This window comes from Neopsephotus bourkii, unplaced genomic scaffold, assembly GCF_033783945.1.
Source record: "Neopsephotus bourkii isolate Nb327-2 ecotype Australia unplaced genomic scaffold, CSIRO-AGI_Nbou_v1 NB_168, whole genome shotgun sequence".
NCBI lineage: Eukaryota > Metazoa > Chordata > Aves > Psittaciformes > Psittacidae > Neopsephotus > Neopsephotus bourkii.
Genome location: NW_026900684.1, coordinates 4,852,313 through 5,140,670, shown reverse-complemented (window position 1 = coordinate 5,140,670; position 288,358 = coordinate 4,852,313). Strand labels below are relative to the sequence as shown.

General features: G+C 38.3%; 7 protein-coding genes and 2 long non-coding RNA genes across 28 annotated transcripts in view; 4 read left to right on the top strand and 5 right to left on the bottom strand.

Moving 5' to 3' along the window:
- SNX25 (sorting nexin 25) overlaps nt 1-2,546 on the top strand; it is a 77,466-nt gene extending 74,920 nt beyond the window's left edge. For both annotated transcript variants that reach the window (XM_061371703.1, XM_061371710.1), the window contains 2 exons: nt 620-720; nt 1,539-2,546. In XM_061371703.1, the coding sequence (XP_061227687.1) occupies nt 620-720; nt 1,539-1,613 (176 nt within the window). In that variant the 3' untranslated portion in view covers nt 1,614-2,546. The remainder of the gene's footprint in view (nt 1-619; nt 721-1,538) is intronic.
- Nucleotides 2,547-3,642: 1,096 nt separating this feature from the next.
- LRP2BP (LRP2 binding protein) lies at nt 3,643-12,970 on the bottom strand. 3 transcript variants are annotated; one of them, XM_061371721.1, is made up of 8 exons: nt 12,766-12,970; nt 12,312-12,424; nt 11,411-11,524; nt 9,792-9,934; nt 9,610-9,715; nt 8,693-8,916; nt 5,535-5,700; nt 3,643-3,775 (listed from the first exon to the last, which is right to left on the bottom strand). In XM_061371721.1, the coding sequence occupies exons 1-8, from the start codon at nt 12,827-12,829 to the stop codon at nt 3,710-3,712; spliced, it is 996 nt and encodes a 331-aa protein (XP_061227705.1). In that variant the 5' UTR covers nt 12,830-12,970; the 3' UTR covers nt 3,643-3,709. The 3 variants fall into 3 exon arrangements, with proteins under 3 accessions (XP_061227705.1, XP_061227711.1, XP_061227713.1); XM_061371727.1 differs by lacking the exon at nt 3,643-3,775 and adding an exon at nt 3,787-4,579; XM_061371729.1 differs by lacking the exon at nt 3,643-3,775 and adding an exon at nt 3,787-4,185.
- Nucleotides 12,971-16,281: 3,311 nt separating this feature from the next.
- On the top strand, nt 16,282-18,523 carry ANKRD37 (ankyrin repeat domain 37). Its single transcript, XM_061371688.1, has 4 exons — nt 16,282-16,353; nt 16,551-16,703; nt 17,395-17,486; nt 18,008-18,523. Exons 1-4 carry the CDS (start codon nt 16,327-16,329, stop codon nt 18,243-18,245), a joined length of 510 nt encoding a protein of 169 aa, XP_061227672.1. The 5' UTR covers nt 16,282-16,326; the 3' UTR covers nt 18,246-18,523.
- A 610-nt stretch (nt 18,524-19,133) lies between these two features.
- Nucleotides 19,134-31,906, bottom strand: UFSP2 (UFM1 specific peptidase 2). Of its 2 annotated transcripts, none has more exons than XM_061371655.1 (12): nt 31,837-31,906; nt 30,029-30,107; nt 28,299-28,479; nt 28,153-28,219; nt 27,635-27,789; nt 26,835-27,027; nt 25,280-25,426; nt 24,665-24,829; nt 23,249-23,373; nt 21,687-21,763; nt 20,738-20,862; nt 19,134-19,397 (listed from the first exon to the last, which is right to left on the bottom strand). In XM_061371655.1, the coding sequence occupies exons 1-12, from the start codon at nt 31,876-31,878 to the stop codon at nt 19,311-19,313; spliced, it is 1,443 nt and encodes a 480-aa protein (XP_061227639.1). In that variant the 5' UTR covers nt 31,879-31,906; the 3' UTR covers nt 19,134-19,310. The 2 variants fall into 2 exon arrangements, with proteins under 2 accessions (XP_061227639.1, XP_061227632.1); XM_061371648.1 differs by having other exon boundaries at nt 27,635-27,792; nt 31,837-31,904.
- Nucleotides 31,907-32,118: 212 nt separating this feature from the next.
- Nucleotides 32,119-45,856, top strand: CFAP96 (cilia and flagella associated protein 96). Of its 2 annotated transcripts, none has more exons than XM_061371676.1 (8): nt 32,119-32,220; nt 34,121-34,308; nt 35,370-35,589; nt 38,389-38,526; nt 38,615-38,690; nt 40,295-40,474; nt 42,460-42,632; nt 44,280-45,856. In XM_061371676.1, the coding sequence occupies exons 2-8, from the start codon at nt 34,212-34,214 to the stop codon at nt 44,326-44,328; spliced, it is 933 nt and encodes a 310-aa protein (XP_061227660.1). In that variant the 5' UTR covers nt 32,119-32,220; nt 34,121-34,211; the 3' UTR covers nt 44,329-45,856. The 2 variants fall into 2 exon arrangements, with proteins under 2 accessions (XP_061227660.1, XP_061227653.1); XM_061371669.1 differs by lacking the exon at nt 32,119-32,220 and adding an exon at nt 32,228-32,530.
- A 3,975-nt stretch (nt 45,857-49,831) lies between these two features.
- Nucleotides 49,832-52,101, bottom strand: LOC133221307 (uncharacterized). Of its 3 annotated transcripts, none has more exons than XR_009727965.1 (2): nt 51,694-52,101; nt 49,832-49,920 (listed from the first exon to the last, which is right to left on the bottom strand). It is a non-coding gene; the product is annotated as an uncharacterized LOC133221307 (long non-coding RNA). The 3 variants fall into 3 exon arrangements; XR_009727962.1 differs by having other exon boundaries at nt 51,905-52,101; XR_009727964.1 differs by lacking the exon at nt 51,694-52,101 and adding an exon at nt 51,260-51,598.
- A 3,067-nt stretch (nt 52,102-55,168) lies between these two features.
- Nucleotides 55,169-110,710, top strand: LOC133222169 (uncharacterized). The gene is made up of 3 exons (XR_009728218.1): nt 55,169-56,524; nt 57,989-58,030; nt 110,368-110,710. It is a non-coding gene; the product is annotated as an uncharacterized LOC133222169 (long non-coding RNA).
- Nucleotides 64,287-87,690, bottom strand: PDLIM3 (PDZ and LIM domain 3). 3 transcript variants are annotated; one of them, XM_061371611.1, is made up of 8 exons: nt 87,417-87,674; nt 81,748-81,899; nt 79,074-79,158; nt 74,074-74,141; nt 70,510-70,773; nt 67,951-68,078; nt 66,770-66,881; nt 64,287-66,239 (listed from the first exon to the last, which is right to left on the bottom strand). In XM_061371611.1, exons 1-8 carry the CDS (start codon nt 87,507-87,509, stop codon nt 66,050-66,052), a joined length of 1,092 nt encoding a protein of 363 aa, XP_061227595.1. In that variant the 5' UTR covers nt 87,510-87,674; the 3' UTR covers nt 64,287-66,049. The 3 variants fall into 3 exon arrangements, with proteins under 3 accessions (XP_061227595.1, XP_061227603.1, XP_061227612.1); XM_061371619.1 differs by lacking the exons at nt 70,510-70,773; nt 74,074-74,141 and adding an exon at nt 74,588-74,775 and having other exon boundaries at nt 87,417-87,690; XM_061371628.1 differs by lacking the exon at nt 70,510-70,773.
- Nucleotides 103,176-231,237, bottom strand: SORBS2 (sorbin and SH3 domain containing 2). 11 transcript variants are annotated; one of them, XM_061371511.1, is made up of 30 exons: nt 231,114-231,237; nt 218,351-218,519; nt 179,814-179,863; nt 171,866-171,958; nt 170,243-170,269; nt 169,147-169,271; nt 167,527-168,144; nt 161,428-161,901; nt 156,821-156,965; nt 154,349-154,524; nt 149,838-149,904; nt 148,958-149,002; nt 147,571-147,757; nt 142,506-142,620; nt 135,874-135,957; nt 133,887-133,943; nt 130,987-131,039; nt 130,142-130,329; nt 126,341-127,900; nt 123,252-123,343; nt 121,939-121,985; nt 120,535-120,649; nt 120,309-120,437; nt 119,832-120,035; nt 116,329-117,129; nt 114,948-115,058; nt 112,260-112,367; nt 108,678-108,727; nt 105,977-106,083; nt 103,176-105,186 (listed from the first exon to the last, which is right to left on the bottom strand). In XM_061371511.1, exons 2-30 carry the CDS (start codon nt 218,353-218,355, stop codon nt 105,125-105,127), a joined length of 5,895 nt encoding a protein of 1,964 aa, XP_061227495.1. In that variant the 5' UTR covers nt 218,356-218,519; nt 231,114-231,237; the 3' UTR covers nt 103,176-105,124. The 11 variants fall into 11 exon arrangements, with proteins under 11 accessions (XP_061227495.1, XP_061227503.1, XP_061227508.1 ...); XM_061371519.1 differs by lacking the exon at nt 126,341-127,900; XM_061371524.1 differs by lacking the exon at nt 126,341-127,900 and having other exon boundaries at nt 123,252-123,340.
- Between the last annotated feature and the right edge of the window lie 57,121 nt (nt 231,238-288,358).

Below are 288,358 nucleotides of genomic sequence, written 5' to 3'. Positions count from 1 at the left end.
GCAGCAGGCATGCATGCAAAATATTTGTCATTTACTCTGATGCTCACCTACTTACCTAGCATAGGCTTCTATAGCTGGTTTGTGGTTCTGTTCTGTTGTTTCTGAGCTTGGAGAGATGTGTCAGGAGACAGCTGAATGTCCCTTAAATTAATGAAGCACTGAATCACTATTTATTGTCTAATCCAAATTATAAGTAATTGACTTAGTTGTGGGAAGTATTTTCTGTGAAGAGGCAATCTGAATCTGTTTTAACTGTTGCAGTAATTCTGTCTTTGTGGCTGAAGGTATATTTAAGTGAATGATTTAATAATGCATGAAATTAGACTTGACTCTGAGAGGTGAACTGTCTAAAAGGCATACTATATATCATGTTAAAACAATAAAAATGTTGTTATTGAGATGCATATACCCTTATTAAACTTGGGTAACTTGAGTGTTTTGAACCTGACCTAACAAACCTATGTTGTTAAAAGGTGGGTGAATGGGGGCTATGTATCTTGTAACCAAGGGCCATGAAGTGCAGTGGTTTTATTTCCTCTCCTTTGTGGGTGGTACGGTTAGCTGGAGGTTCTGCCTAGCATGGGTGAAACACTGTAAGCTGAATTAATATTTGTTGCAGATACTCTGCAGAGTCTTGTTGGACAACAAAATGCCCGCCATGGTGTAGTGAAAGTGTTCAATGCATTGCAAGAAAGAAAGGCAAACAAGCACCTACTCTATGTGAGTAACCACAAAAATAGCCTTTTAACTTTATACTCCTGTTAATCGCTGAGCTCTGCTCACTCTCTATTAGAGCATGGGGTGTGTGTTTTTGCAGAAATTTGTTAGACTTTTGTTCTGTGTGCAAGAAACATTTTTGGTTATTAAAGTCAAAAGAAACGTACTTGGTTACCTCATGTGACTCATTCTGAATAACAGAAAACTGTTTAAGTTTAAAAACAAGGTTTGCCTTTGTCCAAGAGAGATCCTCTACCACATCCAACTTGCCAGACTTCATGAGGTATAAACTAATCTCTTCATATAGTTGAGAAAAATAGACACCTTGGAGAATCAAAAGGAAAGGAAGTTCCAGGTTTGGCTCACAGTTAGGATGTGACAGGCCTCCTTTGTTGCTGGTTGGGACTGACTGGAGTATGGAGCTGGACACAACTGTAATACCTTTTCCCTCAGTCTCTTCTGTCTCATTTGCTTCTGCAGCTGGTAACAGCCTTGGCATGCTCAGGCAGCACATGCCCTGGTGCTTCCTGATGCAGCTGCTGCAGCTTTGACACAACAGCACCAGTTTATGCAGGGTGGGAAATCCCCATCTGAATGAAGGCAGCTGTGCCTGTGGCACTTGCCCTCTTTTAGCCTTGGGGCATTTCCTGTGTTATCTGCAGGGCTCACGCTAACTTTAGGCTGAAAGAAATGGAATTGCATGAGTGATGAGTAGTGACCCTTCATGCTTTTCTTATCTGTGGTGCTCTGAACATGACAGAAAGGAAGGAGAAATTCTCATTTGGCACCTGTACTTACCTGAACTCATTTCTGTTTTTCAGGTTTTGCTGGAACTGCTGCTAACTGAACTGTGTCCTGAGCTAAGAGCTCATTTAGAGCAGCTTAATGCCACTTAGGTTTGAATCTGCACAACTGGACCACTAGAGAAATGTCTATGTCCAATAATAGACATGAAACTTATTTTCCTCTATTCCATAGAGGGCTGAGGACTATGATTATTTTTAGCGTTTTTCTTTCTTCTTGAGTTTTTTGTGAAGTAAACAGACTTGAAAAGATCTGATGCTGTAGTAGGGTAGACAAGACAATGCTGTATAGTTGCCAATTTTTATTTAAATGGTTCTATTTGACTACTCTTCTGTTTGAAATATAGATTGAAACATAAATGTTCATATAAGGTGAAAGAAACCAGAAAATATTTTAAACATTTATGAAAAGAAATTTTGCTTATAGTGGTAAACTAATGAATGTTGGACAGTTCTAATCTCCTCACCGAGGATTTGAGCATTCCTTTTTTCTTGTGTATGGAAAAAGCCTTGTCGTGCAATACTACATGTAAAGCTATTGTGAAAATTTTACTGATTTTCTTTTTACCAAAGATTTTCTGTAGTTTGAAGCATTTGTAAGCAATAAATAACTCAGCTGGATTGCAGTACTTGATAACGAGGCTATACTGACAACTAATGAATGAGTTTGACAGCACTGGTTTCATAAGGAGTATCTGCGTCACTTCGAAGTCTGTGTCAAAAATATGTGTTGTAAACTGGTATGTCCTAACAGAATGCCTGTGTTAAATGTTAGTTCAGAGATTAGTGCTTATGAATTGCTTCTATGAATGATTAAGTCGACATTTAATTAAACCATTCTAATAACTTCCCTGATATTACTCAGGGCTGTTATAGTCAAATACCCCAATTTCAAACAACCTTCAACTCTTTCCCTTATTTTATAAAAGGAAAGAAAACAATGTCTTCAGTGTTTTTTTAATTTATGTAAAGATATGCAAATAAGGTCTTAATGCACATCTAAATAATTAAACATCATCAAAAATTCCTAGGCGACACTCATTATTTTACCTTCAGTACAGTTGTGCTCATAAAAAAACTCCTTGCAGTTAAGACTGGCTATATAAGATCCATGTGGTATATTTAAATCAGTCTTTTTAGTAACATCTGTCCTGTTCCAGCAGTTTCAGGGCAGTTTTCAAGTCGTGCAGGGCACAATCCCAAGAAGCAAGACAAATTCTGCATGTACAAAGTTTTACAAGTAAATAGGTATTTAGAAACGTGCAAGCTTACCCAAGGAATCAGTGAAATTTACTAGTGGATGATCAAAGTATGTTTTGATAAGAGATTCAGCACAACATTGCTTGGGTGTACACACTCCCAGCCAGAAGGTTTCAGCTAATACTACCAGAGGCAGCTTAAATGAAGTATGAAAGGTTGAGGAGAACTGGCCTTGTTCAGAGGACATATATACTGCCTATTTCCATACTAACATTTTTTATCTACAGTTCTGGAAGTATTATTTATTTTCTAGTTTTAGAAGTTGACGTGTCCGGGAGCAGGGAGGGAGAAAGGGGAAAAGTGAGCAAGCAGCTTCAAGGTTCTGAGTTACTGGCTGGGCTTAAACCACATGGTTTGAACTGTGTCAGGCCTTTCCAACTTGAAGCCTCTGCAATCTAAGAATAAAATGTGTTAAGATACAAGTAGATCTAGGTGCATTAGAAAAGCATGTGAAAGAAAGTCTACACAGAACAAAGGTAAGATTTTAAAATGGCTGTGAACTGTGAATGGGCTGAATGTGGAAAGTGGACAAGTTTGGGTTCAAGCTTTTCATAGTATTAAAACTGAATGTTTAAATATTAAAAATGCAGAAAAGGGAACAACCATTTTTATTTGGTTTTGGTTTGATTCATGTGCTATATGGCAGTATGACATGAAGAAAACACAGGACATCTGCTCCAGTAAAATGTCCTTAATAAACTGTAAGTCTTTGATAGAATTTTTAAATCTGCCTTTGCCTCATCTAAGAGTGTGAGCTTTTTACTTTCGCTGTGTTTTTAGATATAAAAGAGTCAGTAGATTGCTTTAAATAGTAATTCCTCTAAAGTTGGAAAGCAAGCAGTAAGTGATGAACACTCTGTAATTGCTGGAGATTAAAGATGGTTTATTGTGGTAGCACATTCATATAGCAGTCACAGCTAAAGGAAATGCTAAATTTTCCCAAGATTAGCTGCCAGTTCAAGGTCAGCCGCAACATCAGGATCCAGAAGACACGCCTTTGAAAACAGAACAGGCAGTTCTAGTTTATGGCTAAAGTAAAATTGTATGTTGTCAACATCAATATAACACTAATAAGGTCTTTATCTCAGATAATTACAACAAAAGTTAACCAACTTGTTAAAATGTTAAAGAGTTAATATGCTACACAGCTTTAAATCCCTTTTTCTAAAGAAAAGAAATGAGTATTTAAAATGAGCATACTTGACTGTAGTGTTGGTTTTAATTTTTTATTCTCTTTGTTGATATGGCATGTGCTGCCACCACAGTCAAAAACCTAAATCTGCTCACAGGCAGGATCAGTTTACTTCACTTGCATCACCTTTTTCAGTATCCCCTGGAATGCCCATCTTCTCTTTCTTGCGTTTCAGAACTGACAGGGTCTTAGAATGGTAGGCCAAAACCATAGCTGAGCAATTAATTAAAAAAGCAAACAAGATTTTGATTTTAAGTGGGTATAATTGTACAGTTAACACAGGAATTCTTTTCCAAGTACGAAAGAAACTGAACGCACCCACAACTCTTGTCTTTTACTTGTTCTCAAGTTACTGCTTCAGGTAGCTTCCTTGTTTATTTACCATTACTTCTCTTCTGTTGTTGAGTGGAGATGCATGCCACCAATCAATAGAAATCATCTCTCCTTATACTAAGAAGGCAGCAGCCTTCCTGTATCAGGCTCAGATGTACAGGTAGTGACTCATGAGTGAAAGTCCTTAACACTTCCTTGGACTGCTGCCTACAGCATTCTTAACACCAGCTTATATTCCTTTCCCTTTCTCCTCCTCATCCTGTCCTCTGTAACACTTTTCACAGCAGGAGAATAAAATGTTTATAAAGTATGCATTCAGAGCACCACCTCTTCTCTGCTAAGTCTTTTGTATCAGTGGCTTCCCTGGGTAAGGAGCCACAAAAATTGTTACTTGATAATTTATCATTTACGTAACTCTCCATTTATTTGGATTGCACCAAGCTGGGCATGAAGTATTCTACTTGCTGAAACAAATGGTCTCTACATGCACAGAAAGCATATAATCTTTCTTAAGGACAGATCCAATCTTGCTACACTTCCTTCCAGTTGGCTTAATCATCTTGCCTTGACTGTACCTTTAGCTATCACTGATATTATCTAGTAGATTCACCTTCTAGAAGCCGCTGTTGATCTTCTTCCTCAAGCAAGACATTTTACTTCAACTTTAGAACTTTCAAACAATGTGCCCTATTTTTGCCACTGTGTGTCAGTAACAGCAGATCTTCAGGTATTGTTAGACTATAAACATAAAACCCAAGTATGACAGCCAGGTATTACTGACTTCAGCACTGTTAATGATGGTTGTAATTGTTAGAGAATCTAAAGCAGAGAAAAACTTTGGGTTTTCCAGTTTGAGGGAATGACAGAGACAACAAATCAATTTTGGATGAGATTATTCAAATGGTTTAGCTAATCTACCTTGCATGTTACCAAGATCTTTGCTGTGATAGTTTCCACAGATGGTTTTTTGACGTTTGCCATAATGCAATATTTGCTTAAGCAAGTGGGCAGACAGCATCCTTTCAGACTGTTTTTAGTAGATTTTGATATAATTTTATAACTCTACATTTTCTTACGCAGTTTTTTTTTTTAACATGATCTTCGAGTCTTTAACCAAACAAGTTTAAAGACTGAAACCCAAGGTATCACTCAAATTTCATGAGACATAAACCACTCTTTCCAGACACATTTAAAGACTTAAAAAAGATTTTCCCATTTTCCCAACTTACCCTAGAATAGTATTTTGCAGCAGCAGCTTGATCTTGCTGTACACCTCGGCCAAGGTGGAGGCATCTACCCAAGTAGAAAGCAGCCATAGCAACCCCCTTGGCAACATACGTGGGAAGACAGTCGGTTATCTTTGCTAGCATATTGATGTCATCGTGGTCTGTAATTCTGTTATGGAATTTACAGTGTTAGCTTAGATAATGCTACCTCAAGCAATAATTGAAGTAAACCATATACGACTTGACACCACCTCCTTTCCATCATTATCCAAAATAAGCTGAAATGTATATGTATTCAGCAACCTAATGAGGATTCTTCTGTTCAGTACCTGAAATTAGTCTTACTTTACATTAAATAAAAAACAAGTACATAACTTCTGCAGTCATTTCACTATAGTTATGCTACTTATAAAAGGCAGCATACTTTAATTTTTCCTAATAAAACACTTCATGGAAAAAAAATGTGTGTTTCTGGAGGAAAAGCAGAGCTTTTCAATTCATTTGAGCAACCTTATCTAGTTGGAAGGTGTCCCTGCCCACAGCACAGGGGTTGGAACTAGATGATCTGTAAAAGGCCAACCCAAACCATTCCATGATTCCGTGATTGTAAAATTCCAAGTTCAAGATCATAGTAACCTCAAGATCTTGGTCATACCTGACAGAATCAGATTGTAAAACCCACTTCTGACAACCACTTACAACTGTTTCAGCTCAGTTATTTTCTTTATTCTGCATCTCTGCTTACTGTCACCTTATTTTCAGCATGTTGTTTTTACCATTTCAAGAATCAGAGGGACGAAGTGAACATTGTTTTCACTGTCACGCTATGATCACCTGTTGTTGTTGCTACAGTATTAGGTACAACATTTCAAAGTGGGAACTGATTTTTTTCCTAGCTGTTGTCCTAAAACAGAGCCCCCCAAGCCCTGTATCCTTTCCAGACACAAAGAGTAATTATATGCTTGACAGAAGAAAAAGAAGTGCAAGTCATTTGAATTTATACCTATTCCCTATAAATTAGTGTATGAAAGATTGTTCTGAACTAGCCCTCTGCCAAGTCAGTGCCTATTAAATCATTTGATTGTGTTCAGAGCAGTATTCTCACACTTAATTTGGTCCCATTAACAAATGCAGCAACAAAATAGGAAAAAAGACAAAAAACCCCCCAAACCAACAACCTCAACGACTTACTAGCAAAACCATTCAACTATAATAGAGGTAAGGTAACTTACTGCCTCTTTTATCTTTCTGATATATAGCATTTTTGACTTCTTCTCCAAAAGATACACAACAGGATGCTGATGCAAATAACAATACCCAGTTAAATCAGGCGAGAAATTCTAGTTCAGCACGGTTGACTTCAAACAATAGCAGTGGGTAAGTAGAAGTGTACAGGATAACAAAATTGTTATTTAAAGTGAAATACCATTAGCTAATCTAGTCTCACAGTATTAAGAAATGCTATACTGTACATAATTACATAATGCTTGGATGTTTGTACATAACAAAGGTGTAACTGTTTGTATGTAACAAACCATGTAGTTGGTATGAACACAAACAAATCTTAGCAGAAAAGGTACTGATACAACTGGTTGAACTGCTGACATTTTTGCCACAAGGCCAACTGCAATCTCAGTTAAGTGGAACTGTTTCAAGTATGGTGGCAGTATCTCTTGGTTCAGAAATGGGCACTTCTGGCTGTAGCATCAGATTTCATTGCTATTTGCTGCAATTATAGTAGCAGCTGATGAAGTGCACTGTTCACTTGCCTGGATAATGTACCATTCAGCACTGGCTGAAAGGGATGCATTCCAAGAGAGACACGCTAGACTATACTGAATAGCTATCAGTCTCCTTAGAGTGCAAAAGAAGGAAAAAACAGAGCTGCTGCTATGAATGGCATATGCAGGATGCAGCTTCTGTAAGATCAATATTGGGCCCAACACTTGTTCAATGTCTTCGTAAGTGATCTGGAAGGTGGCATCAAGTGTACCCAAATGGAGTTTGCTGATGATACCAAACTAAGTGGGAAGTGTACACTTTGGAAGAGAGAGCCACCCAACAGGCTGACCTGACTAGGCTGGAAGAGTGGGCTAACAAAAACCTTATGAAGTTCAACAAGGACAAGTCTTGCATCTGGAAAACATAATCCAGGAGTGCAGCACAGGCTGGGATCTACCTGGCTGGGCAGCAGCTCCGTGGGAAGGGACCTGGGGGTCCTGGTGGATAGGCTCAGTATATGTGAAAAGCCAACAGGATGCTGGATTACATCAACAAGGGCATCAGTATCAGAGACAGGTCATTATCCCACTCTGCTCGAGGCTTGTCAGGCCACACCTGGAATACCGTATTTAGTTTTGGTCCCTGCTATATGAGATGCAGACAGGCTGGAGAGGGTCCAGAGAAGGACCATGAAGATCATCAGAGGACTGGGAAGCCTGCTGTATGAGGAAAGGCTGAGAGAGCTGGCTTTGTTCAGCCTTGAGAAAAGGCTCAGAGGAGACCTTATCACCATGTTCCAGCATTTAAAGGGTGGCTACAAATAAGACAGAGACTTCCTTTTTACAAGGAGTCACATGAAAAAAAATGAAAGGTAATGGTTTCAAGTTAATTCTGGGGAGATTCCAACTGGATATAAGAGGAGAATTTTGCATGAGAACAATCAGCCATGGGAATAATCTCCCCAGAGAAGTGGTGGATTCTTCAACACTGAAAAGATTTAAGATTCAGCTGGACAGTGTGCTGGGACATCTAGTCTAGGTCATGCCTTGCCTAGAAAAGCTGGACCAGATGATTCTTGAGGTCCCTTTCAACCTGGGGTTCTATAATGGTAGGGGTTTAAAAGGGAGTGGTGAAGCATAGAGATTGTGGACTGAGGAGACATGGAAAGCAGGGCTGCAGGTGGGCTTCTACTTGGTCTACTTAAGATTCTAGTTCAAGGCTGTTTTGCTCCACAGGATCAAAAAGAAAAGTAGTAAGAACCTTACAGTATTAATTTTGTCATTGAGTTGCTATTCCCTCTTCTACATGAGGTTTTGCAGTTCATTATCTCAAACACCTCCTGCGTCTGAGAGACCAGAGCATGAACTTACTAATCATTTTAATCTGAGCACTGTGGTCTTACATAAAGAATCACCATAAAAAATCAAAATTATTTTCACCTTTTGGCTACTGCAGCAGCTGTTGAGTAAAATTTTCTACTGTAATAATATTCCACAAGATGACCTTGAGCATAGATGTTGCCACGTTGTGCTGCTTCTCTCAAACACTCCAAAGCAGCCTTAGTGTTTTGACCTATACCTTGTCCATAGAGATACATAACACTGAGTGCTCCCTGTGATTCCAGACTTCCGTTGCCACATGCTTCTGAATGCCAGAAAAAGGCCTAAAGAAGAGGCACAAAGTTGGAGTAAACATTTACTTTAGCTACTTTGTTCCATAGTGTTTACATAAACGCTCTTGTATCAACCATCCTGTAAGAAATGCTTACACATAAAAGAAAGCAGAATCCTTGTAAGGCTTTAAAATCTGCTTCATTTATCATCAGTGACATCTCCTTGGTTTCTGAAGGTTACCAAAGCTGAGAAAACTGAAATCCATTCTATTCCAGTACCAGTTCTCCCTGTTACTCCCAGTAAAAAAAACCACCACCAAAACACATTGGCCAGCAGTGTCAAATTAGTCAAAATGAGCGATTCTGGCCATCTGTTCATACAGGCTTGGATGATAATGCCTAGAAGTACTTAAAATACAGCTTTCAGAGACAAATATAGAATCACAGAATAGCGCTGGAAAGGACCTTAAGATCATCTAGTTCCAACCCCCCTGCCATGGGCAGGGGCACCTCACACTAAACCATGTCACCCAAGGCTCTGTCCAGCCTGGCCTTGAACACAACAAGGGATGGAACATTCACAGCTTCCTTGGACAGCCCATTCCAGTGCCACCCTCACAGTAAAGAACTTCTTCCTTATATCCAATCTAAACTTTGCCTGTTTAAGTTTGAACCAGTTAATCTTTCTGTAAAGTCAAGATTAACTGGGACTCATGAAACTCAAAAGGTACAAGCGGCCTTTACCTTCTTCAGGTCTTTTTGAGCTGACATAGAATAAAGCATTCCTAAAGTACTCTGGGCCTTTATGCTTGCTTTAGGATTTCCATGGTCTGCAGCAAAAAGCCACAACCTAAGAAAATGGGGAAAAGAAAGTTCAAGTAACGCAGCATCTTATATTTGTCAGGAAAGTTACTGACTGCCATTACCTTTCAGCCTCTTCAGTTGACTGCTTGACACCACATCCTTCATAATATGCTCTGCCAAGATTGTATGCAGCTGCAAACTTCAAGTGTCTTGCTTTTGGGGAATCAGAGTAGAGTATTTTCCTCATGTATTTCACCCCGCTCTCCTAAAAATTGAGACATTTTGATTACTACATTCAGATTCGGAAGAGGATGAGATAAAGAAGCTGACAATCCACTATGTTCTGCAAAACAGGTAAGTTTTCCACACTGAAGAAAGGCTGAGGCATATTGGTAGGACAGTCTGGAGAACAGTGTCACAGCAAAGCAGAACTGATCTTTTGTTACTAAACAGCCGCTAGATTTTTGGCTGTGACATATTTTTAATGTGAAACATTTCCTTATAAAAGTTCATCTAATAATATATTCCTCTTCATTGATAAAAATTTTCTGAGAAATACTCTTATATTTGCATAAATGACATCCTAAACATGCTACTTTTTCAATACTGATCTTCTGTAAACTTTCTCATATTGCATAATGTATCTGAAATCATAAAACAACCTTAACAGAAGGCAAAGTGGTAACACTAATACACTCTGAAGTCCCTCTATTAAAAATGCCTTAAATTCATAATGGACATAAATAAGCATACGGAGAACAAACTGTGTGTATGAGCAGATGTATGGTGTATCATCCAGGGACTTCAAAAGTATTTCAGAAACAAGATTTACACTGTTAGGATTTAGCATAGACACCCTGTTTAAATGCACTGGAGACAGTCCTTTGCAAAAGGTTCCTCTCTTACCTCTCTCATACTGAAACATTCAAAAAAGAAACTTTTCTGACATGTTTATCTGCAAACAAACCAATGTGGTAACTATGCAGGCATACAGCATACAGAACAAATGAGCCACCTCTAAAAAACAGCAGAATAATTTCTGTTCTGCTGACAATCCTCCTCTAAGCACAAGAGTCTGATCTGTTAATATGCTGTTTGATTATTTTTTCCCCTCCCATGTTGTTATGTACCCTTTCTTTCACCCTATTTGTATTCTCTCCTCGTACCACTCTTTTAAGTCATGTTCTCCAATAAGTTAACTCTTCTTATGGCAGCAATTCATTTGTCTTTTCTGAAATGTGGCTTTTCAATTTGAATGCTTTGAATTCTTGAAAATGTAATTCTTCCTCTGATTTTAAAATATTACTTCCAACCACTGGCAGAAGCATAATCCATGTTAAGAGACTAGAGACTAGTACCTTAAAAAACATCTTTGTGCAAAACTATATAGTTGATTTCCATTTTTACACATTTTCATTTATATACGCTGCTTATTAATAAGTAACAAATAGCAATTTTAAAACAGCTTCCACACAGCACAACCAAACCTTTAAAATTCATAACTGAAAATACAAATTACTGTGTTTTTCAAATGAACCTATTTTATTATAGCTATTTTTAAGAGCTACTTCAGAACTCTCTATCTTTAATGATGCTTTTTAAACACCCGTTCTTCTTGAAACTAGTTGTAAATCAAAAACCTGCTTATTTTAAACTAAATAATCAAGCTTATAAAGAAGGTCTTAGTAATCATTGGCTAATATTAAAAGGAAAGTAAAAATCACATAGCTATATTACTTACAGGGTCTTCTGTAGTGCCTAGTCCATCATAATGCATTACACCAAGCTGATACATTGCTTGAAAATCTGCATCCTTGATTTTTTCAAATTGTATTAATGCTTCTTCATACAAGCCCTGGGAAAGACAGAACAAAGGGTACGTATGGCTGCCTCACTCTGATATGTACTCTCTTGCAGTTTCTCAACTTGGAGCATTTCCCTCATGAACAAAGAACAAAAATTTGCACAGAACAACTACAGAAGTTGTAGAAATCAGACGCAGAGTAAGTCAACAACCACAAGAAAGCTGGATAGGGTGGAAGCACTCAGGACTTCCAAACAAGTAGTGGTATGCAAAACATCATCTCTGACACCAAAAGACAGTCTGACCATCTTTATCCTTCTCCCAAATGCCATCTTTTTCGTTCAAGGAGGAAAAATGTCTAATCCAGACGCCCTGCCCTATCTGATGTCCCTTAAGTGAGATATTCTTATACCTCGAGGGTTTATAAGAATCTGCTTTTACAGCTCAACACAGGGTTGGTTATACAGGGACTAAACTCAAAACTGGCAGTTGGGTTGGGAGAGCAAAGATCAAAAGCTGTGTCTGGGGTCAGGGACCAGAACCACATAACTGAAAACAGTATGTGGTGGTTGGTGAGTCAGCTGGCCAAAAACCAGCTCAGCTTGGAAGTTAGCTGTAGGGACAGGCTGCTGCTTCTTCACCCAGTCCTTGGGAGCCACCACTAGATGCCTGGGGACCATACAGGAAAAACTTACATGGGGGAACACCTGCTGCTTTTTGTGGGGAAAAAAAACAGGTACAGGCATGTCTTTTAGTTTAAGGTGTCTCTCTTCCCACTGAAATTGTATTAAAAAATTGTCAGCTTTGTAGTATTTCCGTAAAAGAAGGAAACCACAACCTCTTCATAGTACAGCTGTCCTCTCAAAAACCATGCCACAGGATCTCCACTTGCCATTCTCTTCATCAACAGCTCCTCAGCTTTTGCAAATAAAGCAGCACGGTTGCAGTTCTCTGCGTAAAAATTGACAAACATTTGGTTATTTTCCCAAACAGACAGAACAGCATCGATAAGCACACTAAAGGTCTGAAGCCGGTGCGGTCCCCTTCTGTTTGCATCTTTTAAAGGATTAAGATGAAAGGGCTATTTCATTAAAGGGATGAAGTTCGGTGAGGACCATGTGAAGGTTCGGTTTGCTGTGGAATTGCTTAAAAGCAAATCTGAACTAGAGAGGCCCCTTCACATCACGAAATGCTTTACAGCGCCTGCTGGGACTCAGCGGTGCTGAGGGACGCGGCAGGCCCGGCTGAGGGGAGTGGGGGGGAAGGGGCAGCCCCGAGGGCCGGGTCCCTACCTGATTCCTCAGGGGCGAGCTGGGTGCTGGAGGCCAGGGGCAGGCGCTCGCTGCGCAGCTTCATCCCGCCCTGGCGGGGGGCTGAGGGCAAGGGGGCTGCGAGCCTGCAAGTCGGCGGGAAGCGGCGCCCGCCAGCCGCGCCGAGTGACGGCAGGCCGGGAGCTCGGCCGCGGCCCTCGCTGGTGTCGGGCTGCCCGAGCCGCCGGCGGCGCGGAGCGGCGGAGCGCCTTGAGGCAGCCGGCGCGGCGGGCTGAGGATGGTTGCTAATGGCGGTTGCTAATGGCAGTTGCGTGGCAGTTGCCCCCCTTGCTGTCCCGAAGCACCACCCAGCCCAGCCCGCACTGTAGCGGCATCAAGCACAGGGCTTTGTGGTTCCACGTCCTCTGACCGGGCAGAAGAAGAAAGGGAAGGTAACGCTGGCGTTTTCCCTTTGGGTTTGGTCCATTTTCTGCGAGAAACGAGAGTTTCTAAGCTAGGCTGGACGGGGCTTGGAGCAACCTGGTCTGGTGGAAGCTGTCCCTGTCCAATGGCCAGGGATTGGAACTGGATGATCTTTAGGGTCCCTTCCAACCCAAACCATTCTGTGATTCTATAGCAGTCATGTGGGCCAGGGGTCTGTGGAAATAACAATTCTAGCTGTTGGCTACTGCTGAACGATGTGAAAATACATGGTGAGTTAGGACAGGCTGCGTTTGGCCATCCACTGGATCCTTCCTACTGCCTGCCGGTCCTGTACCAAATTACACACAGAAGCCCAAAATACTGTGCAAAAAAGAGATTATAGGCAAAACCAACAGCAGCTCTGAATGTGACTCAGTTAAAAGGTGGTGAGGCTGTGTAACAGCCTAGCACATGGGGGCCTCAGCATTCGCAGTGATCAGAAACCATTTCTTGCAGTTTGTTTTCCCCATATAGACACTATCAAAGTTGCTAAGATATTTGAGGAGAAATGCTGTGTGAAGCTGATTTCTCCTGCAATGTAAGGCATTGTTTCTACTTCTGCTGATAGCTTCTGGCTGTCTCCTACAAAAAAAAGGATACACCACCAAAATGCTGCGTGAGCGCTTTAAAAATAATCCTTAGCTGCATTCCCGGCTTTGATTTTAATTTTGCCTTTTATTTTCCTCCCAGATGATTATCAACCTGCTATTTCTGGCAGCGCACTCTGTGTCTATAGCAACAGGGACAGAGGCAACAGTCAGAACAGGACGGTAATGCCTGTGGTTTTATGTGGTTAAACCTGTGGGCTCCACATGACGTTATCCAACAGTCCCAACTGACTTTAGTTACCAAGCCCTCCTGTAGCTCATCCTGATTTGCTTTGTGTGGATGATACAGGCCAAGAAGTCTAGAGGAAATAAACTTTTTGTGAAGCATACATGAATTACTTGGACTGAACGGGAAGGGTGATGAACAGCCTGTGGAAACAGCAGTACCCTCCAGCAAACGCAGTTAACGCTGGTTGCTGCTTTTGACGCTGAAGGGTGCGAGGTTCAGCAGCAGACCTTGGCTCATCCCATTGCTTACACGTGTTTATTAGGGCTGGCTCCTCCAATATAATTTCCTTGATACCTATGCAAGATGTGTGGCCTGGGATTCAAAGCGCAGAGGGATTTTTAGCGAGTTTTATTCCAGACCAGCTGCATGTGTTTATAACCAATGCAAGTAACAGTTACTCAGCAGCAGAAGAGTTTTGCAGGCATTAATGACGTGAAGCAAAATGTGACAGGAAGCTCAAGAACTAATTAACAGCAGTTAAGAGAGTTGGGGCTGGCAGGATGCCAGTCTGCGTAGGTGGTTCAGCTGGAAAGATGGGATTCCTCAGCTTTGACACCTGGGAATTGCTGAGGTCATGTAGGGGAGGGAAGGCTTTAAAACAAAACATCCTTTTGGGTGATCCAAGTCTTAAGCTGCTTATGGGTATGTGGTTTTCAGAAGAGTTTTTGTGATTGCATAAACAATGACTGTGGATTTCTGGCATTTGTGCAGCTGTGTATTTCATACTTTACAGTGTGCAGATGGAAGTGTAGGGATTTAATTTGTTTATTAACTCATTGGCTTGGCTAGCTGTTGGGTAGTATCTGGTAATCTGGTAATCACACCTGTATTTCCATATGAAAGGAGAGGTGAAAACTGTCACTGAAATGGTTCTGCTGAACTGATACATTGCCTTTGTACCTGGATTTAGGCACTGTTGAAAAAGAGATTGTCTGTGTTTATATTCCACTACTTAATGATTTATATTTCCTTTCTGAAAGGGGAAGCAGGAGGTAATTGTCAACAATGTTTGTGCATTTACACTGTTAGGCTGCTTTTCCCCTAACTCTTGTTTATCAAGCCCATGGGATTTCATTTTTTAAAACATGTAACTTTTTATTTCCTTTTTTTAAGTGATGGTACTGATTATGAGTAACTTCCGTAACAAACATGTAGGCATCCGACACGGAAGGAAATACTGTAGTGCTAAGGGAAAAAAACTGTATACCTCAGACACTGACTGGGTTAGGACACTTCTCACTTGAATTGGGAAGTACCCTTAGCGGTAACTGAATCCTCTGCCAGACTGGATTGTACAGCACGGAAAGGACAGGCAGTTACTTTCAAACGTGAGCAAAGGCTCTGGCCGTGCAAAGGGAAGTTATGCCACTGACTGCTCTCAGCTTCCACAAACCGTGGTGGAGAATGTGTTTTACTGTGTGTGTGGCCATGCCACTCTCCCGCCCTGCCTTCCCCAACAGCCATAGACACCGAGTGGAGCGGTAAAGCTCTGCTGGGGGGAAGCAGGCTTCACCACTGAACATCACTGTCACCACGTTCAGAATGGATTCCAAGCATTCTCACGGTCTTTGAGTGTTGCCATGGCTGGTCCTGGTTTGCAGTGCAGAAGCCTGTGGTTGGAAAGCTTTGTTTGTAACCTTGACCTCTATGGTCTGACCCGCTCCGGGACAGTTACTGCTCAAAGAAGTGAACATTAAGATTGTTTTTCTAAATGTATTTTGACTGGAAGTGCAATAGGTGGGGACCCCAGAATCCCCCATCACCAGACCTGGTCCCACTCAGGTTGGGAATGGATGTACTGCAGCTGTACTGGCTGCATTGAGCCTTGAGCTTCAGAGATGGCCGAGTGTCTCTTACCGACTCAGTCCCCTTATCTCAGTGGCACAGCTCGGGCAGGAAGGCAGCAGGGGTGGGTTTCTGCATGCTGACCTAAGGGGTTTGGGAGAGGGGAAATCCAAGTTAATCCGCTGGGGTTTACTTCTCTAGACCCGGGTCTATCCGGATACCGCCCTCCCCCGCCAGCGTCAGGGCCCGCGGGCAGGACCACCGTGGGAGCCGCCCTTGCCACCAGCAGCCCGAGCCAGCGCCATGGCGGGGGGACCGCGCCTGTGAGAGACGTGCCGGGGCACCCCGCGCGACATGGCGCCGCCCGCCCGCCAGCCAGCCCTCGGCACCGGTACCCCGCGGCAGGCGCGCGGTTGCGTACGTGCTGCTGCTGGCGGGGGCGGGGCGAGGGCCGGCTTCCCGCGGCGGGAGCGCGGCGTGCGCAGAGAGCTGGCGGTGATGCTGGTGCTGGGCTGCGGGGCGGAGGTGAGCGGTGCGGGGCTGTTGCCGGTGCGGTGGCACACTGCTCGTGTCCGGCAGTACTGCTGGCTAGGGGACTCGGGCTGCTTTTCCTTACAGGGCAGTCTCAAGGAACATAACGGGCTGGTGATCTGCGAGGGGGTGTTTCTGCTACGGAGCTGCGTTCTTTGGCAGTAACACCCTTTTACTTCCTTCTGTTTCAGTCCGGTAGTCTGAGCGATCTGCTGGAGGCAGGAGCTGCTGTGAATGCACCTGCAGATGCCTTTGGTCAGTCTCCAGCTCACCTGGCTGCCTGCGGTGGGGAAGCTTTCTTACTACTTTGGCAGCTGCAGACGGGAGCAGATTTGAACCAACAGGTAAAATACACAAGTTTTTCTCCCATTTCTAACCTGGCATGCCAGTAAATTCAGTTTATATTATTTGAGTATTTTTTAATCTAAGATTTTATATACACACTTGTATTTCATGAGATATCTGGGGTTGCTTATTTTAGAATAATTATTTTTCAATGAACCAGAAATCCTGCCTATATTGCATTAGTGATTTCATTTGCTATGTATAATGTGATTTTCACTTACAGTCCTGCATGCAGATGTCAAAAGAACCTAGTTTTTTTACATAAATGAGCATTCCTTTTTCCTCCAAAATCGAATCCCTACTTCCAGTAAATGTTAAGGATTCTTCCTCTGGCTGCAATTTAATTTTGCCTATACCTCTGAGCTGGTAGCAGCAAGCTATTGGTCACAGCAATCCCGGAATGGTGCTGAAAGATGCTGTTCATCAGTGTACAGGCTATACTCTGTATATATCATCTATTAGAAGGTAAACGTTAAACAATGAGTATTGTATGGGACAGGTTTTCTGCTTTGCTGTGATGAATACACTAAGCACTTAATGGCACTTACCAAGTACTCTTTACTAGCTATTGTCCTTTAATCTTTCTCAACTCCATAATAGACACTCCATAAACAGTCATGATGGAGAACAAGATAGCCTCGTTTTATTCCCCTTCCTTCAAACTGACTGCTACATATAAACTGGTTTTAGGATTGCCTTGGAGAAGCCCCGATTCATAAAGCAGCAAGAGTTGGGAGTTTGGAATGTCTTGCTCTGCTTGTTGCTGGTGATGCCAAAATTGAGTAAGTCGGGCTACATTTAGTTATTTCAGAACATGTCAGAGGATACATGTATTTTACAAATACTTTCCCTTGTTCAGAGCATTCATGCCAAGACTATATAGCTTGAGTGTTGTCATTAAGACCAGTATGAAAAACTGCCATAAACACCGAAGCAGCCCAGACCATATGCTGTTCAGTTCCACATTAAAAACCTCTACAGAAACCACTAAGAGAATATTCCTGACCGAAAGTTCTCCTTGTAAGTTTCCAATTCTGACAAAAGCTGTGCTCACCCTCCTCTTCAGCCTTTCTGACGCTGAGCCAGTCATTTGTCTAATGACAGATTTTAAAACACTTATTCTTGGTGCATTTAATACCAACCCTCTGTATGAGTCTAGCCCCTTGCTACCCTTGGCAAGCCACCTTGGTATCAGTTCTCTGTACTTACCTTTATACCTCCATCTGAAGTTACCACTTAATCAAATTGAAGAGTGCTTGCTCATTGCATTTTAATGGAATGGTTCTTGTTAACTCTGTTTCAGCTTGTGCAACAACAGCGGACAAACAGCAGCAGACCTGGCCCTGGCTTACGGCTTTCTGGAATGTGCCAGGTTCCTCAGGACAACTCAGCACACTCAGACAGTGAAACTGAGAGGACAGTCTGGCTACTCACCAAGGGACAACCATGGCTTCCTGAGAGAGGATCCAGCTGCACAGAAACAAGAAGGTGGAACCACCAGATCCACAAACAGGAAGAGGAGAAGATCAGGTGGTGTGTAATACTGTTGGTTTATTACAATTCAGAATAGGTTTTGAATACTCTTTATCATTTAAGTAAATAAATTCAGTGTTGGGTACATAGCACTTGGATTTAGAAGCCTGCTCATAAGGATCAGCTTGCATAAGTATTTAAAGTTGTGGTTTTACCAAAACCAGACAGTGCATGGAGAATGCCATGGAAAAGACTACTTTGTGGGGTGAATAGGGTGGAATCCCAGGTAATTTTACTGATGTACTGATAAAGCAGCCACAGAATTACTGTTGTTTGTTTGTGTGACAGATCTAGTCTCCTGAAAAATGCCTTGTCATCCCAAAATCAAGGGGAATCTGAAGTCTGAAGAAGCATGACTGGACTATACATTGAGCAGCCAGATGTGTACGTATGTGCTCGTACATTGTCTCCTTCCAAGAAGGATGAAAGCTTGTTTGTTTTTACTTCTTACAGAAGACTGTTGTGTTGTTGGTGTTTTGTTGTTTGGTTGGGTTTTCTCCCCTACAGTAGTTGTTATTCATACAGCTATAAATAAATGGAGTATTTAACAATTAATTCCCTCGCTTTTTTTCCTGGGTAAATGTGAGAACAAAGTTCATAAAATTCATTACATAAAGCCATTTTTCTCCCACTCCTCAAATGTTATCAACAGTACCAGCAGCAAATCATACCCTGGACTATATTCGTCATGCACAAGGCAGCTGGTGCTATGGGACTTGACAGGCAGAGGACAGTTAGTCTTTTTGGCAAGGAAGAATTCCATAACATAAAAGGATTAGGCATTTAATCTGTAAAAAGAAAAATGCTGTATGATCATAAAGTTGTCCTAGCCAGAAGAATAGTATTAGTTACCTAATAAATGTATGTGCAAGAAATACAGTTCACAGAGGATAACTCTTTTATTTTTAAGGGTTTCATTAAAAAATAAAATTCTTAATTTAAATTCATCAGCAACATTTCTGTTTCACCACGGTTCTGACTGACTGAAAGCATAATTTTGAGTATTAACACAACAGTCATTATCTAGATCAGCCAGTATTCTGTTTTAGCATGTTCCAGCAGAAGAGTGGATTTTAAATAGTTTTGGGTCGTTGAGGTAGGCAGAGATTGTAATAGGCATCCTTGTTCCAAAATTCAGGGCCCTTCCATCCACACCAGCCCTGTCCAAGAAAAAACAACGTTTTTAAATCTACTATGATCCCATTCTTCTTACCTTCTACTAGCAGATCTATTGTTTTTTACTAATTTTAATCTAAGCAGTATGAATTCTCATTTATAGAATGCAGTGACATGCCATTTCCAGAAAGTTCTCTACATGCCTGGAAACACTTTAAGTGTCTCTCTCCCCATTCCTTCCTCCCCACCACAGCTCATTTCCTGAAAAAAACATCTTCCCTCTCCTCTCTGCCTTCTGCTGCTACAGAGAGACTAGTGTCATTGAAACTCATCATTCCCAGTTTCTATTCCTCGTTTTGAATCCTTGCTGCCTTTGGTAATAGTTGATATTTCAGAGCCAAAGAGAGCTCCAAGTATCAGAAGGTGTGCTGTTGATCCTGATCTGTCAGAAAAACAGTCCAATAAAGCTCTGAGTATGTGCTTACTGAGTAACACATAATTATATGAGCTGTTCTTGAAGAAAAGAGGTACAAACTTAAGAGGCCACCTGAGCTCCTCCCCTGCCACTTTTGAAGAGGGAAAGGGGTTCTACAGGTGTTTTATTCCATTGGAGCATTCTGGAACACCCTGTAGCTGGTTCTACATGTTGTTTGGAAATTATTTCTTCCTGTGTTCATTTGAAGCTTTGATCATTATAAGAAAATGTTTCTTCAACAGCTTTTCTATTTGGGCCAAACCCAAGGGTATCAAATCAAGACAGGAAATAAAAGTTGCTATTTGCAACTTTATATGAAGAACAGAAAAGAAATTGCTTACTTAACACCTATAGGATGATTTAGGCATGTTCACAGTTTATGTTTCTGACTCTTTGTTGTAATGTGCTGTAATCCTTTTAAGGAGCTTTAAATATGGAAATAATGTTGCATACTTTTTAGTTCTTAAGTTTTCCTACATTTCTGAAACAGCTCAGTACTTGCCCTTTAGAATTAGTTCAAGGCCTGATCTGAGAGTGCCTCGTCATGGCACTTAAAAAAAAAATAGTTACCTTCTCTGCTTCGCTAACAGCATTTTGCAGGCTGAACAAATTCTTCTGTTCCATTCAAAATGCCAAACCCATTTATCATATGTACTACTGGGTAAAAGAAGAGATGCTTTCAATCAGAGAAAACATCTCTTTGTACTATAAAGCCTTTATGTAGTTGCTGACCCTGGATATCCTCCTGAAGACACTAAATTTCAGAAACTAGCAGAAAATATCATATGTGCAGGTTAACTGGAAATCATAAGGAATGGAGAAGCCATAGAATGGCCAATTTGTATTTGGTTGTACATTACTCGTTTAATGCCAAAATGTGTGTTCACATACACGTGCATCAAGCCTCACCTTTTCCAAAATGACATGCAGATCTTCTCCTCCAGTGTAATGTGGATCTAGGATCAAATACTTGATGTGCCCTGTAATCTCATTCCAAGCCACTCCTAATATTGTGTGAGCCAAAACACCTCCACCTAAAATAGTAGGAACACAAACTGCTAGAAGCTTTTCACTGACACTAGCTGTATGTGCAAGCCTATGGTAAAAGTACGTCAACACTTTCTATTAATTAACAGATTAGTTTGGTTATCAAAATGATTGTGAAGCTGTCCTATGTAAGATTCTTCACATTATTAACCAACATTACTACAACTAGGGGAGATTTCATACCAAACTTTGGACTTCTGGCATGTCTAATTTGAGAGGTCCCCATCTGACACCATATTTATGGAGTGCCCAGTACAGATTAGGGAAATTTAAAATTGTAATTTATTAAAGCTGAAAGTGCTATTTCAATATTCTTCATTTTCTAAACCATGGCTGTCTTGGAAATAGTTCAGTTAAAGTTAGAGCATTCTTAGTGAAGGGCATTTCTTATGTTGCTAATATTTCAGATTATTAAAACTGTTTTAACAAGAATTTGGCTAAAGCCCTGCTTTTCAAAGCCAGGCAAACCCTACTCTTCTGTGATGGAAACTCTGGGGAGCTTCTGCTCCTCTAGAGAGCAGAAGTCAGGTCCTGAGTTCTGACTTCCACAGCGGTTTTTAAGAACACTTCTTAGATTGACTTGTGTTACCAGGTTTAATACTGAGCTTGGGAGAAATACTGAGTGGAAAGACATCAGCTAGAATAAGTTGTACTGTCTTCCAGGCTTCCCTGGGAAAAGCATAATTTTTAATTCACCTAAGGTTCTGATTAACTCTTGTACAGTAAACAGAATGAGTTCTAGTTGAAATGAAATTCAGTTTAGGGAGGCCACACTCTTCTACTGGCAATTCTTTGATAGTCAAGCACTTACCAATCATAACCGGAGTTCCTTCAGTCTTGAAATGGTTAGCAAGCTCTCTTCCCTGCAACGCCAGTTCAGAACCCTGGCTGGGTAAGAACAACAGATACGTCATCCTCACTGGGCTTAACTTGCTCATTATGTTACGCACATTAACTACATAAGGTACTGTATGTAAGTAACTGATGAGAAAGTGGCTTAAAGTTTTTCTGTGTAAACATCCTGGGATAATCTGAAAAAAGAAGTTTTTTAATGCAATTTACAGATTCTGATTCAAGATAATTTTCAGTCCAACTGCACAGGCAATTACAGCACTCATACCCAAGGTAGCTTTGAAAAATCAAACCTCAAATAACATTTCTAATCTGTTCAAAGCTACACTGACTTAGATCTATTATAATCTCTCTGCTTTGCTTTTCAACTACGAGGACCAGCCAAAAGGCATCTACATGGAAAAGAAAGGCACACACTCAATACATGCACATACTCCAGGACTCAGAGCTGAAGATATATGCCTGACATATATTCATATTCCCCTTGAAACACTTTTCTTAATGTTCTTAATCCTGAAAAACATTGGTGCTCCCTTGTAGCAGCGCTATGAGCAATTCTACCCAGTTCACAAAGGAATCTATTCTATATTAGGAATAAAAGGAATAAAAACCTTCACCCTGGCAGGGCCTGTCACAGCTGCTAGAAATAATAGGTGGATCAACTGCAAATATAAGCTCTGCAACAAAAAAAGATTAAAAATTGGCTGTATAAAGCTTTACAAAAAATTGAAGAACTGTTTTCTTACCATTAAGAATCACCACGGTCACATGCTCTTTCAGAATAGCCACAGTAGAATTTATTCCAAATAAATATAGCTCATGAGTAGTATTTTGTATGACTAGAGTTTTATAATATCTAAGTCAGTATACTCTCTTTATTTCATGGCTGTATTTATCACAAAACATTCAGGGATTTGTTATTCTGCTTAATCCTGTCTAAATGACAAAAATCCAGTACCTTCTGATAAATGCCGAACATTATTCTTTTTGTCCCAAACATATTTGTAGGGCTCTTTATTGCATATGAGAGCATCAGATTGTCAGAATGGAAACAAATTCCTTGTTTTATCTGTCACAAACCCAGAAAAGAGCACACTATTTCCAGGCTGCTCAGCAATTTGCCTCAGTCCTTAACTGATGGTCTAGCTCTATGAACAAAGTCACAACTCACTGTCAGTGTGCACTCAGTTCATTATGACTGCCAGGCTGTAAGCCTGCTTCAAAACCTGTTTGTGGTGCAAAAGAAAAGGCCGAATTCCACATCAGTTTGCTTATCGTTAAGAAGTTTGTAGTAACAGCAACCTGGAACCCTAAGCCCCCAAGAAATTTAGCAACACCTTCACCTGTAAGCACTTAGCACAACCAAAGTCAGGAATACAGGGCTGATGAACATGGAACCCTTAAAAGATTCATCTCCTTTATTATCCCTATTCTCCCATATAGTGTAATGGTAATTTGCATTTTAAGGCACTCAGTTTTTTTTAATAATTACCGAGTTGTTAAACAGATAGCAATTCTTACCTGACAAATAATATTTTTGATGTTATTCCAAAAAGCTGATTCAAAACAAGTTGTACCTCAATGGAACCAATCCACTGCCGTGACCCAACAAATGCTGCCGGCTTGTCTCCCACATCAACCAATGCCTTTGCAACGTTGTGATGAAGAAAAACAAATGTCAGCAACATGCAGTAGGCAACTCTACCACTCTGTGGGAATGCGTTTTGAACCTAGCTGGTCAAAAGCAGACAAATGGATCTTGGATTAAATTCACTGCTGTTCTGTTTTGGAAACATCACTTGAACCTGTCTATAAGCCAGAATATCACCCCAGGTCCACAGGCAGACCTCAGGCTGGGATGGTGAGAACTGAGCTGTCAATTAAAGGAGTGCATCCTTTGTACTGCAGGAGCACTTCACAGACTGAAGTACCTGGATTCCTATTCAAAGCACTTCAGAAAAGGATCCATAAAATAGTGCTCTGAGGAAGAAGCCACTGAAATACACTGAAGGCTGAGGTTTGTTTCAAACTCTTCTCCATTCTGGGGCTTGTATGTTACACACAGCACTTCAGGGGACTTTTCTGCTCAGGATCCAAAGCCTCCTGAAAGGCTACTGCCTTCTTAGAGATGTCTAAAAATATTACAGGAGCACATGGAGTTCAGTTGCTTTTAGGTGTGGATTGATAAACATTCAGGAAATGCAGTTTGCAGTTTTAACTTCTGAGATCACATCCCTGTTAGGTATGATGAGAGTTGTTTTATGGACTGAATCAACCTTTGCTAAAAATATGCAGTAAATAAATACAACACAAAGAACTACTATTAGGAAGACTGAAGATAACTGCAGTTATTTCTTGCTAGGCATACAGTATTAGCTATCCAAGCCTACAGCTTTTCTTCAGTGTTGTTAACAGAATTGAACGTATTCAGGTACGCGTTCAAATTCACAATAGAAAAAGAAGTGCAGAGTTCAAAAAAACAAAGAAAACCCCACTATTCTCAAAGTTGCAAAAGGCAGTGCTAAATCGATACATAGCATCTGGAGACTAACCCAGATGTCACTGAATAGAAAAGGCAGTTTTAAAACAGATTTTAGTATAACACATTGGGTTGTTTTCTTTCATTTGGTGAAAACAGTGAGCTCCTGATCTCAGCTTCTAATAGCACATTAGTCCAAGGAAATATTTAGAAGCCTATTTTAATGAGTCTTATTTGTACAGATGTTACCCAACACTGATAAACATTTGGAGACAGATCTCCTTGTAATAAAATTATAATAATTCAGAACTATTATAGTTAAATTTAAGAGAGAAATTAAAAATACCACACAAATCCAAAAGCTTAAATACATGAAGTGATGAATTTTAAAAATAACCTATACAAACTTTTCTAGATGAATATGCACAAAATAACTAATTCGCTTAAATGTCCTGTACCTGTTGAATCTCCCTGTGTGTTGGTATAGGTGCGTCAATGTAACCTTGGTGCTTGAACCAGGAACAGACTGTCTGCAAAGACCGATAGGCACAGCCCCAGCCACTGTCATCAATCCGATCCTGCATATAGTGGTGGTAACTATAGACACCATGTACTAAATAGACCTGCACAGAAAGAGATAATACAAATGAATCTGATCACACTTGCATCAGTTTCAGAGAAGGCACATCAGTTGTCACTTGAACTGTAAAAGTCTTCAGTTTGGGCCTGAAAATCTTTGGAAGAATCGAAGGATTGTTATTCACACATGATTACTCCTCCTGTCTTTACTTCCTAAACATTTCCAGTCAGTTTTAGTTTCTTGTCCTGGTTCCGAGAAACTTCAAAAACACATGCTAAAAATGTGTAAATCCTTTTCCAAGAAAAGGAGTTTTCTTTAAGACAAATACAGCTAAAGCAATGCCATTTTGTGCAGAGAAGCCCTTCTGCTTAAAAGGCCAAGTCAGACAATACTGTATAGATGAGAAAGTGAAATAACTAAATTACTTATTATAATAACAAATCTCAAGTAAAATCAAAAGTACTTTCTTACAAGTGTTCCAATTTAAACTTACCATACCAGGCTCCATACCAGGTGAATTAAGATGTAAATGTGGATTTCTGAGATATCCATCTTTATATGATTCATCTGGAAAATGATAAGCATTTGCTCTCTTGAAATAGGGTCTGTCACAAGGCAGGTTGAATAACTCGTGCAGTTCCTACATGCAAGTTCAAATAAAGAACAGAATTAAAGCTCTGGATTAAAAGAAACATCATACTTAAAGTAACAACAAAGACAATTTTAACAGCATAGTTTAGCAAAATAATGTATTAAAATCCTATTAATTAGCTAGCTATCATGTATGTTTACTACTACATCTGACCTCTCAAAGGGAGCTCTAGCAGGCATACCTCCTATCTAGAGGGCGCACTATTTCATGCAGTCCTCTTACATAATGCCTGCTGCTGGAGCTCCACTGAAGGTATCACGAGTGACAAGTGTCTTATGAAAGCATGATAAAATACACCATAATAGAAGAGGATTACAGTTTCATCTATCTAGCAGTATAGATACACACACTGTGAATTAGAACTTTAACTAATATTGAAGGCATACAAATGCCACATACTGAGACAAAGATAGACTGAATCTGCTTAAACCGTAAGCTATTTTTAAATCTCTTATGCACTGTTTACAGCACATCAGCCACATTTAAAGAGATATATTGTCTTATTTTACAGAGCTTAAAAGTGAAAGGAATGATAAGATCATCTAGGATAAAGTTTGTAACACAGGTAATATATTTTCTGCAGATGACCTAGTGCTGAACCCAACTCCATTAGCTACAACAACACTCAGCAATCCCAGATAAGAATAATGTAAGAAGACAAGAGAGCAGGAAAGACTTTATGTGCCACCAGTGCCTGAGGCCACTGCAAATAAAAGGAACAAATTAGGTTTTATACACCCAGGAAGAAGAAAATGAAAAATCCCCATAGCTTCTATGACTCTAAGGCAGGAAAAGATCCTTTCCCCATTCTTGGTGTGTGTAACTGTGTGACCAGAACTGGTACCTGCTAGGTATACATCTCAATCTGAAAGGACTGCCACATCAGAGCAGTTTTCCACCTCATTCATATTCCTTTTTCTAGATGCGCCAACTCAGAAGGCATAAAACAAACAAACAAAAGCTAGCTAAGCCTTGGCTGTGACCCTCAAAAAGCAGCCTCCTCTGAAAACAACAAATAAAAAACCTCCAACATTAACCCTATCAGGACATTTGGTAAAGCCTGAAAGTAATAACACACTAATCTGATATTCTACCATGGAAGTGAAGAAATTCAAAGAACACAGTACCAGAAGTATAATTCAAATAAAACCTATCTTACACAGTTTTAAAATTTCTATTGACCCCTTACAAAAATGAGATCTGTTACATTTTATAAAATACCATAACAAAGCAAGCTTCCACATTCAGTATACTGCTTCAGTTACAATAAATTGAAAAAATAGCAGTATCTGTCAGTATGTATTCTACAGTGGCTAAATGAAAGCTTTACCAGCGCTTCAGTTACAATAATCGTCATTAAAAATAACCAGGTTCTGTTGGAATTGGTTAGCTTTACCTTTCTGTAACTCTCCAGTTGATTATCTGAAATACCTGCAGGATAAGAGATTGTTACAAGGTGATTTTTCCCTGGTAACATGAAATGAAATTGTTCTGGTACCACAATTGATGTTCCCTTCACATATTTCATGATACATCTTTCCATGTCAGTTAGTTGCCTGTGAATTGCTTTCACCAGGAGATTCTGTACGCTGCAAGATACAAGGGAGAATGTTTAAAAAGTAGAACAGCAATGGAGGATCATTTTCTCTCATTGCTCTCACTGTTATACAATACTTACATGCATATTTGCACCTGGTCTGATGAACTTACTACTTCCATACTTCCACTCCCACAGAGAGAGACAATCTTTCTGTGCTGTGCTGAAAGCTTGTCCACACACAGAAACTACTCCCTACTGATTCAACCCTCCAAAGTGAAGATACCCTAGTCTGGTATCAGAAACACAACCATTATGAGCCCTTGCCAAAATCAGTTACGTATATGACTACATAGGGTTTTGTTTGGAGGTTGTTTTTTTTTTTTTTTGCATTTTGTCCACTCCAATTAGCATCCTTCAGAGTCAAATCTTCCAGAAAAAAATGCCAGGAAAAAATACAGAGGAAGACTCTTAACGTTTCCCACCTTAACCTACCCAGCTGTAGCCCCTAACATAGTACTGAGATTTAACCAGTTAAATTCCGTATAAAACATACTAAATACTGCTTTATTAAACTTATAAATGATACAGTTTTACTTCATTATTTCAAGAAAAAAACGAAATTAATCTGAAAAATTACGGCTTCAGGAAACACTTACTTTCCCCACGTTTCCTCTGGAGAAACAGATACAACAACATCAACTGGTAATGTCATATTTATGTAGTGGTGTTCTTTATTTTCCCGTTCAATGACTGGAGCCGAAGCAGGTAATGAAGATGTCATTTCCAGCATAAGGTCTACATTGACTACCTGCTGCTGCAGAGAATAAAGACACAATATTAAGTACGTCTCCAAGAACACATGCACCAAGAAGACAAGAGTAAGACTGTAAATATTTGGTATCAAACTCAGTAATTAAATACTCAGGTTAAAAAAAAATGCTATTAATGTTAAATACAAACTTCTACATGCTCGTCTACTGTATGTGGGTCTCTGCATTCACACTGAGTCTCGGTGACTTTTAAAGTACTCTTCTAAGTCATGTCAATGTTTGTTTTGTACAGAAATGCCTAGGGAGGGCAGACCTGAAAACGATTAAATGACAAGCTGTCTAAAGTTATGATTAAGGTTGTTATGATAGGTTGTTTAAATTCATTAGTGTGGTGAAGCACATACCGTATCTTGTAACTTTTTATCCTTTTTTCTGCCAAGCTTTCGTTTGGTCTCATCATCTTGATCAAATCTAAAGCATCAACAGAAAGAGAAATTTCTAAAATATGAAATAAATCTATTTTAAAAAGAAGTAATTAAAATATACTCACTGTATATATTTTCTTATCTCCTTACAAGCAGACTCATCAGTCAGCTCTGGAACAGTGTTCATGCCACTGTTAGGCCATACATAGATTGAACTGTGGCAAATTCTTAATACAAGAACATCCGAGGACAGTTTGTTTGCAAGATCACTGAAAACATATCCTAATGCCTTTTTTGTTGATGCCTCTGAAACACAATAAGGAAACAATTAGCCTAGAAAATGCTCTCAGTCTTGTTATGGCTGCTGGGCATACATCTAAAAAATTGATATGCTTTGACTTGGAATAAAAACATAAGTTCTGTTATGATCAGAAAAATGGCTATGGAAACAAAAACTGAGATCAGATTTCATTCAACAGGTCTGTCTCAAACATTCACATTCGTACCTGCCTTGAACAAGTGTACTGTTTCTCTCAGATGCTGTCACATATGAAGAGCTGAATGAACTACAGAAGAATAACATACACCTTAGTCAATTCTCACATCAGTAGCTCAGCTCAACCAAGACTACAGCTGCAAACAAACTTCTATGTATAAACATCTACATATGGTTATAATTCTATGGTGATTAGTCTTTTGAGTAAATAAATCCTGGAAAGATTCAATCTGAGTCACGTGTTTCTAACTTGGTATTATTCTTCAGAAATACAAACAAAACCCATACTAAATCTTTTGAAAGGCAGGACACACGCTCCTGCTGCAGACCAAGTTTTGGCCAATATAAATCTGTATGTGTAAGCTACACAGCTTGCCTTTCAGAGCTTGATAGTGTTAGGAAAACCAAACAAAACTCCAGCAAAAGAAAAACTTCACTGCCTTCAAAAGGAGTGGTCTGCGATATTTACACACTAACGGGTGTGAATACCATGCACTTTGACAACCTGAGTATCACTCTGCTTCAGTGTGGTTAAAATTCACCCCAGTGTACAGAGTCAAGTAAATACCCTTCCTCTGAGGATCCAGTTCACAAGAAGTTGCTATGTATCAGGCCAGCCTATTCAACACTTCTATTATGTGTGATGAACTGATATAAGCCCAAGTTCCTTTTCAAAGTTCACTAACACTGAATTCAGAGTTTCAAGTAAAGACATGTCCTTTTAAAATGAAGGAGATACACTTGAGCAAGAGACAATTTACTTTTCTCTGCCCTATGATAGCTCAGTGGCCACTGAGAGCCTTGAGCAGACTTCCTGATGTGAACATCACATTACTGCAGAATGTGGAACTAGTGGAGCTTCCTGAGTCCCTTGTTACCACATGGAATTGCAGGAGCCAATCCTGCCTAAATTCAGTAGAGTAACCAGTTAGCTTGTGCATCTTCTCTATTTCTCTAGAAAGACTGGACCACAACCGCAAAACTGTGTTATTAATATAACCCTGTTATACCCAAGTTCATTAAGTTATTATTCTGTTTGCTTAGAATTCCACGTCCACTTCGGATTCAAACTGGATCCCAACACTGTATCCATAAGTGTGAAAAATACACAAAATTACTTGAAAATGGTAATTTTTGCTTCAAATTTACTTCAAATTAAAATAAAAAACATATAATGGAAAAAGACTGCCAGAAAAGTAACAGAGATAAGGAATAAGATTCTTTGTACTTACATGTTTATGGGTTGGGAAAAAACACAACATTTGGTGAAAAGCCAGGAAAATAAACATTATAATAGTTAATTAATAAAAGGTTATTTATATAAATGTTAAGAACTGTAATACAGTCTTGTAGACACACCATCAGTAGTTGCTAGCTGAAATGCAAGATCCAAGCCTCCTCTTATTCTAAACAGTATGTCCATAGCTTCTAGAATGACCTAAGGAGAAAAAAGAAACAATGAAAATGAACATCTGTTTCAACATGCCTCCTCTCAAGTTACAGCTGACTGTTACTTTATCAGTGTCTGAACACACCGGTAATTACTGCAGCTGGTCAGGGTGTAAAAGGCCAGTGAATAAACAGGAAAGTGAGTGGCATAGCAGCACATATTTGCCGGAGCCAGTACCTCAGACATGTTAGTATCGCTACAAGCACACTCCTTAAAACAGATTTCCTACCTAAACAAGAAAGTCTTAGCTCTATACTTCAATAATTTAGAAATATTTTGGGTAAAATGTCATTGTTTCAATCCAAATGTCATGTTTCCCATCCTCTGAGTCTTCTTTCAGTTCAAGTAGATCAAGGACTGCTTTGAGCATTAGAGCAGAAAGGTAACTGAGCACATCTGTAAGGAAATCACAACTTCAGGGAGAGGAAAACAAAAGCGGACACACACACACCTCCCCAGAACCCAGGCTAAGTTTCACATCTGACACAAGAGCTGCTGATGCCAGCACAAAAACCACCCAGCTGTTTCTTTCCCCTTCCAAAGTCCTTGCTCTGTTCCCACAACTGCCCCTTGCAGACATTTTAACATGAACGTTACCAGACAGCTCCTTCAGATGGAAACCCACCCTTCTGTCCAGACTTTTTCAGCCAGATCAGTTCAGGTCAAGTTCAACATCCTCCTACAATAACCAGCTGTGACAGTGCAGAGCGGATCACAAGGTCCAGAGGGATGTGGGTATTCCTCAACCTAACAGTCCACAAAAAGAAATGCTTCACAGCCTTAAGTGCTCTAAAAAGGCCACCAAATGCTTCTAAGAGTAATTACACTGAGACCTTCTGGAAAGACTTACTGCCTAACTATTTGCTTTCAAAGCACGGGAAACTTCCAGATGCGATGCTACAATATTCATGAAATAAAAGCAGCAAAGCATACGGCTAATTTTCTTCTCATTAAAAGTATTCTAAGCAGAAATATGGAAGAAGATGTGTGTGCCTGACAAAAACACAAGCATCTACACTTTGAGCCCTGGGTAAAGGATTTTCAGGTTTCCATGATTCTGGAGTACCAAAATTTACTCCAAGAAACAAAAAAGGCAAGGTTGTCATGTGCTATATTATTTTGGTTCCTGAAGCATAACCATGATCTATTTCAGATAATAGTTATCTACACTTAAAAGGTCTTAAAGTGTGGGATCCACGAGTGCCAGCATGTGAAAAAAGGTCTGACTCGACTGATGTAGAAAATGGTTTTTATCTTAATTATTACAACCGAAGAATAACGTTCTTGAATAAAAAGCAGAGCTCTGAAGGAGTAAGAGAGGCCATAGCCTTTTGACAGGGGCTCGCCATGGATAATGACATCTTCCAACAGACCCCTGACACTAGTCAGACAGCCGGACACCTCCGAGGCCCCGCGGGACATGGGCAAAGGCTGCTGCCGGGGGGGACAGACACGAAGGGGGCAACTCGCCTGACGCACCCCGGCCCTGAGCACCCCGACCTGCCCCCACGGGCCTCCCCCGGGGGCTGGAGGCCCAGGCGCTGCCGCGGAGTCCCGACACCAGCCCCCATGGTGGGCGTGCAGGGGAGCGGGGGGGGGGGGGGAGAAATCTGTGGGAAGCCCCGGCCCCGCTACGAGCTCGGCCCGAACCCTCCCTCACCAGAGCCCCCAGCGCCCCCCATGGCGGTGCCCGCTCGCGGGGGCGGGGCGCACTCACCACGTCCGTCAGCGCCGCAGCCGGGGCCGCGCCCAGCTGCATCCTGCATGCGCACGCGCACTGCCGCCCAGAGGCGGGGCCTCGCGCGCTAAGGAGGCCTGGGGGTGCAGTGTGTCCACCCCCCCCGATAGACTCGGTAGGCGGGAGTCACGTGACGTCTACTAACCCGCCTCCCCCGCCGGTACACCAGCACTGCGGTGCTGCGCAGTCGCCATCGCCGTGGGCCGTACCATCGCAAGGAGAGGGGGAGGGAGGAGGACGAAGGGGGCGTGGGGTAGGTGTGCCCCGCCTGTTGGGCTTTCCCGCCTCCGGGGCAACCGGTACCAACACAGGGCGGCCCCGGCCAGCGGCGGTGGCGTGTGAGTGAGATACCAGCTCCGGCAAGTAGGTGCCGCGGTGCTGCTCGGTTCCTTCTTGATTCAGCGGCCTCCCATAGCCAGACCTGGCCGAGGGCTGCGGTGGAGCGCGTAGGTTGGGCTTTGTTCTTCTTGGGCAACCACAGCGGTACTTAATCCGGTTTAGGGGGTACCGGATTGCTCTGTGGAAAAAAAAAAAGGGTGTTTCCTCAGCTTTCATACAGATTCGTTGGGAGACGCTCCAGAATCGTGCTTGCCGAGCTGCTGAGGTACAAAAATCCTTCCCATTAATCCCTGTATCAACCATCTTTGCTTTACACTGTGGAGTTTAATTTCAGGTCTATTTTCAATAAATTATGCCTATCCTCATTTGTCAGGCTCCAGTGAAGGTGTGATGAGGAAACACTAATGTATATTGTAAATAATCTGCACTAAAACCAAAAGGAAATCGGAGACACTTACCATGCTCAGGTCTTAGATTAGTTGGAGGGTTTCCAAAATTCCACGTTTGTGTTTTACCTCAGATTTGTCCATACTCTGACTTCCTATACCGTTATTAGAGACTGATGACCACTGCTGGAGATAACCCACAAGATGAAGAAGGTGGCTGCTCAGCATGTTTTATTACTAGCTCTTAATGCCATTAGTGCATTTTACACTGTGTGAATCTCCACACGTTCAAAAAACCCCCAAACCAGCTTCAAACTTCTTAAAACTTCTGCATGCTGTCTGTCCATCCTGTGTGCTGAGCATAATCAAAATGTGACTAGCTCTTCTGTCATACACAATGTTCCAGCATGCTGGTTTTGTAATAAAATATATGCAATTACTATATGTATTTCCACTGCTGTGCTGTTGCTGCTTTTCTACTCTGCACCTACCCGCTGGATACAGCTAATGTGTGATATTAGTCTCTCAGAGTCTGCTGCTGCCCAACCGACTTTCATTCCTGTCATATCTTGCCTTTGTCTCCATAGTTAATACCAACACGGTCTTTAATCTGTATTCCACTCTAATGTCTTATTTAATTGCTCTCATTTGAGCTGTATGGACATGGGTAGTTCAGCTATTTGGTTGCATTTTTTTTTTATTTTTTTTTTAATTTTCTATCTCATGAATTTCAAGAAACAGCTTTTCTCACTTGTTAACCAATTTCTTCTATCTTAATTTCAACTCCTGGTGAACTTACGGTATGTTGTTACCTTCCTCCTCAAGGCAATTCTTCCTCTAGGTGATTCTGATTTCTGTATCTCTACTAGTCCACGCTGGGAATCAGATCCCTGGTAATCCTGTTGCTAAACCTGCTCTCTATGCAAGCCCTTGGCCTTCTTACAAGTGTTGACTAGGCATTTTCCTTAGCTCTGTCAGGATCAAATGACGGTGATGGAAAAAATGATGTTTACTGTAAATCGTTTATGCTAACACCAAGAAGAAATTGAATCCATGCTCAGGTCTTGGATTAGTTAGAGGGCTTCCAAAATTCCACTTCTGTGTTTTACCTCAGATTTGTCCATAGTCTGACCTCCTATATTGTTATTAGAAAATGACTGATGACCATTGCTAGAGATAACCCACAAGATGAAGGAGGTGGCTACTCAGCGTGTTCTTTTACTAGCTCTTAATGCCAACAAAACCTCTCATCTTAGTACTCTGAAGATGCCTGTTACAAATTTTGACCCAAACTATGTGGATTCATTAAGAGAGGCACCAGTTGTATTAGAAATGCATTTGATTTTACCTCTCTGTTCATGTTTTGAATTTGTTTAACCAAGGCTATATACTGGTGTCTCAGTCCCACATAGTCCCTTTTATCTGTAAGTACCAAGGCTGTCAATCATATTGTAGATTATTTTCTTCAAGTTACATTTATTACTAATATTTTAAACCAAAACATCTTGTATTTTACTTAAATGAACTTTCTGTTACAGGTGTGGACTGCTTGTAAGCTTTTGCCATAGGAGAGATAAACAAGGCTACTTCAAACTTCTTAGTGTAGTGCACTGTCACGCAGATCCAGCCATGCCTGCAGAAGGGAAAAGTGACCTGGAGAGGATTGGCCTCTTCAGTGAAATGAGCTATATTACCATTGGAGATAAATATGTATCACATTATATGCGTAAGTACATTTAGTTTTAATCCCTATTTAGTGACAGGGACCACCTCTAGTGTCCACCTACTTCCAGAATCACTATTTTCTAATGTTTTGTTGTGGGTTTTTTTAGTTAGAGGGAACTGATTTTTCATGCATATTCTTTGTTCAAGTCTGTATTATGTGAGGGAATCTTGGAATGAATTTATTGTAGAAAGGAAAAATCCAGTAAAACTGCAAACCATGTATGCATAATAGATTGATGAAATTTTTTAGTGTGTACATTTCTTTTAAATGTTAATTACCTGTAAGTTACCAGTATTTTCTTACTTTTGTGAAAAAGAGTAGTGTTTTTTTGTCTGCTCTTTCAGCAAGTTTTCTGTTATTGCAAAAATAATGACAATAACATTGTCATTATTTTTAAATTAGTGCTACGGTTCTGTTATGTTCTGATCTGACTCATGTGTGAGATTCCCCATCCTGTCTTTTTTAAGACTCCTTGTCTTGCAGTTTAATGGGAATACTCATTGAGAATGGTAATTTTTGTAATTAGTAAGGTTACAGAGGTTAACCCTCAGTAGCTGCTTGGAAGTGATAATGCAAGATAACGCTGGCTTCTCAATACTGACATTTCTGCTGTGGTGATGTGTCAGTCATGAACACATCCACCAGAATCCTGGCTGATACACTTCTACTGCACTGAGCTGCTGGGTATCCAAAACCCAGCTAGAGGCACTTAAGCTGTTCTGACTGGTCTGTAATCCATGGGAGAGGCAGATGCTCCTCTGAAGTATTACTGGCAGTACATAAATAAGCATTACCTCTAGCTCTGATCTGTAGTCTGCCTTAACCAGTCTCTCTCCGTTGCCTGTAAAGCAAGTGCAGGGGTTAGAAAACTAGAATTGAGTCCTGTGAACACGTTCTCATAGCATTGTGTTTCAGACACAACCATTTACAAGAATGGTATACAAGTTAGATGCTCTGTAGTACATTCTTGGAGCCACCCAGATCCAGACCTTAGTTTTTTAAAGTAGGCTAAGAGAAGCACTAACATTGAACAGTTATTTACAGTGCTTGCTTTTTTGAAGGCCCTTTTAATGAAGCTGCGAGCAAGAACAAACAGATGTTACCTGGGGGGTCCAAAACAATGTCAGCTCTGCAGGCAGGTTATTTTGATCCTGAGTTTGTGAGAGTTTTCAGTGGTGAAGCCTACACAGACCCTGTCCAGCTAAGAAGACGCTATAGATTGGCAGAATCAAAGAAAAATTTGGGCAAAGCTTTTCTTCCCAGTAATGGAGACAAATGGCCGTAAGTGTGAAAATGTTTTAAATCAACCCTTTCTCTTTTCTGTACACTAAAGATGAGTTTCACAGATTTCTTGTAAAACCTGTAATGACAGTACAATATTTTTGTTTTTTTTTACAATGTAGTGTTAGTACTGAGGAAATAATTGCGAGCAGCACCACAGGGGTGGCTGAACACCAGTAGAAATCAGGACCTGGTGCTTGCTCTTAACTATTGTTTTTTGCTATAAACGGGTTTTTTACCCTTTAGCATTTCAATGAAACTGAAGATGGGAAAAGGGTGGGATAATTAACAAATAAACATTTCATTTTAATTTAGGAGGAAGTCTATTGGAATTTGCCAGATACAATATCCTCCTCCTTCCATTTCTGAGCCTCTGAAAATATATATATAAAAAATATTATTTTATAATAGTACATAAACAGTAGAAGGGGCCACTATCCAGGTGCAGCATTTTCCTCTCAGCAAACCCACATCCATTATCTTTTTGCTGGAAAAAATAATCCTACAGGATGATCAGAAGATGTTACAGAGTTAAGGGATATATGCAGAATATTAAAATAAATGCATCTTTGCTGTTTCCACAACACAATTGGTGTCATATAACTATTATTATTCACATGTAAAAACTAGGTAGAGCCTGATTACTCCTCTATAACTATACAGTCTTGTTTTGTTCTTGTTGCTGCAAGGAGAGACATGAGGATTCAGTCTGTGTACAGGGCCGTGTTCTTACAGTCTTACGGTTATATTTAGCCATATCTTTCTGCAGCTTTGTTTTTGGAAAGTTTTGTGGGTAATGTCTTGTTTATTTTGTGTGTTTATATATATATTAGAATGCAAGGGTTAGGTATGTTTCATTATATGTTACAGGAACATCTTAGCTTTTAACAGGAGTGTAAGACATGGTGTGTAGGCTTTCTATTGGATATTTGTGTGCTATTTCTGATGGCACAGACAATGTGTGAGCCCCACGTTTAAAACTTCCTTTTAACTACAGCTTGATTTTATAGCAACCAAATTAGTTATAAGGATTTAACTGTTAGAAACACCTAGGCACTAATTTCAAATCCATGTCAGTCATTGAGAATCCTCTTGTTCACTGCTTTCTGGATTCCGAGTCCACCAGTGGGAGCCTAGCTTACAAAGACCTGCTAATGTGCTCTCTCCCATGTAGTGCCTCCACAAATGCAATTGTTACCTGTGGGTGTAGTAGCCCATGCTCTTATTCTTGTAAGACTTTTGACTTCTTCTGGACAAGAACTTTAGGACAGGTTCTTTGTCTTTATCCGCTCCTAAATCTGTACTGGCAGAGTAGTACAAAGCAGGGAAAGTGGTTGGATTGCCTTTTAATTTAATCCCAAAGCAGTTATGGAGGATGATTCTATGTTTCTTATATCCAAAACTGACTCTCAATGTAAGTAAGGAACTAGTGCAAAGCTCTGATGCTGTTCATGGAGTTGCTATTCTTAGCTGCCTGAACAACAAACAGCTCTTAGGAATCTTTCTTTTACCTTGGAGCCACATTCATTGTTGCTGAAATGGGAAAGGTTGCAAAGATGTCATATTCTGAAGACATGACTGAAACCTGGGCCCTTCTTTTCTTTGTATGTCTGTTCTGTCTAATTTTGTTACTGGCATATAAAAAAAAACCTACACACAGAAGTGACATTTAAAGAATATCAAATAAAGCACTTAAGAGCTAGGAAACATCAAGATAAAAGTTGTCTGTGCATTGACAGTTTGCCCTTCTTTTTCTATATATGGGTTTATGAAGTCCCTAAAGAAAAGAGGGTGATGAGCAGGCAGGTTTGTGTTTTGTGCAAGGATGACGAATGTCATCTTGGCATCCTAATCCTGTCAGTATTCATTAATGGCTCTTTTAAAAAGGAACTTGCTGAGACACTTTACTGTCTTCCCACAATAATGACAGACAAAGCAGGTTCCCTCGGCTATCTGGAGTAGTTGACAGATTTCATACGGTAGCCCCTGTTTATTTTTTTTTCTGTTTTGGGTTTTGGGGGCTTGAGAACAGAGGGTTGGCTGGTTGGGGTATTTTTGGACCACTGTAGCTGCAGCTTAGTGGACCAAATTGCCATTCAGCTATCTCATTACTTTGTCTCTGTCTTTTTCTCCTTTAGCAGCTGTATGATCATGTACTTTGAGAGCATTTTATACACTTATCAGCAAATACTGATTTTCAAGTTGGTCTTTAAAAGTCTTTATGAATTCCTGTGACTCTGTAGGCAGAGGTATTTATCCTAAATGAGCTGTGCCTCCTTTTCCTTTCCTTCTGTGACAACAAAGAAAGTTAAGTAGTCCTAACATTTCCCAGAAGAAGAACCTTTCAGACAGGTACCCCATGTTACCTGTCACTCCATAATCATACCAACACTATCTTACTGCTCTCCGTAAACTTGTGGTGAAGGCAGTTCTGTTATCATCGAGCACCAAGTCTGTTTAAACTATTCCTCTGGGTCTCAGTGAATCTGTCTCTACCAGTGTTACTTCACTTTGTTGGTGCAAAATTAAATCAGCTTCTATTGAGCATATTTATATTACGAAGATACCTTAAAAATTAATCTCTGCTGCCATCTTGTTTCTTTTTTTGTCTATAACACTGTGCATGGAATTGCTGTAGTAGTAGATCCATAGACAGTGGCTCTGATCTGGTTTTATATGTAACTTTTGACATGTATATACCGTTTGGGTTTTCTACTTCCCATTGTTTTAGAACACTATATCTATAAAGCCTGAACTATTTGCAAGCCTGTAATTAATGTGTTCATTTGCTTTTTTTAGATGTGGGTTTGGCAGCTATTATGGAACCATAGGAGGTTCGTATCCGTACTTCAGTCCACAAGTAAGAGAAAAAGTAAGATACGTTCCTCCTGGAAAGAATTTTTATACTAATCCAGGAAAGAAAGGAACTGGATACGGGTAACTTCACAATATTGCTTCTTGCAGACTGCTTTATTGAATATTTCTTGAGTTTTGAACACCTAAGTAATTAATTTTGTTTTTACAGTTACGCAAACCTGACCATAGGTGAAGAACATAAACATTTACCTGAGGAGTATGATTTAGCAAGAATAATTGCAAAGGTAAAAATGCTTCTCTCTATTATTTATTAGTGTTATGATTATTTCTTACAATTTACATGAACTTTTTGTTCCTTTTGGTGTTTCCTTTAGCTTGAAATTACTGATGTTTACTTTCAAAGTGCAGGAAGGAAAAAAATTAATGGCCATTCTGTATAAAAAAGATGTAGGTATTATTTATTTATGATGTTTTCTTTGAGACATCTGGCAGTATCATAGAATCATAGAACTATAGAATAGTTAGGGTTGGAAAGGACCTTAAGATCATCTAGTTCCAACACCCCTACCATGGGCAGGGACACCTCACACTAAACCATGTCATCCAAGGCTCTGTCCAATCTGGCGCTGAACACCACGAGGGATGGAGCATTCACAGCTTCCCTGGGCAACCAATTCCAGTGCCTCACTACACTCATAGTAAAGAACTTCCTCCTTATATCCAGTCTAAACCTTCCCTGTTTAAGTTTTAACTGATTACCCCTTGTCCTATCGCTATAGTCCCTAATGAAAAGTCCCTCTTCAGCATCCTTGTAGGCCCCCTTCAGATACTGGAAGGCTGCTATGAGGTCTCCATGCAGCCTTCTCTTCTCCAGGCTGAATAGCCCCAACTTTCTCAGCCTGTCTTCATACGCTGTATCCCACGCAAGTTCAGCCATTCAGGATTTGACCTCAAGTTTCTGTTTGAAGACCTTAAGCTACAATGTGATAATGGCCAAATCATGCCAATAGAAGGAACAATAAATGTCTGTGGTGCTGTCAGAAGAATGGGACCTCATTATCCTAGATGCTATAGCAAAAATAACTGTTGCTTTTTCCTTATAAGTTCGTAAATCTAAGAAAACTCATAAATTTGCTTGCACTGATTTTATTTATCCTGTATATTTTAGTCATGCATATGTAGTGAAAAACGGTAGCAGAAGATACTTTTTGGTCTAGGGTAAGAACAAGGTTAGAAGAAACATTACAGCTACCTGAAGTTGAGACAAATTCAGAGTTAAAATTAAATATCCAGTGCAGAAAATGAGAAGAAAAAATAGAGAGGTGGGATTGTTTCCACTGGATAGGAAAAGAGGAATTTGCTCCGAGATACTAGTATGCATTACCACGTGATACTCTCTCACTGATGGTACATTTTGTGCATGTCCTTTAATTGTTCATAATGTTTTAACCTGTTTTATTTTAAAATGAAATTTGGGAAGAATAGTCAACATCTCCTGTGGTACAAAGACCAATTCCTAGAGAAGTTGAGCTCAGTCAGATGCTCAGAATCTGGGAAACATAGTGGCCAGATGTGAGCAGCTGGGATGCACGCAGGCAAAATTTTCAGGCACGTATACAGTTCTGTTAGACACATCTTAAATGCACAGTGCTTTTTCTGACATTTTTCTACCATACTTTCATACTGATTGTTGTGCTTCCTAATTAGTGAATCTGTGTTCCATTATACATGGTGGGTATATAAAATACATTGAGCATCAAGAAAGAGCAAAGAAAGTTAAAGTGAACATTCTGCAAGACTAAGTTTAAATGCTTTCCATTTATTTCTCTTAGAATATCATACAGTAAAAATCATGAGGCTTGTTTCTTTCAAAATACTTGTTTTGCAGAAAGCGCGAGAGCAACATAAACAGTCGTTTAAAGGAGGGCCTTTCAGGTTAAATCTATATCCCCAGGAGTATTTTGACAAGAATCCCTATTTTACTGACAAACTTTTGCCACGTGAGAAGAAATCACCTTCAGAGAAGCGAGTTGCACTACCTTTCATACCAAGTTCTCCTGCTAAAAAGGTTAGTTTGTGTTACAGCTACTGGAGATAAAAGATACATATTCAGATATTTCCTGTTAAGTTTTTCTTATAGTATGTAAGATAGAAATAAATGTTTGGTTTTGCTATTCATTTCTTACATTTTCTTACAAAATGTATTATTCCATTTACATTGTTTTCAGTTTACAAACCCATAAAATCCTGTTTGACCCAACAGCTGCTAACCAGTTTCAAGTAACCTAAAAAGTGTTTCTCTCCAAGATCTGCATAGTGCTGTTAACACAGTTAATTGACTGCATACAGAAAGATACAAACAGCAGGTTACGCAGTAAATGACAGTAAGATAGGTAACTGTAGCAAAATTAAATGCTTTCCTATTTCGGACCTTGCCAGGTCCAGTCACATACCATTTTTGAACCTGCTAATTGCTCTCAGCCTGTATAGACAAACATCTAACAGATAATTCCTAGTCATTGGAATGGATAGCTGGAAGGAGCAGAAAGACTCAGGTTAATCCCTCTGCTCAGGGAAAGGCTGCAGAATAAGCTCAGGAGTTATCTGTTGCTTGTCCATCAGCAGACAAAATTGGAATCTGCTTGAGAATTTGCCAACTCTTCAGTAGCTAGGAGAAAAGGAGGAAAAGGATGGGAATAAATATACATGGAAGGGCTTAGAGGGCATAAGAAATAAAGCCTGGAGTTAGTATGAAGGATATATAGGAATATAGTTTATTAGTTCCAGTTGCTTAGTGTCATTATTTCTTAAAATCTAAATGGACATTTTTCCATTCCATAAAGCATTCCATTGTGATACGTTTTTTTTGAGATGAGATACTAAATTTATGCCATTCACTTTATGCTAAACCTTAATTTCACTTTGAAATGGGTTTAAGATGCATAAATCTCTCTCCCTCTTAAATTACTCCAGAAACGTGCTACAGTAACACCCCTTAATCTGTCACTTCTCAGCTCTTCATTTTGGAGTTCCACTGTCAGTTGGTTAATGCTGTGCTCTTCTAAGCACCATTTTCCTATTATTATGTCCTTTATTCCTGACATATCTGACTAACTTCAGTTCATCTAAGGAAGATGATGATAGCAAGGAAAATATAATTATTCAGAAAAAGACAGCAAAAATGCTTACACACAAGTAATTGTGTTGAATGACTGGCTTATAGATAAGGCAGCTGAGATCTTTCAGAAGGGAAATCTGTACAGAAAAGTTAGCTGCTAGAAAGGCAGCCTCTCATTTATCTAACAATGCTGGCGATCCTGATCCAGGCTCCCCATCCTTCACACCATATATGTTTTCCCCCTATATTTAAATAATGGGTACTTCCCAAGCTACTACATAACCTCCCTCTCTTTGATATAAATTCTTGCAGGAAAATGGCTTTATTGTTGATCGAATTGCTTACTGCTGCAGTTGTCAGGAATGCAGCTTCAGCAGATGGGGGGTTTAGTTGCACTAGGGGATTGCAAAAAATTAATCAGGTTTCTGCAGATATTTGTTAACTAATAGTTGCCACTCTTGCAGTACTAGTGGACTGCCAATGCTGTATTCAATCCTTTATGTCAGTAAGCATTTTGATAATAATATTCAAGCCCTCCTGTACCTAACAATCCCTACACTAGTACTTGATGGGAAGGTGTACTCCTAAACTGATAGTGACATAGAAATTCCTATTATTTTGCCACAACATAGCTCATTTTAGTGAGTTATGTTTTTACTTTTTCTGTGACATCTTTAAGATCCTTTCCTCAAAATCCAGGCTTAAGAAAGAACATTTAAACCCAAGAATTCATTAAAATAATGACTAAAGTTTTTCTTAAAGTTTCCAGCAAAAATTAAAGGACTATTTGGTTTTGTTTTGTATATAATATGATGCAGTCTGCTATTCAGTATTCTTACCTGCTTTTGCATGAAAAATATTTTCATTAACTCAATTATATTGTAGATTGGCAGTTCAAAAAGTTGATTGATTGGTCGGTTGTGGTTTTTTTTCAGGCAGGGGGCATGAAAGGAGGCACATTTGGCCCTTACCCAAGCCATTCTGCTGAGCCTTACGTAGTTAAAGACACTAAGGGTGTCACATCTGCTAGAGAACGACGGATTTTTCATCCTCCTCCTGGACCAAAAAGCAGACCTGTTACAAGCATAATGACTTTAAATGTCCAAAGGTAAGCACCTTTGAGTTCATGTTTCATGTGTGCTGCCTACCGTAAGTCATTAGCACAGCAGTTTATTACAGTCTAAAATAATTGAATAAATGAAGGAACAAATTACTAACAGAAAGATAAGAAATGAATAAGGAGCTTGACTTTCCAAATTTATTCCTACTCTCTTCTAGAATTCAGGTTACTTTATAAGGCTATACCTACCATCGAGACCTTCAGAATCATGCTATACAGATGTAATTGAAGTTTTTTGTTATTTTCTGACTTAATAAATGTAAAAAGACCAGGAATGTTCCTGTCAAAACCAATATCGGGTTTTGTTTTCCCTTTGAGCAACCTGGTCTAGTGGAAGGTGTCCTTGTCCATGGCAGGGGTTTGGAACTAGGTGATCTTTGAGGTCCCTTCCAACGTAAACCATTCTGTGAGTCTGTGGTTCTGTTTCTGGAACAAAATTAGCTCCCTCTGCTGGCAAATATACTACTAGGTAGTCTAAACCTGTGAAGCTTTTCCGAATTGGATTCGTAACTACAAACATGTCACTGTGCAGTGTTAGAAGAGATTTACAGAACACAGTGTATGTATACAGGTAGAGAAGCACATAATTCTTTATTTTTTATATGACTAAACTGTAATCCATATATGAAACAAATTTATTTTCTAGTTTGGCTCTGTTGTAATTCAAGCAGAAAATCGAGACTGTGTTCTCTAGTTAAACACTTTCAAATGAAGACTTCTAAGGTTGAGAGTAGACCAGTTAAGCATATTATTTTGCATACTCCATGAGTAACTTGAAATAATTTTGAAATGATTAAAATTTGAAAAACTTTCTTAGAGGAATCTGCTTCATATTTGTAATTTCTCTTTTACATATATGTGAAGGCGAAGAAATACGCCTCATTTTTTCACCTATTGCTGTTCCATTTACTTTATTTCGCTACATCTTGGCATTTGCATCATCACTTTTTAAGCTGTAGGGATAGTTCTGATGTTTTCATTTACACTGACAAGGCAGAACCAGAACTATGGATTACTCCACGATGCTTTTCATTACGAATGGAAAGTAAGAAAGAACTTAAAGTAAATTCTTGGTACACCAAAAAGTGTAGTAATTGCCAACACTGATATAAGAAAGTATAACCTTCCAGGTAGGCACTGGTATTTTTAAGCTAGTACAAGGGAAAAAGAATGGTATATTGCTCTGAGTAGCCTTCTTATCGTTGTAATTGTGTTACCGGTTTATGAACAGAATAAAAACTCATGTTGCCAAATTAAATGTTTTTATTTGGAAAAAAAACCCTTAACTGTATGTGAAGCAGGTTTCAAAATGAAAAGGGGGGAACTGATTGTGAAGTGTCACTATGTGCTCACAGATACAGTTATAATGGACTCATTAAGAGTACTTGTAAAGAGAAAAATGTCACATATCTATCAGCAATTCCACAGAGAAATTAAAAGTGGTATTTCAGATTCTCCACTACTATTTCCTTCCTAAGAAAATGTTTAGAATGTATTTGTTTGGTTCATTATTCAAGTCATTAAATATAATTACAGGACTGGGCATACCCGAGGTTCAAATTTTTACAAAAACTCTTGTAATTTGTACAGTGATATTCTACTAAAATCTAATAACTCTCTTCATTTATGTTTCAGATCATTAAATGCAAATAACTACAAGACTGCACAGCTGACATTTTTTTAGGTGCAAGAGGTGAAATGCAGAATACACACTTTATACTCTGAACTGTTATCAAAGCTATAATAAAATGTGGAAAGTGGGATTCAGGTACATTGGGCAATCCAGTCTTTTTAATCATTGGCAATGTCATCTTTTGTTTTTATATTCTATAAAGCTATTATTATTTAAGATAACTTATTAAGTTCAAGGCTGTATTTTTATATACATTTTCATCTTATTGCTTAACTGGACTTTTGAAAGGTACTTTCAGAAAATATACTTTCTAATTAGTAATTTGGGTTCCAAATTGAATATGTATATTGTAGTAGAAGAAGGTGCATATATTTTAAAGTGAGTATCAGTGTATGTCTTAAGCAAGTTAGTCACATGTGGCGCACAGTGAAACTAAGGTAATTAATTCCCTTCAGTTGAATTGCAACTTGTACACTATACTTTTGAGTAAGAACTGTCTTAAAAATGTGTGATTTTGATTTTTTATGACCTTCTCAAAATGACCAGTATTGAGAATGTTCAGAACCAGGCCACAAGCAGGCTATTCATGACAGGAAGGTCATCTCTATTTACCAGCCTCTATTTCCTCACAACCATAAGTGCTGCCACATTTTCCAAGAGAAGCTTAATTTCACTTTGCATATGTGGAAGGTTCCTAACAAATCTCATCTGCCTTTTAAACTAATTTCTCAGATAGAATTGTAATCCTAAATGTACACCTTACCTCTGTCTTAATCATTTTAATTGGGTTTTTATATGTGGTCCAAGAAATTTATTCCTGTAAATCAAAGCTGATTTATTACAAAATTAAAAAAATCCTCATCATTTATTTATCCCAATTATTACATGAAGACAATTTTTATATATTTTATATTAATTTTTATAAGAGATGTATCATACCAGTGTAGAATATCCATTGAATATCCATGAAATGGTATCCTGACTGCTGCTCACAGGATAGTAGTTTTTTAAAGAAATTCCAGACTAGATCTCACATTTCCTGGCATCAATGAAGATAAAAACAAAGCCAAGAATTGTTGGTCATGTCTTCAAGCATGTGCTGAAGCATAAAACCCCTCACCTTGAAATCAACAGGATCCAACAATATTTTAAAATATTAGTTACTTGAGAATTGTTTCTCTATCCAAAATGTTTTCTCTATCCAAAGACCTGCAACAGAAATTCTTCTTTCCTTGTTTATACCTTGTATTAGACAATAGTACTGGTGCTGATGTCAGGTACCTTAGTGTCCTCTGTACATAGTATCAGGAGCATTTGCCATGTTGTTTGCTTGTGAAGTCTGCAGACACAGCATTCCTAGGCAGACTGAACCATACTGTACTTCCTCCTAATTGCTGTTATGATGTAGCACAGCTGATGAAGACCGCCCTGAAGTTCTTCTTTATGTCTGTCTCTTTTCTTTTTGCAGTTGTTCCTCGTCTGTTTTCTTCTGTATTTCAATAATCTTTTAACTCACTTACAAGACTGCAATACTGATTAAAACATATGACAATTAATAAAATCAGTCCAGCTTGTTTGAGGAGGTGTTAGTGTATGTGGACTGGCCTTGTGTGCTCATCATGGGAGCCAGTAACTTCACCTGATACGTCCCCACAAGAAAATGGGTGATCCCAAAGAGCTGTCCACCGATCCTAGCTAGGACCTCAGTATGTTGTTTTAATACAAGTGGTAATTGTGTCCTTTGGCTTCTTGGCAGTACCTTTGAGTGTGATGATGGAATTTAGAACTTTCTTAAATTTCAGTTGTCTAAGGTAAGAAGAACATTAGAATTACTTACATGGTTTTCATAGTAACAGCTTCCCTACATCCTTACAGTGTAGATATAGCCAGTCACCTTCATAACTGATTCTGACTGTCTCAGGAGAGGGTACTTCAAAGACCCAAAAGAGACCTGTTGGGCTTTTGGTATAGCTGCCTTGGAGACAGCAAATTAAGCAGCTGCCCACCTTGCCTTGTCTCTCAAAGGATCCTTCTGTTTGGGGGGTGCTGAAAGACGAAAAACAACAAATGCCAGTTGTAACCACAACAGTGGATGGCAGCAATATCGCACTGACCGAGACTCCCTAGTGACCATCCATAAGCTGATCTGTCGACTGGAGACCCAAGGAGTGATCAGCAGGACCCACTCACCCTTTAACAGCCCATATGGCCAGTGCGAAAGTCTACCAGAGAGTGGAGACTACTGTGGCCTGAATGAAGCCACACCACCATTGAGTGCTGCTGTACCAGACATGCTAGAACTACAATATGAACTGGAGTCAAAGGCAGCCAAGTGGTATGCCACAACTGACACTGCCAATGCATTTTTCTCAATTCCTTTGGTAGCAGAGTGCAGGCCACAATTTACTTTTACTTGGAGGGGTGTCCGGTACACTTGGAATCGACTACAGTTTTGGGGAATAAAATGGCAAGATGAATGTCATCAGATCCCCACAGATGTGATCAGCAAGATAACAGCAACATCTCTGCCAACTAATAAGGAAGAAACACAAGCTCACAAGCTTTATTAGGTGTTGTGGGGTTTTGGAGAATGCACATCCCAAATTACAGGCCGATTGTAAGCCCTCTCTATGAAGTGACCCAGAAAAAGAATGATTTCAAATGGAGCCCTGAGCAAAACAAGCCTTTGAACATAACAAAAATATGGAAATGGCTGGAGGTCAGAAATGTGAATGTTTGACAAAAGAAAATGGTTTATTACCATTTATTTGAGACAATAGACTCCTGTAGATTATCAGGAATTGCAAATAGCTGAGAAGGCATTGCAAAGTAAAGCTCATAACTTGCAAATTGTATTCTGAAGCTTCAAACTTAGAAGAGACGTTTCTGCACAAATTCCAGTGGAATACTCAGAGTAACAGTTACATTGCATTGAAGGAGTACTGTGGTACCTGGCCATGAGATTTCCTTTGCTCAGAAACTAGAACTGTAACTTGTTGGAGATAAATATAATACATATATATAAATATAATGTAAATATAGTGCATTCCTCTCATTTTCACTAGTCCACAGGTGATTTTGTAATACTGAGTAATCTTCAGTGAGTTGTGTAATGTCACTTTTATAGGTGGAAGCATCTTGTTGGTATTCCTGCAATTCATTCTTAAGTAACTGATTTTTCTCTGGCGTTCGTTACTGCTGTTGATAACCTCTTGTGTTCTCTTGTTTGCACTGGTCAAGCTAGACTTCAAAAGATCAATATCTGCTTTTGCATTTCCGAGTTCAGTCATGAGTTTCTTTTCTGTGGAATCTTTATCTGCTTGGAGCTTCTCAAAGGCCTTCCGTAACATCTGTTTACTGTAAGAACGTTCCTGCAGGGTCATTTCAAGGTTCAGTTTTTCAGCTTCCAGGGTCTGCAGTAACTGATGGTGGGTTTCCAGTTCAGATTTTGCTGCAGTTTTTGTTTTATTTGTTGCATTTCACTCTGATTTCTTTCAAGCTCTTGCTCTAGGGAACCCTTTTTCTTTTCTAAGCTTGGATACCTCTATCTTCAGTCTTTCCTTTGTTTCTTTTAAAGCAAAGCATTTCTTTTGCCAGAACTTCTGGCTTCTACCAAGCCTCTTTCAAAGGTAACTGCAGCCACCTTTTCTTCTTTCTGGTTACTGATTTGAAAGTCGTGGTGCGTCTGTGTTATATGTGGGTTAACATTTTGGAGTTGATTCCCCTGTTTCTCAAGGATGTCTTTCGGGTTTTGGAGTTCTTCACATTTGCATAAGGAGTTCTTTTTCAGATTTTACTTTTTCACTGTACTCTATATCCATTAAAAGAATGTAAACTATTATAACAGGCCCTGTTTTGTTCACTATTGGGCATTGGGGCAGGCACAAAATATCAAGTAAGCATCTGTCCTGGTTTCCCTGGGGGCAGAGTTAATTTTCTTCCTAGTAGCTGGTGCAGTGCTGTGTTTTGGCTGTAGTCTAACACTGTGTCCTGGGTTTAGCAGTAGCAGTCATTTTTTTTTCTTCTTAGTAGCTGGTGCAGTGCTGTGTTTTTGACTTTCGGCCTCGGAACAGTGCTGATAACACTGATGTTTAGGCTGGCCAAGGACTTTGTGAGTCTCATGCTTTGCCAGGGAGGAGGGGAAGCCGGAAGGAAGCAGAGACAGGACACCTGACCCAAACTAGCTAAAGAGGTATTCCATACCACAGCACGTCATGCCCTGGGAGGTAACTGGGAGTTACCCAGAAGGGCACTCACTGCTCGATCGGGCTCATTTTGGTGGGTGGTATCGTATTCTCTTCCCTTGTTATTTCTCTTATTATTATTGGTGGTAGCAGCATTGGTTTGTGTTATACCTCAGTTACTGGGCTGTTCTTATCTCAACCCGTGGGAGTTACATTCTTTTGATTCTCCTCCCCATCCCTCAGGGAGTGGGGCGGGGGGAAATAGACTGCGTGGCTGACTTGCCAACAGGGTTTAAACTATGACACACTGGTAACACACATGTTTTAGTTGTTGCTGAGGAGCACCTACCTTGATCAAGGACTTTCCAGTCTCATGCTCTGCCAATGAGGAAGGACACAAGAAGCCATGAGGAAGCAGGGACAGGACACTGACCCAGAGTAGCCAGAGGGGTATTCCATACTGCACCATGTCATGCCCAGTGTCTAAACTTTGGAGAGTCACCAGAAAGGGACCGATAGCTGCTTGGGTTGGGTTGGGTATAGTTCAGTGGGTGGTGAGCAAGTGTACTGTGCATCACTTGAGTTTGTTTTTTGTTTCCTTTCCCCTTTTAGTTTTATATTCTTTCCTGTTGTTATTTCCCTTGTCATCATTATTATTAGTATGGTACTTTATTTTAGTTATTAAACTGTTCTTATCTCAGCTTGTGAGTTTTACGTTCTCTCAGTTCTCCTCCCCATCCTGCCTGGGTACGGAGGAATGGAGGGGGAATGAGTGAGCAGCTGCGTGGTGCTGAGTTACGAGCTGGGTTTAAACCACAACAGTGTCTTACATGAATTAAGGGTATATCCAGCAGGGGAGAGAGGACTTAAGGAGACTATAATAGTTTGTCCTTGACTGCTTTTGTCATCCCAGTCCCTATGAAATAAGAGCAAACTGGAGTTCACCTGCACAGAAAAAACGGTTTATGCAGCATTTCACAGGGAAGGGACAAAATGCATTCCCTGTCCTCATTTCTCTCTTCCCTCCTCAACTCTGCCCTGTTTCCCTACATGCTTTGCATTGCATTCCATGCCCACTGAAGAGAATCCCAGTTAATGTGGACAAGATCAGGTAAGTTTTACCTGTGCAGAACAGAAAATGAGTTTTCATTATAACGGGCAGGAGGGAATAGTATATGTAATTCTGGCTGTGGTCCTGCTACCCTGAAAAATCTCAAAAAGATGATACTGCTTTTCTTTTTTAAACCCAGGCTATCCACAGGTTCTTTTCCACAGATCCATGACATTCTCAAAACCCAGAGTCCAGCTAAAGAGCAACTTGTTTGTGGATAAAAATTGTTACACCTACCAGAGATGCATTACTTGGTGTGGAAGTCATCAGAATTTTATCTGAGCTATGTGGTGGAGTTTTCATTTCAAGTGTACTGTTATTTCGTATCCCGTGGATTTTAGAACGTACCTGAAAAAGATTGAGGTTGTTTACAGAAAACCTGACTGTAGAAATACTCTTATTTTGCAACAATATCCTACTACTCAAGAAGCTCTCGCTTAGGAAGGACAGACCAAATGGAACTGGCACATAGGAATATGGAATTGTTTATAACCAACAAAGTGTAAAGCTGAATGTCCTTCCAGCATCAGATGTTAAGCTTTTATCTAAAGAACCAGATAAAATGATGGCAGGAAAATGCTTGTGAAAAAGGTGGCTTAGCATTCTGTGAAACATGGCAGTTTGCAAGAGTAGAAGAGGTTCTGAGACAGGGGCAGGACGTGAAATTAACTTCTTTGGCAACAACAGAGCTTCCTTGAGTTTCTAGGGATAGGAATGAGAGAAAGATTTAGTCCTTCCCTTTTTTTTTTTCCTAGCTCAGTTTTGGTTTTCTTCTGTTTTTCTGAAGTATTAAAAGAGCTTTTAAAACCTCCCCAAAAATACTGCATCTAAGAGCGAGCAACAACCAAGGAGTGAGATTATCTTATCAGCTATTTAAAGACGGACAGATGGTTAACTGTATATTTAACGTACATAGTCATCTAAGATTAGATCTTTTTTAAAACTGCATGGAGACCTCATAGCAGCTTTCCAATATCTGAAGAGGGCCTACAAGGATGCAGGACTCTCTTCATCAGGGACTGTAGTGATAGGACAAGGGGTAATGGGTTTAAACTTAAACAGGGGAGGTTCAGATTAGATATAAGGAAGAAGTTCTTTACTATGAAGGTGGTGAGATACTGGAACAGGCTGCCCAGAGAAGCTGTGGATGCCCATCTGTGTCAGTGTGCAAGGCCAGACTGGATGGGGCTTTGAGCAACCTGGTCTAGTAGAAGGTGCCCCGGCTCATGGCAGGGGGGGTGGAACTGGATGATCTTAAGGTCCTTTCCAACCCAAACCATTCCACGATTCTATGAAAACACCCATGGCAGTACCTAAAAATACAGCAGGAGGTTTTTGTATTTTATAAGCATTTATGCTATATGTTTACTGTGTTAATATGCTCAAGAGTCTGTTGTGAAAATCTCTGAGATGATGCCAGCTGTTGCTGAAGAATCTAAAATGTATAAAATAAGTATCAGAAAATGGGTAGGTAGAGGTTTTGGTTGTTGTTTTGGTTTAAATATTGAGGTAAGCTAGGATATTTTGTATGTGGAAACGGTATTTCTTTTCCAGTTCCAGGATTGTTTTCACTCAGCCTGGGTCAACGGGAGTTCATCAAATGCTTCTTTCACCATTCAGTAGCCTTTTAAAAACTTATTTGCACTATTGGAAGGATTTCAGCACAGTTCCTCACAGAGTTGCTCACGTTACAGTAAGCACTGTCACATCTGGCATTACTGATTTTACTGATATCTTTATCTTTGCAGTGAGGCCAAATGTGCTTCTGTTAGAATTCCTACTCCAGTTCCACAAATGTGTACAGACTGTGGTGTACAGGTTGCACAGTGTAAGAAAGTTGGACTCTCTCTGGGATTAGTAAAGGGAAACTCCAGTATTCTGCATTAACAGAAGTCATATTGTGCATACAGCAGAATTTTTCTGGCTTTCCACTGGTACTGCTTTGGGAGAAAATTCCCAAACATATAGAATAGGAAGAAGAAGGGCAGGCACAGAAGTACTCCTGTACATTGTATATGTAAGTTATGCAACTGGTCTTATTCATATTAACCACTTTGCTGAGCAATGTAAAAGAGATTAGCATTAAATTAGAGAAGTCTGTAAATACTGAGAACACTTCACCTGAGCAGCTCCTGAAGTAAGGCACCTGCCATTGTCAGCAGTGAGCCTGAGCTGCCCTGCTGCGGCCTTGCGCTGGACACTTTGACAGCAGTGTTTTGGCACTGGGCACACCCATCTATTGAAATAAATATCCTCTATGGAAATCCTGCTAGCTCAGACACTACACCAGTCCTTCCTGCTCCCGTCTGCCACCAGAATCAAATTCACTTACTTCCAACGTTGTTTGCAGGTCACCTGGGTCTTCAGCTTCTGTGTGGCCATCTGCAACTAAAAATGACACTTCTACAATTAGCGGTGCCTGATGTTCACAGGAAGAGCTGTTTCAGATCTGATAAGGGAAAACTAGAACTCAGCCTCGCTACTGGGCCCGAGAAAGGGTGCAATGGAGCACTCCTGCCGCTGCGGAAGCCCTGCAGCAGCTCCCGGCACTGCCCAGGGTCACCCGCAGGACGGTCCGTGCCTGGGAGGTCTGTGCGGAAGGTGCCCAGGCTCCAGGCAGGAGCTAGTCATGCTTTGGCAGCTGGCAAAGCATGTACCTCCAGCGACTTCTGTCAGCGCCTCGCCGGCCGGCTGCCGAACCTCACACCGGGGGAGGGCGGCACAGCCCTTCATACCAGCACCGGCTCTGCTCTCTAACAGCTTCCCGCGCACCAACGCTGGTTACCCCGCAGGAGGCCGCTGCGGCAGCCCGGCACCGCCCCACGCCTTCTTTCGAGCCGGGATGGGGTCAGCGCCTCGGTGTGGCCGCGGGGTGATGGCTGTGGCACCGTGGGGCGCAAGGGACTCTTCTGTGGCAGCGGCACTGCCCCTCGGTTCCCCTCTAGCCCTAACGATCGGGAGGCGGGCCCGTTCCCCCGCTGCGGCTTTCCTCTGCCGTGAGCTCCCCCCGCGGCCCGCAGAGCCCGCAGGGTGGCGGGGAAAGGCCGGGAGCGAGTAACCCGGGCTGGCTCTTGCCCCGCTGCTGAGGGCCCGGGCCCGGGCGCCTGCCCAGAGCTAGCCCTAGCAGCCCTGAGGGGAGCGTGCATGAGCGGCCTGGGCCTCCTCCTGTCTGCCTGACCTTCCTTTGTTGTGGTAGGGCCGCTTTGGTGTCATTTTGCCCTTCTCTTGCGCACAGCTCTGCGTTGTCACTCTTGGGGTGGGTGTTTGTTCTATAGCACAGCCACAGCTGTGGTAGGTGGTTTTGTCATTTACAGCTTAAAAGCAATATTCTGCCACACGCTGTTTAAATTTGAATAGGGAAAGCAGGTGAAATCTGAAATACGGTTAACTTGTTCAGCAGTAGGAGATGTTGAAGAAATTGGAGTTCTGTCGGAGCAATCCCAGGCACAGCTACAGGTTGCGCAAAGAAGAGATTCAGAGCAGCCCTGCAGAGAAGGACTTGGGGGTGTTGGTCGATGAGAAAATAAACATGAGCCAGCAGTGTGCTCTTGCATCCCAGAAAGCCAACCGTATCCTGGGCTGCATCAAAAGGAGTGTGACCAGCAGGTCGAAGGAGGTGATCCTGCCCCTCTACTCTGTTCTCATGAGACCTCACTTGGAGTACTGTGTGCAGTTCTGGTGTCCTCAACATAAAAAGGACATGGAACTGTTGGAACAAGTCCAGAGGAGGGCCACGAGAATGATCAGGGGACTGGAGCACCTCCCATATGAAGATCGGCTGAGAAAGTTGGGGCTGTTCAGCCTGGAGAAGAGAAGGCTGCGTGGAGACCTCATAGCAGCCTTCCAGTATCTGAAGGGGGCATATAGGGATGCTGGGGGTGGACTCTTCATTAGGGACTGTAGTGGTAGGACAAGGGGTAATGGGTTAAAACTTAAACAGGGGAAGTTTAGATTGGATATAAGGAGGAAATTCTTTCCTGTTAGGGTAGTGGGGCACTGGAATAGGTTGTCCAGGGAGGTTGTGAATGCTCCATCCCTGGCAGTGTCCAAGGCTAGGTTGGACGAGGCCTTGGGTAATACAGTTTAGGGCGAGGTGTCCCTGCCCATGGCGGGGGGGTTGGAACTTGATGATCTTAAGGTCCTTTCCAACCCTAACTATTCTATGATTCTATGAATATTCAGTCCAGGGGCTTGTCACTCATTGTGTATTCTGCAAGTTTAAATGTGTGCTTATGGCATCAGAAGGTTCTAGTGCCAGAGGCTGGCAAAGAGATCAATGACGGTACAGTTGAGCAGCATTTTGGAAGGAAAGTTTGCAGTTATGCAGACAAAAGAGTTAAGTTTGGATCATGACTGTTTGTCCTTAAGAATGGCATAGCTGTAATACTCAAGGGTTTCCGACTCTCCAAATAGTTACATGTTTTTGCAGAAGTACAAACTGAAAATGCTTTACACCTGTTGGGAGACAGCTGAGGGGTTGGTGGCTGGAGTTAGCCAGGCAGTATTACACAACACCAACAAATTCAACTTTATATTTAGCTGCTTGTTTTCCAACCCAGAAATTTACTTTTTTTTTCTTCATCTTTGTGGCATCATAAGGGGAAAACCAAGTGTGAAATACGAACTCACTCTAAACAAGATAACAAAGTACAAAGTCAATAAAGCAAAAGCTGGGCCCATGGCTGTAGCCAGGGGCACAAGTTATTAGCATTTGTTACAGGTTTATATACTTTCACTATTACATTAGTTACATACATATTCATAATTCCCACATATAGGTGGGCAATATTATAACTAACTCCCAGAACTTAAGTCCTCTCCTCTTGGCATCTGCTCACTGCTCTCCGGTGATTGTGGGCAGGGGTCTTGAGCATGAAGAAAGTAGTCTTCCTCACGGTGTACTTTTCACCTTTGGTGCAGTTGGGCACCCCAGCAATCACACAACTAGCTGAAACCAGCCATATCTGTAATTCTTCTGATAACTGGCAATGATTTAAAACAGTGTGACCTTCCTGCAAAATTTATTGCAAGGATGGGCAGACAAGGAGTATCCCAAGGTAGCAGATGTTTGGGAGGCTCTGTCTCTAACTGATAAGTAGAAGGATGGTGTGAAATAACTCATTCATGTTGAGTGGGGCCACCAAATCCTGTTATCTCACCACAGACTTACAACACAAACATTGTTCTTTAAAAATACTTTAGAAGACTAGTGTGAAACAATTAACTCATGTTTAATGCAGCCACTACATTCCACAGACTTACAACATAAACATTGTTCTCTTTCTACAACCTAACTTAACCTAAAAAGTACTTTAACTCTATGTTTTTCAGGCACTAGCTTTTCTTACATCAAGCCCCGCCCCCCCCCACCTCCTTTCTTTTACCTTTACAAATTCTTTTGCTATGTGACTCCGTTTTGCTCAAGAGTTCTGGCCCTTTTTAACTTGTCTGATCTTGTGTCTTTAGCGAGCTTTGTTTCTGTTACTGTAAACTGGTACAGTTATATTCACATAACCACACCTATGATTTGCAAAAGCCAATACATTTATGTGTTTATCACACAAGTTTTGAGTTATATTTGCAATACATAATGAATAGAATGTAAAATCTGTCACTGTAATCTGTCCCTTGCTTACAATTTTTGAGGCCTTTTTGGATCCTATTCTGACATGAGTGACAGCACTGTGTCCAGAGATGTTTCTTCAGTACTCTTCTGTGAACTAAAATCAGACTCTTACAGGGAGTCACTGATGGAGAAATTTGCCCTAAAAGGTTTGGGAATGGCTTTTTAACAGTTAATGTTTTGGATTTTTTTTTTAATCAGGCATTTCAACTTGTCCTTCAGCCGTGCTAGCAAATCAAGTATGACTTTTTTTCCAATTGGGTTGTTCTGTCAAAGATAACTTAAGAAAACATTTGTAAGTGTTAAAAGACTGTATTATACCACACAGGTCTGGATGGTAGCAGGAGGTTTTGCTGCACTGCAGTGCAAGAGGAAGAAGAACGAACGAGTGCTGCAAGAAAAAGATCACCATTTGAATAAATGTAAAAATAATTGTCAGGCTCAGCTCCTTCTTGGTTCTGGTGTAAACCCTCCAAATTGTGGCAGTTTGTCAGAATATTATATCTTCTTTGTCAGTGAAGAAAGAACCACGAAGACCAGTGAGTTCTGCCACTGATACGTGTAGGAATTGACAAACACAATCTTCAAGTTATATTACCAGGAGTCTGCATGTGAATCTCAGTCGGGGAGTAGGTAAATCCTGTGTTACGCTAGCAGTTTAAAGACCAAAGAAGGCTTCTAAATAATGAAACTTACTATAAATCTACCCTGAAGAAGAACATTGGTTTGGAAGTCTCCTTCTGGAGTTCTGTTTCCCGTTTGTGCCATCACAGGGGTGTGTGTGTGTGCTAGAGACTATTGTTAATACATCTGCATTGTGGATTTCTAAAAAGCCAGTAAAAACAGGAAGGACAACAACAAAAGCCTTCTAGAGTTGTCAGCTCATGTTTGCAGTTAGACAAACACATCTGTTTGAAAACAGAAAGTAAAGCAGCTTCCTAAATAGAGAGAAGCCTCCAGTTCCACATTTAAGACAAATGGAGAACAGGTTTGGAAGTCTTGACCTGAAGCCATGTGGAATTCTTGGCCTGAAAGCAGTATGATTGCTGTCAAATTCTGACGTATCTGTTTATCTGAAAGAAGAGCAGCGCCTTATTTTGTTTAGAAAGAAAATCCACTGTGTGCCTCGTGTTATATAAACACATGTCCAGAAATCAACCACTGAGAGGTCCTCTGTATTATTTCTCCTGCAAGAAAAACAGTGAAAAATTCTATCAGAATGTTCTTTTTGGATTTCTCATGCAATGACCGGGAAGATTTTTCAGGGCAAAAACAAGTGCGAGCAGGGAAGTGCTGCAGGAGATGAAGAAAACAATGGTGGGCCATGAGGTAATTGGCTGCAAAGGAAGAAAACAGTGGTGAGCCATGAGGTAGCTGTCTGCAAAGGAAGAAGGGGGTTTGACAGTTGAGTTAGTTCTGTGTTAGGAGTTGGTGGAGATAAATATAGCTGTCCTTCCTTCTCTCATAAGCTCTTTTCCATAATATTTTAGTTACTTGTTGTTAAGATAGGGACTCATCTAAATAAGAGCTCCAACACAGCAGGCTTATCAAAAAGCACCCAAATTACAACAGATCTGGAGGAAAAGAAACTGAAAAGTAAGGACAGGAATAGATAAAATAGAACAGCTAAAAATTTAGTGCATCTGAAAATTTCCATAAACAGCAACTGACAAGTAAAATGAGGACAGGAGTAGTCAGGATTCTGAGATACAGGATTTGTTTAGCAGTTTGCAGTTACTTAATTAAGGACAAGGCGATTAGTTATGAGATTGTATTAATAAATTTGAGGAATAATGTAGTTCTTGAGGAATAAAACCCCACTTCTAAAAGGCATCAAGTTTATATGACATCTAAAATATGAAGAATTCTATGAAGCAATTTTAGCAATTTTGGGGCTGTTGAGCTAGCTTGGAAGAGCTGATAGAATCCATAATTCAGCCTCAAATTTTAATGGTGATCAGAGAGTGAAAAACGGGGGAAAAGTCTGGCAGAAGAAGCCTAAAGTTCACTTGAAAGATGATATTTTGGAATTTGCTGGGCTTCATAAAGTAAGTTTATCAGTAAGAGTTTAGGGCTGCTGACTTAATCCCTTTTAAGCTGGGAATTGCTACAACAGGTGAATGTGATACCTAATGGTAAAGGTTTCGATGGGGCAAAAAAAGAGTTGTGGGGTGAAAGTATGTAATTGCTTGGTCACATCACTGGAAAATTATCTCTGTGGATAGGTTAATTGGATGTGGAGGTAAAACCTGACCTTGAATAGAGAAAGCAGATACCTATTTTTTGACAAAGAGTACCTATTCTGGGCCTCAGGAAGAGTATATAAAGTGTAGAACAAGTTCCAATAAATGAGGAAGATCAATTTCAAAGTCTCTTTTTTGGCTTAATATATGTACAAAGTAGTATTTTGTCAGGAAGTTACTCCTTTAGTGGGTTTACTAGACAACAGCAGATAGAAGGGAAAACAGCAGATGGGAGAAATCTTTAGGTCTCATTTCAAAGGAGCAGAAAGTAAGTTGGTATGCAACTTCTTGCCTCTTCCAGCTACAGTCATTTGGCTGTGAACATCTAAACCTCTTTGATACTTAGAAAAATGTGTATCTGTACTGGATTAAAACATTCTTCTCTGGGGGAAGGACAAGTGATACATTTTGCCTGGGAAAAACCCTGTGCTTGTTTGGCCCTTGTCTTGAGTTGTTGAGCTAAGTAGGAAAAAGAAACATTTGGAAGAGGTTGCTAATAGCTGGTGATGTGGTGTTTCATCTTATAAGTCTTTCTTTAACCTCTTAACAGGTGGTCATTTTAAGATGGAAGAGACATTCTCTGAAGATGAAGGTAAATTGTTTCTTCCTGAAGATCTGATTTGATGATGCTAAGTAAGCAGGTATGATAAGAGGCTAATAATTTGAGTAAAATCAGAGCTAATACCTTTTTAAAAAGTGATGCTGAATACATTCCCCACCTTTAAAAAGATTGCAAAAATACTGATTTATTTTACAAAACACTTAACAGCATCTAATGCAAAATTAGAAAACTGGCAGGTATTACTGTTTCGATATGAGGTTGCAAGAAGTGTCAAGGATTACTAGGGTTTTCCTTAACAGATATTTGCAATTGATTATCTCTCGCTTAAAGAAGGCTTTTAAAGAAAGAGTCAGCAACAGTATTCATTAACTTTTTTATTAGTAAGAAAGAAGAGACATATCTGGAAACCGTCCGCTGTTCTCATAACTTGCAGTATCAGATGCAACCTGCCTTGACACTGCATGGCTCAGGTCTTTATAGTCCCATAAATCTTATTAGGGAAATGCAGGCTAAATATGAACAGCTAATTAATTTTGTCTGTGTCCCTAATTAGGATAGAAATGTTCGAATCAACTACAAGGACAGCTGTCACCTCTTGATTATTGTGAGGCGATGGGTGCACATGTTCCAGGAACACTTTGAACAGGTGCAACCTAGACATGTTTATTAAAACAGGATAGCAGTAAGTATAGAAGTATGTGAGGCATTGGGATCTGACGGGTGATTACAGAGGCAGAATACATGAAATATTTGGAGATGTCAGTTTGGATCTTTAACTTACTTAAGATAAATTCAAAAGAGGATTCTATTGTAAGTGCAACTGTTACATTCTTCTACTCTACTAATTTAATTTTACTATGTATCCACTATTCTCTGTTGTTTGTACTTAAGATACAAAGTTAGACACCATTTTTGTTTGACCTTGGAATTTTGGGAAAAAATAGACTGCCTTCCTTTCAGATTACTTTATTATATTTTGTATTATGGTGAGAATATGAGTTTGAGCCCTTTCAGTATTTGGGAGGAGGTGGTGGTGTTGTTTTAGGAAATTTAATTGCTGTGAAAAGCCTTTGGCAAACTGCAGTGAGATCCAGTGCAACACTGCAGTCTGAATGCCTCAAAGGTTTTGTCTTTTTCCTTACATGCCACAGTAGACCCATGACTGAGTTGACAGCTTGTTATTTGCCCATATGCTACCACTATAAAACATATTTTACTCAATCCTTACTTCCTTATTAGATCAGGGCAATAGCTGATAGTATTTTTTGCTAACAGACATCAAAAGCTACATCTGTGTTTAGGTATCACTTTCAAAGAACAGCCTTTATGTCACAGGGTCATTAGAACTCGACACTTAATAAAGAGACTTACCTCATTAGCATTTCTGAGGACCTGTAAGGAAAGAGAGCACTAAAGCTCAGTGCATAATTTCTGAAATGCTACACTTTCATACCCTCGTCAAAGGTGAGCATAGCTCTTGATTCAGGAAAGTCAGTTGTTAATAAGCAGTATATAGGAAGCATGTAGGAAAGGCAATTAATGGGGCTGTGTGGTATATGTATTCATAGAGAAGAATGTCATAACAAGTCATAGTGAGAACGGAAGAGGATACCTAAAGTATGAGTCAGAGAAGAAACAAGTGAACATTTTTAGAATTATAGTCCTGTGTTAGGATCAAAGAATCTGTTGAAATCCATGAGATTGTGTAATTATAAATTAATTTATACTCAACTCTAAGGTAAAGAACTAGTTCTGTTAACATAGTGCAGGATCCTTACCTGATCTCCCATTTTTTTTAATTCATTTATGTTTAGGGTAGAGACAAATTGTCATAAGCAGCCAGCAACTGGATCAGCTGGTAAAAGATCTTGCTGGTGTCTTGGTGTATGACTAATTTTTGCACATTTTACTCTTTGTGTTCTTTCTTTGTGCTGAACAGTTATCTGTGCCTGTTCCTCTCACATTGTAATTCCTACAGCTTCTTTATTTTAGCCTCGGCCCACCAACCTTATGTGAAAAAAAAAAAAAGCAGAACAACGAAATGTTCATAAATTATCATGCCATTTATCCTTCATAGTGTGTCTTTTCCTTTCCATACTGTAACTGCCTTGTCTGCTTAGGCTGGATTTTAGGCTGTGAGCTACCAGTTATTTCTTATTCTCTACATAGTGGCTGATACACTTGAGCCATCTCTGCTTCTGAATGTTCTTGTAATATATGCTTTCTTTAATAAAATGAGATAAAGTAGAGAGCAGAAGAATCTCACTTTGAAACAATTATACTTTTCGCCTCATACCTTCTACTTGCGTACAGTTCTGAATTGACTTACTCAAAGATATGCAAGAGATCTCGAGCAGCGAGTAGGAGCTCTATGTAAAAGTTACTATGGTTTTGAAGGCAGGGGTATTGTTGCAGTGAAAGTAAAATGAAATTGAGGGAATTTTTTAAAAGTAAAACGGCAGAAAGGGATGCTATTAGTGGAAAATACTAGAACACTTGCTGCAAAGCTGGTGCTGGGAAACTTAGATTCCTTTCTGTATGCAAATTGACTCAATTTCTGTTCCTTGTGGCAGGAGTGTAAGGTGTTGCTACTGAAACCTTAAAGACTTTCCATAAAATCGTGGAATCATAGAATGGTTAGGATTGGAGGGGACCATAAAGGTTGTCTACCTGCCACAGGCAGGGACATCTTCCACTAGACCAGGTTGCTCAAAGCCCCATCCAACCTGGCTTTGAACACTGCCAGGGATGGAGCAGCCACAGCTTCTGTGGGCGACCTGTTCTAGTGTCTTAGCATGCTCACAGTAAAGAATTTCTTCATAATAAATGTATTCCTAATAAGTAAATCTCTTGTCTTTCAGCTTAAAGTAACTCCCCCTTGTCCTATCACTACATTCCCTTGTAATATGTCCCTCTCCAGATTTCTTGTATTATATTAGCCTGCTTTAGGTTTTGAAGGCTGGTATAAGGTCACTGCCTTCTCTTCTCCAGACTGAACAAGCCCATCTCTCTCTATGAGTCTTCGTAAGAATGGTGCTCCAGCCCTCTGAGTCTTTTGGTGGCCCTCCTCTAGACTTGCTCCAGCAGCTCCATGTCCCTCTTGTGTTAGGGGCCCCAGAGCTGAACATAATACTGCAGGTGGGGTGTCATGAGAGCAGAGTAGAGGGGCAGGAGCACCTCCTTTGACCGGCTGGTCACACTCCTTTTGATGCAGCCTAGGATACGGTTGGCTTTCTGGGCTGCAAGCACACACTGCCAGCTCATGTTAAGTTTCTCATTGACCAACACCCCCAAGTCCTTCTCCGCAGGGCTGCTCCGAATCTCTTCTCTGCCCACCCTGTAGCTGTGCCTGGGATTGCCCCAACTCAGGTGTTGGGGTGCCCCAACCTTGCACTTGGCTTGGCTGAACTTCTTAAGGTTGGCATCAGCCCACCTCACAAGCATGTCAAGGTCCCTCTGGATGGCATTCCTTCCCTCCAGCGTATCAACCAAACCGCACAGCTTGGTGTCATCAGCAGGCTTGCTGGAGGTGCACTCAAATGTTGCTCTTTGTGGTAATAAGGAAACTTTGTTTTCGCCTGAATGTGCTAGAGACAATTTGGCTTCATGGTGGTTTTTTTTGTTTTGTTTCCCCCCCCCCCCCCCCCCCCCCCAATGTACTGTTCCAGCCATATCTCTTTAGTATATCTGGTCTAATTAATATTTTAACTTTTTATAGGCTACTGGTTTAGAAGGGTAATTAAACAGCTCATAAATAAAGAATATACTAAAAAGATTAAGAAAAAATCATTATACAGAGAATGAGATATCTGTAAAAATCTGGCTTTGAACAGCATCTGGAAAAAAAAAAGACCATGAAAAGCTTGCAAGGGATTCTTTCTGCTCAGGATCTTATTGGTATTTGCTAAACATTTTGTTTTCTTGGTAATAAATAATAATCTGTAGCTGCTCTAGAGTTCTCTAGAGTTCCTGTGTTTCTGGATTTGTCACTCCAACACAGCTGTTATTTTGTCGTCACATGAACTGTATGAAACAGTATTTCTTTAATATTTTATTTTGGACAACTGTCCAAGCCTGTGCCAGAGAGCATGGGGCTTTGTTTTGTTTTGGGTTTTTCAGAGTAATATAATAAACAACCTTTTAAGACTCTCCTAAAAGCGTTACTGGTCTTTGGATTATGCCCTGATGTGGGGAGAAGGAGGATTAGGTAGACTAAGTGGAACTAAAACTGCTCACTCAGTATGCTAAAACAAATGTGTGCTTTACCATAAATAGAAACAAAATCCTTTGTGAAGTTGGACATTGTGTAAATAATATTACTTGCCAAGCATATGCTGTGGAGACAAAGATTTTAGTTGGTGGTACTAAATATGTTGAAGACTTGTATGCATTTTATTTTAAAACTTCACATATTAAGAAATACATGAATAATCTTTAGGGATAAAATTTGCTGGATGTATGCCAACAAACTTGTTTTCTTTCCCACCAGATTATTTTATAAATGTATAAACCCCCTTGGTAAATAATAATCTTGAACTTGTGGAAAAGGTCCCCTAACATAGAGTCTAAATCAAGTGCATGTGTTTCACATGCAAGTCAGACCTACACCCAACTGCACAGTTATTCTCTTTTATATGGTTTATAGAAATTTGAACCAAAATTCTTGATCAAACACCTCTGAGCTTTGGAACATCAGAAGTTGGGTCCAAATTCTGAGACTGGATACATCTCTAAACAGTCAGTAATTTAATTTTTGTTAAGAAACTTGCTCTCCATTACAGTTGCAAGGCATGCTTCAATCTATGTCTGCATTAGCAGGCAATGTGGTGCAGTAGGAACAAATCAGTTGGTATTGAGGACCTGGCATCTACCCGATATGCATTCCCATTAGTGGCTGGTTGCATTAGCAGTGCTCCCAGAGATCATCTGCTGGTTTAATTTCATCATAAGGAAACCAGTTTGTACACTCTGAAGCTGTTGTGTCATGCAAACTAAAATACAGGAGATGGGAGTAATGGGAGTTTATTCTCAATGGCATATTTTTGATCAGAACAAAAGTGTTAGTCTTAATGAAATGTGGTTGAAAAACTGACAGAAGGTGTTGAGTTGATGGATACAACATAGTTCCTTTTAACTACTTTAGAGAACTTTTTAAATTTCATATTGTTAGCAACACTTCAGCATTACTTAAAAGACCAAAAGCATTTGTCTTGGAACATTTAATACAAAAGTCTCGTATAAATTAATGTGTGTATTTTCAGATGCAATTCTTGGCTTATTTATAGTATCACAGTTCCATACAAGCCACATCTCCCAGAGAAGCCCTGCTGTTTATGTAGCAGTAGAATAGCTGAGGAAAGCTTTTCACACCTGTTGATCGACATCTGAAGAGTTGAGATAGCAAGCATGTGAAGTCACACTTCCTAGCTTTCTCTCCATCTAAAAATAAATGCCTTGGCTTTTGCCTTGCAATATATATATAAAAAAGTCAACACAGCTGAAAGGCATAGTAGCATTAAGCAATCATGATTTACTGACTATGTCATTCTTAAGCCAGAAGATAAAGTGGATTGTTTTTTAGCCTGGACACTTTAAAAGGACTTGGACCAGGAACCACTGAGACTCTATTGAACTAAAGAATTCAGATTGCAAATTGCTGTTATCTTTCTCTTGCATTTATATCTCTAGATTCAATTACCCCAGACTGAAGTGACTGTAGGATGAAATTTCCTATTTCTCCTCCTCTATTAGAATCAAGGATTTTAGAATCTGCATTAGCTGAAAATCTTAGTTTCTTTTATGTTATATTGGTATAAAGTTTTCACATAGGTCAGTGGTTGCAATTAGATAGGTTTACCTTCTAATTCTATCAAAGTCATGTCCAACCTCAAGGCTCTCAAAATAGCATCATGGGATGATGCAGTACCACTGAACTTCCCCCAAAGTTTTGGCATCAGGTCATGTTCTGTGACCTTCTTTTAACCTAAAGGTTCTTGTAGCTTTATTTCTGAGATTTTCCCCACATTTATAATTGCTATGCTTGGCCTGTTAAAGAGAGAGCAGGTTGGGTCTTCAGTTTTGAAAGTACGTGATCTCATTCAGTTTTAGAAAGCTAATTTTGCCCAGGTTATATACTCAAATGCATAGTAAAACAATTGTGTTTCATTCTTTCCAGAGTTTTGATAGACCTCTCTCAGGCTGAAAATGCCAAACTTCTATTACTATCAAGTTACTTGACACTCACACTTTCTCACTTTTCGTACCAGTTGAAAAGAAATACAGAGACTTTAGCATATGTAGTAGATTTATTTTTACCTTCAGTTACTCCATGAAGAAATGAACATCAAGCAAGTATTTTAAAACACCTATTACATTTTAGGTTTGTTAAAGTAGACATAATGTGCACTCTCCCTTTCAAAAGTATTTTCAGATTCATTTTATGGGCTTTATCAGTGGAAAAATATAAATGCTAGACGTAGCCCCCATGGTGCATGAGGAGCAGAATTATGTTTTGTGCCCCCAGATAATTCAGGAACTAACCTTTAGAAGGGTGCAACACCCTTTTTTTTTATGTCTGCTTTTGATATGCAGACATAAATTATAAATGCAGTGGCACACACATCTTTAAAACATTTCAATTCTTAAGTAATGCTTTGAGATGTTTCGAAAAGTCAGTCTTTGAATATGTGGACATTGTACTGCAAGCTTTGGGACCCACATGAATTTTGAAAATTAATTTACAGCGTGTACCGCTTCTTATTTTAATTCCATATTCTTCCCGCATCTAAACTTCCTAGAATAGGAAGTCTGTAAGATTGCTTGCCACTGTTGATTTTTACTGGTCTTGTAGACTTGATAGAAAATGGTGTAGATTCTTCTACTTTAAAATGGGTTCAAAATACCCCAATAAATCAGCTACAAATTGTGGTGATACTTTCTGAAAATGCTAAGGTTTGGTTTGTCAGTCAGGTGTGTACGTGTAGCCAGTACCTACCTAAAAGCAATGCAGCCCTTTAAAAGTTTCAGAAATTGATTTTAAAACTGCATTCTTTCAGCCTTTTCTTTTTCCCCCTTAGGCTTTCACCAGGCTTTTTAGAAAAGATCTTTTCTCTGTATATTTTAATTCACTTCTGGTTTTGAAGTTGTCCAAGTTTTAATTTAGCAGCAATAATATGACTATATTCCTCATTGTTTCTATTATGGAAATTGAAAGACGGAGATGCAAAAAACTGCGATGCCATTTTGTGCAGAAAGGTTTAAAAATTTACTTTCATGCTTAATTTTCAGTCAGTTCCTATTAGAGTGTGGGTTTTTTTCCAAAAATGCGTGTGCATGCCTCAGCAGTTTTATGCTGAGTGATGTGAAAGCTGATGTCATTGCAAATCATTAAAACAACATAGAACTTCTGTTTTGCTTCTCACTAAACAGTCTTTATTATACTAGCCATTGTATAGTATGACTTGATATTTCCGTATCTCAGTTGCTGCATCAGAAAATTAAGTCAATATAACTCCAATTCAAAGCAAAAAAAGCAAAAATCTGGTTTTGGCATACATTAATGGTAGTTGAATGATAGATGGTAGGAGCAGATAGGAACAACTGTTTTTGTACTATCCATGTAAAATAGCTGCTTTTCTAATGATCTGTCAAATTTCTACATTTCTTAAGGCCCAGCCTGTAACACTTTGATGGCTTTGGTGTTTGCACATTTACTTGATTTATGTTGAAAATAATGTCTTGATTACAGCACTTTGTATATGTAATCATGTAATACCTCAGCTGTTTCACTGTTTTTATTCCAGTGCAGCTGTTTCAGTTTATACTTCACTGAGTTATATTGGTAACTTCAGAGACAATATTTTAGCAGAATTTTACTGGTATAATATGCTACTCTTGGATGACAGGGACTTCTATCTGCCTCAGAATCCCACAAGAGAGGTTTAAAAGCTGCTACTTTGGAATCAGACAGAAGTCCTGACACTGGTACTGCAGTTCTAAGCTGTTAATGTCTTTTTGTGTGCATGCATATCTTTGTGTGTTAATGTAAGACTAGCATTTGGGGTAAACAGTGACTGCTTCATATCCCTCTGGTGGCCTCATGCGAGCTCGTGCATGAGCTTCACAGTATAGTTGGCCCTCCACAAAGAAGTAGCCTTTTTGTTTCAGGTTGAGATTGCAGTCAGAGCACACAAAACATTCTGGGTGCCGGTATTTGTCACGTGCCTTCACCACTGTTCCTCTGTATGGAAACAATGAAAATAAAAACCAAATTAATTCATGTGAATTTTAAATGAGAAGAAACTACAGTATGACACAAAGTGAGCTCTAGGTATTGATCTTAAGACTTTTAGATTGTTCATCTAATGGTTTTCCTAACTACTATATAATTTAAGGTTGGAAGCTGAATTTGAGTAAGTGACATATAATGCCATAGAGGTGATGGCATAGTTCAATAGTTCATTGGAAAACTAGAGTTTGAAGAAACATGTTAGTTTGGTTACAACGCAGAAAGTACAGTCTAACATGTCAAAATGGTAACTACATGAGTTTAAAATCCACATTTCCTCAGTGACTGTGTTCTAAGGTACAGCTTAATAATTTGGAATTTGGAACAATATATTTGTATATCTCTGTTCTCTAAAATCATTTTTCTACTAGTGTAGGCAGAGACTAAGATGATCACTTGGAAAAGATTCCTGTAGTCTGCAGTGGTGTTTGAGGACATGTGTCTGAACTAGAGTTTTCTAAAACTAAAAAGAAACAACTTACAGAATCCCACTCCCACACTTGTCACAGAGCGGCACTTTCTGGGCACCAGGCATGGCAGTGGGTATCTTTGTTACAGGTGCTTTCACACTTCTTGTACCCACAGGGCGTCCATCTGAAAACCAAAACAATCATTATGTACAGGCTAATACGGAAACATCTGATGCAGTTAAATACTTTTCCTGTAAATACCTTTCTGGCTACATTTACAGATTTTCAGTTACAGCAGCAAACAATGAAGTTTCTCTATGCAAATTTAGTGAGCAAGATTCTACCTCTTTGGAACTGGGAAAAGTATTGTGTAGCTGTACCCCAAAACCAAGTACAAGAATGATTATATATACAGTGCTCTCTGTCTCATTGACACCAACTAATTCTTTGATAGTAGGTCTTGGTTATAGCTGGAGAGGGAGGAGGATTTGGCTTTAACATAGCAACGTAACACAGTCAAGTACTACTAGAAAGCTTCTTATTTATATAACTAACCATACAAGAAATTCAGAATGATTAGTGACATGATATGTACAAAATTACAGCAAACTACAACAAAATACCAAGCAAAATCCCACAGTGATATATGTAGTTAGATGTACTTTTCTCTGTACTGAGATAGGAAAATGGAAATTTTAAATATTTGCCTTTTAAATTAATTTTGGTTGTATGTTATCTCATTATTTTTATTATTAATATTTTTATCTTTTTATTATTAATATAACAAACGTGCAGCCTTTAGTAATGTTATTTTAAAGATTTATTTGAAGAAAATATGACTGTAAATTATACTGTGCTGCTGCATTTTTATTTAGAATGAAGAGGGGATGGGTGAAGCTTATTTTAAGAGTTGGTTTAAATTTCTCTTTTCCTGGATGTGGAAACGAGTATTTTCCTCCTTAGTGTCATGAGCATATGCTACTTTCATCATTCAGTAAAAGCCAACTTTGTACATTAAGAGATTATGAAAAATGTGATTAACATCACCATTTTATTCATGCGGGAGATTGCTAGCTATACAAGCAAATGGGGAAAAAGTTAGGAGGCTGGTGTGCTATCTATAGGATTCAAAATGACTGGGGCTTTCAGAAATTCTTACAGCTCTGAGCTCTCAGATTTTCCTCTCAGATTCCCCTTTCCCACAGACATTTTAAAAATGCTTTGAACAGATAGAATATGTCATTACAAATCACCTTCCTCGGAGACTAAATTCTGGAGCACCTTAAAGGAGCCAGACTGGCGAGGTTGACTGGGCTCCTCCTGGTTGGCATGCAGCATCCTGTACACGTCAGACTGAGGCACGGAGTTGGGAGGTAGGTCACTGTATCGGAAAGAGGAAGAGCAGATAAAGCAGCTTAGCAAACATAGCCTTAAAGCAGTAGTTCTACCAGGCATAGAATATGATTCAGGAAACAAACATAAAGACGAAGTATTTCTACAACTACTGAGTGAGTCTTTCTTCCAGGTAGCAGTTCTTTATATAGCCTCCTCTTGATCTAAAAAGTGCTAGAGAAAAAAATAATAAAATTCTGTGCAATTGTTATAAAAATAAATCTCCAAACTAATGAAAATATTTCCATAATCACTGTTCTGGTTACAGCAGCATTTGTAAATAGGCTGGTGCCTGTGTTTAACCTCAAAGCAGTTGCATTCCTGTAATGGTCTGCTGTATTACCAGGTGCTCTTTGGTATGGTATCCAGAAGTTACATTTTCACAGCAGCTGGCCTTAAGAATTTTGTTAAAATCACAGCTCATATCTTTATATAAGGTCAGCCAAAACCTAAGCAAACAAATCTTTTGGGAGGGTATCATGATGTGAAAGTGTTCTTCCTTTTCTACATTGGCTCGATCACTGGTTAATATAGTGGTTATTTGGCTGAGATAATTGTTACTTATTTAATTTCTGGAGATGACAAAAAAAGTGAGAGGTATTACACAGTAGGAAGCATGTAAGGTGAACACTGATGAATGGAAAAATCTATTTCTTAAATAGAATTGGACATGGCTTACTTTTTGTAATGACAATATTAGGATGAAAATATAAAGTAAATTATTGTCCAAACAATGGTTCATGGTTGAATTTACAATTACCCATAACCCAAAGATTTTACTGAGAATATTTCATGGTGTTTTAAACTGTGCTGATTGTTTTAAATTGATCATGCTAACTAATATCCTAAGTAGTTGAGGGGAAGAGTAAATTACTGTATGCAATGGCAGAAATTAGGCTGAATATACGGCATTTGTAAATTTTAAACTGCTACTGGAACTAATCGGAAAGGTCCAAATTTAATGCAGTGAAGTCTGTTACCTCACTGCTCTATCTATAAATGTCCAGCTTAAATTTCCTGTTACAACTAGCCTCCTACAGTCTGTTAAACCTTAGGTAAATTTCCACTGGAAATAAGCATTTAATTCCACAATGAAGTAGACTGGGTTTTGCTTAATATGGTTTGTTTTGTTTCCCAGGGCAGCGTCTAAGCTCTCAAATGGCCCAGTAAGAGCAGCAGCAGTTGGGCAGTGTTGCTTATGTTAATTGTTTGCATCTTCATCAATCCATAGATTTCTCTGACCAGTCTTTAAGCTGGTGAAGTGTCACAAGCTTTTAATGAATAGAAGGAGCTTAATTTCTGAAGTTCTCACCAGTGGCTAGTTAAACCCTTGAGCCTCTCCTCTTTTACTAAAGTATTTCTAAACATTAAACAAATGATAGTACAGTTACATATAGAAGGCGAAAAGCAAGACAGAAAGGTGCAAGATAATATTTATGAATGCATACATAGTGACAACCAATCCCACAACAAAAGAGACATTTCAAACCTGTGTAGAAGGTCAGTTCTCAAACTGAACTTAAATACTTCTATATAAACGTGATATTTGTGGTTAGTAACAGCCCAGTTCTGCAAGGTGCTAAAGAAGGCTCATTGGTGCCAGTGATTGTTGCTTACTTAAAATATTAGTAATTAGCTTTAGTTTAGACTATACATATTATGAATTTTTAAACTGAAGTACTATTGTAAAACAGAAAAATAAGTTACTATTATGCAAAAGTAAAAATAAAGCAGCGTGTATGATGAATTGTCCCTTGAAACAAATGAATAATGCTTTAAAACTTCTTCTATAATAATCATGGTACCCCAGGTACATAAGGTTCCTACCTGATTTTAGTCACAGTAGTGGATAAAATTCATAAGCCGGAGTTAGATTAGTAGTACTATATAGTCAATTCGGGCTATTTGGACAAGAGCTAGTTATACTGAATGAGTTCTGCTGAATGTGAGCTGCCTAGATCAATATAAACATCTGCAAGATATCCCAAGCGTCATAACCTAAATTTCAACAGCTGAAATAAATCTGAGTTAATAACAATAGTTTATTAATAAGAACAAGTTATTGAATGGTTATGAAATAATTATGATAACTTTAATAAACAGTTTTGAATTTGGGAGGGAATCAGAATCTTGATTTGGAGTGGTCAGTCAGCAAATAGTCCAGGTGACATTGTCAGGTTTTACTTATTAGCTACAAATAGAAGATTATTTCCTATTAAATATTTATTTGTAAATTCTGAAAGGCTCCTTTAATACTTTGAGTTAAAAATTGTAGATTACTAATACTTTCATGAAAATATTGAATGGCTTTAAATGACTTAATGTCCTAACCCTTTTAACCATTTTCATAGAAAAATCATGATTTTTTGTATATTCTATATTTGTATTTTCATAAATATTAAAGATACTTCTCTAATTACCTTATTACAGGGTTTTCCCCCAGAGCTGTAGAAACTTGGCCTTGCAGTGTTTCCATGATATTGTCGTCTGAGTACAACTGCATAGGTGTGTTAAACTGAGCATGTACAATCTTGACACCAGGAAGTTCCATTTCCAGTGGAATGTTAGGGGCCATCTTAGACACTGCTTTCAGCTCAGTGGGGCAGATAGAGCTAACCGTGCTAATTGAAGAGGGAGTGCTGCGTCCACTGCCACAGTCAATCCCGGAAGGAGTGCTGCATCCACTGTGTTAATAGCCACGTTACAGAAGGGTGTGCAATGAGCATCGGATTATAGAGAATAAAAACAAAAGCACAGGAATACAGTGATGTTCAGAGGAGTGAAAAGCGTAAATAGAACAGATACAGAAAAGCAGAAGTATAGAAAGTAGAGAAAACCAAAAGTATGTGTATTCATTGAAAAGTATTTTCCTGTAAAAAGTATCAATGCCAGTTATAAAGCAGTACTTAAAATTCTGGCATGTATTTTCTTTAAAGGTAGTAAAAATTCTTTGATAGATTGAATAATTCAGTACATAATATTACTTTACATTTTTTATGCTAGATTAATTTACATTTTTAATGAGGATTAATTAAACCTCCCTAAAGTTCTTCATTCTAGGTGAGTAATTCCTAATATCTACAAAAGGGTAGTATACAAAGGTTGTCCATGTCAGTGACAGAATTCATTCCTTCAGTACTGGAATCCCAGCCATATCATTCCAGTCCTGTACCTCACAACCATCACAGTCCACAGTTGAAGAGACTACTATAAAATAGTGTAAAATAATGACTATGTAATTTCCTTTATTTCCTTAAACCCTATAATAAGATATTTACTAATATTTTTAAAATAGTTTAATGATATATTTAATATTTTTTTTGTATTTGTTGGATGTTTCAAAGAAGAAAGGATACTAAACCAGCCAGGCTTACTTTTGCATTTCTGAGTTACAGTGTTTCCAGTAGAACATAAAGTGGTCCTTCACAAGAACAATGGGTGTGCTTTTGAAGTAAATCTTACATATAATTTATATATAATAAAGAAGATGTACAGTTTTTTAGAAATATTAGTGCTGCTTGATCTTACTGAGGTAAACTTACTGTACGCCAATTTGACATATCTGGAAAAGGATTAGTAAAAGAATGTGAACATTAAGCCCAAAGTTTTTTTCAGTGGCACTGTTCTGAACACTTCAGTCTTTCCTCCATAGCACTCCAGAAGCTTTCTTTGTTATGGGATACTTCTTTGCTGTTGCTGTGTAAAAGCACATAACCCAGGCTTTCCACAGTCACTGGTTACCATTTAGGTAGTATTTAGAGCTATGAGATGCTAAATGCTTAATTTCTTTCCTCAATTTGCTTATCAGTGTTGTGGTTATCTCTTTCCAAGCTGAATGATTCAGTGTAAAGCTGGGAGAATATTCTGATAGTAGTCGTCCGCCCAGTAGCTACTCTCAGGTGGAGAACATGACCCAGAATTTTCCATTTGATTCAGAGGGGAATTTGTGTAGGACCACTTTCTCAGAAATACAGAGAGAAATACACACTTTACCATCAAAGACATATCAAAAGAAAGCTAATTCCAGAAATGGCAAGCAAGCTTTAAAGCAAAAGTACAGTTCTACATCATTGCCTAGCATGAGCCAACCAAAAATTTCACACAGAGGCAAACTTATAAATTTATGTTTTTTTCTTTTAGAAGAATCAAAACCACCTTTAAATCCTGCAGAAGAGTAAGTTTTGTCAGTGTTGATAGTGTTAGTAAATGAAAAGTAACAGGAAAAGGCTAGAAAAAGCACAACTGTTGATGTGAGCAGCTGAAGTAATGTTAGAATAAACTATAAGTATAAAGAAAATATAGATTAAATATAATTTCCAGTTAGTTTTGCCAGAGTAAAGTCCAAAATTATGACCAATGTCCAATCTGTTAGCTCAAACCCACATTCCAAAATCAAGTCTTCTTTTAGTCAAAGTCCTATTTAGCCTCAGCTGTCTGTCCTAAAGGGATATTTACAGTCAAGGTGGTGGTTTGGGTTTTGCTGTGTTTAGCAGGGGATGTATCAAGCCAGACTGGTGAAAAAGCAGCAGATAAACAATGTGACAACCAAGATTTCATAGAAATGATACCCTTTGTCAGAGATTCAGTCTGTAAGTACAGACTTCTCTGGTGTGAGGACACCTGACGGACATTGCCCAGCTAAAGTTATGAAACTTCTTGCATCCCTGTCAGGTTAATTTTTTTTTTGCAGGGTTTTTCCCCATATAACGTGCTGGCAAGTGGCCATTTACTTCAGTATTTTCATGGAAAATAGTGTCTAATTGAGGTTTCTGAACTAGGAAATAAGGTACTTCATATACTCATTTGAATCTCCATAAATCCAGTTAGGTACCTGTAAATGGTACCTGGTGGTCCAACAGTCAGCTGTTACAGTACATCTACACTGTGGAAGCGCTGCCTACATTTAGAGGCTGTGCATATTTGCTAAGGACTGTTTTAGTCATTTATCCTGTTCAGTGTCAGGTTGCAAGGAGAGACAGGCACCTTTTCTCCACTGCAGCGGTGTTCTACATTGATAGTTCCTGTTCCTAGAAGGATGGGGCACTATCCATCTTCTACAGTCTCCTTTTTATCACTCAGGTGATTGAAGAATGTAATTCATCTCACAAAACACAGGAAGCAAGTATCATCCTGTTTTTCTGGTCTAGTTTGTCAGTCTTTAATTAAGGCAGACTGTTTTAACTGTCAGAGTGGAATGGAGATCACTAAGTCCACTGGTAAAAAATGCTACTGCTAGAAAGGATAAAAGGTAGCATCACAATGTGTTGCATCACTTGGGTGATTTTGAGTTTCCCTGCATTTTTAGCCACAGAGTTTGCTTTTTTTCCCCCTTTTTGTATATAATAATGTAAATAATAGTGAGGCACTTAATCCCCAGTTATAATAGAGAGATCTTACACTAAAATGATGGATATAAATACATAAGCCTTTTTTCAGTTTAAAGCTTGACATATCTGTGGCATCAGGTATTTCTGTTTTAGCTCTGTGTTAGGTTGCCTTCTGAATAGAGATCTGCTGAAAAGCAAACTTCAAATCTCTGAATGGCCTATACGATACCTTATGTAATTAGCCATCTTTTATTTAGCAAGTTAACAAATTACATATATTTGCATTTGGACAGGAGAATTTCAGAGTGCCACAGATTTGTAAGTATACAATTGCTGGTGTTACACTGTAAACTGAATCAGGTTCAAGAATACAGTTAGTTCAGACTCTTTCTCACCAATATAATGAAAACTGGAGTGTGACCTGCTTTCTTTTGGAAATAGCATTTTGAATTTAAAGTCTGATTTCTGTAAGTCAGCCATTTCAGGGTTGTTTTTGTTGTTGGGTGTTTTTTTGCCCTTCATTTCAGTGTTGGGCTATATAGTACTATAAGTAAATTTCAAACGCATCAGTATGCTTTATTCATGTGAATGGTGAGTATCTATTAGAAAAAATAACACCATGCATCCAAATACAGCACAGCACTCAGAGTTTATAACCTGCTTCGGCCTGAGACTATGAAAGGTTTGGGCCGAATATTATGCCTGTGTTCAAAGTAGTTCATATCCTGTAAAGAAAAAAGGGTTAAAATAACTTCTTTGGCCTACAAATGCACATATCTGGTTTAAAAAGTAGCTAACAAAGTTTTAAAATTGTAACCATGAAGTAATTGTGTTCAGTTTGTGCATTCCTGGTACTCAAAATGCAATCACATTAGTGTTCAGAAACATTCAAAGTGCAGTTATAAGAGAGAAGGGTGGTAGGTACCGTTGCAGCTCGACACAGAGGGCAAATTTTGGCTACCTGCAGGATTGCTACTACAGAGCTGAAGGGGTAGTTTACCGTGTTGGAAAAAATTGATTCATTCATCACCATTTTTGGGGGATAATCAATAAAAACCTGATTATTGGAAAAAACAGCAAGAGCTGGACTTTTTAATTGAAAACAGAACAGACAGTGATATACCACAATACCACAAATGACCATGTTTTATAAGTTGATACCAGTACTCACTTTTGTGATGAGTTAGGAATGAGACCCCTCAGTTGTCCATGAAGCGCATCTTGAATATTTCCAGATGAATACAGCCCAATTGGAGAATTATAGGAGGAGCTCACTACCTGTCTTTTGTCATCAATATTTGCTGCTGCAACAAAAGGCTGGGCCCTTCTGTTGTGAGCTGTACCAATAGGCTTGAATTCCTGTACATGATGGGCAGACAAAATACACAAAGCTACAATGCACACCAAAGCTAGAAATGAGTAAAACTGACAACATCAGTATTGTTAATCTCTGCATTTTTTATTTTTTTAACTTTGTTATTTTTTTAACTGATGCAAGCACACTATATTTTTCCATGAATTTTCTATATGCTGCTTAAGCCATACACATTCAGAAACTGTTCTTTTCTTGGCTCAGGGCAAACAGAAGGTGTTCCACATTTGTAATTAGTGTGCAACTTTAAAAAGAAATGAGAGGGATGAATATTATAGAGAAACCTGTTGTATTGGTGTCTAGATTTTGCACTGTTTATGTTCTTATTTTAGAAATGTTTCATGTATAGTTAGGTTAATTGCTTCAGTTCAGTGCTAGTATCTGGCATCTGCATTTTTGTTATGTACTAATGGAGGGACTTGCAAAAGTATGAAGATTTTATTGTAAATGTCTTGCCTAGAAAAAGCAGAATTTTAAATATTTCTTTTAACTGAAATAGTCTTGATTGTACATCAGATCGAGGACATTCTTCTGAAATCATCCCATACTTTGAAGCATATGCATGCATCAAAATTGTGATGCTGTAAGTTACAGACAATATGAAATCATCATAAATAAGTAAACCCCAGAAATGGCTAAATTTGAAATCATTCTGCCTATGCTTATTTCTGAAATACAGTTTTGTTGGTCCAGATAATTTCCTCCAGTGTTTTTATGATGCAGAAATATCTTTTTTAGATTACCTTGGCTTTTAGGATTGCTAGAAAAATTTCCAGTTAGAACAAATGCAACCTATTACCAAAAAACAAAACAGATATTTGAATATTCAAATCCACATAATAAATAAAGTTCATAAGAGCAGATCAGATTAGCATGGACATATTTTTGACATCTGTAGAATTTTATTCATTCCTCAGAGCATTATTTCCTTTCTCAGACAATATCTGCTCAGTTTTGGTGAATCATGAAAATCTGAATGCGAATTGACCCTTTGTTTTCAATTAAAACAATGGTTTCAGAAATACTTTTAGGAACAGACCGAAAGAAAAGTCATGGATATATAGAACGTGCAACCAGAAAATGCAAACAGTAAAAAGCAGTTTTATTAAATGAAAATGTTTAGCAGCATTGCACTGTAAGAGGATACTGAAAGCAGCAATTAAATAAATGAGCACAAAGATTTTACTTGCAATTCCTTGTTTCTGTCTGATAGAACTGGGTTGCAGTTAACAAAATGTATTAGTAAATGGAAATAATCTACTAGTGTTTAGGATCACATTTACTTAATGAAAGATATTAATGTCAGAGTATTTTAAATTGATTTAAATCCATGTATGATGCAAAACAAACAAAAGCAACTGTGAACATTGTAATTTTGTCTTTTTTATTTCTTTTTAACAAATGAACAGCACAGAAGTAATAGCATGTTTACAATGTAACAGTTGTGAAACAAGTATTTGAAATTAGTTAGACTTAAATTCTGTTTGTTTTTTTTTTTTTTTAAACTCATCTATTCATATAAAATGTCAGTGACAGAACACACAGCAGTAAAAATAGTCCAGCTCTTGTGTTTATTGGATCTCATTGAATCTGGGAAAAGTCCTCCTTCAGATCAAAAGCTAAATGAGAACTGAAGGTTGTTGGAATTCCTAATCAGGAATGTCTGAGAATAACAGTACTGCATTTTGTAAATTTTTTCCACCTGACTGATGTCCTTTTTGCAGAGCTAACTACATTTTGCACTGATATAGGTATCAGGAATAGAATGAATGTAGCCCCAAAGTCTGTAGAAATGCATCCAACACAGAGCGTATGATGGCATTCCTTGGGGATAATTGCTAAGATAGTTAACAAATGTTTACATTACCTGTTACAAAGGTATCGTGTGACTAAAATCTTTATCTCTCAATGCTATTGTGGAAGACAGGGTAGGTCTTATACAAGTGAATTAAGTGATAGACTATAAACTAACTTACTCTTTAGAAAAGTGGGTTGGGGCTTTTTTATAGATGTTTTTTACTTATTTATGTATATAGTATCTTTATATCTTCCAGGAATGTATAATATCTTTCATGGCCAAAAGCCTAGTCACACTGAACAAAATGTTCAAAGGCAAAGAAAGAAGCAGAGAAGAAAAGCCCAAATAAAAACAATTCAAGAAATTTTGGTGATGGAAACAAATTCATTTTAGATGAAGTTAAAGGAATTGTAACAGAGAAAAAATTACAGGTCATAGTATCATTTTACATCAACAATGCAGCAGAAAGTAATTTTAGAGATTTAGTTTCCCATTTTGATTGTTTTATCTTCTCCTTGTAATTGTATGCTTTGAGAACCTTATGTTCTAAATTGCTTTAATACAAAATAAAATCTGATTGTACCAGTAATACTTCAGGTAGTCTATTATTTCCTGTTACCCATCACACTATAGGTTGCTCCTGACTACTGAAATCAGGTGGCTGTTTTTATGTGGAAATGACTGAGAGCTTTCAAGAGCAGCTCTCAGCCACTTACTGCTCTAAGTTGTTTACTAGAATTGTTGGTTCAGTTTCCTCTTCTCAAAGGAAAAAGTAGTGAGAGCTTTCATTGTGCTATGACAACTGCCTGTAGCACTAAATGACTCTTTGGAGATGCTCAACCTAATGCCAAAGTTTGCTACAGGGTAAAGGTTCCTTGTTCCATAGCTGCAAGCAGGCACAGTATTTAGTTGCTTATCAGTTTTCACATAACCATCTCCAAGCCTCTGTGAACAGTTTTCGTTCATGAAAGCTAATGTAAGATTTTTTTGCCAAATGTAGCCAAATTGCTGAGCAATTTAATAAGCTTTGTTTTCATTTATAACTATCCTTTGTTAGCCTGCAAATAGAAAGCTTGTTTGTTTACAAGCATTGCTACTTTTCTGGGACCTACTATTTATATTCAGTACTCCTGACTTTCCTAGTAGGAAAGAAGAGATACACTAACATGAACAAGTTTTCTATTTAGTCTTGGGAAGAGTTTTTCTGATTGCTCAATGGAGACTGCTTTTCAATAGTCTGCCAAATACCACTTAGCGAAACCTTGTGATTTACTTCCAAGTAACTATCCTTTTTAGGAATGCAGCCTTCATGCAAAGGGATTACACATTATACGTGCCTACATGGTTTTCTCTATAGCTTTTTTAGTGATTTTGTTCAGTTGTGATTTTGTTTATGTGTATCCTCTCTATTCCATGAAAACATGTTATTAAAATAGCTTTGTTTCTTCACTATACTATCTCATACTGCTGAAAATACGTTATTTCTGATGAAGTTTGTTGTATCACTTAATGCAAATTTTTAGACTGGAATGGAGAGAACTGGAACACTGAAATGCTCTATTTGTGTTTGGAGTACCTCTGAAAACAGAATTTGTGGAAGCATTTATTGCATAGGATTTCTTGAAATGGAATCTGCACTTACATTTTTTCCTAGGATAGCATAGAATAAATACTTTGACATACTTGCTTTGATCCTGGCCTTCCAGGATTAGCAGAATTCTCTTCCCTTCCCCCTCTTGAGAGAACAGCAAATGTTCATGTAGGTTAAAGAGGAATGACAGAGGAATAAAGCACTAGTTGTAGACAGCAGCTAGCAAATTAACTCTTAACAATACAGAGTCTTCTGCTCATAGCTTTGCCCAAAGGACTGGCTGTGAGTTTGAAGAAAGTTGGATTTCGATTTGTTGGATTTGCTTTGGTTGTATACAGAGATCGTGACTTTGCTGGTCAGAAGTAGTAAAGGGTTTCCTTATTGACCAGTGGATGGGGTTTGTACAAATTTGTAACTTGCAGTTGTGTGGCGTAGTATAAAAATGTGTAGAACAGACCAGCATTAATGGATCTCTCTGACTGTTACATCAACATGACTTGTGTGATGTAATGAGTGTATTGCTTTGCTCCTTGACATTTATCCCTTATTGAAGAACTTCCTTATATGATGAAGAATCGCTAAAAAAGTTACAGCAACTTAAACTGTATTAGAATAAAAGGATATTTTTCTTAACAGTGGTGATATGTACATTTCTAATGAGAATGTGTTGTAACTTCTTGATGTTCGGTTTCAGTTATAACTGACAAAAAACCTCCAAAACATCCAGTCACTTAAAATGATGTTCATATATATTGGAATTGAGATGGTTCATATTAGCTTAAACAGGCAGATAATGGATGAAGTGCTGATCAGATCATTTTAATGAACACAAGGGAGATAATTTAGAGTATAAAAACGTCAATGGAAATGGTTAGGTAACTTTTAACAATTCATACCTGTGGTTCAGCTTCCAAATTTATCTTGAAGGGATGTGCTTTGCCATCTTCTGAAACTTGTGGGGACCATAATTTGGTTCCTGCCCTGGAAAGAAAGGAAGGCAGATTTTAAATAAATTGAATTCCTATAGAGTTAGATGTATGTGTCCCTCTAAAATATAATGCAGCTTGAAAATATGGAGTTTGTTCTATGCATTTTTATTAATTTGACACAAAAAAATACTTCAATGACATGCCAACCTCATGAAGTTTAACCATGCCAAGTGCAAGGTCCTACACCTGGGTCAGAGCAATCCCAGGCACAGCTACAGGTTGGGCAGAAAAGAGATTCAGAGCAGCCCTGCAGAGAAGGACTTGGGGGTGCTGGTCGATGAGAAAATGAACATGAGCCGGCTTCAGTGTGTGCTTGCAGCCCAGAAAGCCAACCGTATCCTGGGCTGCATCAAGAGGAGTGTGACCAGCAGGTCGAAGGAGGTGATCCTGCCCCTTTATTCTGCTCTCCTGAGACCTCACTTGGAGTACTGTGTGCAGTTCTGGTGTCCTCAACATAAGAAGGACATGGAACTGTTGGAACAAGTCCAGAGGAGGGCCACGAGAATGATCAGGGGACTGGAGCACCTCCCATATGAAGATCAGCTGAGAAAGTTGGGACTGTTCAGCCTGCAGAAGAGAAGGCTGTGTGGAGACCTCATAGCAGCCTTCCAGTATCTGAAGGGGGCCTATAGGGGTGCTGGGGAGGGACTCTTCATTAGGGACTGTAGTGATAGGACAAGGGGTAATGGGTTAAAACTTAAAGAGGGGAAGTTTAGATTGGATATAAGGAGGAAATTCTTTCCTGTTAGGGTGGTGAGGCAGTGGAATAGGTTGCCCAGGGAGGTTGTGAATGCTCCATCCCTGGCAGTGTTCAAGGCCAGGTTGGACGAGGCCTTGGGTGATATGGTTTAGAGCAAGGTGAGCCTGCCCATGGCAGGGGGGGTGGAACTTGATGATCTTAAGGTCCTTTCCAACCCTAACTATTCTATGATTCTATGAAGTGTAAGTAAACAATATATAGAAAGTGCATTTACTATAAAAAAATATATACCGTGAACAATAGAAAATAGTTTGTTAGTAGTTACTATACAAAGGGAAAGGAAAACTAGTACTTTTCTGATATGAGGTGACCACAATTTCTAGAGTTTTGTTTTCTCTAATGGTTGGTAGAATGAATGTTGGGTCCTCAGACTATTTTGCACAAATAACTGAATATATTAGTAATAATTCTAACCCAGAACAGCATCAGTTCCTTTTTTCATGACCACAATATCCAAGCAAAGCCTGCTTTTCGATGTAGGAGGAGTGCAATTGTCATGATTTAAGCCCAGCCGGCAGCTAAGTACCACACAGCTGCTCACTCGCTCGTTCTCCCCCGCTCCCCAGTGGAGGTATGCAAACTATGTGTGCAATTGTAAATAGAAGTTGCACAGATGATTCTTTCAGTCACTTAGGGAGAGATAACAGCATGCCAATATCAGTTACAATTCTGGTTTCACTGACAAAGTGAAACTCGGCGGACAACTTTAGTGTAATATTAATGTTGAATACTAATTTAGTACTGTTTGTTAAAAATAACAAATATTTAGCATTTAAAAATATGTGCATACTTCATAGACACAATTATTCTTACCATATTTTGAAAATTGTTTCCTAAGAGAATTGCTAATGGTATATGTCAATCTGTAACAGAACCTAGAACTGACTGTAGGACATTTTAACTGTGTTGTGTGCTTTGGTGATTAGACAATGCTTCTTTCAAAAAAACACCTCCAAAACATCTTTTGTATTTGGAAAGGAATACTGTGGTCAGCTGTACTAAAGTGCTGTGCCTCCTTGAGGGCCTCAGGTCAGTCAGAGCTGCCTCATTATTGTAGACAGCTGAAAATATGCACTAGGTGATTCTGATTGAAGTCTGAGCAAACTCAGTTAAGAGATGTGAAGATTTAGGTTGTTTTTCTTGCTGGCTTTAGTTGAAAACAGGTTGGAAAAGACCTTTAAGATCATTGAGTCTAGACATGAAATGACAAGAAGTTTTTGGACTCCTGCAGTTTAGGTAAGAGAGGGTTTTATGGTTCATTTTGTTTTTAACATTGAGAATCCTGTATTTGGTTAAATACATTGTGACCAAAGAGGCTGACTTTAACACCCCTCCTTTGTTACCCGTTATGAAAGTCTGACCTGATACTGCTTTCCTTAAATGGGAGGATGTACTAGGAGCTTTGTTTGTGATTGGGAGCAGGAGGCAACGACAAGCAGCTTTGGCTGAGGGAGTGTTAGGGCAGAGAGGTGTCTGAACAAGTGGCAGTTGGTTGAGGGTTTTAGTGTTTCTCCAAAATACGAAGAGCTGTTTACTGACAGCAAGCATAGAGCTTATGGAGGCAGTAGTAGGTGGTATGGTTCACAGCTCAATAAACATGGTGAGTGGTCTGAGGGAAGCTATTCTTCTTGTGACCATGAAGTCATGTTCTAAGTAGTTTTGCCTATCCAGAGTTGGTCAGGTAGGGCTGGGTGCTTGTGATTTTAAAGGTTTTGTGAAATTCTTAAAGCTGTTTAAAATAGTTCCATTATGCAATAGTTGTACTGTGTAATCAGTTGGTCAGGTAGTATCTTTCAGAAGTAAGTAGACATGTACACATACCTCTCTATTTTCAAACAAAGCTGATGTGCAGCTGCTTTAATTCTTTCCTGGGCATCATTATGTGTCATGTTCTCTGTGCCTAGACCATCAATAGCTATGATAACATCACCAGGGCACAGGTTGGCAGCTGAAGCCTTGCTTCCAGGTGTAATCTGAAAAAGAATGCAGAAATTAATTGCTTGAGCACTAAGCATACCTGAAGACTGATAGGGAAAATAAACTTCACCATGCTTCCCTATGTGGGGAGAGAGGGAAGGGGCCTGTAAACCACGGTATGAATGCTTACAAAAAAAGTAAGTTCTTATTTCTGCCAGACCCTCTGTAGTTCTATTGTCAGATCACCATATAAATGCTTTAGTTATCATACCATCAAATTAAATGGAAATTCTTACACTTTTGCATTAAATAGTTTCCACTTTTATTTCTGTAGTTACTGTAACTTTGAATCCTCTGTCTGAATTGCCACTGTGTAATTTGCTTGATGAAAAAAATAGTTACATTTTCCCCATGCAACTCCAGGCGATAGCAAAAGAATAGAACTGTTAGGAAATTGCCCTACTTAATGTTCATGCGCATGATGTGCCATTGACTTGATAATATAGCCACTTGTGGTTTTACCACATTAAAAGACAAATATTAGTCCAAATATTAGATAAATATTAGTGGTTTTGGTTTTTTGTTCTTGTTAATAATCTTCTAAATCATAGTTCAAATAAATGCAACACAATTCTGTTTGAAAATAACTATTGTAGAGAGGCTAGTATCTTAGCTGCTACTAAAACTTGTTCTAGGATTGCAGGCCTTTATTTGCAAACAGGTGGCTTTTTATACTACCACACCACTTAAGCAGTTCTTTGGTCTCTGAGTGGGATTTAGGTCTCTTAGGTGTGTATTGCCATCTTAGGTGACCTTTTATGACAAAGACAGCAACATGAAATTAATGAATGTAGCACAGAGGCTTCTGGAATTCAGCTCTCCTGGAACAGTGGAACAGAGGGGCAAGCTGATTCATCCAAAGTAACACTAGCTGCTTATTTAAAAGTAACTAATCCCAGGGTGAAGGACAAAAATGTCCATGTAGTCTTACAAGAGCAGTTCTTTGCTTTGCCATGTATAAAGTAAAAAAGCTACTGGAGAGTTTTTTTCACCATGGGTACTGCTAAGCCAAAGCAAGTGCTATCTAGCTCAGTCATTAAAGTGTTATTGGAGGGCTGAAAGCATGCTATGGAGATGTTCTTCAGTTATGGTGTTTCCCAGTTTTCCATCAGAGGAAGAAAGGAAACTCCCCAGTGTACCTCCAGTATGTTCTGAAACCCATCTATAGTGAATCTGACAGACTTGCTGCTTCTGAGGGTGACAGTACTGTCAGCATAAAAGCCAGATAGAAATTTTTTTTTTTCATATGTGTTGCACTGTAAAAGTATTGAAACAGTGGCAAAATAAAACAAATAGTCATTCTCTCCTTTTTCTTGGTGTCCATCTCTGTTAGGTGGGTCTGAATTCTCAAAGAACCTAAGAGTTTGGGCTTTTTTCTGCATTCCAGCATGTAAACTCGCTTTTGATTTCACTGTAACAAACTGCAATGCATGAGTCGTTACCAAGTTAGGCAAACTTTCCCAGTGGATACTTGTGGCCAGCTGGAGGCTTTTATCCCCTCATCTTCCAAACCAATGGACTTGTATGCTTAGCAAAGTCTTAAAGTGCCTGAATAACTTGTTTGGGTATGAATCGAGGAATTGTATGTAAATTCTAGGTCTGATGTCCCCAGAATCATCCTTTTCTGAAACTTTAAAAACTTACTGTAATTAAGTGAACTATACTTAGAGTACTTACATTATTGTAGTAAGATGGGGGAAGGGAAAGATATGATCATGCTTCTCTCTTTAACCTGGAATAGCTCCTGACTTTGGGTAGCATGATGTGGACATGTGTAGAATGACAAACTGCAGCAGAATGCCTAGTGTTTGAGTGTGACTGTTGATGCTGTAATACCCAAAATTGGCAAACCCAGCCATTCTTGGTTCCCTCTCAAGAGTAAGCTTGCTTGAATAACACTTATATAGATTATTCAGTAGATTATGCTTTTTACGTGTCACAACAATTCATCTGCTATATCTGTGGCATACTGCAGCAATGTACTGAGATGATGATTGTGCCTTATAAAGTAGCATGTCTGTCTAGCATGGTACATTTTCTTGCATCTGTGCCACTTATGGGGCCTAATGCACTCTGTGTTGCTGGTAATAATACACAATCCCTTCTTAGTGTATTATCGCCAGCTGCAGTGATAACACTGTGTAGTGGAATAGAGTTACTATCTTTTGGTGGGAGCAAGAAGGCAAAGAGCCATGAGTCTGTGTTTCCTATTCTTTACCTGAAGTGATTCTGGGACATGTCTTCTGGGTCTTTTGGGCCTTAACACCTTGATGGGGGTGCTGAGCTCTACTTATCCAGGCCTTCTGGGGTTCAGAACTATCTGCCCTCGTATAATCCTTTCCCTTGTCTGCTCTTCCTGGTTCTGATGGTAAGAGCTGGAGGTCTGCTGCTAGGATGGGGTAGGAAGAATATAGCTGGGTGCCAGCTCTTCTGTCTTCCCAGTGTTTCAGGGGAGAAATCTTGACTGTTACTTACAGGAAAGGGGGGGGGCAGACAAAAGTCCTGCAGCTCATGTTTTATAGAAAGGGACCAGGTTGTGCATTGCAAGATTATACCATATCATAGGTATAATATTGATGTTGTGGGTAACTCAGTAATAAAAGTTTCTTAAGAAACTTATTAATGACACATTAAATGTATATTGTGAACCCAGAATTGTATTATGACTGTAGTGTTTATTGCTTGCTCACCCTGGCTTCATGAGGTAGATGCTTCTGGTGCTCTGGGAAAACTTTTGTCTTGCTCTTCAGGACATGTCTATATGGCACGCCTGTTGCTCGTGTATCCCAGGTATCTCAGATTTGGATGGATACAAGGATATGTGTTGAGCATTCAGATGTTGTCAGAGATTAGATAACTATTTAACCACACAAGGGCAATGTCTGCTATGAAACTTTGAAAAAACCCTCTCTGCATCTGTTAATAGACTGGTGCAGCTCCTTGTGGCACACCTTCATAAATATTCCAGGCTCTGTTTTTTCTGAAGGGAGTTATGAATGTCTGCAGAGAGAGTGGCTAAATATAAAATTAAGTTGATATAAATATTTGCATTTTGATTTGTAAATGTTTATATTGAAACAGAACTTCAATCTAGAGTTGATAATATTTTACCATTCCCTCCAACCTCTACAAGTTTCAATAGTTCCTGTAATGCTATTTAGTGACTTCAGTTCTAGGATTGCATTCCTCTAAATGCTTAACCCAAATGTATCTTCTAGTCAGAATAAACTGAAAGTACTCAGTTTCATTACGACTATGATTTTGATTAGTTTCACTGGTGTAATTTCTTTGCATCTGTGTAAAGTTCCACAGATGTCAAGAAACATTTTCATTATTTCTGGTTAATTAATTTCTGACCCTAATAGAATCTGAATGTTTATTTTTAGTCCCTTCCTATTCTTCCTACTTTCCCAGTGAATCGTGATTTGTGTTTTTTGCATGTGCTTGAAATGGTCAAAACAATGGAAGAAATCACAGATGTGTTTTTGAGACATCTGTTCTTTAGACATGTGGATGATAATCTCTTACGTTGTCTGTCTCTCTTGATAAGTCCTGGTAAAAACTTTCCCTTGCTCAACAAGGACTATGGTAAATCAAACTTAATACCTGCCCAATTATTTTATTAAAAATGTGTTAAAATAATTTCTATTTATTTTTTTATGGCTAATAATTTTTTTCTTGCCAGCACAGGTAAGCCAAATGTAAATGGTCTTTTGGTGATACCTTTTACGAAAGGAACACCTAGGCCCCCCCAAAAGGCACGTGAATCTTGTGAAATATTTATTACTTCTAAGGGGTACTGCATTAATACTTAGCTAGGGACTTTTGTATGCTGATGCAACAAAAATGTTAAACAAATCTACTGTTAATATTCTTTAACTTGAGCTAAGCAAGCTTAAACATACAATTTTTCCCTATATATATATTTCCTTTCTCAGTTCTACTTGCAATGTGATTTTGAGCATTCCTGCATTATGCTAGAAACCAGTGGTTTATGTCTTGTAAGGCATTTAGTAGGTATGAGTCAATTGCAAAATAATTTATTCTTTAGAAAGTTACATTTATAGAAACATCCTTTGTTATTGCTGTTTTAAACTTCATTGCACTTAATCTAAACACAAAGAAAATACAAACCAGACACCACTGAAATACTTTTCATTAGAGATAATGGAAACTGTTTTTCTTTTGGAAGCCCATAAAAGGCAATGAAGGCCCCAAAACATCCAGAGTTTTTTTTTTTTTTTCAATGCTTTTGTCTCCTGTTTCTCCAAAAGTTTTCTTGTGTCCTATGAGTATTTGTCATGAAGCTACATACAGTAAAATAATAGCATGCTTGTTTACTTCTGTTTAAAATGAGTGTTTGATGCATATAGAAATCTGGAATAAGTGGTTAAATGAAAGTAGGTTTTAGTAGGATAATATGTGAAAAGTTGATCCTTAAACTTTCTACAGACTCTTGTTTAGAGGCATATTTACTGCAAGGCATCACCAGTGGTATCCATCCTTCAAGGCTCTTGACGTTTATTTAATACCAGGCATAGTGTATATATTGAGTCATAGTACAGGGCTTAAAAAAAAAAAAGGCACTGGTGGTTTGGAGGCTCAGGGAACACACACTCGGTGTCTCTGGGGTTCTGAAAAGCAGCAAAAATATAACGAGAGCTAATTCTAGTCTGATGTGCATTGAACACAATTTTCAAAAGTTATCAAAGTCCATAGGCTTTGTTTTGAGTAAATCTGTGTGTAGATGCAGGCAGCTGACAGTCTTTTATATGCTCCATTCGTCAAGTAGTTGGTTTCTTAAATAAATTTCAATTAATAGCTCAAAATCCATACAAAAATGAAGGCTTGGATTCATGCCCTTTATTAGAGGGTAAGGCAAATTATCTATTTCTAAATATGGCAGGAAACACCAAAGAACTCTCCTTCATAGCCAGAACTGGATAACTTTCTAATAATTCACTGATTTAACATTCATGGAGGTGAAAACCTCTACATATGTAAAACCAGGTGCTGTTGCCTTTGCTGGCAGTAATCAGAATTTTATTTAATTAAATGAGAGTTGGATTAATCTTACAAAGTTGGCACAGAATTTGCAAAGCACAAACTTCCAGACATGGGGAGCTGCTGCCAAGCAGTCTTCTGCCCCAGTGATCACAGACGCTAGCCGTGAAGATGATAAAATAGGGGTCTGGCGTTTAGTAAGCTCAAAACTAATTTTCTCATCTGAATGCCTGGGGAAATTGTGCCAGAGTTTTTCTGCTGCCAAGGCACTTGAATATAATTTTTGAGTTTGATGCAGTTAGAGTCTTAGACTAATAAAGCAATCCCAGAAATGTCACACAAAACTTGTAAGAACTGTTAACATTCAGCTGGCTTTGCTCAGAACTAGCAGCTACTTGCTAGTCTACTCACAGCTTCCTCTACATCTCTTAACTCCAGAAAGCAAAGGGCAAAAATCTGCAACAATTAATACATATAATACATAGAAAGGAAATGGAAAGAGTACATACCCTGGTTATAATCAAGGGTTGGTTAAAATCTATTCCTCCTGAGAGCCTGAATCCCCAGGGTGCTGGTCCTTGGAGGATAACGTTTTGTGGCATTGTGAGCAGTTCTGCCTTGGTTACTGCTCTGTTTCCCTTAGGTCTGTATGAGGAGCTGAGCTGTACGAGGGTGTTGTCAGAAGAGCACCTGCTGGACAGGGCAGCTGACTCTGTGTACCTCTTAGGAAGTTTTACCCATCCCACAGCTGTGGGCACTGCACTTTATCTCCACTCTTTGGGTGACGTCAGCCAGTCCCTCAGCTTCTCCACCCACCAAGGGGAGTATCAACCCCTGACAAATAAAGCCTGAATGCTGGAAAGTGTACAACAAATACATCAGCTTTATCTGCTGCTTCAGAGTTCCCGTTAGCCTGACAATGTGTAAGCTACGGGATGTAGTGTTCTTCTAGTTTCTTAAAGCAGCCCTGTTGCTCATTTGATATCATGCTGGTTACACTGCTGGTGCTTCTTTCAACTATGTAATGCAGCACTCTCACTTTGTACAGGATTTTGTTTCATGTAAACAGGAATATTGATAAGGAGATTTCCCTCTCCAGCTCTTGTTTTACATCTTGTCGTATTTGTAATATGATAGTTTATTGCACTAAAAAGTCCTTCCAGTCCTTCGGCTGAGTTTTCCAGCTAGTCACTTGAGACCATGGCATGCACCAACTCTAATGGCTTGAAAAATCCGAACTGATGTCATGCATATTTCTCATACTGAGGAAGAGAAATGCAATATTAGCTGCTGATGTCTCTTCTCATTGTAGAAATCTTAGGGGTTTTTAAGGTAGTTGCAGATACCTTCTGTCAATTGTTAGTGCGGCTGAATAAATACTTTGCGTTCCTTCTGTTTTCCTTGCATCAGCTGTCTCTGCTTTATTCTGACTTCTGTACCCCTTATATTTTTCTCCAGTAAGAGATGGAGAACTTTCCTGTGGTGGTGTACATGCTCACTCACTTTCTTATCACAGTGTTACAGGTTTCTTTTTATATGTGATATTAGAAAAATCAGTATGTGCATGGGTATTGTTCTTTAAGCATCTCTTTGCCCAAAGTTTAGCCTGATCTAGGACAGTATCTACAGCTCTCATCAGGCAGTGTGATGTGTTGTGGACTTTTTAAATTTATTTTTTTGTCTGTGTGTATTTTTTAATTCCTCCTCCTCCTCCTAAATGAGTCAACAGGAAGTTGGTGAGAACTTGAAACAAATAGGAGCTGATGACTATACCTACTTTGGTGGAATGGCTGTACACATGATTTTTCTGCCTTTGAGGGAAGTTTCTGGTTGGTGTTTTTGTTTGGTTTCTGGTTTTGCTGCTCGTGGTTTGTGCCCTTTGTTTTAGTGATTAGGGTTGGTTTGTTTGTTTGTTTGTTTGGTTGGGTTTTTTTTTGGTTTGGTTTGTTCCTTGTGGCAGAGGATTTACTCACTTTTGTTCACTTCATGCACTTTCCTTTCTTACTAGCTTTGCCCTGTTTGAAAGAGTTTTGATGAACAAGAAAGAGCAGTGAGATGGAAAGAATGAAATGCAGGGCCATACTATACATATATTTCTGTCGTGGGCTTTTTTTTTAGTCTGTAGGTTTCAATATAAAACTGACTTCCACTCATTTTCCCCTTATAATTTTATTTATTGAATATTCGTGTTTGTGTCTGCTGCTAATGTCTTTATAGGTGAAGTCTTCCTCCATAAGATATCCATCCTGAGTCTTGGTGGTGTTTGGTTGTTTTTTTTTTGGTTGTTGGTACTTTTTGGCTTGCTAGTAGGTGGTAGTGTTCATGGTGGGATTTTGTATTTGTGTTCTTGTCCAGAATATTTCAAACAGCTCCTCTACCATTAGAGTTTATTTCACACCCTGATTGGAATAAAATAGTCATAACTCTTTCAAAGTAAACTATCAGAACTCATATGTATCACAAAGATCTTGCAGTGTGACAGTTGTTGTGAGCTTCTGGGGGCACAAGGATGTGAAGGAAGATAGGAACATTTAAAGCAATAAGGCAAAGCAGGTGTTTAAGTCAGGGGGTATTGCAGTCTTGGTAGCTCAAATATTTTGTATGCTTTGAAGTTGAGGAAGAATATCTTGTTGCTTGTGAGTAGTGTATATACTCTGGTATGTTCTGATATGTTTTAGGGTTAGTTCAATATAGGCTTTAAATATGTTGATGCTCTGTGTGGTTCATTACTGAATTGCATTGTTTTTGAAGTCAGAATTCATCACTAAGCAGTACTTCAGTTTCTTACCTTTTCCTCCCTGATCTGTGTTTTCAGTGGAAACACTCTCATGCTTGGTACCTTTTTTCGCTCTCTTTTCCTAGTGAATGCTGTAGCTAGCAATGTATAGCACATTAGATCTATTAATTTAAAAAGTTCCTTCATATGCAATTTGCATATTCTTTTTCACTGAGTACTGGCAACCTCAAATAGTGAATCCTTCAATGCACTTCACTAGAAAAGGATTCAGAAATGTAAGAATTTCTGTATCGGGTCAAACCCATTATCAGGCTGTAAGTTTCCAGTGTCAAAAATTATAGTTGGATAATTTATTCACTTGTTTGGAGAGGTTCAGTTGTTTGTTTGTTCTCTTGTTTCACTTTGTTCTCATGTTCACTTGTTTGGAGAGGTTTCTTCCAAATTCCTCTAAATTATTGATTTATATCTTGATAAAGGCTTACTTTTTATTTTCCTGTTTTTTTTTTTTTTTTTTTTAGAATTTGTAGTTGATGAAAATAATTTGGGATTACAGAAGTGTATGTAAAGTTTGTTTACCTCTATTTACTATACTGAGATATGATCCTATGTGTCTTCTAATCTTGTTAGATGCATGTAGAGGGGAGGGCAGGATTAACCTTTTTCTAGGAACATGATTACTCTTAATTACAGTGAAAGTTGGTATACTCTGATATCAGATTGAGTTCTGGATCAAGATGATTTTTTCCTGCCTGGTTTACTGGAAGGGTGACTTGCTCTCCAAGGTGCTGCTGTTCCTGTTTTATTGATGTATCATGGGCTGAGCTTTAAGTCTGTGCACTCTTTTTTGTTTTCTGTTTGTGTTTTTTCCCTTCTGTAATTCTCAAAGAAACAAAAGCTGTTTGAAAGGCGATACTCAATTGTTGCTTGTGGCATAAGGCTGTTTCCTAGTTTCTCTTCAGTAAGTTATTTTTAAGAAAACCCTTCACCTATTTACAGAGTTATTACATTTGGGGTTTTTTTATCTCCCTAAAGCACTTCTGTTTTTTCCTACTAGATCAAAATGAGCAGCTGAGCTGGACTGAAGCTAAAGCCCTTTATCCATTTAATAAAGGTATATTCCCATTGGTGAAGTAAAGGCCTTTTTCTTCTGTTTCTTTCAGTCTGGTTTTAAGGTATCTTACATATAAGAATATTGTCCTGAGTCAGGCTTTGCTAGACCCACTGATTGGCTTCTTAACAAGCAAATATTGAAATCAAGATTCATTATAATGAAACAATATGCAGTGGAGTAAGATGAGTTTTCTAAGATAATGATAGTACAGATAATCAAAGTACGTATCTAGCTATAGGCATCTCTGCTCATCATTTTGGGTTTCATAATAGTTCTAGCTATGAAAATGGATTTTCCTAAATACATAACAGCATGACATTTTAAGTTTTCTTTTTTCCTGTGCCATTGAAGCTTCTGTATAAGGAAACCATTAATTTTAATAGTTTTGTTTTGTTGTACTATTAGACTGTTACAACTTTTCTTACCTGCATATACCTCTGAATTTAATGGCTGTGTTATGAATTTATGTATAAAGCAGCCTCCTCCGAATGATAGAATCATAGTTAGGATTGGAAAGGACTTTCAGATTGTTTAGTTCCAATCCCCCTCCCATGGGCAGGGACACCTCACACTAAACCATGTCACCCAAGGCTCTGTCCAACCTGGCCTAAATCATACTACATCGTAATCTAGTCTTTTGTAGTATGACTAACCATAATGTTTAAAGCAGGCTTTTGCTCTCTAAATTGATTTTAATCTGATTTTTGTACCAAATATTATCTTTCTACATGTTTTTTTTTTCTTTCCCCCTGAACTGGGAGCAGAAAAGCTGCATCAACTTTCTTTGTATCACTCAAGTTTTTGAGTTTTGAGGGTTGGGGGCACAAATCAGACATGAGAGTAGTTGCATGATGCACAAATGTGTCATTGCATACCATGACACCTCACTGGGTTTGGACATTCAAACTCCTTTGCATGTGGCATATCATAGTTTTTCCCTGATGACAGTGAAAGACACGCTTCCTAACTCAGATCAGAATATATTTGGGTGTTAGTTTCCTATTTTATCTCCCAGCAATTCCCTCCCTAGATGGATGGAAATGTTGCTTTCCTGACAACTTGGCAGACAGAGTTGAAAAATAAATTTTAAACCAATTCATCCTTCTGTAGTCTCATGAAGTGCTCTGCTGCAGGAACAGTGAAAACGCCCTCTTCAGAGTGTGTGTTTTAAGCATAAAGCTCCTGTCCTATTTTAGATCTTAGTCCCTCTCATGGACTAGGCCACTATTTGATGTTTAAACACAACAGTCTAGGATACCAGATGGAGCTTGAAAATCACTTGCACATGTGGAACAGAATGTACTTAAGCTGGTTCTCCAAAGGTGAAAGGCCAGAGTATTCGCTACTGCTCAGCCTCTTTTCTATTTTAAAACACATGAGTATTTGGGAAATCGTATTATTAATGCTACTTATTTTAAAGCAATTTCCCAATTCAGTAAGATATGATTCTTTATACACAGTTGAAGTTTTTCCTAATTGAACAGTCAGGTAACAGAAATGGTTGATAACTTGGATCCTGGTGAACTTTTCATGTCGACTTTTGATTAGTGGATATCTGATAAATTAGCAGTATCCTTAGTTTTCCTGGCAAAGAAGAAATCCTCTTTCCTTTACCTGTCTGTTATGACAAACAGCTCTGGTATTCTCATGCACCTGGCAAAGAGAAGAGTGAGGCTCTGGTACTGTACCTCTCTCTCAGGTGTTACAAATTTCCAGGCTGAAAATACACATGGAAAATACGTGAAGGACATTCCTACAACTCCTCCCTGCCTGCCCCAGCTTCAGACTTGTTTTGAAATGGTATTCTGGATCAACTTCCTCTCATTTTAAACTTTCAGTTATCATTTTCACATAGTTCTGATACTTTCCCCTTCTGTTTAGGTTCCAAGTAGCAAACTGCAACTGATGAGCATCTTCTTAAATTTCATGTCTGCAGGCTCAGGAAGCCAGGAACGTCCTTTTGTTTGTAATTTCTAGTATTTATTAATTTATTTAAAATTTATTATTATTTTTTCCCTTCTTCTTGTTTATCTTTCAAAGGTGATTTTTTTTTCTTTTTTTCTGCGAATCCTGCAGAAACTGAAGACTTAAAGCTTCTTACCTTCTCCAAGAAGCTTCCTATTTAGCGAGCAGGGAGTAGGTGTCTTAAATCAGATCCTTAACATAGGCTTTAACAGGCTCTAAATTAACAAGCAAATGAGTGGAAGGTACATTTTTAACTGAAATAATGTATTTTAGAACTCTTTCGTGAATTTCTAAGCAAGTTGGAAGTGGAAATTGAAATCCTCTGTTTAAAAAAAATAATGTTTAATTACAGAAGGGCTTGTTTTGAGTGTTCATCTGAGACCTGTGTGCTGATACTTTTTTTTCTTGCTTCCCTTTTAACTTCCAAAAAAAATAAAGGAAGACTTCAGGTCATACACAAGATAATGACTAGTGTTTCAAGAAACCTCAAGGTGTATATTGAATGGAATGAGATGCTTATGTCACATTAAGGCTTTAAAGCGCTGCTCCCCTTCATTTTGAAAACTCATGTCTGTAACTTGTTTGCAGTGTGACATGTGCATGTATCAACCCTCCCTCTGTGTTGCCAAGATTCTGATTAGTGCAACTCTGAAGTGTTGCTTCTGTCATCATACTTCCACTGTGCCTTTGCCTGTTTTACAGGGGTTATGTATTGTTGTAACTAGGGAAGAAATCTGTTCTCCTTTATTGGTTTCTTTATGAGCCTGATAATAGTATCAGCCCATTCTTTAACTGGTTCCTAGTCAAAAGGTTCATTTTAAAAGTTCCTAGTCAAAAAGTAAATTACAAAGCACTTCTGAAATGTTGTGCTTAATTGCTGCACTTCTCAAATTTCATGTTTAATTACTTTTAGGAGAGTTGAATGTTTTCAGGGAGGTTTGCCCTTCTGACAGCCTGTAACAGTCCTGATGTGGACTCTTAACCCTGATTGTGAGGCTGGAGTTGTTTTTCATCTAATTCACTCATCAGTGGTTCCGTTCCCTTTAATAGCTACAGTCAAACATAACCTCCAAATTTGTCAAGCTGATGCCTTCTTTGGTTTAACGTTCAAGCCTGCTTTGGCACTGGAAACTGAATAAGCTCATTCCAAAAGTGTGAAGTTGTAATGAAGCTGGCAAGGCTTTGTTTCAGCAGATAACTGCAGTATGCTTCATAAATTACCATGCTGAGACTTACCATAATGTTTTAAACAGTGTAAGGTAGCTGTTAACTCCTGATGTGCTTGCCATTCAACATTACCTGAACAGCTAATGCATAGAAATTGTTAGATTTGTGAAATCTCTTTCATGATACACATTATAGAGCAGCATTGACGAAAAACGTAAAATACCTCATTGAGTGTGTAATGGCATGTATCTACTAGAACCATAATTTAATCATTCAGAAACCCAGCATTGCCTCTAATAAGAACTAAGTCTCATTTTGTATTTCTATGACAATTAGTTCTATTTCTTGGTTTCATGTGGGATTGTATGTGTTTAATCTTTTGCTACATGGAAACTTTGATTTCCTTGTCTTTTCTGGAGCAAAGCTGATCAGCCCTTTATTAAGGGGATGGTGAAGAGATGAAGAGACTTACCTCCTGTTCTTTCCAAACCCTAGGGATAAAATGTGAATATTACCACTAGATTATTATTAATAGCCAGTGATGATTCTTAAAAATGAGCTTTTCTCTTGTAGTGGCTATAAACAGGCATGAATGTATATTCTGACAACTTATTGGCCTGTATACCACTAACAAGCAGATGTTGCTGCCCTGCCTGTGGGCTTTGGTAGAAGTGGAAGGGAGTGCTCTTTGGTGGCTTTTCTACTATTTATCTGAGACACTTTGCAGTAGTTGGGGTAGATTTTCCACTTCAGACATCTTTGGAAGGCAGAGACTGTAGAGCATCAATCACTGTTACGCTTTTCCTGGATGTCTGTGCTGAAAATGGGAGGGGTGCCTATGTTGGGCCAGTGCTTCTAGTATGCCCATGATAGCTAACCAAATCTTTTCTTGTGCTGAATTACATGATACAAGTCAGGTATTGGCAGTGCACAGGAGAGAAGAGACTACTTGACAGTCCTTCTAGAGGAAGTAAGGCAATTAGGATCAGGGATATGGGCAGTGGAAGTGTTAGAGGTAATGTCAGCTCTTCTGAGAGGGTATGTAAACTTGTAATTCAGAAAATACCAGTAATTTTAGATCCTTAGAAGCTGTTGGCTGACTAGGTTTCAGACATGATGCCGTCAGCTTCTGCTGTGTATATCTTCCTTAGACATTGCAACCTTTCTTTTTGGACATGCGTTTTGCCATTGCTATGGAAGTCTCAGTCTTGGGATGTGAAATACCATATCCACACTATTCAGAGACTAAAACTGGTGCAGAATGCTGTGGTATGTTAGAATTGTGCTCCTCTACTCTTCAACTAATCAAGATTAAAAGTAAATGACAGGAAAAGGAATGTGTGGAGATTAGCTCTGCTGCTAATGGAGAAGGAACTGATTATGTGCTTTGATATGACAGAAATTTCAGAGAACTTTGTGAAGTTGAAGATTTTAAGAACAGATCCATAGTTAGGATTTGTGTGACTGGAGAAACCTGTCAGGCAGGATGTATTAGTAGTGCTACTTTAGGAAAAACTGCTTTTGAAGAGATTAATGTTTCTTCCAGTCATCACTGGATGAGAAGAGAAAGCTTGTTCTTCTTGGAGTGGTAAAATGTCAGCTCAAGATCCTTTGTGTAGTCTGTTTCTCCCCATAGAAACACTTGTGTGTGCATGTGTGCGTATGTTTTCTCCCTTCTAGTTTATTTTTGTCAGTGAAAGTTTATATTTGGAAAGAGATTTGAAGTGTCAAGAAAAGAACTGTGATTTCTTGGTAAAGAAGAAAAAGCTCATGCTTGTAAGGTTGTGAATTGTACTTTATTTCTGGTCTAACCTTTAGCCTTCCCCTAGAAGAGCCTTAAAGCAGTTTTGTTTTTTTATTTTTTCCTGATAATTTAAAAATTATTATCCTACTTCTGGCTTAGGGTGAATGCCGTCCATTATAAATAACAGATAATAAAAGCCTGATGTTACTGCTATCTACAAAGTATCTTTATGGAAGACAGAAGTAAGGTAGAAGGCAAAGCTGCCCATCTTGTCTGGGGCTTCTTCTGAAGTTTCTCCCAGTTTTCATTCTAAGCATTTCTTTTTAATCCATGTCCTTATCCTCAGCTGTAAAATAGTGTTCTTTGATAGAGTGCTTCAGGTATAGCAGAGCAAAGTGCTCATGTGCAACAGTACCCTGACAGCATGAATGCTGTTGAGTGTGTCCCTGGTCTTTCCTTTGGGCTTGCTGCAGGCTTTTGGAGGCATGTAGGCAATAGCAGACCATAAGGACTTGGGAGTATGGTCCATGGTTCCTTATTCTATATTGCTGAAGTTGACAAGTTTTTCCACTGACAGCCCTCTGTGGGTTTGCACATACTTGCGTATGTGAAAGAAGGATACAAACCGATTGTGAATACCTATTACTAAAGGTATTGGTCTACTGATCCAAAACCTCTATCTGGGAAGTTTAGAAGGAAGGAAAAAAAAAAAGTTTATTCTGGCTTAAGCCTGGAAGAACATGTGTGGGGTTTTTTTAAGTACAGAGTACTGGGTTTCTCCAAAGCATGTGTCAGACTTTTGGATCAATACCTTGATCTCTTTTGTGGTCTTCCAAGAGACTTCATACACAAACAAATGATGAGATCACATGTCTCAGTCATGTCACTGATCACATGTCTCAGGCCACAGTCACTTGTCGTCCAAGTGCCAAACCTTCTGAGTGTTTTTCTCCAAGAAACGGGTATCAAAATTTCTTTTAATAGGCAGTCATCATCTTACATTCCATAATGTACTGTATTAAATATCTATTTTTCTTTCACCTTGTGGCTTGGGTTTAGCATTTTTCCATAGCAACTGCTGTTGGAGTTAGCCATGTTTATTGGGTCATGACAAAAAGCAACAGCTGAAAGACAAATATGGTATTCTGGTTTAAGTATAAGGTGGGCCCTGAGCCAGATTGGCAGCTTCAGAATGTAGCTAGCCACAAAGCTGGACCCGAGGGTCCTGACGCACACTGTAGTTACTCAGGCGTAATGCTTAAATTTAGCTTACACTTTAAGCGTTTCCCTTGGTACGATTCTGGTTTCTTTCTGCTTTTTAAAAGGACACTGTCAGCTTGCCCACACCATGAATCAGTTCAACAGCAAAAGAAAATACTGAATGGAAGTAAATAATGACACATCACACCCAGTCCTGATAGGAGTTTTTGCTTGCTTTTGTTCAGTGAATGTAGGAGTAAGCTCACAGGTTTGAGACAACATTTTCAAAAGCTGGCTGTATCCTGAGAAAGGCTAAAACTGCAGCAGGGACAAACTGAGAAGTTTTGTCAGCTGTAATTACTGGATCTGAAATGGTCAATGTGGAAACTGTCAGATATGGATATACACAGTCTTAAAACTGATATTCATGCATCCACTATTACTGTACTCTAGCATGTGGTAGAATTCATATAATTCATACCATAGCTGGGAGCATCTGCTCTTGAAAGTTTTCTAATACTGTAGGAATCCAGACCAGAATTTGTGTGTAATCCCTCCACAGCTTTTCAAAGGCTAATCCTCTCTCTCCAGCGTGAAGGCAGGTAAATCATGGTATATACTGCTGAGTGCTTTTAAATGTGAGTAAATCCCTCCTAACAAAAATCTCCCTGGAAATAAAGATCTGGGAACTGTCTTGCTCATAATCCTTCCTTCCCCCCTTCTCTTCCCCCAACAAAAACAACAACAAAAAAACCACCCCCCCAAAAGAAAACAAAAAACTATTCAGAAATGCAGGAAAGGTCTCCCTGAATATTTGAATTTTTCTCTTGCCCATCCATTGCATTTTAGCAATTTCTGCTTTCCCCTCCCCAAACCTCAAAAGTAACTTGCCAAAGTCTCCTCAGGTGAAGGAATGTCACGATGTTTAAAGTCATGACCTTCTAACACTGGTCATTTGCTGCAGGAGCTGTTAGCTGTCATGTTTTATGTCTTGATGCAGGAGACCTCTTCCATCTTTGGAAGTTCTGATTTTTCAGTAATGATGCCACAGGTGCCACAGGTGTCATCCTGGTCTTTTGGTAGATCTCTGGATAACATTAGGGTAAGAGCCAGGGTGTGAGACCATGAATAGCATAAAGTGTGATTTCAGTGTTTTCTAGTTGTAAAATGCTTCATACTTCCATGGCTGGCTGCCTTTCCTTCAATAGTCCTCTTGCCTCTGGGGCTTACAAGAAGTGAAGGACTAGCAGAACAAGAGGGAAAGGCAGGACAGATAGCCCTTCCAGGCAGGTCCATAGAGTCTGGGGAATTTCAGAAATGGCTTGACTTCTGCAGAGCTTGCCACAGCAGTTTGTATCTTGCCCCATTGATCTTGCTCTTTTCTCCTCCTAGCCTGGTCTGTCATTTACAGTTGCCTTTCCTGAGGAGGTATCATCTGTGGAAGCACAACATGAGAAGGAATAATGTTGACAAGGCTGGCTCCATGAAATTAGGCGAAGTGTTCTGTTTCTGGGGCCTGAAACAGGTCTAGTTTCAGGTCTCTTCCTGGTTTCATCCATCTTTGATGTTCCAAATGACTTAGGCTTTCTCCCTGCCCAGTCATCACCCAGCCTCTGGGTTTGGATTTTTTTATATATTTTCATTTTTGGGGTGGTGGTCAGTTTTCTGTAACAACATAAACCCAGCAGTGCTGTGAATGAAACTGTAATGATCAGAAGTTATTACCTGATGCTGATGTAGGTTTGGGCTGATTCCTTTCTTTGACTACTCTTCCTTAGAGCTCCTTTTGACTTAAATGGTAGGTATAAATATTTTGCACCCCTTTATAGCAGTCTGCTTGTTTCAGATCATAGGTGTGGGTTGGTGGTTAGCAGAGGGGGCTTTTTTGTGTGTCCTAGATGTTTCCCTGTGGTTTTGATGGCTTTCGTATTTTCTGCTTCAGACTGTGTGTAGTGCTGTTATGTGCCTTGTACCTTGGTATTGGCTGCAGGAGTAGATGAAGTGAATCTCTAAATAGTTCTATAATTCTTCCATGGCATATAAGTATTGCCCTCGGCTACCTGAGATGTACTGGACATGTTCATTTGTCCTCTTTTGTGGTTTAAGGACGGAGGGGTTCATTCTCACCTGTTCAAGTATTTCCAGTTACATATGAAAACACCGCTATCTTTAACAGATGAATCTGCGGTAGTGTAAGAAAAGCCTTTAGCAGGTCTTAAGCCAGCCAGTGTCTGGACATGTTTCATGTTACAGTTTGGAGCATTAACCCAGGAAAACATGAGCTGGGTCACTGCATGTTTGGGGTTTCTTTAACAAATCATGGTGACAGAAGCAGTGTGATGACCCACTTAGAACGACATGTTCAGTCTCTCTGGTGCTCCCTGTCTGCAGTGCAGGCTTCAGTTGTACGCTTAATCGTCAAGAAGAAAAATCTCGGTGTAAACAACTGACGTTTTCCTTGGTTCTTAAGTGGCTCTTGTAGAAGTCTTGAAATAAAATGTGCCCATTTTATTTTGTTGTAAGACAGACAAAAATGTCTTAAAGGATGACATCCTTTAAGATATCTAAGTAGCGAACTAATGTTCATGTTCGTTGGAGCTAGAACCAGGCACCCAGAGTGGACCCTTGTGAATACAGGACCCTTCCTTGCAAAGGGAAGCAGTGGCTTGGGACAGAGAAGGCTGTATCCTCCTGCTTGGAAGGAAGTATCAAGAGTCACTGTGTGTAACTCTGGCAATTCACCACTGTTAGAAATAAATAATTACATTATTTTTGGCATTTTTTTTTTTAAATGCTTTACTGATTTCTCTGATGGATGGAAAATGCAGGAGGAATACTGTGCTATGTATGCATGGGGATGATGAAATAATGGTTTCCAAGTTTGTTATTTGTGTTGGCAGCAGTCACAGAAATCGTTGAGATGTGGATATCTGTGCTGAGGATAAACCTAGCAACGCGTTGCTGGTTGTCAGTCAACACTCCATCCTTCACCCAGTCCCCCTCGCCTGGAATCACTCGTGATGTAATGCCATTCTGCTGAAGCGGAACCCTCTGTGCGCCTGATCTGTAATTAGATGTGATGTCACTGTGCAAAGGCTGCTCAAAGAAAGAATTGCTATGGGATAGTTACTGTTGGCATTGGAGACAGTAAGAATGCTTTCTGATAATACTAAATAGTCTGTTAACACAAAATTTGCTCCTTCTCTGTCACTTAAAGAAACAGAAGCTAAACACTAGAAGGCATGAGTCTGTAATACTTTATATATCTGATTCATGTTGATGCAAATGAAATGGGAGCTGGGAGTTTTGGATGCAGGTGTGCAGTATAGCCCACCAGCAGGATTACTCTAAAAATTGTACCTGCAGGATTGGCCAGTCTCTTCCCTGGTTTCATCACCACATATTAACCTAGAAACTTCTGTTACGCTTTTTATGTTTCAGAGGTGACACAAAAGGCATTGAGAGCCTGTATGTCACCAGTATCCCTTCCTTGGGCCTAACTAGTTCTGACTCAGCAGTGCAAGTAGGAATTCCCTTTCAGTGGATTTCTATCACATTCTGCATAGGTCTAGGTAAAAATATTTTTCATTTTCAAAGGAATATGACTTCACTGTATTAATAACAGATTCTATTGGGCAGTTTTTAGCTATGACTTACAAACTTTAACTATCTGGTTATCAGAGGCAGGATAAAAGGGCATTTTTTGTATCCAGTCAAATAGCACTATTTGTTGCTATATCAGATGTTGACCTATTACCTGTAGGGCTGCAGAGGAAAGCCCTATTAAATTCATCTTCCCTGCTTACTGTGTATGGACGAGGTACCAGTTTCTGCATGCTGACCTGGCAAGTTCCTTGGTACGTAAATGGGGTAGTTTCAGGTTTTGGTCTGGTATTTGCTAGATGTTACAAAGGGTTCTGTTGCATAAACATGTTTATTGGCCCTTTCTATATGCTTTTGCTACTTTGGAACCACAGATGATTTGACTTTAACCTGACTTGCCTGTTATTTACTAGAGAAGGGAATCATCCACTGTACTGTGTAGAGGCAGCAGTTAAAGCAGTGTTTTCTGGTCTCTGTGTGTTCACACTTCTCAGTATGATAAAAACAGCCCTAACTGGACATTCAGTTACTTCAGTGTTTCTCTTGTGCAACTTTTCAAGCAAACACAGAAACTGTATTACCAATGCCGTGCGACCTATTGGCTTCAACAGACTTTGCTGTTCACTAGAGCAGAGGCAGGGTTTCACCATGTAACTATAAATGCTGTAAGGGGAATATATTAGCAGTGACCTAAGGTCCTTCAAGAGATACTGACTTCATGTTTCTAGCTTCCCCTTGGCTCAGGCACTGCTTTTTCAAATGTGCAGGAAGCACCTCATGTTCCTGTCTGGGCTCTGTACCTCAGCATTTAAAAGGCAACTAGTAAATACCAGGCATTGCAGAATGCCAGCAGGCTTTGCTTTGGCATGGCTGACAGAATGTGAAACCTGCTAGGGTGACCCTTCGCTTAGTTTGGGATATAGATCATTACCCTGAGCTGCTCATGCATCAGTCTCTCTGCCTTGCTGGCGTCCTGTGGGCTTTCTTCTTCTAAGTGCCCTTTGCCTCAACAGCAAATGCATGGCTTGCTGCCAGGTAGGTGGGGAACCTAGTGTGTCCTAAAGGACCTGCTTGTGTTACCAGTGCAACGCTGCAACAAACTTCATTTCATGTGGGCTGGTACAGACTTGTCTTAATCTAACACAGCTGCCATGTCATAACATTAAAAGAAAATCCTAATAGAAAACAAGATGCATGCTGCATATTCTGACAAGGTAAAGGGGAACTGGTTTAATACATAACTAACTTTCTAGAAAAATCTGTAATATCTGAGACTTTTAGTTGATGTGTTCTGGTCTTTTCCTAGATACTAAACTCTAATTCCCCAGGTCTCTTTTCCTCTGGTTTTAAGGACAAAGCACTACCTGGTTCTGTGGGGTCTCCTTCATGAATTTATGGAGGGTTATACAATAAAACTCAAAATCCTTCAGTCTGTTCCTCAAGGACTATAGGGAGGAGTTCAGCAGTTATTTGGATGTAACTTTTAATATTTCTCTCCTTTTTGACTAAAACGTTAATACTACAGTTTTCCTGAAGTGTCAATGAGTTGCTGTTTTTACTACAATGACCTATATTTTCCTTTTTTTCATCCTCTCTGCAATTAGCAGAGGATGCTATTTCACACTTAACTGTCCAGAATCATAGAATAGTTAGGGTTGGAAAGGACCTGAAGATCATCAAGTTCCAACCCCCCTGCCATGGGCAAGGACACCTCGCTCTAAACCATATCACCCAAGGCCTCGTCCAACCTGGCCTTGAACACTGCCAGGGATGGAGCATTCATAACCTCCTTGGGCAACCTATTCCAGTGCCTCACCACCCTAACAGGAAAGAATTTCCTCCTTATATCCAATCTAAACTTCCCCTGTTTAAGTTTTAACCCATTATCCCTTCTCCTATCACTACAGCCCCTAATGAAGAGTCCCTTCCCAGCACCCCTATAGGCCCCCTTCAGATACTGGAAGGCTGCTATGAAGTCTCCACGCAGCCTTCTCCAGGCTGAACAGCCCCAACTTTCTCAGCCAGTCTTCATATGGGAGGTGCTCCAGTCCCCTGATCATCCTCATGACCCGCCTCTGGGCTTGTTCCAAAAGATCCATGTCCTTTTTATGTTGAGGACACCAGAACCACACACAATACTCCAGGTTAGGTCTCACAAGAGCAGAATAAAGGGGCAGGATCATCCAAAGATGTCACAGATCCCACCCAGGAACAGAAATGGCAAACTGCACAACCTTTGAGATTGTATAGTCCAGTATTTGCTTATATGGCTGTAAGAACAGTCCCAGGTATAAGATGCTTCCAAAAACCTGTACCTTTCATTAAATCTTCCTTCTATGCTGTCACTTTACAGAGATCGTGTTTTCCTTTTGCTGAAGGATTAAGGGGTGTGGGAACTTTAGCCGGGCATAAAGGGTTTTACCATTGTGTGTTTTAGCTTTGTGCTTCTGGAGTGAAGGGTGGTTCTGGCAACAGAAAAGTTATCTCAAATTAGCATGGTCAATGCAGAAAGTCTGTACTCCTGCTTTTGCATTCAGGTGTTTCAGGGATGACACCAAAATGGATCAACTGTGAGCTGTGTGAGCAGTGCCAGTTGTCTGTATGTACAGGACTGGTGTATGCCCAGAGGCAGGAAAAAAATCTCTGTACAAGGCAAAACTATTTGCATATAAGCTTGAAGAGTTAAGCACTTTGCAGCACTGAAGTTACATGTGTGTGCAGAGAAATGATGGGGAAAACAGTTGTGTACTCCAAGCAAAATTTATTAGAAGTCTATTCAAGAAAAAAAACACAGAGACCTTTTGCTTGTAGGAATTCAAAGTCAGTTACCTGAAGGCCAGGTATGAAAGACCTGGATTTTTCTAAAATCAGATACACAGTAGAAACAGTACTTTTTAAATATCACAGGCAACAGATATTTAAGTCTTCAATCATAAATGGCATTAAAGATTGGTATTAATCTTACAGCAAAGCTGCATGCAGATCTAGTTTAAAATTGAAAGCCTTTGAAATATAAAGCTTTTGCCATGAAATCTGCAATAATAAAGGTATGCTGCACAAAGATGTTTCTTTACCTTTGTCTTAACGACGTTTCTCAGTAATAAAGACATATGTACATTTAGATTTGGCTGGTAAACCATATTTTAATTAATAAAATCTTGCATAAAATGCTATCTTACAGAATTGCACTATCCAGATGTTCTTATGGTAAATAGAGCAAGGAAAGAAAAAGGCATTGAAATGTTCTGTTTGTGAAGAGGGCAACGATCAAATAAGGAATTTTTTAGAAAATCGACAACCAAATGGCTCTGTACAAAAAAGCAAACATATGTACAAAATGCTACAGACACTACATACATTCCTTTACCCATGGGAAATGCAGTAGAAGCTTTTGCCATCTATAAGGTGCTGAAGAAACCAAATCTGAATTTTTATGCTTATAGAGCCATAGTCATTATCATCCTATGCCTTGATTTCATTTGCTATTTATGCTTACTTTTGCTTATGGAAAATGTTTGTTTTCAAATATTTCATTCGGGGGGGCTGGGGGAGGGAAGAAAACCCCACCTCTAAAAGGTATCAGTTTTAATACTTGTGACTTTTTGGGTTTTTTTTGTACTAAATTCCTAAAAGAATGTGTAACTCAGGTTTTGTTAACATACATACATACATATATATAGTGAAGTAAATCAGTACATGATACTTGTGAATATTTTTCAGGTGGCTATGTTAGGAAAAAACCCCAAACCAACAACTCTTTGTGCTAACACTGTTTACTTCCTGCTTCTTAAAATTCCTGATACGTAAAAACACTAACCTCTCAAATTCCATGTTGCTTACTATTACAACATTAAATGGTTGTAATCAAAATGTCAGACAAGGTAATCAACAATGTCAGGTTATTATTGTCTATGCTTATATAGTCTGTCTCTTCATTAAATCCATTTTCCTGAGGTTTTATGCCTCTTGCACTTCTTACCTTTTAACAGAGTACACTAGAGCTTCATTAGGGGGGAAAGAAGATTTAGCTGATACCATTGCATCCATCCAGAACACCTGCAGTTCTCCCATTTGTCACTATGCTTGCTTGAGATTTTACAATCACTGTGTATATGTTACAATGTACAAGTGCAGGCAAAAAAAATCTATATTATTTCTCATATATTGTAAACCAGTACAATAGGCAAACCTGTGATACGGCAAAGTGAAAGCAACAAATGCTGCTAAGCTAGTAAGAACGTGGAAACTCAAACAATGTTTTTCAGAAATAGTAAACAGCAACTTCCCCTGTATGATGTGCATGGTGAAAGATCCCATCAGGCTCCATGACAGGACCATGAGTGTCCAAACCCAGAACAGCTTCTCCCCCTCTCCACCCCCATGGCAGTTCATCTGTGTATCTGTCCTCAGGCTTTCTGTGTTGTGTATCAAATGAAAAGACTTTAAAGCAGGGAGTATTTAAGGTTGAAACGATTCCTCTTGTTTCAGAAAAGCTTAAGTCATTCACACCATGGTCGTTGCTGTAATACTGCTGGAAGGGTTTGGAGGGTGGGATGGGATGAGGATGAACTAGGTGGCCTCTATTTGAGACTGCAAGCAAGAAAACAGAAGGCCAGCATAGCACGTTTTCTAGCAGCTTATGCAGATGTGTTGCAGAGATGCAGCATAAATAAGTAGAAAAAAAAATAATTCACAGCCTCTTGACATAGTTTCCAGGGAAAGTACCAAAGAATTTGGTTCTTCTGGAGGTTCCTGAAATTAGAAGCAATAGATGAAAGATGGGAATAACAATAGGAAATACTATGTAAGCATGGCCTTTAGATGTTTCTGTTTAATATTGCACAATCAGTAATACTATATATTTCTAATATAGCTTCAAAAAGTTATTTTGAATTTCAGTTGTGAGTTAAATTATAACTGCAGGAAGGAAAAAGCAAATAGAGAGGTGTATTTTATCAAATTGTTAGGCCTGATTAAAAGCTGTGCTAAAATTTACTTGGATTTTGACATGGAAAGAATTAAATTTCAACAACATTGCCTATTTAAATAATTTGCTTCATTTGGAATGTTGAGGAGTAGTGAGATGATCAGGTTAGCCATTGTGTGTATGAGGGTTTATGGAGTGATTAAGCCACTTTATCTAAGCCTAGTTATGAAATCTCTGTTCAGTAATACTTGGTTTTCACAGGTAGTCGATTCTGTAGAGGTATTCATGCGAGTAAGTTTTATGATACCTGGTCTTTATGAAGAGAGCAGTAATACATAGTCCATTTTGTGTCACATTAGAATGACAACAGTGCTGTACAACAAAATAGAGGCACCTCTCGACTTGTGTCCATCCATTTCAACAGACACATGTAAAGTATTGCCCACTAATTTCAGTATATTTTGGTTAGAATTTCTCCTGATAAAGCCAGGTTCAGGTTTATTGCACTGAATAAACAAAAGTTAATTAACTGAAAGACATGGAGCAAAGAGGGAAGCAAAGGTCAGAGGGAAAAAAAAAGGGGGGGGGGATAAAAAGCAATCAAATGAAACATACCCACAAACCATCCATCATCACATTTTTCCATCACATCAATGACATCTCCCTCTCTGAGTTCCAATTCATCTTCGTTCCTAGGAGTATAGTTATATAGAGCCTGAAACCTTAAATAGGACAAATGATGCATTTTAAAAAGAAGTAAGAGTTCTTTATACTTTGCTGAATTAAAGGAGCTGATTTAAATATCGACTAATAAGCAACACTTCTTGCAAGTATAGGGAAAAAGGGCTTAGTTTGCCTGATGGGCATTGGGGCTGGGTACCTCATATAGTAAATGAAACTTTATGAAAAGGTAACTCATCAGACACAAAAGACTGGGCAAGGCTGGTGACTTTCAACACAGAATTCTAGTATTTATTTTATTGTTTCATTACTGTATAGCTGAGGCACCAAATCGGAAGACTTCTAGAAGGGAGCCTGTAGATGCACTAGCCCTGTAACCTCCCTGATCAGTACCTGTGGCTCTGCCTTCAAGCTCTCGAGAGCTGAAACTAGTGCACATGTCCTCTGCTATAGCAAAGTGTCACATAGCATAGGCAAGGTGCTTGGTGCCCTTCTATACTTGGTGGAGGAGAGTGCCCAGGAGGGAGGCTCACACAACTACCACTGCAACTGGCAGACATCCTGAGCTCTTCAGTAGCAACTGCTGAGCCAGGACTTGGCACTGGAGGAGCTCTGCATGTAAAAGAGGTGCCTTCCTCTCGGGGAAAGGCCGAGAGAAATTGCTACTTGGAAACATAGAGCCATAACCCCTTCCCTGATTAAAACTGCCCCTGTTACATATATAAAAACCATATATCTCAGCCAGTAAGGGAGAGACTCAAATCAGGGGATGTAACGATGGGAACACAAACAGTATTAAGAAACTGACTTGTACCTCTACCCTGGCCAAAAGCTGCAGAATGAATAATACTGGATAAATGGAAACAGGTATGAGATTATTGAATTTATTATCTTTCATTCCTCACCAGCTTTTAATTTGATTTCTTGGGGTTGAAAGAATAGCAATAAACTCTTAATAGGGGGAACTGAGGGTGCCTGGGCTGCAAATTGCTGCAGGGTCAGAATCTGCCTTTTTTTAAATAATAGTCTGTGTCCCAGCTATGACTGACTGTGTAAAGGAGTGGGGTACAGCTGCAGGAACTGTAGAAAGGAAATGGTCTTAATTTCAAAATACTGAAACAAAATATAACCATGCCCATTCCTCCCTCTTAACAACAGTTCACTGACTTTAAAACCATAATGCAATTACACTTCCCTCAATAAAAACAAAGTAGCACCCCCTTTGATGTGTTGGTACTGAATATTTCCATTAGCTCTGCATCATTCAGGCAAAATTTCCATGGCTTGAATGACATTTATTTCAGTGAAAAATTCCTGCTCATGAAAGTCCCATTTGACAATCCTATCTAGAGACTGGTGCTGGCTTAGTGTAATGATGGCCTTGGATAAACTACACTTATTTTTCACATTGTTGGTTTGGACAAAACAAAGACTTAATGTCTTGTGACCAGCAGTTATCTCCCCAAATCTGAAAAGTCTATTTTTACATTTTAATCACGCTAACAAAGTGGAACGGGACTGGTTACTTAAGCAATTACCTCTGTTAACTTGTGTGGCAGGAGTAAGAACAAGTTGTGGGAAGAATTAAATGGCAATCACATTTTCTGTCATGCTTATTATTGCAGGAAAGCTGAGATATGCTGACACTCTGAAAACTGATTACACACAGCTTCTAAAGGTGCAGAGTTGCAGATATAATGTGTCACGAACAAGATTCAAACCAATTACTCAAATACAGAAATGAGAACTCCCCAATTATTATGCAGTACTTTAGAAATACCATCTTAGCTTTTTCTAGATAATCCATTTTAACAACTCTTATAGTAATTTCATTCTCTCTTTGCTAATGAAATAATTTCTTAAATATGAGAACTCCACTGTCACTTATATTGCTAACAGAATACATATTCAAGACAAAGAATAGTTGGTTGGCAATTTAAACATATTTCTATTTCTACTTTTAGGAATAAATAACTTTAGTTATGAACTACTTAAACTATATTGAACAAAACTAATTACAAAACAGACTTACGTGCTTGAGTATGCTCAACAGTACCAAAAGGAGCTTGTGGTTTTAGTGAGATTGAATCTAGAATGTCCAATTTTTGTTATGTATTACTGTGGTATAGTTATAGCTTTCAGAATGGTTTTCTTGTATCTAATTTTTAAGTTGTACATGTAAATTACATCAAAAAGTGTGAGCCTGTGATCAATGTTATCAAATAGCTTTTTTTTCTCTCTATTCATATCCAGAACTGTTTCTGAATAATTAATTGTGTCAAGTCAGTAAAGTCAATGAGCTCAATCAATGTCAAATCTTTAATGGGCATTCTGCTGAGGGGTAAAACTAGAGAGAATAAAAAAAAGTTAAACCTTTCTTTTTACAAAATTACTATCCCCCTTTACGTTTAAATGATGCAGAACTAAGTTGGCACATCTGTCTGAGCTTGTAAATGAAAGAACTAAGGCTTTGTCCTCTGGGACCTTCTTGGATACCTTCCTACATCATGTGGTTATCTGTAAATTTCTGAAATCTCTTCATAATTGCACTTGGCAGGTTAACAAATTATTTGACGAAGTGCTGGCTATTGCTTAAATGTTAGGTTTTGGTTTAGTAGACAAGAAATATACTTACGGTTCCCCCCCACTGTGTATGTTTTCATGAGCAAGCACAGGGCGCTGTGGCTGAAATGAAATGATTTGAAATGTAATAAAGATTTGTAGTGTAAGGTCCAAGCAGTTGGATAGGGGCATGATAGACGATTGCTTGAGAGTTCACATTCCACCTTGAGTAAAACAACGCCCTCCCCAACCCACCCCCAACTCACAATAAATACTTAAGACACATCAAGCAACAGAAAATGGCAGGCGTAAAGATCTGATTTTGAAGGACTTAATGAGAACTAAAGTAAAACCGTGAACTTCAATTCTATTTATAGTATAGTAGAAAGTTGGAATAGAACCCTGCTGCCTCTTCACTGTGAAACAGATAGCATTCGAAAAATCAGATGAACATTTGACATTCCTTGGGTGAAGTATATTTTTAGACAACCAGAAATAAAATCTCCTATACATAATGGCAAAATTTACAATATTCGTAGACAACATACCAATGTACATTACACACACAGAGTACTAACTTGGCAGGCATAACATGCTAAGCTTTCATTAATTGTTTCATCTCAAGGGGGAGCACAAAGCCATGCAGGCTGTTGGGAGCCAAAGAGCAGAAAGAATTTGGGAAGAATGCATGTAATTCTGTGAAAATAATAGTTAACACTTTTACTTCAGAGGAAAACAGTTTGTATTTCCAGTGCAAAGCTTTATGAAAGGAACTACTTTCCTTCTTAATGGAGCATTACCCAGCACCAACATTCAATAAATCTGGATGCAATGAAAATGGAAAATACTAATCTCCTACAGAAACCACATCATGCTTAGAAAGACATTGAATTGTTCCGATTAGACTTTGGCTGAGTCCAGAAACAGCGCAGGAGCAGCTACTTGGGAGAGCTTTTGACGCAAGCAGCGATCTGATGACTGAGGATGCCCTATGGTTGTGCTGTAGAGAAAAGTCTGGGAACCCTTTCTGTTTTGGGAGTGTGGGTATCAAACCCAGTCCATAGCACTTTCTTTTGGGTATTCAGCAATCTGCAAACTGATTTTGAAGCCATGGGATTTGTCTTATTGCTCCATGGTCGCCTCTTTCCCAGGTTTGACTATTTGAGTTCATCTTGCTTCAGTTTACTCTTGAAGATGATGCACTCTTCCATGAGAGTAGGCAGTGGTAAACAACCCACAGCCTGATGATATAAATTGAATGGTAAAACACACTGTTGGTTTTTTTTTCTTTTCCCCTGCCCCAGCTCCTCACAACATCTCCAAACTGCAGCACTTAAATTTCTTTTCATCACGTTTGTATGTGTACATGCAGCAAATACTGTGAACGTTTTCCACTTCATCTTTACAGTCTAGAGAGTGTAACTTTAAAAAGATGCCTAAAGATGCAAGCAGGTAGGCTGCAGAGCTTCTATTTGTATTTATGACAGCTTAGTGGGAAAGAGGTTTTTGAAGTCCAACAAAATTTGGTTTTACTCCTTGAATCTTTTCTCTCCCTCATTCAACTTTCCTCTGGCAGTGTTCAGGGAAGATTGACAACTTACTGAAGCATCCAGCAATAAAGAAAGATTGTAAATTAGCCGGTTTTGTTCTCAGTAAATCCACTTTAACAACTGGCTTGTCAGGCAAGAAGAGAATATTCCATTGGGCAGATTGCTTGGTATTTGGACTGGCATCTGACCTTATTTTCTACTAACCTTTTACAGGTCTGTAACTTTGCTCAATGCCAAAAATCGAAATGCAAGAGAACTCAACTGAGGTTAAATATTTTTCTTGCAAACAATAGAAGTTAACAGCCTATCCAATACTACAAATGATTTAATGCTTTGAACATAATACCAAGCCAGGAAGAAACTGGGTAAGTCAGTGTTATCTTTTTCTGCATATGCTTCAATACTTTAAAACTTTTGATTCCTAGTTAACTACATAGAAATGTATGATAGAAAATCAAGGTGAGTAAAGATTTTCAACTCTGTTACTGCCACAGAGAAAACTTTGATGGAATTAGAATCTGGGTAAACTAGGGTGAAGTAATCTGTGCTATGTCTGAACAGAACTTGCTCTCTATCTGAATGCATTCTTCAATAGTACCCCAGCTGCCATCAAGAAGCTTTCTATTTTCTTTCCCTAAGCCCTTATTTCTACATGTATTAATGTGTTAAAATGGAGACTTTTGCAGCATCTAACTGCTTGTGCTCAAGAGATACAATGAAATGCATCACTCTATGGATAGCTCTTGGTGCTTAGGACTTCTAGTTTTCAGCTATAACTCAGTTCTGGGGGAAAAAAAAAGTAGGACCTAATAAAAAAACCCACTAGAGTGTAGTCAAGTCAGTGGTCACAGCTGTACACCTGAATTTCATGTATGATTGATATATTGCTGCATATAGTAGTTCAGTTTAGTCCGGAACATGCAAATTAGGTGTACAATTTGTGCTCTTGTAGTGTTTGAATTAAAGTCAGTAATGCACTAAATGTTGACCAATACAATCTTCTTAATATATTGATTACGTGCCATTCACTTGGAGTGACATGCAAAATTGAAATAGGGCTTAATCCCTTTTTATGGATCTTACTCCCAGTTGGACTTTTTTTCAGGATGGTGTTGGTCTGCTACTACATGATCCTAGCCTTTCCGTGATTAAACTGCTCTCTTTAGTGATGACAGCACTGTCCCCTCATACCTTGGAGTAAACCGCAGCCTGCCAAAAAGCCAAGACTTCAACGGTTACACAAACCTGCCTTAATTTAAACCTTCTCTTAAAATGCACCTATCTTTCACTTAAAAGGGAACCACCAGAAATATGAGAACCTAAGACCAGCAGCAACAGCATGGTGAACAGTTCATTGTGTTGTCAGTTTTAAGAGCCAAATGCTCAGAAATCAGTATAAAGACTAATTTAGTCCTAAACTGAAAGAAAAACATAACCATGAATTCTCATTCTCATCTATAGTTTAGGTTGTTTTTTTCTTCTTTTTTCATAATTTAATCACCTTTTTGAATGAAACACATGCAAACTTTAAACACCCTGACTTTCTGACTAGGTAAAAGTGTTACAGTTATGTTACTGTTATACTACAGATATGAAGGGAAAGGCTAAAGAGTATGGCAGTCTGGGATTAGAGTGCTTGGATAAGCAGGAGAGTAGTGAGTGATCATGATATAGCAGCAACAAAACAATTTGAAAGGAAGGACATGGATTCAAACCCAGGAATTCAGCCTGTATACAAAAGCCTGTATACATGCAGTGAAGTATAATTTTTGAAGCTGTAATTTTAATAAGCTAGAAATGCTTTGAAACAGAGGAGTAACTTAGGAAGAAACATGCTAAATGTAAAGAACTCTTAAATCTTGTAGCACTGGAAATACTATGCAGTACTGCAGAGATACAACAGACTAATGTATTTATAAAATAAGTTTTGTCACACACAGACCTGTTGGCTTTACGCAGACATAGCACAGAAGCACAACAGGAAAAAAACATGGCATACTGGTAGTATTGAGACACTTGGGAAAAACAAAATATTTCAAGACTAGACATTGAGCTCCTTTTGTATGAGAATGCTGTTATTGCACACTGGGCATCCAGTACCATACCCTGTGTGAATAGCTGTGACCTCTGACAGGTTTGTAGTAGGATCTCCTAGTCATCTCTGGGCTACGAGGAGGTTTACCCAGAACAAATATCTCTCTCTTTAAATTAGCCTAGAAGAATCACAAAAACTGTGTCAAGTGAGAGTTTAAGAATGAAGCATCTTGGGATTTTTGTTGATGCATTCACACATGCAAACTGGACATGCTTTTCTTGGTAACAAAAAGAAACTGTTAGGTGCAAACAATGGTACTATTATTAGTATATGGTATTTTCATTGTTGCCACTGTGTCTTTTTTCCAGTGGTTTGCTCCTCCTGCACATGCCCATACACATTAGAGCTAAAAGATCAATTGCACGTAGTGTATGCAGTTGGAACAGTTATTGCAAGTACACCTGCTGAACTAGCTCAGTTAATAATACAGAAAAGCTCAACAGCACCGAGCAGAAATACCAATGACAAATGTAATTCCTTGCTGTTAAACAGACCACAGACCTTATATCTGCATTTAGAAAGCAAGTAAATACTTGACGGAAAGTAGTTCAAAGAAAACTTTTTTTGTTACCGCTTTAAATCAGCTAAAAACTTGTTAGAATTCAGTTACGCTGTGTGCACAGCAAATGTGAGTTCTCAGGGGCAGGAGTCAGTTGGGGGGAATGCATACTGCTGACACTGGAATTTGCGACTGGTTGCAAGTAGAATGTGGCAAGACAGAAGAACAGCTCCCTCTTAGAAGCTGAGAGGGTGAGTAACAAAAAAAGGATACCACGGGAGGCTGATGATGCAGGAAAACATCAGCATCTCTCCTTGGGAAGTGTCTTCTTTTTTTCCTTTGGGGGACACATCTCTCCCACCAACATGGAGCAGAATGACACTTCCCACCCGTAGCTCCTTGTATTCTACTACCCAACTTCCTGATCATGCTCTAGATTTGAGCCACATTCCAAATATGTATACACACACATGTATGTATTTTTACATTAACATAAACTACCAAAGTATCAGTATATAATTTCAAGTATTCTCTGAAGAACCTTCCTTCAGTTGTGATATTTGAGTCCTGGAAATGTCTCATGTTCTTTCTGCTATAGGAGTTGAGAGCAGACTTTAATCACAGACAACATACAGAAAGAGGATAGGAGCTGTCCTCCCTTCTCAAATTCAGCCTGTAGACTATGTCACAACAAAGTGTGACAGCCAAAACCTGGCCACACTTACTTTCATCCAACTGTCTACTCCGACAATACAGTCAGTACTGACTCCTGAAAAAGGCTTGCTTACCCGTTATCTCATTTTGGAAATACCATCCGAAGGAAAGTATGTTGTATTCTAGTGATTTCAACAATTTTCAAATAGGTAGCGCTATATTGATTAAATTTATAAAGGAATCTTATAAAGTTCCCTAGACTTTAAAAATAATCCACATTTGAAATTATTTGAAAACAATAATTAACAGCTAGAACTCTGTAACAGCCTTCCACACCTCTAGTTTTCCTGTGTGCAAGGTGGGAGTCATCTCCCTTGGTTAGTTAATACCTTGCTTCCAACCATGCCCAATGAAGAGCAATACACTATTAGGAGGTTCCCAAGAGCAGATCTTTTAACTCTCAAACCAGATAGTCCTTCTATTTATTTTCAGCTGGGATTAACATGCCTTGCTCAAGCAAGAGAAAGGAATATCAGGGTCACCTAAGCATGATTTCAATGTAGATGAGGAATTTTCTACATTTTGCCAGTTAGGCCTCAGCAAAAGGTACCCATCCAAAGCACCACTCAGGTGAAAAATTATTCCGAGTTGCAGAAACAAATGTAGGACTGTGTTTTACCCCTTCTTTGAGATGAAACATACCTAAGCCCTGGAAAGAATCCTTGTGTCTCTTTGTCTCTTCCCTGCTTCAGGAAAAAAACCCCACTGGATCTGGGGTACCATAAGACTTCCTTGAGTCTATTACACCTGGGTTTGCCATGAACACACATTGTAAAATATAGTAGATATTTGAGAGAGGAGAAAAAAGGTGGTTTTTTCCTGTGTTTGTTTTTTTTTTTTTTTTTTTCCTATAGAATTAATGATCACTTTTCCTAGGATGTTTCTCAGACTTTTTGCATTACTTTTTCTCCTTTCCATGAACAGATGGACTTTCTGGATGTCAGCACTGGAAACTGACTTTGCCCACTTTCCAGATTTCATTTTTCTGCCACAGAGCTGCAGTGCTAACACAGAGTGTAGTCCTGAAGAGGGAATAATCTTGTCCAGTCCCTGACTAACTGAATTGGTATTTAGAACATGACCCTCAGCAGTGGTTCTTCCCTGTGAAATTTATGACCGTTCTCCCAGGCTTTGGACTGAAATTGAAACCACTTGTGAACTACAGATGTTACTTAGTTTCTGTGTACTTTAATGTGATTCTGTTTCTTTCAACTAAGTAAGAGTTACAGATGCCCTGGTATGACCTTTAACTTGAGTTCTGCTTTCCTGTCACTGATACCTCCTTAAGGTATTTCACTTTATCATACTGATTATAGTTTTACCTTGAGTTTCATTTGAAAAAGGCCTATCACAATACTCCATGTGCTGTGTTTAATATTAGTAAAGGGAACAATACATTTGAAAATATCAAGCTCAGTGTTAGCCTTGCAGTTATTTAACACACATGAGGATTTGCAACAATCCATACTCCAGAGGTACAGTTACCTTTAACTTTGGTGAGTCTTTCTCCTGCTCATGTAAGGGTTCAGAAAGGAGAGGAGGTGAGAGGGAAGCAGTAGACTGGGATGTGGTAGGAACAGAGTGAGAATTTGGTGCCTTGGCAGCGTGAAATGGAAGATTAGAAGAAAGGCTCAAAGGATCACAGTGTCCTGATGTTCCCTCAGTAAGTAGAGATGGCTTAAAAGTTTGAGAAAAATGAGAATTTGTGCTATAAAACCAGCTGTGAAGGATGTAAAATGCTCAGTAACAGGTCATGTAACTAACCTGAAAAAATGCTCAATAATGGGTCATGTAACTAACCTGAGCAGCCAGAAGTGTGATGCTAATTGTTATTAGTGAATATGCTTTTCTGGAAGAAGGCTCCTTCCCTCAGGAGTCAAAACAAGCTGCCATTTGTGGCTGTAGATTTCACCTCTACTCTTACAGTTTTCTCCCCTGTTTTCCAGGTCAAGCAAGAGTAGAGGCAGCCTGCAAAATCCTTCTAATTAACTAGTTTTGCAATTGGCCTAAAATGTATTGTCCTGAATATCTGATTTACATGTTTGCACGTGACAGCCAAAGCAACTGCCTGAACTATCTGTTGAAATAAGTGCGGGACAGAAAAAATATGTTCTAAAACTTTGCCTAGAAACCACACAAACTGTGCAGCAATATTGTGGCATTTAATGGCTAGCACACATTTGGGATAATTCAGTGTTGTACTGTCCCAGAGAGGAACTGAGGAGGGCTTTAGGGGGAAGCGTTTGTTTTACTGCCAAACATAATCTGATCTGTTATTATTAGTCACATTCACAGAATCTCCTATAAATATATCAGCTTGTGAAGTGACACACGGGAAGTACAAACGGCTGAGTCTCTGCAGGTGGCATGTCACCCCCTCTGAAGGCTGTTGAGAGCATTTGCTTGCTTGGGGCTCTGACTCAAAAGGGGTGGCATGTAATGGGGCAGTGAGGAAAATGGTTCACTGGCTTTTTGCATCAGAAGTTTGATGGCAGCTTACAAGGGTGGAAGGGAAAGGACCAGCAGAACTAGTACACCCTAGAACTTAAAATAGTGTATATGCCTGCTTCTGGGAAGGGATTATCCCCTAACACTGCAATAATATAAAACTGTGCATGATACAAACACGTAAGTAGAATCATAGAATAGTTTGAGTTGGAAGAGACCTCAATGATCATCTAGTTCCAACCCACTGCCATTGGCAGGGACACCTTCCAGATGACCAGGTTACTGAAAGCCCTGTTCAACCTGGACAAAAAAAAACAAAACCCAAACAAACAAAACCAACCAACCACACAAATGAGGCAGGGAATAATGACACTAACTAACTGAACACAGAAGCCAGGCTTTTTGGAAATTAAAATACCTTATTGATATTCGGTGAAGTGTATCCTTCATGACATACCATGGAGCCTCCTCCACTTGCTATTGGGAATTCTAAATTATCATGTCCCAGATCCTCCTCCTCCTCTATATAGAGTCTGGTCAGTTCTTCTGTTGTATCTTGTGCTTCTCTGTAGACATCTGATTCTTGAGGCTCTGACTGATCCCCTATATTAACTGACAGATCTGCAGTGCAGATTTCTTCTTCGTTTTCAGGAATGGCAGCTAGCATTGTGGAGATGGAGCCACATTTTTGTGGTGGAGGGATGTTACAGATAATGCCAACATGTTCACCTTCTGTTGTAGTATCTGACAAGTCTCTAGGTACTTCAATAAATGAAGAAGAGTCAAGTATACCTCTCAATTCCTTATCTTTTCCTGGTTTGGTATTGTTGCTGGTATACGTATATGCTATGTCATGAGGTGAGCTGGCTGAAGATGAGACACAGGCAGATACAAGAAAGGACAGAGGAAAAGCTGTAGGAGAGCTGAGAGACACCTCTGTATTTGGAATAATGGGATCATCCTTAAAGTGGTGACTGCTATTACCTGGGGAGATCGCTACAGATTGGGAGGTTGTTAATGCCAAAGAACTGAGTTCTTCTAAGTCACAAAGAAAACTGTCTGGAAATGGTGGAGAAGGTAAGATGCATACATTTGAAGGTGAAAACCCAACAGTTCTTGGAAACCAGTCACTAGTGGCAGCCTGGAGAATCTTTTGATCGATGTGTGACCAAGAGGAGGAAAGGTGCCTGGGAAGTGGGGACAGTGCTTGGGAAGGCAACTTTAAAAATAAGAAAAACATGGGAACTTAAATAAATATGCATGACAGTGAACTAGGATATGAGTAGGCTGGAAAAGAAAAATGTTTGTACCATCATCTGGATTATAGGATATCATTTCAGTGAGCACAGCTGCCTGAAATCATTACTACATGAATCAGAACAGCAGGAAAGACATTTGAAAACTGAAACTGTATCAGGTTCTGGCTTGAGGCTTAAATGTCAGACATTAAGACACATCTGAATCATTACATTCATGGAGGCGACCTGCATTTGATCTGCTGAAGTTATGTTACTTATGGTGCTCTGTTAGTGAGCCTGTCACAGGTTACTAAATCATACAATTAATATTAATGTACTTTTCTCCAAACCATTACGGTTATTTTGAGACTAACATTTTCAGAAGTACACTTCCGGTATCAGTAAGTATTTCTTTTAAACTGTAACAACTGATGTGCTTTCTCATTAACCTAATGTTTGCACTTTTTCTTAGTACTCTGAGTAAATGTTTAAGAAACATCTTGAATACATTGCATACTTTTATTAAGGCATGAGCAGCTACAGAATGCATTTCCTTTCTCTTCTTTTCAGAAGTAACCCTATTAGTTCAAAATGACATCTACATTTGAGAAAGGTACATTCAATTCTAATTGAATGTAGGCAGTCAACAATGCTTTTAAAATAGTGACAGCACAGTACACAGCAGTATATTTTGAGTACCGTTACATAATATTGATTGAAGTATCCTTCTGGTAAAAGAAACATCCTTTGGTAAGAATGAGAGACTGGTGAGTCATACGTACACAGCATCAGTAGATATCCATTGCTTCAGTAGATACTGAAAATGCATTTTTGTTACTATCCATCCTCAAAATTAAAATGGAGTGAAAAATACTTTGATCTCATTATTAGAACTGTACAGAATAATCAGATGTACGTCTCTAAGATAGCTGGACTAATTTAGACTTTAAGTATTGTTCTAGAATAGGAAAATAATTTCAAATTAATGTCACAGAATAGGAAGGTTAATTTACTTACCTTCTGCTCAAGTTTTCTTGAGGCAAATAGCTTTTTTGTATAGCTAGACCAAGCTTTGTTACAGTCTTTTGTACCAAAGTAAATAGTATAGACTGATACAATGAAGCCTGCTAAACAGAGGTATGCTGTTAAAAGCAGTGCTCAAGTCTTTTCCCCTCATCTTTCCTCTTGAACAAGGGTCTCTAACCTGTGGCTTTAAGGTCAATAATGCTGCTGAGGAGACTCTGCCATTTTTGGTTTCCCATGGCTAAAGACTGCGCGAGAGCTAGAGATACAGATGGTCTTGCACAAGTTACAGAGAACAAAGCGTGCTCCTGACTTGTTTACTTATTTTTATTGCTATTAGGCCAGAGAAGTTTAGTGCAATTGATCTAGCAACAGGGAGAGATATGTGCTAAAAGACTACAGCGGAATAGGAAAAGTGGTATAACTAACTATGGTAAACTTCAGAACACCTTCAGGACTAACCCAGCCAATACTGTTTAGTTGTAAGCAGTATTTTCAGAGGCCACTGTAGTCTATAAATGACATCTTTGGTAGCTGTCCCCAAAGTTGCAAATAAGTGTGGAGCTTATCTCAAAGCTGAAGCATGTACATGAGCACTAGTATGACAGTATACTAAAGCTGAAAAGGGGACAAACCCAGCTGAAATGGCAAGATTAATAGTGGGATAAGAAGTTTGCAATTACACACAAAACCTACCACCCATGCTGAAGAGAGAAACAATGAAGGTAAAGAGGAAGATTTAGAGAAGCTTCCATCTTGAGTACTTGAAATTATTGATAATACATTAATGCTGATCACAGTTTGTATGCAGAAACTTAGTTTTACTGCTACAAAAGAGTTCGTGTTCCCCACACAGGTGACTGAAATCTCATGAGTGAATGATAAATCAGAATACAGAAATCTTTTTGCAGCATCCTGTAGTGTGATTTGTGCTGGTTATACACTAGGGAGAAGAATTTAGAAGCTATGACAGACACTGGTGTGGCAAAAATTACACCTGTAAAGGTTTGAAATGAAGTTCATTGACAATGTGAAGACATTTGTCTTGCTACTAAATTAAACAGTTTTGTCACGTTGTTGTACAGCTCCAAAGAACCTCTGTTTTACCAACAGCCTCCTTCTTGGGTATGAGTGGCAAAACATTATAGTACAAAAGAATTTGTGGTTCTCTTTTACTTTGAAAGGAGCATAACTGGTCTTGGCAATCTTTGTCCCCACACAAAATGCCGTCTCTTAACCTCTGCATGCTTATGGGACTGCAGGCTTTTGGGATAGATGTGTCATGGGAACGGCTTCACACTGCACCATGAAAGGTCTGCTAGACTTATCTTTAATGCTCACACCCTGTCTAAGATTCCCAAAATAAATTTTCTGTTGGCTTGATTTTTTTTTATTTTTTATTTTTCTCCTCAAATTTTTCCTGGCCCTACTTGATAATGTAATAGCTAATGAGGAAAAGAGCAGAAATCCTGGCAGAATGTAAGACAAACACTTGGCTATTAAAATATTTTAACACCAAGTTAGTAATGCAAGCCTACCTGTGAAGGAAAGAAAATATAGTGTACTCAATGAATAAATCATGTATTGTATTAAAAAAACCTTACAAGTCCTTCTAAACCCACCGTAGCGGTGACAGCAAATTAAAACAACATGTCCTTACCTTAGTTGAACCTAAATGATGTATTCTGTCACTAGAATAGCTTTGGGGTATTGGAGGATCAGGGTAGTCATCAAGACTTTTTGATGCATTCTTTTTCATGACTTCTACATAGGAAACAGGGAAGATGCCTTGTCTGTTGGTTCCTGGTATTTTACCTTCATACCAGTTTTGATCAACTCGCTTAAGAAGAATTACTCTGTCTCCCTGAAATTCATTATAAAAATGAGTTATCAGCAGATATATTGTAAGTTAATTTACTGAACAGCAAAAAGTAGCACAAAGTAGTCTTTTCACTGCAGTGCTGTGAAAGACTGCAAGCCAATAAGCTATTATGTTAGTAGTTTCCTACCATTATGTTGCTTTGTGCACAGCAAATACTGAATGCAGAGTGCACCAAAGCACAGCATTTACTTATATTAATTCTGTTTAGCAGAAGACACTGTAACAGTATTTTGATAAACAGTTCTAAAAATGTACCTTTCTAAGTGATAACTCCACATTTGTGTCTGCACTGAAATTATATTTGGCAACAGCTTCTCCAATCTCTCCAATCTGTGCAGGGGGAGGTGGCCTGGCAGGCTGTGCTTTTTCTGGGGGAGAAAGTTTCTAAGGGAAAAGAAACCACCACAGATTTCCATCAGTCTCATGCAGTTTGTGGCCTTATTACCCAAACTAATTCAATGAATTAAAACAAGGAACAAACCTCGACGTAAGAAATAGGGAATATTCCAACTCTTCCATGGTGCTCACCCTCATACCAGTTTTGATCAATTTTCCTGAGGATATAGACAGTATCTCCTTTCTTAAAGGACAGCTCTCTGTAACAAATTTATTTAGATCAGATGCTTACAACTTTACATTTAACTCTTCTACCAGCACAGTTTGAGAACTTTGCACTTTGGAACTGAAAAGGAATGTAACAACAGAACATTTGAAGTGTCACAGCTGCAGTGCACTCACTAGTTGATTATACCATATAAAATGAAACAATTCACATTTATGAATCCCAGGTACTATCGGTAAGTTATGTAGGCCTGTTTTACACTGTGATTCCAAGGAAGTAGTGCCTGTTATTTCTAGAGCACTCAGTATATATAGAGTCTGCATGCAAGTATGGTGTCTTTTGGATAACCTGTTTAGATTCTGCTTTTACGACATGCATCTGAGGGGTATCTGGTGTTCTTTCTGAAATCAGTAGGGAAAACAGTAGAATACGTCCCAAGTCTCTATGGCCTATTGCTACCATTTTGCAGCAGGAAAGCTTAGCATGCTTCTGCTGTAAGCATTTTTCTTCCAACAGAACTGTGTAGAATCATGAAGAGCACAGGATTATATTCTCACCATTTCTGATACTGAGGGCCTGTGATATGTTTAATGTTGGATACAAAAAAAGGGAATTATCCAAATATTTAAGAATATTTTCAGATCCTAGCCTGGGAGTTCTTCACTGTATTATTAAACTGTTTTTCCAAGAGCTCATCTGCTGCTTTGATAATTTAAGTTTTGAGTTTTCTCAGCTAACATAATTCTAGTGTCAGTGAAGATTGTTCTGATGATCCAGGGTGTTTAAACAACAGCAAGAATGAAATTCAGGCACTGTATTTTGATTCTCTCATATCCTAAACCAGTGTTTCCCAGTTCCGTTTTTCTTACGGACTGCTGGGGTCTGTTTTGGTATTGGACATGTTACTTCCTTCAGAGAGCCCGAGTATGTTAAGACAGACAGGAAGATGCTGAAGCATCATACAGAACTTTGGTAAGCACATTATTTGTGACAATATTTTAAGCACTGTACCTTGTATAACCTAAGTACAATTCAGAACAAAGAAAGAGGGTTCAGTGGGTGACCCTCAGGACCCATGCTCTAAAGGGCTGAAGATGCACAGTCATTCATGTGTTCAAACAAATACAGTGGAGAATATAATAATGTAAGGCATTTTTATTACACAGTTTGATAATGCACAGGCAACTGTAACAGTAAGCAGGGTCCTCTGCTTCCATGGTATTGGCTGCTGAAACTGGATAGAACAGCAGTTAGCTGCCATAAGTGCTAGGAAGATTTTTCTTGAATTATGAATTCTTAAATGAACAAAAGTCTAGTACTTACTTAGAAGTCTGAGCTTTAAAGTCATATACAGCTCTAGCTGGCAGTTTCTGAAAAGTAGGCAAAGTGATTAATACATTCAGGTAGTACTACTGTAGAGTAAACATATTTCATGTTTTACAACCAAGATCCAAAAAGTAAAGGACATGTGCCTTACACTGGTTCTTGCAGTAATAGGCAGTAAAATACACGGCTTCCTTCCTTAAGGTAGTTACATGTTTGGGACTTAGCTGCTATTTCCATTTTTAAAACACCTGATTTTAATACAGACTGCTTTGCAGTTTTACATTTAAGACAACTACAAAAAAAAAAAAAAGTTAACTGAATACAGATGTGATTTGTAGGCAGCTGGATCTTTAGGTACAATAGAAATTCACATGCTTAATATTCCCTAATACTTTAGATACCTCTTCTGTTAAATTTATTATCCTTAGGCTAATTTCAACTGTAAATACTGCATGATATTTTATGTATGTATATATAAGAAAGAGAAAAAATATTCTGACAGCTGGAAAAGGTTAGGAATATTTTAAATTTCTACAATCACATTCATAGTTTTAAGACAGTCTGAGAAACACAGGACTGGAGGTAATCTCAAGATATCTGTGCAGCTTCCTTGATATCACAGGCAATCACATCATATAATTCCTTTCATACGTTTATAAGTTCTATCACCAAGTATCTGTAAGCTCAGTCTTGTTTCAAAAATAAGACTGTAAAAGAAGCCTACTCCTCCTCACCTGTGTGGTTGACACACTTGACTGTTTCCAAAGCTGTGCTGGAAACACAAACTGTGGTATGACCCAAGAGCTTTACTCATCTAGTGACTGCCTCTGATGGGTAACCAGCACCCAGTACTTCAGGGGAAGGTGCAAGAAGTGATGAGCAGGACTATGTGAGGATATCTGGTAAAGTGATTTAGTCTTTCTCTGCAAGTACTTGCACAGATTGCTGTATTTTTAAACTCTTTCATATAGGGGCTAGAATGAGCTGATTATGCTATTTCTGGGAAATACTATTTGTAATGATGTAAGGGTTCACATCTCTTCTATAAGAGGAATAAAACTAGACACTTGTAAGTTTTGCACAATAGAAGAAACAGCTTCTTACAAAGCTCGATACTTCAAGAAATTCTAAGAAGTATCAACCTCCTTAATGAAAAAGAAGGATGCGGTCCCATCTAATGATAAGTAATTGCTCCGTTTGTCTGTATCATTACACTGTCTTAAAACCAACACACATCTTGTCTAAGGTATGTTACCCATTTATATATCCATGGAAGGATATTGCTGCATTATTTATTGTTGTTTTGCTACCTCTTTGTCTGTATTTCCTCTTCTCTCCCTTGGAGTACATCGTCCCACATCAGTGAAAGCAGAAGAATAGCTTCCAGGAGACTCCTGGTCTACTGAAAACAGAAATTATGTGAAACTATGGTAAACTAAAATGAAACATTCAAATCTGAGATGCTGCTTGGTTTCATTTAGGGGTGATGAGATTGAAATGTATTATTTTACATTTAATAAAATAAAAGCACATGATATGATGGCTAAAGTGCATCCTTGAAGAAAATGAAGATACTGTCAAGCAAAGGCCATCCTCTGATCCACAGCAGAAGAATATGATAGAGGATCAAGAGCGCAAAATAATGTTTCACTGTATGAAGGGATGCCCCCTGCTGGCCTAAATGGAAGACATGACAAGCAGTACTAGGGACTCCATCAGGCTCCATGAAGCTCTTTTGGAATGCCAACACTATAAACACATAATTACATGCACAAAACACGATTAAAGCATGCTTCAATGGGAAAAAAAAAAACCAAACCCACAAATATTTCCTCCTAAGTGATCTAAGATGTATTTCTACTTTACCAGGGGCATGTGTTAAGCAGCACAAGGGAATTTGAAAGGATGTTATTTTATGGAAACAGCTCTGTTGTAAGATATGGAGCACAAATCATTAGTCACCAATCTATGTGGCAGATTTTCTCTAAAGCAGTTTACCAATGTTTATTACATGATGGTGAACACATCTTTTCAAGTTTCAGTAGCTCTGCAAGTTGCTAATGTGAAATGAAAATATGGTGGAATTATTTCAAACCAGAGAATGAAATGAACTGCCTCCTGACTTCCGAGATTTACTAGTTTAGTCTCCTAGTGCCCAGGTGATACGTGCTAGAGGAGACCTATGACTGAAGGTTGTTTTCCTTTGACTTCATTCACAAAATCTGTTTTTACCAGGCCCATAAATTTCTAAAGTACAAGTGGACCAAAAAACAAAAGAATTGAGAGCATTTCATCCATTATGTTTGATTCTTACAGAAGGAAGACTTAAATGGTCTCCAGTGGGTCTTGGCGAAGCCACAAAAACTTGAGGCTATTGATAAATACAGCAGAGGCAAAAATTGAGATAATTGTATTATTTATGTCAATTGTTGCAAACATATCACCAGCAAGTACACCACTGTTCCAGCTCTGGCCAGCTTTCTTTATATGCCATATGTCTGAGAATGAGGATCTATATTCACTGCATAAACCTAAAGATACAATAGCTCCAAACGCATGTTTGTTTTTTTTCTTTACATTCTAGCAGAGAGAGAAGGACATGGGAGGGAAGGAGTGAAAATGCATAAGAAAGAACAGTCTCCTTTATTTTTATACAGCTCCTTATGCAGTCAGTAGTGATAGTTTTCAGTGATTTTTTTGCTACGATCTTGAAGTCCCTGTGTGGATGGTGGCTGGAAGAGACATACACAGATTCAGCAAAAACGAAACTTCATCAGCAGTAAAGCTCAGCCATGACTGATGCTGATGGAAGTCAATGTAATATTCTGCTGTACTCATTCTCCACGCTACCTTAGGGATATTAACACTGACAGAGTGTACCACTTCCCTTATGCCAGGCTCCTTCATAGCTGCAGAAGCTATTAGGGATCCACATTTACTCTGCACTGTGGATTTCCTTATTCTCAAGGACTGGAAAATTCTGATTTAGCAACTGTGACATGTGACCAGCACAATCTCCAACAACTTCAGTCTTACTGCATAGTACTGCCTGCCAGGAGTAATCATGATCAGGCCTCAAGTATGACCAGTTAAAGTCTGAACTGCATTTTATAGCTGTTTTATTTTTAATCAAGTTATCTGTTCTCCATATGTCTATTTTAACTAGTTAAGAAAGGATGGTAACAACTTCAATCTGATTACCCTTGAAATGCATACTTACTGGTGTGGCATTTGCAAAAGTTACAGAAAAAGATGCGAGACTAAAGAGAAGTAAGAAAGATGGGTCTTATCAAATACTGCATAATTGTTCTATTAAAGACACTCTTACATCCATTTGTGAGTTCAAGCAGAGCTTTGTAATGTCATTTAATTCTCAAAGCTGCTCTGCCACAGAGGACTGTATCTCTATAGAAACAGAATTCTTTTAACAGAAATGTTACCATTTAAAGTGAGAAAGACTTGCCAAAGACTGCCTAAATCATCTGGGATACACCTTTGTGCACTCCTCCTGTGAATCTAGTTTGCTTCTTTTAATATTGCAGGTTGAACTTAAGAACATTTGAAGCTCAAAGCAATTTTTTTGAGAAAAGAGAGAAGCAGAGCCACAAAGAACTCAAAGCGGTAACTTCCAAACTAGATCACGGTCAACAGAGACTTTTTTAGATGTTCTACTCACACTGGTAATTTCAGTCAAATTTTGATTATTGAGAATTTCCCTTCTAAGAGGATAGGAAATTTTTCAAAACTTCACAGATACATCAAAATTCTATGAGAAGAACTGATTTTGCTGCCACAGAAACTGGAAATTGTATTCTTTGAACAGTGGAAATGGAAACTTCCTAAAATGACCTTACAGTCTATTCACAACAAGTAATATGAAGAAGTGGAATTAGTATTCTCATATGAAAAAAGAATTAAAGAATTGACTTTCTAGGATACTGGCAGAATAAACAGCATTTTTGTCCCCTACATATAACAAAACTATACAACATGTTTTAGATACAGGTTTTGTTTTGTATTTTGGTTCAAATAATAAGGAAGGGCTATCTGCATATTTGTTTTCTGTTTGAGCAGCATCTTACGATGCATGCATTCACTTTCTATAAGTCCTTTTTCTTGGGGAAAAACCCCCACATTGCTTACTTTGTAACATGCAGCACTAATAATGTATTAGTTGAAATCCATCTTTACTCCAGTTGTCCAGATTACTGTATTTTGTGAATAGACAGCAAATTTATCTATCCTCATCACCTATGTAAAAATGACTTAATGAAGAATTTTATGGGATGAAAGCTTCTTATAGATGACACAAATAAAAATGCAGTGAGAAAGGGTAGGAAATACAGGGAGTAAGGTTAGATACATAAATCACAAGGATAGAAGAAGAAAGTTAATCCACCTTGGAAACACAGCGCACTATCATTGTTGTTAGTTGCGTCCATGTCTGGAAAAGAGGCACTAAGAGGTAATCTTCCACAATCATTCTGGTACAGTGGGTAATGGATAGCACCATCTTGAGGCAGTGGATGAAAAGGCTGGTGCATGGGACTCTTTTTTAGAGCTTTAAGAGATGAATTCCGTTCTGGAATGTCTGGAAGCAGCTCAGTAATAAGTCTGTGTAATATACTGTTGTCAGGCAAGCTTCCCCTTCTTTTTTCAGCTTTAATTTGGTCACAGATGTCTTTAAGTGCAGAATCTAGTGCTTCAAATACAGATGACTTGCATTTTTTCTTTTCAGTGTGTTTTTTAGGAGCTGCGCTTTTTTTCCTCCGGAAAGGCACTGGACTGACTAGGAATGCTATCTTAGAGAGGCCAGATTCTGTTTCCTGTCTCCTTGGATCTTCAGTGGTTTCTTGTTTAGCCCTTTCATGTTTCAGCATGGTGGTGAAGCGTGTATAAGATGCTGGGCATCGTCCTTTGCAGGAGCTGATGAGGTGCCTGTGGTGGTGGTGATGGTGATGGTGGTGATGGCCTGATCCATAAAAGCTTTCAGATGACGTGAAGGAGAAGTGGTCAAAGTCACTTTCACTACAAAAGGATGAACCCTCTATCTGGATAAAGTCACTGAGATCAGAAACCACTCCATCTTGATCACTGTCTGAAAAATCCATATGTGATCGTTGTGGCTCATCACTGGTCACTTCAATATGAATTGGCACCAGGGTCTTAGACTTGTAGCTCCGTTGTACCTGAGAGGGATGTCTGCCTTGATTTTCTTCTTCCAGCAAGGATTCAATAGAAAACCGCCTCTGTGGACACAAGCCATTTTTAGGAGGCTCTAGTGTAACAGTTGACAACATTTCATCGCCTAGGTTTGGCATTGATTTTGATTTCTGAATTAATTTTTCAAATTCAGATATTCTGGTTGGCACCATGTCTCTGGGCACCTCTTCAGTAGAAGACCCCCTCCAGCCTTGAAGGATACCTTTGTGCTGTTCCTTTTCATACTGCAGTACTCTGGACTTCACAGAACAAATCACCTCAGAATTCATCAAGTCCTTGCGATTGATGCGGTGCATCTTTTTGTACATTTTTAGGAAGCCTGGGGCATCGTGTGCGGACCTGTGACGAACCCTTGACCTACTACTACCACGGCCCTCAACATATGAGGAGGCCCAGTTCATTGAGCACGCTTCTTTGGAGGAGTCCTCACATAACAGAGAGCCCATGCTTTCAGACTTGGCCTGTGCATCGGGAAAACTATCGTGATCATCTGTTAAGAGATCATCATAGCTACGAGATTTTCTCTTTGGAGAAGTAGCTTCTTCTGTGCTGCTCCAGACTTCTGCATTTTGACGAGTCATTTGCCAGCCATTCTTGTAGCTGACTGCCCTTCTTGAATCGTTTGGAACAGCTAAATGTTGTCTGTAAGTGCTACAGTAATCTAATTCATTTGAGGTGTTGTGGTTGTGCACTGAGTAACTTGAAAGGGATGGATACACTTTGCTAATATCCCCACCTTTATAATCCATAGAGCAGCATGGTAAAAAAGAGACATTGCCAGAAATTAAAAGATTCAGAAAGCTTGAATTAGCATCAGTAAGTGTTAGAAAGATTAGAAAAGAGACAGCAATCAATGCATCTATCAGCTTAGGTCAGTACACAGGTTGCTACATCCTGGAGTAGAAGAGCTAATAATTAATTTTCCACCAGTAAAAATGTACTCATGCTAATCTGAACATCTACCCCAGCTCAAACCACCATAATTATGGAGGTGTTATGCCCTCAGCAACTCCCCTGCCAAAGCAACATAAGAAAACAAACATTAATACTGATTTTGAAGCAGATCAACAGACAATAACAGCTGCAAAGGATTTAAAGATGAAGCCAAACAAGAAATCTAGACCTCAGGTCAAATATTGACTTTTCTATCTGGGCATTCTGAAAAAAACTGATCAGAATTTTTTAGCTGAATAATGCTCAGAGAGGTCGCAGCACCTGTGTATCCTAAGATAATTAAGATAAATCTTTTAAGGTAAATCTTTATATACTATCAAATGGGAAAGTTCTCCCAGTTGTTCACAGGTAGCATAGGCAGCCCTCTCTTTCACTGTGTAATATAGCACTGAAGGGAGTGGTGTTTTCTACAGCTTAAGGACAGCAGAACCAAGTGGCTGAGGAGCTGCTATACAGGTGTAAAGGAAGATGTATCTGAACCTAACCAACATGTAGAAGAAACAATAACCCTTAGACTGGCTTCCAAAACAAAGCCCGAACTTTCAAGCAAAGTTTAAGACATTTATTTGTGTGTGCATGCTGGATCTCGAAGCCATTGCGAGACAAATTTAGAACTGTGATCTCTCATACTTGCACTGAACTTTCAAAAATGGCCTCAAGAGACAACATTCAGTTCAGGACACATGCGCCAAACAGCTCAATCTGCTGTCTGGAACAACCTGAATCTGGATCAGAAACTGAAACGGAGTTTAAAAACTATGCTGATCAAACAGCTTATAGTGTGCTCCTGCTTTAACAAGTAAGAAATAAGAAAAAATAACATTTTAATAATAATAACGCTACAATAATAAACATAATGCTGGGGGAGAACGGAGGGACGCAGGTAGGTCACCTTCCGAAACTTAATTAGCTGTGGTAGATGTTCTCAAGGGAAGGGTTTTCAAGCACAGGAAGTGTTTAAGGCATGGCATGGCAAGTGCTCATTATAGGTGGTGTAGTCAAAGATAAATGCAGGTAAATGGAGTTTACTAACTTTTCACTGTCTGGCTTAGTACACCAAATGGATGAGTTTTAAAAGTATTGCTATACCACTGGGTTTAAAATGCATTTGCTTTTCCATCACTTCACTCTTCATATTCCTCAGTGCTTTACTTTGATGCATTCTATTGCAGCCTGGATATTATGTTTTTTTTCAGTGGGAATCTACTTTTACAAAGGTCTAAACAGTCCCTAACACAGCTATAGGCTGCTTAGTATAGCTATGAAATACAGCAGTTCAATGAATAACAACAACTTAAACAGAAAGAGACCCATTGTATAGAATATTACTCTCTATATTACTTTGTCTATTATGGAAGCTTTATGTCTTGCTAAAACTCCACAAACCAACAACTGATTCAGTTATCTATTTTCAGGGGAGAAATGCTATAGAGTGAGAACACTGAAGAACAGTAATAGAGTGGTGAGTTACATGGAAAAAGAAACTAAATAGATTGTATATGCTGTACTAAATACTTCAAGGATTTACAAAATCAAAAATGGATGTCTGCTTGATTAATTTAGGTCCTGATAACTGACAATGTCTACAACATCAGCTATAGATTTGAAAGGTCTACTACCCTGGAAGCACAAATCTTATGTGCTAATTGTCTTGATTTACTTTTTTTAGATAGTGAAAACAGTTTTAAAAACACATCAGTCTAATAAGAAAGTGGTGGGAATAATACAACTTTATGGGTTTATAGATTGTGGTATAAATATTAGTCTTCACTTAGTTAATTTTCTTTCATTAGAATAAGCAGTTGAAACTGGAAAATTCTTGTTACAAATCCAGCTTTTCAGCTTAAAATTACACACTTAAGTATAAACAAGTTAGCTTTTCCTGAAAGGTCCAAAGCTGTTGCTTCATATAGTAAATCTCCCAGAGAAGTGCACTGAGTAACAGCAGACGGTTGCATTTACTATCAATGCATTGTACAACACATCATCAGTGATTTTCCACTAACAAATATGATTCTCTTACCTTTTGCTCGTGATGGAGAAGAAGGAGATGAGCTAGTTAAAGGCTTTCGAAGGGTGGTATATGGGCCTTGCATATCTGTACGGCCTGGGCTAGGCCTGTTTGCGTTCTGATCACTGTGCACCCTCTGATGGCTTACAGTAGGTTCTGACTTCCTTCGTTTTCTGTAGTCACTTGCAGTACTTGCAGAACTACAGAAATAAGCAGTATTAGCAGCAGTCTGAGGTCAGAATTCAAGGATTTAAAAAGTAAACTTGTATTATTGGTTTAGAGATTAAACAATACCAGGATAAACACGTCAAAAACATGTAAAGGGGAGAAGCACTGGTCTCAGGCATCTTATAGCACATTTCACCGAGAAAAGCTGAATTTCTTCTTCACCTGATTGTTTTAGAGTTTTATACAAAACTGCTATGACCTTTTAATAGTGAAGGCTTTGACATAAATGCATCAAGGTTTTAAGACTACTTTTGATACTATAAATTCAGCGCAAAGATAGGAAAAAGAGAATAAGAACAAATGAGGTAGCACGGTTTGGGAAACAACGAAAGTGCTGGAGACAGTAAGGTTAAATGACAGATTGCTACAGTTGAGACAGAAACTCAGGGTTGCTAGTGGAAAGACACACAACAGAGCACGGCTTATTTTGAATATAAAGAGTAAATCCTTGTAAAATGAAGGTAAAATTTACACTTCAGTATTAAAATACAAACACCCTCTTCATGCATCTCTCTTTTGTCAGCTCATAAGGCGAATGTTAAAATGTGACACTCTGGAACATCTGATGGTTTCAGGTGACAGAAAAAACCCTCAGGCTGTATATGAAAATCATATATTGTATTTCTTACCTAGAGGGCCTGTCCAGGCCTCTGTCTGTTGAATAGTGATGATATAAGGAAGTCTGTGAAAAGAAACACATGAATCTGTTATATACCTGTATTTGAAAAATGGATGATGGTCTCTGCTTATCATGTTTGCTTATACTTCGTTAATCCGTGACAAATCCTATAGGAACAGGCTATGGTTAACCGTCCTGGGCACTCCAGCAGAGCTGATGCAATGTTTCGTGAGAACAGTTATGCATTTTTTTTAAAAGGATCGTTTAATTTCCTATTCTACTTCAGTAATGTTTTTTTTCCTTTAAAGCACTGCTGAGTAACGATCCAAAGTCATGCTTCTCTATAACCTTTTCAAGAACAGATACAGAACAGCCAAAATTAACTTTTACTTTAGAAACATAGAAATCTGAAAATATTTCCCTCATGCAGAAGTGAGGTCTGCAGAGCTTCACCTCCCTTGCAGTTACTCATCAAAATCCTACAATCATATACAAATTATAGCCACACGTTTGCAAATCCCATGATGTTTGTGGCCAGTTGCTGAGCACCTTATATTTCTGGTAAGAACAGGTTTTTTTTTACCATGGTATTTGTTTTTTAAAATACATTCTGAAGAAGGTATTTATTCCTGAGTCTTTGCTGTTCATTCAGTTCGTCTTTTCAAGTTTTTCTTTACATCCTCTGAGAGCTGAAAAAACCCTGTCTTTATGACAGTTTTCCAACCACTGTCCAACTTTGATGATTTTAAAATAAATACCTAGTACTATGAGGTTTACCTGCAATAAAACCACAGAAGCCAGCAGCAGAGTTGCTTACACCAACAGCTAGTGTAACCAGTTTTCACATTTCTACATGCCAGAGTGAAGCAAAGGCCTCAGCTCTGTGTGCTTCCCTGCACTGCCCACAAAACACACATTGAGCCTGCCCTGAAAAGCCTCAGAGTCTTATTTCAAATCTGCAACTATCAGCCTCATCTTTGTTGACCAGTCACTGCCACAATGTGGTACCAGCAGAGGAAGGAAATTTGGGCTCACAGGTGACCTCTGTTAGAACTGTTGCATGAGGCGACACAAGCATTTTGTAGATTAATTGTCATTGTGGGGTTTCTTGTGCAGGTGCCAACCCCTTCCATCAGACACTGGACCAACACCATCTGTCACATGATGCTGGCCAAACAGACACGAGACACTGACTGCTTTTCACCACGTGTAATGGCTCCAGGAACGTACAGACCATGATGTAAATCCCAAGGGTGGTGACAGATCCCCAATGCCTCCTATGGAAGGCAATGGCTAAATCACACAACTGAAATCAAACCAGAGAGAACTCCTTTATCCACAGCATTCCCCAGGCCATAAATAGTGTGTTAGTGATCAGCCTAAGACAGCAAGAAGTGCGTGTCATGCCAAAATTGACTGCTGGGTTACTATATGGCTTTTGCTTTCTGTCCTTTATCACTTTGAATGTCCTTCTGTCCTTTCTTTGATACCTTCTTTGAAGTTTTTTCTGTATGAAAGATACTGTACATTGCACATTCTACAATACTAACTTTTATGACAGGCATGCAATAATACATATAAGCTGTGCGGATTTTATACCTTCTAACCACAGGTAGAGTTGTACTGATAGGGCATGTAGGGCAAAAGTGAAAGCAAACAGTGGATATGGTTGCTTTTTATTGCCAAGAGCGGGTACCACTTCTTGTAGCTGTCCCTAACAGCTCTTGGGCATTTACTGACCCATAATCCCTCCAAGCCACATCCAGGCAACCCAATAGTATGCATTTACCCCACCTCCAAAGCTAATTAGGCATTTTCCAGAATGTTCAACACTGCTGTATACGGATAAATGCTGCCTGACAAAAATAATTAAATATTGAAGACAACCACTCCAAACTACCAAATACAGCCAAATACTCTGATGCAGTTTTACTCAAAACCTCAGAAAGTTGTAAGCAGGCTTGTCTGCATGGCAGTTCTAATACTTAACAAGTCTGGGAACATAATTTATAGAATTCAAAGATATAAAAAGTTTCAAAAAAAAAATACAAATGTCTCTTTAAAAAGATAAAACCAGTATTACTCAATAGGAGCTGTACCCAGACCTACCGAACACGATACTATTTCAAATAATCATGCTAACTTTAAACCAAACCGGAGTGGATAACTTGCAAACAATTAGTAATTTAAGGCCACGATTTGCATTTACTTTTTTGAGAGACTACAGAAGATGAGACTGAATCACAAATACGAAGTAAAGCCACTGTATGAAATCAAGCTGTCATTACAGGATTCACCGACTTTCACCCTAACACTAAAAGTGGGGAGGGAAGGGAGAAAGAATGAAATCCTGAATCTCTCCCACTTACAGTAGGGCAATGACAGCCCTCTGCCTCATCTTGATGCATTTTATTTGGAGTAATGACAGTGACTGTCAATCCTGCAGTTCTAAATTTACAACCAGCAACCTTAGTCATAAATACTGAATTGGAGAAATTATAGTTTAGCCACAAAGGCTTTCACTTGCTATACAGAATTTGCAGTCAAATATTTCAATTAAAGAAATACTACTGTGCTGATGTATTAATGGTGCAATGCGCTGGCCCAACTCTGAAGAAGTGGGAATTTGTCAAAGAGTTAGAGATGTATGGGCTGTCATGTAATCCTGAGTGTTAATCTGTGAGATGTTTTGGGATAAGGACTCACAGTTCCTAGGATAATAAGATCAACATCCAAATGCACTAGTGATCTGGAAAGATATGAAGACAAAGGTACAATGATTGTGGATTAGAAACATCTCATAGCTATCAGAAGGAAACCACTACACTTTAACAAAGTTAAAACATAAAACGGTGAGCATTCCAACCCTTCTTCCCAAGAGAATCATCTGAACAAGAATCATTCATTTACCTCATTGGAAACACCAGAAGAACTGTCTTGAACATAGTCCAAAAGCTTTTTAGGTGGCTGCATCATAAAAGCAGAAGTGTAGAGATGAAATGAAGTAGAATCAGTGGCAGCAAGGAATGAAACGTGGAGAAGGTGACACAGTTAGAAACTAAGTGTTGACAGCATCAGATACAAAGAGTGACACATGTTGGTAGAATGGAAGGAAGAATGTGTTACAATAGTTTTTAAATCATAAGCATCTTAATAAAATGTTAGTAACTTTAGGTAGTAAAATTTACAGCTAGAATGGCTGAATCAATACTAGCAGTTTCTAATACTGATGAGACAGAAGAGTGTAAAGCATCATAGTTATGTTCTGATGGGGAAATCTCATTATATTTTATCTTACAGGAGAAACTATTCTCAGGTAATGATAATCAGTAAAATATTGACATATTGTTCATCAGAAGAGTATCTGGACTGTTTCTGCCCACCTAGAGGGAGGAATGACAAAACAGCTTGAAAGGCTAGATAAGAGGAAATAAAAGGTCATCAGTGAAAATGCGATACATTATAGACTATTGGACAACAGATTAAACCCAGATATATTTAACTTTTTTTTTTTCCTATTATTTGCTGGTGGTATTTAAAAGGCAATTTTTTGAAATTTTATAATTAAAAAATTAAAGCTTTCAAATAATGTATGTGATTTGTTTTCTTTTCTGCTCTCACTGAAGTAGCTGGGAGTTCTGGCTTTGGCTTATGGCTAGCTAAAAAGGGGGACTAAGGTACTTGGTTCTCAGTGACCTGCAGGGCTTTGTACCATGTGCTTAGACTCCTCCTGTAGCCTGGCATGTCAGTAATTGCCATGCTATGGGGGGCTCCAAAGAATTGCTAGTTAACAGGGAAAGATAAGAATGGGAATGTTTTAAACCCTGATAGTTTCAGCTCAAATGCCATGTCTATTTGGGATTTCCTGCCTTTGGGCAGCTGCTTCTGTTTTCTCAAGCTCCCCAGAATCCTGGGGAGCTATGAAAACACTTAATCAGACTGAGGGGATGCTTGGGTTTACTTCAATCTTTCTGAGGGGATTTGAACTCCCATCTTCTACCTGTGCAGAAAGTACTCTAGCCACTGTGTTAGACATTGTTCTGTGATTAAGACATTTGCTACCCCTTTCCCTAAAGATGTTAGAGTGTACAGGAAAGAATTTGAGCTCAAGGAGCCAGAGAGGGTGTGTGCAAAAGCAAGAGCAGGTGCATCTCCAACCTAGTTGTTAAGGCACTGTGCAGGGAGGAAGTGAAACCTAGCTCTCAGCTTGCTTCAAGGACAATGCTAATGATTTATCCCTGTATAAAATACACAAACAGCGTACGTCCAATTAAGCCTGCGGTATTTGCAGAAGAACTGTGAGCACCTAGGCAACTAGAGGTGAAAACCTGAGATCTCTCTGATGTTTAGGTGTTTCAACCAAATGGAGCTTTTCAGCTTTATATCTGTAAATTAAAATGCTTGCACTATGAATAAGCTGGCATCTGTTTGCCCAAGTCCTTTTTTTTGGATCTGGCTGTTTGTGAACATTGAAGCAGAACTGAAGTCTGTTCAAGCAGGTGTTCAGCTTGAAAACAGCAAACCTGTAGCTCTGTGTTCATGTACAAAATACGTATTCTGCATGTATGCATACAGGAGAGGATGAAAAGGGAGATTTTTATCAGTATTTACTGCCATAAGCAATTGGTATATGGCTGTGTGTATTAGAATTTAAACATATTCCTTAAAGTAAAATACATGACTTAGCATCCCGAATGCAAACTGACATGATTTTCTGCTTTAAAGGAGTTAAAAAATAATCCAGCCAAATGCAAGATTTAGGGAGACTACTAAAGATCCCTGTTCAACTTGTTATTTGTCTTGTTCTTAAATATTACACACTACTATTTGTCCAATATGTAGTCTGTATTAAAGATATTAAAGCCACCACTCTGGCAAGTTAAGGTTCCTCACTTACCGGACGTCCAAACTCCAGTTCTGAAAAGAATTTATACCAGGGTTCGTTTTCTAAATCTATGTCATCTGGGTTTATGCGATCAGGCTGGAGCAGTTGTGAAGGAAAAGGGAAGGAAAAGGCACACACTGAGCAGGTGCTAGAAATGCCATGTCACTTCAACAACATACACACACAAACACAAAACAAATATGGGGAAAGGAAAGGAATAAAATCAAAGAATGAAGATGGTATTTAAGACAATGAATATTCTTGTTCAAGAGCTGTCACCGACTGGTAGCTTTAATACTTTTTCTTGCTGTTCTTCCAATAGTGGAAGACGTTAAACATTTTAAAATTACTCTTTCAAAGTTAACAGGGCTCTGACCACTTCTGTAAACATCACTGCATTTCTTAACTACATTTAATGCTACTAAAGATTGCTTGATAAGAAGATGGTTTAAATGACTGTCATGTTCAGCATAGGCCAGAAATTGCCCATCTGGTCAGCAAGACATAACTATACCAGTATTGCATTTGGTTATTTCTTGTCTTCTCAAAAACGTGTTAATTTTGGATCTTGCTGTCTTGAAGCAATGTTGAGCAGAGATAAGAATATGAATCATGCAGGCATGACTGTATTAAAAAGCTACTTCAGGATACGAAATGGAACTGGTATATTTTAAGTCCTATGGACAAGAAGCTGGTGAGAAAATATGCATTCCATAATACTCATTTTAGCAGTGTTTTGTAATGCTTTATCTCCCATGGCCTTGTTGGAATAATGAAGCTTCCCCCTCCCCCACTGTTTTAATCTGAAATTTTTCACAGCAAAGGGATAAAGTAGCGATTGAAGATAGCATTAAGAAAATTCTTCAATGAACAGAAGAATAATTGACAGATTTATTCAAGTAGCATGAAAATATGACAGCGCAAAACAGTAGATCTCCCAATGGGATATCTAACCAACTGCAAACTTGACTGCATTAATTATTTTCTAAAGAGCTCCAGTTCCTTTGTAGGATCTGATGCAAGCTGTCATGCAGCACAGAATTACAGTGAACTGTTGGCTTAAAGAACTCTGAAACAGAGAATTCCTCTTGTTAAAGGTATTTCTGAATTTAAAATTTGGTCTTCCACTATTGTAATTACCAGATCTCAGACACTAATTATGGTGTGACCTAGAAAGCAATCCTCCAAGAAAATGACAGGGTCCTGCATAAAGAATGATACTTGTGATTAAGTACACAACACTTTTGCTTCCTGGGTCAAGCTGTCACCAGCACACCAGAGCAACCACATACAGCTATTTCTGTAAGAGATGACACCGTGTTCTTGACCATTTCAGGTAATTAAACATCTTACAGCACTTTTCTTGCTGCCTTTGATGTTACTGGAACACACTGTCAACTTTGCTCTACTGAAAGGTCAACAACCCGTTTGAACTACCTTGTTCATGCAGTATTTGGACACCAACTATTGTTTTATAGATTTATCTTCACAATGTCCCTTTCAAGTAAGGGAAGTATTATTCCTGTGAACAGAACATGGGGTGAATGCCAGTGATGAACAACTTGCTGTACTCCACAGCAGGCTTAGGAAGTGAACCTGCTCTGGAGTTTTTCCCTTATGTTTCCACCATCCACAGCCATGTTCAGCAATACTAATGACAACTGTTTCAACACACTATACATACCCAAGTCTTTAGTAGAAAATCACCACTGAAATTAATTTTATGAATTGACCAGTAAAGATTTGGGACCTTAAGAGAGGCTATAACTGAATACAAAGCACACGATTCTCTTCTACAAACAAATGAGGGTGTGAGGGCAAAAAATGACAAAGTCACAAAGCAGAAGAGAACTTCATTATGTATCAACTTGATTCCCATTACACAGAATGCTTGGTGTATTCAGAGGTTTTTGCTTACTTAAAAAAAAAATCAAGTTCACAACTTAGATCTGGATACTCTGAGAGGACAGAACTAAACAAACAACTGCTTTTTTATCATTTTTCTGAACAGTATGTTGAAATATTTGCGATAAGTTTTCATCTGCATTCTTATACCAGTGAATTAATTTTCACAGAGATGTTAATATAAATAACTGGGTACATCTACATAAAAGAAATTACTAAATCCCTTCTCATGCATATGGCATTGAAGTTGTGGAGCTGTTTGCACTACGAAGCCAGGCTTACTAACATACTTGTTTGGGTGGTGTATTCAGCCATGTGAGCCTCAAGGTCCCCTGGGTAACAGTAACTGCACAACTACACATTGACAAACTGTTGCTGCTTATTGTAGGGAGCCAGAACAGGCCATCAGACCAGATGTGTTTCCATCCAGCTAGCCAAAGAGATAAACATGAGAATGGGAGTTGGCTCCCTCTTAATCTTGAAATATTCTTTCAATTAGCTGAAAGCTTATCTCCCCCCCCCCGGCCCCCCCATTTCCTGCTTGTAACGAAAAAAGTCAGAGGTAGTGCATTTTATGTAGTTTCTAAGGTATTGAGCTCTGCTCACGAAGTAGGGTGCAAACAGAATGAGAGCATAAGAGTGTAGAGCCGAGTTTAAACTGCAGAGGGCAGCACACAAAAAGAAACTGAGCACTGAAGTCTGCAAGTCCACTGCTGCTAGAGAGGACTCTGCATTCCCTGTGCTATCAAGATCAACACACAGGCAATTGATTTCTCTCGGCCTTCAGATTCAGTTTTGCTGATGGACCTTTCTCTATTATCTCCCCTTCGAAGAGACTTAAAAATGAACAAATAATTTTGACTTTAAAAAGTGAACAGAGCTTGGTCTTGTATCTCCCAAACTGCTTGAATAGAAGGTAAAGTAGTAAGTAAATTTCCTTTTTATGACCTGTCCATCAAACCAAGTCACATTCCTATATTCTATCGTTCATCTAGTTTTAGTAACATTTCATTAGATGTTGAAAATACACTACTAAAGACCACTAAGTAAATTCACTCTTTTTTGGCATTTGCATCAGATGGTCAGCACAGTACTGCATTAACACACTCAAGTACGGAACAACAGTGTCATTGAAAAAAAGATACATCTATAATGTTGTATTCAGCTTTGCTTGTGATATATACAAGCAGACAATCAAAAGTGGGCATTTAAACAGTTAAAGTTACATGTTTCTCACCATTAACCATGGATCTGTGTGGCTAAATTAATACTCTACATTTGATGAAGCCTCTTTGGAACAATGGACTGAGATGATTTGAGATGTCTGTTGTAAATTTGGCTTTGGCATTTTATTAGCTCTGAAGTTTCCTTTTGCTTTTTCCTTTTTTCTTTTTGGACTACAGCTGTTATGGCTCCAAGTCCAGATTGACTTTGTCTCTCCATATCTTTATGAGAGGACATACTTTTTAATGTCATTTCAAAACAAACCAATCCATAGAATTCCTGGTTTCATTTTAACACATGCTGAGAAATTCTTTTTTAGTTGACAAAGTGTTACTCAGGTAACCCAACTAACACGGAGCACAATACTCGGATAACCAGCTTGACAGAAAACTTGCATATTCTAAGGAAAATTTCAAATTTTCCACTACTGTAAAAAAACCCTCCAAACCCCCAAATTAACAGATGTGCATCGTGGTGCAAGCCCAGACTATCTCTGGTATTTGACAAAACAGTCATGTTTTTTAGTGTATTCAGATCAGGAAATCCTGTTGCATATAAACCCAGAATATATGGAATAAAAATTTAACCTGATGACTTTTATCTGACTAGCACATGTGTACTTTCATGCTCAGTCTAAAACATGTCATGAAAAGGCATCTATTGCTTGTACCAATTTTACGAAGTCTTTTTTACAGCAACACTCGGATCTTTCCTTAGTTGCTTTACTGCAGAAATAGAGAAATGTACATGTATGAAGGAATTACTTCACATGTACACGGTTCAAACTAGCATAGAATAAAAAATGTAACTTAATATTCATATGAGTAAGATTATGTTATTACAATGCTATTTACTTATTCACTGAAAGTAAACATTTACATTATGATACAAATCCATGGTTCAGATAGTATTAGAGAAAAAGAAGAGTGTTTTATTGAATTGCAGACATTAGAGGTAGAAACATACGTCAGAACAACTTATGTACCACTTTATCAGTGCTATGATATTAGAAGAAAAGGTAATGTTTTATGAGTTTATTGAAATAGGAAAAAAGGAGCTGACACATCATTGCTTGGAAGATTATTCAACAGCTTAATGTCACTTACTTTTAGTTGTAATCCTAAGCCTCTCGTTTTTGTTGATGTTTTATACTCTTACAAATTGAAATTACAGAAGGAAAAGCATTTATTTCCTGTTTCATGACAGTAGGTTGCTACATGATACTGCAGCTTGAAATTACAGTCATCTTTTCATATCCATAACAAAGATAATCATCTATCCCTAACCAACCTATCCATTTAATGTCTATTATTAAGTCATTTCTTTAGGTTTATTATTTCTTACATTCTTTCGACCTGTTGAATGATATCTGCTGAATAATATTTCCCATGAAATGTTAGTTTTACATTGAATCTCATTTTATTATATTCTTCCCGTGTTTCTAACCTCCACATTAATCACAACTGGTTCCAGTGTAGTACCTACATCAATAAAGGAAATGCTGACCTTTCAAACCTCATCTGCCCTGTCTGACATCATATAATGTAGTTGTAAATTTTTTTTTCCTGATCATTTTGGTATCAAAACTCCAATCCTGTAGACACGCAAATTATTTCGTTCCAGCAAAAAAATGTTAAGATTTGAAGTGTTGGAGAAACTCCTTTTGGCTTTTTTTTGTGCTGGCAAACCTCATGAGGTAAGAGTTTCCAGTTCAGATGCCATAAATGCCCATCTTTTACAATATTAATGAACTATACTCTCATATTCTGTATTTTGATTACTATTTTCTTTCAGTATCATCAGAACAATTTTTAAGACATTAAAAGTAATTAAAAATTCGGAGATTATCAAGATGAAAGATTTAACTCATGCGATACTGACACAGTTGAGAATTCAGAGTCTTCAACTGAATTTGGAATTAATGCATTGTTTTCAGATGTCAGGTTCTCCTGCACACACAGAAAAGTCTTTCAGCCTGCTCTGCTGATTGCCCTTCAAGAAGTCATGAGTTTTGCCTTCCACATCCCATTCACTGAACACAAGGAACACAAAAAATAAACTGCATAAGCAAGTTAAAAAAAAAAAAGGATTCAGGAACAGTCAGCAAAGCTCACCTTTAAAAATTTCACTGGTTTGCTAAAATTGAAAAAATTGTACCTATGATCATATTGATCAGCAATTCCATTTGAATGATTTTTTCACATTACAGTAGTTGAAAATGTAATTTATTAGAAAAGTGAGGCCATTCCTGCAATATCACTGCAATTTTCTTATTTTTCACTTGAAACTGTTGTTACTTGGCACTGGGAAGGCTGGTAAATGACCTCACTGTGTATAATGCAGCCATGGCAATCAAAAAAGCACCCAGAACAAACACCACTACCTTTTAAATTAAATTAAATTTGTCATCACAATAAATACTAAGTCCCATTTAATCATACTGAGTAATTAGCAGTTCCTATAGAAGTGCCAATTTCCACTTTGAAAAATGCGTCAGTTCTGCAAGAACTTAATTTTACAGAAACACAGATTAGTATTTTCTAGTTAATGACAATTATGTTCCTGCAATGACCACAGAACCACAAGGGAAATGTGCTTAGTAAAGGTGTTTCACACTGTTGAAATACTACATATGTGGAATTCAATTATCTGCTTAACAAATTTTGTATTAGTAAAATTAATTCTGTGAAGAAACATGCAATACAGTAATACAGAAGCAAATAATAATCCAGTATTGATTACACGAATGCCTTTGTTTTCCTAAAATAAGAAAGTACTGAGACAGCACAAAGGTAAATTAGAAAGGCTGCGTGAATGTCGCTTTCAGTAAATGAAGTCTTCTGTTAATGGTGATTTTGCATGCATTAAGCATAGCTTTATCAGACGTGCTTGTGAAAAACTCCACAATTGCTATCATTATTCAGAAAGCAGAAATAAAGGCTTCTAATTACACGTTAGTGTACACTGAGTAATCACAGAGAAATTGAGGCTGGAAAGGACTTCCAGAGGTCATCTAGTTCAACCTCCTGCTAAAAGCGTGTCTGATCAGGTCAGGTTGCTTCAGGGCTGTGTCCAGGTGAGTCTTGAACACCTCCAGAAATGGAGATTCCACAGCCACTCCGGGCAACCTGGACCAGTACTTGACCAAAATCTGCTTCTGTATACTTTTATTTTAATGCATTAATTAACCATCATATGTGCTGTAAACGCTACTCAAAATGAGTGATGGTGATGCATGCCAATTAGTAAAGCAGTTTTCATTAATTCACAGTTCTGCTTATTTGCACAGTAGTGGCTTGATTTCTTGGAAATAGCAGAAGATCTAAGTTCAGCAAATACGCTAAAACTCCATTTTCAAAACAGTGATCAGGAACGACCAAAGACTGCTGCAAAGTCATATTTGAAAAAGGACCTTAAAAAATTAATCTAAGCATTTATAAGCAGTAGTAAATAATAAAAAGATGACCTCTCACCGAAGTTCTTACTTTATTACCCATTCCACTTATGTGTCTTACCGGTCTTTCATGTTCAAGGATTGATGATTTTCCTGGCTCATATTCAAAAATACTTCTTGGTTCGGAGCGGAACTTGCGGGTATCTACCTTCCTGTCTGGGGGATCCCAGGCATTTCTGAATAAAAAATAGGAGCAGTTGAGTCAATTTGCTGTCACTGCCCTCTGCTTTATATCTCTGTGCAAGAGAAACATGCAAACCCAAACAAATTCATCACGGTTTCTCTTTCCGGGTTTCAGCTGTGAAATGTCTGGCCTAGCATTCAAATGTTTTGACCACTGTATCATCTTAACACATCTACATCAGGTAGACTCAGTACAGCAGAGTACTGAGAAAAATACTAGAGATGTCATAGAATTGTATCATAGAATCACAGAATGGTTTGGGTTGGAAGGGACATAAAGCTCATCTAGTTCCAACCCCCATGCCATGGACAGGGACACCTTCCACTAGAAGAGGCTGCTCCAAGCCCCATCCAACCTGGCCTTGAACACTTCCAGGGATGGGGCAGCCACAGCTTCTCTGGGCAACCTGTTCCAATGTCTTAGTGAAGAATTTCTTCCTTGTATCTGATTTAAATCTCCCCTCTTTCAGCTTAAAGCCATTCTAGCCTATGGCTTTGTCCAGCCTATGGCTATGTCCAGCCTATGGGTTCACTCATACTTTTGTTATAACCAGTAGACCAGTTTAAAAACTTCCCTGACATTCTGTGTCAAAACACCATGAGATTCCTTCTCAAACTGTGTATTTACTATACTTGTTTTATGCACTATACTAGTATAGGCGAGAGCTAAATATTGTTGTCATCACACAGTATAAGTTCATGTTGGAAAAGTTACATAATTTTCTGAGACAAAAAATGAGGAATTATTTTAAAAGACAGTTTGAAAACTTAATAGATGCTCTTTATTCTGATCTGAGATTTAAATAGTAGCAGTGGAACTGCTCCCTAATATCCTTGTAAGCAGCATACTGTTTCCTTGGAAATTCAAACAGATAAGCCAGAACGAGAATTTGGCAGTTGACTCTGGGACAGAAATTTATCCATTTTCTCTACAGCTATAAATTTGCTATCATTTTAATAGTGATATGCCAAGAATAAAAAGTAACCCCTACTACTGTATTTTTTTCAGTCATTTACCATACTATTATTCATAACTACTTTATAGCATAGCTATTCATACTATTTTATTCAGTTATTTAGTTACTATCACAATGAGAGCTACCTTTTCATGGCAGCTCTTGTAGTTGCCACCTACACTGCATTTGGAAAACTGTAGCTCACACATCTTTTTATTTAGCTCTGTGTGAAATGACCTACTAGTAACTCAAAGAATGGGGGAAAGGGAAATCCTAACAGCTATTCTTTGTATTTACAATAAGAAAGAGCATACACAGATGAAATTCTATCAGTTCAGCCTTTCTGATGTGACTTGGTTTGATGTGACCTGACATAATAAGGCACATGTCATGTGCCTTAAAACAATCTATGGGTAGCTTTTGTTTACAGTACATTTGTAAATGCAATCTCTGGTTCACAGACACCACCGTAAAATGCCCTACATTTCAAGGGAAGTGGTTCTACATGGCTCTATTCTTTATTTTCACTGAGAAAAAAAATAGTTTCAGGAGAGAAAAGGTTTTATGTTTTGAGAACAAACAGGAAAATGGAAATGTTCGGATAAAGTTGCATTATACTGCAAGTCACTGAAGTAAAAAAGATGCTACTGAAATTCTGATTCACTCAGTTCACCTAATTTGCAGTTCAGCCTGTAATCCCTTATGGACTATATTTTTGAGTCCAACTGTTAATGCAAACCGTATCTTGCCTCCCAGCTACAAAACTGTGATACACGTGGACCTAAGCCGCTTATGTGAGATTTTAAATACTCAGGCTTTATAGGCAATTAAAAAAGAATTCCCAATGGCAGGAAAAGATTGAGAAGCTAGAGCTGTCAGCAGCAGGCAAAGCATAACTAACGTGTTTGGCATCCCCTGGGCTGGAGAACGTAGACTTTGACTGCCTGTCTTACCATGGATGAGGTTAAAAGGAGAGCCTAAACAACCAAATTCAGTGCTGAAGCAGTTATTTTCAAGCTTGACAAAACTGCAACAAGCCTCAGTTTCTATGACCAAGGCATTTGGCCTAGCATGGGATGAATACTCACATAACTTCAGAGGCCAAAGCTAAGCAGATCCATATTTTGGTGCCCTGCTAACAAAATCTACACTTCCGTATGACTTGCTAACAACATACAAACCTCACAGTGTTTGGGAAGCAGCCCAACTCTAACCCCTAGCGTTTCCTCTTGACAACCTGCCTTCAGCAATGGGAGCAGCCAAAAATCAGTAATTGTCAGGCAATCTTATTTTCTGCAGTATGTGTATCTGCTGCACTGGCACTACTTACAATTCATAGTCAAAACACTTAGTATGGAATTTTCTCATACTATTATATTCAGACTGTGAATTATTTGAAACTGTTTAATCAAATTTCTACATATAAAAATGTTTACAATGTACAAGCTAAAAAATTGGCAAATTCTGTTTTGTTGATGGAATGTAACAAAAAAAAGATGCTTTTGTAGCCACTAATGGAAAAAAACCCCACCATATATTAAATATATACACAGATATACATAAGTGTATAATAGCATGATTGATTGATGGCTTGGCTTCGCGAGTGAAGATTTGGCAAGGGCTTTAACCATGCTTACTACAAGCACGGTGACCAAGGGCAAGTGGGATATGCAAATCGAAAAAAGGGTGTTTAGGCAGTCAGGAAGTGTCTGACTAGGACTGTCATCACCTGAGCAATTCTGAGCTACCCATGCGCTGGTCCGCCTGCATGCAAGGTTGGATCTGCACCTACCCATGCACCTCATCACCTACCGTTTCGACCCTTGTCTGTCCATACAGACAAGTGAGAGTGAGCCCTTCCACCCCGCGCAGTGGATTTTTTAGGTGAGGCGCAGCTTGTGCAGAGCTGGCCCCACCCTTTACACCTGAGGTTTAACTGACATGGCATAGTTAGGTAGGACGGTGACAGCAAAGTCCTCAGGTCATAGGTTTTGTAAGAGTGTCCTTCTCTAATGGAAGACCATACAAGGCCAGATGAGCTCCATCAGCCTGGGTTTGAAGATAGGAGTTTTCCTTCTCCTATGAGGAAGGCCTGTCTTTGCTAACGAAGATTCAGGAAGACCTTCACCCACGCATTCTGGACAAGACTGTCATCTCCAGGGTCAATCACAAGCGACCAATGACACAATAGCACAACATCAAGCGTCTAGGCGGGATACTTAAGAGGTGTTCAGTCACAAGCCCGCAGATGGTAGCCTCGCGCCAGTGGTTCCTCAGCCAAGCACATGCACCAGGGGTCTGAACCTGCGGTTCCTCTCGTACTGAGCAGGATTTCTATTGCAACAACACAACATCAGTAGGGTAAAACTAACCTATCTAACGAACCCCAGCTCACATTCCCTATTAGTGGATGAACAATCCAATGCTTGGTGAATTCTGCTTCACAATGATAGGAAGAGCCGACATCGAAGGATCAAAAAGCAACGCTACTATGAACGCTTGGCCACCACAAGCCAGTTATCCCTGTGGTAACTTTTCTGACACCTCCTGCTTAAAACCCAAAAAGCCATAAGGATCGTGAGACCCCGCTTTCACAGTCTGTATTCGTACTGAAAATCAAGATCAAGTGAGCTTTTGCTCTTCTGCTCCGCGGGAGGTTTCCGTCCTCCCTGAGCTGGCCTTAGGTCACCTGGGTTACGCTTTGACAGGTGTGCTGCCCCACTCAAACTCCCCACTTGCCGCTGTCCCCGGAGCGGGTCATGCCCAACATGCACTGGGCACTTGGCGCCAGAAGCGAGAGCCCCCCTGGGCGCTCGCCCCCTGCCTCACCGGGTAAGTGAAAAAACGATCAGTATTATATTAACATGTCCTTCTCTTTGACGGAAGACCTTACAAGGCTAGATGAGCTCCATCTGCCCGGGTTTGAAGATAGGACTTGTCTGTATGGACAGGCGAGGGTAGAAACGACAGGTGACAAGGTGCATGGAAGCTGCATATCCAACCTTGCATGTGCGTGGATCAGGGCATGGGTCGCTCGAGATTGCCCCAGGAGATGACAGTCCTGGTCAGAAACTTCCTGATTGCCTAAGCAGCCTTTTTTTCCAACCAGATTTGCCTATCCCACATGTCCTTGGTCATTGTGCTTGTAGTAAGCACGGGTAAAGCCCTTCCCAAATCTTTGCTTATGAAACCAAGCCATCAATCGATCAATCAATATTAATATGTTATATTCATGAATGTAAATGCTAAAGAAAAAGCTTTTTGCTTGAGCTAGTAGGTGCAGTTATGCTGAAAATCTATAGAGTTTGTGCGCATGGCACCTTGCATGGTTTTATCAGAAGGATAAGCATCTATTTTCTGAATTATTATTAACCTTTTCCAGACTGGACTCTAACCACTGGAACCTGGTTTTGTGCAGCAAGTTTGAACCTGGAAAACCATGAGAAATATGAAATGCCCCTTTAATCTGTAAATACCTTCTTGGTCTACCAAAATTGAGATGGAAGTTGAAAAAATGGGGATATAAAGCACTTCTGAAATCTGAAGAAAGTGGGTTGACTGCTTCACTCTTACGGTTTTGCTCTTACTTGAATTTCAGTTTCCAGCATCTTTTAGATCCCTTCTCTTTTCCACTGGATACCATAAACAGCTTTTCCTACTCAGAGACTAACTATTCAAGATAGCTGCTAGAGCATGGATTGTTCTGAAATACAATAAATAGGACAATCCTGGTAATAAAAATGAAAATGTTAAACACTCATGCTGGTATTACTTGCAAGAATAAGCACTTCTTTAGCACATTGAAGAAACAGCAGCACTATGCGTGATGCCCACATTAGTGATGAAGATTACCGCTCTTATTGGACTGTCCCTTGAATAAAGCGCTTGAAGTCTTATTGTTCTATCCCTTCTATTTTATCCTTTGTGATGCCCTGTAACTGGATGACTGTACATACCAAGAACACTTTCTGAAAATACGCAACTTACTTTTCTGATGTAGACCTTTCCCTCAGACGATGCGGTGGTACTGGAGGTGGCACATGTGGAGGTGGTAAAGGGGATGAGACCTTAAAGGCATCGGAGCTACTGTCAGAAGCGCTTTTAGACAATGGCCTGTATGTCTGTGTCTTTGCAGCTGGGTGTGCCTGAGCAGAGAAGGATGGACTGTAGGAACCTAATATAAAACAAAACCAGAAACAGTCAAAGCATCAAAGTGAGCTTTAATAAAACACAACATGGAATGTTACAAGAACTCACTGTTACTCAATAAAGGTGCAAGGTTACAAAAATGTGTAAATGCATTTTTGACAGTACACTGCTGTATACTATGTAGCTCATTAGGCTATTTTTATTATGTTTCTATATAAATCTACAAACACGCAGATAAAGTGCAGTATAGATAAAACTAATTAATGATTAGTTTAGACGTTAATTAATAATTCATTAACAGCTGTGATGGGTATATCCATCAGAGCTGTTGATGACAGCCTGTAATTACTCCTCAGGCTCATCCTGCCTCTCAGTTCTATGTTCAGAACGAAGAGGCAGGAAATGCACATTTTTTCCCATTGTTTTAATAATTACTGTTATTCTGAGACAATTAGGCAATAGTGTAACTTTAAGAGGATCACAAGAATCCAAACAGATTTTAAACAACTGACCCACAATAAAAGCTCTCAACAAAACAGAAAAAGGCAGTCTGAGCGCACACTGAATGCAATGAACACTGAAATGAAGAATTTTAATGGTCTTTTTGCATAAGGTGCTATGGGGTTTTCGCACATATAGCCCACTCACACTTTCATTTTTGTTTTTGTAAATAATTTTACCACATGGTTATAATCTTCTGAAAGACACAATTATATATCTTAGATGAACGTCTTTATTGCAGCCTAATAATGTCAACAGCTGTGCCTATAGCAAAAATGAAGAGATCATAAACCAGAATCATCTTTATTAGACACTCTTACTGCATATCTTAAAAGTTGTTTTCAGTACAACCTTTTTGTCTTCCCATGTTAGTAATTAACATTTGCACTTTCACACAGCAGCTCCCTTTCCATTTTGATGAGGAAAGGCTGTGTTACTCACAGTCACTAGTGAAAATAAATGCAGTGTAATCAAGAAAGTACAGTATTACACTGTACCCCATGTGCAGTAAGAGGCACACAGCTGCAATTTGTTTCTGTGGTAAGAATGAAACCAAAATGAAACTGTTTTATTTGGGAAAAAAGGCATGAAAAAACACAGAGATCAAACAAGACGATAAAAGGTGTTTATGTAAGCATTATAAAAGCAAGCATGAATAGTTAACTACCCGTTACTTGCTGACATTAACAAAAGGCTCATTTTGAAGTGAGGGAATAATTCCTACCAGTACTGTATGCATATGGAGTATTGTACATGTCTGTGTCGTCATCTACAAAAAGAAATACACGTTACAATAGTGCAATACAAGCCAGTCTATCACAGCAATGCAGATTTGTTTTTGCAAATACAAACAGCAGCTTGGTAGGCAAACAAGCTCTGTATCTCTTTTCCTCATCCCACAGGTGTTTTCTGAAGACTCTTGTCCCATTGTACTTACCATGGGCTAATTTAACCATATTACTAGTAAAAGGGTGTCTTCTGGTCATGTCACCTATATTGTGTACTTACCAGTTAGCACTTAATTGCAAATTACAGCTGTCAGTTCTCACTTCCTCAAGTTGAGTTTCTTCCTTAGTCAGCTCCCCTCTACTAGAGACTATTAAGCTGTTTTTCCTATCACAAAAAACAACCTCAAATATCTACTATGTGACTAGTGTTCAAAGCAGAACTTTGTAAGTTCTTGTAAGCCTTGTTCTTGTAATCTTGTAAGCCAAAATTTTCCTGCTTACATTTTGTATTCAGCTGTTCTAACATAGGAGCTCTCCAAAAGAAAGCTGGTATGGCAGGAGATTTACAGCAGCCAATTTCTCATCCTTCAAACTGGAGATGGGGATCACTTCACTGAGCTCTCAGTGACTTGGAATCATACTGGTATCCTAATCACTTTCATTTTTGTTTCGTTTTACTACTGAACACATTAGAAATTTTCAGCCTTTGGCAGAGGAAAATAGCTCTCTCTGCAGTAGACTCAACCCATTTGCTTTGATTCATTATCTGACACTTGGTGAACACTTGTATTTTCACATGGCAGACAATCAAAATGCAGAAAAGTGCATTTTTTAATGCCACTGAGAACTGCCCAGCCATGACAAAAGCACACTTACCAGGCTTATGAACCATATGGATTTGCTTGAACATTGTCTTGTACCAATCCTTTGGCCTGTCAACTGTCTGGATAAAACATAATTTTTAACAATTAAAACCACCAACAACAAAACCTCCACCCAACAAATCCCCTCTGTATACAGATCAGGTCAGACATTTAATGTTATTCTGGACACAAAGTTTGTTATGGTTCGTTCCCTTTTTAATATAATCATTTTCATACCATCTATTTCAAATGGTGTTTTTATGCTTTTCATCTAGGAATTCCTATAACAAGTTCTGGAAGACACTGAAGACTGAGTCAGTTTTGGATTCAGATCTTGGAGGGTACAGTGGTTAGGAACATAGGAATTAGTGCCAGATCAAGAGTTTATCTTCTTAGTGCCCTATATTTGACCACAACAAATGTTAGATACTTTACAGTAAAATACAAACACCTCAGCAATTACGAGAGGGTAAGAAAAGCTTCTTTTGAACTCCTGGCTATTTCCAACATAGTTTATCTTCAAAATGCAATTATAAATAATGGAAAAAAACTTTTGAATATTACTGAGAAAAGAATTAAGACACCACTATATTTAAGAGCTAATATTTGGATCGTAAACAAACAGTATTTTCTTTCATCACTTTTAAATTCCCTTTCCAAGCAAATTAATTTTAGATTATTTTTCTATTTTGAGAAAACTGAATATAACAGACCTTTCAATAACCACTCATTAAACTGTATTTACCCCTACTTTTGTAAACTAAGCAGTCCCAAAGTTCATGAACTCATATCAGCATTTGCTTGTGCTTCTTTTTATCTCTTACTCTTCTGCATTTTCTCTGAGATAGGATGATAGTATTTCAGAAAAGAAGATAACAGAAAGGCAAACATGTTTTCAGTATTAATATTCTTAGGTCCTAAAAATTTTGTTTCTTCCACTGTAGTCAGAAAAGCAAGTTTTCATGCATTAGTCTTAATGTGCATTATCTTGCATTAGCTAGTACTAAATCTGCAAACACTCTGCCCACTCCTCTTTACCATGAAAAAGTGAAAATCCACTAATTCAGCTCTACAGATCTGAGAGTGTTCTCCTGGCACCATGCCATCTTTAGTGAATCACACTTTTGTGATTTAAGATTGTTTCTCTAAAGGTATGAAACATCTATACTTGTGAAACACTGGTGAGAATAATTTAGCTGGATTTGAAACAAGTGTGTTGGTTTGGTACTCTAATATATATTCAAAATTTACCAGGAGGTCCAGAAGGTCTCAAGGAATTCATGTTGATGTGCATAACCTCTGTGGTGGTACTCATTTCCCACAGCAGTAGAAACCTGCAGTGGTCCCATCATACTGCAACTGTCTTTCTAATTGTATTAGGCCAAGAAGGGTCTTCCAACAGAGCTTGAATCAGTGATAGGTGAATAAACTGTAAATTGCTATGACCCTACTCTTTGTCAAAGGACAAAGGTGCACAGATATCACTTTGCCAGATCCTCCTTATCTGTCAGGTCCTTCACAAATCCACAGGAGGCTTCCACTTAAGAGATCAGGTATGGATAAGCTCCCAAGTAACCAGAGAAGGCAGTCTCCCAACATCTTTCTGGACATTTGAACGTTTTTCTCTCATCATCTCCCTCCTCTCCTTGGGGTTTAAAGCCTCAGCCAGTAATTTGCCTTTACATTATAAGCCAGATAGGATTAGTTAAGGAATAAATTAATTTTAAAATGCATTTACTCAATTTATATCCAGTAATCCTACATACCAATCTTTTTTTGAGGAATTAGAAGTATTCACAATGTCCCAGGCCATTCAGATGCCATCCTGTTTTGCATACATTGTAATTGTTTCAATTAAATGTTGGAATATAGTATCATCATATGTGAATGAACAATCAGCCAAATAGCATATAGAGAGGACAGAAGTAGTACCTGCAGTTGGTACTTAGGAAAGTCCATAATCATTGCAGTATTCCTATAATCCATCAGAAATTATGCAACTAAAGCAGGCATTTAAGAATTTCACTGGACCTTCTGTGTTTGCAGTCATACTGCTTTCCATGAATATGTTTTTTCCTTTCCTAGGATCCTGTCATAGTGGTGAAGTCTGGTGGTGCCATTTGACTGAATGTTTTTCTGAGTGAACAGCATTTTGTCCTCTCTTTTCCAAAGACTTCATTTTTAATGCCTTGGAATTTCAACATCTTTGGGGCAGGGCTTGGCATGGTGGCAGAACTTAACAATGATCTGAATTTTCAAGCTTCAGAATTGCACTTCCCAGAGCTGGGAGGAGCTGAAATGGTATGGAGGGAACATGCCAACATGGGATCAAGGTTCTGAGAGATGGGGAAGCTTTATAGGAATCCTTCCCCTTTGAGCAGCTTTGGACAGAGAGGGTTTGCAGGAATAGAAAGAGAAGATCACTCTGATTTCCTTGGCTAAACAGCTGTCACAAACCATGTTCTGAGAGTAAAGACAGACTTGGAGGAGATAATCACAGTTTGAAAATCTCCCTGCTCCTGAAAGCCCTCCAAATCTGGCATACAGATACTCCCAGGTTCTGATTTACATGCTTACCTTTGAATAGCATAGTGTTTTGGAGCACAGTGTGTATGTTACCTATCACCCATGAACCTGCATTTACTGATTTTTTGATAGATTGTCACAATTTTCATAAAGATGTAAGAATAGGAAACTTTTAAACCTTGCATGCAGCAATAAAATTAACTAATGTGAAAACTTCTCTCTCGCTCTCCAGATGGAGTGAAGCTGCATTTTATGGGAGAAGATTCCTATTTGGATTGCTCACTGACCTTGGAGAAAGAGCGAGTGATACATCCTACCTTCTACTGTTTGTGGGAAATGCAGTTATAACATTTTTGCATGATTTTGCATAGTATTGCACTTCTGAGAGGTGTAAAGATGTTCTTACATGACAGGGGTATACCGGGCTCAAATATATTCATCCGCATTTAAAATGCAATCTCAAATAAATAAGTTGAAATCAATCTCACTTCCAGCTAAGTAAGTCCTAAGAGCACAAAGTGGCACGAGACACACACTCACACACGTGCTAGCATAATCTTTTAGATCATACCTTATTGTGCGAATCATTTCTACAATACTAAGTTTACAAGCTCTAAGATAGTTTGAAATGGAAACATAACAAAAACCAGAGCAAATCCAGCTGAAGAATGTCCTAATTCAAATTAAGTTATGCTTTTAGAAGAAAATCTTTGAGAAACTCAGACCACACAATCCGAACATTAAATACGGGTTGGCAGTTTGCCAACTCTGTTAAGGACTTGAGGGGGATTTCTGTTATAATCTTATATAACTGATATACACCCTCTTAGATCAATCTGCTACTAAAAAAGAACAAAAATAATTACCTTATATAAAGCATAGGGACTATTTACTTAAAAAGGGGGTAGGAAGCTAGTGAACTGTTGCAAAGGGTTTTTATTTTTAAAAGATTCTGATTGCATTACTTTTACTACCAAAAATAAAGCAAGAAATGCCACAGTTTCCCCCCATTCTTATAAAAATTGTTCCCATCTTATCACTTACTCTGATTTTTTTCCTATTGATTTTCTCCATCAGTTCCTGACTTCCCCCCCCAATTTTTCAATCCACTGAAGCAGTTCTTGGCAATGCAACACAACCCCCTATGTCAGTATTGGCAGAGAAGGCGCATCCAACAGCTGCTACATCCTTGCACCTCAAAAAGACTTCACCTGCAAGGGCTCTGCCGCTTTCATCGTGGCTTCCACTCTTCTTACTCTTTCTCCGTCTAGCACAGCACTTCTCTGGCTGGGAAGGGCAATAATCACTCCTCCCCAGACAGCACAGCTGCCACTGTGCTCTCTAGACCAGCCAGAAGAGGCTGCCCTGACAGCAGAGTGGAAAGAATGCTTCAGCATAGTGAAAACAAAACTTCTCAGTTCGACATCCTGGGACCGCAGTAACTGGTGCCAGATGATCAAAACTGGGCTAGGCACAATGAAGGGGCTTCCATGCTCTTCGTTTAAATGGCACAGTGATTATAGATGGTGGCACTTCCACCAAAATGCTAGTCACTTAGATTATTATCAGAACAAAACTATTCATTTCTACATTACCCTGATGACACGAGAACCATTGCCCTCCAAAATGCAGAAGCATGAGAATTTTATACACACACAAAAGTATATATGTATACTTGCATGGATATACAGAGTATGTCTAAAGTTTATTTTAGAAATAACAAAACAATGCAATTAATACCTATCTCCAAAAGGCAAGAACTACAAGAGAAGCAAGAGAGAGACACAAATTTTTGGCTACTTCTAATTAAAACTAGAAACATGAGGTTGCCCAATTATGCTTCCATCAGCATTCTCCTTTTCCGTCAGCACACAATATTACATTCATGAGCTCGCTGATTACGCACACTGTATTCCACATTATATAAGACTAGAAGAATGCATTACTAACAATCAATTCATTGTATGAGTTCATACACAGATTCCCAGAATTTCCTACCGTTCTAATTGCTGTAGGGATTCCCGATTCATCCACCGGGCCAATCCCTGCATAATGTGGAGCTTTAATGACTGTAATTTTTTTTTCTTCTTCTGAGGATCTACAGATTGGTATTGTACTGGTGGTGGTGGTACTGCCAACAGTCTCAACATGCTGTGAGTATGACTCTGTGGACTCTGTAAAGACAACATGACAGAATATTGTATAACTTTACAATAATCATACTTGGCAGTTCGATCACGCTTCCCCATTTCATTATGCTGTACAAAGACTGACAATAATTTTACCCATATACATATACAATGCTCAGTGAAAATTCATCTTAGCTGAGGCTTTGCCCTACTTAATGTTACATCATAAACTTGCTTAAGGACCAGACAAGCTATTAAACTCAGATAATCTCAGATCAGAGATACTTTTTCACAGCATCTTACACAAAAAAAAAAGAAAACCCCCCTCAAAAAATCCAGCAAAATCTACGGAGAAAGTGGCAGCCGCCTTCTTATAAATCAAACTCTTGCACCTCTCCTATACTTGAAATTAGTGATATTATTTCAGAACTTCTCCCCTGCCAAGTCTAGCAAACTACAGAAAATGGCTGTTCTATAAGCACAGCAATAGACTGCAAACAGCCCTCCACAAAAAGTTATGTGATATACGTTTAGAAGTGTTAATCTTTGCTGCATGAATATTTTTAAAATTAATTCAGACATGCAATTTTCATCTCTTAAAGTTATGTCGGTATGCTTAAGAGCCTCCACGTAATGGATGAGAGTAGCTTGGCACCTGGGCAGCAATCTGATGATCCACCTACAGCACTTATGGTGATCCATGCAGGCTGCTACCGGTTTGTGGTGACTTGCAATATTTCTACCCCCCACCCTCTTCCTATATAGTTACTAAAGTTCACGTCACTATTACCATTTCCCTCTAAAATTCAGAGTAGTTTATTTAACAAAAACCATCTCACGCTGGGATGTGTCATGTGGAAGTTTGTACTGCGGCAGATAATGTACTTCTTTCCTATACACAGGAAAAAGAGCCCTACTCCTTCAGGCAGCATGTTTCAATAAGTTAGTGGGCTGCTATAACAAAGCTTTTTTTGCTAGAGCAGGTACAGTGCTTGTGAGACATTTCCACTGCAGGATAAATGAATGCAGGGAATAAAAATAAATTCTAACACTACTGGTGAAGATTACAATTGCCTTTCACATTAACATGCATTGATTCTTCTGAAGCAAAATACTTGAACGTACTGTAAATCAGCAAAAGCAGCTTTACTGACTGAAAGCTCTAATTTTAATTGGAATATTTTTGCTCACTCCTACTGCAGAGAACTGGATTTGGCATGGCTGCTTCAGCTGTTGACTCAAGTTTGAAATCCTGTAAATAATCCAGCGCTACACATATATGGCGAGGGGCAACTCTGCTTGGCAAACAGCTGAATATTTGGGCCTTTTTTCCGAAATGCATGATGTTAAATTTAGAAAACATTTTGGATTTGATCCTTCATTCTTCATAGGCCTTGAACTAAGTCTGTCAGTAGAAGTTTTACACAAGCAAAGAGAATTACATCAGGCTGTTACTGTGGAGCACAGAACTTCAACATCATACATGAGTAAAAGTTATGGGAAAACACATTTCTAAAGACCTACAGAATTAGTGCGTCTTTAGATCACCAAGCTAAGCAATCAAAGAACCTAGAATTCTGGGATGTGGAGAAACCCATGTGTTCAGTTTTTGCACTTATTGCTATTATAGGGGTAGCAGCATCTGTGTAAGCTGTAAGACTCAGAGTGAGACTGTCACTTGATTTCCACACGCACAAACAAAAAAATAAACTCTGGGATAGCATTCAAATTATTTGCTTGTATAGTCTGATCTGAATATGCAAAACACTGGTCAAAAAAAGCAGCAAGCAGATGATTGTTCTGGCAAACCGGGTTACACCAGCAAGGAACCCTTCTAAGCCTGATCACGCGTCTTTAAAAAAACCCAACCAGTGCCCTATAAAAATACATAAAGTAATTATAGACTGACGTAACTTTAGGATTTTAAAAGCTCAGAGCCCCTCCTGCTGTTGGCACCATTGCTACTGAAGATTATGGAAGTTGTGGGGAAAATCAATGTACAAAGTTGGCCCTTGATTTCTTAAAGGAGGCAAAATCTGAAGGGGCTGCATAGTCTGAGCTATTTTGATGTATGCTCTTTACTTGATAAAGCTAGTAGAAAGGTGGCAAGAGGTCACTCTCACATACATAAGTAATAAAACTTAATAGTAACCCCAGTTCAGGATCACTACTGTATCTAACAATAAATGCTATTATTTATTTGCATTTACTTCCCAAGGTAGATGAATAGACAATACCTTTATTATGGATGTGAAGCACTCTGCAATTGTTTGCAGTCTTTGCCATGTGAATTGGAATATGTTGCATAATGTATAAAGCAAACATTCTGTGTGAGGCTTACCCATCATCCTGCCATGCTGCATGATAACAATGTTGGAATTGAGTGAAGCTGGTGGAGGGTAAGCTGAAGAAGGGGAAAAAGGCCTTTGAAAGTAACTCACTGGGCTGGCAGCAGTGCCAGAGTTCCCATTCACTGTGATCTGAGCCTGAGAGAAATAAAACAACATGCCATTAAACTACACACAAAGCCCTCTGACTGTCATCCAAACAAAGAGTGATGCAAGGCTGTCATCTGCACACCGATTACCGGTTCTCAGGAACCCTAGCCATAATGGTATCTGCATTCACTGAAATACAAAACTCATCATAAGGGGTGCAGAATGTGTTCCTCAATATACCTTGTACCTCCCCTCTTCTCTCCTTGTATGTGCTGTCTGTGAAGCATGCTGAAATTATGGGAAGGTGACAGAAAGACCATGGTCAAGGCGATGAAGATGGAACAAACAAGGTCTGAAGAGGTTTGACAGCAATACAAAATTAAGACAGCATTAAAAGTTCCTCTCATTGTGTGACAAAGGCTGCCTGCCACAGATGACTCACTCCAAGAGACATATTCCCTTAATGCACATGCTCAAGCCCTATGGGCATTAATGTGCAGATCAAAGGAGAAGTCTTATTAAGACTAGCTAAAAAGAGTGAGCCAAAGCTTCTTTTAAAAATGGAAGTCAGATGGAGTGATTATGGGATGCTGACATGTAACCCATCATAATAAAAATAAATAGCACAAAAAAAAACAAACCCAAAGAAACCCCACAAGAGAACAAAATCAAATAAATAAAACGGGGAAGCTAAGTAAACTGGCAGTATAGCAGCATCACAAGCTGTTTAGGCTTCAGTGACAAGAGGTACTTCTGAAACAATCTGCTTTCCTCACCCCAGGTTTAGAATCCCCACATCTGGGCTGTAGCACTTTCATAGACAGCATTGCAAGGATCAAAACAGAGATATTGAGAAAGCATTGAATGAAATTAGAGAGCAGTGACTATTTCATCAGAAAAGGGAGATAAATTCTCTGCAACACCTCTTTTAATGCAGAACGCTCTTTAAATCTGAACCAAATCAGAAGTGCTACAAACTTTGCTCAAATTTATATAACAAAAAGCCCCATCTAAAACCTGCTATAGATGTAAAACATAAGGCTATCTGAAGCAGCAAAGCATTAAGTAAAAACGTATTAAAAGACATAGTATGTTTTCATTAAAAAATGAAATAGTTCATGACCTCTTGTATACATTTGTGTTTTGGAGATTACTGGTTTGATTTGAAATTTTTAATGCCTCAGCCTCTGATAGCTAAGACAGCAAAACAAATTCTGGCTCCTATGCAGACATCATGGGAACTCCTAGATGCATTCAGGGTTTCTCAGTTTAAGGATGCCTGTTTTGTGTTGTGGTGATGTCTCTATTAAAAACTTGTGTTTAAGTATTTCCTCAATAAAGTTAAGAACCAAAATGTTAATTAAGTTGGCTTTTCTCACACATTCTCTCCTACAAAAAAAATCCTTATACCTTCTTACTCAATTTGTATGGCTTTTGTTTCACTGAGGAGAGGAGCACAATTAGTCTATGTTCTTTGCCGACTGGAAAGCAACTCTTATGAATTACTGTAATAAAAAATTAAAATATTCTGGGTAAATTCTGGGTAAAGCTGGGCTTTACCAAGTGGCTGGTTTAGACAATAAAGCTCTTACACTAAGTAGCACATGTTATCATGAAAACAGGATCCACGCAAGTAGCTGATGGACATCAGTCATAAGTGTGAGGCATGTCCATATACAATAGTTCTGGGTTTGCTTTTAAGGAAGCAAAGGAAATGAAATCTTTAAAATGCCTGTTTGTGAACTAGACCTTTCACTTTGCTAAATAATCTCCTTTGTGGGAAAATAAAATGATACAGAAAATAACTTTCACCAAAATGCACTTATTTCCCAGTCTAGTGGGAAGATAATCCTCATCTCTTTCATGCTATTCATGGCTCTAAATTCCTCCAGTTTTTCCTCCAGCATACTGTGCTCACCTGCTAGCAGAGCCTACTACTTCTGCTTCTAGGTAATCAGTCTCTTGTAAAGATTCCTCTTAGGTACCAGATTTGAGCTTCCTTTAATTTGCCTGAGCATCAGAAAGAGCAGGTCTCTGGACTTTTGAATCAGAGCAGAGCAAAGCACCAATATGGGGCTGGAGCTGTTTTGTAAGGTTCTCTCTGTTGAGGCAGGCAGCAAAAGTAACAAGTTACCATTACAGATGTCTGGGCAATTTTGTGCAGCCATGCTGCACAGCCTCGAGATGTTGAATTAGGCTAAAATACTCAGAATCAATTCTTGAAGCTCAAGACAGTCCTGGAACTTGGGAAGAGGCAAAAATTTAATGTGCACTTCCATTTCCAAGTTTCCATTAGATTCCATAATTTTAAATTACACAAAAAACCCCATAAAGAACCCATGAAAATTACTTTATAAGGGAAATGTTTGTGATTGGAATAGAATCAGAAAAAATAGTTTCCAAAACCAGCAGCTCTCTGATTATAACTCCAATTCTAAGCATAAGCTCAAATAAGAATAATGTTTCTCATACTTCACGTTTTCAAAGAAGCTGTAATCTGTGACTAAAAGTATGGCAAATAAATAAACAACAGTTTTATGTTTAGCTCTGCCTTTTGCCTGGAACATTTTACAGTTTTGTTGATTCAGCTCTTCCTGATGCTGTTTCTTCTTCTCAGAAAACCTTTCCGCCTAAGCTCTCATTAAGGACCTCAAGAATTATAAAACATCTCCAATGTGGACATAATGTCTTTGAAAGCATGGTTCCATCTTATGCGGGTACAGTGCTTCTTGGCACAATCCTATGTCACTTTTATTGTTACCTCAGAAGTTTTCATCTACGAAACCAACAGGTGTCTCCTTTGACAGTGAAGACCATTACATGAGTAGAACTACTAGCAGCACGTGCGTGTGTACCACCAGTTTCCCCATCACTTTCTCATTTCACAGATACATTTACAGTCATCTGGCCCTCCCCTGCAGAGGATGGGAGATGAAGACTTTCCTATACTGCAGAGGTGGGTCTTGCCAGTAGTTAAATTTGTGTGGGGCTGTTAAGACTGTCTGGGGACTTTTGCCCTTTGATGGGAGACTCATCCTTTCTCTTTGTCAATTTATGCTGAACAGCTGTTATGCTCATCCCTGCCATGAGTAAGAGAGAAAGTGGTGGTCATATCTGACCACAACATATCCCTCTACAGGGAGGCTATCCAAAAAAGAAAAAAAAGAAGGATTGTTCAGCTTACAAAAATACTGCTTAAAGAAAACAAAAACAATTAGCTGATTATTTTAGAAGAAAATATAAATGTTCCATGCTTCCCATAGCTCGTGAACGGTTATGTAGTGATTGTGCTTCATTTACATGTGCCAGTCTGTATCAGTTATGGTATCTTTGGTTACAACTACTCTATGTAGATTCACAGCACTGACTCTCAAAAAGAAAAAAATGTAAAAGCAAAAACAAAGTTGCAGAACTGTGTGACAAGAGCTAGGAGTGACAGCTTTCATAAGCCTGTTATTAATATTACTTTTTTTTAACAGCATCCAGAGCACTGACAACAGAGCACTGACTCTCCAGGTGACTGTGCAAGTTTGGGCTCAAAATGGTTGTAAAATATATACAAAACTTTAAAAAATACATAGGCTATTTCTTGAAATACTTGAACACGGTAACATGCTCAAGGAGTTGTATAAAGTTTGAACGCTGCTGTGGCCCAGTAAAACCTTGGTCTCAGAACATCTTTCTACTTTGCAATTCAGCGCTGAATTGCTCAATTTAAATCAAAGCTTTGTTCTGACTCATTTTAGTCATGCAAATAATCTCAAAAGAAATCAGAAGGGGTCATAATTTGACCCAAATTCCATACTTTCCACCCATATATGAGTGTACTAAGGTACAGAAAACTGAATGTACATATAAAATTTCTAATTGCAGGCTGGTTTTTTATCTTGATTTAACCAAGACAAAAGTAACAGGACACTTGGGTACTACAAGATTATGGAGTTCATTCCTATAAGAAACTGTGCTTAGGAGAGGAAAAGGCTTGTTAGAGGAGAGAAAAACAGTATCGTGCAGTCAGTGGTCATGGCTGGGGAAAAAACTGCATTAAATATTGCCAACATTTACTATGAATTTTCAAGTTGTATTATTGAAAACTTTACCTCAGTATAAACCAAAAATAGTGGTAGCCCAGAGGCTACAAACTTCACAGACCTGTACATTGTTAACAACACTTTAAACAAATCCCTTCAAACTCTACATACTGCTTGCTGTTAATGCATTTGGAACAGGTATTGAATTTATTTTCATTTATTTTAAGCAAAGTGTTTGATACACCTTAGCTGACAATACAACTGTACAACAACTTAGTATCATTTTCTTATTACCAAAGCTGCTACGCCAATGACTTTTTAACAACTGTTGCAAAACATATTGTCAGACTACGAGCACACACAAAAGAATACTAACAGAACACTTGTCTGTATAACAGGGTAACAGACAAGTTTGAATTCTTTTCCCCTTTGACTACCTGTTTGAACAAATGGAGGAGGAAAAAAGGAAGCATAATTACATGAGAAGCGGCAGCAGTGTTGGTTAAGGTGGTGCCATCAGACACAGCAGACATCTGGCTCAAGGTTGGGGAAGGTGTTTCAGAGCAGTCAGTAGTATCATAGCTACAAGTCTGCAGCTCATCTAGAATGGCTGTGGAGGACTCACTCACTGTGTGGGAGGAGCACTCACTCATGGCAGAATCTGTGCTTACAGATGCTGTTTCGTTCCTGTGGATACTTTCGGAAGCTAGGTATGGGTATTTATATGAAAACTGTGAAAGGGCTGGGGCTTTATAAAAGCGTGAAGGCAAAAAATCATCAAGCGTTGGCAAAGAATATGGTACTAGATGGGAGACACTGTCTGGTGAGAAAGAGGCTCTGTTAACTGGTACCACAGGAGGAAGAGGCAGTGGAGAAGCTTCTGTTGCTGTTTGTCTGTGTGTCTGTGAAGCATTTACCTCCATCACAGGGGCAGTTACTTTCTGGTTTCCAAGCTGAGATTTGAGGAAAAAAAAAATAAGAAAAGAAACAGATTACTAAATGAATAAAAAACTTTTCCCTTTGCCTCTTGCTGTGTGTAGGAGAATTACAAAAGTGTAAGTTTTTGAGCAGCCCAAGGAAGTTCACATTGACATGGATTAGGAAATAAATCAAACACACTCTACATTAAAGCAGGAAAACATGAAATAAATTAATGCATCAAATACTAGTGGAAGCAATGCCAGAAACCATAGTGTGCTAGGGATGCATATTCATAATGTACTGCAAATACTAATGATCTTAGTTTTGTGTCAAGAAGGCTCACACTATTTTATACTTAACATAAATATGTGAGGCTAGAGAACATCAAGTTCATTTTGTTTGTAAAAGGGGAAAAGGATCTGCAAGTCTGATCTCTGTATATGTTGCTATTTTTGTCAGAGGACAGGTATCATTTTGAAACTAACTATAGTACACAAAATGGGCAGGACTGCAAGCTAAATGGAAACAATAATACTGAAAGTTCGTATCATCTGCAAGCAATAGGTTGTGGAATTTTTTGCCTCTTGTGACTGAATGTATCTTCTCCACTGCCTCTGTAACAAAAACCTTTGGATGATCCTTAGAATTTCCAAGCACCCTGGAAGCACCCTGTCAGCCTACTGGATAAGGTGTATACATAGGAGCCTTTTCAACATTAGAGGACACAAGGACTGTTAGGATTACTGGTATGAATCTGAGGAACAACAAAGACTGGGAGCACAAGAACAGGACACGGATATCTTTGTACTGAAACTAAACATGCTACTTGTTTGGCTTCAGCATTCCTTAAACAGGGAACACCCCTAAGAGAGTGCTTCTGAAAAGTGCCACACCCTGTATGAGCTTTATATTTTGTTATTTCAAGACACACATAGGACACTGGGTTTAAACCAGTCCAGAAATCGGCTTCTGGGATCTGCAGCTTCTTTTCAAATTGAAGGTACAAGAAAAGCATGCTGGCATCCAATCTTTATTAAACAGCTGCGCAAACCCTTACATTCTGCTATTAGCCACAAGCTTTCAGCCAATTCCAAAGTATGTCAAAATACTGCCTAATGGTTTCTTTTTCGGTTGGGTTGCAGAACTCCAGAATAGCTGCAGGGGGGGAGCATTTGGGATTTTAAATTTAGGTAAAATAGAGGACAGAAAGATACCATATGCAGTAATTACTACTTTAAAAAGAAACATTTATTCATAGATATCACATTGTTACGAATAACACTGTGGTTATTTCCTATGCTCAGAATAGGCAGATATCTAACTCTAATCATTCAAAAAATGTTTCAAGCAATCAGATTAAAATACCATTTTGGCATTTTAATCCAAAATCTGAAAATACCTTCTAAAGCTCTTATGGACAACTTTAACATGACCCAGACTGTGGTACTTATGAGAGGTCACTGGGGGTCCAGTTCCATAATTCTTGCTGAGATCAAGTGGAATTTATACAAATAACCTTACTCCAGTCAATGGGAACATCCATATGAATAAGCATTTCAGACGAAAGTCTTAAGCGTGTGAAGAGGTACCATCACTTGTTCCAAATAGCTCAAAAGAACCCTTTGGCATTACTGGACCTTTGGGGTACATAAAAGTAGCCAGAAGCTGCTGTTAAAATCTACAGTTAAAATGGTAAAGAAACTTAGCTTAAAATTCAAATGTTATTCACATCAGTGTTTCAAATCCATAATTGGGGGAATAAAAGGAAATCTTTCCATAGCATAAATCTGAACAGATTACTTCTTAATCAGCAAATCAATAACTGAATGTATGAGTGTAAATGGAGATAGGATTTTTAGTTATAACTAATTTGCCAACAGAAACTTCAGAAGAACAATATAACACTATTAAAATATTTTCATAAGAAGCAATCATATGCAGATGTGAAACAGCTGGTTATACAGCTTAGTATATCAGGGGTTTAATATGTGTGCATTTATGTACACGTACAAAACCCAGTCTTTTCACCTCACAGATACATAAAGGGAAGACAGAACCATCATTCGTGATGAATTTCATTGTTCATCTCATTATTCAAGTTCTCCAGAAAAAGATACGAACCAGGAGATCATAATGCAATTATGAAGGAAAGCCAGTATGAAGCTCTGAAGTTCTTGAGACCAGATATGCTCTCAGCATCCCCAAGAAGAAAAGTTACATATGACTAGGCCAATATATGTAAATTGATCTCTAAATTGTTAAAATAACAGGAAATTTTGGAGACTTAAGAAATTAGTAAGCCTTCTGGCTTCGAACAGGGAAGACTGCCTGAGAACGGGGAAGAATGCTTGAGAAAAGGGATGGACAACACAAGAACAGATATTCAGGGTGCATCCAGAGAGCTAGTGAAATTGAGTTCTTGAAGAACGAAATTAATTGTGTTTGGCAAACAATAGCTGATTTCATCAAGCTAAATTAATAAAAAGAATATAAAGTTATAATTCTTACAACGTGGGTAGAAGGAATGCAGCAAGTCTAGGTACTGATTCCCAGTGTGAAGTTTCTCAGCTTTGTAGAGTAAAACTTGAATATTCTGCCTAGTTCTACAATTCTGTCATAGGTACAACCACTACTCTGCGAAAGAGTGGCTGAAATTGTGATTTAAAACCACATTGTTTTCAAAAACTGACTGCACCATTTAAAAAACATAGAGTGTTGGTTAAACCCTAAATAGACAGGTTTGGCTACTATTAATCCATATATTTCATCACTGTGACTCCAGAAAATTTTTAATACCAGTTCCATTCAGTGTGCTTCAGATTAGGTTTGTTACTGTTATAGCACAAGAAACACTCACAGAAGTCACACAGATTAAATGCCAAACAAGTACTTAATCAATTAGAATGATGAAAAACTAGTTAGACTGCATGATTATCTTGAGTTGTGGAGCCTTGCTTGAGAGAGAAAAATCATGACAGTCTCGAAGTGAATTGAAGGTCTCAAGGGCAGCTTTCTGCTGGTCCTTAGAAATCTTCACCTTACATCAAATAGTAAAACTGAAGAATACATTTGCTACTCAATTCATGTGAAGTAGACTGATGACCCTCATATGGGTTTCAAAACCAGTCATCTATGATTTTAATACAATATCTGTGGAGAGCGGTGTGAGATTACTAATGACACCAAAGTGCTGGCCTTGCTTCAACAGTCAAGACACAGATAGAGACTTAGACATAAGTAAATAAACTCATTTTGTTAATATATAGTAGAGTTTAGTAGTCAACAATCGAATTACACCCATACGCTTGCACAAATGGGTAAAAATACCTTTATTTTTAATTGTTAAAAGCTGATGTAAAAATTTCCAGACTGATGCTGCAAGTTATATTGCCATGCCCACTTTCAGTACCTAGTTGGCCTCTTATTCTAAACTCATTATAAGGAGGTGGAGTTCAGCCCTTGTGCAAAACCACACTAGTGATACAGAACTTACAATTAAAATTATGTGCTTGATTTTCTTTGCTTGCCATCTGCTCCCAAAACATTGAAACCTGCCTTGTCCCCCTTCTACATCACTCAATGTCCTGTCAATACCTAACAAACTAATGTATTTATATACTGATTCAGATTATTATTATGCAAAAGAAACACTTTTACAAGCATCTAGTACACTAGTTTTTATTCCTTCAGGACCACAAGGGCTAAAAGAAAGTGTTCACTCATCTGTGGAATTCAAATGAACAGGATAAATGTTTTGCATCCTCTATCTCAAAGACTGGTATATAGTACAAGAGGACACTTACAAACCCAGGAACAAAATGAGCAATAAGAATACTGGGCATTTTTTTCAGAAGATGCAGCTCAGGATTCTTCATCTGTTTAAAACTTTTTCTTACAAGAAATTTGGGCCACAGTTTACCCCCACTGGTCTCATACTAATGAGTGCTAATTTTTCTGTTAAAATAGATTACATTTTTTCTCCCACATCTGTAGTATGGTACAGAGCAGCATCATCTCTTAAGTCTGTAACAGTATAAAAAAAAATGTGATACTGAGTAACTTGAATCCTTTTCTTTCGTATATACTTGTAAGGGGTTGAACCTTTCTCAGAGTAGGAATGTTTACAAAACGTCACTTGGTGATTCATATCACACTCTGCTTGCTCCTGAAGTTTCAGCAGACAAGCTCTGAAATGGAAGTGCAAATAGGACCACAAACATAACAAGATACATTAGAAAATATGGAAAAATTGTTCTGCATGAACTTGGACCATACAGGCTCTTTTTCAGTTGTACTCTTCCATACTCTGTGACATAATACAAGTTCTCTACCCACATACCCATGCATGCAGAGAAATTCTCATTCAACACTTCTTAAGAAGTGATGATTAGCCAATCTTACCTCATTCTCCTCCACATATGTAAATCCAGATGTAGAGAGAGAATTGTCTGTTTTTAGAGCACCTTTCTAAATGCATTTGGTTTTTGAGAGTTTCTGTGGGAGATCTGAATGTTTCTGGTAGGCCTAATTTACAATTGGAGAGCATCCCTAAAAGATATAACTTAACATAGCAACCTATGATCTGCATATACGAAAGTATTTTAACTGCTGTATAAAGTCCTGTAGAGCCTCCAAATCTGTAACAGTTTAAAAAGTCAAATTACTCTCATGCACAGTAAACTGAAAGGTAATTTGTAAGAGGAATTGTGAACTTTGCAAATACCACAAGATGTAGCGCTAAAAGGGATCATAATTTTTGGCATTAGTTAGAAAAGTTCCAATATTTCAACCAGAGATTCGACCCAGAAACTAAATCTTTTCATACCTATAGCTGTAGCCTCTAACTGCAGCCCATGGCATCTTGGCTTTGGGACTTCACCTTATGCAGAATTATACACCACCTACATGCCAATGTGTACTGTAAATTAGGTATGTATTTTAACAAAGAGCTAGCAAACTGGCTCCAAGACTGCACTGTGATGACAGATAAGCGTCTTCATATTAAAGCTGAATTAAAGCAAGGATGTCAGCTGAATTTTGCAGGCAAGAGATCAATAAATGGATGCAACTGAAATTTGCATTGTTTCAGTCAAAGAAACCCAGTTGCCAAATTTCTGATCATTCTTCCCTCACACTGATGCCAAGTAGAAGGCAGAAAAATTAGCGTAGAATTGCTGAGTAAGTCACAGCTACTTTTCTGACTTCTGGCAGCTCACAATGAAGCTAAAACATTCTAAAACAAAAAGAAATTGCAAAATGTATTTTGTATTTTAAAAGTCTAAAAAAAAATTTAGCTAGAAGATAAACTATCTTTAGTCATTCTGCTTAGAGTCTGAGTATTATTCTGGATTTAAAAAAAGTTTTTGATGAAGATGCATCACTTACAAGCCACTAATTTCCTATTGTGCATTTGTGCTCCATAAAGTGCTCACAGAGGAACAAAGAAGTCTACCTTCCATCTCAGCTGAGTTAATTTCTTTCTTCTTTCTTTCTGAACAAAACTTCAGGTTTTGTTCAATTCTGTTTTGATCCATGTGACAGGTAGTTTTACCCAGAAAACACAAGGTCTAACTTTGGTAATGTAAGTATAACTAAACAGGTGGTTATTAAGTGATTCATGAATGATCTAAAATAAAAGATGGAAAAATTAAATATACCACATGGCATTCTGCAGCCTGTGAAGAAGGAAGAACTGTAGACTTTTGTCCCAAATCCTTTGAAGACATCTTTGAAGTGTCTGGAAAAACACTAGGTGGATGTTCTTGGATTTCAGGCTCTGCTTTATTGTCAGGGGTGGGAGCTATCTGAATGGAAAGAGATGCTGTGTGTATCTCAGGCATGGGGTTACAGGCAGGTGAGACAGGCCTTTGTGGGAATACTGGCACTTCAACAGGCTTGAGCTGTTGCTGTGTATTACAATGAATGCTACTCGCTGGGTCACGTGTCCGGGTTAATTTCAGGGTAGATACCCTACGTTTCTGAGACTGTTGCCTTTGGCCTTGATGGAGAGTAGTACTAATACCAGCTACTGTGCTTGTGCCTGCACTGGAGATTGAGGTCAGTGGTTTAATGATTTTTTGTGCATAGGACACACTTAGGTTAGATATTTGAGAAGACATTGTCTCCTGGACAGACTTCTCGTTAGTGTAATAGACAGTATCCGTGGGAAGGTGTTTAGCTGGATCAGTTGTTACTGCCTGGAGGTTAATTTTGTTCTTGTGATTAGTTACTCTTGCTTTCTGAAAACTTTCTTTTCTAGGGGGTGGCAGAGGTGCCTTATTTGCCAAAAGCATCCACACACAGCAAAATAACATTGAAGAAGAAACAGAAAGAAAGTAAATGTTAGAGCAGGAGATAAACTCAGTTTGACTTTTATCTTAAATAAAGGAACAGCAACTTAAGGGGCTTCATCCCAACATTGCTCAATTCAATAGACAGCTGAATTGGTCAGGTTCCCACCACCTTTTGCTGTGCAGGTCTGTACAGCTTGTGTTTAGAAAGCCAGATGTTCCATTTGCTCAGAGTAAGGTGGGATCAGAAAGGAGCCCACAGAAGTCCATTTTCTTTTAAAAAAACAATTATTACATTGAATAAGCATTATTACTGTGAAATTATTCAGATATGTAAGTAATTTCCAAAATGTACTCCATGGTCTTAGATTACAAGCTATCATTCACAGACAACACACATATATTAAACACACAGAACCTCAAACTACTGCACTAAAATAGGAATGGAGACAGTATTGATGTTGGTATGTTGTTCTTTTTTGGACAGATAAATATGCTTCCAACTTAAGTGCTTTCTGGTAGTTTGTTTTGGTTTTGCTGTTTTGTTGGTGTTTTTCTAGTGTGATCTAATTATATTGTTCAGTAAAGCAGGCAGAAACATTGCCTACCTTATAATTAATAAACCTTTATCCTCAGATGATATGTTGATGACTGATGCATTTCTCTGAGTATAAAATATTAATAAATACTCTTTGAAGTCTGGAAACACTCGCAGAAAGCTTTTATTTGTGTATGACCTACTTTTACATAGCTCGCTGTCTTGTTCATTGAAAGCAATTTCTGGTAATTAACCTGGAGGCATGCATCCTATGTGGGGTATGCTTTATCTGTCTATGCAGTAAAACAGTGTAACAACCCATTTAAACTGATGATTCGCACTACCTGGAAGACATCAGGACAATATTCCATAGAGTTATCCCACCTAATATCTGCTACCCCCCCCCCCTTCAAATGCCAGAACATGAAAGTTGGTGTGTTCAGTTTTACCTGAGTTGGTGATTTTTTATCCTGTAGATTTGGCCGTACACTCCTAAAACCTTTTGCTGTGAGAGATGAACTGCTAGCATCTCCATTCAGTGCCTCTCTACTTCCATCGTTGTAAGATCTCCAAGCTTTTGTGAGGAAAAAAGAATCAAACATTTTTTTTTGTGATTAGTAGATCTCTTTATTGCTATCATCATAGCAACCCAGCTATTAAACAAATTGTGGAAAAGTTTGGCTACTGAACAACTGACATTGCTGCTGATATCACCATGGAAGCCATAATAACAGGGCTAAAGCTGCTGCTGTATATAAAAATTATCTTTAAAACCTAGAAAATGCAAGGGTTCACAATACTGCTGGTATCGATGTGATACTTCCCCCCAGCATTCCTAGAGACTATGAATTTTAACCTTGAAAGTCCTTTTGAGGTGTTGGTGCTTCAGCCCCTATGTAAAGCAGTACTTCCACAAGATTAGGTTCTTGAACTTCACAGCTGTGTTGGATGTTGAAAAACATCCCAGCTCATGTGAAGTTAGTTAGTTATGGGGGTTGCATGGAATTTCACCACAATACCCGATCAGTTGTTCCAATAATGCATCTTATTTCCAAATCTGAATGTTACCTCCACTTTCTAATCAACTATATTTTGTCTCTGAAAAGCCCTCAAAGCATTGGCCAAACATAAAGGAGATACTATCCTGCCTCAACAAGTTACAGATTTGAAGACAAAATAGTGGAAAAAACTGGGAAAAGTAACACAGTATGTGAGTAGGCTGGTAAGTGGGGTGGGCAGAACTTGCAATCCTGAGTAAGGCATTAAAAATGAAATAGCAAGTGCCACTGAAGCTAAAGGTGGCAAATTAGCAACTTGTATTCTCCCAGACAATTAATTTCCTGATTACATATACAGTGTCACAGGAAATACTGCTTTCAAATGAGATCTGAATTTGAGGTCTTAGCCACTTGCAATTATTATCACAATTTCAATAATGCTTTCCTTAAAGAATGTGGAAGAATGATATCAAATAAGTGGAAGATTGTTATAATTCATACACTTGTATGGTATTACAGTGATGCATAAACACAGGGTTTTATTTACCTGAATCTGGAGACTGAGAATCAGACCCTGAAAAAGAAACATCCAGCATTAATTTGTGTTAGATACAAAAACATAATGACACAAAACATGTAGGAGTCTCTTTGTTCAGTTACCTAAGACCCTCCCTTTGCCTAAGCACACCTCAGAATATTAGAGCATAGGTAACTGTGCAATGTTTATTGCACAGTTTCTATAGAAGGTTATGGTGTGCTGAGAGCTACTGTTATTTAATCACTGCTGGTTCAGACAGCCAACAATAAACATTTGCTGTGTTGCTTTTTTTTTTTTCCTAATAAATACTGTGATATACTTCCATCTAAAATCTAGCTATCAAAAGAATTATAATTCCATTAAGATTGATCTGAAAAGGTTTAATTCAAAACCAAGAAAGATGCCTACAGATTCTGTCAGGATTTTCTCCCTCTTCACACTGGAATATGTGATGCTTTCTTCACCACTTTAAAGCAAAACACAGAAACTGATGTACACATACTGCCAGCACAGAACAGATTTGAAGGTCTGGTGCTTTCTTGTATTACTTGTAGTCAGGTGGGGTGTTTTTTTCCTCCTAAAGAAACTAAAATTATGACATCTCTAAACCAATTAAAAATATTTTTAACGCACAATATAATAGTACTAAGAGCACTCCTTATTAATTTTAAGTGCAAAAAAGCAAGACAGCAAGAGGCTTGTACTGGATGCTTAAATGACAGAAATTTATTATAAGCATTGTTAAGAAATAAGAACTCACTGTTTTCTTAAGTTTACATGCACGCAGTAATCCCAGTAACCCTTCCACTGTCCTTACAAAGAGTAGCAACCATTTTTTTTTTATTTGCTTCATAAATTCTAACGGTTCCATCAGTCTTGTACTTGAAAAATCTACAAAACAAAGACTACAGAAAAAATAATATTCCGGCCTGTTTTCTATTCAGTTTCCTGTATTATCTTTGGTTGCTGTGAACACTGCATGTTCAGCTTGGTGTAACTCAGTCTACACTGCCCAAGATTCTTAATTGATTTTACAACTACTTAATTCAGTAGTGAATCTGGGCAGCCAATACGAATTATTTATATTTATCATATTTATAATATTAATTTCATTAAACCAGTCATGAGTATTGCTATGAAGCAGTTCTGCCTGTCTACTGAATATTCTGCATGCTTTTATTGGTTTAAACAGTTTTAGGAAAACATGCTTGATGAATTATTTCTTAATCTGGCTCTGACAATCACTTTGTCACTAGATTCATTCATTCAGATACTCCTCCTTTGAGAAGAGTTTTTAAAGCAAGCTGCAGTAAACAAAGTTTGATAGAAACAAAACCTAGTTTTCATGCTACCTTATCTTGAAAAAAACCCGAGACATGAGACCCAAAATATGTTATCAAAGGCAAAATTAATTTATAAATAACTGTTTTTTCCTAAGTTTTCCTGTTTTTCCTGCACAGGCAGAGAGAAATTAAGACTGCGTTTTAAAGAGCATTGTAGAACTAAGTAGCAGACCTGACAGTGATAGAAAATACAGTTACCCTTCTCTTCCTTGCAGAGTCATATTGCAGGAACGCACAACACAACAGAAAAGTCATTCAGGAGTAGTATCTCCCTGGTAAGCAGTTATACCTGAGGCCAATAGGTTTGGAGAACTCTGAACTCTCTTCACAGCTGTTAATGTGACAGACATTGCAGCACGTTTGCGAGCGCACCCACCGCTATCTGGAAGCACAAAACATTACAGACAGCAGCCCCAGACAAAGGGAGCAAGCACATGCAACATACCACAGTGTGAGATACACCGAACACACATGAAAATAAGCATGCAGTTAGGGAAGTGCTGCAGGAATGTGTAAATTTGCAATTTTGCAGATTAGCAGAATGTGTAAAATTTCACAAATTTTAAACAACAATAAATGTCACAGAAAATAAGAAAGCAATATTTAATACTTGATCCATTAGGAAAATACATACATTCTGTCACCTGAAAGACTGCTTAATTATAGCTAATTAGTATAACCAAACAAGTAATCAAGATGAAGAAGCAAGCATTCCAGAGTAATATTAATTATCTGCACTGTAAAATCATTTCACTGTATGCATTAGAAAGACACCATTCATAAACTGAGCTTATGTTTGATCAGCTTTTGTTCAGTCTGTTGGATCCTTTAAGCTCAAGACACAAAAGTGGCAATTTTTTTGTTGTTTTGATAGACCATCTTTCTTTTCCTTCTTCCCCTTCATTTTTATCTAATGGAAGATAAAAAAATCTGTATCTGGAACCCAATAATATCCCAGGGAATGACTAAAAAGTTAAAATCACTCTGGACAGCCAGGACCAGAAAAAAAACCCTTTCTTCTGGATCATGCATGCCTCCTTTCTTTCCTTGCTCTCTGCTCCTTTCTCACTTGGAGCTAGCTGTCATTCTGGTTTATAAATACTTTGTTATTATTAGAAGCCAGGTATTCCCACAACTTAGCTTTATGGCAACTCCATCATAGTTATTAAAGCAACTTAATAAATATTCCTGATTATATTAATCTTGTTTATGTTTAACTATGATATTTTTCTGCTCTTCACTATAATAATTAATTTAATTTTCATATTTTACATTACTGAAATTTCATACAGGGCCCCACTGAAGTCAAGAAGAACCACAACTATGATGGAGGCTCCAACAGTTCTTGTATCTGTGTCCTATGACAGAGAATTTTATAAAATTACTCCTCAGGAAGACCTGCAACCTACACGTAGAAACTATTTCCTATGATAGCAGTAATCTGAACTACAGAGACATCTTTAACCCACATCTGCAAGAGAAGTGAGCTCCTAGTATTTCTTTGCTCATTCCAATATTCTTCCTAAATAGCTGTGCCCTCTGGCCACAGGTCTTGCAGGATATGCATTAAGTAGTTGTTAACATTGGCAAAGATCAGAACCACTGCCTCAGGTGTAAGTGGTTCCAAAGACTCATTGCCAATTCCAAGTCTCAAGGCAAGAGGCCAAATAATTTCAGTCGGCAACAGCTGAAAGCAACACATTACCTGCAATTAATTATTGATGCTGCCCACGTGAAACAAAGACAATGGCTATATCAAGCCTGCACATTCATTTCAGTTTGCTTGCCAGAATATAGAATGGCAAGGGTAACTAAAATCACATTTTCCATTCTTGTATTCCCTTCCCCCCCCATACACCAGAAGTAATTCCAATGAGATTTGATGATGTGTTGATACTGAGGTTCTGTTGTTCTCCGAACATAAGCAGACTTTGACAGCATAGTTTATTTAATACAAGATAATAGGCAAACAATTTCACTGTACTGTCACATCTTTTAGTCAAACAAAGTGATGTTTTACTTGTATTTTTTCAAGAGCTACCTTCCAGAATTTCAGGATAGAGAAACTGAAGTGGGAGAAAATGAAGACAATGAGAAAATTTACTACAAATATTTTATCAGTATAACTTCAAGAAATTTTGCTCCAAATTAATTTTTAATGTAACTGAACTGAGTCAGAGTTTTATACTTAGTGGACCCATTACCTAGAAAAGTGTTTGGCATGGCTTCATATAAGATAGCTAAAACAGATGTTGCAGGTGGTTGTATACATATAAGCATAAAACATTTACCCCTATATATAGAAGCCCATATGCAAGTCTGTACTTCCAATAACATTCTCAGTATCTGCACAAAGTAACTAGAGGCAATTAGCACTCAATCAAAACATAATCACGCAAATAAACCATATTGAGCTGTGGAAAATTTCGAATAAAATATGAATGCATGTGGGCAAGCACACACATACACGCATGATGGATTCCATCTTCCCATCTTTATTCAGGCCAAGCACCCATTAAGTCAAGAGCATTGTATCTGAATGAGGATCAGAAGAATTTGCATGCTGCCTCAAAGGAGGCAGTTTTCAAACTGCTTCCCTTATCTGCACAGCCTTTCACACTGAACTTCAAGAAGCTTATTCCAGCCTGTATTTCTTTTTTCATGGCTCCATCAAATTTCCAGCAAATACTAACTATATTCATCCAGACTCCTGAAGTCCCAATAACATAAAAAAACAGTAAGTCTAGAGAACAGAGAATTCAAAACCAGTAAGGAAAGTCGAATTAGCATTCATCTGATCATTTGACTTGCAAACTATAAGCAATTAATATTGCACAGCTGTTTCTCAGGAATAAAGATATATGAAACTATACAAAATGTATGTTTATATATAAAAAATAAAAAGCGTGCAAATATGAATACACATATGCACAATTCCCTGTGCCTTTGACATGACAAATTCTTCAGGAGTGAGAGTCCTGTACTCCTAGATATTAACACTGAAGAAAAGATGACCTGACTCAGATAAAGTCTGCAGGCAGTAACAGAATATGAAGTTGGGCAATAATTCACAATAAAAACAGCTCCTTAAAATGAAAGTCCAGCTCAAACCAGGACTGTTGTTGCCTAGATATTGCAAGCCCTACATACTCCAATCGAATCAGACAAATAAGCATCTTTAGCTGGTACTGAAGAAAATAAAAGAGAAAGGCGAGGTAAAGATTATCATCTGGTGAGCCATGGTTCTGAAAGTATTTTGCAGAGTAAGGGCCACATAGGGATGAACTGAATGCTAGGATCAATGCTGTAGACTTACCGTTAAAGAGCGAAAAAGAAAAGAGGAAAAGATAGGTGGAGGTGGTGGTTTGCCCTCCAGCCAAGTTGATGTGTGTATCTGCATATGTACCCTCTGGATGCTCTCTTCCTCTTGTTAGTTCACCATTCAAGCTCCTCTCCCATTGCCAGCTCCCTTCCTAAAATTTTTCTCTTCAGCCTTTCTCCATTCCTTACCTTTCTTCACTTCTTTCTTTCTCCTGCCTTACTTTTGTCTCTCTCCACAAATAGGTACTTTAACACCTAAATCCACAATCTCAACTGCTCCCACTACAGGCAGCATCATCTTAAGTGAGCTGTATCTCTGACTGTAAACAGTCTATTGACCAGGTCCTGCTCCAAAGCAGGATGGAGGCAATTCAAAACAACACCATTTTAATTTAGGAATATTGAGTGGTTCCTTTCTGAAAAGGCTGTTTCAGAGTCATTAAAAGCAGTGGCATAAACCAAGCTAGTAAAGATGAAAGGATGGTGACCTCTTGTGAAGAGGTGAGAGAGAGCAGCCAGGGCACAGGAAATTTTTAATATGCCTTTACAGCTCAAAGGAAAGAAAAATGGCACCCAAACATAATTTTGCTGGTGATTATTATATTCATTATACTTGTGAACAGTATAATTTCTCTCTTTGTCTGCAGAGTGAATTCAAGTTTAGAAGTCTTTAGACCAGGGATTCTTACTCCCTATTTTCATTCTGTTCTTCTGAAGCAAATATATAGTGCTGGATACAACAGTCCAAGACAGGCAAAGCTGCTGCCTCTCAACTGGTAGCGAGTCTGGAGACATGTTCCCAGCAGACACATGCACATGAGCACATGTATATACCACATACAGATGTGGCTGGCCACACAGATCACAGATACTCAGGGCACTCACACTAACAGACAGCACAATGGCCTCAGTCCCTTCTCCTCTCTGCATGGGCAGGATGAAGGTCCACTAGTGAGAATATATATGCACACATGTACAAGGTGGGTCCTTCCAGCAACTGGGCTCAGACACTGAGTCTGCCATTCATTCTCTTCCTAGACCACAGGGCTGATGCTCTCCTGGGACAGTCGTGGACAAGGGAGGTCCTTGTCCATCGCTTTGTTCCTCAGGACTACTTAATTTGGGTTCCTGCCTACCCTTGTGCCCCTGTGCTCCTCTAGGCTTTTGGGGATGGGCTTTAGATGGTTCCTGTGATGGGCCTGGCATTACCCTGGCAGGGCAGACTATTATTTGGGCTTCCCCTGCTGTCACTGTTTCTCTGAGCTCCTTTGTGGGGGTGAGCCCACTATTATTTGGTCCTTTGCTGCTGCTAAATTACAACAAAAAATGATTTTTAAATTATTTATTTCTTGGGGAGTGTTTGGTTTTTTGGGGTGGTTTTTTTTTTGGTTGGTTTTTTTTTTTTTTTTTTTTTGTAGAATGCCTGAAACACTCAAAACGCACTTCATTTGCTTTAGTGATCTAAAAGTGGCTTCACAATCTATTTAGGAATTCTTGCTGGGACCCAAGAATTGCTGCTCTTTTCTCCCAGTCAGAATGTAAGACATTAGTCTATGTGACGACTTCCATTAACAATTTTAACAAACACAAAATATTTGCATTCTTCCAGAACTACATACATTTTCACATTTGGCTGTTCTTTATGTGCTTCGCCTAGCGCAAACAGCCAAGATATTTACAGGTGGATACTAAGAATCTGTTTTAGCGCATTAACTTGTATCCATTCCTTATTTGTCAATGCAATTACCTCTTCCCCAACATCAGCTATGCACGCACATATGTAATATGAATAAACACTTTTATCCTGTGTTTTAAGCTGATGTGAGCTTCATGGGTAGCCCAGGTTTTCTGTGACTTAGTTTCTCAAAATGTCTCATCAAGGTAATGCTGTTCATAGAGTCTGAAAAGTACTTAGCTTGATGAAAACCCCTATATAAAGTTAAAAATACTATTCTGTCACTGACTGCTTAGTCTTTAGGGTTTAAAAAGGCACATATTCTATTAGACTACTTTTTTAAAATTATGACACCATTTGAACACCAAAAGGAACTATGGGCCGAAGTACCTTTGGTACTTCTGAAATCCTCCCCTATATATGACATCTGTTTCTTTGCTTTTGCAAACATGTTTCATTGCCTTATGCTGTTGAATATTCCCCCCTAACATGCGGTACAGAATTAACAGCAAATGCTAAAAATCCCTCCCATATATGGTAGAGTATTGAAAACCAAAGCTCTTCAAACCATTTTCTCTGTAGACAAAAATATCTTTTGCAGGGTTTGCCGAGACAGACTGCCAAGTCTGCAGCCAAGAGGGAACACTGGATTAGAGGAGCCTACTCTAAGCAGTAGATTTTCTTTTTAAAGCTGCATATACGCTAGCTTTGCCACTTCAGTAGTTACTGGCACCAGATCAGAATGCTCATTTATCTGCAGCAGCAACTGATGAAGTACGTATTTTATAAAACAAACTACTGGCAAATCAATAGCATCTGATAACCTCCAATTGTGTCATGCACAAATTTCTGTAATAAAGCACTGAAATATATATACACATAGAAAAACTGCAGCACTCATTTAGTGTTGAAAGACAACAAAGGAGGTGGGGGGGAACCCACAACTAAACCAGAACACCATGCAGAACAGCTTCCACAGCAGTCACTGTCTTCCTTAGTGAAGTAATGCTTTATCAACAGATAGGTTCAAAATGTTCATTTTTACACCCTACTCACTGGATTTTAGTTCTTTTTTCTTTATTATTTTTTTAATTTTATTTTTTTTTTTTTTTTTACAATCAGGAAACAATCTAAATCAATAGAACTGTCAGGAAACACCACATTTTTTGTCAATAGCTCCTTTTAGTGCAGCTGGTAACATGCACATTTACATCAAGCATACACAGGACGAAAAATGTTTTCATTGTGTAAGTGCAGAGTAGATTAAAGTTCAGTTTACAATCACGATATCCTTAGGTAACTGGAAAGGAATTGAGGTGCATTCAGGTATTGCAAGTCATTTTTCAAGGCTCCTGTGGGAACAGAAGACTACCACCAATCCCCAAGAGAAGTTATTCAGCCACAGCCACATAGGTTACTTAAATCTTACATCTATTTCTCTTGCCAATTTCTAGCTTGCACAAAAAATCTTACTTAAAATCTTAGTCATACTTGAGAGCTGCCTCAGCACAAACTGCCAATTTACTGCTCTATCCACATATTTCAAAGTAGAAGCTATAAAATGACATATATTATATGATTTTAACTCGTACGATTGCAATACACAATGTCAACATAGTCAAATAGAAGCTGAGCTGCTTCTGAAATTACAGTTCTTTAAAGCAAGCAGTCTTTCAGTACTACCTCAATTATAGAGACTGACATGTTTAGGAAAGACATCTTCACTAAAAATGCAAGAGGATAGGACAAGTTTCAAAGAGTATTTCCATAAATGAAAAAACACTACCCATGTTAGCATATGGAAAATAATCAGTAACAACCAAAACTTTGGGAAAAAACCCCACAAAGTCAACTGAGAAATTCTATGTCTCCTGCTTATATATTTACAAATATAGTGATCCTTTAGATTGGATATAAGGAGGAAATTCTTTCCTGTTAGGGTGGTGAGGCACTGGAATAGGTTGCCCAGGGAGGTTGTGAATGCTCCATCCCTGGCAGTGTTCAAGGCCAGGTTGGACAAAGCCTTGGGTGACATGGTTTAGTGTGAGGTGTCCCTGCCCATGGCAGGGGGGTTGGAACTTGATGATCTTAAGGTCCTTTCCAACCCTAACTATTCTATGATTCTATGAGTCTATTTCAAGTGAGCCAATATATTTAAGCTTTGTATTAAAAAGTCTGTCCAAGAACCTGGTCCTACAGAGTCCCAGTCATTGTCAAAGACAACTGGAAGCCAGATAGTCTGATTAATATAGTGGTCTAGACAATGGCAACCTATACCATGGAAAAGCTAACCCCTTTGATTTAGAGCATGCTGCTGAAACTCTGACACTGGCTTCAAAGGTAGTTCAGGTCCTCAGGTCCACAGAACACATTTTAATTATTTCAAGTCATCATGTCAGTTGTCATAGTGCAGCACTACCATCAGTGATAAAACCACCTGGTTTGGAAAGGATGGATATGTCTATTCTTATGCCACAAACCAGACAGTTCACCTATGGCATCTAAAGAGTTGACTGCAACTGAAGATCTGCCCCTGACATAAATGGAGCCAGGAGTTCACCATTCTGCTTTTGAGAAACCTATTCCCATCCCCAGAAAAAGCATCAGCACTATCTATTGATGTCAGTGATTCAGGGGCAAATATGTTGTCACAGTTCATGAAGATGATTATCTATAGAGTACTTCATTTGGTCAATGCATTTATCACAACTTGAGAGAAAAAACAAATCCATGTAAGTACAAAATAGTTATCCTCATCTGATTATGCAAGTGTAGCTAATAATATAGGGTAGTATTTATATGCTCCTTAATCTAATGACTGTAGAGAATGGGAAAAAAAGCATTTTTAAACCACGTACATTTTCTTCGGATACTGCGATTTAATACCACTTCTTCATAGTTGTTAGGTCCTCATACTACGCATTTTTATGTAAAACGTACACATACAAAACTGATACTTGTAACTTGCACACAGAAGACTAAACATGCATGTATATTTCACACATCCATATATTTCCATACATAGAAAAACATGCATGTAAATCATATATGGAATACAAATGCACATATATGTCTCATATGCGCCTACATAAGCAGACATACTATTAAAATATCTTGCTTAATTTGAGTTCAGCACCAACTCAAGTGCAATTTGTTCGTGAAAACTTAAATAAATTTGGGACCTTTTCTGCTTACTAAACAACACATAAGAGTAAAGAATAATCTCATAGAAGCAGCATACCTGTGTTCATTTTGACACTGGAGGATTTGTTATAAAAGTCTTCAGATTTCCTGTAGAAAATAAAATGATCTATTAATTTGCACAAGACAAGAACGTGTGGTACAAAATGGCAGCAGGACTTCTTGGAGGGGTGGAGAATCCCTGTGATACAAATTACAGTCCTATTTTAACACAGCTTTAATTAAACTGGTACTGCTTGTCCTTCTAAAGTTAAAGATGAGCTGTTGCTTCCATTATAAGCCATTCTATTTTCAAGTGTTTAGTATCTCTGTTGTAAACATTTGATCTCAGATAAAAGCCTAGTGATTGACTTTAGGTCTTGAAACTGTAAACTAAAAATTATTCCCATAAAGGAATGGGGAAATATTTTTAAAAGCTGCTTATATACTTTACTCACTCCTCTGTGCAAACTGAAAGACATGACTACGTCTCTCTGAGTACTTTTTAAGCAGCCAAGCTACCAGGTCTTCTTCAGCTGTTTATAACAAGATGTGCCTGTTTTCATCCAGTGACTTTATGTGTCTCTAAAAACAACACTGACATTTGATGCTGCTCACTGTATCACTATCACACAAGACACAGGGCATGTGTCTTGGCATCCTCAGGTATCCATTTCAGAACTCCCAATGGAGTCAACAGGTAGGGAATCAAGTCACTACACATCAATGCACTTTTTAAAGGCAAATAATCTGCACCAAATTAGCGTAAAATACATGCAAAGCTTGAATCTTTTTATTTAGAGATCCCAGCTCTACACAGTACTTATGAACAAACAAAAAGTAAACCCCCTAAAACCAAACTGCAACTGTAGGGAAAGCATGATATTCTACGTTATCAGGGGACTTTCACTTACTGATGGTATGCCGCAAGACAAACAAGACACTATTTTCCAACTACTGCCAGTTTAAGTCACAGCTTTATTTTAGGAACAGGAGCTTTAATACCTCTTCTCTTTAGGCTCTTTTGGGGATAAAAAGATAAATTCAGGAAAGCTTTCCAATGGCATTCTGCATATACTGGCCAGTCTCAGCTGTATTGTTACATATATGCTGCCCACTATAATTTACGGAGTAGACAGACACACTGAAGGCCAAAATACTGAGAGCTAAAACAAGTCATTCTCCCCCCGCACCATTCCCACATCAAATTCAGGATAAAATAAAGGGAAAATCAGAATTTTTAATGTAATGCAGCTTCAAAAAATAAAACTATAAGCTGCCCGATTATGTTGGAAGGACCCTTTTTATAACGGGAGACTCAAGATACTAAGTTATATAAGTACACAAAATAACAAAACAGAGTTTCAGCTCAATTCAACAGGAACTCCAAATTAAATGTACCCTTGAGGTAACATATATATTGCCATATTCTCTCACAGATTCTCCACTGCTTGAAAAGCTTACTGTTTTCCAGAAACTGAGATCTGCTGCTATTTTCAGTCATTGTGACAAAAAAAATTGCAAGTTACACTTCTTGAGAACTTTGAATTGGAATTTCTGAGAGAATTTCTAAAAGAACTTTTAAAAATTAAGGAAAATTCTATTTTTTTTAATAAATTGTCTTTGACTCAAATTTTTGGTTTCTATAGCAGCTACAGAATATTCTTAAAGCCTCAGATTCCCACGGTGTTTTCAGACTGCTAGAGACGACACAATTTTCAAGCTTTCTTTTAGCTTGGAAGTGAATCACTGATGGTACCACACACAGGCTACAAAATGCAACACGATATTTATTTTCAGACCCAACAAATACAGAACTCTTGGAACACTGCAGAACCAAAATGATTTCTAGCAGGTGGCTCTGATATATTTACACAAGGCATACTTAACTCTTACTCAAGTTTTAACAGACAACACTCAGTTTCAGCACTGCAGCTTTCCCCTCCTAAAGGTTCTATCCGGACAGCTTCAGCTCAACTCCTGACACTTAGCGAGGGATTGCACACAGATCGCTAACATTTCCACGTTAATCTCATTTTGCTGAAGGACAAATTAGTCTTGCATACCTGCAAAGAATGCATGTGAATAAGGCAATACAAATCACACCCACGCAAACAATAGGCCCTGCATTTAACACTAAAATTATTTGAAATTCTCTGCTTCTAAGGAGCTAAAGTAGCATTGAAATACTTAATGATACTGACTGTAGTCTCCCCAAACAAATGCAATGAACTTTAACAGCCATATGCCTGAAAACATTTTGCTCAACATTGCTTCAATCAGTCTCTAAGATCCTTATTTCAAGATAGTGGTGGAAAGGAGAGGGGAGCAAAGGGCTTCTTTTTGCTTTGTACTTTTGTTTCAACTTCACTGTCTCCCAAAAACTGTTCTTTGTGAATGGGCTTGTAAGTAGCTTTAATATATGACAGGCAAGATCAATACACTGGAAGTATCAGACATTCTTCACTACCAAAAAGGATGACCAATGATCAGCTAAAATACTCAGCTCTTGGCTAATGCTGTGAAAGAAGGAATGCCCGTAACTATTGTGCAGACACAAGGCACTACCAGAACGCATGTTTGCAAAAGCAGAGACTGCTGCTCAGTCACCTAGATCAGGCAGGTTTTCTACTAAGTTCATGACTGGTCTTAGATGCTGAGGTAAAAGAGCCCTAATTTTAACCCCAGTAGCATGCCTAACTTTTGCAGAGGGAGCTCCAGGATTAATCTTCATGGCATTCTCCTATAGTTGGCTTCATCTGGCAGAGGTAACGCAGTAAGAAATGAATGACTGTGCCAATGCACAAAAATGCTCTGTCAGGGTGAATACAGTTGCAGTTCTATTGCTACAATGTCAGTAAATACCTAATATGTATTGCTGGGTTACTTCTTGATAACTCCCTATATTTTTTGATAACACTACAAGATTACCTCAGGTCAGCAACATTTTGCATTGAGAGAGGCTACAGAAAAGACTTGTGGGAATCTCACTGACACCTACTTTATTTTCTCCAAGAGACCCTGATAGATAGTTGTGATTGCTTCTTCTGTTTCTGGTAAGTTCTGAAGTGTGGGGTGCTGCAAGGAGCCGCTCTGTCACCCCTTCTGTTCAATATTTATATGCAGCTATAAAAAGGTTTAGTGAGAAGTCATAAGAGGTTTCCCCGCCCTCAGTTTATTCATGAGTACAAGATGCGTGTCTTTACTGTTAGAGGCTTAATTCCATTACTGATCAGATGTTCGAGAACCTACAGCTCTAAGGTAGGAGCTCGAACATCCAACCAAACATCAACTAAATAAATACAAGCGTTTTGCAAATCAAAGCCTAAATGAGTAGTAATGCATGCTATTACCTGCTTGCACTTCAAATAATTCAGCTAATTATTAGCCATAATCCATAACTACCTAAGGACAGAGAACATCAAAAGTTGAAATATTCTTGCCATGTAAAGTTCAGTAAAGAACTGGGAGGTAAAGGACGTTTTTCTCTTTACAGGCATCCCTGGTGCTGAGTACTGAAGAGTAAACTGTGAGTTTGATGGACTTGAACTATTTTTCCCCAAGGTATTCCAGACAACTTTTAAAAGCTGGCAGAGAACAACCAGACAGTGTTAATGGACTAATGACCTTTTTAGACAGATTTGAAGTTACCTATTATTTACTTCTTGCCATTTCACAAAAGATATTATTAAAAACAGGTTTAAAATGCAATTTTCTTGTGTAGTAATTATATTAAAGTTAATTCTAGTATATGCTCTTTATAGTTAGCATCCTCCATAATGAATTTTACCTCAAGTATCTTTGGTGAGAAGAGCAACTGGCTCACAATATAGAGTGCAGATGGATCACCAGCAGGATAGGTATGTGTGTGATCTGGCTGGAAAATGGTAGATTTTCATTCTCCTAGGTAGACAGCACTGCCCAGATATTTGGAGAGGACAGAAGCTTTCCAGATTTGTGTGAGAAGGAGTGTCAGACTTGCATTAATGTTGCTTGCCAGTTTCACAGTTTGAGCTAGAGAGAGCAATCTACTTGAGAAAATATCTGCAAAATTAAGGAGCCAAATCAGTCCGTGACTTTACTGCAATGTCTGTTTATTCAGTCAGTTTAGACATTGTAGGTGATCTACAAACCCGTATTTATTACCAGGCAGGATTCTATATCCTAATTTGCATGTGGTAGTAAATTCTTTCAATCCAAATCATTAAGAGTCTGGAGAGCATTCCTGTCCTCATCTCTGCAACAGGCCAATATACTTTATACGCCAACTCACACATCCAGTGAAGGAAGGGAGTGATGGGAGGGGAAGAAGTATGAAGCACTAGTTCTGGAAAATACTGAAGCTGACTATTTGATTTCTCTCAGTTTTTAAAACAAATTGTTTCAAATGTTTAGTTGTAGCAGGATAATTATAGCAATGAGAGCTTGACAGACCACAAAATGCAGCAACAGCAACTTACATGAAGAAACCACTGTCACAAAGCTTCCCCGGGAGCAGAGGTCTCTCGTGCTGAGCCCCTAAGCAGAAGGGAAGTGTATATGCAAATTTGCTGCTGAGATGAAAAACCTCCCAAACATTTGATGGAACATAGGTTGATGGTACGTAATAAAAATTTGATAAGGTACTGAAGAAGGTTCTACCACATTTCAGTATCATTAACATACAACAACAGACAATAAAATGGTAGGGAGCCTGTACTAAGATCCAACCCAGCAAAGCATATGCTGAGCATATGCGTAAGCATATGCCTTATGTAGGTCCCACAGACCTATTTGTATGCCTAATGTTAAGCATAAGCATAAATACTGTTTGCCCCAGATCATACTGCCTCACCCTATAAAGAGTTGAATACTCCAGTTCAAATTAACTTGTTTTCAGATAGACAACAAACCACAGGCAGACAAGTGCCATCATAGTTTCCATAATTTTAACTTTTACATTTTGTTTACAGGATTTTGAAGACATCCTCATGTGTCATCATGCACACGTTACTTATGCACATTATCTACAAATGAACTGATAAGGTCATTAAACAAATGGGATGTCTGAATAATTTGTACATGGTCATAAACTGCTACTGGAATGCAATAGATAGGACACAACTGCAGTCAGCAGCAGTAAGTGCATGCATGATCAGGTCAATCTGTACATACAAAAGCTCTGTTTACTGGATCCTCTGGGGAGACACAAGATACTAGGAGACATGTCTGGGCTGCAAAGAGTTGGTTTAACTGACTAAGAGAAGGTAAGCATATCTATGTTTGCAGGGATTCTTTCAGAGGGAGGAAGGGGATGGGTAATTACCCTGTTACAGCTGTCAAGAAATTTTGACTGTAGTGATATCCTAGTGGAAAACAAGTGATTTCTGAGCAGTGTAGAAAGCAAAACAAACATGGAAGTTGGATTTATGACATTTGCCGTGTTTGTCAAGATGCAGTTAGGAATAGAAACTCAAAGATATTCCAGCTGCCTCCAGTATTACAAACTTAGGTAGATATCTGACTTAAGCCTATTTCCCCTAGAAAATACAATACTAACATTGTTGTTCAAGGCACTGCTAAGATCTTGTCTTGAAATATCACAAGCGGTTCTAGTTCCCTTCAGCAAGAGTTCAAAGAGCATCAGGTACAGGAAAATCCATTAGAGGAGGCTGTAGCTGATATTTCTCTGAAAACACATCAAGGGACTGCACATAACTGGAGGAAGCAAAGGAACAATGTTGGCACATGAGCTACTATTAACTATGTCATTTATCTTGAATGTAAGTTGAAAATTATAAGGTAATTTCTATTCATGGCAGTCATTAAGGTCTGGAGTCCTTATCAAGTGCTCTGGTTAAACTTAGGTGTATGACCAGCAATGCACTCCTGATCCTTTCTACTGGGTATGTAATACGTACCGATTTGAGACTAAAAACGCATAAATCACCTAAATAGAGTTCCTTCCAGTAGGTATTTTTTTCGTGAGTCAGTAACACTCCCATTAGAATCAGTGGGAATAGTGTTCATTCATGAAAGAAAAATCCTTTGCTGTTTCCTTCCATTGGTTTTGTCTTAAATATAAAATCATGCTTCCCTTAACTACAGTTACGTAATGTTACATCTAGCTAACAGAGTCAGAGTAATGTGTGAAGTGATATAAGACTCCTTAATTTATTCTTGAACTTTTTGTAACATGCTCAGAAAGATAAAAAGAATACTTATAACTTAAAAGATTAACTAAGAGGATATCTACTGGAATATTTTAATCCTTATTATTTTCTAAGATGAAAATTTGATGGGATCACACAGGGCAACTTCCAGTACCCCTACTAAGTACTTAAAACTTTGGGTCAATTTTGCCTTAGTTTGACATAGATGCAGAGGTCTCAATAACATCTAAAGTTTACAAATTCTGCGATGAATTCCTAGACCTTACGAAAGCCAAATGAGCAATATACCTTACCATTATTAGGTATAAGTGAATTCACACAGGAAGGGTTAGGAGTTGTGTGTGGATAAATGCACATGCCTTATGATCCTAGTTACAAAACTCTCTCCCCCCCCAGTTTAATTTGCCTTGTCAGACACCAGGCAATAAACAAAATAACCAAAAGACTTCTGCAGTCTGAACAGATGCAGACTTGAACCCAAGCTTTTTCCATTAGGAAAGCATTCATGTCAAGCTCTGCACAGATTCTCTGATGACTAACATAATTTGAACTCACAGAGCAGCCTTGGTGTGATTCAGTTCCAAAAAGTGTGTCAACACTACCAAGTATGAGTGACTTTCTACGGCAAAAGAGTAGGCATTGAAGCCTGACATCCACAGAGGGGCTTGACCTCAGATCAGCTCTACTCTGGCCCTGAAGACCAGGTGCCTCTCAGCAGAGAAAGAATATCAGGCACCTTTCTCAAGCCTATTTTTCAGTTCATCTTTGTTGGTGGGTATGCAGAGCTACTCTGTGAACCCACAATGACATGACCCAAAGAGCAATAAAATGGAGAATGATCTGAAGATTTCAGCTGAGGTTAAGAAACATAGTTGTGAAGAAAAAGCTAAAGCAGATTCATTCACTGTTGACCTGAACAGAATTAATGTTTCTTCAGTTCTGCTACTCAAGGAACTAACTGTAGCCTTTCAATCTTTATACTGACATCTATGAGACTTTACCGACAGGAAGATCAACTAACAGTTATGCAGCACTCTACTTAAAAGCCAGTAAGACTCATCAAGACTCACAGCTGTCTTGAACAAGTAAGCTTTTTCACCTTCTGTTAATATTAAGGTTTTGATAACTAAATGACTTGGAATTTGGAGGCTTTAAAGCAAGCCAAATGCTATAAAATTCTATCTCCTCCTCCTCTTCCTCCCCTCCCCCTGCCATGTCTTGTACCACGCTATTTATGTCATTAACTCTTAACACATTTTGCCATTTCTGAAGATTCTTAGCATTGCTTTGCATAAATATAGCTCCGTTAGAGACTTAACTGTTTACAGGAAAGGATATTTAGCAGCAGCCATACTATGCGTTTTCATACTAAAGGAAAACTCCTTATGTAAAACACATGAAAAAGAGAATAACCAGCTTTGCAAGCTTGTATTTGCATGTTTTGCTGATACTGTATTTTGCCCTTTCCCAAGGGGTACAGTGACAAATTCCCATTTCAAATATCTTTGCTCTCCTTCTCCATATAATACACATCAAAATAATGCAACTTCTGTTTACAACACTAGTACCCGCACTGTACTGTCAGCTGAGTTCATATCTAATGAAGTCCAACATACCACAATGCTAAATACAATAAAAAAGCTACAATTCTTCCTAATATAAACAAAGAACTACTAACCGTTATAATTTGTAGTACAGTTAAAATCATATGACTAAGAACTGTTAATACTAGCTATCTGTGCCTGCTAACTGAATTTCAAAAGTTCAAGAGCTTTGGTTAATTTTTAAAGACTGGATGCTTCCCTTCTCCCTTTTAATTCTTAATTGTCCACCAGTACATTTAAGATTTCTGATACCAAGCTCAACTTTTAATGATCCTAGAGCAAATCAGAAATAGCGTTAACATTAAAACTCACAAAGCTTAAGCAGAGTGCTATAGGAACAATTGGGATAAAAAGCACACAAACCACCTGTCTTCACAGAAATGTGGGAAGAAAATAATTTTTAAATTGAAAAAAAAAGAAACAGCATTTGACAGAAACAGCTGGAAAGAGCAAGCAAGCACACAAGAAACCTAAATGATACTGCCTGACAGCTAAGGGGGCTGACAACTGACTCTCTGGCAAATGTGAATCTACAAAGTCACTTGAAACACACTTGAAAATGTGAAAAAAGTTATAACAGATCTTTTCCAGATGCTGTTCAAGCATCTGCACCTTGACATTGTATTAAAATTGCCAATGCATTTTATTAATATATATTGCAGAGATTTCTATTATTGAGAGACAGTTATCTGGCAATTTTAATTCCAAAAAGAGACTGTTCTAATATTGTTTCTTATCATGAAGGAGGAGTTACTAACGTAACCTGGAAAACTCAAGGACCTTGGGAAAAAAAATAAATAAATCAGGCTTTGGAAAGGAAATGGAGTCTGTCCCTACAGTGCAACAGACTACCAGGCCCCTGGCTCTTGTTGCTGAAAATCACTCATGGGAATAGGTCTCATCTTCTCACAATTGTCCAGTGACACACTAAGCAAAAAGAACAAGAAACCAAAGGATGTTTATGCTCCCATCTGCTCCAAGTTAAGATCTGTTGGTGGAGGGGGTTTCATGAAATGGGTGCACTATTAAACCTATTAAACGTACAGCCATTTTAATGGCTTCACATGCCCATCAAATCTGTATGTGTACCTAGAAGAAACAGCATTGGACTTGCTCATTGTCGTAAATTCTAACCATTTCCTTGTCATTTTAACTTTTTTGTGACCTGAAATTTCAAGGACAGAACTGAATTATTTTTTCATGCAGTCTTACATGCTTCAAGGCTTCTTTAGGCCAGATGCCATATGGTATTAGCAGATTATCCTCTATAATAGGGCATTAACATGTGGTTTCTACACCTGGCTCTGCCACTGATTTTTGACAGGTAATTTCATCTTTGTGAGTTCAGCTTTCTCTTACCTTCTTTCATCACTTCTGGAGAGGGACTGACTCCACTCAACTGTTTCCACAGATACATCAGTTTCTGGAAAGAACTAGCGCTTCCTCAATGGCTGGAGACTACTTTGTACTAATACCAATAAATATTGATTCACTGTATTTCAGTTGTTGCTTTCATCTGTTCCTTTTTCTCATTAGATTGCAAATTTGTGGGAAAGGAGACTAACTTACCTCTGTCTCTGTATGTGTTATAGTAATGGGATGTTGATCCTTGATTAGAGGTCCTTATGTACTGTGATAGCATATATAAAAAGGCACAGTAAAAAACAGTATAGCAAATAATGTTAAGTGAGGAGATGTCAAAAGATCAGCCACCCAAGTGACTATTTAACCAGATAATACGATTCCAGATACTTGCAGTGGTGGTCAAGAAAATAACAAAGAAACCCAGTAAATTACAGAAAGGTTTGTTTTGTTTTTCTGGTTTGTTTTTTTTTAAAACCCTGTTTATCAACTAACAAAGGAAATATCTGAAGTTTCATTAGCGATAGATCCTCATCATTTTGATAACTGGATAAAGAGCAGCTTCTAAGAGCTACCAGCTGCTAACAGAAGACAGTGAATTGATAATAAAAATCACTGCAAAATTCTGCAACCATAATTCTGTGCCAGCATTACTGAAATAAAACTTTGTTAGAAACAATTTTTAAAACTAGGCATTTCCCAAGATTACTGCTATTACAGTTCTTTAGATAAGAATTCATCTAACCACTACCTATACAGTGTTATGGTTTCTACTCAAGAAATTGTTACCCATAGAACCATATGACTTTTATCTATTAGAATCTATAAAGATTGTATTTTCTCCCTGCAACTAAAATTCATTTCTGTAAGAGACAAATTTATAATTATCAGATTTAACTTTAATAATTAGAGGATTGATTTCCCCTCTCTCAGTTTTCTCCACTCCAGGAATTACAGATAATATATTCTTACTGATTGGATAAAATACTAAATCATGTGGCTAAATATATTAATCACTAATCATGCTGTTTCATTACCCCTTGCTCTGTTCATGCTTTTATATGCACCTATCTGAACATACTACTACAATATCTGATTCTCCATTTTGGGGATAATGTGTTACCATGTGACACTCTTGTTATACTTCCTGCTCTTAAATGAGAAAGAAATCTCTCAATGCATTGGTTCAACATTCCAGACAGTGAAGGTCAGAGATAAGATCACCCTTTATCAACAGAAGACTTCCTCTTGCCTGTTCTGGCTCTATAATAACAAAAGGTGAATAACAGGTAACTCTATGAGACATATCCTATATTCGTAATAACCTCAAGAACATTTAAATGGAACATTCAGCTCAAAGAGGACATAACTGCATTGACCACACACATTCTGCAAAATTAAGAGACCTGTCTCTAAGGAATACTTCTAAGTCTTTTTATTTGAACCCAGCTTAACCTTCAATATTGCTTAGTGAGAAAAGGCTTCAGGGATAACACATGCGGGAGGTGCCTGTACATGTACAGATATACCCATATGCCTGTATTTTCACCTGCAATCTATGCACACATGTAAATCTTAATAAACTATAAAGAGTTTTAATGGCATAACAGAAAAAAGTCGGTTGCTTTCTCCCCTTCTCTCCTCCTAACCTCCTGCTTTTCCCCTCCCCTCGCCCCCCAATTAATTTGCTTGTGTAAAGGAAGAAAGATGTCCTTCCTGTAAGGAGCTATGCCATGTTTGACCATTATCCAGCATGTAGTCTTGAAACGTATTTGATTATTTCAGTAACTTTGGGTCCAAATGGTCAGAATACTTTGACCATTAACAGTGCTAATCAAACTCCCCCCTCTATTGCAACTGTGGGCAGACATGCTTACCACTTTCACATATCAGAGGATTGTGCCAGCCATGCAGCCAACAAGGAAGAGAGTCAGGAATCACCTGAGAAGTGGCTGGGCACCTGTACAGCACTGTCAAGCATGGCTATGCATTGTCATACAAGCTGCCTGCTAGCCAGGCACAGGCAGGAGCTTTCCATATTCTTCCCCAGTGATGCACAACACCCACGACCACAGGAACAAAGGGGCAGGGGCATAAATCAGGACGAGTATTCAATCTCCTACTTCATCCCCTGCTACCAACACAAACTGTGTCAGTAACCAGAAGAAGGCTCCTAAAGAGTCTACTACTGACTCCATTCCTTATCCAAACCTACTCTCGCATCCCATGATGGGACCCAGCTTGTGCTCTCGATGATGCCAGAGGTTTGCAGAAACAAGCAGATACAAACCTATTGAAATAACTGCAGCTGCACAGAGGGAACAAACTGAAGCAGCAAAGGTAACGTTAACAGGCATCTCATACCTGCAGCCTTCACAACACTAAGATAAATCTACGTCACCTTCTAGATCTTGTTTCCTTCTGAAAGGAAGGGAAAATACTGGAGTTTCATTACATGGCACCACAGGGACACCCAAATTCAAGAGTCACTAAGATAAACCTCCACCTCTTCAGCTGACGCTGCAGTAAGCTTTCAGCTCTCAGCCCACATTCCTTCCTAGCCAGTCTTACCTTTGTCTAACTCAAATACCAGCTTTCCTGCCACTATGCTCCAAACCAAACTCCCCCTTCCCCTGCCAGAGGCAATTTGTCACAGTCTACTGCTCTTATTCCCTCAGTCTTCAAGCCAAGGCAACCTTTTCCTCTGCAAAGATTGTTCTATAGTGAGTCTGAAAGAATACCAAACACCATCACCTTATTTTCAGCTTGCTCTAGCATTCATTGCAGTAACAACTACATGAATAGTTTCACTCACTCCCTATATTACCCCCGGCACTTGGAAGCATTCAAGTATACAATTCTAATTTTCTGCTCATGTGTGACGGGAATGGATTTTCAGATTCTGCTTTTGCCAAATCTCTACTGAGTACCTGAAAAAGATGCTTTACTAGCACAAAGTTTTTGTAATGGGAGGTAAAAGTCACATTCCTAACAGAGCTGTGTTAAAGTTCACAACTGTATTCCACCCACCAAGTCCAAACCTTGCTAAACTATAGGTGACCAGAATTTTTAATATGAACAAAATGATTACACTGTAGAATCGTGAACTCTGGCTTTTGGCAGGAAACAGGATCTTAAAATGGGAAATGATAAATTATTTCATTAATAGTAGGCAGTCCATTCCAGCTAGGTTACAGAGGCTAATAATGCAGTTCTAAACAAAATGCTTGGATATTTTTAAGTTTTAAGACAAGGTTTGTTTCACTAGTATCACAATACATCGACCACTTTGCTTTCTTATCCTAGTGAAATTTTGCTAAGGGTATGTCTCCCAGACTGCTGACACCAACAGGAATCCTTAATTGACTGAGTGGGTTTAATACTGGTCCCAGATGAAATCTAACTTGGAGGTTATCAGATTAGTTGAAATGTACCTACAGCAGCCCCAGTTCCAACACCACCACAAGTGCTATTCAGGGCTGATAGCTCTGCACTGTGAGCATCACTCAACTAATTCATGGCCGTGCTAGCGTGAGATGGTATCTGTTTCATAAAAATGTGTAGATCAGTTACATGTCTTGCTGTAATACCAGTTATTCAACCCCATCAAGTGCAATGTAACAAATAGAGGATAGGTAACATAATGGATCAGGATGAAGTATTTTACTTCATGAACTACCTCTCTGTTTACTTTAAATAATGATTAAAATCATGTCCTCAGCTTAATCTGCTGTATGCAATATTTTAATGCTGCTTTTACAGCATTAGGCATTTTTATTTACTTTTTTAAATTGGCAACACCAGTAAGTGCCATTCCTTTAGCAGATGTTTTCAGTTCCCACACAATTATAGTTTTAGAACTACAGTCACTTACCATACAGTGTGCTGCAGCGTGTCATTTTGAAAGCCACTGTTACTTGCTCATTAAACTGCTCTGCTACACAGACTCTATGCCAACCCACACTCATGTGACAAGAAGACAGGCTCCAACCTTAGCACACATATTTCATGTGAATGTGTACAAACCAACATGGTGGCACACTGATTTAATTTAGTAACTTTCAGAAAAAGAAAGCATCATTCAAGTAAATGACATCCCATGATTTTAAATAATACACTGCTTGTTAAGTGGCATAACAAGTGACAGTGATTTTTTCTCTGAAGAGCTATTTTAAATAGCCTGAAAAATGGAAATTTAACTGTAAACAAATCTCACTATCAACAGACTAGAGACACTGAGATAGCAACTGGGTAAGTGTTATCTTTCTGTTGCTTTCACCGCAACTGTATGAAAATCTGAAATTTTAAATGGGATTCAGACCTTCCTTATATTGGTCTGTGACATAACAGTGTTTGCTTCAATACTGCAACAGCAGCCTGTCACCTCCCCCTTTCAGCTTAGCTGTATGAGAAAACCATGAGATCTTTGTCATGAAGAAATTTTGGGGTGTTCTGGCAGTTCTCAGTTTGTAGAGCAGCTTTCTGGGGTTCTCAGCTCTCAAGTTGCAGCAGCAACCCAGCAATCCTCACAACAGAATACAGCATCTTTAGTTACTACTTGCAGATTTTTCTGCAGACAGAAAAGTAATTCCAAGATCTGCAGAGGTAATTGGTAAATTTGTGATTATATTCCAAATGGTGGTCCTATAGGAGACTGGTAAATTTTTAAACATATTTTAAAAATCATGGGACTATAGGCATGGAAAGATGGTAACTGTGGAACTAATCAGTAAGTTCTGTTTCTGCTTTTTTATGATACTTCTATTTAATAGTTGGGGTTACAGTAACATAATTTAGAACTTTTTTATTTCACAATCATTCATTTCAAAAACACATTTTTAAACTTTATGTACATTTAAAAATGCATAAATATGCTCATGAAAGAGGACAGAATATGGCAGACAGAGAAGTAAGCTTTTGCTTTCTTAAAGGACCAAACCAATCACTCAATATTTAAAGGACCAATGTTAAATCGGATCTAAGGAATTCAGAGCAATGTAAGTTACTAACATTTCACCTGAACTTTATTAAATAAAGGGAAGAGCGTTTAAAACCACACTGTACATAGTTTTAAAAAGGCATCTTTTTTTTTTTCCTCCAGTAAAGAAATTATGCTAACTAGCCTTGATGTTTCCTGAAGTCATGAAATGGCTATCTGTGAAAAGCTGTCAAATTAATAAAGTTAATGAACTGGAAACTTAACTGCTTTTTCATTCCTTAGAGCAGTCGCTGGTGCTGCTTATTAAACACGCATACAAGAATCCAGAAGCCTAAAAAAGGAATTTTTTAAAATGTAAAAAGCTTCTAGTATCTCCACAAAGCCATCACCTTATGATTGGTCCCAGGTGATGTAAATATTTAATCTGAAGATCAGTAACATTTGAGGTAGTAAGATGTTCTTTCCCACATTTAAATAAAATGGAAACAGAGCACCTCCACTCAACTGAACTAATTCTGAAAGTCCACCCATAAGCAAAACATAGCATATAGGAAACCATTTGCTTTCGAAAGTTAATTTTTGACGAAGACAGAATAATGTCCCGATTTCTTTTTCAAATGCTTAAAAATGAGCTGATCTTCAGAAAAGAAATGATTCCCTAATTGCTGTTACACTCTTAGTTTCTTTCTATTCTCCGCTCATTCTGAAATTCTGTACTTCCCTTCTTTCAGTGCTACACCCTTTTTTTGACTTGGTTTTCACCAATGCCTCTAACTCCAGTCCGTCTCACTTTTCTGACATTTTATCCTCATTTCTGATGCCTGATCTCAGATAATTTTTCTTCTCTACACTTGCTCCAAGTACCAGCAATGGCATGAGTTCAGCAGTTCCTAAATTCAGTCCTTTCATCTCAAAGGTATGCCTGTGAACATTACCTCTGTTGCTAAAGAATGGACACTTCTTACATATGAGATTTTTGCTAATGAGCATTATATGTCTCTCTCTTGTAAACCTGATGAAGCCAGAATTATCATCTAAAACCAGTCTTCTGCAGAAAAATGTTGTTTCATAGAAAAATTATTGTAAAAAAAAGAGCAGTAATTCTGGAAAAAGATTTTGCGCAGAAGTTGCAAAATTGTTGAGAGCTCCTGGTTTGGCATTTTTTTTTTTTTTTTTTTTCCTTTCTGCAAAGTGTCAGGTTTGATTTTTAGGTTAGTCTAAGTAAATTGTCTCAGAAGAACACCACAAACTATGTGAAAAAATTGTCTCAACGTGGTCTTTCCATTCACGGAAATTTGACACTGACATTCAAGTTTTGATTTGCTTGGGAAGTCAGGAGGAGCCCCCGAAATTTCAAACTAAGTGCTGTAAAGCAAGGTAGCAATTTCCCATGCCACTCCATCCAGCTCTGTAGCTTTGCGCCATGATTCACCTCCATTTTGGTACTGATACAGCAACAGTACCTTGTCTTAAAGCATCTCTGAATGTAGCATTAGTTACCTATGAGAAACCACGAGGCAAACACCACATTTAAGCAAAGACAAGATTTGTACTTTCCTCCTACTCACTTCTGCTCTATACCTCTTATTTATCATAATTTCCACCTCTTTGAAACCAGCTGTTTCAGATTTTTTTTAATATTAATTTTTAAAGACCTCCTACAGTGCTTTCACCTGTGGTATACAATTTTGAATGTGGTATTTTTTGATACAGCAAAAAAACCTAATTTAACTCAGTTCCTTGGGACAGGGAGGTCTGTTTTCTATGCATTTTCTAACTCATTTGTGTCTGTCACACTATTTTCCAGTGTAATTATTTTATTACTTCTTACTAAAGAAACATGTGCGCTCACTGCTTCCGAGAATAATTTGTATCTGCCTCTCTCAACACACCCACTATAATGAAAGACAGTACAATAAATAAATCATTTTTGCTAGAAATTTTTATATCGCAGCCACTGTTACCACAAAACCGAATATTTTGAAGATCAACACTCACTCTGATCTAAAGAGGGAAAAAAGGGGGAATAGGTGAATTCTTAGTTTGCTTTAACAACTGCCATTAAATTGGATCCATTAGTAAAAGCAAACAACACTGCTGCATAAAAGTCTTACTGTGGTGTGAAGCCTCAGTATTTTAAAAAACTTACTCCATCTTATTAAAGACATTAGAATATGCATTAGATAAAGAGAATGATGCTTCCATCTTTGGCAGTTGTTCAAAAACTTGTTATGCTGGCAAAGAAGTATACTGCACAACCAAATATATAGTCAAACTTACGTGTTATACACAAATATTTTATATACTAAATTGGACCACAGATACATAAAACTATGAAAAGTGGGTAAAAACTGAGCAGGGGATAATTTATTCCAAATTTACATAAACTAGAACAAAGCACATGTTTGAAAAATGAAACCATTAGGAGCAATTAAAACTGACTGTCCAGATGCAAAACCTGCTGTAAGAGGCTCCTAAACTATCGGTAATTAGAAGTTAAATGCAAATACTGGTGAAAGGATCACCTCAACCCTGTCTTACACCTACCTAAAAATCTCACTCCTAGACAAAGTCACAGAAATAGTATGGGATTAGACAGAATTGATCCAATGAACCAGCATTCTTGATTTGCATAGACTGATGCTCATTTGGAGTTTTACACTTTCCTTGCAATAGAAAGGATGGGAAAGTTTGCCTTTCCATTTCATCCTTCAGCATTCTTAGATGGAAGCAAGCTACTGCACTGCAGCCCTAACAGATGATGAATTTACTTTTACACTTCTACTGTGAGTGGGGGAAGGGGGTGACTGTGGAAGTCATGTGAACTTCTCAAGTTCTTCTCAATGGTCTCCTTCTTTGTCTTTTCATTTTAAACTTCTCTTGAGCCTAATCAAATAGAGCTTCAGGATAGATCCCCTTAATAGACCAAAGCATTGACTCACAAAGCTTCAGCTTTCAGGATCATGCATACTGAACACACACACTGCCCTTGAAAGAATGCAGCAGAGAATCTGAAAAAACTGAGGGTTCTCTCCTATGTAATGAGTAAATGAAGGTAATAACCACCAAGACTACCTAGAAGCTATGATAATAAGCATGCATCTTCAAGAATGACTGCTTCATAAAATGCTCTCTAGTGAACTTACCAAATACCCTGAGCTTTCAGAAAGTGAACCAGTCAGTCAATCAATTCAAAAGTGGGGGGAGGAAGGGAAACAACAAATTCGTGTTTTAAATCATGTTTTACGTACATTTAGTAAAAAGAATTTTTATGTAAACAAATCCTTCCCCTTCCTAATATGCTAGCATTTATTTAGCACCAGCTCAATATGTTTGTATTTATTATTGATTCTCCCAGTGAGAAAGCCTGCAATTCTCAAACAAAAGTCACAATCAAGAACGCTCCATCACTTGATATGGTAGCTGTGGTTACGCCCTTTGTGGATGTCTAAGGAAAGCTATAAGCTGGATCTGTGCTCTAGTGCATGCCTGCTCTGTACCATCTTCTGCTGAGTGACAACAGTATAATCAAAAAGTGGAGAGGAAGGTAAGGCCTTACAAATAGATCAGCAGTGAATTATTAACCAAGGCCATTGCATCCAAAAACCACTGAATTTTTATGAAGCACACAAACTCTGAAATAGCAAATGCTTCTGAATGCTAAGTGAACCAGAACTGTAGGTTTCAAGAATGATTATCTACTCCCTTGTGCCCTTGGCATTCCTGTTTTATACTGAATATCCTGTCATCTTTCATGGCCTCACTGCTGGTTGGCAAATACAAATCATTCTTCTGATCCATCCAGCATCTTTAAAGACTGCATTATTTGATTCAGTTCAGTAGACGTTAGAAGTACTGATACCAGATGAATGAGCAAGACACACATACATACCTCAGTCATTCTCCATTACAATTAAGTGGCTGTAGAAGGCCACTATTATGCACCCCATTTCTAGCAGGCATCAGGCAAACCTCTTCTAAACACTGCACTTGGACAAAAGCTGCCCATGCATGCATAAACCCTCTTCATTTCCATAAGCACATAGAACTAAATGCTGAATGCTAGATCTCTCCAAGGAGAAACACTGCAGTTAGTGTAGGCATGCAGCACCAAGTCCTTTACTTTTCTACTACAAAGTAAGGAAACTGTGCTTAAATGCGATGACCTCAAAAGTTTTGTGCAAAAGTAGTGGATCAGCCTTATTTAAATGGTATATAATCAATGCTTAAAACAATTAGAGAGCAAAAAGTGAATTACTGGAGTTAATAAATGCCTATTTAGATATTAGCAATAAGAGAGTCCTGACCCAAACAAAAATGAATATTTTCTTGAACAGTCCTATACATTTTTTTGTTTCTTCTCTAGTTACAGCACTTTTCTCTGTTTTCTAGTGTTAGAAACAGTGAAGAATGCAAATACTTCTTGCTATTCCCTCAGCTGTTATAAACCAGTGCAATTCAACTGAGGTCAGCAGTGCCCCTTTACTCTAGGATCCAACCTCTTTATCACTGTACATGTATTAAAAAAGTGTTTCAGACAAAAAAGCCCTGTGTGCATAGACATTTCATGCTACAGAATTTCTTTTATCACTTATGACACCAAACATAATGCAGGCTTACTTGTTTTTCTAATTTAAGCCTTAAGATACAACAGAAATACAAACTACTCCTACACATTAATAAGTCACCCATGAGTATCCACTGCACTACATGGCTACACTTAATGTCTTCAGTAGATCACAGTTTGTAATGGCCTGCCAACATTAATGGAGAACAATATATATTGTATTATCATACAGCAAAGGGAAGGCAACAGAAAGTTCTGCCTTTCTGCCTCTAGAGAGCAGATATAGGATGTACATCTGATATTCTGAAAGCTGTCATATGAGGACTTGCTTATAGAAGCACCACAAAGCAAAAATAAATGCTAGGGTTTTGTAATTTCAGATAATTTAAAATTGTGGTTTGTGATAAATACACTTGCAACAAGGGACCAGCATTTGTCTCAAATTCTCATATACAGGGAATGCTCAGTGATTGAATATAAGTTCTATATTCATTTTTACGCAGGAGTCTCCAAAGTATGACCTCATTATCAAATTCAACTGACCTGTGTCAAAAATGCTGTGACTATCAATTACTATCAGAAAGCAATTATGTTTTTAGTATTGTATACAAGAACAAAACACATTGTACATAGGATGATTATCAAATCCATGCAAATTTCCTATGGTGGTTCAATCTTTTTCTATTACAGAAATACTATTTCCATACCACCAAGTATACCTAATCAATTCCCAGCTTCACAACATGAACACAACCTGATGCAGTCATTTTTGTTTGTGTTATCTCAAAGCAGCAAAACCTATCTCTCCTTTTCCACCACTAAATATATGATTCCACAACTAAAAAATTATATTCTAGAATAGCAAACAATGCAGTTTTTAATTGAATACAATGAGCACAGTTGTAGAAGCAGCTACTTGAAACAGAGGAACTCCTGCATTGCTGCACTCCATCAACTTCTGTGCTTTGAGAACCTAACCGTAGCAGCTTATTTTAAGAACTTTACCAGTGCCTTTAATATACAAATTCACTGTTTTAAAAAGCTAATCATTATTAGTATATCTATAAATGTGAACCAAGTCTTGAGTACTTCACTGGTAAAAACATTATTTTACTGAAGTAACCAAGGTTGAACTTGTTGCCTGCTACATAAACATCACCACATATGCAAGTGAAAAGCTTTGTTCCAAGACATGGGAAAATGAAACCCCCCCCCTTCCAGTGATCTCAATCTCTTATCTGTGACAATTTCTGTACTATATATGAACCGATAAACTATTCAAGAAAATTTCTATGTCAAAAAGCCTCACATCTACCAGCCTAGAGGACTCTTTAAGAAACTTGAAATGTAGTCATGGAAAAGTAGTTCTACCTTTGCCAAGATGATGCTTGTGAATTTTTTTTGTTTGGAAAGTTACACACCACAGGAATTTGGGTTTATAATTCACTCCCACAGGGGCAAGAAGGTTATCAAACCACTTGCTTCTTTCTCCAAGCATGGTAGGCTAGGTGCATACAAATCTAAACTATACTGAACTGCCTCATTCCAACGTCTCTGGGCTATGTTTAGTGACTATTTCATTTCACACAGTTTTGTGTGTATGACACATACACTAAGAGGATAGGCATTAACTCTCACAAGTTTACCCTGTTTTCAGTCACTACTGTTTGGCCACTGTAGAACATTTCACAAGCTACCTTCCCACAGAGAGCGGACTTCCTTGAAGTACGACAGCAGGAAACAAATCTGGGTGTAGCTGGACAGACACTCATTGTTTTGAGCTTCCACTGGATGCAGGGTTAGCAAGTCATTCAGAGGTCAGAGCCGTCGCAGTGTCCTGCTAGCTGAGCAATGCTACTCTATTGCGTGTTTGATTCATCTTTGCAGCTTTTGTAGCCGTTTCCAGGCAGGCAGACGTGGGAAGTGTTTAATAACAGACAAGGCAGGCAGTGGTTTTGTAAGAGTCATTTTATCTGCACTGCTTTTGATGGGACTTTTTAAAAGGCATTTGAGATGAGCCCGGAAAATTCTTCGGGGGGGGGGGATGTGGTTAACTTTGAGACATGAATTAACTCACAGTAGCCACAAGGGACAATGTGAAGAACATGCTAATGGACTTTTCACTGTGTCAGACTGTCAAGGCTTCCTTTAAACAAATCATCTATAAGTGGTCTCAGGATAAATTAACCATATGGTTCTAGCACTGGACTACAACTCAGGGCATCTGAAACCATTTCTCTATGTAAGAACAAGGAAACAATATAAACTCTGGTAGTGCCAGTTTGTTAAATATATGAAGCAAAATGTTCTGCAAGGGAGCAAGAAAAAAGGCTTACCAGAAATTTTTGTATTGAACTATCTGGAATTTGGATACCTTCCGGTATCTGAAGGGGGCCTATAAGGATGCTGGGGAGGGAATCTTCATTAGGGACTACAGTGATAGGACAAGGGATAACAGGTTCAAACTTAAACAGGGGAAGTTTAGATTGGATATAAGGAAGAAGTTCTTTACTGTAGGGGTGGTGAGGCACTGGAATAGGTTGCACAGGGAAGTTGTGAATGCTCCATCCCTGGCAGTGTTCAAGGCCTGGTTGGACGAGGCCTTGGGTGATATGGTTTAGTGCGAGGTGTCCCTGCCCATGGCAGGGGGGTTGGAACTTGATGATCTTAAGGTCCTTTCCAACCCTAACTATTCTATGATTCTATAATTTCATGTACATTTGGCACAAAAAGACAGGTTACAAGTCTTACAAGTTTTGCTCTTTATTAAAAAAGATAAACATTCCTTGCAGCTAAGTGCGGCTTCTTTTTTTATGGGTCATTAGGCACTTTGGCAGTAATACCAAAGAAATTCAGGTTGATGGAGGTCACCAGACTTTGGGAAGCTGCTGTTACAGTGAAGGAACCCCTCAAATGCTGAATGAATAGGCTGATAGGAACCTTATGAAATTCAACAAAGCCCTGCACCAGAGATGAAATAGCTCAATGCAGCAGATACAGCTGAGGGCGCAGCTCTGCAGAGTAAGATCTGGGAACCATGGACATCAAGCTGAATGTAAGTTGGCTGCATGCCTTTAGAGCAATGAAGGTTACCTGCACACGAGCTACACTAGCAAGAGCATCACAAGCAGGCCACTGCAAGTGGTCATTTCCCTCATACCATGCCTTGGTGAGGACATCAAATTTTGACCACCCCCCATCCTAGATAGATTAAAGATGAAAAAACCAGGTTGAGTCCAGCAAATCCTCAATTAACAGGCTCAGGGCATGGAGCACACAAGCACATGCAGAAAGGCTGGGGGAGCTGTGGATGTTCAGCCTGGAGAAGAGAAAGCCCAGGGGATCTAACTACTACCTCTAATCACTCCAAGAAGAGCTAGACAGAGCACAGAGTATTTCTTCTTGGAAAGGCCAGTAAAAGGACAAAGTGCAACATAGTTGATTATGTATCTTATACTTGGAAAAAGTGAGCTTCACAACAGTAGTCAGGTGCTGGAACTGGCCCAGCCATACAGTCCCCATCCTTAGGGACAGCCAAAGCTGCGCCACACACAGTTGTGCAACCTGGTCTAACTGATTAGCCCTGCTAATCAAGATTATCCCTGCTTTATACAAGAGATTGGACTACATGATCTCCAGAGGTACCACATAACCTAATTTATTCTATGACTGATGTGGTTTCCTTCATGGTTCTACTGAAATATGCTACTGCTGTTGAGTGTTTCATCATTTATTCATTTTAAAACGTGGAATCCAAACAGAATTTAACCTAATTAAATATGCAGAAGGAAACCTGTTAAGTACAACAGTAAAATATTTTTACTGTTGTTCTTATCTCCGCTTTGTATGCATTACTGTAAGAATTTCAGCAAGGACCCTAAGCGTACAGGTCGGTTTCAGTTACACTTCAGCTCTCTTCACAGAGAAAAAACTTTTGGAAAAATGACTTTGATTTCACAAGCCATTAAGTGAATTTAACCAACATCTTCTGAGTAATCTTTTGAAATCATGGGGCTTGGGGAGATCAGCAACAAGACATCCGAATGAAAGTTAGAGGTTGGATTTGCAGACACATTTTAACTCTTCTGCACACTCTTTGTGGTTTGGGAACCCAGGTGTGCAGCCTATTTGAACTCAGGAAGGTCCAGAACTTCAGGTTTGAATAGCTTTACTCTGCATACTGAAAGCAAAGTTGTAGTGTTAAACCCAAGGGTGGCTCTTCTGCTTTGATGGAAAAAAAAAAAAAGAAAAAAAAAAAGACTGCAGGAGAGGAGGAGCTGGCATAAAATTACCTTGCCTACGTCACGAAGAAAAAGGCTGTCAGAAATACACAAGCTTGGGAAGAAGAATGGGTTTAACCATTCCCTAGAGTGCATTCCAAACAACTTCATTGCATGCCATCAGCAGGGTGAGAGTGAACATTGCAGAGGTAAGGGAGAACTGCACTTTCTATAGCTCAGCTTTAGAATATGACTGCCATGTTTCATCTACAATAAACTCTACCAGGAGCTGTTTATAATGTGTCGACACAAAGTTTTAATACGTACAAGCTTATTTTTGGCATGAGCTTAAGCCTACCGTATGCAAGATGGTAATTTTTATTATTTTTTTTAGAGCTGTTTCTGCATTAGCCAACAGACGTTCCTACAGAGATGTCCATGAAAAGTCATGCAGCAAAAGACTCAAAATCTGTGATTCCAGACTACCTTTTGGTAAAGAATTACTGGCTTCTGTCACCATACACAATCCTGTCAGGACCAATCTGAGCACTAGAGAAATTTTATCATTCCAGCCTTTCTGACAGAAAGGCCATACAGACATGTCCAGTCAGAGTAAATTCCAAAAGATTCCCATTCTCCCCTGTAATAATATATAAATACATTAGCCATGCTTACACACTGGCAAATAGCTTGAGACACATGTTCAGCAGCTATAGCTTACTTATTACCTGCCAAAGCCATCACATCATGTAAAGTTTGCAGTACAAGCAGTAACAAAGAAAGGCAAATGGCAGGGATATAACAATTACCTAGCTATCTTTTCACTATGTATTTTCACTGGGCATTTGTGATGAAAAGACCTTGACTGATTTCTGACAATGACTATTTTTTTCGTTTCTTAATGTAAGTTATGAAAACCTCAACCATCCAGCCACGAATTGGTACCTGAAAACAGATATGAGGCTTAAGTCAAGGCAAAACATGACAGAAACACGGGCCTGAAGTTATCTTCATTTTAGCAAACACATCTAAAGCACTTACTAATTATGAAGCTGATTTTGTCTCACTTTTAAAAGTGACCATTAAACCCGTTTGTACGGGGCATTGGAAGGGGGAAGGGAGAGGCGAGGGAGAGGATATCACATTTTCTCAATCTGCTATAACAATGGTCCAATTAAGATTATGGGAAGACTAAATACATCACAGGTTATCACATATATTTGAAAGCAGCAAAGACAGAAATAGGTAGGTAGGTAGTTGAACTATTTTTTCTTTTTCTCAGTAGAATTGTCAAGTGCTTTAGCTCACAGTTCCTCTACCCACCAGCTGGGATCAGTTTGCTCATCGAATTCTGGACTAATTTGTGGGGTTTGTTTTTGTTTCTTCTTGGGACCTATTTGCTGCCATGTGTTCAGCCTTTATGTGTGCATTCTTTGGTTGTGACTAAGGTTATCTCTTTTCTAAGAGAGAGAAAAATTAACATCCTAAAGCCATCCCAAATTTTCCTGACATCTATTTTTACATCTATTCCTAGCTATCTAGAAATTGGTGGAAGAGCCAACTACTGCAAGGAACTACATTCCAAGATGTAAAACTGATAAATATGTATATTAATTTGCTTCTTATGACTTAAGGGTTACTCAAGTACCTTCCTAGGATTATCAAAAGCTCAGTGTGAGTGAACAGTGTGCAGCTGTGGCTAAGAAAGCCAACAGGATGCTGGGTTACATCAACAAAGGCATCACTTAGGAGAGATAAAGATGTCGTTGTCCCACTCTACTCAGCAATGGTCAGGCCACTCCTAAAACACTGTGTTCAGTTTTGATCACTGCTCTACAAAGAAAAGATGTGGACAGGCTGAAGAGGGTCCAGAGGGCCACAGAGAAGATCAAAGGACTCGGAAGCCTAAGTTACTTCTGGGAAGATTCCAATAGGAACAATCTACCATTGGAATAATCTCCCTAGTGGTGGATTTCCCAATACTGGACACTATTGAGAGTCATCTGGACAGGGTGCTGGGACATCAAGTTTAGTTCATGCTTTGCATAGAAAGGTTGGACCAGATGATCCTCTTTAGCTATTTATCCAGTTTTAGTAACTTACACTAATGTTACCAGTCACAGTGATGACAACATTTTAATTCACTTAAAAGCCTCTTTCACAGTAAATGATGATTTGTTGGTGCTGGGTTTTTTTGTTTGTTTGTTTGTTTGTCTGTTGGATGTGGGTTGTTTCTGGGCTTGGGGTTTTTTTTGTGTATGTTTTTTTTTCTTGTAAACAAAGCACATTTTTTTCTGACCTAACACACAAACCAGCCATTTTTTCTGATCAGCCCATGGAGAGGCATACCAGAGTGGACAGTGTTCTCACCCTCTGTCACGTTTTCATGCAGCTGCATCCAATAATATGCTGGTGAAGAATAAAGTTTCCCAGGAATCCCATCTTAAGAAAAAATGTTTGGAACCTCCTGGTACTGGTAACATACACCTAGGTACTGCAGTTATTAACTAACCAGGTGCAGGTCTGTCATACTGCAATGCAAAATATGAAATTATTTGTCACTATACACCAAACATTCAGTTCTACCAGGATCATCATATCATAAAACATGTCATAGAACTGTAAGCAAAGCACCTCTGTTTTGAATTTTTCACCCTTTCACGATCACTGCCAGCACGTTTAGTTCCACTACCCAGGAAAGAAAATCTTTTCTATTTTCATTCTTTTTAGATTCAGATCTCAGCACCTAATTAAACACAAGAAAAATTTTAGGCAGGCTTTTAGAAAGACCCTGTGCTATGCAATTATCTTTTTAATAGAAGATTTTTCAGCAGGGATCCCTTGTCCTTGGACTAGTCCTGTGAGTACTAGAGATGCCTACTAATACCGTGCGTGTCTAATTAGATGACTGTGGGTCCTATTCAGAAACATCCCCAGCCCCCAAATGTGCAAATCGCTTTTTGTATGTAAACAATTGTTTCATGAGATTCATTAAACCCTTTCATTAAAATCTTTTCATCCTGCATGTACTAAGAGGAAATGTTCAGATCATACTCGAGAAAGATGTATCAGAAAGTCCCAGTCCCACACAGCTTTAAAAGCACAAGCTTAAAAGAAAAAGCAGGGAAGCATGTTTTCAATTTTTACTTTCTCATGAAAGAAGAAATTAAATCAATGTAGAAGAAGGCCACAAGGCACCAGAAGCAAGATTAGTAGCCATGATAAGATATGTATGTTTACTGTAATTTGCTTTCCTTCCCACAGTAAATACTACATCACAGAAAAGGTATTAAACTCCAAGCTCTTCAGCAACCCTCCAGTGTCACCTAACTTTGCATCAAATAATGGAATAAACTTCAAGTACTAGAGCACTTTCCAGACTTTCTTGGTTTATGCCATACAATCACTTTGCCAGATATTTTCCATAAGCAAGCATCGGTCAAAAAATGCAATGCTTTCTGACATGCTGGCCAAAGAGAGATGAGATGAAGAGACAGACAGCAAAACTTCTCCTGCCTTGGCTCCAGTCTGTATGCCTCAAGCAGCATAGTACCTAGGCAGATTATCTCCTTTCAAGGGCACAGCAGATTTTAGTGCTCTAACTTCAGTCATCTTCACTGAAAACCCACCCTCCCCTAATAGGCAAAGAAGGCACTTGAGATCTGGATGATAGAAAAGCCTGAAGCAAGTTTCTTTTGCTGTCTTAAGACAGATGAGGCTGTTGCACATCTTACAAGCTGTATTTGAAGGATGCAAAGGTCCCAAAATAACCTTTGATGTCTGATAAACAGATTCTCAAATGAGGACACTAGCTTCAAGACTTTGTGACTAATTCTATGTCAACCTGCTACGCTACATTATGATGCTGCAATATCACAGTAACACCACAGTACTGAGGTTGCATCTGTTCTGAAGCAACAGTCTTGGGCTTTGCACACCCTACATTAGGCATCTTGCAGTCCCACTGTGTCTGCCAATTATTCAGGAACAGTATGTGGAATTTGTACACAGAGTAAGAAGGCTAAGGGTGAGCTTTGCTCCTAAAGTGGTAAATCAAATCGGCAGCTTAAGAACTGCATAGTTATCAATTTTAGCCCAGCTTAGAGTGAAATTAATTATTCCATATGATACAACAGTTTTCTGACATAAGACAATCTGCAAGAAGTTGAGCAATTAAGAAACTGAAGGTGAAGAAAAATTACTGCCTTCAGATATCTTTCTTGCTGTTAACAACTCCATTGATTTGTTCCCAGTTATAGACATTGCTATGGTGTATTTAGTAGACATGAATGCTTGTATACTGTGGAGGAAAATTCAGTTTTCTGATTCAAATATCTGAAGTTGTAATACTGGCTCATACCAGATGTGTAAGGCTTGCACTCTTAGCTTTCTCATTTAAAAATAATAGGGCTCTGATTCAAAGTCCTCAATATATGTTCATAAAATCCATGGTCTTACATGAAATACAAGCATGTGCTTTTCTGTATAGGGATGGGATCGTTCCCAAAAGAGAAGGAAGTATGCAGTGTAGAAATTTGCTAGATTTAGGCCTAAGGAAAAAACTTCTGTTAAACAGATTTCCAGCACTGATTTTGCATATTAGAAAGCAGACATTTTCTTCTTGCATACAGTTAACTGAGCACAGTTTATCTTAAAAGCAGCCTAAACAATTTTTTGACTACTGTAAGAACTGGAAAAGCAGCTTTAACTCTGCAGTTTTGCAATGGAGGAAGTTCAGGGGATATTTTTGTACTTTCTGCTTCAACAAGCATTTTATACACACTATTTCTTTTCTTTATCCCATTCCAAAAATGTTCACTCCAAATATTTTTTCCATATCTAGCCTCAAGATGTTGTTTCTTTTCTAAGAATAAACAATACTTCAGTTTACAAAACTGTCAGTCAAACTCCTTGACGTGAACATATCTTTATATAGTAAAAGCATCCAAAGCCTTCTTGTCTGGTATGCGGTTACAGAGAGGCAGCCCTATTAGGTGGGAACACACCAAGTCATATTTCCCTATATACCTGATTTCACATACTTAGGGAAATTTCCAGGAGAAACCAAAAGATTATTTTTCCTTTGTTTCTCTTCTCTTTTTCCTGTTTGCTTTAAATGAGAATTTGCTTTTATCTTTGACTCCTCATATACTGAATATGGTTGCTTATGCAAAAGATTCCTGTTGATACCATATTAAATTTGCATTTCCAGCTTAAGTCAGAGGACTTAACCACTGGAATATTAAAAGTTGTAGCATCACATGAGGTGGGGGGAGTGAGCTTGAAAATTAGCTGTCAAGTTGAATGAAAAGAATAATGATTTAAGAAGCTGGCAGTCAACATTTGATACTGCATTATTGATCCTGCCTTATGGTAAAGATTAAATTGGGTTCATACTGAAAAGTGTTTGCATCTACTGCAAACAAGAAGCAATTAAAAAAACCTAATACAAGCCTAATGCAACTCTGAATTCAGAAGGCTGAGACAGTCTTCCACTCAGAGTAATAAAAATGTGTTAAGAAACTAGCAATTTATTGTAATGCTATTAAGCATCTGACACATGACAAAGCCTAACAGATGACTTCTAAAGAAAGACGTGATGCATATTGTGGGCCATTTATGTGTTTATAGCTATTCTCTGCTGACAAACAAATACTAGTAGTTTTAGAAATGATGCATTTAACATACACAAGGAAATAAAGGAAAATTATACCAAATGTATTATACCAAATACTACGTAGGCTCCTCTGTTATTATACCTTTGCCCAAAGGCTTTCAAACACAAACACTTTTGCTACTTGTTTTCATGGTACTGCCTCGTTTCTGTCTTTATGAAGTACGTTAAAGGTTGTATTTATGGTAATAGGAAAAAAAGACAGCAGATGTACAGGAGGAGGCCCAGCTCATTTGAAGTGCTGACAAAAAAATAAATAAAAAAAATTCATTTTCTTCAGACCCTCTCCCCACCTTATTTCCCATGCAAAGTATCTGCAATCCCGAGAAAGTCGCAACACCAATGACAAGGTGGCAAAACCTCAGATGAACAGGGATGGCTTGCTAACATTTAATATTCTCTGCCTTTGATACATACCAAATGCCAGATTTTGTTGATATATTCACTTTAACCCAGCCTTTTAATTTGTCCTTCCTATCTTACCTGCAGGAATTGCACATTATACATTTAAAGGCTATGCTTTTATAGACTGCTATGTTGACTGCTATTTCAAATAAAAAATTGCAGCAGGATACATTTCATGAGATGAGCAAGGATCCTCCTGGCTGCAAGAACAGACAACTCCCCTCCCCCATTTACCTTCTGCAATGGGTTAAGTAACAAAACTTATAAAATATAGATGATGGAAAACTGAAGCCTTTGAGAGAACAAGAGGATGGCATCATGTACAGCATATAGTATTTGTGGGAGCAATGCACATATACAGAACGAGCTGTTTAATTATTATTTTTGTATTACATACAAGTATTTCACTGCCTGCTCAAAGAAGTAATCAAAACAAAAAGGATTGTTCATTTTAAAAAAGGAAAATGAATACTTATGTATTAAGAACTGGACAATTTCCTGTGCATCAGCTTTTAAAACTATGTGTGTGGGAGGGTGGCTTCAGCTCTTATGTATCTTCTTTTGGTCTTGTTTTTTACAGTTGATTAACATCATGAATGTCAGATATGCTTCCGAGAGAAACCAAGGGGAACAAATACACTGACCACTGAAAAACTCTTGCTGAATAAAATCAAATTCAGAACACAATAGCCAACAAGAGTAAACTGACAAATATGTGACTATACTTTCACTAATATCAGAGGTACACTGCTGTCTGTTAATGAGACAGAACATGTAAAGCACAAGTAAATTCTCTTTAACAAGAGATGTATGCCAATACCTGCTATCCAATTTCTTGCAGAATTTCCAGGGAGGTCAAACACGGAAATATAGAACCAGCGGAACCGGGATACAATCTTTAGACTGGGATTCCAAGTCACCTGAAGAACCCAGACATATAATAATTGTACAGCTGAGTTTAGTGTATCTAGCTTTCTAAGTGTATGTTTGTAATATTCAATTGTTATTGCACAGAAACCTCAAGCTGGTGTCACTCCAAACTCCCAGGTTTTTAAAGAATACTACAGCACAAAAGAATTTCATCCTGAGAGTAGCACAGCTCCAACATTTTACCCAAGTACACCTTAAAAAAACCTTAAACCACAATAGCTCAGGTATGATGCCATGTTTACATGTTGTCTGTTCTAGAACTAGCACAATTTTGTGATGCTTGTTCAGGATCTGAATCCTCATTTCACATACACTTTTCCTCCACAGGCCCTTAAGGAATTTCAGAAATGTCAAGGTCACTATCCCATCTAGGTTCCCTATAGCATAAAGCCGAGGCTAGATTTCTATACTGAAATACTTATGGCTCAGACCCTGTCTCTATGCCATTTTGGAAGCAGTTTGGCCTATGTCATACAGGGAAGAGATGCTCTGTGCTTTACACAGTCATAGCAGCCTCAGAGAAAAAAGCATGCAAACACGTCACAGCTAAATTGCAGAGCTCCTTTTTATCTTCATTTACATTTTTCACTAAAGCTAATGACGCAGATGTTCAGTGTCTAGCCAAATTCTTCACTAAGACTGTAGAATCAAAGACAAAGCTATGCGTTTGGACAAGTGTTTCTAAAACAACCAAAAAGCTGCAGCTCACCCATCTTCCTGCACTGAGAGACTTTTTGAAGCAAAGAAAAATTATGCATCTCCCTGCATATAGCAGAAATGCCAAATGTGTGGGAAAGTAAACAAACTCTACTGGATGATTCCATGGATTCCTAAATGTGAGTTTTCATCTTAGGGGTTTAAATTTGAACTCCTTAAAAAGTATAAATGAAACTAGTTTGTGTTTAACAACTATATGCAATATTCACTGCAGTTAACAATCTGGCTACAGCATCTACATGCACCCTGCAACTCAAAGTATATAAAACATTTATAAATATTTTCCAAGGGAAACTTGCATATAAGGAGTCTAATAAATCAATACACAGCACACAGCATACCAACATTAGACTTGCCTGAAAGATAAGGACCATGGTCATGATTTACCTAGTACAATGTATGTGGCATTTTTATTCAGGAGACAAAGCCACATGTAGCATAGTATTGGAGAAAAAAAACCATCCTAAACTCTCCAATCACCTTTGGGAAATCTATGGATACAATTATGAACTCCAGTTGAGGTTTTAACACTTTTCAAGCACAGAATGAGTTAGCATGTCAAGATCTTTCAGACCAGGGAAAACACACAACCATTAACACTTGATGGCTCCCGCTCAGGTGACAGCAATCAAATCTCACAGGCTGGTTAAATTCAGGATTAAATTATCTTCTGCAGCTAAGATGCTGAGAGAGGGAAGTGGTGCAAAATTGGAAGCAACTTACTTTGACTTGACCAGGAAGTTACCCCACAATGGTAAAATGCATTGCAATGAACTGTACCTTTCCAGAGTCAAGTCTTACTGGAATATCCAGCGTATGATTTCATCTAATCCATTAAATACTTGAAAAGATTGTCCAGTCATCTCAATTCATCTGTAACTTGCTAACAAGAGGTATTCTGTACAGTAGCAAATAGAAATAGTTTGCCTGGATGTTTTGAGAGTGGTAAGTCACTTTACTCTTCAGCTTTTATATCTCTCTCTGTTTGTAACATAATGTCCCTGTGACTATAAAGGATTACAAATTGTACCCATTTCCTATTGACATTGTGTACCTCAAAGCATGTCAATGTCATATTTTTATGCCATAGCAATAGGCCTGAGGCTAACACACAGTGCTTCATTAGCCACACTGGATTGTACAGAATATTACCAATACCTAGTTGAAGAATCTGCTTTAAATCAATGCAGTTTCTGACATACTTTTTCTGGAATATAAAAGAACTGAGAAAAAAAAAATCAAAACTAAAACTAACACTATGGTTTGACCACACTAAGTGTTTTGTCCAATAATCTCTTTCATAATCAAAACACATACTCTTCCCACGTTGTAGGAGCTTAACCCTTGACCCAGATGAATACAGCCTGGTACATACAACAACATGCCCTTACTGTTTTTCAGATAATTGTGTGTGAAATTAAGTGATAAAAATTGCATATGCACAAAGAAAGGTCACATGTAAATCCTGTGCTTGGGTAAACATGAGGACCAGCATGGCAGAAATTATGTATGGAATTAGCATCACATGCATGAAACGGTGCTTATAATTATAGGCCAATGTTTGAAATGCATCTTGTGTCTTCTGTATGCTTCTATGCTCTCTGTTTACTCACTAGGACCTCAAGTGCTGGTCTTTGCAGGACACTGAGAGTGGGTGACTTTATATTCACTGGTCCAGCTGTCATGAATTTTGCCTTCCAGCTATCATTCTCAGAGGCTCAGACACACTTATTCCAATTTAGGCTACAGAGTGGTTCAGCTGCTGTCCTCAATGTGGAGTTTTAAAGCAGCAGCTGTTAAGTAGTGATATTAGGCCCATATTTCTAATGCAAAAGACATTCTTGAAGAGAAATTTGACATGTCTGCTTTCAGTTTTACAGAGGTCTTACCACATTTTTCTGCCCTTAAGGCTGCAGTGCCACAAAGTTTAACACAGACTATTTCCCCATAGAAGACAGAGATATGTTCAAAATGTGAAGACGATTTCCTGTTAATTTTACACAGGAATATAGTCTTTGTTTTACAGACTATGCAGTTCTAATATGCAAATAAAAAACAATAAAAATCCAACCAACCAAAACCCCAAAAACAAACAAACAAAAAAAAAATCAGTGAAAGAATACTTATTACTATTATTTATTAAAGGGCACTTTCACCATGACAACAGTCTCAGTGTTAGTTAACCTGCATATAATTTTACTTAAAAGTACTTACCGGACAGTATTCTGTATTTTTTATTTCCTCCTTGGTAAAAACTGTGTATTTGTCACTTAAATTCTCTTTAAATGTCAGTACAATTAAAGCCGAATTATAGGATGCCATGAAGTTTAAAAGGTCTGTAACTAAGCTTCCCTCAGAATTGCTGTCCTCAACAGTGATCACCTTGCTGATAACAGCAATCTCAAGTTTGCTATGAGGAGAATAATTTTCAACTGAAAGGTTAATTAGAAATGAACTGTTTCCAAAACCCCTGAGATAACTGGAGGCCTCATAACCAAATGTTCTTAAGAAGGAATTAAAAAAAGAGGCAGAACTGATGCAGAAAACTTCATATGAGATTCATTTAAGTAACCATGAAAGGGAAGCCAATCTGGTTGTATATAGGACTTGGCAGCCAACAACTCCAATAGGAGTAGTTTCTAGATGCACATAAGAGGTGTCTCTTAATACATCCTTCATCCCAAAACTGAAGATGGTAGCTACAGGAAACTTCAAATTTCTAAGCCTGCCTTGCCCAACACACAGTAGCTCAGTAAATCAAATTCTTGCAATTACTAGTAAAAAGCAACAGACTCTGTAGTGATCTGGTTTGTCTGAACTTAAAACATCAGCAGACTAACAGTAAATTCCTATTTCTGCACAGATATTCATTCACCTTTTGGCCATAAAAGCGAATCTTGTGTATGACACCAGGAACAGCTTGGAAGAGGTGGCAAGCCTCTAACTACTGATTTGTATTACCCAAATAATATTCCAAAATATAATGAAAACTTCCACACACAAATACCTATACCTACTATCAGCACTCACGCAGCTTCTGCATTTGCTTGGTTTGTGTCCTAGACAAACTCCCAAACCCTGTTTTGAGTGGCATAATTACTAAGTTAGAAAGCATGCATTTGCTGTATCTCAGGTAGAGTTTGCCAAGAGGAATAATATTTGTTTAAAACCTAATGAAAACATTCCCATCCTGTGACAGAACACTTTTTGGAAATACCTTTTCTTCAACAGTCACAAAAAATTTCCCATGCCCATTTTTTCTTTAGCAATTACCTTATTTGACTAGATTTAGCTCTGAAGAGGTCTTCATGCCACTAGCCTGGTGCACTAGGAGAAAATTAACGCAATCAACTGGAAAGCACTCAGGAATCAGATGCAACAGGATGAAAAGCACTACAAAAAAACCATGGGTTGGGTTTCCTTGGGCATCTTGAGGACATGTAGTTAACAAAGAATCCTCAGTGACATAATACTGCCAAGCACTTTTATTCTGGCTCGCTGGCAATCACCTACTGCTAAATCAGTTACCAGATTGCATACAGTTGGGGGATATGAATGCAAACAGCTAGGCTGTTGTCACGAACAGACCACACAAAAGATTTACCCAGTGAGAAAACATCTAAGGATTTGTATGCATGGCTCTGTCCAAAGATAGCACTTACATTACAGTGCCCTTATTGAACTTCAAAAAGTGCAGTCTCTTCTCACGTGGTACTTAAGAGCTGAACAGGACTGCTGTTGGGATCACAAGTACTACTCATAGTGGACTGTTGACAAACCCAGATGTTACCCAGAGAGCTTAACAGCCAGCGCTTCAGTGTCTTTCATGTGTTTTTGAACTCATTGCTTTACTAGCAATGATGCTTCTTGTTTGGTTCATTGTCTCAGAGTACTACTATACTCAGATACTAAAGATGCAGTGCACAACCTCTTCATGGTAAAGCCATTTCTTATCATCTTCCTCAAATTTGCAGTTACTACAGGTGGAAAATGATACTTAAGAATGCATGAGGAGACACCATATACCCTTGGGCATCTTTATCTACCAGTGTAACAAGAGAGTCTTCAAAATGAATTTTGATTCAGATATCTAAGTATGATGGAAAAATTATACACTATGTAAATAAAACTTCTGCTCTAGATGAAAAACTATCCACAAGGAAAGAAATCTCTGTGCAGATTTATTCAATCATGCATGCCTTGTGTTACTACTACAGCAAATTACCCACAAATAATTTCTCCACTACTGAATACACTCAATTCATCTACCAGAGCTTAATAAATATTTGATCCTAATTAAACCTAATGATTTCTCCGCTTCTGAGATGCTGCTGTAGATCAACAAGAGACTTTTAAAGTATAAAATTTGATTTAAAACCAAAATTCTGAGAGCCTGGTGTGAATTCTGTTTAAAGATACGTGAACATGGAAAACACATGCTTTCTTTATCAAGAGAGTCTAAAAGGGGAAAGTTAGTTATGTAAACCCTGTTGCTCTCCACAAGACTGCATTAGATACGCCTGTGTCACCAAAAACCTGGAACTGATAACCAAAAGCCACTCAGCAACCCAGGCAACTTGAAATGAAATTATTCAGACAAAAAATAATTTCTCAGCATATTTTATACTTGATTATGCATTTACAACCGAAGCGATCACTTGTTACTTTAAACTGACTTGCCAGGTTACTTTTTTAATTGAGGAAGAAAAGTTGGATTTTGCATGTGTACTTTAGCATTTACTTGTAATCTTCAGTGTTCTGTTTAATCAGGAGATGAGGGAGATTTTGTTTTTAAGGACTTCTATGAGTGCATAAAGAAAGTTCTTGAATTTTGTTTAAACGCAGAACATTTAATAATTTATAAGATTTTACTTAATAAAAGCTTTCTTCCAGCTTTGTGAAAATTCATCTGCTTCCTTTAGAAGTAGGAAGGTTACCATGAAGACTAGAAAGGTTATTCAACCAAGCCAGGCACACATGATGTAATACGGCCAGCATTGCTCGTTGGAGGTGGCAGAGAAGAAAGAAATTCTCTCGAGCTCTCTCTTCCATCAGAAGAAATGTTAACACACTGCTTTGAACACTTCCACGGATGGCTCTGGCACCCTAAAGTCAAATATATTATTAGTAAGTATTCTGTCATGTATTAAGCTCATCTCACAGCTGGTTATTTTTTTGCTGTTATTTTACACGTCACACCAAGGTGAGGTACAAAATAATTACTGATACCTTCCACACTTTAATGTATTTACAATTTTTCAAATGTGTCTGTACACAGCTTATTTCCTAGCTATCAAAAAAAGATTTGCCATCTTAATCGGCACTAATCGGTGGCCCCAGCACAGAAGGGATTTGCATGCTTGCCTAGATAAAACATTTCCCCTGAGACACACTCCATAGTGATGTCCAAGGAAGAAGCACCATATGCTTCTGGGACTTCCGGTGCTGCCTGAGAGAACTTTTATTCTGGGGACTCAATCCTGTCTCAATCAATTAGGTAAAGTAATAGTGGCAGGACTGGGTGCTTAAAACTAGTTTAAACTGAACATTTTAACACATGCAGGAATTCTAATCTATTTTAATGTATGCATCTAGCAATTCCAGAAAAAGCATATTTTCAGCAGTACTGCCTGTATCAAAATGTAGACCAAGGCAGTTAAAAACTTCAAAATAAAAATTTAAAAAGAAATTAAGCTAAATACTGTATCTTTTGTACCTGGAGCTAACCTAACTTCTGAGTAGGGGACACCTGCATTTCTGGTTTTCCTAATAGTCTTCTGATAGGAATGCTGGACATGGGTAAATGCTAAGCTAGCTTGCAATGCACAGGAGAATCCAAATGCATTTGCCTCCTTGTGCAAAGGTTATATAGTTATTTCATGCAATGCATCTCAACTGTAATAGGACTAGGCATCCAAGATATGATACCGCTTTCAGAGCTCTGAATTCTAGTATGAACATAAGCATAACCATTGAAATTTATTCAATAAAGTGTTTTGCTAATAAATAGTAACAGTCTGAAAAAACCCACATTCTCTAATAAAAAGAAATTTACACGGCAGAAGCTATTATGACATCAGTAAAGATGCTGCGCTTGACACATAAAATAAGATATTAAAATAAAAAAACAATGACAATAATTATCAGCACTTACAAAAACAAGACCGAGAAAGAAGGCATGTAATTAATTTGTTGCTTTTAAGAGATAGGATCTAATGAAAAAAATAAATCAATAAATCTTTAATTCTGTGGGACTTGAGGAGGATGGCTGAGTCTACTTCTTGGACAATAGTGTAAATGTAGATGTTTATATGCTGGAACATGTAAGAAAACAGGCCTCCTTGGGATGTTCACAAGAGAGATGCCGACATTAGTGTCACTTTTTTCTTTTTTTCCCCCAGAATTGAAAACTAAAGCTAGCTTTCACTTACAGCAAAAAACAAAAACAAAAACAAAAAACCAACCAACCAACCAAAAACCAACCAACCAAACGAAAAAAAAAACCAAACAAAAAACCCCACCAAAAAAACCACTAACCCTCCACAACAACTACTGACAGCCTGATTCCACAATGTACTGTGAGCCTTTCCTCTTGCTAGATGCACCCGAGATCTTAATGCGATACAAATTAGCATGTATACTGTCCTGTGCAGAAATTAAAGAAACAAGCAGGAGGAACACTGGAGGAATTCCCTTCATTATCATTAGTACCATATTGTGGTTTAACAAAATCAGTGCTGCCAAACTACTTCCGCTTTGCTGGTTTTCAGATGTTTTAGGTTACTACGGATTTTCTGTATATATTTTCTTCTTTCATTTCTCATGCTAAGACTTTCACCTACCACAGAACAGGTCAGATTTTCTACTTAATCCGTTCAAAGTTTCTAAACTCATCAGGATTGAAGTCTGCAGAAGCAAAAGCTACTGTGACTGATACCAAGTAAATGCAGCATGCATAGTACAAGCCTAAAAAGTTTTGATTTTTGGTATCGGACACTCCTTTAAAGATGATTTGTGAAGTCAGTATATGAAATCACTTTAATGTTAATGAAATGCCGGAGTAAAATTTGAGAGGTACCTGACCTGTGTTAGGGATTCCAAAAAGGCCACAGAAGCTACAGATATATTCTAGGAACACTCTCAATTTTTAAAACTCCAATGCAAAATTATCAAAAAGAATCACAGAGTCATTAGAATTGGAAGGGACCTCTGAAGACCATCTAGTCCTAACCCCTGCCAAGGGAGGGTCACCTAGAGCAGGTTATGCAAGAATGCATCCAGATGGGTTTTGAATCTCTCCAGAGAGGGAAACAGTAATTTGCATCTGTTTGTTCTGCAGTTTTTGCTGCATAATAAAATTTAATTTGGGTTTGAAATGCATTGTTATCTCCATTATTTTATTTTTGGGGGGGGTGTTCATTTTTATATTTAACGTATTCTGCTTTTTAGGGTGGTAGATGGTATGGTGGTGGTGGTTGTTTTGTTGTTGTTGTTCAAGAAAACAATGGCTAACCTACTGTTGCACTAGTGAGCTACATATATCAAGAAACTATATAGCTAAAGACTGGTTTTCCATAACTATGTTGTGATTTGCTACAAAAGCTGGCTAAATCTTGTTGTTAAAGAAGCAGTATAATAACAACCACATTTATGATTAAATAGCAGCCTTGTAGCTAACCTAATAAAAGGGATGGTATACAGTTGCCTTGACAGAAAAATAAAAAGGATGCTTATCTCTGCTCAGGGAACTGGCAAAGCTGCCAATCATCTGTTACCTACTGTGATGAATACCCCATTGCTTACCACATGTCACTAACTTTTAACGTTTAGTGATGCAAATTGACTGTATAGACCAGGTTTTCTTCCATGATATTAGTTCACTGAGAGTTCACCTGAGCAGCTTAAGAATCACAATTCATATTAAACACAATCACGTTGATCATTCTTAGTTTACAATTGCAGTAGGCAAAAAAAGGCACTTGAACAATGTGGGAAGATGTGGTTTATTTGGGGGACATCTCTACTTACTCCATTGTGCTTTTATCGACTTTCTGTAATCCTGTACCTTGTGATTGTTTTTATCTGTGCACTGCTCTTGTGCTGCCTGTGCTGAAACAGAGAAAGAGGAGTTGTGCTGGCAATTTTATTTTTCTGTAGGTCAAGCAGTAGAGGTCATTAGCACCCAGCTAGATTCCACCTAGAGAGAACAAAGGAATAAATGCACCCTATATAAAGCAAACTTACAGTATATTTCCTTAAATACAGTCCCCTGGGAAAACAACTCTCCCAGTGGAAGAAAGAAATATATAGTTAAGTAATGGACTTGTTTTGGCAGAACTATTGAAAAGACGTCTGCCTTCTCAGTCATTCCAATCGCAGTGCTAGAGTCCATCACCTTCTTAATTAGTGTAGCGACTTTTTATGAAATCATGTTACAACTTATCACTGAAATGAGCTGCATTCGAAGTACTGCACAAGTAGTTACACTGTGTGAAGCCAGATTTTACTGATAAAACTTTAACAACATTAGGATCAATTACTTTTGAAACATGAGCAAAAAATTTGGAAGAAAGGGGAAGATTCAGATATTGCTTTGGCAGGATAGAAAAATAGAAAGTAACTGTAGAAGGTTAAAAATAAAAAATAAATCACCAAACAAAACAAAAAAAAACTAACCCACAACCCACTACCAAAACCCCACCCTTTCCACACCCTTTCCCTCCCCATCCCAACACTCTGGGACTAATCAAAAGTCATTAACAACTTCAGGGGAGAGGGATTCCATAGCTCAAGAATAGTGAAGTCCCTTGCCTCCAAGTTACTGGGTCTCTCTACAGAGACATTTCATCTCTCCATGAAATGAGCTTGTCCCCAGGTCATCTAGACATGTGCAAATGAAGCAACAAGGCATGTCCCACCGCTATGGCTGCAGATCCATGTGCCAGCCATGAAGCACCTCATGCAGTACCCTGCCCCACAGTGCAGAAAAAGCCTCCCTGATTTAAGAAGCCGTGGTAGTGATGTCCAGATAGCAAAATATAAATCTTTTTTGCATAGCTGCAAGGTTTCACACTGAGTACTTCACATGGCTGCTTGGGCCCAGGCAAATGTGGTATTTTCTGCATGACAGTCATGGTGGCATATACTGTATAACAGTGATTTCTTTGAATCTTCAAGTTATCTGTCCTTTATGAAGTAAAAGTCAAAAAAGTTTTATCTAGGCCATATAGCGGCATGCATGGAAGTAACTCAGGCTAACTTTCAGCAAGGACAGCCACCTTCTTCTCTGTTTATGGAAAGAGTCCAACAAAGCTTTCTTCAGAGGGCAACGGGGGGCAAACACCAGAACCTGCCTGGCCTTTTGACAACATTGTTCTTTCACACATTAAAGCAGCCACTGAGAACAGCCCAAGTAGGCTACAGTTATCATTTGTTAATACCACCCTTATCTTCTGCTATAAAAGTTAACAGTTTGAAGTATTTAAAAAATGCTACTGGAATCTAAGTTTTATTACTCAGGAAGCAGATTCTGTTAAACCACATCTCTGAGGATTTTTACAATGTACACTCCATGGTACATACACATAGTTAGGACTACAGATCTGAAGTTTTTAAAGTCATTAAGTCTGAAGGTTGTGAACAAAACAGTTCCCATCTCCTACAAAGGCTACCAAGGATAAGTTACCCAGTTCCAAAGTTGGTTCAACTCAGTCTAGGATTCTGCCTTCACCACAAGAGGTGAATATCTTTTCAATGTCACTTCTGCTCCCCCTGCGTCAGGTCTACTGATCACTTGCTGTGGGGTTACTCATCTACTGGTCCAAACAAGAACTAATCCTGCAACTAAGACCATAACCTGACACCTGTTTTTGCATGTACATTTTCAATTAGATAACTGTTATACTGACTTAAACATTATTGTGAAAATGCAGGAATAGCTGGCCTGAAATCCATATGGACTTCATATGCAAGCCAGTAATTTTCAAAGACTACCAGTTTGTTATATCTCTAGCCTAATGTGCTTAATTACACGACTGAAAACAAGCAACTAGTCAGACAAGCTTGTCTAAGACCTTGGTATCGGCTGTCAACTTACTATTTCTGTCTAGGTAAGAAGACCTTCACCATTCCAAATTGCGGGCAAGCCAAGAAAACCTAACAATGACAACTGATTAGTCACATAAGTTGCTTCACACAGTAATGTAGCACTGAATAATTTTGACAGTTTCCGTTAATCTTCCAAATGATACCCTCTCCTGCCAGAATATCCTAATATTTTTTTTTTCTAATAAAGTGCTCTATAGGTTGCAGCTTCAAACAAATAGTAATAACGGAGAAAAATTCTGCTCTTGGCTATACAACCTTTATGCTGCTCTAGACACTGACTTCAATAATATTCCTACTGCTCTGTAACAGCAAAAGGAGGAGATTAGGAAACAGACACAAAGGTGAATGAAGGTATTCAAATAAGAGCCGTGGGTGACATGGTCTAGTGTGAGGTGTCCCTGCCCATGGCAGGGGAGTTGGAACTAGATGATCTTAAGGTCCTTTCCAACACTAACCATTCTATGATTCTATGATAAATTCTGACAGTAGAATAGGGACAAACAGCATTACTCAGCCATACTCAGAAGGAAAATTCACCTGGCACTTCCAAAGAAGAATGGTCTGTCCATTTATTACAAAAGGATAGTAGGAAGTCCAAGTAACAGTAACAGTTTTAAAAACTCTTTTCATCATTGATATTGACTGAAGATGCGGTACTGCTGCATTAAAGCTATTCCCAGCCTCTAAAATAACAAGAAACCTGACAAGTTACCAAATAAGGTCCAGTCTGAAAAGTAACTTAAGTTGCAGAGTTAACAGTAAGGAACGAATTCAAGTATGCTGCCTGGTTTAAATGGAACAAATTCCCCCCAAAGACAATTCCAATTCCTAGTATTAAGTATCTGCCAATGTGAATGGGAACCTGACTGAAAACTAAATATTAACTAATGTAGGGTCAGTTTTTCTAGACTACTGGGGTACCCACAACACAATACACAAACATGACAGAAAACTGGAATTACTGCACCTGCAAGAATCAAGTAATCAAAAGCTTTAATTGACAAAGCCTACTTTACAACTGTGACCCTATTCATCCAAGTATCCTTGAAGCATCTGACAAATTCCTTCACAGCTGAAATACCATGTCCACCATAAGGTTAAAACCCCCTTATTTTCAGAAAAGTAAATTCTATCACAATTAAAACTGTTCCCTTGTGCTGCATCTGGTGTGTGTCTGTGTGGGAGCCACTCAGAAGCTTTCAAGCTGACAGGCAGAACATCAGCACAGAAAAACAGATGACTGTACCAGAGGTCATAAATGAAGTTCACCCTTTCAGGCAACAAAATTGCATCCTGGCAATTAATGAGCAGAATACTTGACAGTACCATGACAGTGCAGGTCAGTATTTTCTAGGGTAGGCTTCCATTACAGAAATGGATTATGGCAAAATTAAAGATCATTTAGTACAAAACCTCAAATGTTCTAAGAAACATCCCCTGCCATAAGGGCAGCTAAAGTTTCTTACAGTCTTGATCAAGATTCACCCTACTCCACAAGCTCACTGATGTGAAGCAAGTGTGTCAAAACACACTGAAGTACAGGACAGAGTTTTTCTCAAGATTGACTCAACTTTTCATAAAGATTTAACAGTTCTTACAGGACTGTCTTGTTACAAATATGTTTATTTCTAAAGAGTCTGAATCCACCTTATCATGATTTAACCCCAGCCAGCAACTAAGCCCCACACAGCCACTTGCTCCCCCAGGTGGGATGGGAAAGAGAACTGGAAGACTAAAAGTGAGAAAACCCATAGGCTGAGATGAAGACTTTTTAAGAGGTAACACAAAAGCAGGGCACACAAGCAGAGCAAAACAATAGTTTTTTTCCACCACTTCCTGCAGGAAAGCAGGGCTCCATCACATGTAATGTTCTTGGGAACACAAAACACCATCACCCTAAACTTCTTCCCCCAGCTTTATATGCTGAACATGATACTATATGGTATGGAATATGCATTTGGTCAGTTGGGGTCAGCTGTCCCAGCTGTGTTCCCTCCCACCTTCTTGTGCACCCCCGCTGGTGGGGTGGTGTGAGGAGTACAAAAGGCCTTGACTTTGTGTAAGCACTGCTCAGCAATAGCTAAAACATCCCTATGTTATCAACACTGTTTCCAGCACAAATCCGAAACATAGCCCCATACTAGCTACTACGAAGAAAATTAATTCTATCCTATCAAAGCCAGCACATGCCTTTGATAACAGGTACATGTAATTTTTAGCATGTTTCAGCAAAAAGATTTTGCACTTGTACATTTTCCTTCACAGAGCAAAATTAATCTATCAGATGAACAAAAAGAGCAAAGACAGAGCTTCTAAAAAATTACCTGCTAATAAGGAGTAACACTGTCAATCCTCTTCATCAGCCAGTTCAAGCACGAGAGATAACACATATTTACCCAACTTGATATACATCAGATCAAGTTAATAGTCTTTCCTACCACCCCTGTGATAATCCAACAGTGGTAGAAAAGAACTCCTAGCTAAGTATACCATTGTCAAATGAAAGCTCTGGGATCCAGTTCCCTACTCACCTGGTTCCACAACACTTTATCACACTTAATTAAAGCAGCTAGCAGTAACATCTTTGTTAAAAGTCTATTAGAACAGTATATTTTTCTTGATTACAAGACAACCGTTTTTAACTACAATCCTAAGTAGGCAGGCAAAGCAAATGTGAAAGTGAAGGAAATCGTTTAAATCATCAAAAGAATGCTAAACATTCTCACTGGCAGTTGAATTGCAAAAAGCCAATCATTAACAAGCAAAGATCTATGATAAGCTTTCTCAGCAGGTAATGTTCTTGTAACCCTGACTGAAACTGTCATTGAACATTGACCAGCAACGGTAATGTTGAGAGAAAATGATGAAACCAGCACTAAAGTTAGGATACTGACTTGCCTCGACTGGAAAAACCTAGAGAACTAGTTTGACCTATCACAGCCCTCACTATGAACATAGACAAAGAATAAACACTGCAATATGCACCTGCAATACAAATGAGAAAATGCAGCCCGCATTTGAGTAACAATATTTTAGTAGTGGAAATATTCCTCAAGATAATCAGTAGCTGGAAAAAAATAATGATTTGGGGAAGATTTTTCTAGTTCTACATTTCACCCTCACGACTGATTTTTTTATATTTCCTCTATTTGTCTAGCTATCATATCCATGGAATGATAAACACTGTCCAAACAGCTGAGCTTTCACCACATGCCCTCAAATACTTCTGCCTTGCTATGGCTCCAACTAGTCAAGCTATTTTCAGCAAAGGTCATCAAGTTCTGCAGTCCATTAGAAAGCAAGAAAAACAGAAATTCCCAGTATTTGTCAGTTTTATATCTATTGCAGCTGTCAAGGCATTATTATTCTAAAAAGATATGTGATAAGCAGCCTGAACTGAATTATCAAGATAAGTCCATTCTTACTGAGAAAGACTATTTTGTTTTATTTTTTTTTACAGCTTATTGTCCCTTTCTCCTCCTGTAAATCCATATCCAAGCTAAATCTATGCCCCAATTCAGAAATCAGGTAATTCTCATGCAGGTTGTTATGTTCAAATATAAGACTAAAAAATATCCAAAAAAATCTGTTTCGAAAAGAGGTCTTTATATTGCAGATTTTGAGGGATATCAGCTTAATTCTCCATACCCTGTACCTACACCTGCTGTGTGCAAACCTGCGTGAAGCTTTACTCAATCACTATTAGTTCAACACGTGTCTTCTAAATACACACTTGGATATTGAAATGTAATTATGCCTCATCATGTTGCCTAGAATAAAATTAAGTGCTGTATTTATTCCACATAAAATGTTTGGAATTAATAGTAAAAACAAAGCCACCCTAGCTTTGCTTGATAAATATACCTTGGGCTGACCCTGTAGGGATAGAGAGAGAGAGTGTAGTTTTAAATTCCTTGCTTATTCCAGACACAGAAGAGGTCACGGCCAGACTGAAACACCATGAGGTCTTGTCTCAGGAGATACTGCTTTGCCAGCAGAGAAGTGCCTGTGTCAAAACAACTACAGTATTTAACTGACTTTGCACAGAGCAAATTGCTAAGCATTTGAAAACTGTGTGTGATCATTACTTGCTTGGATTACACCAAAACTAGCAACCTAGGCCTATAATAATCGCACAGTGATATCACATATTATATAATATAGTCACATAGTCACTATGGTAATCACAAAATGACTTCTATCAGTGTGTGAAAGGCAATGGAAGAAGCTGTCAAAGATGACTGGAAATTAAGGCTTGACATATCATAGTTCAAGTTAGTAGCACTGCTATATCTGAAGGGCCAAGCCAGCTACCACGGTCTAAACAGAATGCTCTTACAGTGAGCTTTGAGCTTGTTTTCTTTATTTGTCCACTTGAACAAAGCAGCACAATGATTTTCATGGTTAACCTACCAAGCTTGGTATTGATTATTAACTTGGCATTGTCCAATAAAAAAAAAAGTATGCGAATTTTCTCAGTTCATCACCTTTACAGCAGTGACAGACAGGATGGATCTTTCCTTAATCGTGCATTATTGTGAATTTCTAGGAATACTTTTTATCAGTTTCATATAAAGGATATGAAAATTTATGTATCACCTGTATAACTATGCCAGAATCAATGCATTTCCATTAACGTAGAAATGCACTTACGAGATGGTACCATTATTGCTCACTACACAATTTAATGAAAAGTTAGCCCATGCAATCATTTTCCCCCCCACTTGAAGAATTCCTGCTCTGAATTTTCCTTTTCAGAAAGGAATTTCCTCTGCTGCTAGCTGCAGAAAATAGCCTACCACTACTGTGCATGGTAACACACTTAGATACAACTACTTCCATGTAATGAAATTTTTTCCTCTCTGAGGCAGAAAAATTACAAAAACTCCATCAATTCAATAAAATACCAATTATCATCCAATGCCTACTGTGCTGGAATCAGAGGAGTCACTTATGAAGGATCCATGGTTTAGAATGAATTAAGTAGTTTAGAATAAGAATGATCTTTGTCCAGGTCAGTCTGGTGTGTCAGACAGTCAACAGACAAGTTTTTAAATTCAACAAATTTGCAATAAGTAGCTCAACCAATTGAGTCAAAGGTCTTTCAAAATTGCACTGTTGAGTTCGCTGGCCTGTAAAGGACTTACTCAAAGGAGCCCAGATTTCTATTGGAAGCAGTTCTCCAACTCTAAACTCTATTGACAGGTTTTGTTCAAATTGTGATTAGAAGTCACCTCTTGGTTAATTTCAGCTGTTCTAACCATTCCTTATTACTACTATGTGTATTTTAATATATATATAGATACACTCAAATGCTTCTTGACCAATCATTTGGTTTTACAAGCAAGTATTTGGCACATCTTACTACAGAAATCTAGGCACTGTAAATCATTTGGATGAGACATCCAAGATCACAGGAAGACAGATCAACACCATGCTGACCTGCCGCCTGTCACTTAAGTGTTTTGCTAGAAAACCACCATGCAGTCAGCTGGTACAAAGCAAGAAACTGCATAATTATTTCCAAGTCAATGAATTTATGTGTATCCTTTTTACATAAAGGAGGGAAATCCAGACAGGGATGGGGAAGCCAGGGTATAGCAAACTTGGCCACTAGCATATACAAACTTCACCAGACATCAAGTTCCGGACTTTGAAGCAATTCAGTACGGCCCATTTGCAAGGCATCTATATGTTCTTCAGGAATGCCTACTTACATTTTTTGAGTCTTTGAACTCAAAGCTTTTGTTTTGTTTTGTTTTTTTAAATGGGTAGTTGATGTGCTTTCCAGAAGCATCATCCTTAAGACAGAATTGAATTCCAGTTTGAACAGTGGATTAAACTGTACATCTGCTCAATTTTAAAAACCATCTTTCATTCCATGCAAGGCCATTCCTGTAAAATGCTTTGCATAAATGTTATTACTGTCAGGTACTCTAGTACCAGTATGAAGTGGTGGTCTAGCTTTAAACATTCTGTTCTTATACTGCAGGTAAGCTTCTATGAACCTGCCTGCAGACACAGTTAGGACAAACTTTAGGGAAGATTTTCAAACTGATTTTCAGTATCAGCTTAGCTCTGCTTCCAGAATCTAAGGTCATTTTTAATAGCTGTCACAGGCAAAAGCAGAGTCTTTCAGTAAGTACATCAGAATGTCTCTAGACTTTAAACCATAGCATCTAAGATTTTTTGTTTAACTCACACATTTCTTATGCTCATTTTTAACAGAGTGTTACATGAGTTTTATTTTCACTTTTAAACTGTTACTTTGGGCGTGAGCTGTAGCATTCTAAAAATCAGCCATTATCTTCCCTTTTCAGCACTGGCAAGCTTTGCACAGGACCCAGAGCGAAACTAGAAACAAAAACTTGATTTTACATGATTTGGAGATCCAACGGACCTCTGACAGCAAATTCCAACAGCCTTTATTTGGCTAACCATCACTGTGGAAAGATCAACCAGCTAATTCTATATGTTGAAGACTATGAAAACTATCATAAAATTCCTCCTACTGATAAGAACTTGACTGTACTGAAAGACTAAGTGTTACCAAGACTGAGGAACTGGTTCTCTAAACCGTGTCTTCACATCAGCAACATAGTTTATATTCCCATTCTCATCTCCTTTGCTCCCTCCCATTCTCACCTCCTTTGCTCCCTTCCCTCCCAGGAAGTAAATAAAATAATAGCATCTTATTAGATACATACTATTTATCTCCTGTTCTCACTTCTAATTCTTTGGCTTTGGAGGATAAATACGCTGTTTTCCTGAAGATCCAGAGACCCAATTGAGATTCAGGGTCACACATATAGTTCTGCTGCATGCAACTGAACCTCACTTACATCTATTGGGATACATCACCCAAGTCAGTGAATCCTATACAGGTGCCTCACAGAGCATGTCTGAAGTCGAGAGGCTTCTTGCACACAGGAATTTGTTGTTTGTGCTTTTAGTTTTGAAAGGGTGCTACTACATTTGTCACCTGTTGTTTTGACACAGACTAGGGAAGATATGCATGTGAAGAGTCTCCTTTGCACCAGGTTAGTTCCTTGAAAAGATGCATTTATAGTAAACGATTTATTTTGGTGGAGGACAACAGCAAAAAACCCCAAACCAACACCCAACTAAAAAAAAACCAACCCAAAAAAAAAACAACCCAACCTTCGTGGAGTAAGTCATTAGCAGTCTCAAGAGTGGAAGCAGCCTAAGTGCCCAAGTTGCCTCTAGCCATAAAGATGGTACAGCCTTCTAAACAGCCTTAAACATTTAGGGACATAAGGCACTAATGAAACATACAAATTCTTAAGAATCTAATACACAGAGATAAACGCAACCTTACATACAAACAAACGTAAGCAGGTAATGCCTTATGTGAGTCACCCTGAAAACAGACAAAAGCATATTTCTTAGCTGTATGGCTAAGCAGTTAGGAAGAGAGAGTGCATAAGCAAGCTTTTCTCTTTGAAGTACAAGAGCACAGGTGACTAAACAGGAAAGTTTTTTTACTATGTATCATGCAACTTTAGTACCAAATCAGTATTTTTCAAACTCTAACACAACTTAGAGAATCTGGAAATCCTGAAAGTCTTTAGCTCGTTTGGATCTACCAAAAAGTCAAGCAGAGCCTAAGCCCTGGAATCAATAAAGATGCATTGCCACCTTTCATTACTGTAGTCTAGGAGGACATAAGCATTGGACTCCTCTAAAGCAGCTAGTTACACACAGAATCATATCACAAACGCTTTCCAGAGCTATCTATTCCCATATGAGAATAGCACATGGCCAGGTTAAGTCCAGTGTAGACGCAACTCATAGGTCTCACATAAGAATACACATGCTCTCAGACCTATCTGGCATATCTCCAGTCTGCGGCTAATGCAAGGAAGAGGCAACTGCATGACCTTTCACTCAGCTTGATTTCCTCTATCACCGGGTACTTGCTCTGCAGTTTTCAAAACACTCTTTTTTTTTTTCCTCCAGCATTTTTTCATATTAAACCCATGCAGTTTCAACCTATTGCTATGATCTGTTGGTACAATCCTGACCCTTTTGGGATCCTGCTTGTAGATCAGAATACCATTCAGAATCCCATCCCATAAAACCCTGTTGCCATCAATGACTGAATTGAACTTAGACCACATAGTAAAAGCAACACCAACACACTGTGACTACTGCGACTAAATAGTGTATTAATTTAAGACCTTTACCAGCATAAAGCTTTTGACAAGAAATCCAAGCTATCATGATCTACTGTTTCTCAAAGTAACAATGGTACTAACAAGAAGGAAACATTTTCTCAGGCACTCTGATCAAAAAAGCTTACGTATACACTTGTCTCCAACCCCTCTACTTGAGCTTACAAAGACAGTAAGGATGGAGCACATTTGTGTAATCTAAATTGTTCTGAGTGAGCCTTTATTCTTCATAAAGAATTACAAACAACAGTGCTAGGCCATTACAGACTTGAGTTCCCTAGGACCACACCATGAAGTAAAATGAAAAATCCAAATAAGAAAGTTTATTTTTTTCAATGTATTTGACACTACATTTAGGAAGTGCACAAAGACACACTGTTGAAAGCAGAAACTTGCGCAAAATGTTACCATTTGTTCCCCATGAATGCAGAGATATACTTAACACAATGAAAGAAATCCCACTGTTCTCCTGAGATTTCCTCCCTTTAGCTGAATTTAGTGCCAAGTTCACTCAGCTAAAGATTGCGCTGTGTTAGCATGCCAGATACAAGTTCCTGTAAATCAGGTCTGTTAACTCACTGACAAATTAAGTGCCAGGCAAAACCTTGGTCTTACATAGGAACTTCACATGAATTAGAAAATGACCATTCATAGAACATTGTTGGCCCTTACTTTACACTTAATGTATTTTCATACATTAATGTTTCACCTCTTATGCAGCCTAATTTTGTGTAATTTTTCTTCTGTCTGTGTCATGTGGACATGTTAAGGGATTACAAATTTCTATGCTGATCCAACAGCATGGCCTCTGAAGCTTCAGCTTCTTCTGAAGTGTGTCTCAGGTGACAAGTTCTTTTTATATGAAAACCATCAATGTAAGTTAAGTATTCACTTGAGTGTGGTCAAAAGTACAAGAACAGGGTGAGTGATCTACAGAACGAGGGAAGCAGCTTTATATGTGACAGCAAGGCAGGAACTGGGAAGATCTAAACCCAAGAGGAATATAATTTCATTAGAAGAGAATAAAGAACAGAAACTATGTAGTTTTTAAAAAGTATGCCTGGCACCAAAATTACCATAGCTTCATACGGATACCTACATTACATTCTCAGTATCTGCTATTCTAGGGAAGAACAAGCAGAATTAAATTCACGATTCTCAAATATCAGTATAAAACATTACTGCAAACATTACAACTGAACCATAATTTGGTTTACTTTTTCTGAAAAATGGTTGAAGAAAATTCCATTTTTTTAATTTTTTATTTTTATTTTTTTTTACACAAAGAGATTTTTAAGAAAAGGATACATTATATGAAATATACACACGAACTTCAGATTTTCTCTTTTTTTTCCAATAATAAACTGGAAAGCCTCTTAATAATACTTAAATGAATTGGAAAGCCCTCATACAACTTTTATGTAAAAGCACTAATCTTTTTTTTTTCTATGAAAATACAATGCATAACTACTGCTTTACATTAAATATACAACTACCTTTAAATATGCTGTAAGTTTTTAAGAGATTTTTGAAATAAACTAATGTTAGGGCTATAGCAGAGCCTGCAAAATGAACTATGCAGATTCAGGGCATGCAGTACATAAGACACAGCAATTGTGGTAAGCCAAAGTACCACAGCACATCCATGTGATCAGATGGACTAGTTATTATATATAGGCTGCCATTTAATGCCAGCCAACTGCATAGAAAAGCCACAGCACTGAGCAAAAACTCTTTTGCTCTTCTGAGCTTTTTTCATCTTAATCACAATAAAGAATAAAAATAGAAGGCAGAGGATAAAACTTGCTTTTGCTTAAGTTGTACCCAGTTAACATTTCATAATCAAAGAAAAAACGTATTTGCTTCAAAGCAGTACAATCAAAACCTGAAGAAATTCTGTAAGTTGCAGATATTTTAATGGAATTGTTACAGAATTAAATTATCAAAGACTACCAACAAGCATGCTTATTGTCCTATGAAATAGGCGCATCACCAGGGAAATGATACCACTGCATCAGTAACATTAACCTATTTAATCTACACAAGATGAAACCAGCAAGCAGTAAGACATGAATGAATTCCCAGGAAAGTTTATTTTTAAACTTTGAACTGACACAAAAAATACTTTGCAATACAAATTCTGAAGTTAACTCATTAAATTCCGAACATTCAAACAGGTACATTATTTCAAGACAGAACAAACACCAGTTCTTCTTTAAAGCATTAAATGATTTCATCACAGCAAACTGCAAACAAAGTACTAGATAAACAGTTAAAAACCCACTTACACTGAAGTACCATACAGTGTCATAGGTACTACTTGAAGTATGTAAACGCAGCACAGTAATGCCTTCAGTACTTCGTATGCTGCATGCAGCAGAACTACCAACAAACAGAAGCTGGTTTTCTCTGAACGCTGGTTAGAAACTCAAGAATGCAACTCATAAGGGCAGAAAGAAAGACAAAACCTTAACAAAAATATGACTTACCAGACAGATGACTTTCGCTGTGTCTCAAATGCAGAGAAAGTAAATTTCTGTATATGTAGATCTTGTTTATTTAGCCCTTAATAAGGTTTCTCTCAGGAAATTAATCAACTTCACATGCAAGAGTCTGCAAAAGAAAGGGAGAAAGAATCTGAGCTGCTGGCTGATGTTTTTTGTCAAAGAACATTTGAGCTATTTTCAGCAGCAATGGGCTTGCCTACAATCACAATGAAAATGCAATACAGAATAACCAGCCTCCCAATCCAAGGAAAAAAAAAATATATATATAAAAAAAGAAAAAAATAAATAATGAAATCCATAGCAAAAAACCTTGTTCATTGCCCAAATTTTTATTTAAAGCAACGGAAAGATCTGGGGATAATCACTGTTGAATGAATGATGAATGAAAATACTGTTAAAAGGAAATCTGGGACCCTGAAGACCTGTAGCACAGCATATGAACCACCAAGGTTATTTTCATTTTTACATAAAAAAACCACGTTCTGAGTTTGGTTTTCTCTGATGATGCTTTACTTTCTTTACACAAGGACTCATCTGGGATGAAAGTACTTCTATTTGCATCATATCTGGCTGGTATACACATCCAAGGACAGGAAAAAACAGTTTACCAAGACCGAAGCCAGTAATTTCCAGTTTTCATGTTAAGTTTCCAGTTTCGCACTGGTACTATTGTGGAAGCTTAGTGACCTCAAGCTGCTGGCTCTCAGTTTTTTCTACCAGGGCCATTGAGTGACAAAGGTCTCTCTGCCCTTTCTGCCACATTCCCAACCAGCCAGCTGACCCTCCCATAAGGTAAAAATACCAGGAAATGTAAAGAACCAACAAAAGTTAATGCCTGTAAGAAAAGACCAAAAGCATCTTGAAGGGTACATATAAGCTAATTACTTTGAAGTTTCAGACAACACAGGTAAACTAAGTCAGTGGAAAACCACCACTGTTACTTAACTTTTTGCACCTTCTGGTACAGGAAAAAGCTTCCAAGATGCCTCTCTATGTATCTTCCCCCCATACAAATCTCAGCAATTCTGACAGATGTAACTTTGCTTCACCAGAAAAATTTCATACATATCCATACTCTTAGACACTACCACTGAAAAACTTGATGCTTTTGTTCAAGGAAAAGTTATAAGATTTGAAGTTACTACCTAGATTAGGCTGGTTGGAAAAATTACATAATTAAATTTCCAATCAAGTCCACCTAAGCACACTCATTGCAAAATGGTTTAGAATGCCACGGGTTAATTTCTGATTTATTTGTGAACATCAGCTATTTGGAAGTTATACTGACATATGCCAGACACAGAGACTATTTACTAAACAATTAAAACAATTAAGCAATGCTCATTGTTAAAAACAAACACAAAAAGCATATCTGTTCCTCAAGACTCATTAAAATCATTAGCTATAATACACTTCTTAGAATGATTGGAAAAGCTGCCAGATGTGAAAACATAGCAAAAATTCTTTCCGGATTAGCTCAAAAGCATCCCTTTCATTTGATCCCATTAGTGTTACTGACTTTAAAAGCAGCTACAACAAAAAACATTACCCCACAAACTGAATAGCAGCTGGTTAAAGTAATCGTTATTGCTGCTTCCTTTCCAATAGGTAGTTTAGGACTATTATTTCACCACAGAATCAGTTCCCAGAAGTTAAAAAGTTCAGTTTATATTTAACTTGAGATCCATGAACAAAGAGATTTAAAGGCTCAAACAGCTTAAATTTCAGTCAATGTGTGAATTATAGCCAGCCTGAGAGCTGTCATGACCAGGTGGAACATGCAGTAGAGTTTGTAAATAAACACAAGACCTGTACGTACCAAGATCATTAGCATCAGATGCTACATTACCTTGCTGTCTATAACACTTTCATCTGGTGGTTACAAGCTAAATCAAATATCTGTATGCCAAATCCTAATACTACACAAATAAAAAAATAGAAGAATGTGTTAAAATTATTATTAGCAGTATCAGTTTACTACTGAAGCAATATACTACACAACACTTTGCAGCACAGCATTTCTTTTCTGAAGCATTTTCTTAGAAGGGAGATTTACCATCAGTGCTTAACTCATTCTGGTACCTTGTTCCTTCATACACTCTGCAACTGTTTTCATGCAAATAAAATTTTACATGTTAGTATTTATATTATTTACTAAACAGGACAGAAGTACTCTGTCAGCATATACTGAGATGTGCTTTAACTGCTGAATAAAAATCGGATGATGTTTATCTACAGGAAACATTAGGTAACATAAATATATACCATCTAGGTCTCAAAGAGGTATGTATCTGTATGTTTATTAGTAAACCAGACAAGTATGTCACTACTACCGAGGTTATCACCGTATGCTTTTAAGAGAATAATGATAATCATACCTCCCATTTTGTGGCTGTCTTCACCACTGAAATCAAGCATATAATTTCTTTAGTGGCAAATGCAATGCAATTCAATCAATAGCTGCTATTAAGCAATTCAAACATGACCAAGGAGTGTACAGCTCACACTGCTAATGTAGGCACTTGGTGCATATCCCAAAGATCTCTGTGACCAGATACTACAGGACAGAATTCTGACAAACCAGATGAAAGAATCTTGACAGATGTGAGATACAGAAAGCTGTTCAATGTGTTAATAGACAAAAGAGCTGCATACCTGCTGCACTGCAGATTTAACTACTGTCATTTTAGAATGACAGCACATATAACGATGATTAAAAATACAGTTTTCTTGAGTTGGATATGTATAAAAGGTACCTTGGAATTTTTCTAGACCATCATTTCAAAAAGGACTCCTGAAAAACCTTCAGCATTAAAAAACTCACATAAACAACAAACCTTGAATCTCAGTCTGTACTACATTCCATTGAAAAAGGTGGATCATCGATTGAAAAAACAAACTGACTCAGCTTCTGAATCCCAAAACTGCAAGAAAGAATATGTAGGCAGCCAAGTTACAGTGATAGTTACACCTGACACTTTTTCGTAACTCTGAAGGACACAAGTTACCTCAATGAACTACCCATGGTGATTATGTTAAACTACTTCAAAAATCCTCCCAGAGTGACTACGAAACAGCCTTGCTCTTACGCACAAATCTGTCCCAGCACACACGGCAACAGAATTTTTGGTCAAGTCATTTCAAGAAGTAGGAAATTACCTACATTCCTTTAGATGTTTTGTGGCTTCATAATTCCCATACTGAAGCTCTGGTTAGAGAATTCTCACCTTTAACAAAACTTTCAAAGATGAGTGAAGTTTGCTGACAGCCATTTCTTAATTTCTCTGTTAGCACACTGGTTTCCTGCATAAGCAATTCTATTCTCTGGTATCACAGTAGTTCCTAAAATAGCTCTCCACATTCAAAAAGCAGGGTGCTTCACCCTACCAAAGGAGGTTTTTTCCATCATTGCCTTCAAACAAGTTATCGAGGATGGCCCACCTCACTAATATCATTAAGTAATAATAAAGTTATTAAACATGTTTCTCCAGGTTTGGTATAACAGCGTTTCACTGCTGACACATTAGAAAAACTTGGTAACTGGGAAAGAAAACCAAAAAGAGGAAGCTTAGAATTATGGTTTTTTGGGCTTTAGAGTGCTTTCTGAGGGAAGAACTCAACAGCTGGCCAGGAGTTGTAAGTCAGTCTCTGGCCTAGCAGAGTATCCAAGAAGCCCTCTGAATTTCTTACAGTGGTAACTCACACATTTGAAAGACATGGATCAAGACATCAAGTATGAAGGATCATGCTCTCTCTTCATTAACATCACCTGATGTTTGTGCAAAATGGCAGGTGTTTGATGAAGAGTTTCCTCTGCTGTTTGCTGTTCTCTAGAACAGCAGATCTGCATTCTCTTTAAAAGGCACCATCTGTCTTTAGCTGTATTCAGTTCTCATTTTTTACTTTGTAATGTGTTATGTCTGCTCACACCCAAGCACAATCACTTTTTGTCTGGAGATAGAAAAAAAAATAATAAAAAAATAAAAGTAAGAGTGAAATCCCTAGTCAGGTTATTGTGAAAGACGGGTTGTAAATAAGCAGCTCTGCCATCGCATGAGTTTACCATACAACTTAAAATTTGCTTTTCAGGAATCTTGATAGAACTTTTACAAAACCTACAAAGTGTCACTGACTGTCTTTATGGTTTGATGTTTCTGAAGATGTAAAAGGCTTTCATATAGAGTCAGCATCTATGAATTTGTGACCTTCTTTATGTTCCTTAGAGATACAATACACTAAACCCTAAACAATTTAAGATGCTTATAAAGACAATACATGCCTGGAAAAATAATCTGTTTTCTAAATGGAAGCTGGAAAGACAGCTAGGACCAGATTTTCTGCCAGTCACCTTTGGCAAAAGTTGATTGAATTTATTGCTGCATATTTAGTTTGATATCTAAGGACTCAAACCCAACAATCTGTCAGTCACTGAAATGGTTATATTTTTTAGTATGTTTAATAACTGCATTATATAATGCAGAAATGTTTTAAAACTACGATACCTTTAACTGAGCACCAAATAAATACATTAAAACATAGGGAGAGTCTCAAGCCTGAAGTGAAATCAGATGCATTAAAAAAACCCAACTATCAAAAGCATATTACCTAAATATTTAGAGCTGCTTGGTCATCTGTTGTAACCAGTTACAACAGTCATGCCAATTTCATAGAACTGGCAGCAAACCAGGTAAGTGCTCTCCTAATGATGTGAAAAGCAAATACAGTCACTGAAGCTATCACTATGAAACTGGACCAAGAGAATCATATGCCTGCTAAGAGCACTATTCTGCCAGTAAAACTAACTTCCTATGTACCAAGAGTAAACAGTTAAAAATGTAAGAGGAAATAAATATGAAAAGACCTTTACAGGAAATGGAGAACAGAAGATTATTGTTTTTCTCCCTCTTGATACACACCCCTAGTCCATTGTTTCAAGACCTTTGTACAAGGTTATTTGTTGTTCAGACTCATTTTCTGATAGAATGTGTTGAACTACTGTGTAAGGTTGTGTTTGGGGTCTTTTGTTGGGTGGGAGGAAAGGGTGCTGGGGGCGTTAGGGAGTAGGGTTTCCCTGAAGGCCTAAACCTCAGATATGTAAACAATCCAGGACTCTAAAACCTGCAATGCTCACTGTAACCTGCAATGCTCACTGTAACCTGCAATGCTCACTGTAACCTGCAATGCTCACTGTAACCTGCAATGCTCACTGTAACCTGCAATGCTCACTGTAACCTGCCAACTCAAACAACAGCTTTTGCTGAACAAGCTGCTCAAAAGGATTTCTGATCCCAAATCAAAGTGACTATCTTTAAAATACCTATTTTACATATAACCAAATTCCTAAGCATCTGTATGTCTTTTAACAGTAAAGTTCCCAATTACCTAAAATTCTCCTTCTGGACCAAGCAAGCAGTGTCATACCTTGATGACAGTCTTACCTTTGGTGACAGTTGTCATATACAAACTTGTGTTTTATCAACTTTGTGACACAAACATCTGTAAGATGTTCTCAGGTTATTTCCACTGTTCATTAAAACACCTGCCACAGACATGGAAAATCTGGATTAAATTTCAAGAAGGATTTACAACTGCATCTCCCACTTTGCCGGCATGGAATACTAAGCATCAAGTTACTGTCTGGTCTTTTGAGGACACTGGCCCATCTTTCATAGAGTAATTATACACTTCATGTGGCTCACAGAGCAAAAGCCTGACTCTCTCTAGCTTAATAAAAAGAATTTACCTAGGAGAAAGGAAAATTTTAGTGACTGCCTCTCTTCCTGTTAGTGTGAAATATTAACACCTGAACAATTTACTATGAAATACTAACACCTTCTGACAGTTGGCCACAGACAAGACTGTGCCCCCTTCACAAGGAAGAATTGCCATCACTAGACTCTGAGACTATGCATGCTCCTGTAAACAGCTGCTGCTCTCAGTCTCAAGTTATCCCGTCCGTGCAAAGCAATAGAAATGCACAGAAGAAACACAAGTTCCAGTTCCTTCCTTTCATTTCACACAGATTTATCTTACAGAGCACACAAGGGCTAATGCCATTCTGCTCTTTCTTAAACCACCAGATTATGGCCAGGCCAGCTTTACACCTCCGCATTCTGCATTGAGTTCCTGTTCCAATTACCATGACTAAATCCACAAAGGAATTTAGGCCTCTAAATAATTAACACAATGGTGTTCAACCAATTTGCTAAGCTGCCAATTTAGTAAAGAACGAATAAGGGAGCAATATGAAAAACAGTCCTTAGCTTTACCAACCAACTAATTTCAACATTTTCTGCTACTTGTAGCATAGATGGTAGGGGACAGTGTAACTACTGCAAGTAAAACTTTCAGGCACTGAACCCCAGGGTAAAGACAATGATAGCTGTCACCTCAACTGAGTACAAAATCTCTTACTAGAAATTAAACAACAGGCAAAAGTACTGCAGAGAACTATTTTTCCCTTAAATGTTCCTTCAGTTTAGCTGTTTTGCTATTATAATCCACTTAACTAAAAACACAAGCTGAAGACATAAAGCAACTGTGCAAAACTTTGAAGGCTTTCAGCTACAACTAGATAACACTTAAACATTTTAGAATACAATCTAATACTGACAGAGTTTGATATTTTTCTGACTTTTTTTTTTCCCTCCTCAAGAGACTTATCTCAAAGGCAGTACCTAATTTTCAGCAAGACAATACTTGCATTTGGGTTTCCTACCTCTAATAGCAATGCAGCACATTAATATCATAAAAATAGCTAGTCAACCAATGATCACCGAGGTACAATTGCTTCACCAAACTCTCAGTCTGCCACATAGTTTTACACAATCATGACAGTTACCAGTCCTTCAGGCTGCAAAGAAGGGCTACAAGCAACACAAGAATAGCAGAAAAGAGTTACTGCCTCCACCAGTACAGGGTGCTGAAAGAAGATCCACTGTGGGACCAATATCCTCACTAAGACCATAGGCATCATGAACACCTTTGTCAATGACATTACTGAATCTATCCCTGGAAAAGAATGTTCTCTGGTGCATCACAAGGAAAGCTTGACCATCAGCTCCTGAGATGTGGGCCTGCACACACTATGAGCTGCCCAGAGAGCTGGCTAAGCATGCCATACCTGAGGGCACCACGGCAATCAGGCAAATACAGCAGCTTCAAGATCTAAAGCATGCTTTTCCCCAAGGTCTTGCAGGTGGGTGAAAAACTGGATATGAGCTGGCGATGTGGGCTCACAGCCCAGAAGGCAAACTGTGTCTTGGGACATGGCCAACAGGTCAAGGGAGCTAATTACTCTGGTGAACGACCACCAGAAGTACAGTGTCCAGCTCTGGAGTCCTCAGCACAGGAAAGACACGGACCTGTTGGAGTGGGTCCAGAGGAGAGCCACAAAAATGATCAGAGGGTTGGAACACCTCTCCTATGAAGACAGCCTGAAAGAAATGAGGTTGCTTAGCCTGGAGAAGAGACTTCAAGGGAAATCTGACTGTGGCCTTTCAATACTTACAGGGGCTTAAAAGAAAGATGGGGACAAACCTTTTAGAAGGGTCTGTTGTGACAGGATAAAGGGTTATGGTTTTAAACTGAAAGAGGGTAAATTCAGACTAGATATAAGGAAATTTTTATTTTTTCTTTTTTACAGTAAGATGTAATTTAAGCTTGAAATTTAACAGTGCAGGTGATACAGATATACAGAATCAAGCTCAAATTCCAAACATACTAAAAAAGTCGAAGTAGGACCACAGCTGCCCAACTGCCAGCCTACACCTTTTTGACATTGCATTGCACACAGACAGCACAACTGTAAGGACTTGTAAGGATTCAACATAGAAGTTCACCTCCAACTGGTCAGAGCAATATCATCACTGGATGTATACAAATGGACGCCATTATGTAGCAGCATGCACATACTGTCCTGAAAAGCCAAAGCCACAGTATCTTGTTAATTGCATACACTTGATTCAGAATTATTCAAGAAAGTTTCATTCCCTGGAGAACTTGTAACTGAATTTTTGGATTTGAAAATCTTGACATTTCAATTGCAGTATTGTTGAAACTTGTGCTTTCCAGACAATCCAAACTGTTGTAGCTTTAAGGACAGATAAGTTAAATGCCAAAGAAAGGAAATGATACAGCCGTAGAAAGCTGCTAAAAAATGTTTGTTTTTTTTTTTTTTTGTAATAGCAAATCACCTGGGCAATGCCCCTTCTGCTGTATGATGCATTGCGATTTACATCATTATTTACAGTATGATGCCTCATGATGATCATTCACAAGGATGACTGGGGGGCTGGAGCACCTCCTCTATGAAGACAGGCTGAGAAAGTTGGAGCTGTTCAGCCTAGAGAAGAGAAGGCTGCGTGGAGACCTCATAGCAGCCTTCCAGTATCTGAAGGGGGACTATAAGGATGCTGGGGAGGGACTCTTCATTAGGGACTGTAGTGACAGGACAAGGGGTAGCAGGTTAAAACTTAAACAGGGTAAGTTGAAGTTAGATATAAGGAAGAAGTTCTTTATTGTAAGGGTGGTGAGGCACTGGAATGGGTTGCCCAAGGAAGCTGCGAATGCTTCAGCCCTGCAAGTGTTCACGGCTGGGTTGGATGGAGTCTTGGGTGACATGGTTTGCTGTGAGGTGTCCCTGCCCATGGCACTGGGGGTAGAACTAGATGATTTAAAGTCCTTTCCAACCCTAACTATTCTATGATTCTATGATTAACAGGAAGGCCCTGAAGCAGAAAACTGATACCTTCCTGTTCAAATCTCTATTCCTGAAGATCATAATCTCCCCAGCTCCTCACATTGGTAGCCTGGAAGGAAAGGAAGACTTGACTTCTAGGAATTTCATCAGCTTCAGCTTCCAGAGGTGAAGTTACAGCACAAAGTCAACATACCCTAGAGAATACTTTGCACCCAAATTTGCCCTATGCCACTTGGAGAATGGCTCAGGAAATCAGTGCTGTGCTTTCATTTGTTTTGCCTTCTTGTTAACAGAAGCACTCTAGTATGTAGTCATTTATTGTGAACTACTTCAGCTAAGTGAAAACAAGAGGTCTGTACAGTTTTTGCTATTCGTGTTCTCTATAGTACCACTAATTGCAGAACAGGCTATTAGTCTGAAACACTTGTCTGAGTTATATTCATGCTTTTCCTAGACAGGGAAAGACAAGTTGATATTTGCTGTGTTTAAGACAACAGAGGATGTTACAGTTGTATTGCCAGGTAATTGCTCTATGTTGACTTATCTGCAGGCCAGAACTACTTTTTCAGCTAACAAAAGTAGACCCTCCTTCAAGTGGCAAGTACAGAACTCACTGTGGATGACATTACTTAAAGGATTTTTAGCAATTTCCTATTTCTCCTCACTAGTACACTTTCATTCCTGCTCAGAGAACATCATTAATTAATAAAGAATCCATAGTGATAAGTGTGTTTTCCACCAAAGGTTTTCTCCCTGCATAGAAAAACTGTTCCACAAGTAAGATGGTCTGCAGATGCAATTCTAAAATAACACTTCCTGGCTATCTTCGTTTTTGGTAGCCAGTATGACACGTGATGAAGGACTACCCACACTTTTCAAGAGATACAGATAATACTTATGAAAATCAGGCCTGTTAAGATTTCCCAATTCGTATAACAGAGGCCAGTGCCAATAAGGCAGGTGGAGAGAAAAATATTCTCAGACAGCAACAAAAGTGATAGTTGGAACAATACAACCCTATGTACACTGGCTAAAGGAAGCAGCACCTGTATCTATACCATAAACCTAAACCTATAGCAGTTTACACAGAAGGCAGCTTGAAAGGCAGAAATAAAACCATCACAATTGCATTCAGGAAGATCTTAAGATACGCAAGAACTGGAAGTCAAAGGTAATCCAATTTGGAGCAGTTATGTCATTTTATATCCCTGAAGTTTTACACTTATTAGGTAATTTCCTCTCTGAAAAATAAACATATGGAAAGGCGGATTTCCCTTCCTAGAAATTGTTTACTTCCTCAGAATATTAACATCCTCTGTTTGTCAAAGTCATCCATCTATTATAAGCTAAAAAACCCTTTTTGGCCTCAAGGCTTTTCAATTTTTCAGCAGCTTAATCTTGTTCAAAACAGAAATTCTCACCCTTAGACAAAGATCACTACAAGTAACAATGAACTACTGAATGCACTTAAAAAACCTAAAGGATGAAGTCAGGGACTTCTGTTATGCTCCGCTTCTAAAATGGCTTGAAAGCTTTACATACATGGAAAAAGAAAATTGAGAAGTTGAAAGGTAAATTTTCTCTATTAAATTTATACATAACAATTAAGCATCCCAACGTAGAGAAAAAAGTTATCAAATCACAGGGTTGTGCTTAAACCCATAAAAAGTAGACAGATATACCTTAGCAGAATCACAAATTTATCATCCAAAAGACATTAAGCTCCCTGCTTGGCCTTGTTTTCTGCTACAAACCCACTAACTTTCAATTTAAGCTCATGCACATTTGATTCCTACAACAATTAAACAAATTGCTCATAAAGAAAACATTACTGTTTAATGTTAATATTTTAGCCTTTGCATTCTGATCAGCAGGGTGAAAAGAAATGACATACGATAGATACTTCTCTGAAGACTAGAGATTGGAACCAGACTACAACAGTAGTGGGGAATCACTAAAATCACTTATAGTTTTATGTAGCATCTATGGCTTCTGGTTATTTCTAACAGTATCAGCTCACAAAAGCCTCCTGACATGAACTAGAAACACCCGAGTCAAGATCAAAGTCTAAACTGTCCCTAAATCGAGTACTTCAAATCGTTTTTAGTAGTATTTTAAAAAACAGAAATGGCATTGAAATATGAACAGAACCCTACGCTTAAAACTGCTTTGTGATCCATACCTAAAGAAGCCAACATAGGAAATCTTTTTACGATACAATATTGAAGCATTGCCGCCTTTGTAATGATATCAAGATATCTTTATTTCCTGATTAATTCTCTTCATGAAACTAAGGTGATCCCTTACCTGGATCTAGATGGTGACATTTCAAACTTTCAAGTTTGTCTGACATGGGCTGCACAGAAAGTTAAGCATGCTAAAACACCAAAACCATACTGACCTTAACTTTCAAGTCTGGTTAGCATTTGCAGGATCCCAACCTAAAATGCACAGCATAATTTGAAAGTAACTTCTGAGCTGATCAAGTTTTAGGAGGCAGAACTAATTATATAGCTACCAGGACATCCAAAAAAGATGATAAAATGTGTGTATATAAAGATGTAATGCCATTCCCAGTAATAAATATACTGTAAACAAGGCTAGCAGATTCATTGAAGATCATACCAAACTTTTGAGCACAGATCTTACTGATAGTAAGATTTAAATGCCTACATGAATAATAAAAAAATAAAAATCATTATTTTGAGTGTCAGAAATAGACAAGTGCAACACTTTTTTTTTTTTTTGTTTTCTTCTTTTCTTTAAATCTTCCCAGTAGTCGCCAAAAGGCATTTACTCGGCATTTTGGGCTCAACCTGATACTAGCATAGTAAAATGCTTAGGTCATTTCAGTGACACTTTAAAAGCACAGAATTTTCCTGTAACTATGTTTAGTGAATTCAGGGAGGCCTATAATTGCTTTCAAAGGGAGAACACAGATCAAGAAGCGCTATACCATAGAAAACTATACCATAGTCTATAACAATTTCATTTGTAGGCTTCATTCTGCTGAACTTGTCTCTGCCCTTTTTGTACAAATATTTAAATAAATTCTAAATTCTTTGTTTAGAATATGTCTTTGGAAAGAACACTATCTGCAGCCCCTTTGAAGTAAGTCACAGAACAACTATCTTGAAGTCATGACCTTGCTTTTAAAAATCTTACTCAGGCTAGATTCTTACAAGCCTGAACTTGAATCTTAATCTCAGCACCTGCAGCAGGAGATACTAATTTAGGATTATGAGAAATAGGAAATTAGATTTCACAGTTTTGCAAACCTAAGGATGCAAATTGTATAATCGAATACTGTACCTACCAAAAGGGTGTAGGGGTCTCACAGTGTAGTTCACAGTATCACAGTATCACAGTAGGTTAGAGATTGGAAGGGACCTCAAAAGATCATCTAGTCCAATCCAAACTTACTAAAAGCTCACTAACAAACCTACATACTTTTAAACACTGAAGAGCTAAAAAAACCCTTTAAACTCTGTAAAAATGTCCTCAGTAAAAACTACCTACATGTCAACAGTAGAGAAAATAAGTAAAATAACAAAAGGAGTGGCTTATTTTAAGAAGATTTAATTTACATGTATGATTAGAATGTTTGTACAATTTTAGGTATTGAATGTGAAACTCTGACAGCATTATCTGCCATTAGTTCATAAAAACATACTTTAAATGAACATGAAGAGAACCTGTTCCTAAACATACTGGAAGATAAACTCTATAGAAGTCTAATTAAAACTTATACAACACTGAAGATGACCGTAGAGCTACACAGATTTCTGAGAGGACTACACACAAGAAAGCTTGCAATATTTATTCTTTTAAGCCATGTTTGAACTCAAGCCACCCTCAAACTCCAGCTCAGTTGATAATTTGAAAACCACGTATGTGCACTGAGAAATGGACACCTTCCATGAAAAATCTGCATTCCTAATACACATGTGCATATGAAGGAAAACACACAAGATATCCCACTAATATTCTAACACAATTTGCCCCACTTACAATAATTTGGTACAAAACCAATGGATAGGAATTAGAGAATTGTGAGCAAATGTACAGACAGCAGAAGACACAGAGAGCTCAGACTGGAAACAGCTGTTACATAGATGGCTTGGGGTACTGACTTCTGCAAAGAGAACCTGACCCCAAACCTTTCTTTACATAGTGATGATCCAATGTGGATACAAACAAACACGAGTTTCCTTTCAACTAGCAACTCTGATGATGGCCTTTTTATCTCTTCATTAGGAAATAATTCATCTGCCCTTTCTCTTCTTATGGCCAATGATACAGAAAGTGAATATGAGAACTGAAAGTGGAATGCATCTACACAGAAATAGCACAAAACCTATCTACTGTTGTACTTTTTGTAACTCTTAGTCATAATGACATGTTTATTTTCATTTGTGGTTTTTAGCTAAACAGTGACTGATTTTAGAGAAATATGTTTAAGATAATTACACCATTAAATATTACAAAAGTAAACAAATTCACACCTGGATTAATTTAGCGTAACATCTCCAATTATTTTTGCCTTGCTCATAAGAAAGTGATTGCCTCAAGCTGGAAGTCATCCTCCTAATGTTTCACTATAGTATGTTACCTAGAACAGGTGCAGACTTCCAAACAAATCTTGTAGAGTCTGCAGTCCTGGTGATAAAGCATGTCCTGAATTCAGCCTTTGCTCAAGGCCACAAATCGGTCATCTGTGAATCCAATGTCACTTGCAAAAGCATGTGGACATTTAAAGCTACAGCTATGCAAATAAGGAATTAAAACCCTCTCTCTTTTCACTTGTTTAAAAGTAGAATGACAACCTGCAAGGCTCAGATTACATGATCTGTGTCTGTAAACTCACCCTTATAGAAAAGGTCTGGTAAAAGACTTGAATTTGCCTGATTATCTGCATGTATGCCAAAACAGTCTTTGGTTTGGTCTTTATTCTACTGTCAAACTGTCAGTGTCTCTGCTCTTATACAGTTGCACTTCATTGATTAGCATCTTTTATATTTTACTTATTCAAATAAACCATTTGATTGCAGCAATCACACTGAAATTATTATTTCCTCAAGATTCCTAACAAATACAGATTTCTCCAAGAGAAAATCAGTGCAATTACCATGAATTTGATTATCTGGGAGAATGTCACTGCTTAAGAGTTCCCTGTTCATTAGAAATTCACTAGAAATTAGATAAAAATCGTGCTGGCAACTATCGGCTTCTGTCAGAATTTCCTCACTAGAATGTGTAAAATGCTTAACTGGCTAGGAGGTGCAGTGTGAAATACATGATCAATATATTACTTAAATGACACATATTGAATGTCTTACACTGGCATCCCTCTGGGTTGCTACTGCTTGCTTGTCGCTAAAATCCATAGTATTAGTAGAAAAAAAATATAGGGTTGTAACAGAGAACAGTGAATCTGAGGTTCTCAAACATGAAATTCTCTGAGGAACAGGCATTAGTTCCTTACAAATATCATTCTACACCTGCTTGAGAATTTGGTGCTAACAATAATATTGATTTCTGATTATAGGTACAAAAAAGGAAATATTTGGGGGTTAATAATCATGTCTTTTTTTTTTTTTTTTAAGATTAAGAGAAAATGAACATTCAGAGACAGACAACATTTAAACACCCAACTGAAATGTCTAGGCCACTGTCCTACTGCCCTGAATCACTACTTTCCCCATTTGGTCATTTCAAATAGTGAAAATACTGTTCATATGCTAAGAGACCTCTGTAATAACATGTAATTTCTAGTTCATGCATTTTTCAGACATCAGAATTGATCCAGATAATTGAATCATGGACAGCCTCTCCCCTTTTCATTTGCTAAAACAAAACTTTGGTGAAGCATTAGCTTTTAGTTTATGAGATTAGCTACAAACAGCCATGAAATGATTTATTTATGTTTGCAGTTTATGCCAATCAAAAAACCAAAAGAGCAACCTTAATCCCATTACGAACTGACATTTGTACTTTTACAGGTTTTTTGGCATAGCCTCTGCTTTTACATTTAATCTCATTAATTATAGTAAAAATACAGACCTGATCACTCTGCTTTTAGAACTTACTCTGTCCTTTCTATATACGATAAACTCAAGCACTAATACCTCTTCTGTAACTTACATTTCAGAATTTCTTCTTGCTAGAGAAGATCTAGAGACAGATCACTGTATTTCAGCAAGGATACCCATCAGATCTCTATAGTTAGTTAATTTGTCTTTCAAATTCTTACCTCAGATACAAGCACTTTTAACTTGTTGACATAGGAAACCTTGTATCTTCTGCACCTTCATCACTTACTACTGACATGATGCCTAAATAACATCTATACCCTTTTTGCAAGGTGCACGCTGTACTTTCTGTGGCTTCATACACTTGTACCTATCCCACTGAGAGGTATGTAGCTTTTTTAAACATGGTAACACTCAAAAGTGCCCTATGGTGATGAAGTTTTACCTTCAGGCATACAGTTAACGAGTCCTTAGACAACATGACAATGTGCTGAAAAGAACACTCAATGGCTGCCCTGCTCTTGACACAATTCCCTATCCCTTTTCATCCTCTGACCTACACCATTCAACCCTTAGCCTCTTCGGCAGCACAACTACCACCTTTCGATATTGCTGTAGTTGAACTGGGACATTGCCTACTGATGCTGCTCAAATAAATAAATAAATAAAATCCTAAGGAAACAGACTCACTGTTTCTAAACTGTTTGAAAAAACTCAAAAGACCCTTCTACCTATTTTGACCTTCAGTCCCAAATAACAATTTCTTATTAGCACAACTGTTGATCCTTTAAACAAATGCAACCTCTACAAATCAATGCATTTTACTGTTTTTATAAACCACAACACATTTGATTTTTGGCTATAAGAACTGCAGTTGCTGATTCCATTTCTCTTGGATTTCCTCATGCATCCCTGCCTTTTCTTTTGAGTCCTGCAGAAACAAGAGTAGACCCACTATGCTCGTGGTGGACAAATTTAGCTAATCAGCAACCGCTGCTAAACTAGAGATAGCTTAAGTTACCCATCAAATAGTTCAGTTATCCAGTGCTTTAGTAGTCATACATGAAATGCAAGACTAAAAAGAAGTAAAGCTTTCATTATTCTATCTCAGCATTATTTAGCAGCTATTTTCTGAAAAGGTTGAAAAAAAAATAGTTTGTTGTACAGTTTGATCATAGAAAAGACTGAGAGGGAGAAAGGTTGGTTTTCCTGCCATCATAGTTCTTTCAACCATCCTTTGAGGTTTGGTATCTTCAGCACAAACTCTTAGAAATTGTACTATGTTACCCAGGTTACTCAAGAACACAGAACCACATCTGTGCTATTCAAACCCCTGATGGTGGTTGGTGAAGTTTTTAAGGGTGGATGAATCAGAACACTATCTTTATTCAGTACAGAAAAATGGAAAAAAAAAAAATCAATCTATTTAGGGAAAGAAGAATAGCAGAAGAAAAGGCTCTGTCTTTGGAATTTCCTGCTTTACGGCAGCATTAGCTATGATGTACCACTCTTATGGAACAATACTGCTGAACAGAAAAATATATTTAACTCTTCAGAAAAACTGAAAGCAGGAGTAGGTCTAGAATGTCATCAACCAGCATGCCTTTACTGAAAGATACATGCTGCCCTTTTAAATACTTACTTCTCTCCCTTCTTCTTCCCTACATGAAGTTTTCCATTACATCAGTGCCTTTGAAAGTCATTTTAGCTTTTGGGTTAGCCCTAGAATGTTAGGAAGCTTTACAATTTCAGAAAGATCAATTTTGTTAAAACATTTTCATGAAGAAATCATGCTATTTGAAGAACAATGAACACAGACAGAATACGTATGGTACAGTCATCTCTCAAATAGGAAGCTACACACTACACCCAACAGTAAAGAAAGAAAATACAAACTGGCATCAAATTAAAATGACATGCTTAACACAGTACTGAAATAATGACATAGGAAAGGATCAATATCACAGTAATATGACACAACACGAAAGTATACATTTATAAAATGATGGTTTACAAACAAGCAGGAACTGTCAACTTTTATTTCTACACTTGCGCAGACAGTTTCACTGGAGCGGAAATATTGCTCCAGCGTCACATCTGATGCAATTTGCCTGCTCCCCGTGCAACCTCATAATTGGTGTATTATATTCAATACCTGGTCCTTCTGATACAGAAGTGACATTCAGCAGTTCCAGAGTGTAACCTTATACAATGTATCCGAATTTGATATCTGAGCATGTTCCTGGGGCACATACCATCTGTGTTGTTACTCACACGCTGGTCATATACGTACGGTTACAGAGAACAGACTCACACTTGTTCTCTCATAAGGTTATTGTGCTCCACAGAGTGCATGGTTGTTTGATGCTTATCACTGTTTGCTCAAAGCTGATTATTTTAAACAAACAACATAACAAAAAACTGTTACATGACTTTATTCTATCCTCTGGTCACCCTGATCTCCTATTTCTATTAATATTTGTATCTACTACAATGATACTGCCTTTTAGGATTCATCTGCCTGTTTTTGCTTTGTTGGTATCCTGTTTATGAGCACAACACATTAGCCCAGAGTCACCTTCAGAGGTCATCTGCCTAAAAAAAAACAACCTGAAATGACTGTAATGTTAAAGCCTGACAGCTGATGCTTTTTACATCACTGCTGACCAAGAGAGACCCTGACTTTGCACAACCTATAGACTTTCAAATCATGGGTAATCATCTCTTGGATAGAAACTGTGATTCCACTGGAAACTGAAAAACTTCCAGACTTCCAATTGGAATTTGATGTCACTCTTTCCAACACAAAAACCACCCAATTTGTCCTGTGTCATAAAATTGTCAAGGTCTTCTTCTAAACTTTTTGTTTACAAGTACTTTCAGTTCATGATGAGCTGAAAAATGTCCCTCCTCCTTCATTCCCCGTTTGATTTCTACATCAGTGACCCAATTCTATGCCTTTATACCTCACATCATGTGGCATTAGTTCATACTGGATATGCTCTTACTTGCTCCTTCTTACCTCTGCCTCATTCTTCCTCCACACCAGATTCTATTGCAGCACTTCCACAGCCATTACTGACAGACACCGATTTGATTTACAAATAGCTCTGAGGGGATCAGATGTTGCCAAAGAGACACTAACGAAACAGAGGGAAGCTGGGAATTGATATGAGAAAATAAGACAAAGGGAAAAAAGCAGAGTGGAAGGGGTACAGAATATTGCTTTAAATAACAAGAGACTAGTAAAATGCAACTATCGGCACCTAATGGGTGCACACTGTTTAGTGACTAGGCATAGCTAGTCTCCACTTGTTTTCTTACACTTAATTCTTCAAAGTGAGATTGTGTCCACCTAGAACTGCAAGATCATTCCTTTCTGTATACTCCTATATCCATATTTCTTATTGTTATAACAAAAGCTCTCTATCTCTTTGTTAAAAGCATACAAACACCTTAGACAACATACCCACTCTGCTTGTTTATAATTTTCCTCATGATTACAGACTCAATCATAAATATTCATGTAGTACCACACTGTAAATGTGCATTCCACTTTACAGAACACAGATGAAAGCAGTTCTCTAAACAACTTACTGTGTGACCCCTATACATAAGTATAGAAAAAGAAGTTGGGGTGTGCATTCACTGAATAAAAAAAAATCCTGGAATGATTCAAGTAAAATGGAGCTTTTCTAATGGAGAAAATGCATAGGAGTAATCCATTTATATACAGCTGTTTCCAAATGCAGTGTCTCATTTGGGCATAGTTGCTGAACATGGTTTCCCAAATAGCTTTGCAGGATATATATATACAAATAACACATTGGAATTTGGGTCCTAATTACAGAACACTGGTTACTAATTTAACTATACAGATCCCAGACCTTAGATTCTTGATTTCATGCCCGCTCAAGTGCCCAAAAAAATGGCTTGTCTCAGTGTGATTTAAATCCACGTAACTGTTAAATAAGAGTTAGTCCAAAATATAATTTAATTTCCTACAGACGCAAGGTGAATCTGAACATTTGGTTCAGTTATCACAATAATTTAATGCATTTCAGTATTAGCTAATTCAGAAATTGTAATCAGTAAGATTAGAGTTGGGAATTAATAAATGCTACTTTTTATACAGACATTATTTATACCAAGGAACTGCAGTTTTATTCACCCAGGTATAACTAGTTTTAATCTCTGAAGCACATGTACTGCGATTAATAACTATTCAGAAGACTTCATTTTGCAATGAACATCTACAGCGTTAACATGCAGACCCAACTGGAAGACCTCTCCCATTTCAATTATTCCTTTGCATTTTTTCTTCGTATTTTTATTTCCTCTACCTTCTCTAGCCTACCTCAGAATCACTAAGATTGTTCAATAAAAGTTTAACAGTTTTGTGCTATTAATGTGCTTGCGTTCCATGTGGAGTGCTCGTTTCCTTCCTTTTATTGAACGCCAAACTGAGGGACACAATGGGCGTGTTGTGCTCTGTCTAGCACGGTATGTACGGTATCTTTAAAAAGGAGGTGTGAGCTGGCTGTAATACCACTACTCTTAACAGCAGAAGTACAACAAGCTAATCAAACACAGCACTGGGGCATGCTGCCCATTGAAAGCTGGTGAAAAAGCTGCATTTTATTATGACCTACATACTGCGCAGCAGCAGTTGGACAGTTTAAATCTAGTTACATTGACGCTGAACACAATGCATGAATTCTACTAATGATGAACTCGATGATGTAAGGCTTTTCAAAGATACCTGCATGTTCTCTAATATTTTATTTCACCTATGCTATCCTGACATTAAGAAGCACAATAAAAATACACAAACAAACAAAATTTTTTCTTTTTAGTAGAAAATGCAAGCAGAAAATTTTATCAACTATTGGAAACACCCTTCTGAACCAGCAACCATATGGAACATGACACTGAAATATAATGGAAAGGCAATCAGATCAATAAATTACAGCAACCACCCTAAAAGAACTCCTAGCCAAAGTCAACCTTTAAATGCAAAGTTACCTTCAGCAGCTTATTTCCTGCATGAAGTTTTGCTTGGTTTTATTTTACCAAATCAAAATAGTCCATGCAAACGCGTACCTCTCTCACACAAGCAGCTCTCTTTTGTGGAGGAGTCCAGACGTGAAAGCTCCGAAGCAAACCTGCTAATAGCAGGACGTAAGCCTGAGAAGGGGCTTTAGCCCAGTCTGCAGCACCGAGCCCGGCTGAACCGCACACCTGCGTCTTAGTTGTGCCTGTTTCCCAGGGTCAGCGGCACGCCAGAGCAGCAGAAGGAAGGACAACACCCTTCTGGATCACAGGCTTTCACTCGGAGCAGCTAGCGAGCTGCTCAGATAACGCTGCAGAGAAACCTTGCCTTTACAAGACAAAACCCCACTCCGCTGCCTGACAGCAGATATGCAGCATTATCACCCTGCATTCCACCTCCTCCGACCAGCTAGCAGGAACGGCAGCCACCACCTTGTCAAAATGGCAGCTTGGAAGCACGCTAAGCCACCGCAATTACTCACTAACGTGCCCGTTTCTCCTGCTTCCTCCGAAGAGATTTTTGTTTATTCCCCGGTACAGCACAGCATAACATGTCACATTGTTTCCCATAAGCAAAATGGCTGGTCCTTTCAGCACTGCCGCAGACACCTCATTGGGCTCCCCCGGCTTGCCGGAGCCATGGCAACAGCCAACAGCCGCGCCGGGCCGCCACCGCGGCGGCAGGGGCGGTGCCAGTCCCGTACCGCGCCCCGCTGGGCTCCGCCACCGAGACCCGCCCGCCGCTCCCCAGCGCCGGCTGCGCCCGCGGCAGCCTTCACCCGTGGCCGCGGTGTGCGCGCTGCGGGAGGGCTGCAGCGGTGAGCAGGTCCCGCCACGAGCAACGCAAGTCGGTGAGCTGCGAGTCACCGTATGAACGCGTACGCCACAACGCGCTTTGGATGCGCTACGTTTAAGCACGTGAATCATTCGACAGGGCACAGTGGAAGCACTCAGGATAAATAGCCTTCTTTATTTAGGAAACAGAGATAACCATCGCACCTTAGTCAGCTAGTTTTACAACAATAAAGCCCAACACCCCCCTCTTCCACGCACCCCCCCCCCCCCCCCCCCCCCCCCCCCCGTTTTACAAAAAGCCAACCCTTAACCTTACCATAGTTTCGCCCGGTGTTTATAAACACATTTTATTGATCTTAATGGGTTAAAGGTTGTTTATTAGACGAGTTTCAAAGATAGCACATTGTAGTCACCATGCAAACCAATTTTATCCTGCGTAGAATAACATGACTTTTCATTTCAGTTAGGAGTAGAAAAAAACCCAAGAGACATTTGTGGACAATTTAAAACTGCTTGTAAAAATTCCCACTCTTCAAAAGCTGTCATTATCTCATATCTCAGCTGCTTCAGAATCAGGTATAAAAGCTAGAAAGCACATGCAGCACTTTTCAACCTAAAGTTCTTTGAAAATCATTAGAAACATTAAATATGTCTAATGGAGCATTCTGCATTTCACACACAAAATTTCTGAGTACTACTGGGATTGGCTCAGTACATGCAACAGATCATGGCATTTCCTTGTTCAGTGGCATACTTTCCTAGGTCTGCAGCAGGTTTTTCACCTCCAAGTACAGCTTGCAGACAAATCTCTGCTGTTCCATCACTCCAAGTGGAATTTCTGCTCTCAAGGATCCAAGGCCAGTGGTGTCTCAGTGGAGTCCCAGACAGAGAGATAAAGTCCACTAAGGTGGACTTCACACATTTCTTCCCTGAGCATCGTTACACCACTTCCCTTGTGTAAGCACTAGTTTCTGTGAAAGTGAGTGCTACAAGAGGAATGTGTCCTGGGATGGCTCACAAGGAAACAAGTAGGTAAATTCTGCTCAGATTTCCGATGTGTCAGAGCCAGAACATTCCGGTATGTTTAAATATGCTCTTAAACAGTAGCACTAATTTAGTCTTCCTTCTTCCTCTCTTGGCCTTCCATAAAAACATGTATGGATGTCCACATATCAAACTGCATCAGGGGCTGAGTCTGTACTTCAGGCAAAAGTACCCCAAGCTCCCACAACTCCAACACCTACTTTCTGTACCATGATTACTGTCCAGAAGCACTTTTTGATCACACACACACACAAAAAAGTCTGCTGATTTGGCACCCCAATTCTGAAGCTTTTAGCTGGAAAACATTAAACTACTGAACTAATTATTTACACGGAAACTAAGTTTTAAAACAAAACGAGTCTGCACTACCAGAATACCATTTCACTATGATTAGTTCATTAACTTTTTTGTTAATAAGCAACATGAAGCAGACTGCACATCCAGTCTCTTGCTTCTTAATGCATTGATAGTCACTGACTCCACAAAAAGAAAATTCTTCTTCAGTAAGTAAAGAAACAAGCAGGTTTTTCTAACATTTTATTGCACTAACCTAGTATGGTTACTGTCATAATGCTCTACAGGCAGGACAAAATCTTTGCTTTTGAAAAAGTACAGATCATGAGTTTTTAGACAATAGATTAGAGGTTTGTAAAAGTTTCAAGATGTTTATCTATATCTATGCATATACAGGAATCTTAACACAGAGTGGAAGCACAGCATTTTCATGAAAATGTTCTTGACAGTTTGGTTTAGTTTGTTGTCATTGTTGGTTTTGGTTTTTGTAGGTTTTTTTTCTTTTGTTTTAATAAAATAGTTGTTTGAAGTCTACAACTTCATAATTCAGTCTTTAGGGATCTAGAATACGGGCACATGCCTAATACGGGCACATTTCTATCCAGCTAACAGTGATGAAGATTTTGTCTGGTATGCACATAGGACTTAACGATATACCTGTACATGAAAACTTTCCTTCTCTGCAGTGTCATAAGTGATTAGGTAGAAGTTACAAGAGACTTAATCCAAGTGCAGATTATGGTTCCAATTCAGCAAGCAATGAAAACACAAAGCATGAGAACCTAACCTGTCTGAGGTTGTCTGAAAGCTCCATGGAAGTCCTAGAAACAGTTTCTGCTCCATGCTCTGCACAACCATAAAATTTATCCTGGCAAAGCTCACTGAAATCATGACATCAGGGATGGGAACTGGACCCAAAGTGCGGCTGCTAGAGACTGAAGAACCTCTGCTAGGACCGAGGGCTCAATTACACTGGTCTATCTAGTTGTCCAGTAAAGGTCCACTGTCAACTGAAATGGTGGCTGCTAGCCCACTCACCATATATAAAAACTTAAGTGTCCAGCATATAGTTATGCTAACCCTCCAATAAGAATTTAAGCACTTAAAGAGAACCACTTCCCTGCTGTGTTAAAACACAGCTGAAAATAGAACACATCATTTGGCATCTTTGTTCAAATCCTACTCCCACGTTAATTCTAATAAGCTTCCTGATCTCCTTGTAGTACCTGGAGGACAGTTGCTCACATAAAAAAACAGAGCTGAAAGAAAACTAGTACTTGCCAATCCTTTGCCTGAACAATGCTGAAAATATTCACCTTTGAGACAGAAATAACAAACATTATTCTCAGTCTTAGCTATAGATACTGTATCAGTGTATAATTCACTGCTGTCATTTAGCCCTTCCTGCTATTTTCCTTCACAAACTAGTTTCCAGCTGTCTCAAACCAGCTCCACAGAATATAAAACATATACCTCTATTAAAGCAATATTTCATTCTTAAGACTTTTTCAATCAACTCAAGAACTGCTATTTGCATTAATTTCATTAAAATTCATTGGTTTTTTTTTAAATAAATCTGCATTCTAGAACTGTTTTTTAAACCATGAACTACCAGAAACATTAAAAGATATTTGCATTCATGAACAGGACAATATCAAAAGACCACATCCTACTTAAGAAGCAATTACTATAGTAAAATCAGCATTTTATTTCCTTCATTGCACTGTAGTTTTTCCTAGATATATCTGACTATCCAAATAGGAAAACACCTACTGTTCATCCATCTTGATTATCATTAACAATTACAGATCTTTCTGATCCTTATTCAATTTCTGCAATCACTTGATGGCATTTTTAAATTGAAAAGGCTCTATGAATGCGAACTGTATAGCTGTAATGACAAGTAAAGCATTGCCTACCAGTAAAGCACACTGTAAGGTCTCTAATTTAAAAAGACTGATTTTTTTTTTTTTTCCATAGAGTTGGGACAACTTGCTTAAATGCAAAGCAATAGGTAGACAGAATATTTGTAGGAATATTTGGAAAAGTTTTATCACAGGAGGTATATCCTTTTTTTCCCAACTGCCCTTTGAGGTATTACTCTTCACAAGTAATTCAGCTACAAAATAGGATAGAAAAGATGAGAAAAGTAACTCTGATTTTCTTAAAAGCAAATATTTTAAAAGAAAACCCTGAAGCTCTTTTGTAATTAGAGATGAAAGCGTCTTAACCTAATAAGACTAGATCCCTCATGTTTTACAGTGTTAAAGATGCTGCTGAATTCCTGGAGCAATTTCTATACTATTTCCCATCCTATATTTAGTATTTTACTTTCTGATATAACTTAGTGAAAAAGAAATATTGAAAGTATCACTGCCTAATCTCAAATATGAAATATTATTAAAATTACATTTAGCTGATTTTTACCTGTTTGTACATATAGTTTAATTTCAGCTGCATTTTAAGTAAAGATGAGAAAGAGCCTGAAACTGAAGGAAGTTAATTATTTTCCTTTTTTATTTGCTTAGTTACCAATTGGATTCATTAACATTATGTATTACAATACCTATATACTTGGCTTTCACTTATCGCAAGAAAATATCTCAAATTTTATGATATATTTAGCAGACATTGAACCATGTGAACTATAGTAAAGATCAGCGTAGTATACAAGGTTTTCCCCAAAATGAGTGCTTACATGTTCAGTTTTAACAGAAAACAGCAAACTTTCAAAACAAAACTAGCGCACAGATGAGCAAGTATCTTAAAACAGCCTCCCAAATCTCAAAATATCACCAAGACATCAACTGTAGCCTGAAGCGAAACAAAAAATAAGAAACAGCAACTGAAATGCACTACGCATTTGGGGTATGCCAAGAATATTGCCAAGACAATTAATAGTTTAGCTGATCAATTTGTACTTGAAAGTTTTCCAGCCCTGATTATGTCATGTACTGACAGTTCCATTAAATACCTACATTAATTCATAGACCTAAGTAGGAACTCAGATTAAGTTCATTTTAAGTTCTGAAGAACACCCCAGGCCACCTAGTTTCCAGCGCTTGCCAAAAATCAAGTGTTTTTCTCCATTCTGGAGATTCCTACAAGCCTCAGTTCCTGTGAACATCAAATGTCAGTCTCAGCACTAATGCTTTGTCAAAATGCACAGAGGCCTGAAATGCTAACAGTGCCAGAATTTTAAGCACTTACTTATGCAAGAAATTTGTAATTTTACAATAAATTTCCTCCTGCCCCATTTATTGGAAAAACAAACATGGCAGCATACGTTATGAAGTCTTACTGTATATTCTACTATTGTGTATAAACATACAAATACAAGACTGAGAGCTACACAACTGAACGAACTGTTTTTCCATGTTTTCCACAGGAGTAGGGCAATTAGAATTCTGAAGTGAAAATTATATTAACTTCCATAACAGGTTCCTCACATACTGCAGTTTATAGAGGAAGCAAATGGACAAATACTCAGTTCTTCTCTTGCTTAGACACCAACAGTCAACTTCTCTAGGCTGAAAGTATGTGAATATTTCTCAAACATCACTGTTAGGTATTTAGGAAGATGAGCTTCCACTTAGATTCCAAGCTTCTTCTTTCTTCTGTTTATAATATGTAAATCCAAAACTTACAGCTTCTCTATTTTTATCCTTCATTACCTTCTCCTTACCTATAACTGAAACCATGTCCCTGAGCTATTTGCTGGTGTTCTGAGCTGCATCTTTTCACTGGCAGCATGTTCTCTTCCTTAAACCACTGATTTGAATTTACAGCTCCTTGAGACTATCAGCCAGAAAGGCTCAGGCCCAACCATCCTCAATTTGGCATTCTATTGCTGTCCCTTTATTTCAATAGCCTACTTATATAATTTCTTATTTATAAGAAATTATATATATACTTATAAGCAGATTTAAGTCTATTTCTTATACTCACATTATTCCCACTACTTTTATAGACTTTTCTCTCATACTGTAGTAATTGTGACATGCATTTCTTTTTCATATTTGAGAAACGATTCTTAACTTCTAAACTTCAATCTTCTAAATGTAGATTTATAAAATATCAGTTGCGGAAATGTCAAAAAAAAAGTGGTAGGAAGAAGAGTTTGCTGATGGGAAAGTGGAACAGGAGCATGGATTTTCAAGTGCTGCCCACAATTCTGGACACAAATGCTTTTCAAAAGGCTTTTACAACACATCAGGAGCTCCTCATCAATTGCACCTCAGGCTTACCTGGAACCAGTGCCCAAACCAACAGGAATCCATTCTAACCTATTTCTACGCAACTTGAAGTATAGAGAGATAGCTGAGTCATTGCTAATAATTAAGGTGGGTTTTGGTTGTTTGGTTTTTTTAAGATCAATTTGTTCATATCTATATTCCTTTTTCTCTGTAGCCTCAATCTCTTTCAGCCACCTTCATGCTTTTGCATTTTTCTACCCCATGCACTACCACCCAACAAGTCTGTTTTTTGATACGCTTTTTGGACCAGTCTAATTTTGTTCAATCTGGCATAGGAAAAACAAAGAAGAAACGAAGTAACAAAATGAGCCCAAACCAGTCTCTTTGCAGTTCCCCCACCCCATACTTTCAACATTTTGTGATGCTGAGAGCTACATGATAACCAGTTTACTAAAAATAGAGAACTCTTCCCTAGATGCACAACCATACTTATGGCTCTCAACTTGAAAGTTGTTCTTGCCTGATTAGACTGGCTTATTAAGTGCTGGAAAGCTTGCTAGGCTAGTCCTATCTGCTTCTGACACTCCTCTGGGCCAACCAGAGGACATTTTAAAGTTTGCCTTTCCTTACAGATTGAAATTCATATACCTTGCATACAGGACTTTGTTCTGCACAGAAAAACAGTTACTCAAAACATAAGCTCAAAAGCACAAAGAAAGAAATAAAAGCCATCAGCTACGATACTTCACTTCATCATTTGCTCAAAGTAGCAAGATTTGGGAAGAGCAGGTGAGTAAAAGCATCATTAGCAAATAGGTATGAAAAAGATAGTAAACTCATATTTTCTGAAGTTCTTTGAAGCCAGAAAGTTTTAAATATTCTCATTGTAAAGTAGGCTTACATTTTATCAATTATTTGAACTTGGAAGCCCCTCTCTGTGCCAGATGAGGTCACAAATCAATCTCAGAACACCTCTGACAAAGTATAAATACCACAGCAAAGTATGTCTAAGTCACACAAACATGTCTGGCTGGCATAACTACAATAGCAAAGTTGATAAGGTACCAACCAGCTTATCCACAGCATTCTTTTCATGTGGAGGTCATTTCTTCTTTTGTGCTAGGAAGTGAAATAATGCCAAAGCATTCCAGTACTGCTTAAACAAATAATGGCACAGCAGTTTAGAGGTTAACAGTTTGTACTTTTTCATTAGTTTATTTATTTTCTTTAGAGTGTAACATAACGCATGGGGAACTTTAGCAGATCACCTGCCAAATATATCCTTTATCCTAGGAAGTGAATCATCTTGTGACAAGACTTCCAGATTCCAGCCACTTTCTAGCTTAAGCCGTGATTGGGCTTCTTAACATTAACATCCACTTTTTCATTAAGTGATTTTCTACTCTTAATTTTTGAACAGTGTTAAACCAGTAGGTCTAAAAATTGTGAAACAGGATTATTTTAAAAAGTATTCTGCCAGCTTTCCGTCAAGTACAAGTACTCCACTTACATTTCAGGAGATAATCAGAGAAACTTAAACTAGACTTAGCACTGAAGTGGGGAAAGCTGAAACATTCAAGAAGGAACGTGAGCCTTCCCCTCTATGCAGTGCTGGTGAAGCCACACCTTCAGTACTGCAGAACTACGCTCAGTTCTGGGCTTCCCTGTACAAGAGAAGCATTGACACACTAGACAGTCCAGCAAAGGGGCACAAAGATGACAAAGGGACTGGAGTGTCTCTCCTGGGTTTCTCAGAATCTACTTAGCCCAGGGAAAGCTTGGAGGGGGGAATCTTATAGATGTGTTTACATACCTGAAGAGAGAGCATAAAGAGGCCTGAGCCAGGTTACTGCCAGTGGTGCCTGGTGACAGAACCAAGGATGATGGGCACAAACTGAAACACAGAAGGGTCTGTCTGAACATCAGAAAACACATCTCTATTGTGAGGGTGACTTAGCACTGCCACAGGTTGCCCAGAGAGGTTGTACAGTTTCTGTCATAGGAGATTTTCAAAAGCCACCTGGACATCATCTTGGACAACTGGCTTTAGGTGGCCCTGTTTGAGCAAGGGGATTGTAGCAGATGATCTCCAGAGGTTCCTCCAAACATCAACCATTTTGAAATACAACAACAACAGCAAAAGATTGTCCAAATCTTTGCTTTTCAATTAACAGTGGTATTTATTTCTCTGGCACAAAAACTTAGGTCTTTGATTTCTCCAAATAGAACCAGACTCAGCTCAGCAGAAACATGAAAGGCAATATCAGAATCTCCAATATGGAAACGTTACTTTAAGGAAATAGCAATGAAGAGTTTGCTCAGTATCACTTTCTGAAACAAACTGCAGATATAGTGTGGGAGGAAAGAACAACAGTATTCACACACAAGAGAAAAGAAAACAAGGCAATTCAAATGTATTCAAGATCTAGAAGCTCATAACACTGATGTTGTTTCCATAGTAACTAATATACTTCAAAGCAGGGATAAAACTGGGTGAGGATTTTAAAGGACAGTACCACGTAGATAGTAAAAACAGATACTGCGTACTGACTGATGATCTGAGGTTTGGACTGATGAACTTTATCACAAGAAATATCACCTATTAAAGAATTAAGATTCAGTGAAACTATCTCTCAACAAAATAAAGAGTGAAAGAGTAACAACAGCACAGTAAAACACCCCTGGTACTTGACAGCCTACTTCCTGACTCCTTAGCAGGCTAAACCCAAGATGAGCAGTATACTACCAGTTGATGAAGTTATGCCTCTGAACTCGTCACTCACTGTAAAAGTGGTGTCCAAGGTTGTTTCCCTCCTTGGTCAGAATAAATGACCTAAATGTCCCCAAGGAAAGACAGGATACATTAAAAAAGCAGCAGCATGCATTGCACTAAGCTGAAGCAGATGATTCAATTGGTTTGCAATACTTTCATTTTAACGTTTATTTTCTAGACAGATGAGAGTTGATATAACTGGCCTTTTCATTAAAAAATACAGGCAAAGGAGAGAATTCATACTTATTGACCTTAGAAGACAAAGGAAGACAGTATCAGTTCTAGAATAACATTTAGCATTGGAAAAATGCTTGGTATAGAAAAGTTGGAACTATAATTCTGCTGGAACAAGGCCTTAATTGGTCTCTTTCACAGTAAATAGTGACAAGCATATGACCCCTAACTGTTCCAATATCCTCACCCTGAAAAACTAAGCCCCTGTATACAATTCTCATATTTATCAACATTTCTGAGGAATGAAACAATGTAAGCTTGTAATTTAAGTGCTGCTCAGACTCAATAAATGGCTTTTGCAAAAGCAGAAAAACATTGTGAACTGTAGATTTCTGTACTACATCAGGCTGCATATGATGCATAGTACAACTTCAGATTTTTCAACTGCATAAAGTTACATGGAAGGCAGAATCCAATTCCAAGTTATTTGGACACTTAGTACAGCTCTATGCACCCAGTTTCACCTTCAGACATGGCAAGAGACATGGCCAAAGAAATTTAGAATCACAAGTGCCACATTTCTCCCCTTTGCAACTGCCTTTTTCAAGAATAGGATTGCAAAGACATTCTTGTTTATTATGAAAAGGAAACATCATGGAAAGATCAGTCTGAAGCTAAGTTTCAGAAGGGTGTTAACATCACTTTTGGGATCCTCAGAGCTACCCAGTTAGCATCTACAAAGTGAAATAAGTTCAGCATACTATTTTCAAATATTGGTTTGGTGTAAAAGTAATTTTCAAGTGTTGTGCTAAAAATCAACAGGGGAAGTCAATGTCTACCCAGGATCACTTCAGTTTATTTGCTCATCTAGAATTTCTTTCAAGTACCTTTTCCTTCCAATCTCTAACCTACTGTGAAATCAGTACCCTAACATTCATGCAAGAAGCAGAATACCTGAAATCAGAATCTACAGCAGTTTCTCAGCTGATATAATTCAGTCCTCAAATTATGCAGACAATCCTGGCACTGGGATGCTAATTTTACTTACGTCACTAGAACAAAATAAGGAAAAGCATGATGGGTTTTTTTTTTTCTTTTTTTTTTTTTTCTTTTCTTCCCCGTGGTGGAGAAAAGGATGTAGGTGGGGAATAATATCATTGACAGTAATTATTTGTAGGAAAGGTCAGGGCTGCCTTTTACCAGCTACATAAAGCAGCTGATTATCTGTCATGTCTCTGGAGCAGTCACGAAACCATCAGTGATTAAAGGACAAGCAGGCCTTGTCAAGCAATCAAACTTGGCAACGTTCAACAACACAGCACAGCAGATGTCTTTTTAAAGTAGGTAAATTGTAAGACATTAGATAGCATTACAGTAGATATCTGCAATGACGAAAAGAACTCCTCTGAAGACAATTGAGTACCTAATAGGTGACTTGGCAGTGTGATCTCTGCATTTGAAGAGCTAAAAAAGAGCACAAAATTCCAACTGAGGTTTGAACTCCCTCAGAAAGTCTTCAGTTTCTACAGGACATGTATTTAATTTTTCTGGAACAATAAACCTCTTTTGAACAAAAAACTGCATATAGAAATTATCAGACAGGTAGCTGTGACAAAATAGCTGGAAAACAGAGAACCTACTGTGTAGTTTTAAAAACTACAGTACCTCAAAAATCTGGGAATTTGTTTGCCAGAGTCTCAGGAAACACCCCTTTCAGAGATGAAAGCTGTCATACCATATTATAAGTATTACTGTAGCTGAAAAACCCAAATTGAGATGATACATCTTGTTTGATAACTGATTTGTTACCAGGACACTCAGTGGTTCAAGAAGAAAAAAAGGAAGTTATTTAGTATGTCCCTTGAGAAGTTTGTTGTGCATTAAATGAAATGAAAATTCCACCCCTAAGATCCACTTACTGACTTTTCCAGATAGTGGAACTTAACTCCAAATAGCACTGCCTTCAGTTTGAACCTCAGAACTATCAGAATGGAAGAAATCTATATGCCCATGCACCCTACTTACCAGGTTAGCTTTTTCCTTCAAAATTCTTAAATGAAGCAGTATAAGAAATTAAGTAGGATTTCTTTTCATGTAACTTTGTACATACATATTATAATTGCTACAAAACAAGCTTTTTTCTTTTTGGTTTTCTAGTCAATTATTAAGATACTGCAGAAAAATTGTGTATAGGCTTAATTTTGTTTTGCAGCATAAACAGTTAATTTTCTAGGCAGGTCTGCAGCTGTCCATTTAAACGCTATTGGCTCCAGTTTTTGCCTACACATACAATCATACTCAGACATTAATGGGAGACTGCAGTGAAGAATCCTGACACCACCACTCTTGATTCTAAGGAGTGGTGTGTCCAGAGGCTCTTAACAGCCATGTGGGCTTCTTCCTTCTCTGAAGTTCATGGCAGAGAAGCAGTTCTGGGCAAATTCTTGGGCTTTAGGGTCATATTTCTAAACATTTATTTTGCCGGGGAAAACCAAAGACTTGGTTTTCATTATGTCTCCAGATAATGAAGATAGTTTCGATTAGTAAGACTGTAGGATAGGAAAACACGGAGAAGGATAATTATGCAGGCTAGTAGTCCTGGTGCTTAACAGTTATCAGCTTTCCTTCCTTTCCTGCCCATGTACACCATGTAATTGTGCTGTTCAAGCTTCACAAAGCACACTGAACTCTGGTGCCTGTTTTTGCACAAGTTTGGAAGCAGCAGCTTGCAAAATGATACTCCTGAAAAGAAATACGACTTTTCTTAGTTCTCCTCAGCAGATACTCAAAGAGATCTGTGAATCAATTCATAAGCATTTTTATGTTAAAACCTTAATAATTTCTACAAGCAAACTGGAAAAAATATGCTAATTTTAATTTATAACTAATGACTTTTGGCTACAGTATTTTCATTAATTACTGGAAGCTACAGCACTCTCATGTTTATTAAGTAGAGTAATTACTTCTAATTCCAGTGTAACAGTGTTAAAGCTAAATAGGCAGAAAGGTTAAGAAATCTTTCTGCTTCTGACTATAGGACAGTGGCCCAGCACACATTACTATTTCATGACAGACCTGTAACTTTACCCATGAAAATACGAAATTGACAATGAGTTATCCAGTTTCTTCCTGAACAAGCAGGAAGTTATCACACCTGCTCTTCACAGGGTGTCACAGAACAGGACAAGGAAGATTAAAATCTTGGTATCCTTTCTGAACAGTTTATTATTCATTCAGGAACTAAAAGCTGTCTCAGGAGCAAAAAAAAGAAAAGCTTGACTTTAAATTTTATGGCAAGAGATGACAATCAGGATGAAGGTACAAGGTTTCTATAATGTCTCTTAAATTGCAAAGCCGGATCTTAAGTATGCAATTCACCAGAGCCAGGCTAAACATACCACTACTCAATTTATCAATCCTAAGGGTTTCACTAGAAGTGAAAACCTATGAATGTATATACAACATACTTATAACAGAAGATCATTTTCAGACTAGGTATCAGTGTCTGGGACTCAATTCTAACATGCATTCAGCCTGGTTTTGTAGCTACCTAGCATTAATACAGTGCAAGATTTCTAGAGCTAGGGATTTTCAGTAACTTCAAAATACATTAAACTGAAAAAATAATTGGACAACATTATCACAATATAGAAGCACTTCAAAGTAACAAATACTACCACTTTTGAGTCAGGCAAGCCAGCATAAAGCAGCAATGCATCCAAATCTTATGGGTCAATGACTGACACATGAATACATCTCAGCTTCCTGCATCTTTCACCATTTTTCTGTCGATCTCCCCAGACAGCTCCTGCAATCTGACATCACGCCGCTGCCAACCTCAGGTCTCTCCACCAGTCCACATGATGAGAGATATCTGACTTGGACTATTATCTCTTTTAGTCAGCAGACATCTCCATCCTGGCCAAGACTTTAAGCATCAGACCCTGTTGCTTGCCCCTAAAGCCATCACTGCTTCCAATGGCAGCTCTTCACATTTTAATGTGAAAATGTACAGTCAATAAACCTGACTAAAGTGACAGGAATCTTATTACATTTTAATCTGGAGGAAAATTCCAAGTATTCCCTTTTAATTATTTATTATCAGAAAGATTACTGACTTGGTTCTTCCTTCTCCTCACAGTGGTGTATTTTTTTAAATAGAGAAACTTTGAATACACTTTTACAAGTAACAAGTTTTTAACTTGGGTTTAATTGCCGGCTGTTTTTTGTTTCTTTGGCGTTTTAGTTTGTTTGTTTGTTTTCATTTTTCTCCATTGGCCAAGATCAAAACTGAAGAAATGTTCAAGATTGAAATGAAGCAAGACTTTAGAATATTGAAAATGTGTGACTAAGCAGAACTATTTTCAGTATACTTGTCCAAATTGAGAGAGATTAGTTTCGCAGTTAAGATCACATAGCCAGTTTGCATTTATACAGTTAACTGTATGGTGCACTCCCAGTTCCCATTTCAGTGTGCAAATCGTCAAACTACCAGATTCTGACTCTAAATTCAAGGGCACAAAAGGAAAAAAGGGCATATTTTCTCTCTCCAACTCTAGCGGACACAGAAAACAGGAACCATTTATTTTCTTCACCCCTTCCCAGCATTCTAGAACGGGAAGGAAAAAGGCGCTGTATAGTCACTGCTCACCTTGAATTTGGCAGGAGGGTGGAAACCCAAATACTGACTCTTTTGTTAATGGCAGCAACAAAGCACATGGCAATACTCTATTACAATGCCAGTTTTTCAATGCAAAGGCACAAGTAATCACCAAGTTAAGAGTAGGTCAATTTTAGGACTTGAGCTACAGCTGTATTGTTCCAGATTATTACAGACACATGTTTACCCAGATTTATTCATCTCTCTCCACCTATTAAATGCTGCTCTATGAAACTGGTCCAACCCAGGCTAGATCATCTGGTTTACGTGCATTTGCAGAACAGTAATGCTGACACACAAGGCCTGTAGAGCTTATCTTATTTCTCTGAGTTTACCCAGAATTTATTTGAAAATTAAAATATCTAGTTACAACTATTCGAAACAAACTCTAACAGCTCAGGAAAAAAAATAAAACACTGTTCATTTAAAAACCATCTTGTAACCTTGTTGGTGCTGAGTGGCCATGACTTTGTCAGAATTAAAAGGTAGTGGTAGAAGCTGAACTTTCCCCCATCATCTAGTACTGCCAACTAGAACCACCTAATAAATGATTGAAAAAAGGTGAGACTTCATTATTAGTGCCATGAAGAATGAGGGAAGCAAATCTACATGCAAATAACATTCAAGGAGAATGAAAATTTTATTGCCTATGGAATGACTCAGAGGTTTTGATTGAAGACAAATTTCAGTCACCTGTTTACATGTTGTCTCTTGCCAGACAATTTACTTTTAAGAACTGTGGTATCAAGAAAGTAAGTTGCAGTGAATCAGTCTCAACACAAAAACCAAATTTCAGTTTCATCCATTGTTCAGTATATTTTTGTAGACTGCAATGAAAAACACATTCCACAGCCAACTATTCTCTGTGCTTTTGTACTGGAAGTTCACTTACAGCTGATTAGCAATACAGGTTATTTTAACAAGTATTTGAGGTATACTTTGAAGTACACTTGAGGTTTTTGTTCTGCCTGTAATCATGGAGTCCCCAAAGTACATGCACATAAATCAATTCTTTTTATTGAAAAAAAAAATATTTTTTTTTTTTGGTTAAAAAGAAAAGAATATGAAAAGCATGATTCACAGCATAGAGGTGACTCTTGAAAGTGATAGTATGGTGATGGGTTTTTTTTTCCCCTATGAGAGAAGCAGTTTCCAAGAGCATGTGGGAGGTAGATGTTTGCTGTATGAAACTGAGAATTTCTCTTTCAGATTTAGAATTTAGGCAGAAGTTAGAAACTTGAGGGGGACAAAAAAGATCATTCCAAATCTGTGCATTGCCATCAAGTCTTTAAGTCTTCCTACTTGAATAAAAATTCAAAGTAGCAAAGGTTTAAAGGGTACCTTATTAATTAATCTCACAGGCTTGGTTTTGGCTTTTTGAAATTTTTGCTTCTGTTTTCTAAAGCTTTTTATTAAATTGCTTAAGTTCTAGCCATTTATCTCATGATTAATAATAAAATTATCAAAGTGCCAGGAAACCTCAGGACAACATCCTGTAATAACATGGCTAAATTTTAAACAGTCAACCCTTTCACTACTTCATAGACATTTATTTCCCAAAGAAGCTACAGTTAGTAAATGAACAGGTGAGCATACATGTCTCACTATAAAGTAATACATGAAAAAATTGATGTGGAAGAAGCCATGGTTTTCAGAATTTTTCTCCATTCTTTTATATTTTAATTTACATTTTATATACCCTTATTAGTGAGAACTGGTAGCAAAAACAGCTGAAATAAGAGACAGAAGTTACACTCAGCCATATCTGATGTATGTATTAAAATAAAGCCCAAGACCTTATGCATTATAGATGTCGTAATAAGGCATCAAGATTTGTGTTCCAAGAGTATTGTAAGTGTGACCTCTGTTTAACTACAGTAGCTGTGTGAACTTTTATAGGTCATGAGAATAGCTTTTAATTGTAATTAGCAGCTACAATTTAATTACTGATAACAACTCTGAACAGAGCAGTTACTCTTATTCTGGACAGTTAATATCTTTCAAGGCAATACTAGGTGGGTATATGTGTATTCCCAGGCTCCAAATAAAACTTGGTTTAGTGTTCCATACTGACACAAGATAAGTTTCAAAATGCAGAGAACTTGCACTTAATCTCCTGGGCAGTAATTGAAAACCTGTTTACAAAAGAGTTTACTATCTTTGAAACTACATTTACTGGGACTTTCACTACTACCCTGAAGCATGCAAATTATTAAGGATAAAGCCACATCAAAATAGTTTATTGTCTATGGATTAGGCCACATCCTGTCACGTTGGTCCATGCAAATGGCAGGAGAAAGATCACATACCAAACAAAATGACCCCAGCACAAAATATATGTAGCGTGAATATAGTCATTCCGTACAAAATGTATGTAGTGTGAATATAGTCATTCTATCACTACTCTTTCATATTCTACCAATAACACGATTGTGCCCTAGGTTCCATGAGCAGGACCCTGGTGACAAAGCCTGCTTATAAGCATCTGCTTTTAGACCTTGAAGATTTACACTGCAATAATGTATACACTTGGAGAACGCTAAGAGTAAAAAAATTTCAGTAACACAGCACCTAGCTGCCCTTCTAACACTTCCAGTGAGGACTAGAAAACATTCAGAGCCAGTTTCTTGGCTTGAGGACTCCAAAAGGCATTTAAGCATTCTACAATGAAGGAATGAAATTTGAGTGATGATCTATAGCTTCCTCATTCCTTGCAAGGAATTCTGAATCTACTACTGTAGTCCTTGAACAAACAGAAAGCTCTGCTGTTTAGAAGGCTAAATGACAGCAGCATGAAATTTATTGATAAATGTAAGGAATATTCAAGGAAGCTAATGTCTGCCAAATAAAATGCCAAGCTTTGCTGCATAATTTATTTTCTTATAACTTACTGTAGCTTGCCCCATACTGATATTCTTCTAGAACACTAGCTGTTTGAAAAAAGCACCCATTCATTACTAAACACATCCCAAGGCACACAGGTCCATTACATCAGCTGAGCTAAAAGATGACACTGGTGTGAAGCACTCAGACTCCAGTGAATAGCTACTTCTTTAAAGATTTTCCTATCTTTTCCTCTTGAAAGTCCTCTGCAGTCAGAACTTAGTTTCAAAACTTTACAACACTTTTCCTGCCAGAATCTGAAGTATTCAAAAACACTAAGGCAGTTTGTGTTGATTCTATGACCATAAGAACAGTACACCAAACGTGTGGGCTCATCTTTGATATTTGGAACACTACAAATAGAAATCATAGCCATATGTGTAGTTTTTGTGATTGGTCATCTGTGATGTCACCTGTTCAGCAAGTTAAATAATCACATACTGTACATTCCAAACAAATGAGCAGACTCCCAGTCTTTTAGATGAAAAGTTTTAATTTGACACTTTGTCAATGATCTAGCATTCATTGAAGGTCTATAAACAAAGTGATATGTAAATTTTTAAGACTCATCAGCTTAATTTATATATAGTCTGTGGAAAGACTGGATTGCTAAGAGAATACTTTAGAACAGCACAGAAAAACAACTCGGCCTCTTCTACTGTGAGGGCTCCCACCTACAGGAGATGCCAGAATTAGCACTAACATTTGGTTAAGTGGTAGGTAGGAGCCCTAACTGGGTAAGTAGCTAGATCGGTGTATAGAAAACTATGATGAGAAGTCAGTGTTTGATGTGCTCAATTTGAAACGACCTATTCTGGATTTCTGAAAAAGCCTTCCATTAGTTTTAGTACCTTCAAGTTTCAGACACTTCAGAGTTGTGTGAACTGAAGTTATTGTTATCCTCTCACAAAATTCCTTTTAGCAGCATTTCAGCAACAGAAATCAGTGTCTCCTTTTACACTCACCTGTAAGTCTTCAAGTTAACTGTAAAAGGGTACCATCATAATTGCCTTTCATAATTTTGCACTGATTTACTTATCAGTATAAGAATGTTCAGACTATAGCTGAATAGCTGATGATGCAGTTAAGATTCCTTCTGCCAGTTATTAGAAGCTATTGAAGAGTCTCTGCTCTCCTTAATGGCATCTTCTTACAGTGAATTAATGGTCAAAAGTAAATTGAAGTGCAGAAAAGCACTTTAAAAAGAAGCTTAGCCATAATAAAGTCTTTTCACAGTGCTTCATCTCTTTTAACACAAATTTGGTTCCATCCTAATGAACTGTCTATAAATTTATATTCTCACACATTTTTAGCATCTCAAAGATTGCAGCAAATACAGAAATATAACCAGATAGCTTATAAATCCGACAAATCTTGCCTGTTGGTTTGGTTGGGTTTTTTTTTTGGTGGGGGACAAAATGGGATGGGATGGTCTTCAGAGCAGTAACCTGAAGAACTGGTAACAACATACGAACCTTTTCCCAGGACATCAACTTAAACTAAGCTAACAATATTCAGCCAAAGAGACAGTATTCCTACAATCGCAAAAGCCATTTACCTGCTTTAAAAGAGTTATCCAGATCTGAGTGTACCGATTCTAATTTTTCCCTTTACAAATACATTTGTCAAGTCTGTTCCCTCTCAGGGGAGCTCTGCTATCCTTGAAAGCAGTAGTGCTTCTCTTGCCCACACTATATATGGCCAGTGGAGAGAAGTCAGAATACTGGTGGTATTTTTGGTCACATCTGTATTGGATCTGCCTCACTTACTTTTAAGTGTTCTGAAAAATAAAGAGCACAGACTTTTTTATTTCGCATGAAGCCTTATTATGACACTCTCCAATGATTTCTTTTTTAAAAACAGATTATCATCCTACTCTAGTTATTTGGTTGTATAAGGTAAGACAAAGCACAGCATGGCATCTTCTTGCACTGCAGTTAATTTTAACCATCATTATCAGTTACAAGCTGCTATTCATGTTAATCAAGGGATTCCATTATTATTATCATCAGGTTAAGAGAATGAGGTCATTAGCACCAGTCACGCTATAAAAAGCTGTGGGATAACTGAAAGCTGATGCAATCCTAAAACATAGCTAGACATAAGTTTGCCTTTTTTCAAACAGATAATTTAATTATCTTAAATAACATTACATACACACTTGAAAAAGTTACCGTTCCATTAAAAATATCTGGATTATTAATACAATTAAAAGCATTCAGTGGGTATCCAGCATTCATAATGGTAATGTTCTGCATGTGAGAGTTATGAAAAATACTGATAAAAATAATATAATAAAGTTCTGTTTTTACTCTGGATCACTTCCACCACGTTTTACCAGTACATTTGTTTTCTACATTTCCCAGTCTTTTGCTGTAATGAGATTGAAAACTACAGTTATGGGCAAACTTACTTGCGTGATTACAGAAAACATCCTATGCATCAAATATCATCTCAGCTCCTATCTGTGCAAAATCATTGCCTTTAGCCAGTGCAAGCATTTACCCTTTTTCTCAACAGTGTATGCTGAGATGTACAATTTAAAGTAGTGGGTTTGGCCTAGGTATTACTGCAGTTAAATACATCAGTTGATTTAAGATGCAGAAAAAAAATTCACTCCATCTTAACACTTGTAGCTCAAGAACAACTGTTAATTGGGAAAATATTTAATCTGTGTAAGAATTGCATATTATGTCTGTTGCAAAAAGATGCTGTTGTACTCTGTAATGTATGAATACATGACTATCTGAAAGAATGCAATCTAAATGTATTATTAAAGCAATATCACATGGACTTAAACATCACAAAACCAGATGAATTTAATCACTTTAAATCAGTAAATGAATTTGGATTTGTATTTTTCATCCCTTACCTGCTACATAAGGAATCACCACCTCATTTTTGTGAGAGCATACATACTCCCAGTGAGCAGAAAATGAACATTAAACTTGAGCTTTGATTCTTCCCTTTAAAGCAATTAACTCACTTTCTTGCTCCCCTGCTTCTCTCAAGAGATAGGACCCAAGACTTAACAGAAGACAAATACATTTAGATGTAGGAAATTACAGAGAATTTGAACTATAATATTTTTTGTTGTTGTTGCTTGTTTTAGGTAGTACAGCAGCTATTAAGGGTCAGAAAACTAAGATGCCACAGAGCTTTTGCTGTTAAGATTTCTAGCACACCAAATAGTTTTATGAAGCATCATTAATATATAGCACTTCTCCTACATGCACTGTACCTTTCTGTGCTTCAGGGAACAGAATATGTTTGGGAGAGACTAATAAAACAAAATCTTTGAACAACTTTCAGCATAAAGGTAAATCACCTCTCACTGATTATTTCAACCCAGCCAGTCTTACCGAAAGTTAAAAAAATACATGTAAAACATGACTAGAAAAAATGCAAAGCTTGTAGCTAAACTTAGTCCTGCCTAACAGGAACTTCTCTCAGAAATATTCTGTATTGCCAGTGTTAAGTAATAGAGCAGCAACGTGTCCTCTGCCATGAGAAGAAAGCTCCATCTCCTACAGACAGGAGGTAACAAGATTCCCAGAATTATGGTTACTTGATGCAAGCAGACACACCGTTATAATCCATCACAAATATGTCTACTTACGATTTTTCATTAACACATTTTATTGGCAAAAGCAATAAAAATTAGAAGAGCTTTTCCTCAGCTGGAAACTATCCCAACCATGGAGTCTTATCTCCACTCATATAACTGAATTACTGAAGTCATAATTTATGACAGGTAGCTCTAACAAAAGATCATCATCAATCATGGCCAAGACTCTCGTGTCTATGGCTTCACATGGTAAACAAGAACACTGACATAGCAGGTGTTCAGGCAGTTTTCTCAGTCAAGATGGATCACTGTGGCTCCCCTCCAATCACACTGACAAATTTACAACTTCATTATGAAGCATTTTATAGTCAAATATAGCTGCTATTTCCAAGTTAATCTCATCTCAGAGGTACATTTACAAACAAGCTTCAGCTCTCAGCAAGCTTCCAGAGCTGAGGGATACACATGGAAATTGAACAGCCCTGAAGTCTTTCAGTAATCACGACCATGCAATGACATCATACCATTCAAACCATATTTTTTAAATCATAGACACATTTCAGAACACTTAAACACAAATATTAAGTGCACTCAGATGTGTTTGTTTATGCTTAAGTGGTAAGTCATATGAACACAGTCAGTGCCTATTTTGTCTTGTGTGTTCCACCAGGATATTTGGATGTCTGAGTTGAGACAAATATCCTCTATACCTAGTGAAGTTAACATGAATTGAGGGAAGACAGCATGTATAGAGAAATATCCAGCAAATTTGTTGGAATGAAATTTAACTGTGTAGGTCCAGAAGGTCCATAATCATGTCAGATCTTTTGACAGATACACCAGCTTCTTTTCACTTTCCACTTTTTTATTTTGACTCTGCAAAGTGAACTGCATTTTCATGTGATAAATATTTAGTGAGTAACTGACAATTAGTATTTTATAGCTTATTAAAAATTCGTATCTATGTTAATCTGCATTCCTTAAACACAAAGACAGCTTTTCGATGGAGTATATCACTATGCTGGGCAAATGAGCATTCCTAGCTGAGCAGCTCATTCCTATCATTCTCAGAACCACAGCTTTTATAGAAGCAGTTCCAAGAATGAAGTCAAATGTATGCCAGGTTTCACAGCAGGTAGTCACTGGCATGGCAACAGCTCCACTTCTCTGCCCCGATCTTAAAAAATACCACCCACATCTGAAAACCTGCGTGTATTTCTAGGCGTGATTACCTCAGTGGTAATGTGAGAATCTCAAGAGTTATTCTGAATAACAGAAGATGAGGTTGATTGCATTTTTCAGAAGGCATTGGTTTTTTTCAGCTTTAATGGGTATTAAATCTTAATTCTCTTTGCTTAGTTATTGGATACAATACATAACATTCACTTCCACCGAAACAGTGAATTACTAAAATGGGTGTGCTGCTGTATTGATGTATTTTATCCCTGAAATCTATCTGTTAAGTCCATCTTTAAGGTTTCATGAGGTGATACAAGGTTTCTGTTTGCTTTTAGGCTTTATGCGATGTAATCCCCAAAACGGCATTAAAATTATAGTCTCTATCTTGAAAGTCATTAAAAAAGAATGCACTGCAACTGCCTACCAGCTCTACCATAACCAAATACACCTAATATTCTTGCTAACAGATTTGACATCAGTTTACTAGCTGCAGTTTTTTAATATTTAAAGGAACTTTAATTGCATTTTGTATTCCACTTGGACTTTTTTCTGCTGTTGGTTCTTAATATGCTGAAATCACTTAGACATTAGCCACATGTTAAAAAGAACACACACCACACAGATGTAAATTAGTCACCTACAGTATCTGTTTCAATGTACTCATTACTGTAGAAAATGTTAAGATTAGCAATACGTGTTATTTTTCACCATTTACTTTGCTCATGTGGGTGAAAATGTTCTCTTCCAGATTGAAAGTTGTGAGCTAAGAGACTCAGCCAAAACTTGCATCAAAGCTTGCTTTACGTATTGTGCCCATAGGTAGCTAGACATAAGCACTGCAATCTTGATAACTCTAAAGACCACTACAGTTGAGGACTCTGCCATGAGAGCATAGATTCATGAAGTGAAAATTATCCACATCCTAGTCCCCATACTAGAAAACATAATAATGGTTTTCACTACAACAGTGTGTCCTGGTTTTGGCTAGGCTAGAGTTTATAAACTTCCTCATAGCTGATACAGTGCTGTGCTTTGCATTTTATATGAAAACAAGGTTAATAACACAGATGTTTTAGTTGCTGCTAGGTAGTGCTTATTCTAAATTAAGGACTTATCAGTTTCCCATGCTCTGTGAGTGAGATGCTCCACAAGAAGCCAGGAGGGAGCACAGCCAGGATACCTGGCCCAAACTAGCCAAAGTTATATTCCATACCACAGAGTATCATACTTAGTATAGGAACTGGGGAGCTGGTGGAGAAGCCACTGATCACTGCCTGGGAACTGGCTGGGCATCAGACAGTGGGTGGTGAGCAATTGTATTGTGCATCAGTTTTGTTTCCTGAATTTTATTCCTCTTTTTTCCCCATTATTATTATTATTATTATTATTATTATTATTTAGTGATGTTCAGCATGCAGGTTTTACCTTCTTCCATATCTCTTCCTCATCCTAGCAGGGGTGAGGAGACTGAATGAGCAGCTATGTGATACTTATTTGCTGTCTGGGGTTAAATCACGACAGAGTAGATGAAAATTCATCTGCATTACAGCATAGGCATTGCTGTTCATAAAAAATGAAGACAGTTATCAGATTTAAGCAGGTGTTTGATTATCATAAAGATGAAACTTGCATCATGGGGATAAAATGGTCAGCTAAGTCTACAAGACAAAGCACTGCACTGTAAGTACTTAAGATGTTAAAGATAACTTTCATAAATTGCTATTAAACTATTTAACATAACAGGAATGGCTTTGAAAAAATATTAAGTCTAACCTGGCTAAGTGTACGGTTGCAGAGAATATAGCTAGTGAAAGCACCGAAGTTGAAAGACATCTCACTCTCCCTTCCCCTTGTCTTTTAAGGGGTATCCAGTGAAAGAATGATAAAGTAATAGGCACAAACCAAGACACAGGGAAGTCCATGTAAACATAACAAAACTTTACTGTGATTGAACCCTGGAGGAGTCTGAGGAATTTCTAACCCTGGAGATGCTCAAAATCTGTCTGGATGTGATTCTGAACAACTTACTTCAGCTCAATCTGCTTTGAACAGAGTGGATTTGCCTAGGCAGCCTCCAGAGATACTTTCAAAAATCAGTTCTATTGCAGTCCTGTGATTCTTCAGGTTGGTTACTGAAGCACAGGCAGAAAACCAACAGAAGTCATTCTGGCATTTGCTGCACTTACCAGGTTATAGGGAATGTCCAAGGCCCTGGAAAGCCCCGAATGACTGGTATGCCAACAACTGTAATGGCCTCAATAGACTGCCATTTTGTAAGGGCTAGCAAGAGCACAGACAATGTCTGATAAAAAGCAGAGTGACTACATGTTGACAGTAAAAAAATTCCTCATTTCCTTTAAGAAGCAATCAACCAAGCAAGTCCAGCCAGTCAATGATAAAGTTCATGACCTATGTCCTATGGAGAAAAAAGAAATAAAAAATTTGACCTACTAAACTCTCAGGAAGCACTTATGACTTTCCAAAACGTAGATACCACGGTCCATTTAGTATTAAGCATTCTAGGGCAACTGCTTTGAGATGTGGGGGTGAGAAGAAATGCCCTTGCATTTAAAGAAGCAGAAAGCAGTTTAACCAAACTGACAATAAACAAAAATAAAAACTAAATTTAGCACATTTGTTAAAAATGTTTGCAATCTGCAGGTGGTTTAGTTGCCAAAGCAAGCATAAATTCCACATAAGTAATCTAGAAAAAGTAAGAGCGCCTTTAATATTCTACACCCAGATTTCCCTTCTGTGTAACCAGTTAATACAGTATTAAATAGCAAAATCTGCTTCCTTGAATCTAACACAATTTATACTTCTATTTTTATTTACTTTATTTATTTACTCTGTTTATTTGTTTTTATTAGACAGAAAACTAAAGATAGGCCTCTTTTACAGAATGAAATGTTTGTTGAGATTGACTATAGGTTGCACTCAGGGGAAGTTTCAGACAGTGATTCTCTCCACTTTCTCCTAAGCCAGAAACTCAAGTATTGACCCATCTAATGACTGAAAGGCAAAAGATTATGTTGGGTTTTTTTAACCTCAGGACTCCTCCTCCTCCCCCAGTTCCTTGACCCAGGCAAATATCACAAAATTTCAAAAGGGTCCTAATGTTCTAGAATCAATTTGCTGTTCATACAGCTTATAAATTATGTATTCCAGATAAGGCACCTTTAAAAAAGGGTACTATGGTATCAGAGATACCCTTTACCCTTTTGAAAAATCATGATATTGTTTGTTGCTACCAACTGCCAAGGGGCTTTAGACAGGAAAGAAAATATGCTCAGATTACATACTGCAAACCAGCATGTTTACTCATCTCATGACTCAGCTATGAAAAAGATCTCTGTGGTTCTAGTAGCATAGTCTGAACCTAAACTGATCAGATTCAGCCTCTGATTTTTACTCGCTTAGGCTAGTAATAAACTAACCCGCTTATTTCACTGATGCTGTAAAACATTCTTCAGCTTGTACTACATGTCTGCCCCTACTTAAAAGCACAACTGGGGATTCGTTACAAGTTCATGACAAATACTACATTGAGATGAAATACATGACACTGGATAACTAGAGGTTTTCTCTCAAAAGCTTAATGCTCTAAAATTATACATAAAATCAGTTCCTATGTCAAGTATGCTGCAGAGTGATAGCCAGCTTAGAAATAAGTGTTCTCTAAGGAATCCCTATCAGAAAGAGCAAAGATCACTCCAACCTGTGACCTGTGTATCAGAGAGACCTAGTGAATTCACTTAAGATCAAACAACTGCTGTCAGCTCTCCACACAGAATTAGCAATCCTTAAAGCAGTTCAAATGCTTCAGTACATATCTGGTATCTTGTGCTATCCAGTTCATTTTAATTAAAACAAATACAAAAAGAAGGAAGTATTAGAACCTTGGAACTAATTATACTACCAACAGTTCTAGTCACAATGTTCACAACAAGTTTTACAAAGTAGCTTTGCTTCTTAGGCTTTTGTAGGCTTCATTTTAAGCTTTGCCAAACAAAAGAAAGGGGAAAAAAAAGTTTCTTTTCCAAATGAACGCTTGTATTCTTACACTCACTACACATAAGAAAACAGAAACTTAAAAAGAAAAAAAATCTGAACACTCAGTTTCAGAAGAAAATCAAAGTCAGCACTAAACAAGGAAACTTGAAAATAATCAAACGAGTCTTTATAGAACATACAAAACAAAATGAATAAAATTGCAATCTACAATGGAATTGTTGCCCGTTGTTGATCATCTGTAGAATTCAGTCATATTATCTCTAAAAATATCAAAGCTTCAGAAGTCTTTATAGTTATCTGCCTAATATATTGATCACTATTGTGTTTATTGAAACAGCTTTAAAAGTCTCTGGTACTTGAAACTGCCTCCACAAGAGCGGCAACATTTTTGTCACAAACAGGCAACTTGCTTTTTTCATCTAAATACTGAATGTTACCTCTCTCAAGAAAATATGCTAAGTAATATATAGTGTTTTAAAATGAATTATTCATATACTGACTTCCAAATGAACTGGTTTAAAAATAAGCTATTTACTGTAAAAACAAATAGTTGGTGTATTACAAGGGAATAATAACTCTGTTGAAAACATTTTTCCCCTTCTCCTCTTTCTGTTGTTTCTCCTTTTAGAGCTGGATGCAGTTGAGACCTATGTCAGATGTTAAAGGACTGTTAACTCAGATGGCAACATTCAAATTTAGCATGGAGATAGGACTATCATCACCCTTTCCATTTATTTTGAGGGATATCCATAAACAGAAACAGCATTTTAAGCTGAAGAAAATTAACAGAATACTATGATTAATCCGTATACACACAATTTACCACATTTCTACCTGCCTCTGCTTTGTACATAGAACATGGGCTAAACTATGGCTGTATTAAAACTGCTCAATCTTACAATATTTACTAGACTTACACCAGTGATTCTTATAAGCCACACATTTGGCCCAAAGAGCTGGCAAGTATGTTTCCAGGTTTAATGATTAAATGCTCCGTTACGCATAACAGCTTACTAATTATAACTCCTTATTTGTAATAAGAAACTCTGTTCTTGATCATATTGATGAGGTAGGTGCATTTCACAAAGTACTTCTTACCATAGAAACTTTAGGGCTTTTGAGTTCATAACTGAAAACACTAAGTGTACATAACTGATTAATGAACTGAGGAAAGGAATCTATTTCTTTTTGGTGACAATTAAGCTCAAGTCACTGACAGGAATTCCAATTAGCTACACTAATCAGCACAAACAGTAGAAATGAAAGATTTTCTGAACTATGGAAATAAAGCTACCACTTCAGACAAGTAACTGTAAAGACGTAAAGATATGCCTCAGGGGAAGGACATGCAAGTCTGAGCAAGTATCTGCCTAATCACAGACTATCAAGAGCAGTCTATGTACTGTATTATCCTGTACCCCTGTGCAAGTGTATGAAATAGCCTATATACAATCTGTACTGGAATATGAGTAAATAAAATAGCATTAGCTGCCTTGCTTGGAACCATTTCAGCCATACTAAAACAGAAACATTTGATAATTACATTTTTCAAAGCATGGCACAAAGGCTTTATGAACTAGAAGCAGAGCTTTCTTGGAAGGAATGCATGTTGTACTAATGAATTCTTCAGGATGTAACAATTAAGCAGTATCATCAGACCTTATACATTAGAATATGTCAGCTGAAGAAAAGAAAGTGATGAGAGGAAAAACCTGTAAGGCATGAGTGTATGTATGTCCCTCCCTATTTCATGCACCACTATTTTCTTCCTAGCTGTTACAGAAGCCTCAGAATTCACACAGGAATTACTGCTTATATGCATGCTGTTACACTTCTGGGAACTGAGAAATGCTTATTCTTTTAAAACCATAGCCTAGGTGAAAACAACAGTTGAGAGTTAAAATATTTCTGCATAATAACTCAGTGGCAAAAATGAAATCTAGACTACCTAGATTTCTTTAGTAAAAAGTAAATTGTTTAAATAAAAATTTCAGTTGTTTTAATCAGTCTTGATTAAAATTAATACATTTTGTAATGAATTATTTACTCTAGCAAATATAAAAGACTGACCTGAAGGCAATTAAAAATTCAAATATAACTTGATTTAGTAGGTTAAAGCTCCCCCATAAGTATGCTTTCACACACGCTTCAAAGAAATTGCTGTCATTACACTATCTCACTAGTCCAAACCCTTTTGTGAGTAGGGTGGGAGTATTTCATTAAGACAACAGTTTTTTTTTGCTGTTAGAACCGAAATTAAAGAATTTGTCAAGTCGACTAGCAGGCTCACCTCACAAAAATCTACTCCTAACTAGATTTGTAAATATATAAATACCTTTAAAACTGTACATTGTAAAATTAGGACCTACTTAATGACTGTTGCTGTTGTGCTGAGCACACTTACCATACAGAAGGTAAATGCAAATTATTTATTTATATTCACAGAACTCTAGAGTGATTCCAGTAGGAATCAACATAGCTGGATCTGACACTTGCCTCAAAATACACTAAAATTAATAGTTTAAAAGTGACTGACCACCACTGCATACAAGTGCCTCAACTTAGTGTCCTCTTCACAAGTGCTCTAAAAAAATTTTACCCTGAACATACCCTTATCTATAGACCCTTGCCTATACTACAAGTCCTTAAAGAGTATTTAACTTTGAGTTTATTCAGATTACCAACCTCTGAGAACAAGCTTGTTATTTTGCTTGAAAAATTATCTGTGTCTTCCTTAAGAGGCATGTAATGTAATTTAGATGAAGTACTAATGTAATACATAAAGCACGTTGTAAAAAATACACAGTAGTATCACATTTTAAAGTTTGGTGCATAAAGAAATAAACTGCATAATTGCCATTAGAAACTGGAGGCAACAAAGGAAGTAACTGCTTGAAATTTGTATGCAAAAACCAGCTAGAATAAGCAAGATGACATGATTTGAAAATATGAGCTCAAACGAGTAGAAAACTGGAGAGCGGTTTAATTAATTTCATTTCCTATGCAACAGTTTTACCATTGAATATTCCCTCCAGTAAGCCCACAGCTTGTTTGAGCTAGAAAAAAAATATCCTGGAGCATACTTTCCTATTACAGCTCAAAAAGTACATTGCATCCCATAAGCTTTTATGAATTATCTTCGATATTTTTAAAGTGTAAAATTCCAACATATTATACAAAGTCAGTGTAGAAATTTTCCTGCAATGCCTAAGATTGTTTTGAGTACAGTGTTGCTTTGTGGTTACAAGTTTTAAAGCTGTTACTCGTAATGCTTAATTATGTTATCTGCCCAGAAAAAAACAACCCACCATATGTTTTATTTTTATGTCAAACACTACCATATTATTTATCCCCAGAGGAAGATACTGTATTATTTGTTTTATTCCCACATCAGCTGTACTTTTTTTCTTTAATTTTGTTTCTAGCACTACTAAGGTCTTGAGCAAAAGCAACTACAGGAGCAATTAGATGAAAGAACTGCATTCCTTTGAAGCCCTATATTATTTTCAAGTTCTTCTCTTTCAGCCTTCCAGTATATATACTGTGGCATCACAGCAACAGTGAGGCTGGAAGGGACTTGTGGAGCTCATGTAGAGCAACACCTTGCTTAAACAAAATCAGCTAGAGCAGGACTATGTCCAGTTGCGTCTAATGGCTACAAACATGGAGATATCACAGCCTCTCTGGGAAGCCTTTCCCAGCAATCCCAGGCACAGCTACAGGTTGGGCAGAGAAGAGATTCAGAGCAGCCCTGCGGAGAAGGACTTGGGGGTGCTGGTCGATGAGAAAATGAACATGAGCCAGCAGTGTGCGCTCACAGCCCAGAAAGCCAACTGTATCCTGGGCTGCATCAAAAGGAGCGTGACCAGCAGGTCGAAGGAGGTGATCCTGCCCCTCTACTCTGCTCTCATGAGACCTCACCTGGAGTATTGTGTGCAGTTCTGGTGTTCTCCACATAAAAAGGACATGGAACTGTTGGAACATGTCCAGAGGAGGGCCACGAGGATGATCAGGGAACTCAAGCACCTCCTGTATGAAGACAGGCTGAGAAAGCTGGGGCTGCTCATCCTGGAGAAGAGAAGGCTGCATGGAGACCTCACAGCAGCCTTCCAGTGTCTGAAGGGGGCATATAGGGATGCTGGGGAGGGACTCTTCATTAGGGACTGCAGTGACAGGACAAGAGGTAACGGGTTAAAACTTAAAAAGGGGAAGTTTAGGTTGGATATAAAGAAGAAATTCTTTCTTGTTAGGGTGGTGAGGCACCCAGGGAGGTTGTGAATGCTCCGTCCCTGTCAGTGTTCAAGGCTGGGTTGGATGAAGCCTTGGGTGGCATGGTTTAGTGTGAGGTGTCCCTGCTCATGGCAGGGGGTTGGAACTTGATAATCTTAAGGTCCTTTCCAACCCTAACTATTCTATGATTTTATAAGTTACTAGAAAGTAACTGCAAGGGAAGCATTACGACACTCCACAGCTTTGTTGTCTGTTTCACTTACAATTTTACGTCAGAAGAAAGGAAGCAGAAGTGATTGCTGTCAAAATATTTTAAAAGGGGTATTTAACTTTCGATTCACTGAATTTGTGCATTATCCCATTGCACATGTGATATAAAGAAAGAACTGCTGCTATGAAAATATTTTGTGTATATTTAAATAAACCCATCACAATTTAGTCTATTATTTAGTTTACTGTAAGGTTTTACATACCAGCACCTTCTGCATAAACAACTGGTCCAGAACTGCTAATAAAGTCATTTAAACATGACTCAACACTTTCCTCATGACATAGAATTTACTATTTGCATTTTTGCATAGAGAGAGAAACCACTGTCAGGTATTTTCTTATGTTTTTGGTATGTATATAGGTGCAGAGCCCAAAATATATATATATGTGTGTGTGTGTACACATGCATTCTGAACCTATATATACAGGCTCTGAACAAGGCACAGCTTTATCTTATTTCCCGGTACTGCAGTGAAAACTGTTTTCTTTAAACCATGTTTAGTTTCATGTTTGCATTTCAATTCCTTCATAAAATGCAGGCACAACTGGGCACAGCACTCTGTGGTCTTTGCAATACACAGAAGTAATCAGAACTGTTATCAGAACCTAAAAGGAGATGAAGCTTTTAACCACATCACCCAAGGACTTCAAGTTCAGGTTATTATTCATCAAAAGCCAAGGTCCACTTAACAGTCGACCTGCCAAGTGATCAAGAGACTCAACTTAACTAAATTTTTAAATTTGATATGCAGAAGGTTTTCTGTTATTCTCTGTATAGCTAAAAGCAGAGGGCTGTGTCGTTAGTAAAATGCAAGAGTACAGAAAGTACATCAAGCAGCACACAAGTATCTTGTAACTCAAGGTGTAGCCAAACAAAAACGTTTTATGTAGTTATGGGCAACATGACCATCAGAAGGGTAAAAAAAAAAAAAAGAAGTAGTAGCTTTTTTTTAGGCATTAGAGTAAAAATTGCGAGATAGAGAACAAGAAAAACACAAAGGACTGTACAGAAACAAGACATTCTGCTAAATATCTAACAAAGATGACTGACAAAACCATGAACTAGATAAATGGTACTGAAGTAGGTGAGATCCTCCTTTCTGGAAGGGTAGCAAGAAGTATAAAACTAAGAATGAAGAGAAGAAAAAGAAAGTCACTTTAGTTCTGAATTCTCTCAGAGTTAAAGACTGATCATGTCAAACTCCCTGATGGAGAGCATCAAGGCCCACAGCCACCAGTTCTAACTACATAGTTCATCAGTTCTCAGATACTGTACTTGGCAGCTAGCATAAGATATGACTTAAGACCAGTGTGGTGCATGCAGTGATCACATTACAATTACAGGCAAGAGCCCACCCTATACCGTTTTGTTAACACTTGATTTTAGTCATTTTGTTCTAAAGTTTGAAGGTGGTCTCACTGAGCAGTTTCCAAACTCTCCTACCACAGCAAACTCCAGTTCATACAACTATATACACATTTCAGTTCTAACACTAAATCTCACACTTTCCAAGTAAGAACAGTCTCTTTCCAATGTCCAACTGTATCCATAAAATGAGGGATGTTAGTTTATTCTAGAGATATTGACCTACATCTCGTTCAGAGCTACTATTGATTTCTTCTCACTACTTCATACTTTCCTGTTAGTTTCATTACACTACAAGAATCTGAACTGGTTAAATACTGCATATTTGCCTGTTTTTCCATCACAAAACTTAAGTCTATTTTAAAGTAGAATGCAAGACTATTGGAAATCAGTCTAATACACTATACTGGCTTCATTAAGTCTCTGCCAAAAGGAAGAAAAAGGTCTTTTTAACAATAAGAACTGGATTTCCAAGTGTGAGCCTTCTGCTGTGACTTTTGGTTACATTCACTAGTAAATTTGCTATACATCAAATCAATTCTGTAACAGTCCTCTGGTCCCCACTGTTTTCCATGATTCTTCAAAAGCTGAGCTGCTAACAAATAACAACCCTCATCAGAAGCAGTAAATCTCAGTTCAGTGTGTGACCTCCAGTCTTGGATACTAAACATCCACACACAAAGCTGTGCCATACACCTAGGGCTAAACACTTTTCCCACTATGCTTTATACTGCATCTTTTTTAGAATCTATTCATCCTAGTTTAAGAGCTAGATGCAATAGTTTGTGATTGCCCTTGGAAAATCACCTGAACTATGAGTAGATAAGAATATCTCAGAACCATGTGTTCACACACTTGAAATAATTACAGATCAAAGGTCACATCGCTAGTTTTGCACAAGCTAGCCTGTATTTTTGATGTTATGAATCATTCTACTGTTGTGCTATGTGAACACTCATCATTCTGTTCAACTAGACCCACATATGATGCAAGGCATAGCTATTGTTGAAGACTGTTCCAACTGTATACACACCAGAAGTGTTATAGGCTTTTCTTGGACAGTAACTCAGGTTTTTAAATCATGTTTTTCAGAGGCTACAGATAAAATTTTACATGAAATGAAGTTTAGAAATTCTTCACCAGCATAGAAGTCATCAGCAACTCAAGTTTCCATGCTGGCCACCAATACTATCTTAAAAAAGCTATTGATGTGAACTGCACAATTTAAGAAACTCAAATCAGCACCAAGGAAAAGAATAGTGATCAAATATTTCACTTAAATACCAATAGTACAGCTTTCAAATTGCTTTCCCAGAGATTTTAGGACAAAGAAGAAAAAATTAAAACCATACCCAAAGAACTGGTGGGTAGAAATTCAGCCTTCTAAAGTTACTTAAAAAAATCAAAGATAATATTCTAACAGTGTAGAAACTAAAGATGAAAAAAAAAAAAGTTCTCCCATTTATTAAAAAAAAAAAAAAGGAGGAGAGATCCATAGAATGGAATACACAGATTGTTCAGGCTGGAATAAAAGAGCTACACAGTGCCAGAAGCAGAGATGTTTGATTAGTAAATACGAAGAATTAATTCTTTAGAAAGAAAACTGGGATGAACTATGAAGTCAGAACTTTTAATGCAACTAGCTTGAAAGCAATTAATTGAAATTTAGGGTACTCAAGCATAACACATGATAAAAAGAACAAGAGTCATGCTTAATGTAATAATTTATGAAGAATTCATATATGAACACTTTAATCAATTGTTCTACATTCCAGTACATTTTCCTGTGAGTGATGTACTTAACACTCTCCTTCTGCCTTTTTTATATTAATCAGTTACACTTCATCATAAATATTAGCCCATCCAGTCCTGTCCCATCCCACAGAGCATCATTCCCCGCTAATAACAAAACTCAGTGAAGATATTCTGTAGTGTGCTCTGAGTGTCAAGGTGTGTAAGCTATTTTGGACCAAGTCAGCACCAACACCCAAAATTTCTCTTTATGAGCAATCCCTTTAAAATAATTTGTATCAAGTTAGAATCAGCTCAATGTCTATTAATCAGAGATCCACAGCTTTGAAGAATTAAAAAATACAAATGTGTTTCACTATTTCATCTTTCAGCCACTTTCCTCAATCCACTTCACTTTGAGTTAAATCTTCACCCAATAAATGCTCCTATATAGTCAATAAACCAGGTACAAAATTAAACTAGTTAATCATTAAGCAAATGGTGCAATACTGCAATACAGTTGAGTTTGAGTGCATAGAGCAAAGAGCATTTGTACTTGCTCCATTTATTTTCTTCAGCATTTACAACTGCACACCAAGATGACTTCTGTAATAAACAAGCCCTCTGCTCAAGCCTGCATCTGTCAAGATTAAGGGTGTAGGAAGGTAAAACAGGACATAGAAATTAGAGGAAAAGGGAATGCACATGACAGTGAGGTATTGAGGGTTAGAGGCTTTAAGGTAGAAGGGGAGCCAAATACCTCCGGAAAGCATCCAAGTTACCCAGTGTTGTTGTGCCCAGAGACATGACAATGAGGCATGGAAATAAGTCCTATACTCCACACTGAGCTTGTTCCCATTCCTCTTGTGAATGCAGGTTGGTGGGGACATCTTGTGACTGTGGACAGACCTCAGATGGAAAAGCAGTGAGAAAGTACAGCCAGGATAGTTGCCACAATAAGAAGCTAGATAGTAGACTAGGTACATTTTTGGTTTGAGCAGATATACTTCATAATACCATTTAATTCAACCACATGTTAAAGCACAGGAATATAAAAGCACATAGCACAAAGGAAAAGCACAAAGAATAAAACCACAAGCATTTATAACCAACTGCTTGCAGGTATACCTTCCAGGACAATGAACATTTGCTTAAAGCAAACTTTCCACCTTTAACTTCCTTGCTGCAGGTAACCACAAATACTTGAAAAGCTTGTGTGAAGGGTGGTCAGAAAGCTTTGTGCTGTAGTGGGTTTTTTTTTTGCTGCTGTTGTTGTTTGTACTCTGTTTAGCATAGAATAACTTAGACACTCTTTGTATTCCCCAGAATCCCTTTCTACCAGTTGCCAAAGCAGGTAGAATGGTGCATGTGTTTGTGCATGCTATACAGAGAACCTTCTCAACTACTTCCCACTTCATAAAAGTTGCAGCCCTTCTGGGACAGAATCTACAGCTTCACATTTCCTTTTCTGATTAAAAAAAACAGAACAGCAACCCTAAACAAAAGTAGAACTACACAATGGGTATGCAATACAATAGTCACTGCATGAAACTGTTCAGCCCACATCTGTGTAATCACACACTTGACTAAATATTTACATCTAAAAAAACCTGAGTACCTGCTTGAATAAAATAGCCATGCATTTTATTTTAAGAGCAATTTGTTTCTCCTCAATTGTTTTATTTTCACTTTTCTTTAATAATGTCCTGTATTTAGAGTCGAATACTCAGTAGTTTGCTATCTTGATTAAAAAAAAATAAAAGTTGATGGCCAAATACAAATATGAATGGTGCCTAGATAGATATATGTACACCATTAGACTTTTCCTAAAAAACCCTGAAAATTAAAATTAAAACTAAAAATTAAAATTAAGAGCACTTAAAACTTAGAAACGTAAATGAAATTACTCTTGGGAGTTTTCCTAAATTTTTTCTAACTTCATTAAGCATAGGTAGATTTCTCAGTCTGCAAAAGGCCTATCTTTGATACAAATGCTACATGCCTTCCAGCTTTCAAACACCAGGCTCCAACATACATGCAACTAAACAAAACTTATTATGGACAGATGGCAGAACTCCTGAAGTTTTTAGAAAAGGCAAGAATTTTCCGTGCCTGGTATAGGCACACCTATTTATTTATACATGTATTTATATACATGTATTTATACATGAGGCACACCTCATGTATAAAAGCTTCAGGACAATCAACTAACTGAAATACAATAAAAGTCTTCAATATCCAAGGCTTCAATATTCAATACTTGAATATTCAGTATTCAACCCAAGACTCAAGTATTACCAATTGTTTGCAGGAGCACTGCAAGCTCAGATACAGGTTTTGGTTGAAGTATTACAGAACTGAAGCTATGTACTCTTAAGAGATTCTTATATAAAACCTCATAGAACTATGCTGTAAGATACATTCCTGAACATTTTGTACAGTGGGTGTAGGTCCTTTTCTGACAGTTTAATTCAATGTTTACTTCATTAGTTTATTTTAACCCTCTAGTGGCTCTAACAGCATTCCTAGATTACTCAGCAATAACCAACTGAAAGCACTGCTCAGGATGTCTGGTTATTTGCATGCCCTGGTAAGTGTTCCATGCAACAGGAAGTATTAGTGGACATTTTCACCAGCAATTTTTGCATCCCTCAATGCAGCAATGAAAGGACTAAAATATCTGTGAAATTCTGGTTGGAAGGTACCTTTGGAGGTGAGCTGGTAGGGGGATTTTCAAGAAAAATCAGAACTGGCCCAGGCTGCCCAGAATGATTGTGGCATTTCTACTCTTGGAGATAATTGAAACCCATCTGAACACAGACTTGGGCAACTTGCTCTAGTTGTATGTACTTTGACAGCAGGAAAGGTGGATCAGAAGATCTCCAGATATCCTCTCCAACATCAATCATGCTGTAATGCTATCCTATGTTTACCTTCTGGATTAAACAAAAACAAAAAACCCCAAACAACAACAACAACAACAAAGGGAACCGCCCCACCAAAAAAAAAAAAAACAGACAAAAAACCCCCAAACCAAACAAAACCAAAACCCAACAAACAGACCAAAACCAAAACCAAAAACCTACAACAAGAAAAAACTTTCACTTGGAAAATAAAAATGCCATGCCTTTTCAGGGTGCTTTTCCCATTAAAATTGTGGATCTCATTCTCCAACAGACTAACCTACCAAATAGTGATTTGGGTATTTATTACATCCAATAACTCTTTCACAGACCCCCTTTGTTGTGGGGAAAGAGCTTCTGTGCCCCTGTGAGGTTGGGAGCTATGCTGATGGTGGCATATGCCTCCAGTAGGGTGTCCCATGCCAGACAGGTCTCAACTGAAGGGTCAGACAAAGTGTGTCCATGGGCAGGATGGGCTCACTAGCCTTTGGGCAACCATCCTAGGAGAAGGACAACTCTAACTTCAAACCCGGGCAGATGGAGCTTGTATAGCCCTGTAAGGCCATCCATCTAAGAGAAGGACACTCTAATCAAACCTATGACCTGAGGACTTTGCTGTCACCATCCAAGCTCGTTAGGCCCTGGCAGATAAACCTCAGGTGTAAAGGGTGGAGCCAGCTCCGCACACACCTGTACCTCACCTAAAAAATCCACTGGGTGGGCCCAAAGGGTTTACCCACACTTGCAAAGCCCTGTAGCGACAGGGGAGGGACGAAACGGCAGGTGATAAGGGGCACTGGAAGTCGCAGACCCAACCCTGCATGCAGGCGGTTCAGGACATTGGTCTCTCCATAACGCCGTTGTCTCCTTTGAGAACTCACACAGAATTAGTCTCGAGGAGAAGACAATGTAGAAAGAATTGTGCCCCGCCTATACCACCCAAGGAGACCTTTCATTGTGCTTTTTGCAACCAGATTTGCCTATCCCACGTTGGCCTTTTTAGTCATCAGCGCGCTTGTAGTAAGTGTGGGTAAAGCCCTTCCCAAATCTTTGTTCACGAAGTCAAGCCATGATGATTATGACATCCAACAAGGTGAATGAGAGGTGAAGTGTAAGGAAAAATGGCAGTATTCATGGACATGTATAGAGACAATATTGCCTTTTAACACTGTGATATTTTGTAATTCTGTTTTGCTGTAAAGTGTCATTGGATACAAGAGTTAATTCAATCCATTGTTTTTTTATACCTTTAGAAAATACAAACCACTGAACTTATGATAAATTAGGTTCACTCTTACAACACAGTTATTCAGGACTCAGTTTCACAGGTTTGTAATTCATGTCTATCAATTTCAGACTTAA

What these genes read in the sequence shown, in the direction of transcription:
- LRP2BP (XM_061371721.1), bottom strand. Translation starts at nt 12,829, where the DNA reads ATGAAGCTGCGCAGCGAGCGCCTGCCCCTGGCCTCCAGCACCCAGCTC. An exon ending in GCTCGCCCCTGAGGAATCAG is followed by an intron (nt 12,425 to 12,765) that starts GTAGGGACCCGG and finishes ATTTTTACGCAG; the next exon opens with AGAACTGCAACCGTGCTGCT. An exon ending in TAGGCACTACAGAAGACCCT is followed by an intron (nt 9,935 to 11,410) that starts GTAAGTAATATA and finishes CTCAATTTTTAG; the next exon opens with GAGAGCGGGGTGAAATACAT.
- ANKRD37 (XM_061371688.1), top strand. Translation starts at nt 16,327, where the DNA reads ATGCTGGTGCTGGGCTGCGGGGCGGAG. An exon ending in GAGCAGATTTGAACCAACAG is followed by an intron (nt 16,704 to 17,394) that starts GTAAAATACACA and finishes AACTGGTTTTAG; the next exon opens with GATTGCCTTGGAGAAGCCCC. An exon ending in GCTGGTGATGCCAAAATTGA is followed by an intron (nt 17,487 to 18,007) that starts GTAAGTCGGGCT and finishes ACTCTGTTTCAG; the next exon opens with CTTGTGCAACAACAGCGGAC.
- UFSP2 (XM_061371648.1), bottom strand. Translation starts at nt 31,878, where the DNA reads ATGCAGCTGGGCGCGGCCCCGGCTGCGGCGCTGACGGACGTG. An exon ending in CTGCGGCGCTGACGGACGTG is followed by an intron (nt 30,108 to 31,836) that starts GTGAGTGCGCCC and finishes TTTTCTCCTTAG; the next exon opens with GTCATTCTAGAAGCTATGGA. An exon ending in TCAGCTAGCAACTACTGATG is followed by an intron (nt 28,480 to 30,028) that starts GTGTGTCTACAA and finishes ATTGTGTTTCAG; the next exon opens with AGGCATCAACAAAAAAGGCA.
- CFAP96 (XM_061371676.1), top strand. Translation starts at nt 34,212, where the DNA reads ATGCCTGCAGAAGGGAAAAGTGACCTGGAGAGGATTGGCCTCTTCAGT. An exon ending in AGTAATGGAGACAAATGGCC is followed by an intron (nt 35,590 to 38,388) that starts GTAAGTGTGAAA and finishes TGCTTTTTTTAG; the next exon opens with ATGTGGGTTTGGCAGCTATT. An exon ending in AAGAAAGGAACTGGATACGG is followed by an intron (nt 38,527 to 38,614) that starts GTAACTTCACAA and finishes TTGTTTTTACAG; the next exon opens with TTACGCAAACCTGACCATAG.
- PDLIM3 (XM_061371611.1), bottom strand. Translation starts at nt 87,509, where the DNA reads ATGCCACAAAACGTTATCCTCCAAGGACCAGCACCCTGGGGATTCAGG. An exon ending in GGGGAAAACCCTGTAATAAG is followed by an intron (nt 68,079 to 70,509) that starts GTAATTAGAGAA and finishes TTTCCGATACAG; the next exon opens with TGACCTACCTCCCAACTCCG. An exon ending in GAATTTAGTCTCCGAGGAAG is followed by an intron (nt 66,882 to 67,950) that starts GTGATTTGTAAT and finishes TTTGGTTTTCAG; the next exon opens with ATGGACGCCCTGTGGGTACA.
- SORBS2 (XM_061371511.1), bottom strand. An exon ending in TCCAAACCTATTGGCCTCAG is followed by an intron (nt 170,270 to 171,865) that starts GTATAACTGCTT and finishes TTTCTTTTTCAG; the next exon opens with GGTCTGATTCTCAGTCTCCA. An exon ending in TTCTCCATCACGAGCAAAAG is followed by an intron (nt 127,901 to 130,141) that starts GTAAGAGAATCA and finishes TGGATTATAAAG; the next exon opens with GTGGGGATATTAGCAAAGTG.